The 286,295-nt window shown below is 39.2% G+C and overlaps 16 protein-coding genes, 2 long non-coding RNA genes and 1 other non-coding gene across 33 annotated transcripts in view; 14 read left to right on the top strand and 5 right to left on the bottom strand.

The window, feature by feature from the left end:
* The window catches only part of tanc2b (tetratricopeptide repeat, ankyrin repeat and coiled-coil containing 2b), a 312,489-nt gene extending 274,337 nt beyond the window's left edge, over positions 1-38,152 (top strand). For 4 of the 6 annotated variants that reach the window (XM_041815330.1, XM_041815328.1, XM_041815326.1 and 1 more), the window contains 18 exons: positions 1,831-2,000; positions 2,365-2,643; positions 7,072-7,239; positions 7,631-7,791; positions 9,464-9,572; positions 9,654-9,776; positions 9,924-10,160; positions 10,241-10,450; positions 12,943-13,036; positions 17,404-17,537; positions 17,693-17,816; positions 19,731-19,906; positions 22,529-22,661; positions 23,523-23,552; positions 26,478-26,569; positions 28,745-28,891; positions 29,069-29,169; positions 31,475-38,152. In XM_041815330.1, the coding sequence (XP_041671264.1) occupies positions 1,831-2,000; positions 2,365-2,643; positions 7,072-7,239; positions 7,631-7,791; positions 9,464-9,572; positions 9,654-9,776; positions 9,924-10,160; positions 10,241-10,450; positions 12,943-13,036; positions 17,404-17,537; positions 17,693-17,816; positions 19,731-19,906; positions 22,529-22,661; positions 23,523-23,552; positions 26,478-26,569; positions 28,745-28,891; positions 29,069-29,169; positions 31,475-33,545 (4,559 nt within the window). In that variant the 3' untranslated portion in view covers positions 33,546-38,152. The remainder of the gene's footprint in view (positions 1-1,830; positions 2,001-2,364; positions 2,644-7,071; positions 7,240-7,630; positions 7,792-9,463; positions 9,573-9,653; positions 9,777-9,923; positions 10,161-10,240; positions 10,451-12,942; positions 13,037-17,403; positions 17,538-17,692; positions 17,817-19,730; positions 19,907-22,528; positions 22,662-23,522; positions 23,553-26,477; positions 26,570-28,744; positions 28,892-29,068; positions 29,170-31,474) is intronic. The other 2 variants (XM_041815329.1, XM_041815327.1) reach the window with 1 other exon arrangement.
* Positions 38,153-41,044: 2,892 nt separating this feature from the next.
* g6pc3 (glucose-6-phosphatase catalytic subunit 3) lies at positions 41,045-48,466 on the bottom strand. Its single transcript, XM_041815848.1, has 6 exons — positions 48,128-48,466; positions 46,109-46,215; positions 45,917-46,007; positions 45,684-45,802; positions 42,237-42,378; positions 41,045-42,137 (listed from the first exon to the last, which is right to left on the bottom strand). The coding sequence occupies exons 1-6, from the start codon at positions 48,343-48,345 to the stop codon at positions 41,798-41,800; spliced, it is 1,017 nt and encodes a 338-aa protein (XP_041671782.1). The 5' UTR covers positions 48,346-48,466; the 3' UTR covers positions 41,045-41,797.
* Positions 48,467-50,587: 2,121 nt separating this feature from the next.
* Positions 50,588-64,541, top strand: lsm12b (LSM12 homolog b). Its single transcript, XM_041814828.1, has 5 exons — positions 50,588-50,750; positions 52,711-52,844; positions 56,064-56,173; positions 59,398-59,524; positions 63,938-64,541. Exons 1-5 carry the CDS (start codon positions 50,624-50,626, stop codon positions 64,028-64,030), a joined length of 591 nt encoding a protein of 196 aa, XP_041670762.1. The 5' UTR covers positions 50,588-50,623; the 3' UTR covers positions 64,031-64,541.
* Positions 64,542-71,789: 7,248 nt separating this feature from the next.
* Positions 71,790-75,811, top strand: LOC121528682 (leucine-rich repeat, immunoglobulin-like domain and transmembrane domain-containing protein 2). Of its 2 annotated transcripts, none has more exons than XM_041816233.1 (2): positions 71,790-72,015; positions 74,240-75,811. In XM_041816233.1, exon 2 carries the CDS (start codon positions 74,407-74,409, stop codon positions 74,974-74,976), a length of 570 nt encoding a protein of 189 aa, XP_041672167.1. In that variant the 5' UTR covers positions 71,790-72,015; positions 74,240-74,406; the 3' UTR covers positions 74,977-75,811. The 2 variants fall into 2 exon arrangements, with proteins under 2 accessions (XP_041672167.1, XP_041672166.1); XM_041816232.1 differs by having other exon boundaries at positions 74,206-75,811.
* Positions 75,812-75,838: 27 nt separating this feature from the next.
* tmem101 (transmembrane protein 101) lies at positions 75,839-84,237 on the bottom strand. The gene is made up of 4 exons (XM_041816231.1): positions 84,084-84,237; positions 81,952-82,132; positions 81,211-81,357; positions 75,839-79,028 (listed from the first exon to the last, which is right to left on the bottom strand). Exons 1-4 carry the CDS (start codon positions 84,212-84,214, stop codon positions 78,720-78,722), a joined length of 768 nt encoding a protein of 255 aa, XP_041672165.1. The 5' UTR covers positions 84,215-84,237; the 3' UTR covers positions 75,839-78,719.
* A 3,373-nt stretch (positions 84,238-87,610) lies between these two features.
* Positions 87,611-88,009, top strand: gngt2b (guanine nucleotide binding protein (G protein), gamma transducing activity polypeptide 2b). The gene is made up of 2 exons (XM_041816530.1): positions 87,611-87,694; positions 87,881-88,009. Exons 1-2 carry the CDS (start codon positions 87,611-87,613, stop codon positions 88,007-88,009), a joined length of 213 nt encoding a protein of 70 aa, XP_041672464.1.
* Positions 88,010-92,376: 4,367 nt separating this feature from the next.
* On the top strand, positions 92,377-102,930 carry si:ch1073-13h15.3 (inactive all-trans-retinol 13,14-reductase). Its single transcript, XM_041816566.1, has 11 exons — positions 92,377-92,649; positions 95,388-95,570; positions 96,252-96,493; positions 96,583-96,778; positions 98,405-98,602; positions 98,691-98,810; positions 98,919-99,057; positions 99,501-99,610; positions 99,819-99,985; positions 101,472-101,631; positions 101,959-102,930. The coding sequence occupies exons 1-11, from the start codon at positions 92,490-92,492 to the stop codon at positions 102,126-102,128; spliced, it is 1,845 nt and encodes a 614-aa protein (XP_041672500.1). The 5' UTR covers positions 92,377-92,489; the 3' UTR covers positions 102,129-102,930.
* Positions 97,988-133,857, bottom strand: LOC121528914. 2 transcript variants are annotated; one of them, XR_005993512.1, is made up of 8 exons: positions 133,707-133,857; positions 132,679-132,751; positions 132,304-132,420; positions 120,471-120,548; positions 106,115-106,299; positions 98,904-99,028; positions 98,670-98,789; positions 97,988-98,574 (listed from the first exon to the last, which is right to left on the bottom strand). It is a non-coding gene; the product is annotated as an uncharacterized LOC121528914 (long non-coding RNA). The 2 variants fall into 2 exon arrangements; XR_005993511.1 differs by lacking the exon at positions 106,115-106,299.
* LOC121528915 lies at positions 133,599-144,450 on the top strand. 3 transcript variants are annotated; one of them, XR_005993514.1, is made up of 4 exons: positions 133,599-133,747; positions 134,620-134,685; positions 138,288-138,473; positions 143,079-144,450. It is a non-coding gene; the product is annotated as an uncharacterized LOC121528915 (long non-coding RNA). The 3 variants fall into 3 exon arrangements; XR_005993513.1 differs by having other exon boundaries at positions 138,288-138,521; XR_005993515.1 differs by lacking the exon at positions 143,079-144,450 and having other exon boundaries at positions 133,601-133,747; positions 138,288-138,622.
* A 2,080-nt stretch (positions 144,451-146,530) lies between these two features.
* Positions 146,531-171,742, top strand: col1a1b (collagen, type I, alpha 1b). Its single transcript, XM_041815274.1, has 51 exons — positions 146,531-146,754; positions 148,264-148,458; positions 148,985-149,007; positions 149,204-149,233; positions 149,986-150,078; positions 150,434-150,502; positions 150,607-150,651; positions 150,864-150,917; positions 151,297-151,350; positions 151,874-151,927; positions 152,022-152,075; positions 152,165-152,218; positions 152,314-152,358; positions 152,461-152,514; positions 152,878-152,922; positions 153,033-153,086; positions 155,494-155,592; positions 155,682-155,726; positions 155,811-155,909; positions 156,006-156,059; positions 156,658-156,765; positions 156,986-157,039; positions 157,139-157,237; positions 157,346-157,399; positions 157,516-157,614; positions 157,780-157,833; positions 157,930-157,983; positions 158,078-158,131; positions 158,251-158,304; positions 158,583-158,627; positions 158,738-158,836; positions 160,675-160,782; positions 161,249-161,356; positions 161,674-161,727; positions 161,835-161,888; positions 162,035-162,142; positions 162,919-162,972; positions 163,065-163,118; positions 163,209-163,370; positions 163,460-163,567; positions 165,667-165,774; positions 165,985-166,038; positions 166,210-166,317; positions 166,416-166,469; positions 166,941-167,048; positions 167,534-167,587; positions 168,481-168,588; positions 168,794-169,076; positions 169,164-169,351; positions 169,641-169,883; positions 171,178-171,742. The coding sequence occupies exons 1-51, from the start codon at positions 146,673-146,675 to the stop codon at positions 171,322-171,324; spliced, it is 4,341 nt and encodes a 1,446-aa protein (XP_041671208.1). The 5' UTR covers positions 146,531-146,672; the 3' UTR covers positions 171,325-171,742.
* Positions 171,743-175,372: 3,630 nt separating this feature from the next.
* Positions 175,373-176,836, top strand: LOC121528095 (H-2 class II histocompatibility antigen, A-U alpha chain-like). The gene is made up of 4 exons (XM_041815248.1): positions 175,373-175,512; positions 175,630-175,893; positions 175,974-176,255; positions 176,327-176,836. The coding sequence occupies exons 1-4, from the start codon at positions 175,455-175,457 to the stop codon at positions 176,461-176,463; spliced, it is 741 nt and encodes a 246-aa protein (XP_041671182.1). The 5' UTR covers positions 175,373-175,454; the 3' UTR covers positions 176,464-176,836.
* Positions 176,837-178,960: 2,124 nt separating this feature from the next.
* LOC121528094 (H-2 class II histocompatibility antigen, E-S beta chain-like) lies at positions 178,961-183,753 on the top strand. Its single transcript, XM_041815247.1, has 5 exons — positions 178,961-179,101; positions 179,208-179,468; positions 181,386-181,667; positions 182,537-182,653; positions 182,768-183,753. Exons 1-5 carry the CDS (start codon positions 179,047-179,049, stop codon positions 182,824-182,826), a joined length of 774 nt encoding a protein of 257 aa, XP_041671181.1. The 5' UTR covers positions 178,961-179,046; the 3' UTR covers positions 182,827-183,753.
* Positions 183,754-185,567: 1,814 nt separating this feature from the next.
* On the top strand, positions 185,568-189,688 carry LOC121528096 (H-2 class II histocompatibility antigen, A-U alpha chain-like). The gene is made up of 4 exons (XM_041815250.1): positions 185,568-185,762; positions 188,012-188,275; positions 188,350-188,631; positions 188,731-189,688. The coding sequence occupies exons 1-4, from the start codon at positions 185,708-185,710 to the stop codon at positions 188,853-188,855; spliced, it is 726 nt and encodes a 241-aa protein (XP_041671184.1). The 5' UTR covers positions 185,568-185,707; the 3' UTR covers positions 188,856-189,688.
* Positions 189,689-191,198: 1,510 nt separating this feature from the next.
* On the top strand, positions 191,199-194,863 carry LOC121528767 (H-2 class II histocompatibility antigen, A-U alpha chain-like). Its single transcript, XM_041816350.1, has 5 exons — positions 191,199-191,315; positions 191,853-191,937; positions 193,849-194,112; positions 194,188-194,469; positions 194,720-194,863. Exons 2-5 carry the CDS (start codon positions 191,880-191,882, stop codon positions 194,842-194,844), a joined length of 729 nt encoding a protein of 242 aa, XP_041672284.1. The 5' UTR covers positions 191,199-191,315; positions 191,853-191,879; the 3' UTR covers positions 194,845-194,863.
* A 2,042-nt stretch (positions 194,864-196,905) lies between these two features.
* ppp1r9bb (protein phosphatase 1, regulatory subunit 9Bb) lies at positions 196,906-258,680 on the top strand. 2 transcript variants are annotated; one of them, XM_041816345.1, is made up of 11 exons: positions 196,906-196,979; positions 210,845-212,292; positions 233,783-233,915; positions 241,176-241,296; positions 241,564-241,668; positions 247,203-247,335; positions 253,077-253,229; positions 253,339-253,392; positions 253,472-253,701; positions 253,786-253,882; positions 257,223-258,680. In XM_041816345.1, the coding sequence occupies exons 2-11, from the start codon at positions 210,934-210,936 to the stop codon at positions 257,271-257,273; spliced, it is 2,436 nt and encodes an 811-aa protein (XP_041672279.1). In that variant the 5' UTR covers positions 196,906-196,979; positions 210,845-210,933; the 3' UTR covers positions 257,274-258,680. The 2 variants fall into 2 exon arrangements, with proteins under 2 accessions (XP_041672279.1, XP_041672280.1); XM_041816346.1 differs by lacking the exon at positions 196,906-196,979 and adding an exon at positions 210,464-210,592.
* sgca (sarcoglycan, alpha) lies at positions 196,944-204,309 on the bottom strand. Of its 2 annotated transcripts, XM_041816347.1 has the most exons (11): positions 204,238-204,309; positions 203,857-203,985; positions 203,602-203,753; positions 200,738-200,804; positions 200,448-200,646; positions 200,191-200,359; positions 199,337-199,545; positions 199,090-199,116; positions 197,665-197,844; positions 197,472-197,498; positions 196,944-197,392 (listed from the first exon to the last, which is right to left on the bottom strand). In XM_041816347.1, exons 1-11 carry the CDS (start codon positions 204,272-204,274, stop codon positions 197,386-197,388), a joined length of 1,203 nt encoding a protein of 400 aa, XP_041672281.1. In that variant the 5' UTR covers positions 204,275-204,309; the 3' UTR covers positions 196,944-197,385. The 2 variants fall into 2 exon arrangements, with proteins under 2 accessions (XP_041672281.1, XP_041672283.1); XM_041816349.1 differs by lacking the exon at positions 196,944-197,392 and having other exon boundaries at positions 197,468-197,498.
* A 432-nt stretch (positions 258,681-259,112) lies between the features above and the next one.
* LOC121528763 (histone-lysine N-methyltransferase PRDM9-like) lies at positions 259,113-266,465 on the bottom strand. 4 transcript variants are annotated; one of them, XM_041816341.1, is made up of 7 exons: positions 266,344-266,465; positions 265,906-266,013; positions 265,159-265,251; positions 264,475-264,752; positions 263,727-263,794; positions 262,320-262,510; positions 259,113-262,212 (listed from the first exon to the last, which is right to left on the bottom strand). In XM_041816341.1, the coding sequence occupies exons 2-7, from the start codon at positions 266,000-266,002 to the stop codon at positions 260,159-260,161; spliced, it is 2,781 nt and encodes a 926-aa protein (XP_041672275.1). In that variant the 5' UTR covers positions 266,003-266,013; positions 266,344-266,465; the 3' UTR covers positions 259,113-260,158. The 4 variants fall into 4 exon arrangements, with proteins under 4 accessions (XP_041672275.1, XP_041672276.1, XP_041672277.1 ...); XM_041816342.1 differs by having other exon boundaries at positions 266,340-266,455; XM_041816343.1 differs by lacking the exon at positions 265,906-266,013 and having other exon boundaries at positions 266,344-266,455.
* A 372-nt stretch (positions 266,466-266,837) lies between these two features.
* Positions 266,838-266,908, top strand: trnag-ccc. The gene has a single exon. It is a non-coding gene; the product is annotated as a tRNA-Gly (tRNA).
* A 277-nt stretch (positions 266,909-267,185) lies between these two features.
* On the top strand, positions 267,186-273,793 carry fbxw10 (F-box and WD repeat domain containing 10). The gene is given in 13 exon segments (XM_041816188.1): positions 267,186-267,468; positions 267,471-267,711; positions 268,036-268,178; positions 268,814-268,944; positions 269,051-269,158; positions 269,230-269,336; positions 269,431-269,634; positions 270,044-270,165; positions 272,013-272,167; positions 272,291-272,433; positions 272,626-272,784; positions 272,879-273,108; positions 273,177-273,793. Coding segments are annotated over 13 exon segments (2,643 nt in total).
* Positions 273,794-286,295: the final 12,502 nt, after the last annotated feature.

Below are 286,295 nucleotides of genomic sequence, written 5' to 3'. Positions count from 1 at the left end.
ACGTAACTGTCACCAGCTTCACTGTTTAGATTTTAAAGGTGCACTGAGTTCTTGAGTTTTTTTGACATTGTCTTTAAAAGTATATATTTAATGTTAAATTTTCTGCATATACCTTGTATATTTGGTGCCAAGGATTTTACTTTGGCTTCTTTGGTATAGAAACAGGTTTCAGTATTGTTAGATTTTTACTAGTAAAAGATCAAGTTTAAAAATCTGTTAATATGCTGAATAAATTACAAGTTAAAAATCTACATTCTAGCAATCAGTTGCTTCATTCGAGGTTCAAGGATTCTTTATTTGCACCTAAAAATGTAAAATTTTTGACCAGATTGGCATTTTGGTTTTCCAAAATGCCAAAACAACAAATAACAGCAATAAAGTCCCTCAAAGACACACACTCTAAAATAATACATATCTTACCAAAGCTGAAGAGCTTTGTCTTGTGCTGGTTTTGCTGAGAAGTATCGTCTGCAGGTGCAAAAGTAGAAGTAGCATTTTTTTTTTCCTCAGGAGCCGCAAACTGAGTGACGGAAGCTGAAGATCAAAATTAAAACAATGAGAGCAAAGCTCACTTTACGCTGCAGCTGTAAAGAATTCTTCACATCCTGGTTAAGAACTTTTTGTTTTTACGGATAGATTACCAAACTGTGAAACACAGGAAAAGGGCAGGAAAGATTCAGTAAAAGCTCAGCAGAATAAAATCATTAGAGTTTATCAATGTGAAAATGAGCAGGTTTGCTTCTTTAGTCATTGTTGGCTCATTATTCTGTGCATGGGCTCTAAAATTAATGAGCATTTAATTTGTCTTGGAAAGTTTCAAAGAAGAATCATCACATCACACCAAAAGATTTAAATACAGATTTTTTTAACCCATCAAAAGAAACACATTTCACTGAATTTTACAGAGAAAAAAATCTAATCACAAAATATCAAGGCTCTTGTTGTCATCGAAATCGATCAGAAGGAAAATTATAACTAAAAAAAATCTGTCAAATAAATGTAATAAACAAAAGTAGAAGTAACAATCAGCCCTAAATGAAAATGTGCATTCACAATAAAAGTTCTAAGAGCTTCTTGTTGCATCTGTTTTATTAGAAGAGTCGGGGTAAAAATCGATGCTTTTTCAATTGTTTATACAGCCAAAAAAGGATTATCTCTAATCAATTGTCTTTGTCTGAAGGCTAACAACTATAAAATTATAAAATCTAGTAGTATTACTTCAAAATTGTCTGTTTATTCACCAGTGATTGAGAAATAACCCATTCTCCCTGCATAATAAGCAGAATAACTTCAGTAATCTATGGTTGTCAATGGCTCAATAAGGCCTTTCAAGGCTTGCGTGTTTGGCAAAACCTTGATTTAGTGTGCCCTGTTGGTCCAAATCTCTTTATATTATTCAGAATTGCTGAAATATACAACAAATCAAGGTTATTTTCCTCATGAGTTCCTTTGGCTTTCTATAACTCGGATCTCTCAGACCTTAATAACCAGCTTAGTTCTTCAGTCTAATATTCGATGGGTGACATTAGATAATTTTGTGCAGATTTTACCTAATACAAGTGCGATTATAGTACTTTATCTGAAGTGAATTTTCATTTTTTGATCCAAACTGAGTATAACAGGTTTTACTGACTGAGGAAAATAAAATGTGTTCTGTGTTATTGTGAATATAAAGTGAAACCTGACTTGGTTTGAATGAAGTTAGCGTATGCATATTTAAGCAAAGAAGTGTAGAATAAACCTCTAAACTTGGGTGTTAGATTCTTTTTAGTTGCGACTGTCATTTATGCATAAATATGCTAACCAGTGCCTGCTTTCCTGCTTTCTCAGAGAGGAAAATCAACTCTGAAGAGGATCTCATCATCCTCATCGACGGTCTGAATGAGGCAGAGTTTCACAAGCCGGATTACGGAGACACCATCGTGTCCTTCCTCACAAAAACCATCAACAAGTTCCCTCCCTGGCTCAAACTGGTGGTCACAGTCAGAACCACGTTACAGGTAGAGGTTTGCTTTTTCATTTTCATCTTATTCACAAGGTTTTATGCATTTAAAGCCAGCATGAAAGAAGCAGTTCACCTTTTATTCCAGTATTTTATCCGACTTCTCTTGTCTGACCTTCACATTTTTCTTCATAGTGCAGGGGAGGAGCAAAGGAGTTTTTATTATCTGTACCTCCTTTGCCTTTCATTCATGAGGAGGAAATAAGTGCAGACTAGTTAGTCATAGCCTATGTAAAGTTTATTTTTGACCCTTATGAGTCATTTTACCTTCAATGGCTATGCTGGTAGGCCGTTGCCAGATTAACAGTTACACATGGACAGCCAAAAACAGGTTCCTGACTGAGATATCTCTGACTTTCCAGGAGATCACCAACGCGCTGCCATTCCACCGCATTTCTCTGGATGCCCTGGAAGAGAACGACGCCATAGATCAGGACCTGCAGGGCTACATCCTGCACCGCATCCACAGCAGCCCCGAGATCCAGAACAACATCTCGCTCAACGGCAAGATGGACAACACCACCTTCGGGAAGCTGAGCGCCCACCTTAAGGCCCTGAGCCAGGGCTCCTACCTGTACCTCAAGCTCACATTTGACCTCATCGAGAAGGGCTACCTTGTGCTAAAAAGCTCCAGCTATAAGGTGTGTAAGGTTGTCAATACTTAAGTGTAATCCTAGTCAAATATTACTCCTGTACTAATATAAGTTCCTTTGTCATATTATTACTTGCTTAGAAAACCGGAGTACTTGCTTTTAAAAATATCAGTATTTTAAATATTTAAAGTGTTCCTTTGATAGAATGACAGCAAAATAGAGTGCTGTGAAAGAGTAACTGCTCCTTTCCAGAGTTTTTATTTTTTGCACAATTGTTTCACTTAAACCTTGGAGGTCATCAAACTAGTCTTAATAAAAGACAAAGATAACCTGAGTAAATACAAAATGCAGTCTTTAAATGACGATTTCATTTTTTAAGGAAAAAAAAAACATTCAAACCTACCTGGCCCTATGTGAAAAGGATATTGCCCCCTTAACCTGGTAAGAGGTTGTGCCACCCTTGGCGGCAATAACTGTGATAACTGGCAATGAGTCTGGAGGAATTTTGGCCCAATCTTCTTTGCACAACTGTTTTAATTCAGTCATATTTGAGGGTTTTCGAGCATGAACAGCCTGTTTAAGGTCATGCCACAGTATCTCAGTCAGATTTAAGTCCAGACTTTGACTACGCCACTTCAAAACCCTGATTTTTTATTTTTTCAAGCCATTTAGAGATGGACTTGCTGGCGTGTTTGAGATCATTGTCCTGCTACGTAAACCAAGTGTGCTTGAGACTGAGGTTATGAACTGATGGCTGGACATGCTCCTTCAGGATTTTCTGGTATAGAGCAGAATTCATGGTTCTATCAATTACAGTAAGTGGTCCAGGTTCTGAAGCAGCAAAGCAGCCCCAGACTAGGGCTGCAGTAATTGATTCATCTTGTAATCGAGTACTCTGTCAATTCTTCTAGCGGTTAATATTGCATTTTTGCATTTTTTTTAACCCATCACTTTTGCTTTTTTAAGAGAAGTAGTACTAGACAAATGAGAAAAGAAGCTGGGCCCCTTAAATGAACTACGTCTATATAAAAATTGGTAGTAACAGGTTCTCTAAAGAAAATATATTTTACAAAGTGCAATGAAGTTCTGATGGCAATTTACATTTATTAAAGTTACAAGGAAAGGATGTTAAATAATGATATTAGATTATGCCAAATTTGGGATTTTAGAGCTCCTCTCCCAGGAAATTTTTGGTGCTAACACTTTATTTATTCTATTGTAGTTTATTTCTATGTTACAATTTGTCATTAAAGTAAAGGGACATTTAATCATTTTATCATCCTCTAGTTTATGCATGAATGTAATATTGCACTTTATAGCAAGAATAAAGCTCCATCATTCACACAGCGGTCTGATGATGTCTGAAAGCTGAACCTTGAGATTTAGAAACTTTTTGAAAAATACGCTGTAACTAAGACGTCAGTGCGTTTGATTTAAATAATTTATAATTAAATGTATAAAGTGCGCATGCAGAAGAGAGAGAGAGAGAGAGAGAGAGAGAGGGGGAAAGCACCAAAACAGGACTTGAGTTGTGACGCCTGACGGTTTTCTGTAAAACTGTCCGGTCAGTCAGAGAGGTTTATGGAATGCCCCGAAGTCTGCAGACACAAACTGAGCACTGTCTCTCACATCAGTGAGTCATGCAGGCAGCGAGTAAACTCGGAGTTCTGTGTAGGTTCACCAGTGCAGGCATAGTGCCATATTTGCCATGAAGCCATGGGCAGTGGCTGCGTAACACAGGACGTGTGCCTGTAAACATCACTGCATCAACTTCTCTTCCCTCATGATTTTCACACCTCAAATCATGCATGTTACAATATAGTAACAGCGAAAAAACAAGTGCATTGTGCCACGTGAATAGCCATCTGTGCGAAACACAGCATGCCGTGCAACACGTCCAGGCTTACAGCATGGGCGTATATGGATACATGACTGTTTTAAGCGAAGCCTCAAGGCATGTTATTTGCATTGAGGAATTTTTTTAATCAAATCAATGGAATAATTTGAGGAATCGTTTCAGCCCTACCCCAGAGCATCATACTGCCACCATCATGTTTGACTATAATGATGTTCTTTTTATGAAATGCTGTGTTAGTTTTACACCAGATGTAATGAGGCACCACCTTCCGAAAAGTTCAACTTTTGTCTCATCAGTCCACAGAATATTTTCCTAAAGTCTTCAAGATCATCAATATGTTTTTTTGGCAAAAATGAGACAAGCCGCTTTTGTTCTTGTTGTTGGTTTTGGCCATGGAACCTGCTCATGGATGCCATTTTTTCCCTGTCTCTTTTTTATTGTAAATCATGAACACTGACCTTAACTGAGTTAAGTGAGGCCTGCAGGTTCTTTTGTGACCTCCCTGGATGAGGCGTTGATGCTCTCTTAGAGTTATTTTGGTTGGTCGGCCACTCCTGGGAAGGTTCACTTCCGATCCAAGTTTTCTGCATTTGTGGATAATGACTCTCACTGTGGTTTGCTGGAGTCCCAAAGCCTTAAGCTACCCATACATCAGAAGACTTTAAAAAGATTTGGAAAAGACTCTTGAAAAATATCAGCTGACACCTGCTCACATCTAAAGACAAGTTTTTAGAGTTTTTAGCCGCAGCCTAAGACTGAGATTTTACAAAGACTGTGAATCTTGCACTATTTACAAGACTACTACTAGATTCTTGGAGCAATTTTTTCCCACCATGCAATTTTTTTCAAAGTCGTGATATGTTGGACAATTCACATCGAACAGGCTGGGCTGATCTGCCCACTCCTCCACCAGCCACTCCTCTTTCTGGAAGGTCCATATTGGTCAGGACCTTCGACGTTTCGGTGTTTCTTGGTCGTCCATGCCGCTCTGACACTTTTGTGGTTGTTTTGACTGGCAGGTTTCCTGTTTCTGGTTTTGTCAGAGCTCATCTATTGGTTGTTGATAGTGTTACGTCACTGCAACTTGCGATCATATCAAACACGTTTGATATGATCGCAAGTCCAAGACTAGGAAAAGACTGATATAAAACAGCGCAGATTACCGCCTTAAACTTAACCATAGAGATGACGGGAACATTCCGTGACTCCAGTAAAACTCCTAAAATTTACTAAAGACTTTCAGTTTTTAGTCTGTGACTGTGAAAATCTTTTGGTGTAAGCCCAGCATTAAGCTTTGTAAACCTTTCCAGACTGATAGATATCAATGGCTTTGTTTCTCATTGGATGGCAGAATGATGAGTTGCTTTTTGAGCTCTTATAACCTACTTCACTATGTCAGACAGGTTCTATTTAAGGGATTTCTTGATTACAGGTGATTTTTTTGAAATCAGGCCTGGTTGTGACTAGGGAAATTAAACTCAGCTTTCCAAAGTGGTTAATCACTGTTAATTCATGATTTAAGAAGGGGAGCAATCACTTTTTCTTTTAGGCTTGGTAGCTTTGGATGTTTTTTCTCTTGATAAAGAAAATCATCATTTAGAAACTACATTTTCTATTTACTTAGGTTAACACTGTCTAATATGAATATTTGTTTGATGCTGTGGCATGACCTTGAATAGGCTGTTCATGCTCCAATACCCTCCAATGTGACTGAATTAAAACAACTCTGCAAAGAAGGTTGGGCCAAAATTCCTCCACGTCAATGTGAAGGACTCTCTGCCAGTTATAAAAATGCTTGTTTGCAGTTGTTGCTGGTTAGGGGCAACTATTTTCCACATCAAGCCAAGTAGGTTCGGATGACTTTTTCCCTAATGAATGAAATTATCATTTAAAAAACTGCATGTTGCATTTACTTGGGTTACATTTGTCAAATCTTTAAATTGAAAGGTGACGAATGTGTGAAAAAAAAGAAATCAGTCACGGGTAAATACTTTGTCACAGCACCCTACAAGTCTTAGATTTCTAATCTTAGTGAAATTATTGTTTTAATTTTCTGAAAATGCAGGTAAACTCCTGCACAGTCTAACAAGCACAAAAACTTTTGCAGCACAACAGCTTAAACTTTGCAACAAGGGTGAGATGCAAGGGTATGTAGTTGATAGGGAAGGAATGGGGGTCTGCTGTTATGTTTTTCAAACTGTCAGACTGTGGAAACCCAACTCCAGTCTACATCTAGTGCACAGAATCTGCAGCTCTAGCGTTCATCTTTCTAATTTCCCTGCTCTCTGACATTGTTTATGTAGAAGGAGCTTCATAAGTTCTTGTTTTTGACAGCCTGAGCCCAACACCTTGTTGATAAATAATGCAGCTGAATTGTTTTAGCGTTCATTTTATATTGAAATATTTTATCTCACAGCCCCAGATTCATTTAATTTCATGTATTCAGCCTTGCTCCCAGACTCCATAAAAATGACAACAGATAAATTTACATTCTCCTCTCTGAGGAAGACCACGTGGAATAGTTAGAGACGCAGAGTACAAACACAGTGCATTATTTATATTCTGTAGACTTGATCCAAATCAACATTACATATCAGACTCTGTCCTCTTTCCCTCAGGTGGTTCCGGTGAACCTGGCGGAGGTTTACCTGCTGCAGTGCAACATGCGCTTCCCCACACAGTCATCGTTCGAGCGGGCGCTTCCTCTGCTCAACGTGGCCGTGGCCTCGCTTCATCCGCTGACTGATGAGCAGATTTATCAGGCAATCAATGCTGGCTCTCTGCAGGTACAAGTCTGCAAATATACACAAACTCCACACATACAGATATTGTGAAAGCTCAAGCTTTAAAGGAATAATTTCTTTACTGTGGCCTTGGTGATCTTGTTGATAAGGTTCCTGAGATCTGAAGTTTTGTTTAAAAAGCATTTTTATTTTCTCCCACTTATTTGGGATAAGTATGACCTGATAAATTTAAAACCAGCCTCATCTAGACCATGTATGATTAAGATCAAATGAAAGCTTCATATGCACCGTGTAACTGTGAAGTAGTTCCTCCACTTGCACAGAAAAGAACTTCCAAACCAAAGTAAATTTGTAATGATGTAAGTTGTTGCTTGGATAATTGCATCATGAGCCAGCTCTAAATAACAAACAACATTGACGTCTGTCCCTTCAGGGCACACTGGACTGGGAGGATTTCCAGCAACGTATAGACAACCTGTCAGTCTTCCTGGTGAAGAGGAGAGACGGTACTCGGATGTTTGTTCACCCGTCCTTCAGAGAGTGGCTCATCTGGAGAGAAGAGGGAGAAAAGACAAAGTTCCTCTGCGACCCAAGGTGAGGACAGTCGAGACAAAAGGAGGAGTGATTGATTTTGTGATTGCTCAAACTCTGTGGTACCTGGCCATGAAGGGAATTTTTGTCATGTATTATGTATTGATGGATGTATGTACACAGTACATACAAAGCCAGATGAGTTTTCTTGCTTGTGGAGCCTCCATGGCATCAGTACCTTCACGCACTCATGCTGCAGCTCCACCGTCTTTCTGGCTCCGCTTTCTTACTTCAGATATTGAATGAAATCAGCTGAACACTCCTCAGATGTCTCTTACTCCCTATCATTGTCATTATTTTAGGATGCAATCACAGCAGATTTGTTAAGCAGCTTTGTAATTTGTTGACGATGCCTGGAAACCAAACATTGTACAAATGCAGGATGACATAGTCCACATGTATTTTTAGACCAGGGGTACCCAGCCTTTTTTGAACTTCGATGCTGGTCTCCCAAGATCTACCAGTCCTGCTTCGGTATTGCAGACATGCCCAGGAGCCACTACCATTGCTGGTGGCTTGCCATGGTATTGAAGAAACATGACAAACAGAGAAGTAAACCAGATGCAGGCCAAATAAAGGGTAGTTTTCAAAGTGAGAAAAGTCTAAATAAACATCTTAGAGGGACAACTGGCTCTGGGAGAAGACAGCTAGTTTTTCATGGGCAAGGAAGTAGGATCTGTTGCCAAGGCATAGACTGCTTATCATTCAGAGTAGGCATTAACGACAACAGAATGACATTAATTAAGTCAGAAGCAGAATAAAGGAGGAGCTGGGGTGGAGGACAGTTGCAAATGGCAGCTTGCAAAGGGAGCAGCAAAGCATAGCCAGGCTGGAGCAGTTTAAATATGGCAGCATGAGCGTGACTAGCCAATAGCATGCATAGCAAAAATCAGCTGGCTGTCAGCTGACGAGGGCTTGTGTGAGAACATCCGATCTCAAATATATGGTAGTGCTTGACTCCATGGCCTGCCTGAACTTATAATATGCCCATGATTTTTTAAACTGAGGTTTTATTTGACAGAAACTCAACAGACTAGTGATATTTTGTGATAATTTGTGGCTCTTTTGTCTTGAGTTGAAATATTATTCCCCCAGAAAACCTTAAAAAAAAGGAAACCTATAACTGATTTTATTGCCACTTTAACCTCTTTTTTTTGCTGCTTTTTGACCATTTTTCCCACCTTCAACTTATTTTCATTGCCACTTTAACCCATTTCTGCCACTTTTCACCATTTATGTATGAATAATTATTGGATATTTTTAAATATCTTTTCTTTGTTTATCCATAGTAAATTGATTATTAACATAAGTAAATGAGCAATAATAAAGGCTTTTGCCAACAAGTGTTATCATAACTTCGTATAATAATAAATGAAGGGCTAGCTCTTACATCCTCTCATTGCTGTACTGTGTATAATTGAAAACAAATTGTACTCTTCAGACTCCAGTCATGCCTGTTTTGTTTATGATGCGTCTATAAAAGGAAATCGTGCTGTTAGTCGCAGGTACACGATGTTTATCTAGCAGAGGAAGTGCTGTGTTTTCAGTTGGTGTGTTTTATTTCCTGTCCTATAATTAAAACTGACTACACCAGCTGTTCAGGTGATAATACGATATAACAACCCTGTGAGTCAGTCTCACGTACTGAAACATTATGTGTTTGTCCTGTTCGCAGGAGCGGTCACACACTACTGGCCTTCTGGTTCTCTCGGCAGGAGAACAAGCTGAACCGGCAGCAGACTATTGAGCTGGGCCATCACATCCTCAAAGCACATATCTTCAAGGTATACCATCACTCGTCTCCACTCACATGGCTCAGGTCTGGCTCTTTGTAATGAATATTTACACACTCTCTCTCTTCCAAGGGTCTAAGCAAGAAAGTCGGGGTTTCCTCATCTATCTTGCAAGGCCTGTGGGTCTCCTACAGCACAGAGGGTCTTTCTGCAGCACTTTCTTCTCTAAGAAACCTCTACACTCCCAACATTAAGGTACAGAATATTTCAACCTGATCTGGGTTTCAATGAAGATTGCTTTTTAAAAATATACTTCACAGATGTCGTCCTCTCTCTGGAGTGACATATTTTAATATTTGAAGCCATTATTTGTACCTTTTATTTTCTGGTTTGTGTATCCAGGTGAGCCGGCTGCTCATGATGGGCGGTGCCAATGTGAACTACAGAACAGAGGTGCTTAATAACGCCCCCATCCTGTGCGTCCATTCCCACCTGGGCTACATGGACATGGTGGCTCTGCTGCTCGAGTTTGGCGCCTCTGTTGATGCTCCATCTGAAAGCGGGCTCACGCCGCTGGGCTATGCTGCTGCTGGGGGTCACATGGCTATTGTGACTGCGCTGTGTCGCAAAAGAGCAAAGGTATGCACAGAAAACATAATAAGTAAAAGAATAGGCAGAGTTTCACTGTGCATCCTCTTTAATACATCGTTCTGTAACAGGTGGACCATTTGGATAAGAACAGCCAGTGCGCTCTGGTTCACGCAGCCCTGCGTGGTCACATGGAAGTGGTAAAGTTCCTCATACAGTGCGATTGGAGCCTCGGCCCACAGCAGCAGCAGTCACCACAATCCCAACAACAAGCGTCCTTCACCAAGAGCCATGCGGTGCAGCAGGCGCTCATCGCTGCAGCCAGTATGGGATACACAGAGGTACAGCAGGGAGAGATTTTTGTTATAATGTTCTCTCTAGTGTGACAAAAGTTGATCTTCAGTACAAGTTCAATATTCTGAATCATAAACGAAGGGAGATAGTTCAGGCAAACAACTTGAGCTGTGCTGATTTCACACTTGACATGCCACATTATCAACAATCATCTGACAAACATCCTCTCAATCGGTGGCCTGTTTAAGCTGCTAAATCCTATTTCTGTTCATGAGGCTTTCCAGTCTCTCTCTGCTCTGCTATTACCTGCTCTGCATGAGTATTGTGCTCTTGTTTCAGACCCAAAACCACCTCAGCATCCACCTCCTGGCTCCAACTAGAGTGTTTAAGACATTGTCATGCATTGTCATGCAATGCATATTTCAAACTGAGAATTGTTTTAAAAAAACTGAGGTTTTGAAGGTGTTTATCTTTACTACAACAACTGATAATGCAACTCTTGTGTCAGCCTTACTGTTTCTGCTGGCTGCCTCTTTTCTTGTCTTGTTTTGGTCAAGGTAGTTTTTTGTGGTTTTCTAACGCTGCAGAGGAGACTAGTATTCAAAATTGACTTTCCTTTTTAATGCTGTATTTGTGAACTTGATTTACTTCAGGTCTGTTTGACTGTTATAGTCAGTAATACAGAGAATAGGATGACCTTAAACAGGGTATGTGCTGTGTTTATAAATGAGATATAAATATGCCTTATAGACGGTGAGTTTAATAAACTTAGCACCAAAGTAAGGGCATTTGTGTTTGGTAGACTATCTCTTTGTGGTAACAGTACTTCTTTGCAATGAATTTTATACCATTGGAAAGCCTGTTTATTTCCCTTTTGTAAGGATCATGCATTTGTGGGATGAGCAGCAAAGCTGAGTATGTGGGATTGCACCCATGAAATATTTGCCAGATCCTCTCTGACAATGCCAAACAGCTTAGTCTGCTATTGCTATTGACTCTCGTTTTGAACTTCTAGAACCCCCAGGTTCCTGACTGGCACCTGACTGGATAGGGCCCATGCAATAAGGCAACTTCAAGCTGGTGTTCCCCAAAATCAAGTTGCAGCATTTTTGGGTTGAACCCTAGTACCATCTGCCAACAACAAGGCCAAGAAAGGCCAAGTTCTATATAATGGGGGATGTCAGAGACAGGCCGCGTCCCAATGAGATGAGACATCCCAAGAAGACTGTCTCATCACCCTGTCAGCACTTAGGAACCATAGGCTGTCTTCTCTAGATTTTGCATTCAAGGTTTGCAGGATGGCTGACGGCTCTCAAAGCAAATCTTTTGTCTTATAGGGCTGCCAGCAAACCTTACCTCAAACCCATTCTAAAGTTATTATAAAGTGTTACCTTTTTGTATTCAACCACTACTTAACCAGGAGGAAAAAAATGTGCAGCCATACAAATAAAATCATTTTTTGTCACACATTAGAGGAGAATTAGCAAGTATTTGCTCAGTCAGAGTGACCATTCGGTTCTTGGTCACTTCTCTTACTCTGGCCCCTCCCCCCGTTTGCTCAATTTGGCCAGGTGGCCAGCTCTTGGAAGAGTCCTGGTTGTGCCAAACTTCTTCCATTTGAAAATTATGGAGACCACTGTGCCTTTGGGAACCTTAAGTGCAGCAGATTTTTCGTAGCCTTTCCCAGATCTGTGCCTTGCAAAAATCCTGTTTCTGAGCTCTGCAGGCAGTTCCTTTGACCTCATGGTTTGGATTTTGTTCTGAGGCCTTCTATAGAGAGCTGTGCCTTTTTAAAATAATGCCTAATCAGTTTAATTTATCACAGGAGGACTCCAATCAAGGTGTAGAAACATTTCACATAGATAAAAGGAACTGGGGGTCACCTGAGCTAAATTTTAAGTGTTGTTGCAATGGGTCTAAATATTTAGGTCAGAGTGATATTTCAGTTTTTTATTTCTAACAAATTTGCAAAAAGGGAAAGGGATCTGAATGCTCTGAAAACCCTGACTATATGGGGGGTGTAGTGGTTTTTCTTGCAGGAGAGAGTAGAGTTTGCAGGTTCTCTGCATGCATGCGTGGGCTCTCTCGGGTTCTTGGGTATTCTGGCATCCAAAGCCTTGCCTGTTAGGTTATTTGGTGACTCTAAATTGCTCATAAGTGTGAATGTGACTGGTTGTTTGTATGTCAGCCCTGTAACTTGCTGGGGACCAGTGCAGGATGTACCACACCTCTTGCCCAGTGACAGCTGAAATTCTCTCTAGCCCCATCACAACCCTGAATGAAATAATGCATGGATGGAAGATAGACCTTTCTTGATCCCACTTTGCTAAATATTCAGCGGGAGAGAAATCACAAAAAAAGTCAAAGGAGCTCACAAAATATGCCACTTTAGAATTACTGTACATTGTGAGGCAAAGTTAGCTCGAAGGGAGAAGTGGTCTCATCCTGATCAATACCTGTGTTTGACATGTTTATCTGAGTCTATTGGAGGTAAACTTGGACATTAATCTGTGTCATCTTTAATCTTGTCCCCAATCAGATTGTGTCCTACCTGCTGGACCTGCCGGAGAAAGATGAAGAGGAGGTGGAGCGCGCTCAGATCAATAACTTCGACACCCTGTGGGGGGAGACAGGTGAGGATGCCGACTTGAGCCAGACATTACATCAATAAAACCCTTCCCTCAACGCTTCTGACAACTTGAATGCTTAATCGCTGGCATAGTTTTGGAAATCCTTAGACAAAAATAAAGTGTCTCCCTGTGTAGAGACTGCCTTTTTATCAGTGGAGTATTTTTGAGAGGCTGTGGCTGCGAGGCAGAGCGCTGCAGTGCGGCTATGAGGGATCGCTCTTGTGTGTCTGCTCGCTGCTGCGTCAGATGCTGACGGCGGTGCAGTGGTGTCATTGGAGCACAGACAGGGCTGGGCTGGGAGAGAGGGGAGGGGGGAGGATAAATGTGATCCAGGGTGTTCAGAAATGACTCGTTTGATCGCCCTGTAGCGGGCAGGCTGTTGAGAAATGTGATGTATCATTGTAACCCAGAGCAATGAAACCTCATTGTGAGGGTTGTTATTCCTCTTCTGCAGCTCCTCTCTGTCAGCTGAAGCGGGGACTTTTACTCACCCAGCCATGGTTGCGTTGTTTATGAGGATCGCAGTCGTTCTTGAAGATGATTTGTAATCACAGAGTTACTGGATAGGTCAACTGAAAGTACATGATACAGCCAGAGGGCGAGTATGTACAGAAAATCAGCATGAGGCCAGGGAGCATTACTAACTGGACTGTGTAGATCAAAATGTTCCTCCAGCAAAAAATAAATGGGTTTAAACTAAAGACAGGCAGATAAATCAGATTATTTAACCCAATGTAAGCAATAAAGTTTGAATTAAATTGCAGATAAATTGAATTTTTGTACATGCTAGGCACTAGGCAGACGGTAAGAATCTGCAGAGCAGAAATGGAAGACTAGATTCAATTTTAAAAGTTTCACTATTTCAGTGCATTGCAGAAGTTTAAGTCCTTAATCCCCTTTTCCATTTGAAGTCATGTCTTGTTATTTCAAATGCAGACTTGGGTGGATTTTATTGTGGTAGCATGTAATGGACCCATACACTGTATGAACCATGGACATAGTGCCAGTGATGTCACCCATTTGTTGCTGAAGCACTGTTTTGACACCAAATGATGGCAATCACAGTATTGGAAATGTTACCTTAACCTTACCTATGATCAAGCTAGAAACAGGCTAAGAATGGGAGCTGAGGTGGGCCTCAAGCTTCCTGACAAACATCTACAAAGTTCCTCACTGTCAGCTGATGCAGCCACGCCCCTAATTCTGCTAATTTTTAGGTAACTGTAAACCTTACAAGGATATCTTAGTGTTTTTGAATTTGGGTTCTATAAGGTACTCGGTAATAGTAATTACATTAGCCACAAGAGATTTCAGTCTTTGTTACCACCTTTAAGAGAGCACACTGGGGGCAGCAGAGAGGAAGCAAGGCTATGCAACGCTACAGACAGGTACTGCCACACTGGCAAAAATCAACTTGGCTCAATCTGCAGCTCTTCTTCAGAAAAGATGGAGTGTTTTATTTTGCGTCCAGAAACCCTCTTTGTTTGGCACTATTTTGCCATGCAACAAACCTGAGTCAAGTGCTGCCATATGATTGAGATCAGCTGATCTCATGCTCTAAGCACATGAGATTACGCTGATTTGCTCCAAGCATGCTATCTGCTAATTGCACTCATGCTGCCATATTTAAACTGCTCTGGCCCTGCTACACTTTTTTGGTCCCTCTGTAAGTCAATTTTTCATCCCTCCTCCACCCCAGCTCCTCCTTTATCACACTTCTGACTTAATCAATATAATCCTGTTGTCATCGTTACCTGCTCTGCTCTGGGGTTTTTTTCTGCCTCTTTCCCTGCCTCAGGCTTTCCTTGTAGACACAGGAAAGGCAGGAATGTGTGCTGTTCTTGCTTGATACTATCCACGTAGGCTTGTGGAAGGCCAGGGGGATCCCAGAACAGCAACACTGCCAAATATGAATAACAGCAATAAGAGCAAAATAATAACTGCTAATGCAGCAGGATATTTATGAGTACAATCATGGGTTTCTTAAAAATGTGGTCCTGACGGAAATAGGCTGCCTTAGCACTCATCAAGTATTTGGGTCTACAGCCTTCAAAAGGGACAGCAACAAAAGGCTTATCAAATAATGATAATAATGACTGATATTGACTTGCGTGGCCCATTTTGGCCTAAAATTCAGAACAGTATGAGGACTTACTGAACCTGCCTGTTGAACTGTATAGTCTAGCTCAGTGGATCTCAGATGATGTGGCTAGGCACACTGGTGTGTCACAAGGCAAGTCAAGGTGTGCCCTGGGAATTTGTAAGACTACACGTTATAACTACAACATTTTAAGATACCACATTATGTTTCACAGTGGCTATTTTGTATAGACAGAATATGGTGTGTCTTGAGGTTCTGGCTCTCTTTAAAGGGATAAGGTAGACTGATTTTTTCTTATTACTAATGTAGGTACTATTGATGAAAACCTTATACAACCCAACTCCAAAAATATAGAAATAGCCCTTTAATATAATCAAAACAGGTGAGTTATGACATGAATAATCCTTCCCACAGAACATAAAAATAAAGGCCTGAGCTATTCAGACCAGCATGTTTATTTCTGTGTTTTAAAAAAAAGAGAATTTTTATATCAATGTCAATGGGAGTTCTGGGGCTTATTCAGCCAGCCTCGTGTGGATACTCAAGGAACTGCAGTTTTTTTGCACTTCATTATTGGCTTGGCATTAACTTTATAAAACCCTTCAAATATTTTTACATGCTGTTAAATCCCCAAAAATAGCCAGGTGCACACAGTCCCCTTTGAGGAATTTTTATCACTTAAAGATTTCTGCTATTTAGAATACTCTCTCCTGTTGATCCACCACAGAAAGCACAAATAAGTTTGTCATAACTAATTAGTCCAGTCCAAGGTGTTAAAACTGTGTTAAAAATGCGTAGTATTCTTCTTAGACTGTCCACCAGAGGGCACAAACAAGCTTTTTTACCTGTCAAATATGGTTTTTTTTTTATAATTTCCTAAAAGCTTGCACGAAAGAAAGATGCACATTTGTCTCAGTGCTGTGAATAAATGTGAAATACTTCATACATTTCCTGACTAACCTGTCTCTGCAATTGTGTTATTGATTGAACTGCATCTCTAAGATCAAGCAAAATGATTGAAGTTAAATAGAAAGTAAGGAGCAAAGAACAGAGAGAGAAGCTAGCAGGCTAATTAAATGTTTACAAGTATCTTTTGAAGAATGAGATTTATTTTGTCCCAGTCCTTTTCTCTGTGCATCATCTAAAAGCTGAAATGAAATGTCTAGAGGTTGTGTGATGGCCTTGGTTAAACATTATCAAACAGAGCATGCATGTTCTTGGCCTTTCTGAGGAGAAATATGAAAGTTCTGTTGCTAAAACCCCCAAAGATGCCATAATTGAGTTAACCTAATCAGTATCGGCTTGAAGATTTTAGTATCAGTCAGGCTAAAGTTGAAATTGAGGTCATTCCTCCGGGGCTGCTACCACTCTTCTTAAAGGAGATTTGTTCATTCTGCTTAAATTATTCCAATTATAATCATTACATTTGAGCAGATGTCTTTTCAAAGGCCTGCACTCTAAAAAATCTCAAGGGTCTTCTCTTCTTTTCTTTTCTCTTCTCTTCTCTTCTCTTCTCTTCTCTTCTCTTCTCTTCTGACTTTAAACCGATTCCCAGAAATGCTGCGTTTTCCCACAGGGCATGGATTATTTCAGTTAGAATATTATTTTTATTTGACACTGTTAAAAGAGAGCTCATGGGCATGAACCTCCTGAGACTTATCACCCCAATCTGCTGCTTCTCTTCACTTTATGGAGCTTCCTGTTGAGATTCTGCAACTTGTTAAACTGTCTGGACCACAACTTTACCACTTTAGTCCACTGCCTTCCCCAATGGAGTGTTTTCCATTGCTGAAGGCAGCTGCTTTTATAAAATAAAAACCAAAAACCAAGAGTTCTGAAACATTAAGTGCCTAGCAGTAAACACTCAGTCATGATGGAGCCAGACATTTGCCTCAGGAGCTTAAAGACCCCCAAAAAACAGAGCAAAAAATGGAATTTAGACTTATAGCATCACTTTTCACCTTAAAAAAACTGTTAATGAATCATAATGTTGTGCTGCAACTGCTGGATGACAGAATAAGGCAGTTGTTTCTTTCAATATAAATTAATTCAAACATGAAATGTTACGGTGCCGATTGTTGCTTCATGTTAAACTTTGCATCACTGCCCCCAAGTGGCCAAAAATAATTGTCTTGCATGTTAGAAAAATTACCTGAGGGTACATTTTCTTGAAGAAAGAAAGAAACATCTTTGTAAAAAATGAATTATCTGAGTTCTGTTCATAATTACCCCACTTCTCCTCATCTCATCTTTTATTCTCTGTGTTCAGCTCTGACTGCAGCCTCTGGTCGGGGGAAGCTGGAGGTTTGTCGTCTCCTCCTGGAGCAGGGGGCCGCTGTGGCTCAGCCCAACAGGAGAGGCATCGTTCCGCTTTTCAGCGCCGTCCGACAGGGACACTGGCAGGTAAGCAGCCACCTGATCCCCTCACTTAAAACACCAAAAGTGAGAAGTATGATTTCACCAAGACCGTTGCTTTACTAATTTGACCAAAACAATTATTGCTTGATTTATGGATTCTCTGTATACATTGACATGGGTTTTGTATTTGTGTTTTGTAGATAGTGGACCTTCTCCTCACACATGGTGCTGATGTCAACCTACCTGATAAACAGGGTCGCACTCCTCTAATGATGGCAGCCTCAGAGGGACACCTGGACACTGTTGAGTTTTTACTGGCTCAAGGTAAGCTACTATAGTACCTATAAAAAATATTTACCCCCTTGGATGTTTTACCCTCTTAGTGATTTTATAAATAAGTCATGGCCAACATAATGTGGCTTTTTTGACAAAAAAAAAAAAAGATTTCTACAAAGTTAAGTGAATTAAACAAAAATATGTAAGATAGAATAAATGACCGCAAAAATATTTATCCCTTCAAGTTAGAATTTAGTAGATTCACCTTTGGCTGCACAGCACTGAGTCTGTGTGAATAGATCTTAATCAGGCATGCACATCTGGGCACTGCAATTTGACTCCATTCTTCTTCACAAAACTGCTCAAGCTCTTTAGGTTGCATGGGTATAAGGCATGAACAACTCTTTTCAAGTCCAGCCACAAATTGTCTATTGGACAGTCTTTAAACCACTTCTGTGTAGCTGAATAAGACTGAGTAAGAGTGTCCTCCAGGATTTTCCTATAATTTGCTGAATTCATTTTACTCTCTACCTTTACAAGCCTTCTAGGGCCGTCTGCCAAGAAAATTCCCCACAGCATGATGCTGCCACTACCATGCTTCACATTGTGTTAATGGTGATGTACGGTGTTTGGTCTTACAGCCTCTTGTCTGATGGCCAAAAAGGCACCATTTTGGTCTCATCAGACCAAAGAACTTTCTTTCACTTGGAAATAAAGTCTCCCACATGCCTTTTGGCAAACTCTAGTCCATATTTAATGAGTTTTCTTCAGCAGTTTCTTTTTCTTTGCCACTCTCCCATAAAGCTTTGACTGGTGAAGAACCTGGGCAACAGTTATTGTAAGCAGAGTCCCTCACATCTCAGCTGCTGAAGCTTGTAACTCCTTCAGAGTAGTCGTAGTTGTCCTGGTGGCTTCTCTTGCTAGTCTCCTTCTTGCTCTGTCACTTAGTTTGTGAGGACGGGCTGATCTAGACACATTTACACATGTGCCATGTTCCTACCATTTCTTGATGCCTGAGAAATGTTTTTGTTTCCATTCCCTGGCTTATACTTTTCAGTAACCTTTTCTTTGTGTTTCTTGGAGTGTTCTTTTGTTTTCATGGTGTAATGGTAGCCAGGAATACTGATTAACCAGTGACTGGTGACATTAAGCGGCAGGCAGAAAGGACCTTATAAAAGGCAAAGTAAAACGTTTTAATGCATGCACTCTTAAAGACCTAGAAAATTGCAGGACAGTTTGACCCTGATATGCACCAAGTTACTTATTCACATATGGACCCCATGGTTTAAGTTTTTTCCTGTTTGATGCTTAGCTTGAAGGGTCCCAGCTGAAGAAAATGAAAAATGTCCTGGTGAAATTGGGGTAAAAATTTGACCATTTGCATTCAAACATGTTGCTCTACTCGAATGAATTTCAGGAGTTTATCCATGTGTGAGAACACCAAAAACAAACTTTCATTTTCCTCCTTTTAATATAAAGATGCACAAAAATAAGGAAACGGATATCCTAATCTTTAGTATTCAGAGCCCAGCAGCCATGACGAAAAAGCATTAAATAAATCAAACTGACAGCAGATGGCCAGTTTGAAGGATAGACTGAGATTTATGGCGGCATCCTTTTGAATTGCTCTGTTAAACACGTCTTCTTAGCTCCAATCACGCTGCCTCTGCTCTCAGGGTTTTTTGACAGCAATTCCTGTGTGTTTTTCCATATTTGGGATGGGTGCAAACAAAAAGTCAGACGTGACAGATATGAAGCTGAGACAAGTTTGATATGTCCACAGAAAGTAAACTCTCTATATGGGCTGTGAAATTTAGAAAATGGTAGCACAATTGTCTAAAAACATACAGAGCAGAAGAATGCTTTGGGTCCCAGCTTTTCTGGTAGTAATAAACGTCTGCATGGGGTGTACTAATCACCTTTTTAAAGTTGTCTCATCCACTGTAATGTCTCTTTTCCCAGGAGCTTCTCTGTCTCTGATGGATAAAGAGGGTCTGACTGCTCTGAGCTGGGCTTGTCTGAAAGGTCACTTACCTGTCGTACGCTGCCTGGTGGAGAGTGGTGCCGCCACCGACCACACAGACAAGAATGGACGCACGCCGCTCGACTTGGCTGCCTTCTACGGTGACTCTGAAGTGGTGCGTTTCCAGTCTAAAATGCAGCAGTCATGAATTGAAAAGGGACTAGTCAGGTACCCTGAGGTATCCCTCCACTCTTCGCTGTATGGACATAACGTCGATAATTTCATCTGCTGGAGGTGTAAAGTTTCTCTTTCCTCTATCACAATCTGGTTTTAAGAGCATAGTTATGAAAACTTTAACTACCTAGAAAACCAATAAAAACCAGCATTTTGCTGACACAAGTGAGGTATGGAAACATGACTCATCAGCAGAGAAACTTTAAATGGAAAATGCACTTTAGGTGCTTTAGTCTGGCTCTAGCAAGGACGTCTTGTTTTTGTCTTCTCCAAATCTTTAAGTAAAAGCTCTCTCTAAGTGGGTAAGTTTTGTTATGAACAAAGTTTTGGATTGCTCTCTTCTTCAAGCGATTACCATCCAAGGTTTCCTTTTGTTTCTTTACTCTTACCTCACTCTGTTTTTGTGCCCTGTTGTCTCCTCTTTTATCAGAGCTTCCGAAGTTTCCACATTTACCAGAGTACCCGCGGGGCCTTCAGGGTTTTGAAAATGTCTTGTATTGAACATTCTCAAAGGAAGACCTTAAAAGTCTTGAATTTGGTTTGCTAGTCTTATACTTCATTTATACAGGTTTTGCACTTCCCAGGTCTTTTGAAGGATTAAATCAGGGATGGGAAACTTGGGTAACAGAGAAGGCCTCATTAGTTTTATTATCTCTACTAGAGAGCCAAAGTGTGGCAGATCACTGACACTTTTATTAATATAATTATAAATAGTTTATTGAAAGGAAGAGATAATTAGCTCTCATCAGAAGATGTTTTTCCAACAATCATTTTTTTAACTCACATGCTAAAAGGTGGTGTTTAATATCATATGTGGAATTCAGTTATGTAGAAGTAAAACAGTTATTAATTACTAATCATTGGAGATTTATTGTTGCAAGATTTGATCTGTTATTTTTCGCATGGTTGTTTTTAACATAAGTGGGTTAATGAAAAGAAAATCTCATGAGAGAATTCTGTTTACAGCTTTAAAAACTTAAGTGAAATGATGACTTTCAGGGTGCATATGTTTCAACGCATCTCTTTTGTCCGGGCCTTTTCACCCCTGTTAATGCACCCCAAAGGTTTTCGAGTCCTTTGGACATCCACAGCACAACCAGGGCTCGTGGCAACCCTTCTACCTGCCCAGCTAGCACCCTAGGCCATGCTTACTAGCCACATCCACCCCTTACTGTGCCCTTAAGGTGTAGACTTTGTTATATTTTCAGCAGATTTCTTCACATGCCCCTGGTAATACGCAATGACATCCAGAACACTACTAGGGTTGTGTCAATCCTGCCTGCTCCCCCATGCTGCCCTTACTTGCCACATCTATGCCTTATTTCACCCTTATTTTTTGCCCAAACATGCCTAAAAGTTCTGCACAGTACTGTAAAGTCAGTAATCTCCCCACAATAAGCAGATTAAGTTTCATTAAGATTAATAATCTCATTCATCAGAGTGTCCTGACCAGGATAGACAGCAGCACAATTAACAAAGTTACAAACATAAGACAGATCAATCATTAACACGAATCAACCAGTATTTAAGTAGTTAAAAAAACATTTTCATCTAAAATTACTCTATTTTAAGTTTATGTGTTGTTGAAATAAATCCAAAATGTGCAGAAAAAGTGAGTCACAACTTTTTAGTCAACTACTTTAATGAGCCAACAATAGGTAAAAAGTAGTTGGCTGCAATTAAGTGAGTAGTCAGCTGTTTTACTGATAGTGGTGCTTGTGGAAAGCCCTGAATGCCTTTGCCATTTTTGTTGGGATGTTAGCATTGATTTTCATTTCAGTCAGGACCTCTTTGTCAAGAAACATACAACTTACGGTGATAAATATTTCTCTTTATCACCAGTTATTTTTAGTTATTACCTGCCTTTCCTGTGCCTACAAGGAAAGCCTGAGGCAGGGAGAGAAGCAGCAAAAATCCCAGAGCAGAGCAGGCATCAATGACAGAATTACACTGACTGAGTCAGAAGCAGGATAAAGCTAGCGTGAAGGAGGGTTGCAAAAAGCAGCTTTCAGAGGGAGCAGCAGAGAGTAGCCAGGCCCAGAGCAGTTTAAATATGTGCGATTAGCCAATAGTGTGCTAAGAAGCAGATCAGCTGGCTATCAGCTGATGAGAGCTTGTGTGAGATCAGCTGATCTCAATTATATGGCAGTGCTTGACTGAACTAACACTACATCCTCAATTTTAAATGGTAATGTAGAAGTCTTTAAAGGTTTTAACTTGGAGAATGTTGGGAGCACCAGTCAACTCTGTCTACTGATTACACCAGAAAGCTCTGCAACTTGTTTTCTTGTTTTCAGTTCACAACATCTGATGCATTATTCACTGCCTGAATTCTCCTTAAAGACTGTTCCAAAAAATATCCTGCTGGGAAAGTGATTATTTTAACAAACCTGTTTTATGAAAAACAGAGATAGGTGTCTTTGTAGGAGTTTACATTTTGCAACCAACACTTTATCTATTAAGATCAACCTTTTGCTTTGTCTCCTTCACTTTTAGAACAATTATTTGCCAATGTAGATGCACTGAAAGAGTCACTTAAAGAGACTTTTTTTGATTGTTCCAGGTCCAATTTTTGGTTGACCATGGGGCCATGATAGAGCACGTAGACTACAGCGGGATGCGTCCTCTCGACAGGGCGGTGGGCTGCAGAAACACGTCGGTGGTGGTCGCCCTGCTCAAGAAAGGAGCCAAGATAGGTAAGAGCAGTTTAAGAGAGCAAAGATCGGACAGTTTTGCTCACAAAGGACGTCATCTTGTGCAGAATCTTTGTTGTGTAGGGTCGTAAAAAAAGGTTATCTGCCTGCTGTGAAACGAGTTACAAAATGAGATTGTACTCTGGTTGAAAAGGTCATGCATTGGAGTTAAAGCATGAACTGCATGAATGAAAGGAGAATCCAAAGATGGAAAATGCACTTTGGTTAAAGTACACACCTCCTGCTGGTCATTAAAGAGCACTGTAGCATTTTATTGCACTGAGCCATGGATACAGGTTTGTGTCTCCATGTAGCTTAAAAACCACCTCCTGCTACTGTATGTCGTCCGCCCCCTCCACTGCTGCATCATGCTGCTTCTCCTCAGCTATTTATGGCTCTGATGTGTTTCTTTTTATTGTACTACTGTTGCTGCTGTGTTGTTTTGCTTTCTCTCTCTCTGTCATGTTCTGTCAGCCCCTGTTCGTCTTTCTCCCAATTTCTCCCTCGATCATACGCTCTTTCTCTGTTCCTCTGCCGTTGTTGCTCAGAGACAGGTTGTTATTAGCGCTTGCAGTGTTTCCTTTCGGTACCTGTTTTCTGTTTCTTCTCCTTATTTTGCTCAAGCACTTATCTCCGCTTCTCACTGCTGCTTTTTTGTGCTCCTTTTTTCTCACTTCTCCTCCTCCACCACCGATGCCATCACCTCTCTTCCTCTTTCACCTTTCTTGCTGTTTTTCTCCGGCAACTCTGCCCCCTCCTTCCCTCCCTCCTTCCCACTTACACTCCTTTCCTCGCTCATAACCTCCCTCCTTCCCTTTCCTTTTCCCTCACCCCAATATCCCCCGCCTCTCTCTCCGGCCCCAGGATGTCAGACGCTGCCCAGTCGGCCCCGAGGTAAAGCCAAGGCTGTCGACTTCTCACCCCACCAGGCATTTTGACAGCTCTATCTCCTCTCTCTGTGTTGTCTGTGTCGTGCTAAGTGTCGGCAGGCCAGCTTAGCTACCCAAAACCTTCTCAAACTGACAAATAATAACATGCAAGAGGTATTAGCACTGACACTGATCCAGTCGGGATTTCCCTAGAGGTAGATGCTAACCTCCAAGTGGTTAATGACAGCATGCCCGGCCTCCAGCCTGTGACGTCGTATCAAGGTGTCGACTTTCCATCCCACAGATGCATGATGGGAGCCCTCAGTGACACTTTTTTGCGTGGTCGTGATTTAGCAGAAAAATATGCATGTATTTGTAATTCTTCTGTTCCACCGCCACCACAGACTGAGGCGATAAACCTCTGCGCTGTGCATCGTTCATCTTCCAGACGTTTCCTCACTGTCAGCTAGGCCAGTCAGCAGCATTCCTACCCCCACCTCCACCACCACCTCCTCCTCCACCACCAGCTCAGAGGACAGCTAGCGCCTGCAGAGCTCTGTTATCTCCCCCCCTGCTTGCCTCTTTTTGTTAATTGTACCTGCTCCCGTGTCTCCTTGTGCAAGATCCCCTCCTGTTCATCTCTGTGGTGCGTGTTTGTGTGTCAAGGATTGCTGTTGTTCAGATACAGACAGAAGTTTCAGGCAGGATTGTCTTGAATTTTTTAGTCAGTAAGCTGTCTGCAGGGCTAGACTATCTTTTTTAATAGCTCCCTTTAGATGATAGAGTTTATCAAACCCTATGAGGTTACTCTGGTGTCTTTATTATGCAATCATCCAGAATGGGTTTAGAGCAAAATTCAATGCACTGAAATTAAAAAAAATAATTAAGAGCCAAACTTTGTATGGTCCTGTAGAAAATGTTTTGTTGCAAGGGAAATAAAGGTGTTACCGACCCATCGCCAAGCCTTGCTCTCTTTGGTTTCTGTCTAGGACAGATCAAACTATACCCTTAGTAAACTACTAATTTATCCACGGTCCTTGTGTCTGCCAAATTTAATAACAGTACCGGTGTTCTGAGCCACTAAAAGCACACTTGCTGTTTCAAGACGATAACAAGAATTTAGTTAGCTATTTACCTGGTTAGTGCTAATTTTGTCTACTAAAACTATGAGTAATGTCTTTTTACTTCTCTTTTTTACATTAAAAAGAAAAGACTAAGAAATTTCAGTACAGGTGTTCTAAGCCCCTGAAGATGCACTTCCTGTGTCATGGCGAATAAATTTAGTCAGATAAGCCTGATCCCCGTAAATTTTGTCAACTACAGCTATGACTAAAATGTTTGTTTACTACCCTTTTTCCATGAGGAAGAAAAGGCTAAGACATAGCAGTACAGGTGTTCTGAGCCTCTTAAAATGCACTTCCTGTTTCATGGTGGATAACAAACATTTTGCCAGATATTTACCAGATCAGTGTTAATTTTGTCTACTAAAATTATGACTAAAATATTCATTGACTACCCTTTTTTCCATGAATAGGACAAGAAAAAGACATAGCAGTACAGGTGTTCTGAGCCCCTGAAAACGCACTTCCTGTGTCATGGCGAATAACTCAAATTAAGTCAGATTAACTTGATCATTGTAAATTTTGTTGACTAAAACTATGACTAAATTGTTCGTTGACTACCCTTTTTCATGAGGAAGAAAAGACTGTAAGACATTGCCATACAGGTGTTCTGAGCCCCTGAAAACGCACTTCCTGTGTCATGGCTGATAACACAAATTAAGTCAGATTAGCCTGATCAGTATTCATTTTGTCGACTAAAACTATGACTACATTGTTTGTTGACTACCTTTTTTTCCATGAGGAAGAAAAGACGGTTAGACATTGCAGTACAGGTGTTCTGAGCCCCTGAAAATGCACTTCCTGTTTCATGGCAAATAACAAACATTTTATTCAATTGATAGTAAATACTAAAATAGAAGAACGTTTGGTTGGAATACATGTTTTTTTGTTTTTTTGTCTACTAAAACTAGACTAAACCTATAAAGTAAGGGTCAACCAATTACTAGTCTGGCTGAAAATTGAGGCCAGTATTTGGCATTTTGGCATTTATTTGTATCAGCAGTCGTCTACGGATTTGAATCCAAAGAAGGCAATTTTTGTAGATGACTTTCAGTTTAGGAAACAGGGAAAAAAGTACTTAATGTTTACGCTGTGGGTTTCTTGAGTTGCTCTTGCAGCCTCCACAAGCATACCTTTTAAAGGCACAATTTCAATGAAGTTCACAGAAAAGACCTGGCTCTGACAAGAGTTTGTCTAGGGTCACTGAAATGATCACTTAAAATTTAATTTTTGCATTTTCTTTGCTTAGATTGCACATCTCTGTTGGTTGTGTAAACCTTTATTCTTAAACCTATTCTGTTTTATTGCCTAAAACAGACACCAAAGCAACCTCAATCTCTGAATCAGTTTGTAGTTCTGCATTTTTTGACAAAGCAGAAATTCTGTCGACTAGAAAGACATGGCAGGGTTTTAACTATTCCCCACATCTACTCTGAGTTTCATGGGCCAAAACAAATTTGCGGATCCACCCTTTTCATTTTTTAAGAACAAAATGTTCTTACTCTACACCCAAAATCTTCCAGAAAGATTAAATTAAAAGCTTGTAATTAATGGCAAATCGTCTTTGGCCCAGGTCTGGTGTCCCACAGCGAGTTCACAGTGTTCTCATGGAGTCAGGGCAGATTTTTATTCACTTTTCTCTGCAGTGGATTGCCTGTTTTTTTCTCCTCATTCCCCCATTCTGACTGTTCTGTTGTCCTCATCCCTGTTATTAATGTTGTGTGTAGTGTGACTCCCAGTCGCTCCTTCCTTCCTCCTTGTCTATTTATTACTGTTTGTCTTTCTCACTGTGTGTTTTTTTTTCATCTGCTCCTTCCTGTGTTACTCAGGTCCAGCCACATGGGCCATGGCCACCTCCAAACCCGACATCATGATCATCTTACTTAGCAAACTCATCGAGGAGGGGGACAGCTTCTACAAGGTCAGAGAACTGGACCAGAAAGGACTTAAAGTTTAAATTTATTGTGTATAGTAAAATCTGTGATTTACCAAGTAGCTAATTAAATAGAGAGTAGTTAGATGTTTTATCCTCTTGAGACCATGCATGTAGGTATGAGGACATAACATTTTGGCTTACAAACAAAATAATAATAAATTCTGCTGTTAGAATTTTTTAGGTTATATAGAAGTTTGTAAATTTGAGAGCATTTCATGTGAAGTTTTTGGGCTGGGTAGTTAAAATTTTTCAGTACTTTCACAAGATTTTAGGGGTTTTATTAGTAGAGATATGGGAATTTAATCAAAAATTTAGGGGAATTTGTTTGGAGGTTTTGGAGAATATGTTTGGATAATTTTCCATACATTTTCCATGGAATTTTGAGAGGATTTATTTGTACATTTTTGGGAATTTGATTGGAGGTTTTGGGTGCATTTTGCTTTGATATTTTGGTGAATTTGCTTGAAGTCTTTTTAAAAATTTTAATGGATTTTTGGGGAAAATTTCATTTGAATCAATAGGCTTTTTTCAGAAAGTTTCAGTGATATATTTGGGGAGTATTCAAAGATTTTTTGGAACAGAATTTGTTAAAAATGTTTTAAAATGTTCACAAAAATATTTGGTAATGTCTTGGAAAATTAAGGGAACTCTAATAATATATTTTTGTGGAAATTCTTTCTACAAGTAAAGAAATACTAATGTTGTTTTGTGTTGTAAGGTAAGCCTATTGTCCCCATATGCAGACATCATTTTTGGTGGGAACTACTTCCTTTATACTTATCAAATAAGTTGGAGAAATTAAAAATGCTTTCCAAACAAAAGCTCAAGTCTTAGGAGGTTAAATATTCTGCCATCTTACTTAAAAATAAAGCAATCTATTTTTTAACAGAGCCAGTGCACTGATCTTATTTCTATAGTTGTAAGCAGTACATATGTCATGTAGAAGGAATTAAATTCATTCATTGGTGACTTTATTTGGTATATTTTCAACTGCTCGATAATGGAAATATCTAATCAGCCAATCACATGTAGCAAACCAATCGACATGTAGACTATTGTTAGATATATGTGTTTTTAAACACAGTCTGAATATATCAGGGATGTGATTTTTAATAAATTAATACAGAACTTCAGATTTACTGAACTGAAGATTGATTTCTGCCATGTGATTGGCTGGTTAAATATCTGCATTAATGATCAGATGGGTGTGTCTCTCTTTGCTGTGTAATTAATTCATACTAAGTGACTTTTGCATTGCTTATCATAAAGATAAAATCAGTGCACTGCCCCTGCTGAAAAAAGGAGTATATGCTTTATTTTTATGGAAGCTATCAACATTTTTTAATCTTTTAGCTTAGTTTTTCATAAGTAGATACTTGGTAAGTCACAGATTTTACCATGCACTGATCATTGACAATATTTTCTCCATATGTTTTCTCCTCTACTGTTTAGACAAAGAAGTTAAAGGAAGTTTTTGTTTCATTTTCATGCAAATCAACACTCTGCACGAGGGATTCAAGTCCATCTGTATTATACAAACTGTAATTCTTGAAATAACATGTAAAGAGCTGTTTGATTCTGCTTCTTTATGTTTCCAACAACACCATAAAGATAGGATGTGGCTTATTTTAGAAAGTGATTGGCATTTGCACAAGCCTAAGGGCTGATTATACAAATTATCAAAAGGCAGAAGCTCATCATCTGTGTGCATCACGGCTGAGGGACATTAAAAAACTGAGTGTTTGATTAGAAGCAAAATTAATAACCTCCCTGTGTGCAGAGTGAGTCATAAACTCTTTGTTAGTCATTTCCAGGAAATGAAAACTTTGAAATAACATTTTGGATTACCTACAAAATCACATCTCTGTCACTGTTGGACAAAATACTGGCATCAAGAAAGCAATCAACCCCAGACATGAGAGAAATCTTTTGTAAATCCACGGGATCTAGAAGTATTTTATGTAAAGTAGGACAGATAAAAGGCTTTCAGAGTTAAACAACAGTGAAAATGAGACTCCCTTAGCTGTGAATGAGCTCACACTGAGAGTAAAGTCCGAACAAATGCTGTGGTGATGGTGTAAATTAAGTTTGTACTGTGAGTCACTTTGTGTTTTGGTGAGAAAGTAAGGATAACCATTCATGTGTCTGTTTGTCGAACAGAAGGGGAAGGTGAAGGAGGCAGCACAGCGTTATCAGTATGCCCTCAAAAAGTTTCCACGCGAAGGCTTCAGCGAGGACCTCAAGACATTCAGGGAGCTCAAAGTTTCTCTTTTCCTCAATCTGTCCCGATGTCGGAGGAAAATGAACGTAAGTGAAGGAGAGAAAGGCCAAAGTGTCACTGTGCCTGTTCTTTTCATTTTCCTTTTTTAAACATTTACCAAATTTGATAACCAAACAAAAAAGTACAATACATCAGAATAGATTGAAGATGAAGCTGTTTTACTAAATCCTCTCCTTGTTGTGTTCTCTTCTCAATCTCTGCAGGACTTTGGGATGGCTGAAGAGTTCGCTACAAAGGCACTTGAACTGAAACCAAAATCTTACGAGGCATACTATGCCAGGGCACGAGCCAAGCGAAGCAGCAGGTACCTTTTAAAACTCTCCTATATGTGTATTTAAATGTCTCTCTACTGGTTTCTACATTTATTTTATTTACACATATAAATCAGGCGAGAGCCATTCTCAAGGCAGAGTATTTATAGTTTATACCCAATATTTAATATTCCTCCAATAATGAAGACACATAGAATGAGAGGTCTTAAATAAGACAAATCAGGATGGTACCTGAAAGCAAGGCATCCGTAAATATTCATCTATTAAACAGGTGCATCGATCATAAACATAAATCACAACCTAACCAAACAAAACCTCTCCTAAGAGATGTACAAGTAAGCAAAAGCAAATAGGAGCTGTCACAAAACATACAGGCATGATTTGATATAAGTCAGTGGTTCTCAACTGGTCTGGCCTTTGGATTCACCACAGGTTCCATAATGACAAATGGGGAACCAAATTTCTGATATGTTTGTCAATCAGTTTGATCTATTAGATAAAAGATTTTCAACGTTTCCACTGAAAGTTCTTCAGATACTACTGGAGAAGATTCCTGAAAGGTTCTGGTAAAGGTCCTGAAAGTCCCTTGTTCCTTGTGAAATTTTCTTTGGTTTAGCGGAAAAGTCCCAGAGAGGGCTACCAAAAATTATAATAATAGTTCTTGGGAAAATGTATATTAAAAAAATGAGACAATTACCCAAAGTTTCCTTAAAAAAAATATTGTGAAAATTTCCTAGTTTGGTTAAATTCACAACAAAAATTTAATATTCAAGGAAAAAAACTGTAAAGCAATTTGTAGTTCCTTTCTGCCATCAAAAACTTAAACAAAAGCACTTGAAAGAACCATAAGTAAATTTGCGACCACTAAAAAGAGCTCTGTGACCCACTTTTGGGTCCTGACCCACCAGTAGAGAACCACTGATATATGTGGTTTGATAACATGCAAATTCTTAAAATTAATTTTACAAAAAACATCAAAGATCTCCCATGGAAATATATTGTTGAAACATGGCTTCCTAAAAAAGAGTGAAGTCAAACTCCCCCTGGGTTTGTTGTTCTCAGTTCTTTGTTAACACTGATGGAATGTTGCTTCCCTCAGCTTATGTTTCAGGCTCAAACATCTTTCGTACGTGTTTGTCTTATGCTTTTTGGGTATTTTTTGTTTTTTCTTTTTTGATTATTTTGTCTAAGTTAACAACATCCATTAGGGTAAGCTCTGTACACTTTTTGTCTACGGTCAGGGTGTTCGTGACCAGAAATGTCCCATTGAAACCCATTAAAAACACAATTTCTGACCCTCCAGTCCTGCAGGAAAAATATGCATTTTGTGATATCAGGTTTTCGTTCTAGAGTCAGTGCTTTACATTTGCAGTTTTTCCTGTTTGTCACCAAATTTAAGCCAATTCACATATTTGACATTAGCAGAAATGGCATGTTTCTTTTGCTGGTTTTTTATAGGTTTTCTATTATAACAATTTATTAAAATACATTTAATTAAAATCTTAAATGGCATAAAAATCAAAGATGTGTCTTATTTTTACATAATCAAGGCTGTGATAATTCCCTGCAAAGAAAACCAGTTTATATATAGTGTATGAAAAATAATTCATTTTTTGCACCTTTTTACATGACAAAAAACAGTGCAGTGCAATTTGCACTTAAATTGGCATTTAAAGGGTTAAAATCCTGAATATAAATGAATATTTGATTTTTATGATCAGGTCTGATATTGGTTTAAAAAAAAATGCAAGAAATTTGCAAAAAAAAATTAAGGTATATTATTTTTACTGCTGTTTATGTATGGTGTCCATTTTTGGCCATTTACACCCTGTGTAACAATTTTTAAAATCTTAAAATCCCAAAAATTCTAATGCATAACAATTAAAGCTGTTGTTCATTATTAAGATATTCAAGGATAATCCCTTTCAAGAAAATCAAATTTGCATGTTCTATATAAAAAATATTTCTCTTTTTGTGTATCTAAATTACAATCATGCACTTAAACTAGCATTTAAAGGGTTACATTCCCCCAAATTGAAAAATATTTTATTTTTATCATCAAGTCTGTTGAAAGAAGAAGTTGTAAAAAAAGATATTAATAAATGTTATTTTTACCATCATTATATTATTATACTATTTTTATGTTTGCTTCCTTTTTGGTCATGAACCCCTTGACTGTAACAATGTCTTCTACACCAAATGATCTTTAAAAGCCAAAAAATAAATGAAAACTTAAGGATAAAGGTCATGTTTTTCTACCTCTATTCATCTCTTTTTATTGATACTCAACAAGCATGACGTTGCTCCTATAACTGAAAGAGATTCTCTTGTTTCCAGACAATTTCCTGAAGCCTTAGAGGACCTGAATGAAGCCATAAAGCAGTGCCCAAACAACCGAGAGATCCAGCGGCTGCTGCAGAGGGTGAAGGAGGAGTGTCACCAGCTCAGTGAGGAGGAGCACCAGCAGCAGGAACTGGAGCTGGAGCCTCCTCCCTCCCCTCCTCCTACGCCTCCCCCTGAAGACGAGGAATCCCTGTCCCTGTCCATGCCTCTCCCTCCTCCCCCAGAGCCTCGATTAGAAGACATGGAGCCTGTCCAGGACTTGTTTGAGGACGAGGACTACCTGGAGCAGGAGCTGGAGGCCATGTCAGTGGGTCTGCCTCCACCTGAAGGTCTCTCCAATCCCTCCAGCCTCCCCATCATTCAGAGCCCGCCGCTGTCCCCCACACATCCAGATCAGATCTACCTAGGTGGAGGATCTCCAATGGGTCAGCCCTACGAGTATCACCCCACCTCATCCTCCATGTCCTCCCCGACCCGTGGATCGTACCAGCCGACGTCACCCTCCCTCTCCCCAACACACCAGAACTCCCACTACCGCCACAGCCCCCCCCACACCTCCCCTGTGCACCAGCAGTCATATGGCTACAGTTCGCCTCCTCTGGGTACTGCCGATCAGAGCCCGCCGCCTTCACCGTTACGCCGGGCTGCTCAGTACAGAGCAAGTCCACCTCTAGAGAGCGTCTGTCTGTACAGGTCCCAGTCCGGATCACCTGTTCGCTACCAGACAGAGCAGATTCCCGGTCGACCCAAGTCCCCCCTCTCCAAGATGAGCAGCCAGCGCTCATTCCAGCTCAGCTCACAGCCTTCTCTGTCCTCGCAGCACCACCAAGCCCAAGGCCTCCGTCTGCAGCCATCCATAGCCCAGATTGTCCGCACAAACCAGCCCAGCAATGTGATGGGGAACAGCATGTACGGGAGCCAGATGGGACACTCGATGGGCGGCCGGTACCAGGGAGGATCAGTGGACGTGGAGAGCCGTTTGGTGTACCAGCCCTCCCTGGATGGGCGGTCCATGCCCCAGGTACAGGCCAGCCTCAGCTCTGGGGCCCTCTGTCAGCACGGCGGCCGAGGAGGGGTAATGGAGTCCAGCCTGTTGAAGGACGAGCTACCCCAGCGCCCCTCCTCTGCCTACCGCGCCAGCAGCGGGGGCCCGGGGGGCATCCGTTACAGCCAGACCCCTCAGATCAGTCGCAGCCAGTCCGCCGCCTACTACCCAGTGTCAGAACACGTATTGGAACGCGCCAACGCCATGCCCCCCTGCCAGCTGGGCTCTCCTGAGATCCCCCATATGGTGCGGCGTCCTGTCAGTGCCAACACTACTGAGATGAAACAGCATGTGCCCACCCCTCGGCCCCTAATCCACTCTCAGAGCGTTGGCCTCAGATTCTCCCCGTCCAGTAACAACATCTCAACTGGGTCCACTACAAATTTAGCGCCAGGTTTCATGCCGTCGTTGTCCATCCAGCAGATGGAAATTCCCCTCCAGGCCACGTACGAGCGCGCCTGTGACGACATGTCCCCCATCTCTCCTTCTCAGGGCGGCGGGGGGCTGTATCAAGGCGAGACCACCCGCTCTAGGAACACCCCCTTCATGGGCATCATAGACAAGACGGCACGGACTCAGCAGTACCTGCACCAGCCTTCACGCTCCAGGCCCATGACGTCCATGGACTCCGCCATCAGCCCCACCTCCCCCGGCCAGCTGGTCCAGCAAGGCTCCACCTACAGCCCCCCTGCCTCGCTAGGCAACATCGCCTACTACAACAAGACCAACAACGCCCAAAACGGACACCTATTGGAAGAGGACTACTACACCCAGACTCAGCCTCCTTCGCTGGGCAAGCTGGCCAACGGCTCCCGTGGTGGTGGCGGTGGCAACGGAGGGGACATCCTGGAGCGGGTCAGCCAGGTGCCCACATACCCGGACGTGAAAGTGGCAAGGACTCTGCCTGTGGCGCAGGCCTACCAGGACAACATGTACCGACAGCTCTCCCGTGACTCCCGGACCCAAGGCCCCACCTCCCCCATCAAACCAAAGAGACCTTTTGTGGAGTCGAATGTGTGATTGCAGGTCTGTGATTGGTCGGTTGGACGTGGATGTTGTTGTGAATGAAAACAGGAAAATATTTAGCTCACCCTGTGTGTGTGTGACACCGACGAACTCATGTCAAAGAACTCACGAGAGACAGAACCAGAGAGAGAAACCACACCGCTGGCACACACACGTAGGGTTTAGACACGAAATAAAAAACAAAACAGAGAGAACGATTATTTCATTATCATATTCTGCACACACGGAGGAGAACAGGAGGGTCCTACGCTCTGAATCAAAGACCCGCGCACTTCCAAAACGATGCGAGGCACAACGTTCCCACAGGTGAACACGATGGGTGGAACTATGAGAGTGAAAGTACGAATCATCGGACTCTACTCGTGGACTCTGTATCCATCTTCTGTTCTTTCAAAGTGTGCTCTTAACCAAGGTTGCTTGTAGGCTCTATTCTATGTAATACAATACTATATGTTCAATACTGTACATTGCTCAGAAAATACAAATGGCTCAACAACTCAGTACTTAGAGAAAAATGACAATATTTATAATTAAGTTATATATTGTACATAGAAATGAAACATAGTTTGCGTTTGAATTGTATTCTGTTAACCCTGCCTTTGTGTCATACGGAAATCAGATCAGGGTGAGGGATGAGGGACATTGACCAACTTTGAACGCTTTTATTACCTCGACTTTCTCTGAATAAATCAGATTTTATTGTAAATTAATGCAAAAAAGATACTTACAATGCTGCAATAGCTCCTAACTGCAACTAACATTTTTTAATCACCTGAAAAATTTTGGTTTTGCTTCTTTTGAATGTCAGAGAATAGAACTATCAGTCCCCAAAGTCTACAATGAGGACTAAAAATGTCTTTTTGGTTTAAAACCCACAAGGTTTCAGTTACTAGGGCTGTGTGTCTTCACAGGTCTCACAATTCAATTCAGTGCTACGATGGATGGCATCCTCACTCGCGTTGCTCATCGCTGTTCTTTCCCCAATGAAAACAAGCTTTCAAGAAACATGGACCTTCTTTCTGATTTTAGATAGTACTTTAAAAATACATGACTTTACATAATAAATCACAATAAATACATCTGGAAAACCTGCATCATAGAAAGGATGATTTCAACCCCCCTGGGAAAGCAGAAAACCATTCCATTGGAGTTGCAACATCAACATTATGATGTTTGGCAATTTCTGCTTAAAACAATCAATCAACAAGCAAAAAAAGCTGTGTTGTCGGGTGAAATTAATCAATGAAAATACATCAAATAAAAAAAAGAAAAAATCTTTTTCCTAGTGAAATAAACATATTTAAACTGGGTATGCACAATGACCAATGCCAATTTCAAGTCTAAGTAGGTGTAGTACTCATAAAAGCATGCTGTAATCAGGATTATGTTAGATTCATCATCTATGTACTCAAATAATGAATCTTGTTAGATTCATTGTTTGAGTACATAGATGAGGTTGTTGCCATATCCGTAGTTTGTTAATATTTCAACATGAACAGCAATGGATGAAAATAAAGCAGTACACATTTGTGCTGCTAGTCATAAGGAAGGTTGAGCAACATATAAAGTTATACTTAGGGATGCATGATATTGGAATCAGTAGATATTAGATTAAAAAGTTAAATATGACAACTTCTATCTTATCTGATATATCACTGGCAGTGTGAATCAGGGCCAGAGCCAGACATGTTAAATATCCAGGGCTAAGCCCAAACGAAGGACGGTCCAGAGGGAGGCTTACCCAGAAAGTCTCTGGTTATCTGGCAGCTGTATGCCCTATTTATATGCAATTTAAAACACAAATTTAGGATCAAAATGCTAAAAAAAAATCTGTGCATCATATTGGCAAAATGATGCAGCTCAGCCTAAAAAAACATCCGCAGCACTTGCATATTTATTTTCTCAATCTGGTGTAAAAGTTTACAACTTTAACTTTGGATTTTCAAACATAAAAAGCAACATATGGGATTACAGATATTTATTTATTCACATAAAGGCTGAAAATGTATTTTCATAACAGTGTTATAAGTACTTTTTTTAACTGCAATGAGTGTAGCAGTTGGTGAAAAAACATTTAAGTTATGCTTGACTTTTAAGAATCAAATTTCCATGTTGTGATCACCCAGGCCCAGCTGTCGAGCACTTATTTCTTTTTGCATTTTTCTATTGTAGCAAACATAAGCAACATGTTTTTAACCATTTCTAAGAAGACATTCAGGGCTTAAGCCCCATGAGCCACTCCCACACTCCGCCTATGGTATGAATCATGAGTTAGTCTTAAATTTCATCAAAATGTACAACTGTACCGTCAGGTATAGGTGGTTTCCTACTGCACCACACACTTAAGGGTGACCACCGTGAACCCTGAATGCTGAATGAAGCCCCAAATAAAATACAGCTACTTTCCTGCTCCTCTCTCAGTGCCGCTTGACTCCACCTCTCTTTGCACTGGAGACACTAGGTGGTTTTTGCTATTAAAAAAAAAAAAAATTTGTAGATCAACATTCCCTGAAATGAGTTGTGAAACATCAGCATATCAGATATTGGCAAAAGTCTAATATCATGCATCCCTAGTTGTCAAGTTTTCAAATGTAGAACTGGTACTTGGCTTGAAAAAAAATGTTGTCAGTGCATCTTTAATATACACCAAACTGTATGTAGAGGGTAAAAAGATGCATTTCACCCTTCACAAAGCAAAACAACATGGATGAGCCAAGAAGTAATAAAGACAACAACTTTCTCCCACTTCTTTGCAGTGGCTTCTTTGTATGTTTTGGCTACAATTTCACCCATTCTCTAAGATTTGTTGGCTCTGGTTCATGCCATCTACAGAGTTGAGCAAATATTTACCCAGACTGTGTTTATTTTAGAAATATTCCAAAAGATATGGCCCAATTGGCACCAATGTGTCCACACTGTCTTGATTTGCACACCTTTTGAGAATCAAGCCTTAAGCTGGTGATTGAATACTTGAGCAAGATCAGAAAAACTGCTGCACACAGCCCCTGCACCCATGTTTTAACATCATGTTTGTGACTTTGTCACCTGCCTCCATCTGATTGGAGAGGTTTCATTGATATTTTTTTACTCTGTTTTTATTATCTGTACTGTATCACCAATCATCCTGTTAAACCAGTGTAAAGTCTGCAATATCACATCATTTTAAGGCATATTCAACCAAACAGCCCTCTTCTTTTAATCAGCTTTCACTGTTAACTGCTCCATCAGCTATGTTAAAAGTCAAAGAAACAGCAGACACAGCTTTGGCCAGGCTCGTGTGGTCACTCTGCAGAAGTCCTAAAGCTTCTCATGAGCGATAGCTGAAGGAATGAAACATTTTATTAGTAAAACTAGTTTAGCACTGCTGTAATACCAAATCCTGTGCTAGGTTTGTTTTAGTGTTTGGCACTTGAGACTCAAAGTTGGCCTTTGTCCCTCCTCCGTTCAGAAGGTCACTGTAAGTTCATCAGAGAGAGAACGTACAGTTTACACGTCAGAGATGGGTTAACATTGACAGTGCTCAGCGATTAAAAGCAAGCAAATGCATACACGACCACTGTTACCAACGTTCCCCTTTCTCCTGCATTACTCTGTCCTTTTCTTTTTACCCACGATGCATTTTTATTCCGCCACTTCTGCACTAAAAATGCCTGTTAAGTTCTTAACTAAGGGTGCACTTTATGTAATTTTACTTACTTTGTTGTTATGATTGTTGGAGAAAGTGGGTGTGTGATCGCTAACCTCTGATACCAGACTATCATGAGACGCTTCTATGATTTACAAAGCAGTGATGAATGACAATATGAAGAGCAAACAGTGTTTTTAAACTGGTGAAGATGTATAGAGTTTCTAGCACAAGATGTAAATACTGACTCAGATATTCCTCTCAGTCCAGCGCAGGTTCAATACATCCTATTTAAATATTCTATCCATAGAAGTCTAAATTAACCAGTCTAATCCACTGGTGTGCACACATGTTAACATAAAGTCAAATCTACTGCAAAAAAGTGAAGAGAAAGTGGAATAATAAGAATATTCAAGTTATTTGTATATGTGGGGAAAGTTATGGACCATTTGTCTGTAACCTTTAATTTTATTTTCTCTGCTAAAGAATATCTAAAGAGGGATTCTTCCTCCTGCTCCTCCCAGAGAGACGCCCTGCTTGTCTTTACAGAAATGAAGGTATAACCTGTACTATACTTAATTTAAACCAGAGGGTGTATGGTTTAAGCTGTGTGTGTATATTAGTTTGCTGTAAATAGTCCGATGCATGTTCTATTCTTTCCATGAGCTCCAGCGGAAACATGTATAGCAGTGTTCTGGCTCTGGTGTGTGATATAAGGAGACTGCTAAGCCCTGAACGATCCTCATCATTTTCCTTCAAACCTCACCAGGCAAAAGCGAGCAGTTCTTTTTTGATTTTATTTTAATGTGTTTGCTTGCTGAGCAGAGTTCTCTTGTCTGTAAATGTGAGCTTTCAGATCGCTGTGATAAAAGTTTAATTAAAAACAATAAAAAAGAATGTGTTTTTATCTCATGATAACTGATTGTAATCTGTACAGTCAAACCTATGTATTGGAAAAAAAGAACATATTTATAAATGGTTACAACTGAAACACGCCCTGCATGTCCGTCATTTATTTTAATGATCATCTAAAAGGTAAAGTCGACTTTAATTCTCTCATTTTTATTATTTTGATCCATAAAACCATTTAGACAATAACAAACTTCTGCACATCATTCAATCCAATACAGAATTTAAAATGCTGCTTTATAAGGTGATCTTTTGCATTTTGTCTCATTTAAACCTCGAGATCCTGCATGTACGGATTACATTTGGCTTTTCCTACAACATAATGATCATTTCTGCTTTTAGCATTTATGACATAATTTCCCAGAACCTCAATTGAAGTTTAAGTAATTTGCATGAAATGTTGACACAATTTTTTTTGAAACTTTAAAAGCTTTTCAAGGAAGTTTTAGAGAATTTGTTTGGCAATTTCCAAGCACTGTCATGGAAATTTGCTTTGATTTTTCTTTCTCTATTTTTTAAATTGTTTTTTCTTCCTTAGTTTTTGCGTTTTTAAGGGAGGCTAGGAAATTTGTTTGGGGAATTGGTCTGGAAATTTACAGGCATATTCATGGAAAAGTATTGGTCATTTTAAATCATTTGAGTTTAATTTTTTGAAGGTATTTTCAGGGAAACTTGGGAACTCTGAATATAAATGTGGGAAAATTGTTTGGATGTTTTGGAGAATTTTCTCTCATTGTCAGAATTTTGAGTAATGTATATGTTTTGGGAACTAGAATTTTTGTTGAATTCCTTGAAAATTTAGGGGATTTTGGGGGGATTTTTTAGGGGAATTAGCTTGAAAACTTTCAAGTATTTTCATCAACAATTTAGGAAGTTTCATTAGACTTGTGAAAATTTGCATTCAATTTTTTTTTGTGCATTTTCATGGGAATTTGAGAAATGTAGTTGTTATTCTTGGGAATTTAGAAAATTGTTGGTATTTTATTGGAAATTTAGGAAATTTATTCATAATTTGGGGGAATTTAATTGGGAATGTGCTTGAAATTTTCAGTGTTCATGAAAATGACAGTGAGTTTGTTAGAATGTTTGGAAGAATTCATTTTGGGGTGATAAATAAATTTGGGAATTTGATTTAAAATTTAAAGGTAAATTTGGGGGAAATTTCTTAAAGACTTTTAGGAATTTACACAGAATTTTGGGGGATTTTTATTAGAATACTTAGGCTTTTTGATAAAGTTCCCTGAAACATTTAATGAATTGAGACATTTTGGGGTACTTCTTATGGAAGACTTAGAAATATGTTTCCAAAATTTTGTCTGATTCCTTTGAAATTTAAGGGAATTTGTTTGGATGTTTTAAGGGAATTTCATTTAATTTTTTAAAGTATTTTCACAGGAAGTTCTGGGGGAAATTTGCATTCAATTTTTGGGGCATTTTCATAGGTTTTTGGGAAATTTGACAGAAAATGTTTAGATTTTTTTTTGCATTTTGTGTGTTTTATGTGTGTGGGGGTGTGTGCTTTAAAAAAAATGGGTATTTTCAGGGAAATTTGGGATTTATTTGTACATTTTGGGGAATTTAATTGAGAATGGAGTGGGGGGGTGTTTGAAATTTTACAAGAAAACTTCAGAAAAATAGGTTCGGTTTTGGAGATTTTCTCTCATTTTCATGAAATTTTTCAGTAATGTATATATTTATAAGAATTTGATTTCAGATTTCAGGGCCAATTTGCTTTGAATTTGGGCTAATTTTACTGAAAATTTTCAGGAAATTTACATGGAACTTTTTGGGACATTTTCTATTGGAACGTTTAGGCTTCATGATAAAGTTTCATTGAAACATTTGATGAATATTTGAAGATTTTTTTCTTCAAACATTCTATTTATCATAGACTTTTTAAAACTTAAGAGTTTAAGTTTAATTTTCACAGAAATTTGGGGTAATTTTTTTGAAATTTGGATTTTGAAAAGGAAACTTGACGAGAAATTCTGAACTTTTAGTAGAAATTACTTTTATGCTCAACCTTAACAAGACCTTGTGGTTCATCATCAGGAAAAGAAGGAAACAGACTCCACCATCTCTCTCTCAATGACTGACACCATTTCTGACAGACTGAAGACCTCCAACAACTGATCGACACACCGCCAACATGTCTGCTCTCAAACTGATCCAGTGCTGGATTTTCTGCAGAAACAGGACCTTCATCATCTTTGATCATACTACTTCTTCTTCAAATACAAGGCTGAACTTTTTAACTTATCAGGTCCTACGTTTCCTAAATAAGTGGGAGAAATTCCATTCCAAACAAAAGCTCAGGCCTCAGGAGGTTAAAGTGTTAAAAGAATTCCCATTAAAGTTCATCTGTTGACCTTTGTTTTAGCACCAGTGTGACCACAAGAGGGGGCTGTTTTCTGGATTCATAATTGAATTACAAGGATGGTAGATGGTAACACTTCACAACAAGGTCCACATGATTTTAGTTCATCATTAGTTAATTGGGTAGATTGTGACTTAATCCTCTTCAAATTTAATAGAAAAGCTAAAATTTACTTCATAGGGAAAGACTTTACATTCAGGTGAACAAAATTCTGCTTAACCCAGGAGAAACAAAGCAGTCAATAATTTGTTAATGGTAGGTTGTGACTTCATCAAATTTAGCATATTAGCTAACGATAATTTTTAAATTATCAACTGTTAAAGCATAATTCATATCTTGTTGAACAAACATCCCAATGATAACTTTTTTTTTTTTTTCAGAATTAAAAAACCTCAAAATGCCCTGTTCCAAATTATTATTATGATCTGATCATTTTGCTATGGAAGGCACAGGTCTTCTTTTTGTTGTCATGGTGTTGTGATATTTACTAGAATTGTACTGAAGTTTATAACTTCAGTAAGGTGTCAACTCTACAAACATAGCACATCAAAATCTACGAACTGAACAATTGATGGTTTAATTGCATTGTGGGTAATGTAGGCTCCAGGTACTGACAAACAAGAAGGCCAGGCAAAATGATTTAATCCTTTTTGGTCACTGAGTGTCAATCACTAGTGCAACAATGTTACAGGAGTGGAAAGATGAATCAGTAGACTCTGCTCAACCTTATTACATGTAATCAGAGATAAAGATAGGTACATAGAATCAGAGCATTTGAACTGTAAATGAAAACCTGGACACTGTAAACACCTTCAAAACTTTTTGACCTCAGACCACAGTGAAATACCTCTTTGTAAACAGAGTAACAAAATCCTTAACACGTTTAAGGTCTGAGAGCTGAAAGTTGTTGAAGTGAGTGCAAAAAAAAATCAAGAAATTCCAACAACATTCAAAAGCAGGCTTGTCATGCATCATAGTTTATGATGCACAGAACTGAAAAAAACTCCAGCCACAGCCCCAAAGTCACAAGTTAACTATTTCCCAAAAATACTGCAGTATTTAGAGCACTTAGAACCATTACAGTACATAGATTTACTGCAAATACGCAGCAGTTAAACGTCTGATACAGTCAGATACCAAGTCCTGTCATATAAAAGTAAAACAAATAAAGGCAAACACAGAAGACTCTTTCTAGCTGATGTGTGGAAAAAATAAAATGATTTAACTATGTACAGCCTTGACCCATAAGACAAGCCAACATTAAACAGACATGTTAAGTGTTAACACAGTGATGAGGAGTGACTTGTAGTTCCTGGAGGATAAAATGATCTCGTCTCAGTCTTTCTTTTTGTGGGTGAAAAGGTGAATGAGTCCCGGCACAAGCACCATGACAATCTGAGGCACGAGGACAAACTTGACAAAGAACAGGCCGTAGAAAAGGCCTTGAGGTTGGACTGGGAGTGGCAGACGGTTGACATGATACAGACCCATGGAGGAAACGGCCAGAGATAAAGCTCGAGCAGCCCAAGGCAGAGAGAAACCGCCTGGCCTCCAGTATTGAGCCAGCCCCAAACCTAGAAGAGCGCCACAGTCTCGCGTCAGGGAGGAGAAGGGGGCGGTGTCCAAACGGATCCACTTTGCATGGCTGCACCATTTCTTTGCCAAAGGGATAGACCTGAGGAGTAGATAAGAAAATAATAAACACACATCACAGGGCCTTTTATGCACCACAGACTCCTTTATGCACATAGAAATATCCGTCTAAAAGGCTGACCAGGAGAGGTCGATTCCCAGCTGCTTCAGTCCAGCATGCAGCGTCACAGTGCAGAACATCAGACCAAAGCTTAGGCTGAAGAAGAACAGCAGGGGGCGCCCTTCTGGTACTCTGTGGCTCAGAATGATCCCAAGAATGAAACCTGATAAAAACAATTTAATATGTTTAAAAATATCATGTATGTACCTGATGACCTTTATGACGCCAAATCTTCCAGTCATTAGTTAGAAAATGAGAACATACAGTGCTTAACAAATCTATTAGACCACCACCCAAAGTAAGGTTTATGCTACAGCTGCATCATGAAGTGCTTTAATGTGGACTCTGTCACTTTCAGTCAGCTCTCCACATTTTACCATTGAACAGGAATGGGGAATTTCAAACTGAATTCATCTAAATTTGAGCTGGCTCACTGGGCTTCTCAGAGAAGTCAGAAATTAATCAAGCATAACATTCAACCACTAAAACTGATTTTTCTGTTCAGGAATGCAAGTAAATAACTATAATTTGATATATTAATCAAGAAATACTAATGTGCTTTAATATTTTTTCAGCTTTTTTGTAAATGAGTAAATTTGAAAAATTCATGGATAACAATTATAATTACATTTTAGCATTAAAAATATTATTTTGGTTAAAGAGCTTCTACATATTGGTGTATTAACCATTGCAGAAACAAAAAATGATTTGATAATTACCGATGCTGTTAATTTAGGGCAGCTGTGGCATAAACTTTCCTTTGGTTAGGGTTAGTGTGGTCTAATAAATTTGTTAAGCACTGTATGTCTATTTTAATGTGCAAAAATTGCACATACTTATCTGCAGGACATTTTCCACACCTTTATCTAAAGCAGTGATACTCAATGTGTGGCTCTTTAGCCACACGTGGCTCTTTTGTGATGATCTGTGGCTCTTTTGTGCCTTAATTTGAAATGTTATCCCCTACAAAACCTTAAAAAAGGGAAATTTTGACCTCAGATGTTATCCATGGTAAATCACAAGAATCATTTTGTTTTCCACACTTATCAGTTGACTTTAATTGCCAACATTTCTTTTATGTCTGTAGATTTCCATTGCCCTTATATGCATTTGCCCATTTTTTTTCATTTTGTTCCACTTTGAATCCAGTTTTACCGCTTTAAGCCCACTTTTGCCGTTTCTTTTAGCTACTTTTTGCCCTTTTTTGCCACTGTTGTCCAGTTTTTGCCCCTTTTTCCCCAGTTTTTGACTCTTCTATCCTGCTTGTTGCATTTTTTGCGACTTCTCACTCATTTAAGCTGCCTTTTGCCTTTAAATGCCAGTTTTTCTTAAATTTTTGCTACTCTTTGCTGTTTTTTCCCATTTTAGTTACTTTTCTCTCATTTTTTGTCATGTTTTTTCAACTTTTAGACCATTTTTGTCACTGGTAACTCATTTTTGTGTCACTTCTCACCCAAATTTCTGCCCTTTCTGCCCCTTTCTCCCATTTTTCACTTTTGACCCAATATTTAGCATTTTATGCCTACTTTGCCCCTTTTCACCCCCTTTTGCTGCTTTTTGACCATTTTGCCCCCTTTAACTTCTTTTTATTGCCACTTTAACCCATATTTGCCACTTTTCACCACTTAGATTGTGGCTCTTGCTAAGGTATTTTTCAACAATTTGGCTCTGTGGTTGAGCAGGGTTGAGTAAGGCTGATCTAAAGGCTCTCTTTGTTCACATGGCTATATTTTGATTGGTGTTAACTGAGACAGCCATAGATTTACTCTGAAATTTCAAACAACTTAATAGAACAACTTAAAGAAGCCAATACTAAAAGATTGTTTTACAAATTCATGTTTCCCATATTGCTTTTTTTGACCAGGAAATCGACTATATCAAGATATTAAAGTTGTAAAACTTCTGATACTTTAATTATTTTCAATACATCTGTCTAAAAAAGATACACTTTTTAGTTATTAAATGATGCTGAAAAGTATCTGAAATTATGAAAACTATTTAAAAGTTTTTCTTCAGTCACAGGTTTAACTAAAAGACCTGTGAGTGAAATAAAGAGTATTTCACATTGCAAGTAAATTTATGCAGTGTGCCGGCAGTTTTAGGTTATTAAAACCAATAAATCATCAAACATTGGGGGTCTTAAGACTTTTGATTTAAAGTAATGTCAATGAAATAAAAATATGTAAGGTACATAAGTGCATAAATACTCACCCTCTGTCAAGTCAGTATTAAGTAGATGCACCTTTAGCTGCAATCACAACACTGAGTCTGTGTGGATAGGTTCTGGACAGTTTTACCCCACAATTTTACCCCATTCTTCTTTGCAAAACCGTTCAAGCTCTGATGAGGATCGTGCATGTACAGGCCTTTTCAACTCCAGCCACAAATTCTCTGTTGGATTGAGGTCTGGGCTTTGACTCAGCCACTCCAGAACATTCACCTTGTTGTCTTTAAAGCATTTCTGTGTGTAGGTAGCAGCTGGTGCTGCCATACTGGTTGTACTAACTTTCTCCTGCTGTATGACTGTCAACTCTGCCAACGTCACTGGAAAAAGGGTACAACAGCATCATCAAGTGGACAGAAAAGCAAGTGATGCTATTTATCCAGTATCACAGACTCAGTTCATATTAGCAAGAAACCAAATATAGCCATGCTATCACGATACTATGCTGTATTGATTTTTTTTACCTAATGCTTCATCATTGTCTTGCTGAAAAATAAATCTTCTCCCAAGCTGTAGCTCTCTTGCAGACTGAATAATAATAATAACTTTATTTGTATAGCACCTTTAAAAACAGAGGTTTACAAAGTGCTCTGACATTAAGCAGAATTTCAAACAAGACAAGACATGAAATTGTCCTCCAGCATGTTCCTGTGTTTTGTCACATTCATTTTACCCTCCACCTATACAGGCCTTCCTGTAGTCTCCTCTCTCACTAGTCTCCTTCTTGCTCAGTTTGTGGGGACGGCCTGATTTTGGTGGATTACACATGTACCATATTCCTTCTGGTTTTTCATGCCTGAGAAATGTTTTTGTATCCATCCCCTGACTTATACTTTTCAATAACTTTTTCTCTGAGTTTCTTGGAGTGTTCTTTTGTCTTCATGATGTAATGGTAGCCAGGAATACTAAAAAAAACTAGTGACTGGGCCTTCTAAACACAGCTGTCTTTACATTGCAATCACTTTTGACACATTTACTGCACTCAGGATATCCCCATTTCACTAATTATGAGACTACTAGCACCAGCTGGCTGGACGTCTGTGTTATATTTTTGATGTCACTTATTTTACCTCACATATTTTTATTTAGTTGACATTACTTTGTAAAAAATCATATTGACCATGACTGATTTTTAAAATCAATAAAAGGGTATCCAAGGGGGTAAATACCTATTTATGGCACTGTATTTTAATATTAATTGCAATACTTGAAGTTTCAGCTTTAGTTTACAGCTGTTTTCAGACCTGTTATGGAGCCAGCGATGACCTGATGTGGGAAGTGGGCAAGGATGAAGATCCTGGAGAGTCCAACTGCGATGAGCATCATCACATAGAGCAGGTAAGGAAGAGCTGATAGCATCAAACTGAAGGCACAAAGAGAAGGACAGATCAAATAAATCAGCTTTATTATCGTCTGTTTTCTTTATTAGTACACTTCAAAATCCAAAGCAGCTTTTTTAAACTTCCCATGAGAGTACCTGTGTGTACGTGAATACATATACGAGCCTAGCGATGATATCACAACCCACCAGGCTGCCGCCGTCACCATCGCATGTCCCGACGGACTGCCTGAGACACAGACATCTGCGTTACAGCTCTGACTCTGCAGTGAGTCAAATGTTCTGTGAATGAATGATACATGATGTGGGTTCTCTTTGAGGACTTCTCACCTGGGCCGGTCTCACAGGTGGAGGAAAACTGCTGGACTTGGGGTTGCTTGGTAACAAACAGACCTGATTCACCTATCCACCAGAAGGGCCTTTCTCCAAACAGCATCCTGGGAGAAATTAAAGTCACAACACATTATATACAGCAGTGCTTCTTTATTCAACAGTCATAAAGGTGCATACTGCCACCTGCTGTACCAGACTGATAAACATCATGACTAGAATCTGAATCAGAAATACTAAAGTAATTCTAGCAGAGACTAAGGTAGTGTTTGTCAAAAAACTTACATTTCAATGATGAAAAAAAAATCCTATACACCAAGGTTGTAGGCAGAAATTCAACCCAATCTTAGTTTATTAATGTTAGCACTGTACTGTATTTATGTACTGTATTTAAAATTACCCAAGTGCTGTTAAACATTATCAGGCCCCTTTAGAATTTACTTTTTGTTTGGCTATAGCACAAATCACTGTTGTGCAATGATGTATTTTAACTTTGTAATGCTCAAGACTTGTCAAATAAAGTTAAATTTGAGGCTTATCTTTTAATTTACACAGTATCAAAACTTCAGTAAGGGTTTGAGCTGTCACTGGAGGAAGCATCATGGCAAAATATACAAAAGAAATCAGTTCAGACTTGAATTAAAGAATTGTTGATGCTCACAAAGCAGGAGAATATATTAAGTTATCACAGCATTTCCAAGTGTCAAGAACTGGAGTGAGTGTTATCATCAAGAAATTCAGAGAGAGCCACACAGTCCAGAACAAGTCTGGCAGAGGCAGATGGGTCTAAAGACCCCAGGACAACTGCCATGACACTTGTGAATGACTTAGTCAAGTCGAGAATTTTAGTCTCAAAGAGGACGATCACTAGAGCCCTGCACAGGAATGGCCTATGAGATTGCAGATCAAGAAAAATTTCTGCAGAAGAAGAGACGCCTTCAAACCAGACTGAAGTATGGAAAGATTATGCATACTGGAAGTCCTTTGGTCAGATGAGACCAAACTAGAGCTCTTTGACCCTAAAGACAATGCTTATGTTTGCAGGAAGAAGGGAGAGGCGTAAAACCCCAAAGAACACCATGTCCCACAGTGAAACACAACGGTGGGAGTAACATGCTGGGGGGGTTGCTTCAGTGCATCTGGAACTGGGAATCTCCTTAACATGAAGGAATCATGAAGAAAGAAGATCAAGTAAGAATTTAGATCCTGGTTGCTTTTGTGAATTATTTTATTTTTGTGTGAAAAGTAAGATATGTAAGCATCCAAAATAAAACTAGGATGTTTATGCCTTTAAACAAGGATGAAAGAGTAGGGGAGAGACACGCAGGGAAAGGAGCCACAGGTCACCTACATACATTGGACATGACAACCACTGACATCTGAGCACGCTGACTCAGGAAATTTTTTTTAAAGCTAATAATTTCATCGTCATCTGTATGATTATCTTATTTCATTTCCGTTAGAAAAAAATGCAAGATATTATTGATCTTATTTTCTTTGGGTGGTTGTATAGTGACTGATAAATACTTTATCAAAACAGTAATGATAAGTTACAGACACACCTATTTGATTCTAACCCTAACCCTATAGACAGGTTTACTATATATGAGTCATATCAATTCCTAATACGCTGATGATTCTCATATTTTTACTTTCTTAACACTCTTCCGTCGCATATATACACGTTTCTCATTAACCCCCAAGCCCCCCCCCCCCCCAAATGACCTCGATTGTACTAGGAATAAAAAGTTCCGCTGGCACATGTTTGCCGCCGGACAGCGCAAACGGACTGTCTTCACCATCCCGGAAGCTGCGACGTCAACAGAATAAAATATAAAACTGCTTCAAACTTTGGTTTAAATTTTTTTTTAAACTAGATAACCTTTGTCCCTGTATCTGCTCGACGTAAAATACTTTATGTATGTCGAAAGGACAGTTAGCAATATGCTAGCATGCTAGTAACAGCCAAGAGGAAAATAAAACGATCCCCCCCCCAGATAACGTATCCTCTTAACCTACCATTTAAACACCAGGTTCAACCATTCGGTTACAGCTGCTACCCAGATCACTGCGACTCCAGCTCGTTTGTTGAAGAAATATGTGAAGGGAAAGACGAGCAGAAATGCTGCTTTAGGATCTCCCAGATGTGTAACGAGCAGCCATGAATCCTGGTGACTTTTCGTCCTCTGCTGAAGTCTTTCAGCCATCCAGATGCCTTGAGTATGAAGAGCCTCCATCCCTGCGTCCTCTCCTAACCCATGTACTTCTTTTCAGGATTAAAAACAGTAATCATAAATATAGTGCTGATTCTTTCACTTCAGGATGTGCTGCAGCTCTGTGAACAGTGACGACAGTCAGTAGGGGGAGTCCTTACGTTGTTATGGAGACAAAGACACAACCTGACCACAACTACTACTACAACTTAGATTTAAACAATATTTTTTATATTTAATTAGCATGTAAATAATTTGAAGGATGATTCGATAATAATACCTGGGCTTGCATTAAATAATAGTTATAAATTACAATGGAATAACTTCACTTCAACACGACATCGTATATTTTGTAGCGCAATTAAATAACATATTTTCAGCAGTGCATGCAAAAGGTTCAAGGGATCATGATAAATTTTTTTTCTTAAAGGAGGTAAATCCCTATGCTTTTCGAAACGATGATTCGTTTCATGTTAACCTCCATTTTAACACCCTTCATGTACGTATGATGACATTACATTAGGGCATTTACAAAATAACTATAAATTCTATTATGTAAAGTTTTTGGATAATTTTCAGGAATTTCCATAAAAATTTAAGTAAATTGCTTGGAATGTTGGGAGAAATGCTTAAGAATTGTCAGGAATTATCATTATTTTGGGGGATATGTTTGTATTTTTTGAAGTGTTTGATATGAAGGATTTTTTTGTTGTTTTTTCAAAGGTTTGGGGGTCCTTTGAATGTTTTGGTACTTAGATGGAAATTGGAATGATTTTTTTGTATTATTTATTTATTTATTTTTATTTAATGGGAAATTTTGAGGGGAATTTCCTTTGATTTTTTCCTGAAATGAACGAAATTTTGAGGAATATGTTTAGAAATTTTCCATACATTTGGGGGGAATATCTCTTGGGAATTTATATTCAAATATTTGGGCAACTTCGGAAAAGTTTCACCAAAGTGTTTGGGAACTATTCAATGGTCCTTTTATTTGATTTTTAAAAAGTTATTTTTGGTAATGTCTCTGACATTTTGGAGGATTCATTTTGTTTTGAAAATCTCTCATTAAAAAATTCTAATACCTCCAAGTTTTAGTCGAAAAAACCCATATACTTTGACAGAATGACTTCCTAAATGTAAAGAAATAGTCTAGTTTTGTATTATGCAGTAAGAGAGGTCTATTTTCCACATATGCAGACATGATTTTTTTTAAAAATACTTTCTGTTCAAAGACATGGCTTAGGTTTTATACTTAGCAAGACCAACTGACCCCAAATGGATGGGAGAAAATTTTAGAATGCATTCCAAACACAAGCTCAGGTCTCAGGAGGTTAATTTACTTATTTTGATAAAAAGACAATGCAGAGTAAAGTCAAACAGCCAACATCACAAAATTATTCAATGGCCTATCAATCCTAAATCTTTCTCTCTGGGTTTATTCAGGATAAATCTTGTGCATAATTGTATAAGGACCCTTTTATGGGCAATACAACATTTTCACCAACTTTTGTGACTATGTGGCTGTTTTTTCCCCATCAAGATGAACTGGTAATTTAAAAAATAGTATTTGTAATGCATGGTAAAAAGGAAGAAAACACAATATCTCAAAACAAAAATGTACAAACTGTCACACAAGGGTTAAAGTACTTTTGGATTTTTCAGAAATTGGTCATTTTTGTTAACTCTTTGTTTTTATTTTAGTTTAAGTCTAACTAAAATTATTTTTTACATTTTTGTTTTTGTCATTTTGTTACTTTTAGTTGACTACAATTACCTTGATTTGTACCTTCTACAATTAGGAGGAACGGGGAGAAAAAAAAGTTAAAACTAAGGATATTCTGTCTCTTATTTAATTTAATTTAATTTAATTTAATTTAATAAAATCGTTTTGTAAGCACATCATACAAATGTAGTTACTTTTTGATACAGTCTTTACATCTTTTTTAAAATTATTTTATTTTAAGTTAACTTAAATTATTTTTACATTTTAGATCAAATTATTTGGTTAAATTTAGTTAACTATAACCTTAAATTGCGCGTACTGTAATTAGGATAAAAGGGAGAAATAAAAAACAGAAATGAACAATGTATCGCACAAATGAACAAACCTTATTATATTTTTGGCATAGGTAGGTATTTGTCTCATAAATTAATAAATGTCCTAAACTGGTAAATATTCTAGTAATTTATTGTAAGACTACACGACCACAAGACGACGCACATTGACACGCCCAGGTTTCGTCTCTCTACGACATCGCGTCGTTTTACGTAAGGCAGGCGCTCCGGTTTCCTGGCGGAGAAGATGGCGGCTCCTGGACCGGGGGAGTATTTCAGCGTCGGGAGCCATGTCTCTTGCCTCACCTGCTTGGGCCAACGTCTACAAGGAGAAGTGGTCGCGTTTGACTACCAGTCTAAGATGTTAACTCTGAGTATCCTTTGTTTGTTTCGAGCTGTGGACGGTTTGCTGGCCTGCCTGGCTGCAAGGGCCTGTAGGGTAACCGAAAATATGTCAAATAGTGATCCGCGCAGGCGTAATTGGTGGGAGCTGACTTACATATCTTTGTCCGTTTAAAATATTTTCAGTTGCGAGATAGCCTCTTGAACATCTCTTATCTGTTGATGGCCGTGATGGTGTTGCCAGGAAATTTCATGCCTTTATGTTATCAGCGAGGAGGTGCATGTGTTTTGAATCCACTCATTGTATTGCCAGCCCTCAACATGGATCACTATCTGGCAGCGGATCCTAGTAAGGCATCATGGCTGTGTGCTCTCAACAGGCACAAACCGTTGCTAGTTAGCAGGCTAACTGACATTCAGCGCGTCTCGTGCTGGCTCGTGTCACTTCCCACACATTTCCCTCACGTAGCTTGTGAAGCAGTCAGTTGGAGATGCTCACGGTTACATTTGAAACGCAGTGATGAATGGATACCGAGCCTCCGTCCACGCTACAGTGAGGCTGATGTTAGCTCGGCTAACATGCTAACTTTCGGTCAACCCCACACTGCCGCTACTAGCTCAATTAACGGTATTAGCATTCCCGAGATTATCAGCTGGGATTTTTTACTATGTACCACCCAGTTGTGTTCTTGTTGTAATTCTTGAGTGGTCATGGGGTGAATTGTGCCACAGTGCGGTTTCATTTCAATCGGATTCAGGTTGAGCTGGCATCATTTCATGCAGCGTTAGCTGGATGGTTAACATGTCTACACCCATTCATGGTCGGACGTGTATGTGTAAAATAAATATTGGTAATGTATCGCTCTGACTATCCTCGTGGCTTGTGTTGAGTTAGGTTTACCGTGCATGCAACGTCAAAGCGGTAGAGCTGTATGGTTGAAGCAGAATGAATGAAGCTGATACAGTGAGGTGGTTTGACAGTTGATCACAGGCCTCTGATGGTTTGAATGGCTCTACAACTACACTACTATCGAGCATAGTGGTCAGATCTTACCATTTGAAAGCAGTTTAGTCCTTCGTGTAGCTAGAAAGCATGCACACGAACCATTCAGTGTTAAGATTTACAGCTTACAATTACAGGAAATTATGGCACATATGAATATGATTACACTTGGCTTGAAGTTAGAACAGTTCTGCAGCATGAATCAGACTTTTATGTATACCATAACCGTTCAAATCCTGCTCCAGCATTTCTATTTAATGTGATTTAGATCAACATGCCAGACAATTTTAATTTACTTACACCTTTGATGCTGAGAATGTTTTTGAAATTAGTCTAAAATGGGTTAAAAACTAGCTGTGCTCTAGATTCACCCTGTTGCCATGTTTGCATTACTGTAAGGGCACATAGGGTCAATGCCTTGAGGCCCAGTTCTGTCAGGGTTTCCTGAAAATGAACGATTTACAGTGAGCTATGTCTACATGACACTTCAGAATATTCTCTGCATAGTAAGTTGGAGTTTTAGCTCAGAATATTCATCCTGAGTAAACAAGAAACAACCTAATTTGACTCCAATCCAGTGCATTAAAGATTAAGATTCCATGGTTGGATTTGTTGGTACTGATCAAAATAAGTCATACTGTATTCTACTACGTGGTGCATGCTTTTGTTAAGTTATTTAATAAGCCGTTATAATTTCAATTGTACACTTTTTTGATGTTATATAAGATGTAGATAAGAAAACATTTCCATCAAGCTCTCATTCATTCATCCATGATTTCTGTAGATGGCAGCACCGCCTTCTGTGGCTGCATCTTGTAACTGGCACCACCTTCCACTGTCAGAGCAACTCGGCGTCCTTTGTATCATAAGGTCCTCTGTTCAGTCTTATTTACGGTGTTCAGGTTCATCTGGGGTCATGTTTCAATAGTAGATTTGTGTTGTGTTACTTCATCTCAAAGTTTTTCTCCTTGACTTGAGTTCTTTCACAGAATGTGCTTCCTCCAGCGGTAAGCCAAACCTCAACGACGTCATCCTGATCAACTTAGCCTATGTTTCTGATGTGGACATTATTAATGACCGCACTGAGACTCCACCCCCTCTAGCATCACTGAATGTTAGCAAGGTAAGAACATCAACTTTGTCCTTTTAAAGCTGATTTTACACTCGCAATCCTGAACGTTTCCAGAAAGTTTCATGAAGAGAGCCCCTAAAATCCTCTTGAGGTGGTAGTAGATCACAGCATGGGGGTATCCCTGTCAGACGGGGGTCTGAGGAGGCAGCACATAATGTACAAGGAAAAAGGTGCCAGTGGCAGATGAAGCAGCAGACTCCTACATGTTGCTATAATGAGATTTTTGGGATTTCCATCAGTGGTGCCTGTAGTTCAACACAATAACGGTGTCAGCATGGATAGGAGAAGAACATAGAAAACAGAATGAAGCAGTTTTATTATATTCACAGAGATCATTCAGTTTGAGTACTAGTTTATGGCTTTGCACTGGTTGCATGTCTAACTAGAGTCACCACTTTACTAGAAAAATCAAACGATATCAGTTTCAATACCATGCCAACAAAAATGGATGATCTAGACATCCAAAACTGGTTTATTTAGTTATTTTTGCTTTTCAACCTGCACATTAAAAAGGCTCACTGCATATGCACCAAAATTTTATGTATTTTGATAGTGATAAAAGGCAAAATAAATCTGATTTTCTTTAAAACAAGTCCAGGTGAAAGTCTGGCTCTTTCGCCTCTTGTCATTCCCTACGCTCTATTAATTCCAGCTCTATCCACTGTCCCATCTTTATAATAAAGGCAAAAAGCCCTAAAATAAATCTTTAAAAAATGTAAACATAACATCTGAATTATTTATTAATAGTTCAGAGGAAATGTATACATTGATTCTGCTCTGTGTTTTCTATTTTTTTTCCTTAAAGAATTAAGTAAGCTTCAGAATTTATGTATTACTGTGAAAGTCACAGTCAAAAGTCCACAGCTTGGGACTAATAAAAAACTTCTAAGGTTGTGCACTACTATCTCCCTGCTCCGCTCTTTGTCCATCTGAAACAGGCATCATGTTAATGTGGCATCTTTGAGATACTAAAGAGTAGGGCTGGATGATTATGGCACAAATCAAAAGCACGATTAATTGAACTTTTCACCTCAGTTATGATTGATGAACAATTATTCCACCCCCAACCTCTGACTCTGTTTGTTCTGTAAGTATTTGTAAAATTTCAAAACAAACAACTGAAAGGAACAGGCACAGATGAACAATTTTGGGTTATTAATTGAAACGTTTGAAATAAAAACTCACATCAGCTGAAAATATATATATGAATAAGGTCAAGGTTGAAAAGAGGAAAAAATTGAAATAAATGACACAGCAGGTTTACGTTGGTTAGAGGCTCTAAATGTCAGTTTCGATTATTTTTCCATTAATTGCTTGGCTCTTCTACAGAGGCATGTCTGTCCTGACTGTTGAATGAAACAGTTAGCAGGTTGCAGGCTGTAACAGAAAGCAAAGAGATGCAACAGGCGGAAAACAAAATCCCGCTCCCTCCTTCACATCTGTGCAAAAGTTTAGTGTGTTTCTAAGATCTTTAGAGTGCAACCATTGGGAAGTGATCAGAAAATAAAATCTTATTTCTCTACGGTTTGAGGCCACCATCACTCACTCTCATTTGATTGCCAAACATTGCACATGCTCTTCCTCTGCTTGCTTATTTTCTTCATAACTTTGATAGTTTTGGTACTATTGAATGTAAAACCAAAAAACATTGTGTCATATAAAGCTCATGGTATAAAAATATCTAATTTCAATGTTATATAATTTTATTTTGGGCCTTTATGCTGATATAAAAGTAGATCCAGAAACTGAGGAGAGAAAGTGGGTAGTGACATGCTTGAAATGAGCCACAGGTTGGAGTGGAACCTATCCTGCCCACTTTGTGGATGACAGCCTCTATACATGGAGGACACAGGTGTTACCACTAGACTACCAGTGCCCCATTGTAGGTGAACTTTCCAAAATATTTCAGTTTTCACACATAAGAACATTTATTTCATGTGGGAGATGTACCAGGAGGCTGGCAGAAAATTGTATGGGTGACAAATTTGGCTGTTTGTGCTGAAACATGCAGCTCATCCAGAAACATTCAGGAAATGTTCAGGAGTTTAATGTTTTTTGTGCATTATGTAAACGTGATTTTACAGGGGGTTGGTAAATTTGCACCTCTGTTGACTAATGAAGGCTATTAGGAGTGACAGTAAAGTTGAAAATTTAAAAATCTTCCAAGTAGACTCATTTTAAAGAAGAGACATGCGGCAAAGGGCCACAGGCCAGATTTGAACCCGGGCCGCCTGCGTACGTGGCGCCTTAAACCACTCGACCATCTGTGCACCCCCACCAGAACTTTTAAAATAGCCATGGAGATGGTGCTCCTTGTTCTCTCAATAAATAAATTTGATTTATATTATAATTTAGTTACAGTCAGTTGTTACCATTGACTGAAGTATTTGACTGCAAATAATATCAGGAGATTATTTTAGACCTTCTGAGTTAATGGAAGTCAATGAATTAAAAAAAAAAACAGTGACACAATACTCTGGTAAAGTGAGGCTGTGAAAAACAACATTAAATGTAAGAGACACTGATTTAATTTGGAACAAAATGAAAGGTGCATGTTTAGGAGCATTTCAATAATTCAGGCTGGGCGCCAGGGGCCTATTGAAGAGTTCACGTGCCCCGGGCTGTTTTCCTTGAAGCAGGCTTCCAGGGCCTAAATTCATCCTGTGGCTCCATTCCCAAATGTTATTTTAAGTATTTCTTCTATTTGTACCCCCGATTTCCCCACTCTTTATACTGTCTTTCTAAGAGAGACATAAAGAGACAAAAAATAACATTTAAAATGTGTAGTAATCCAGACAAAGACCGCTGGAGATACAGTCTCTGACTCTGCAAATGATGGGTCTATTGTATAGCACCAGAAAAAACCCTTTCAGCTTGTGAATTATTGGTGGCTCTTTCAGGCTGTTTTCTAAACAATAAAAAATGGAGGTCACTGTTCTATAAAAGAATCATTCATGTATTTTAATTAAAGTGCAATATAAACTCTATTTTTAAGCAAAGGATAGGATTACTTTGCCTTGACATGCACCTATGTATATAAGCTGAAGAGGAGATTTGTCAAGTCATTGTCTGAAACACAGTAGAGACAAATGCTGACACCGTCCAGACTTGTAACTTTTCCAATTAAAAATAAGCTGTTCTGAATTCAAGGCTGTCCAAACAAATGCTGCTGGATAAAGAACGCCTTTTGTTCTCTTCCTCTCTTCACAGCTTGCCAATCGAGCACGGACAGAAAAGGAAGACAAGCTGTCCCAAGCCTATGCAATCAGTGCTGGGGTTTCTGTGGAGGGCCAACAGCTATTCCAGACTATTCACAAAACGTAAGAACTGCTTCTGATTGTACGATTTACAGTGCCGAGGAGTTAGTCACAAGTCCTGCTTGGTGATGGCCAGTGAAGATCCAAAGCACCAGTCTTTAATTGTCATACATTCTAGTTAAAGGCCAAATGAAAAGATGCTGATATGCAAGCTGAACATGCCATCTGTTATTGGCTTCATCAGTCAGTCTAAACGCAGGGTGTATTTGATTTGAGGAAGAGACACGATTTAAAAGAAGCTGTCAGTGTTCATAGTTTTCTCTATTATCTTAAGTTGTGATCAAAATTGCAGACAAACACTAGCAGCATGCTTCTTCAATGTTTAACAAGTAGCTCTGGTTAACAAGCGCACATATACAAAGGATCTGTCTTGCATATTTTTCACATTTAATTCCTGCAGTAATTCTAATGCATCATGAGATTTAGAGCTGGTAGAGAGTCCTGCAGCTAAAGAGAAGGACACAGCTTCATTAGACTGAAAATAATATGAACTTTGGCTCAGTCTTGGTGGGTAAGGACCTTCAGGCCTCATCATGTCAGCCCAGAACTATAAGTGCAAACAAAAATGCAGAAAGAGAACTTGTGGACAACTCTTTCAAAACAAAACATCCCTGAGCATTTATCCTTTCATTAGGGCACACTCATGTTGTGGACCAAAAAAGTCAAAAAGCCAGGATAGAAGGGGTGGGGGATAGAAAATATACATTTGATGAAGTCTTGACTTTACTCATATGTGGCAGCATGCCAAAAGTTAGGCTGGTTTGCCTTTGCATGGATATTCTCTTCTTTCTTGATGAGTAGCGGTGTAACAGTGTTGTAGGTGTTACACATGCACATGTTCATTAAATAAATTTGTATGTGTGCCATGCTGCACCTGCGGCACATAATGTGTCAGTCAGACAAAACACGGAAAAAGTGCAGGAATGTTTGGAGACGGAAGTTTAGCTAATTTACAACTACAGACTACAGCAGGCTGTAATGTTACTAATGTAAAAAAATCCAGTATTGTTCATCTCTAACAGACAAGGTGAGGGGAAACAGAAATGCCACAGAACCATTTAAAACAGAGTTATCATGCACATTGAAATATCAACAATTTACTAACCGTATCTGTGTAAAGGTCTTTAAACAACTCCCAAAAGATATATGATAAAAGGCTTTTATTCCTATTTGTACAGTGGATCGATTTGTGGATCACATGCAGCCTGAACTGTCGGAGTTGATCTCAGCAGATCCTAAGTGTACTTATATGGCTTTAAAATGATTTTTATTTGGGGGTGACATTTATGTTAAATTCAGAGCATAAGCACCAGCAAGTCCAAGGCCTTCAGCTGTCATTGACTCTGATTGTGTGATAAGGCATATATGCCTCTGGGGACTGTCGGGGACTTCCCCATATTCTAGTGAAGCCAGAGGCTTTAAAGACTTCAGGCAATATTTCCTTTTCTGAATTATGTTTACCTCTGCAGTGTTAAAACTGTCATTGCTTTTTCTGTAACATCCTGGAGTGCCACTTTTTTGAGTCTCAAATTGGCAGCCTCACTCAAGCTCACTTCAGCTGTAGAAGCCCAAAGAAGAACTAATGTCAATATGATTTACACACTATATAGAGGTACAAGTTTGGCATAAGTAGCATCACGATGCAGGTTTCTGAAAGGTAAAAAGTGAAGCTCAGTCAGGTTTGTCGTTTAGAGAAGAAAATAAACTACTTTTAAATGCTTGTTTTAATAACAGAGGTCACTATGATCATTTCTGATATGTTTCAGGCAGTGATGAAATTTAAATGTGAATATTTGTAGTTCAACTTTTGATGTTATATATATTATCATAAATAACTGCACTTTCATGTAGAGTATCTGTTTCAGGAGACAAATAAATCATAATACCGTAAATGAGAGCTGGGGATTCTTTAGTGCTGATTCGGTTCAGACTGTTTTTGTTGTTCACATGAAGTGTTTCATCTGTATACACTAGGGATTAAATATATTGAATTTTTGCTGATATCCAATATGCGGATATTTACAGATTCACTTGAGCTGTTGCTGATATTTGAATGTAGTTCAGACTTAGACTTCAGTCCTGAAAACACCCTTTGAAGTGTAAGAATTGATGAAGAATAAAGAAATACGCTTAATCTGAGGAAGGTCTGTTGGTCCTGCCGAAAACTCTACAAACTTATTGTTTGTATGGCCAATATTTACGTTGATAAAGGCAGTTTAAAAATATTGGTTGACATTTTCATTTTTGCCGATACCTATAATTCCCCTTTTAAGCTGATATCTGCCTATATCAATATCATGCATTCTACTATACACCAACCAGAAACCTTTAAATGCTTATAGTCATGACCCCTGTGTACAGATTCTACATTTAGAATTGACAAATAGAGATTAATAACTTAGCTGACTGGTAGCTGTGTCCATCAAGTCTATGTTAGAAGTGTTTTGACTAGAGCTGATTCCAGACTGGTTTGAGTGGAGGTATGAATAAGAATGCATGACGGACCTCTGAACATAGCTTGGTTTTTTTAAATAAAATGTTCTGCTCAAGTTTATACGTCATTATCACTGAAAAACAAAGCTAACATGAAGAAATTGATTCCTTTAAGCCTTCTGTTACTGTCTGAAAATGTTAAAAATACTTTGTGTCAAATTTACTTTTGTTTCCTTTAGTTACATGTTTGAAGGTTTCAGATTTAGTCTCTGATACCTGATCAGACTCACTTTTAGCTCAGAGTCAGCCTCATTTCTCTCTTGTATGTGTACATTCCTGCCTTGTAGGACAGATCCAACTTGAGTGATTTCCTGATTAAATAAGTGTCTTTTTATATCTGAGAGTTCAGTTTCATTATTCATAAAATGAGTCACGTAAAGCTTTGTGTTGTTCTTCTTTTCCATAGTAACTGATTTGATGACTTGTTTTCTTGTTAGCCTTAGTTTCATTATGACACTGTTCCACCCCACATGACAAATATGCTGAAAGCTTAACTCAGCAGTACATCCTTTTCATCTGTGCAACATGTTGTCATGTTTGATATAAAAATGTCCATATATATAATAGGATTCTATGTTTTTTTGTTTGTCTTAACTAGTCAGGAAAGTTTGATGGCCTCTGTCAATAAATGGAGATGTGTTGTCAGTCAAATCTTCCATCATGTTAGAACATTTCCTACACCAACACAAAGGTTTTTTCAGCTGTAGATGATATGTTTCTTACTTTCTTTGCAGCATCAAAGACTGTAAATGGCAGGAGAAGAACATTATTGTGATGGACGACGTCGTAATCTCGCCGCCTTACCAGGTTGAAAACTGCAAAGGCAAAGAGGGAAGCGCTTTAAGTCATGTACGCAAAATAGTAAGTATGATTTTTCTATATGAACATATACATTCTTTATTTCACCTTCTTACTTTCATTATATTTTGTCTTTTTGTGACATCTGTGACTACATTATTTAAAATCAATGCATACATCATATATACAAAATGTACAAAGCATTGTGGCTGCAGCAGAAAGTTCTGGGTGCTTCATTTGACTTCAGTAATGCTTTTACCTCTGCCAAAAATATCTTTGGATGTCTGGGTAAACTCTCCAAAACGGGCATAAAAGGAAACCTGCTCAAAATGTGACTAACATTTTATTCTCCCTTTTTGCTGCTGATAGTTAATTTGTTAAAAGCTAGATAGATGTTTCCTCTTGTGTTGTGCAATCAGACATTTTTAAGAACCACATGAGGGCGTTTTCCTCTGGCTCTTATGTTTTGAAGCACCATTTATCATGGAACAACAGAGAGCTGCAGAGTTTCCTATTGAGTATAGTCATAACTCTTTCAAAGTACAGTCTAATACTAAGTTTAACAAGTGACTTTGTTTCAGCACATAGCTATCTTATATACCTACAGCATCTTATATAAAGAAACATGAAGGAAAATAGTGGCTGATAGCTAAGACATTTTTTGTTGTCAGTGCTTTGAAGTGGTAGAATGAACTAAACCACGGGATCTGCTGCTCTGTCAGTCAGCTGGTGAGCATTTAGTGTTGAACCTGCTACTGCAGTTGAAAGAAGCCAACGTGAGTACAGGCATAAAAATACATTAGTGATGAACAGTTCCAGCTTCTTAAGCTCTGATACTAACCCCATACCTAGGCTTTGAATTTACCGTTTCTGGTCTGATGCCACTGCTGATAAATGTTCTCATACGTTCTTGTAGAGGCCAGGAAGAGCATCTGTTTACAAACTACAGTGGTTCAGAGTGTTTTGTCACTTTCGAACCATCACTGCAAATGCCCCTATCTTTCAATGCAGCCGAAAAGTTAATCTAGTTTCTGCTGCTTTCCTTGTTCATTTAAACTCGTTTCAGGCTCCGGTGTAGCTCAGTGGGTAGAGCAGGCATCTGTAAACAGAGGCTATAGTCCTCAATGCACTGATCGTGGGGTTGATTCCAGGTCTTGGCACATGTCTGTTGCATGCCTTCCCCCAGCCTCTCTCCCCATATTTCTCTCCGTGTCTCTCTATAGCTGTCCTATCTAAACGAAGACAAAATGCCCAACATATCTTCAAAAAAAACCAAAAACTTGTCGTTTAACCACTGCTCCTTGAAACATGAGCTTTGCATTAATTGGTAGTCGTCACAGAAGTTCTTTGCACAACAAACATGAGATACATCCAGGTGAGCCTTTCGCCATGCTATGCAAAGGCTAACCAGAGAACTGAGGACAGATATGTAGCACATGCTTGTACTCACCATAAACACAGGAGAGTTTAGAGCTGAGTTGTATAGACTGGCTTAATGTCACAAATACAAAATCTAGCTATTTGAGTCAGGATCACACTGATATCTGATGCCAGGCTCAGATCAGTGAATCCCTAGCACGCAAGCATTGTTTTTATTGCAGACAGATTTTTATCATTCTGAAGATGGTTTGACTGCATTGTTGTGTGCAACGACCAAATTAGATTTGTGTTTGGGCTCATTCAGCCTATATTTGTGGTCTGGGAGCAGGGTGCATAGGCTTCTGTAACATGGTTAACTTATTATTCAAATGGGAAAATAGAGGCTCACATCCATCCGTACAGACAGTATCGGTGTGTTTTAACTCCTGCATTCAAACCAACTCTCCAGCGGAGAAGGTGATTTGTTTGTGCAACTTAGAAACTTACATTACTGTGGTTTTCTGTTTCATAGGTGACACAAAGTTCTCTAAAATAATGTCACTAGTCACTGAGGTACATCTGTAAAAGTCTGACGCCTAAAAACAACTGAAAATTGAACTTGTTTCAGATTGTCAATATTCTTCACATTTTTTGAAAATTTTCCTGACCATCAATAACAGAGAAAATGCCTGAAAAATGATTTTACCAGGCAGTCTATATCAAGCTGTAGTTAAATCAAGTACTTCCAAGCTCCACTGCCTCTCTGACCTCCCTCTGTAGGGCAGATCACCACCTGAATGTCACGTCTGTTTCACAGCTGATAGAATTTATGAATGAAACACGCCGCTCTCCTTAAGACCAGCTGTTGAAAGAAGGGAATGGGGTGACACCACCTCCCAAGCATTTGAGACGGAGCGTACTGACTCCTTAGTTATTTTCCAGCAGTGACCTCTATGTACGTTTTTAAAGATGAGTACATTTATGTTTACTGACTTATGCATTCAATAGCTCTACAGTTGTATTTTACATATCACTCTAAGTTGTTTGATTATTTTGAGATGGTGATGTGTACAAGTTTAAAGCATGCTTCATTGGTCATGAGTTTCAGAATGGATCTGACCGATAATTAAACCATCCATTTGTAGCACGCAGCCTTAGATGCCATATTTGAAATATACAAGATACTTGTGCCCTAAAAGAAGGCTCAGTGAAGAAATCTTGAAACACAACGGCCTTTATAATTGGCACATGTAGACTGATGGGGCTGCAAAAAGCCAGTGCATCACAACAGTTGGAACCTCCCTTCACTGGTGTTTTGTCCAGTTTGTCCCACATCTAAGCTGAACGATGAGCTTCAGCACCTCAGAGGCAGCCCCCTCCATGCTAGCTCTCCCTACTCATCAGTCAGAACCTGCAGAGCATCAAATGCAGTTAATTTTCCACTTGGAGAGTATGTAGATATCACATGGTGGGTTAATATTTGCACCAAAATAATCATGCATTTAAAAACCAGTGCTATGTTTTAAACACGCAGCTGATGCTTTACTTCTCCTGTTCCTCTGTGGTCTGCATGTTGTTGCTTCATGGAAGTGCACCGATACACAACAACACACACTGCAGCACACAAACAAATGTAGGTGCATCAGCTGCATCAGAGTGTCACTGCTTGTACAGAGTCTTCATAGGGATCTGTTGAAGATGGTGTTGTCAGCTTTCACAGAAAAAAAATGTTCTAAATTGTTGATCTTTTAGCAGGTATGGTAACTTTGTATGGAAAAAGCAATTAGTACTGATGCACAAAATTATTGGCAAGATTGAGCAGTTAGTGGAGGTGTAGGCTGGACTAACAGACCTACATCAACTTAAGGCTTTCTTTATTCATCATCATTCCTCACTCTTTTTTAGGTATGTTTTAAAGAACTGACGTTTATTAATTTGTCCATCCTTAAACTTCAAATTGTGTATTTTAGGGACTGAAGTTTTAGGCCTGAACTACATTTGAACATTAGTATTGATATTGGTTTCAGCTAAAATTAATTTGTAAATATCAGCATATCTAATATCGGCAAAAGTCCTATATTTTGCAGTTGGTCTTCTCTCCATTCTCTTTATCACGCAGGTAACTGCTGTGACAGAAATTTAACCATGATTCCACAGCCTGCTGTAGTATGTATATTTAAAGCTTGATCCAAAGGGGAAAGTGGACTTGATGTTTGAAGATGTTTTGACTCTCCTCCAAAAGACCTCATCAGTTCATCTCAAGTGTTGGATAACCACGTCCTGGAAGAATAAGAACCTACAGACTTTAAGAATATATAGTTTTTAAACTGCTCTGTGTTCACTATAAAAACTGCACATACTGTTCCTAAATCTCTGTAAATTACAGCAAATTTATTATTCAGACATATATTTCTCATATTGATGAAATTATTTGGCAGGGAGTGCCACGGTCAGTTCTTTCTTTTGAAAAATGAAAAACAGAGCACTTTTTTTTTTTTTCACTGCCTCTTTTTACTCTCTTGATCTGATAAAAGATACAGTCTGAATGAAAATTGACTTAAAATCTCTATGAGATATCCTAAAGTGTGTATGTGACACCAAAGCACTGCTTATTATTTTGGCTGGTGGATTTTGTCATCTGCTTTTCAACTTGGCCAGTGGGTCAAAAAAGTTAATTTTGGACCCTGCTGCCCACCATACCACACATGAGGCATTCTTTATTGTACTTATTCTACCACACTTGCAGCCCAAACAGCATCACCAGCTTTAACAGGCCCAGCCTCTGTACATGCAAGCTCCAGATAATTGCACCAATCCTACCTACCTAAATCAATGGCCCCTTAATTCCCCCTTAAAAAACATCACTATTTCTGATGCCAACATTACATGTGAATAAGATGGCAAACAGAACAGAAGAGAAGATAGAGAAGAGAAAGAAAGAGGACAGGGGAGGTCAAGCCAGGGTGAAGTGCTCTAATCAGGACTATCACTCACCCCCACTGGATGGGGCTGTTGCTCTGCTCCCTCATATTTGTTATTCTTTTTTCCCCATTATGTGTTTGATTTTAGATTATTGGTGTCTGTGTTGGTCATCAGTGTGTCTGTTTCATCCTGCAGGTTGAGAAACATTTTAGAGACGTGGAAAGTCAGAAGTCCATGCAACGTTCACAAGCACAGCAAACACAGAAGGACTCCACTTTATCTTCTTGAGTTGGCAGTGTGGGTCGGCCGGGGAAAGGCGACGCGGGTGGTTTTGTTCCCACTGCCAGACTTAGTCGGCATTCCTTGTCCTCAGTCTGAGACCGCAAGGAGGAGCGCTGAGGGCCCTGGATCCAGAAGATCAAAATACCATTAAATGAAAAAGACAAAAAAGAAAGAGGAAAGATTAAATCTTAAATTAGACTTTATAAAGAATAATTTAAACATGAACCATAAAGCAACCATAGTTTCCTTAACTAACTTGTCTCATTCTGCCCCCACTCCTCCCCCCTCTCCCTGAAACCTTTTCTTTTTCCGCCCTCCTTCCTTTGCCTTCAGTTCCATTTCAAAAAGAGAAAACTAGAGCAGTCAGAAAGGCTTGTTAGCTTTATTTTCTGTCATTGTTTCCTTTTTTTGCTGTATCCATGTTCTACTGTCTGTATTTTCTGTATTTTAAAACAAAATGTGACTTGAAATGCCACACTTTAAAGGACATTTTCTAAAATAAAAGTAACAAAAATTCTGACTGTAATTTTCAACAACTTTTTCAAGGTCTCATGAACCAATCATGCTGAATGATTACTGAAAATCTGTCAACTGTGGGACATAAACTCACTGATCTCTTTATTAGGTGTACCTGCTACTCGTTAGTACTCGTTAACACAAATGTCCAGTCAGCCACTAACAAAGCATGCAGACATGGTCAAGACAATCTGCAGAAGTTGAATAAGTGACTTTAGCTCAATCCCATCTATTTTTTAAAATCCTAACCCTTGTTTTTGAGTGCATTCTCACCCCAAGGTATAGTTAAAAGAGGCAGGCTCCATCTCACTGAACCTCTTCCCCCTTCAACCTAGCACTGCCTCTAGATTGGGGTAGGTTGTCCTGATCCTTGTTATAGAAGGGCAGGGTGAAGTGCTGGAGCTACATGGCCTTTCAACTGGAGATTTTCCAGAGGTATTCTCTGAACCAAGTGTAATGAGAAATCTCAGCAAGATTTAGATACTAAGGCAATAATCTAATAATACATTTCAATGATGTTTAATGCATTATGGTCCTTTTGATTTGAACAAGAATTCAAAAAAATAACCCAGAGTTGAAATGTCCAATACTGTCATTGCATCTGATTCCCTTATTTCATAGGGAAAGATTTCCCCACAACCTCTTGTAACATTTTCAAGGAACAAGGAGGCACTCAAAATTGAGGGGTAGGGGTTAAAGTTAAAAATGGGACTGGGCTGTAATCGTGATATCTTTCCCCGTGGAATGCCACGGTTTCAGTCATGACCCCTTTGTCAAGAAATACACATGATTTGTGGTTTATAAATGTTCTCTTAAATAGCAGTTATTAATTTGCTGTCATTTTCTATTTGGCACTGTGAGGGTTCTGGGATCTCCCTGATCTTCCACAAGCCTTTTGTGAAAAGCATCAAGCAGGAACAGCACCTCTTCCTGTGCCAATAGGAAGGCCTGAGGCAGGGAGAGAAGCAGCAATAAACCCAGAGCAGAGCTGGCATCATTGACAACAGAATGACATTGATTTAGTCAGATAAATCACAGAGGAGGAGCTGGGGTGGAGGAGAGTTTCAAAAAGAAGCCTGCAGAGGGAGCAGCAAAGGATAGAGCAGTTAAATATGACAGCATGAGTGCAATTAGTCAATAGTGTGCTCAGAGCAGATCAGCTGGCTGTCAGCTGATCTCAATTATATGGCAGGATTGGACTGGTGGCCTGCTTGAAGTAACATATTTGCTGGATATACCACCAGTGGCATTTACCTGATGTTTCTAGTATCGGTTTCTTTTTTGACTTTTAGAAATACTTGTTTGATGTGGAATGACTATAATGCATTCAAACAAGATTCACATGCTTGTAATTTTCAAATATTAACAAAGAAACTACTTATATTTTTACATTTGTTTGTTGTTTGATCAGCAATTATGCTGATGATTCTCAAGAGATCTGCCATAACACTCGCTTTCGAATGTGCATCTGGTAAATCTTTCATTTAAAGGTAATGTACACTAAGCACTTCACCTTACCCCTCGATACCAACAAGAATCAGGCCACCTGACCCAACCCCTAGATATAGCAGGCAAAACACAGGGTTAAGGTAAAGTGTTAGGGGTAACATGCTTGAACATGCTATGATTGTTGGTATTCTTGCAGGCTTTCATGTTTACACCCAAATGGACATGTGCAAATTGTAGCATAAGTTTCCTCTTCTTAGCTGACAGATTCGGCACCTGGTGTGGGCTTCTGCATCCCATCTGCTTCAAGGTTTAAAGTGCTGTGCATTCAGAGATGTTCTTCCATACACCTCAGTTGCACAAGTTACTGTTTTCTTTCTATCAGGTCAGACTAGTCTGGTCGATCTACTCTGACCTCTGCCTTCAACAAGGAATTTTTGCTGTGCACTATATATTTTCTCTTTCTCACCGTTCTCTGTAAATACTAGAAATGGTTGTGGTAAAATCCAAGTAGATTGGCAGTTTGTGAAATACTAACACCAGCCTTTCAACCATGTTCACAGTAACTTAGATCACCTTTCCTCATTCTGATCCACAATTTTAAGTTAAGCTCATCGTCTTGACCATGTCTGCATGCCCGGGTCCTGCCATGTGATTGGCTGAATGGAAATTTGTGTGACAGAGAAGCTGAACTGGTATGAAGTGATCATGAGTGTATTTCAAGTGAAAGCTTGCACCTTTGTGTTTAATCTTAACTTCACCTGTAGTCTTTGATGCCCTCATAAAACTTAGTTTTCTAATTTTTTAGAAGCTTCTCACAGTCAGTTTGATTTATTTTGGGGATTTTTCTATCAGCCTGGCTGATGCAACCTTGCAAACCAACACCATCACTGATTCAAATTAATTATTTAAATGTTCTAAGCCTCTGGATTCTCTAAAGCTGCTTGATTTACCACTACCAGAGAACACCACACATTTCATCTGCAGTATTAACATCCTTATTAATATATGTAGTTCATTTTTAAAAGTTAATGAGATACCTCTATGATGTATTTTTAAATCATTTTTATGCCTTTCAAAGGAAGTTAATCTATATTTCAAGTACATCACCACCCAACACAACTTGATGAATTATCAACTTTCTCCCCAAGTGATCAAAGATGAATTTTTTAGAGCCTTTGTAAATAAGTTTGGATGGAACTGTTGTTTTGGGCTGTCTTTGACTGCATAAATGATCAATATCTTCAGACTGTTCAGATGAAGTAGGTGGGTTTGTTGGGCGATTCAAGTTCATTTCAAAATGAAGCTTCAAAAAGTGAATGGTTTACGGGATAAAATGTTCTACTATAAAGACGCTGTCTGGTGGCTTCAACCATACTGCTAAGACAAAACCAGACAGATGAGAACATCATTGTTTTGTCTAAGATTATTCACCAGTTCCTGACATTTTACAACCAGAAATACAGAAGATAAAAAAGTTACTTGACAAAATACTTATCCTGCCTGCAGGTAATGAATAACTTTAAATGAGTCCAAATTTTGTTTTCATGTTTGGTACAAATTAGGGCTGGGTGATATGGACCAAAAATCTCATCCTGATATTTCATAGCTAAATTGTGATACATTGTCATTTTTTTTCTGTTTTTCAATTATCAAAAATAGCAGACTGACTCTGACAACCTGTATAAATTGTACAAAAACACTGGCAACATTTTCACTGAGCTTGTCAACATGTTCAATACTCTTTAATACCCCGTGTTTCAAGAAGGCAATCTTGATTGCATGCATAAGTGGTGGTATCAAGAAGCAGAGAAGCCAAATGATCTTCTATCATATTTTAAACCGAAAGAAAGTGATAGAGAACAAGAGTGTCTAAAATGTAAAAATACATTGACAGTATTTGCAAAAGTGTCTGGAACTGAATTCTTGTTATCTGCCAGTTCCAGCCACTTCTACCAATGTGGCCAACTTACTTGTGCACTCTAGACAGTCTGTATGACTTTGCTTACAATTTTTTTATCCCGAAAATGCCCAGTATTGAATGTTTAGGACTCCAATTTCTTCTATTTTTGTTGCTACTCTGCCTTTTGCTTGGTCTACATTCCACTCAACCCCCATGCCTATCCCTGCAGGATGGGCCCACAGGGCCTACAGAGAAGCCCAGCCACCAGACGTGTGCTATCCTTCCAGGTTTGGCTCCAGGGAGGGCACCCTTGTTTCCCTTTTCCGAGTGAGGAAGCTCTAGTCCCTAGTCTGATTCTTGAGGGCTTGTTAAATGACTCTGTCTGGACCCTCACCTGGGACCAGTTTTCCTTTGGAGACTCTACCAGAGGCTACTGCTCCCAGGTTCACAGGGCCACTCAAACCCCTCCACCATGATAAGATGGTGATTCTTAGATTATTTTGATCCAACCCTCACCTATGGTTGTGAGTGTTGGTAATGACAGAAAGAATGGATCACCCTGATCAAATGAATCTAAATGAGATTTCACAGAAAGGTGGCTGGGCTCAGCTTTAGAGATAGGAGGAGGAACTCGGACATCCGGAGTGATCTTGAAGCAGAGGCACTGCTCCTTCATGTCAAAAGGGGCCAGTTGAGGTGGTTGGGGCAGCTGATGAGGATGCTTCCTAGGACTGCCTTTGGAGGTCTTACAGGCTCGTCCAACTAGAGGGAGACTTCGAGGTAGACCCAGAACTTGCAGGAGGGTTTATATACATATATATATATATATATATATATATATATATATATATATATATATATATATTGTACCTTCTGGCCTGGGAACACCTTGAGACCCCCAAGGAGAAGATGGAGAACATCGCTAGAGGGAGGGCTTTCTGGGTTGACTTGCTTAGCCTGCTAAGCAAAAGAAATGGATGGATGAATGAAGCAAACATGCATGATAGTTAAAGTAGGAAGACTTTTGTTTCCATTCATCCTGTCATTCATTAAAATCACTCATTCACATGTCTCCCTTTCCCTGCTCAGGTAATCAACAGGTATGGGCGTCTACTCACTTAAGCTATGCGCTAATCCCATTCACGATCCAATCAACCTGCCTCTGTCATATTTAAAATCCCCCCCCCAATAATCAGTCTGTTATTTTAGTGCATCACTCCTCCACCCAAGCCACCTCCCTTACATCTCATCGTTGTTCAGGTCCAGCTTCTCCATGCCATCCTGTTTCCCTTCATTGTCAACTCCAAGCCTCTTCCAGTACCTGGTCTCTACAGGGGGGTGGCTTGGGTGGAGGAGAATTCAAAGTTAAAGCTATAGCCTTTAACTTCAAATGATTAGCTGGTGACAGGTTAGGCTTCTTAATGACCTTAAGATAACAGAAAATAAGAGGATATTCAAGCATGTTGCTTGTTTGAAAATGAACACTAAAGAGAGGCAGCTGTTTAGCCTTCCGGTGTGCAGTGAATCCTTTTATTTCCTGTCAGGCTGGTGGTTCCTGCCATCACCTGTATCAGGTTATGAGGACTGACTGAGCCAGGCTTAAGGTATCTACTTTTGAGCCCACCTAAAGATGAGGTAAGAAATTCGAAAAAGCTTGTTCTGCAGAAAGTAATGATAAAAGTAACAGCTTCCATTAAAATAACAGCTTGGTGTTTCCAAATACAGCTGCAGATGTTAATCCTTTTTTTAGGAATAAGTCCAAAAAAGACCAGGTTGTTCCCTCTGATATGTTTATATTTTGTGATTATCTGCTTAAGCCCGTAATCCCTCTCTAATCATGAATATTCAACGTCTGCTCAGCTTGTGGAGAACTCACTGAAATGACAGCAGTATCACGACATTACAGCAGCTTCTCTGTGAGGGAAATGCTTCAAGAGGATAACAATGCCTTTCAGGATGAGTGATGTGGCTCTGATTTAAACTGAAGATGCCTTTCAGTGGACGTATGGTGAACTGTTTGATTGCACTGCTGCCTCTTCTTAACATGACTTTGGGCTTCAAGCTGTGTCCCAGTGACTGCCTCTGCTACGAGTCCTCGGCTCTGGTGGACTGTCAGTCTCGGGGTCTGGTCCACGTTCCTCCCAGCGTCCCTCACGGCACCTGGATGCTGGATTTAAGTGGAAACAGGCTGATGGAGGTACGAAGCAGGTCCTTCATGGGACTGTGGTCACTGAAGATCCTCTTCATGTCCAACAACAGCATCCGAACTCTGCAGCCACAGGTACGATAAATGATAGGGTGCTTTTGTGTATTTGTTTACATACTCGGATCCAGATTAGATGTGCTCCAGAGCACAGATAGTCTTTCTGGGTTTCATATTAATAAAAATGCATCCTTACAAGCATATAAAAATGCACATTTAAAAGCATGAATAATCACTATATAGTTCAGACATTTCAAAATGTGGATTTATCTTTCCAATCACTTCTATCAAACTAAATAAGGTCAAACATGTTGCATTCAATGATGTGCCTTTTCGTTACTTCATTTTCAAGAAAACATTTTTAAAACCAAAATAAGAACCAAATCTCTTTTTCCTTTAGTTTGTACACAACTAAATATTCTTTTGGTGTAGATTTGCTGTTTTTAAAGCGTTTTCATCTTTGCAGTACACAAGTTTTGTCTAAACTTTTTGCAGTGGTGAACTCAGGATGTCTGAAGGGCAGGGGCAGAATTATAAAAAGGGCACCTACTGTGTACAGAGGGGCACCATCATGCAAAAAGTTGTCATTTATACTTACATTTATAGTGAAATAGCTAGAAACCCTGGTTAAGATTAAACATTTTTATTAGGATTATACCTACTACGCCTCTAAAAACAGATGAATTACAAACCATTTAACTGTTAATTTAATACAAGGGAGGCTGACCATGAAAATAACCTTTTACTAAGGAGCTCATAGTATTTTATTGCATTTTCTACTATTAGAAAAGTGGTTTTATCCGCTGAGAGGAGAACCTGCCCACTGGAAGACTACCCTGGCGGGCACTTTTTCCACTTACTGTCCACTAGAAGGGTAGAGTGGAAGGCAATCAATCAGGTACTGTCAGTTTAAGGTCACTTTGTCATATATTGTCCACATAGAGAGCACTTATAATGGCACGTTATCTACTTTTGCCTATTAAGAGGGCACCTAAGATGGCACGTTGACAAATTTTGTCCACTTGGAGGGCACTTTGCCAAATTTTGACTATTAAAATGGCACTTGAGAGGGAAATTTGTCACATTTTGTCTATTTAGAGGGCAATTATGTGGCCCTTAGCCCAATTTTGTTCACTTCAACGACACTTAAAAGGCAAGTTGTCATATTTGTCCTTCTTGGAGGGCACTACAGAGGGCACTTGGCCAGAATTTGTTGATTCAGAGGAAACTCAAGGAGGTATTTAGTCAAATTTTGTTTACTTAAAGGGCATGTAAGGTTGCACTTTTCCAAATTCTGTCAATTTGTAGGGAACTTAATTTTTTTTGTCCTTTTAAAGGGAGTTTAAGAGCCAATTTGTCATCTTTTGTATATTTTAGAGGCCCCCCAGTCTGAGTCCATCAGTGCTTAAAAGCTCATCTTGTATTGATGTCTAGCCAAGAAATAAAGTAGGAACATTTCATAGACATAGGATGAAGTTTACAGTGCCCTGTGACATAGCCACAAAATTTAAGGGGTGGGGATAGCTAATTTTTAATTTAGGGATTTACATGGACAAAAAAACCCTTGCAAGGTTAGATACCCTGGCTTTCCTTATCTGAGTTTATTTCTTCTGTTAGCTGCAGTCTGCCTGGTCAGGTGACCAAGTTTGACTCAGGTGTGAAGTGGGGGAGGGGCTGAGGCAGAACAAAGGCTGAGGTGAAATGTTTGGAGAGAAGTGGCTGTGACTCCTGGATGTGATTGTGGATCTGTACAAGGACTGTGGTTTTCCCAGAGAAGGATTACTCAAGACCACTCCATTGTTATGGTGATGCCTTCTCCGGACAAGAACCTGATCACTGCCAAGCAAGAGGGCCATAAATATAGGAGATCACCGAAAAAGAACCTACAAGAGTAAGACATATAGAAGAACGATCCCAGGATTGGTGAGTCAGCTGCATTTGGATTAAGTTTGGATTTTTGCAATGCATTGCTTTTGGTTTTTGGGCTGGACTATTCCACTTTTTGAGTTTTAAAGGTCTATTTTTTGGACTTTTTTTGGGGGCTTTCTGGAGGATCAATGTAACTGGAGCACTAAGGGAGAAACAAAATAATTTGAGGATGTTGTCTTTTAGAAGAAGGAGACCCTTTCACTGATTAATTTCTGGACATTAATAGACACTTAAGCTTACACCTGAGTTTTCTGTGGTGATTTCTCTTGAGTTATTGGCTGATTATTTGAGGTTTCAGGATTCCTTGATCCCTTTCCTCTACCACTGAGTAACTGACCAGAATCTAATTTATAATTTACAGTAGTTTTGAACCCGTGATATATAACTAAGCTTTAGAAAAGTAAGCTGATTGTTATAACCTAAAGCTGTGAAACAGGGCAGCAGGTGAGTGATTAATGTTATTGTTATTGTTTAAACCTCGTTTTTATGTTAAGTCAGTACAGCAGAAAATTAACCTTTAAACAAGATTTTAACACTAACACTAACTCTGCTCTGATGACCCACGGTCATAACGCCTATCCATGGTCACCAGATTTTACATGTAGCTGGTCGGCTGTTGCCAACAATTTAATAACCTGTGCATCAATTCACTGTGAGAGAATATACTATATGTCTCATGAATACAAAAAACTTTCCATTTCAGCCATTATAAAACCCTTCTGCTGATGTTTTTACCCCACTAATGGAAATGTTACTGCTGAGTGCAGAATAAATAGGCTTTCTGTAATCTTTTTACGTAAGATAATACCACTAAAATGCTCTTTGGTCACCAAATTTGGTGGCTAGGTGGCAGCATGGGGTCGGTGCTTAAGAAAAAGATTATGTTCAGTAAAATGTTCTCATCCCCAAATTATTTCAAACAAATGGTCAAAAAATATTCACACCTGAGAAGTGGTGAGATTTAAATGTATTATTTTTGCTTTATAAATGACTTATTGATTGTAAAAACAGAAGGGGAGTAGACGGTTTTTCTCTGAAATGTACATTTTTGGTAGTACTCAATGCAAAGTGCCTTAAGGGTCAGCCTTAGCTCTTGAATGCTGCAATAAAAAGACAACTCCAACAAAATTAAGCAGGATTTTTAGTCAAAGGTGCTACAATTTAAGTGATTAGAAGTTTGAACCCTCAGAATAAGGTACATAGAAACAGATGTCACACTACATAATAAATGTCATACAGTTTTTCTTCATTTCTTCTTTACATTTTAACCTTTATTATAGTATTGTCTCATAATTTCTCAGTCTTGTAATGTCTTATAATGTTTTAAATGCTTTGCTGTTAACTCTGTAAGACGCTGTTTATATGAACAATACTCTGTTAACTTCCCTCGTCTCATCTTAACCGTAAAGACCCTGTAAAGTGAAAATAAATCTGCGTTTAGGTTTGGTGTATGACATGCTACTGTGTTATGAACTCCCAGTCAAATTTCAGTCAGATAAAAAATCTCTAAGTTGATAAGATCAAGCTTAAAACCATGAAAAATGAGGCAGTAAAATCTGCTCCAGGATGGTGTGGGTGAGTCTGTTGAATGAGCTGAAGCCACGTCCACTCAGTAAAAAAATACGATCCTCTCAAATTTAAAAAATTTTACAATCTGAACAGAGGAAAGCAGTCACGCCATTATTCTGCCTTTTGACCTTACGTTGACTTAATGATCAGAGTGCAGCTGCCTGGCTCTGTGCCAGAGAAGAGACAAAGTCCATTTTCTGGCTCAAATCACTGTGATGATGCTTTCAATGATCCATAGGCCATTGTGGCTGATAGATTTGGTAGATTTACCTCACAATGAACAACAAAAAAACAAACAGCATTTAACTATCGCTTACTTTCAATAAAGGCAGTGACATCAGCTAACAACAGACTGTACTGAGATGAACTGCTCTGTGAATTTACATCGTAGTGTTAGGGGATCTGGGTCATTTCCCACATATTGGCCCTGCCCATATAAAACCCAGCTAGGAAAGAAGAGAAAACCTTTGTAATGGTCTAGATCCAAAATTCAGTCACATGTAGACACAGTCTCAGTGTTTTCACATGTTTACAGCAGCCATATTCCAACGTATCTAGTGTGTTAAGACTAAAACTTTGGATGTTACTTTTTTTGCTCACGTTTCTCTGTTTCAGTCTTTCTCATCTCTTCATTTCCTGGAGCGTCTAGATCTGAGTTATAACCGTCTTCGCTGGCTCCCTCAGGACTTCTCTCAGAGTCTGACCTCACTGCAGCAGCTCAGGCTGGACCACAACCTGCTGCAGCACCTGGACTCTGCATCACTGGCTGAACTTGAAAACCTGAGGAAACTGGACCTCAGTTATAACCGCATTTGGATGATTGATGTTAGAGCCTTCAGCAGCTTGTCTCGACTGATATTTCTGAACCTGGAGGTCAACCGTCTGAACGTTGTGAGAAACGGCCTCCTGAGCAGACAGCAGAGACTGGAGAAGCTGCTGCTCGGACACAACAACATCTCAGTGATCGAGACCGAGGCTCTGGCTCCCCTGAGGAGTCTTACCCAGCTTGGTCTACAGGGAAATCAGCTGGAGCGAATCAGGTTCAAGACGTTCCTGAAGCTCCAGACCACCACCACTCATCTCCTGATGTCCTCCAACCCATGGATCTGTGACTGTGAGCTGCAGCGTGTCTTCAACAAGATCCAGCATGTCAGGCGTCTGCGTGTCTACGACTATGAGGACATTGTGTGTCACAGTCCTCCTCTGCAGGCCGGGAGCTTCCTTTCTTCTCTGGACAGTCAGCTTTGTGTGGCTGAGACGGCGTCAGTGCTCGTCATCACCATCACCGTGATACTGGCCGTGGTCGGGGCTTTGGTGAAAGCAGAGCACAACAGGAAGAACAACCAGACTGTGAATGAAGCAGAATCAGAGAAAGAAGAAAAATGATGCATGAATTTATTAATGAAGACCAGCAAAAATCTAGGGTCTGTGGGAGCCCGAGGGAAAAAGTCACAGTGGGGCCCCTCTAACCAGCATTTGACACCCTTAAAGGTCACATATTTTACAAAATACACTTTTTCAGGCATTTTTTTTTTTTTTTTTTAAATATGTGCCCCTGGTCTGTCCACATTCCCCCAAGAATTAGAACCCCCCCCCCCCCCTTTTTTTCAGAAAATGTATGCTGTAAAAAGGCGTTCTCAGATTTTCCCCTCATGATTTCATGTTGGGAGTAAGCATCGCCCCCAGGTTTAATTGGCCCAACCCACTTGTAAGGAAGTCCCTCCTTCCTTTCCTGATCAGGACAGCCCAATAATACCCAATTGCAGCCGCGGGTACTGTACAAATCATGTCCCCTACAAAACACACCCACTTGTGCTTAGTTTAAGGCTCTCTATAAAACACGCCTATTTGTGCTATTTGCTTAGTTTAAGGTTAACTTAGATAAGTTTAGATAGGCCTTAATTAGCTTTAGGTTAGGTTTATCATTTTAATTTCCACTGGTTAGATTTAGGGGCAGCTCATTGGGGTAGGTGTATATTTTAATTAATTAGCTTCCTGGGGTTAGGTTTAGCATTTAAATTCCACTAGTTAGGGTTAGAATTAATTTATTGTATGGATTGAAGGGCAGGTTTTGTGCAGAGAGTGGTTTGTAGCGGCTGCAGTTGCAGCTAGACCCTTCTCTGACAGCCACATCCATTTCCTGAGAAGGGCGTGGTCAGGGGTGGAGTCAGACAGTTCATTAACATTTAAAGCCACAGGCACAGAGACAGCTCATTCTGAGCAGAGGGTTTTTTAGACATACAAAAAATCCAATACTGGAGTGTTTTGTTCAGCAACAAACTTCACAGGCATGTTTTGGGGACTTCTCAGACCAACATAAACTTGTCTTAAAAGGGTAGAATATGTGACCATTAAAGTCTCTGTAAAACAAAAAATAAAAAACAAAATTAATTGTTTCTATCAGGACTGATCACATACGGTCAGACTTAAAATTTGTATTTTGTTCATTTTCAGTCCTGCTTTTGCATGAATTTCTGATGAAATGATTTTTCTCCAGAAGCTACTGCTGCATATTTCAGTGAATCAGAAATTACAAGTGCCAGCTGTGGACATCAGAAACTTCATGATCTTGTTTCTATAAATGTTGGTGTGCTGGGTGGGAGCTGCAGCCAGTTTTCTATCAACATTCCTAAAAGTCCTGATAACTATCAGCTGAAATGAAAACTCATTTTGCACCAAATCTGACCTGTCGAGCGAAGTTAAGCCAAACTTGATGCTAATGTCTGACTGTATGATGCCAGTAGTTCTATCATCCTCAAACCGCCTCATTATGACATTTCTCCAGACCAGCTTCCACCTGAGTACCCACTTTGAACCACTTGGCTACTTGCGCCCCCATGTTGTGTACTCTAGAGCATTCTTCCCTTAACTCTAAAAAACAGCAAATTCCAATGAAGTTTTCTTCCTTTCTCAGTGTACAAATGACCATAGCAGTGGAGATCAGTTAGTCACAGTATTTTTAACAAAGACTTAAGAGCATGCTCTGCAGGACAAATTGTCTTACAGCTCACTCATGTATGTCTGAATGCAAATCTTCAGCAGTTGAGTGTATGAATAATTGCATTCTTTTCAAGTCTGAATGTTGGAAAAGGTAGCATATGGCAGTATCATAGATTGATACACCATTCAGCAGTGATTGAAAACTTTAGCAGTGTAACAGAACTCAGTAATGATCAAAAACTAAGCAAACAGAGAGTTTTGATGTAGTTCAGTCTGATGGATATCTTTATTCAATGTGTACTGAAACTAAATTAAGTGTGAAAGCTGCATAAATGAGCTCACTCTAGATTGAACTGTTCCTGCAATAAGCCCAGGGATTTTGGAAACTTTCTAAAAAGCCTAAATGTACTTGCAGTTGTGTGAAAATTTAGGTTTTGCATATTGTCATACATCTTTTTTGGCAAACATGAGTTTGTCATGGATATAAAAGTAAACAGCATTTAAACACAATTAATAGTTGGACAATTATGTGAAGAAGAATCTAGATCAGTGGTTCTCAACTAGTGGGTCACGACTAGGTGTCTGAAAAAAATTGGTGGCAAAAGTTCTGAAGTCCTCATTGGACATGCATTAATACATTTTATTTTAACCCATTTTACTGTGGAATTGTGTAAATTTCAAGGTTTGTTCAATATTTCAACTAATTTATCTCCTCTCCTCTTCTAAGTAGCTACTCTTCCAATGACATGAAGTAATTTCACAAGCTTTCTGGAAAATTGGCAAAAATTTACACATGATGATTGGGAAAGAGTGTATGAAATTTGCCCGTTTCGTCCCTTCCCTTTTTTATATCCAGTGTTTTGGTCCAATCATGCTCCAAACTGCAACATATTCAATTAAATAAACATGCATTGTTGAAAATGTGGAAAATTGGGTTGTGATCTGTCGTAAGACAGACTGGTGGGTCCTGAGGCTGGACCAGTTGAGAACCACGTATCTAGGTAATGACAATACTTATCAGCATTATGGGCACCATCAGTGTTTAGTATAAAATATGTACACAGATGACAAAAAAAATGGTTTTATTAACTTTAATAATGACTTATATCACCAACCAGCCACCGTAAATCCTCTTATTTGATATGCAATAGCACATTAACTGAATTTTATTTCCCTTTAATTTCAAAGTATCTAAACCAACTTTGATGAAACTGTTTATTATAAAATACGGTGTATAAGATACACTTTCAATACTTATTTTTTCATTTAAAAAGATGGCTGAAAGCCCCTGTGAATATCGGTACAAACAATATACCACAATAAGGTGTTACGACATGAGCTGACATGACCACAGGCACAGCTCCTCTCATCAGAAATAGCACATGACCATTGAAAATTTGCCCCAATATATTGTGTACTGCAAGCAGCTGCTGATCAGACCAACTGGGGGTTGGCGCTCCTTTTTTAACCATTATTTCTCCCTCATTAGGTCATAATGCTGCATTTAAAGAAAATGGGGCAGTTTAAAAAACGTCCTGGTTTTATTGAAAAGACTCCTCAATTCAAGACAAGCCACTGGCAAAGGAAGGCAGAGCGACTCGAGGCCTGTGTGACTTCAACTTCACAACAACCACTGCAGGCTGAGAGCTTAATAACAATATTATAGCTGGCAGAGGTGCAGACTTAATTGGTGAAAACAGATGGTGATAAAGCAGCTGCACAAAGACAGCTTTTTGTGGATTCAGTTGAATGCAAAGAGAGTTTAACCTGTTTCCCTCTTAAAGACCCCAGGAACAGACTGCTGCTTATACAGCAGTGTGATCTATAACCAAAATTTTACAGTAAGACTTTAGAAGTGAAATATACTCTCAGTAGAAATACAGCATCAGTACTCAGTCTCATATTTCAGAAAACAAAGGAAATTAAAATGTAAACATGATTCCGAATAAATTATTACATTGCAAAAAGGAAGCTAACATGTTTTTTCTAGTAAAAGCAGGAATAATGAACAGGTAGGTGAAGACAATAGACGCTGCTTACATCCAACAGTGTCAGCTTGGAGTGTTTGAATCCTGAGAGATCACTGAGCAATGCCAGCTTTGATCACTAAGTTGAACAGTGACATAAAAGTCAGCAGTCTTATTCAAGACACCTCAGCCTGTAAAAGTTTTCTCTGAGAGCCCGAGGGTTCAACCGTCTGTAGCTAGGATCAGCACAGCGCCGAAGATGCCAACATTGTGTCCGATCAGCTTCATCTGGTTCCAGAACTCCACCTTACGTGTGTGGTGCCAGTAGCCGAGGTTTCCGTCTATGAGCAGGATGACCAGAGGCAGGACGGTGGACAGGATCTGAGCCGCCAGACGGATGTAGCAGCCAGAGAGGAAGGCGAGAGCCAGCACTCCGAACAGCACCTCCAGCAGCATCAGAGTGATCTCTCCTCCAATGATGTGGTTCAGATAGGCCTGCCGGTCCTCTTTGCTGTGCTGAAGGGAGTACACCTAGTGGCAGGAGAGTAGTACTGCATTATTTAAGACACCATTGGAAACAAGCTTTGTTTGTAGTACACTTTGATTGTTAAGAAGGTATTATTAGTAAAGGCTTGATTTGTCTTGTTTAGAAATAAACTTTCTGAAGCCATGTTGTCTTTGAATAATAGTAATTATCAAGACTGAAAAATTTTGAGTATTTTTTGCTTCCTGATTGTGTGATTGTGTTATCTATGATATAAACTTGAAAATTATGTTTCTCAGACACTAAATTAAAAAAAAAAAAAAGATTATAGAAGGGCAATTAAAGTATTTCTAAATCTTGCCTGTTTGACTTTTTTTTGCCTAGATATTTTCCTCAGTATCCTGAAATTCTAATAAAGTCACCACTCTTTGTTAACACCAAAAAAACATTTCAGTTCTCAAGTCTGCTGTGAAAAATGAGGTGTTGCAGTGGAAATTAGAATAGGAGGGAAGAGGTACACTTAGTACCTAAGTGTTGTAAAAAAAAAAGCATTATCTGTGTGGACAATTTTATAAAGCTGCCTTCAGGATTTATGTTAAAGCTGTTGTTGCTCAAAACTTACAAAAAAAAAAATGCACAGCACTGTGCAGAACTTTTCTTGGGCTTGGGCCAAAAATTGAGGCTGAAGGCATGTAATGGCGAGCATAAGGAAGAAACCGTCAGGCATGGGGGGTGTTGACATGACCCAGGTTGTGCTCTGGATGTGCTGGCATATTACTAGGGGCATGGGAAAATAGTCAGTTAAAAAAATTAACCTCCTTTAGGATGGAGTAAGGGGTGGATGATGTGATGAGTAAGTGGAATAAAATCCAAGTAGCAGTAGTAGTAGAGTTGCCACAAGCCCCTGGTTGTATTGTGTATGTTCCAAGGGCCCAAATACTGCTGGTCCAGGCGGATCACCAGGAGTGAAAAGGCCCAGATACAAGTGATGTCATCGAGCTTCTACTTGGCTCTTGAGTGACACAGTGTGTTGACATGTGTCGTGCTCAGCTCTGCCCCCCTCTGGCCCCAGGTTGTGGCACATCGGGCCCAGTAAGGAATCCTTAGCTCCGTACATGCCTAAAACTTAAACTAAGGCACGACTGTTAAACAAAAATGGGTTTTAAATGCTGGCTTTGCCTTTGGCTTTTCTTGGTCAGAAATAAGCTTTAGCAGCTGGCTCCTTCTGATGCAAAGGCGCAGCTGCTTGTCTCCAAACTCCCTCTGGATGTCTGAGCTCTTTACCCTCTCTCTTAAGCAGAGCCCAGCAACCCTCCAGAGAAATTTCATTCTTTTGGTTCCTGCCCAGAACTCTGCATCATTAACTTTGCAGAGCCAATGGATTGGCCTGGAATGTATCAGGCGGATGCATCTTGCAAAGCTCCAAGCTAAAATGTTTGTTCCTGGTCAGAGGATGACCAGATTGATCAGCTTCGCTTAAGGAGAGGCGCAGTTTAATTGTACCGCAAGCCTGTAATCAATATCAGCTGGTAAACAGGTAAGCGTGTATGCAGCTATAGCAGCATTTATGTCAGAACTTATAAGAGAAGAGCAGAGAACAGCTCTGAAAACTTCTCTGGATGGACACTGTTTTTGCTCTTCTCCTGACTAGCAATGGTGAAGGTTTTATTTACCAACTGGCTTCACTGAAAGTGAAGAGCTACAACAACTACCAGTCGAGCTCATATGTTGTAATCGACTCCTCCATGACAGTGGCAGCCCTCTACATCACTGATTGGCCTGTAGTGACTGTGGCAGACAGAAAATTTGTCTAATCATCCTCTGTGACTTCCTTGAAAAGTCCTGCCCTTCCCAATCACTGCCTTTTGCATACTGCCCAGATGGATATGAAATATATCCCATGTAAAATACTATCCGGTGTGTCTGGATTCTTGACCAATGGTGCAATAACTAATGATACATATGTTTATTTACCTATTCTAAAACATGCCTGGATAACAATTTAATCTACAATATGTTAAAAAAAAATCTATAAGAGCTCTCAGGGTGAAATGACATTCTCAAAATGTCATGTCTAGTCTTAGAGAAAGTCCAAATCCAAAAAATAAAAACTTTATTTTTATGTTGCCAATCCTCAGGCTTCAGTCAGTAAATAATAAACTGTCATATTCCTTTTTGTTTAGACAACGTTAATAAACAGTAATGAGTAATCCATAACACTAATCTTACTATGCAGATGAGGTAGACTCCCAGGAAGACTTGTCCCGTTGACTGCAGGGATCTGCTGCGAGCTTTCTGTCTGTACACCTCCCCCGCCCCGCTGGCCAGAACCAGGAAGCCTCCAATGATGGCCAGCGCTCTGGAGTACATCCGTACCTGAAAGGACAGTCAGGCTTTAATACACAAGCAGCACTACTCTGTCATTCTCTGCAAATAATTTATTTTCAGACTTCTAGCAGTAACCCAGACCCCCCCCATCTATGTCACAGATCTGTCATAAATGTATTAACACTGATCTGTGCCAAATTTGTACAAGCATCTAACTCTACCAATATCTGTTTTTGTAGAGTTTTCAAATTAAGCAGATTGGATGTGAAACTGGTTGGAAATAACACCATGTTGCAAATAAATACAAAACCAAATGTGTGACAAGTGCTTTTCTAAAAGCATAATTCAGGAATTGACTAATTCAAGGGCTCAAAGGCCAACAGTAACAGCACAAGAAAAGGTCTAGATCAATCAGCAAAAATCTCTGGAAGGTAAAACACGAAGGAAATAAAATAGAAAAAAGAACATGTTTTATCCAGTATTAGTATGTAAAAGTTGTTACCCTCAGTGATGATGAAAACCAGATGAAAAGCCTTGGCATTTCATAATTCAAGATTTTAGAAAAAGTTGTACTATTCAGGAGGGAGGCTGCTTAGTCTAGTTACAACTGATGTTTTGTGTTTAAAAAGTAAACTTACGCACCTTTAGCCAGTCTCCATAGTAAACTTGTTCACCAATATACGATGCATAGGTGCTGACAGCCAGCTGAATGGCAGCAGCCATCGCAAACCACCTCCTCTTCACCCCAAAAGACATGAAACTGGCACAGAGAACTGCAGCACCCATGTCCACATACAGGTATGGGACATGGATGTCTGGTTTCCTAGAAAAGACATTAATCAAGGTGTTTACTCAAACACAGACAGCTGTTTGATTTACACAGACAATTAGAAATGGAATTATACAACATGATAAAAAAAATAAACATTGTTAGAAATAAGGAAAAATGAAAATTGACAAGGTAAAAATTATTGCAATACCTTTGTTGTAAAATAAAAGGTTGAATTTGTAGGATATAATATGAAGAGTGATATGATATGAAAAAAGATAATAAAAATAATATTTCACATAATAAAACATTCCTCCATCTAAGAAAATATGTGTATCATTTCCTTTTATTACATAGTAACCCTAATATAATGATACAGACCATGTCATGAGTGTGTTCATAGTGTTTGTGTTCAGCATCTATGAGAAATGGGATATTTCTGCTTAATTTCTTTATTTTGGAAGAGGCAGGCAATAACAAGCTTTACTTAATATCAAGGATGGACAACTTTGCTTATAAAGAGTTCCAAATTAATTTTATTGTTAAAGCCAAAGGGCTGTTTATCAAAATGTATTTTAAAAATGATTTTAAAATGACTTTACTGATGGATATAAGGTTTCTACAAAAACAACTGCAGCCAGTTATACCTATAGATGTATATCTTGAAAAAAACTAAACTTATACCAGTAACCAAAAAATTATAAGAGAAATGTTTATATTTTTATGTAGGCAATTATTTCTTCATGGTTATAATTTTTATTATTATTATTTTTTGTAATAACTTGGAGACTTAAGGGACCCTTGCTTTACACTAAAGAAGACAAGAAACTGAAGATTAAAGGCTACCAATTTATCAACAAACAAATAAAAGGCATATTTCCTTTATGTTGTTGAACAATTATGCAATAATGCTATATATTTTTAACATAAGATGATGACTTTTGACATCTCTAATACGTTTTCACAGGCTATTGGCAAGAAAAGAGCATTTTGTTATTCAGGGCTTTTATGATTTATTCCTTAGGCTCACATGAAATATCTAAGGTTGCCTCTCCTAGCTTTTTATGATGTTTGGTTTAATAATGTTGGCTGGATTTCTCATGGGTTCTGTTGGTGTTTGGGTTTTATCTTTCTTGCTGTGTTCTTTATTTCCTTTGCTTACTGAGAAAGCACTTTGTAAACTGTTGTATTTAAAAGTGTTATACAAAGAATCCATCATTATTATAGTTACTACTCTTATTGTCATCCTTTTTTATCATAATTTCCTTACACAGTTTTCATCTGAGCAATGTGAATGACTTAAAGTGAGATACATTATGAGACAAGTCTAAACTGTTATCAGAAATTAAATAATATAGAGAGGCTTGCAATTTTTAATTTTTACACAAATCAAAACAAGAAACTCCAAATGTTTTTAAGTAGCTAAAGACATGTAGTTTGTATTAACTTAAATGCGTTAAGATCCTTATTTGACTTAATGATGAAGTAACAAATGCAAGATAAGCTGACAGGTGTGATAAATTGCGTCTAGGTCTTTCTCTTATGTTGTCCTAATTACAGGATTATTCCGAGGGTGTGGTTGTCTTCAAGTAAAACCAGCCCACCACCAACTGAAACAATACACCCCTAATGTAAACAGTAGATTAAAACCACGAGTACTTTCTAGTCAAATGAAATTACAGCCTTCCTCTTGTCTGGCAGAAAATTAGAGACCAGTCTAAGTATGACCTATCTTTTTAAACAACTCCATATGTATGCAACTTCCTAAACGTATCTATATGCTGAACTACAACCATTAACTTGTTGGTAAGCTTAAAAGAGATTAAATAATGATAAAGACTAGCACATAGTCTATGTGATACTGGCACACAGCTACATAAAGAAATGGCCAACATAATCATCTTGATAAAGGAGGTTTTGGTTTATCTATGCAAGTTGGATGATGTGTTAGCTAGCCGCTAGCTACCGTTTACGTTAAAGTGCTAATTCAACTCGTTGTTCTTACCTTTTAGAGTCCGCTCGTTCAGCGAACAGCATCAACATACTGAAACAGTTCCAAAATCCGAACCGGGTTAAAATAAAAGCTCCTAACTGGCTGAGAAACCTCAACGCCTGTTTCCTACTGGGAGCTGCCATGGTTGATGCTCTACCAACGGCACTGCAGTGAAGTCAATGAGCTTCCGGGCGAAACACGTACACATATCAAAATAAAAGTTTATATCGTGATGTAATAAAGCAAATACACTGATTTCAAATACTGATGCTCTTATTTTGAAAAGAGATTCAGTAGCAGAGCAAAGACGTCCTACTATTGGTTGTAAACTCATAATGGACGGGGAAAACCCTTCCAGGCAGCGGAAGAAAACATTTAAAGGGTTCGACAGCGCCACCTATCGGAGAAGATAACCCATTACAAAGATATTAAACTAGATGAAATGTTTGCGGTCTTATTTCAGTCAATCTATTTTATGTTTCATAGCCCTATTAAGCTGACACATCTGAAATATTCAAAGCCCAAGTTATTTTTTCTGATGACCAAATATTTACAGTGATTTCAGCACTTTACCTTGATAAATAATATTATAATATAAATAAAATAAATAAATAAATAAATAAATAAAACCTAATATTACTTTTATGTTAATAAATTACATATCGCTATTTAAGTTTGAATTATGTGGATTAAAAAACTACAATAGTGTGGTCTTACAGTTAGTATCATCCTTATTACTTGCAGATAATGAATAGTATTATTCTTGCCATTTGTTTACATATCTGTATTTCCATTATTCTATTTAACAGGGCAGTAGTTTCTAAATATGTTAAATATTTTCAGTGTAGAAGTACATAACAAATAGATAAAATTATGTTTCTACAAGCAAAGGGATAGTTTGAAATAACTGATTTATTTTTGGAAATATTTTTACAAAAATTCCAATAGATACAGTCACAGATATTGGACATTTCTAGAACACTGGGCCACTGATCATGGTGGACACCAGTGCTTTGATTGATTGCCCTACTGGTTGACTACCTTCATCACATAATGATTTCTTCTAGTTCTCTAAAGAAAATATATTTCTGTAAATGAAGCACTAATTAGTGACTAATTAGTGATTCAGAAAATGGAGGAAATGTAAGATGCATCAGAGAAGAGGGAAGTTTTTCATCAGGTGACCATTTGCACCCTCCAGTCCTCCATAATGACGGTGACGTCCCTCAGGTTAATCTTGAGTAGATGAGACTAACCCAGATCCTGAAAATGGCTTAGTGTGAGTCCTGAGGAAGGTTTAGTTAAGGATCAACGGAGTGTCATGTCACAGATGAAATGTCAGTTGGAGGTGATCATCTCCAGTTATTATAGTAGTATCATAGTGCAAGTTTTTATTTGATTTATTAGAAAAATCTTTAACTTTAGCTTTAGAGGCATGACTGACTGGAAGAAAGTACACTATTAAATTCACATTGAACATTCAGATACACTAATTTCACTTTCACTAGAGCTTCTGCTGTGATATCAACAAGCAATTTTCTTTTCTGTTACAGACCAATTTTTGTTAAGCACTTTAACAGACTGCTAGACTATCAAACCATTTTCGAGTACACACAGTTTAATGTAAACAGAAAATAATGTTGCTCTTGGTCCAGTAATGTGAGTGTTAGGCATGGCAGGACTTCAACAAAGGTTGGGATGCCAAAGGAAAAGAAGAATATCATTGGCTATTGTTTGACCCCAACAAATTGTTTACAAACTTGTTTACTTAAAGCACCAGAAGTGGTTTGACTCAGGCCTTAGTCTCAAATGGTAAGGAAGGCTAGAGCTAACACTACTAATTTTTAACATGCATTCATTGATACGAGTGAGTGATTCATAGAGGGCCCTATTTACTGGGCTTTTAGGGGTCCAGCCTTTCCTGTGGGCAGGCAGTGACACTGTTTTGTGCCTTTTTTGCACACCTATTGCATTATGCAGCTTGATTGGTCAGTTTTTACACTGTTTAACTTATCATTTTACTCTTGAGCATACATTTTTAGTGGTGTTTCCATTTATAGTTTAACCCAGGGAGTGCCATTGTAATTTACAGTGCTTAACAAATTTATTAGACCACCACCCAAAGTAATGTTTATGCCACAGCTGCCCTAAATTAACAGCACTGGTAAAAAAAATGTATGTTTCTGCAATGATTAATACACATATATGTAAACGCCCTTTAACCTAAATGATATGTTTAATGCTAAAATATAATTATTATTGTTATCCATGAATTTTCAAATTTACTGATTTACAAAAAAAAAAAGAAAAATAGTAAAGCACATTATTATTTCTTGATTAATATGTCAAATTATAGTTATTTACTTGCATTCCTGAACAAAAAAATGAGTTTTAGTGGTTGAATGTTATGCTTGACTAATTTCTAACTTCTCAGAGAAGCCCAGTGAGCCAGCTCAAATTTGGGTATAAAAAGGTGAATTCAGATTGAAATTCCTCATTCCTGTTCAAAATGGTAAAATGTAGAGAGCTCACTGAAAATGAAAGAGTCCGCATTAAAGCACTCCATGATGCTGGATGGTCTTTGAGACAGCTGGTCTAATAAATTTGTTAAGCACTATAGATGTTTTGTCACATTGCACTTCAATATGACCACAAATGTCTGTACTTGCATCATTAAATTACAGGGATGGTATCGCTGTTGAAACATCTGGTATCAAAAAAGAAAAACAGAAGTAACCAAAATGTGATTGCCTTAGCAGTATTGGCCTTTGTGTCCTCAAACCACAAGAAAATGTAGGATGTAAAGCAACTGATTCAATGAACAGCAAGATTACTGTATATAATCAAATCAGCAGGGAGGACTTGGCCTCCTTTGTGTTGCACAGGGTGAATATTACTGCTCAAGATGTCTAAAGATCAATAACCAAATGTATAAAACATTTGTAAACATTTTTCTCATATGCCAAATCTCATCACACCTTCTGTTGTATGCATTGCTGTAAACTGAGTTAAAGTTTTGTGCTCATAATAGACCATATGATGTTCACTATCATTTCTATTCCAGTGTCTCACTTTCTCCACCATGTTGTCTGCAGATCTGTATTGATCTTGTGTTGTCTTACCTTCCTCCTTCCTGTTCAGGGGTTACGGCTCCTGACGGTTTAATCCCATCACGGGGGATTGGTGACATCAGGGCCAATCCTGTGCCGACCAGCGAGGGATCAGCTTGGATGAAGAGCAGTGGGACAGATCGGATCAGTCAGAGTGAAGAAGCGACCAAACAAGCGGAAGGAATACAGTCGATGAGCTCTTAGGAGCCAATACCTTTTTTTTGATTGTTGGGGTTCCCGCCATTCAACTGGTAAGACGTTTTTTCTTTGTTAAATTTACATCTGTATTGTATATATTTTTTAAATCTAAAGATTTTTTAGAAAAGTCCATGTGTTTGCACTTAGACAAGAAAAAGAAACATGAGCGCAATTGAAGGTATCTGTTGTGACATTTTAACATTTTGATATTGATTTTTGCTTGCAGCAAGGATGGCTCGGGATATGTCAGATAAAGAAATCCTGAAAATGGAGTTGGAACAGTTGAAGAAGGAAGTTAGCACACCCAGGACACCAGTAAGTAAACTGCCCACTTTTTGAACTGAAAAACCATTGTTTCTCACAAACCATTTTCACTTTCTTTCTGTACAGAACTTATAGTAATGTCTAAAAGAATTGCAGGAGAGTAATGACAGAAAAAGATACAGGATGCATGTCAAAATGTGCACTTTTCTTATCTGTTTCCCCTTTGCTGACCAACAGGTGGGTGCAAACTGCGCAGAAACGATTGCTTTTGTGGAGAATCTGCTGCCAAATGATCCACTGATTAAGGGCGTCCCAGATGACAAGAACCCCTACAAGGGAGACAAGGGAGGCTGCATAATAACATAACACACAGAAATCCAGGGAAAAGTCACGCTGTTTTTTATGGGAGACGGTTACACTGCTGTAAGGTTCCTGTAGACGTGTGGAAGTGCAGAAAATGTACAGTCGTAGGAAAATAAGATCTGTAATGATGTTGCTACCTGGAGAGATACCCTTTTCCATTACTGGATACTGTATGTACCTGTTGATATGAAAATGTTTCTTTATCAATTTGTAATTAAATCCAAATAGCTCTATAAAGCTTTGACCTGACCTGGCTGCTGTCATCTTTGATATCCTCAAGCTTATCTCATCTTACGACACTTTCACTGCACTTTTATGTCAAGGTGATGTATCATTCATCATAAAATATGATTGAAGATTCAACAACTGATAAAAATCATGACACTCACAAAGCAGGACAAAGTCAAAGGAGTCGTGCAGCTTCTGCTTAGTCTAATTCTTAATAGGATTTTAAGTCGGTCACACAGGCCTGTTGACACCGAGCTGCTTCCTGTATCAAAGTCTTTAAGCTTATTCCAGAAGCTCCAGGGCAGCTTCCATTTCAAGCTCTCCATCCAATTAGTGTCATTTTCAATCCAGGCTACAACACTTGTACACCTTACATTCAATATTTGCAGAAATTAGTATAATGTTAACATTTCAGAAAAAATAAATAAAATTCACGTTGCATTAAAGCAGTTACTATTCCAGCTCTCTTTAGGCAGACACTACCACACTCTTTCTACAGCCCCGCCTATTCCAACATTTTTCTGACCTACTTCTGGTCACGTATTATTATACTGGTCTTCTATATCCTTGTGGTTTATCAAGATCTTTACTTTCTGTAAGGAACTCTGGGTTTGTGTGAGTTTAAGCAGCCTTTCTGGACAAAGCTGTCCTCTAATCTTTGCTGATTTTTAAGCAGGAAGTCTCTTTGCTATATTTAATATGCTGAAAGTAGTTTAAAGACTCATTTATGCTCTATGCTCAATATGCACACAGCTACAAATAGTGCTCTGTACTCTGCATTTATTTTGTCACTTTTTCTGCACTTTTTTTTGGAAGCTTACTGATGTGGACCTACGCTGCAACACCACAGGAGATAGACAGTGTTGAGTATTGTAGCTAAATGATGCAAAAACTTGAAGAAGAGTAGGGAAAAATGAAATAAAAATAAAAACAACCAACTAGCGTGGGTTGTGAAAATACTTCTTTTAAAACAATTTTTAAATTGTATGAAATCCATGTTATTTTATCTATGCTAATCTTACAATAAAAATATAAAAAGGCTGATTTAAAATACTGGATGTACAATAAATACATTTTTATTTTTTTACTGTGAGTTTTACTGTTGATTTTTTGTAAGAACATAAATCATAAAGACTGTTTACAAAAAGGCATTGTATGAAATGAAGAACAAGTATTTAAACTGCTATTATGGTAGAAACTTTTGTGAAAATATTGTGCAAATTATTCAGGAATTAAATATTATCTACATAGTCAAAAGTTTAGACCAATGGCCATAACACCAGCAGGGACTGTAATGACATTGTATTCAAATACATATACTTTTACATGGAGTTGGTCCCCTTTTTGCAACAGTAGCAGCTTCCACTATTCTTGGAAGACACAAAATTTTTTGAAGTGTTTTTGTGGAAATTCTAACCATTCATTCTATAGAGCATTTATGAGTTCAGGCCCTGATGTTGGATGAGAAGGAGTGGCTTGCAATGTCTGTTCCAGTTCATCCCAAAGGTGCTTGTTGGGATTGAGGTCAGGGCTCTGTGTAAAGGATTGATGCATTACTGCATAAAGCTCTAATTTGTAGTCATACCTATGACTTTTACCCTGTATTAAAATGTCTGCTGGGAAACCAGCCATCCATATAACAACTTCAGACAGGTTGGTGCTTACAATTTTGATACCGTTTTAATCACTTATTATAGTTAGTTCTTTAAAAATGGCAAGGAAACTTCAAACTGATAAACTCATCTGACCTTCATATTCATAACATAACAGCTGGTACTTTGTTGTGTCCCATGTTATCGCTGCATCAGACTAATACCTGGCTCAAAGTCAACTGATTCAGTGTTGAAGAGGAAGAGCACAAAGTCCATGCAAAGACTGCCTGAAAGGAACGTACAGTAAGAACACTTTAACACGTAGGTTGTACAGGTTTTGTAATTTACATAAACAATAATTGTCCTCTTTCAGGAGATACTTATCATGACAATGAGTTTAATGGTATCAGACTTTTCATTTGACAGAAAAATATCTCAAAATGTCCTAACTTTCATAAGGACACTAAGTCTGTCTTTATCAAAACGGATACCTAAACTGAACTGAAGTGTATTCACTTGACTACACAGTCATAAAATCATAAAAATTATCACCGCTGGTACAGAAAAAAGAATGACTGGTCCTGACTGTATTCTTTATCTTAATTGTCTTATCAGATAACACCAACCATAGATATGAAATAAGATCCTCACTCTCTAAAAGAACTGGATAACAAAATTACATACAGGAGGACAATAAAATGTGACATAACTTTGAGGCCATAACCTGAAGGGTTATTAATGTTCAAACTTCTAAAAATCTGAACAAATCAAACTTTTTTTTAACTTTTAACTACGGTTGTCAGCATTAATTCACATTCAATTTTGATCACAACATGATTAAGGTCTACAATTAGTTCCTGAATAAAGAAAAAAAAACTGCATTAATTGCGATCCTCTGTTTAACAGCAGAAGCATGATTCTCTGAATATGGTGGATTGTTCCCTCCAGGTGGAGAGGGTGTCTTGCCCCAAGTGAAGGAGTTCAAGTATCTCAGCATCTTGTTCATGAGTGAGGACAGAATGGACTGCGAGATCAACAGATGAATTGGTGCAGCATCAGTAGTATTGCAGATGTTGTACCGGGCTGTTGTGGTGAAGAGGGACCTGAGCAGGAAGGCAAAGCTCTCAATTTACCAGTTGATCTTAGTTACAACCCTCACTTAAGGTAATGAGCTCTGGGTAATGGTGGGAAAAATGGGTGGCTAGGCTCAGCCTTAGAGGTAAGAGCTGGGACAGCCAGAGGGATCCTAGTTGCTGCTCCTTTGATGTGGTTGGGGCATCTGATCAGGATACCTCCTGGTTGCCTCCCTATGGAGGTCTTCCAGGCACATGGAGGAGATCCCTGGGGAGGCCCTGGACTCGTTGGAGGGATTATACAGTGTAGCTCATCTGGCCTGAGAACTCCTCAGAATTGCTTAACCAGTTGCCACCTTGACCCAGCCACAAATAATTGGAGGAAATGGATGGATGGATCAATCGCATAGTGAATTGTCCTATGGGACAAATAAGCCACTGCAAATCTTCCTGCACCCACAGTGATGTAAAAAAAGGGCACCTGTATTCCTTAACGTCTAACTTTACTTTAACAACTCACGACAATTCAATGAACATGCCAAGTCATCTGCACCTCAAGATTATCAAACGTTAACCTTTTTACTGCCCCCTTATCTCCTTTTCAATCCATAGTAAGTTCCTTTTTCCATGTTCAGCTCATGGTATGATCTTTGATCAAACTGAAGTTCCTTGTTTTCTTTCACAATAAAAGCAGGTCTGGATCCAAACAGGAAGTCAATTACTTAGTGTGAAACAATAACAGTTTTACATGCAAAATAGTATACAACAAAAAGGAGATCAATCACCGTTTACTAAAGAAATTCTGAGATTAATCACAATTAGCAATTTAAATTCTTCATCAACCCTACTTTTAACTACTGATGTTCAAATTAACACCTACTGAATTAGACATCTTTCAAGCGAATGATATCTAAATATGACATTAGATAAAGGAAGAAAGATGTTGAAGCCTGAAACTGTGAGTTTTGCTGACTTTCCATGAGCCATGCTAGCATGATTATAAGCGGTTGTTGTGACTTCTCTAAATTTAAATAAATACATTTTAGTGATGCGATGATCGTTTTAAGTCATGAACATAAATGGATGCACAGAAGTAGCAGTAGGAGAAGAAGAGGGCATAAACAGGAAAGAGTGTGACCAGGTTGAAATCCAATCACAGAGAAGGCCTTTTAATGCCAGGTATGAAGTTGGTCTACCACATCATTATACTGGATGAGCCCCAGCCGCACACTCCTCAAAACTCATCCTGAAACCTCTGGAGACCAGTGAAATACAGAACAACTGGATTTAAAATAGATAAAAATTGTTTTGATATTTTTGTCTGAGCAGAAAATGCATGCTCAGCAAACAAAGTGGCACACCATAACTGTAATCTCTGCTACATCACCACAAAAATGGATCTTTCACCACTTTATCTTTATTGCTCTCATAACAAGAAAAGCATTACATGTCACACTCCTCCACCGCTTCCCCAGACCTTTGACACCCAGCTTAATAAAAGCAGTCTGGAGGGGGGAAGCAGCAAACATACAGAACTGAACACTGCTGCAGGAGACTGAAACAGAGCAGGGACAGTAAGTGAAAGTCACCATGATGTGGCTCGTGGCTTTCTTAGTCTGGCTGGCCATATGGGCCGGTGGCACATACTGGTACCTATTTGGGAAAAAAAGCCCTTTCTCCTTGGAGTCGGTGAGACCTCCAGGCCCTCGAGAGTTTGATCAGAAGAAACGTGACAAAGTCATCAAACAAGGTAAAATTCTACCGTCTTTGTTCTATGTGCAGTGTATCACAATGTTCCTGATCACTGATAAATATTTTTTTTTATTTCTGCTGACAAATCACCAATTTCCCCAAAAGTAGAAAATAAGAGAATATTTTTCAAGGAATAAGAATTACATAGACTTTCTTTGGAAACAGCTTGACTCAAGCAGAGCAGTAAACATTAACAATGGATTTACAATCTCTTTGGGATAAGAGACCTCAAAAGCGCAACCATTTAATTTTTTTAAAGAGGGAAAGCACAGATTAAATGATAATGATGAAATGAGTTAGTGTTAGTGAGCTGGATTTGGTGGTAGGTTTGGTAGGTTATAATTTCAGTAAACAGTGATTTCCCTCTTAGGGTCTGCAAAATACCCATCTTTTTTCACTTTTGCATGGATGGCATGAATAAAATTCAACATTTGCACTCCCCATTAAATTCTAAAGTCTCTGCTGGGTGCCTCACCACAAGCTTCAATCATAAAACTGTTTCTTGCAAAATGAAAAACATTTTTTTGGCTGGGCTTTGGCTTCTGGTTTATTCAGATGTTTCACTAATTTAGCATAATTTAAAACAAAAATAGGTGCATTTAAAACACTTGACCCACTGTACAGTGAGTGCCCATAGCTACAGAAACTATACCAACCATTTTTGGAACTATGCTGTATATACACTTGTTTTGACTGTAAATATTTGAATTTTAATATTGCGTGTGTGTGTGTGTGTATAACGTCTGGTGTTTTTGTAGCCAGCCTCAAGTAGAAACTTGAGGAACTGCAGTTTCTTGCAGTTGGCTTCACTTTCAACACCATAGGTTACTTCTTGATAACAACGACCCCACCTCCAGCATTTCCGGGTGTTTTTGATTATTCTTTGACAGATTTATATGACAATACCATAGAAATTTGTTTATCTATTTGAGGACTTACAACCCTATATCATGCAAACTAGGTAAAAAAAAACACAGGAACTCTTTCTTTGACACTTAATCCCCACTTTAAAAACATATAAAAGTCTTGAGTTATTAAGAAAAAACTTCATCAGAGTAAGTCTCAGCCTTCACACTCCCATTACCACTACCCCTACATTTTGGGTGTTCAAATCAGTGTTAATTTTGTTGACTAATTATTTTCGTTATAGTTTTCGTTAATAGCCTTTTCTCCCCTGACGAAAATGAGACAGTAACAAATAAAAACAAGTGCACATGGACAAAAACTAAAACTAAATTAACCGACCTTTTATTCAACAAATAAAAACTAGACGAAAATGTTTGACAGAGACTTTATCCAATCAGACCTAATTTTGTCATGTAGAAAGCAGGGGCAAGTTAGGCATATATCAAATCACAGCTACTTTGGCTGTGTGGAAAGGTGGGATGAGATACAGGGGAGATCCAATCACAACTGCTTTTGCTGCGTGGTGGCGGGGTAAGTTGGGGAGAGATCCAATCAGTCGACTAAATTTACTGTAAATTTTGTCGACTAAAATGTTGGTAAGTTTCGTCAACTAAAACTAGACTAAAACTTAAACAATTTGGATGACTAAATTATGACTAAAACTAAAAGATATTTTTGGCAAAAGACTATAACTAAAACTAAATTGAAAAGTGCTGTCAAAATTAACACTGGTTCAAATCTGGTGGTAGTATATCTTAATTCTTGCAGAAATGGGAGTACATGATCAAGTGCACAGCCATTAAGCAATTTTCCAGAGGCACACACAAAACTGATATGGGAAATCTCCCAGAATGCCTTAAAGATCAATGACAAGTAAGTTACAAAAAAGTATAAAAATGTAAGTAGTCTATTCATTATCATTCGTGAAAAATTATACTCATAATTATTTTTATTCTTCTCTGGGCACTCCGGCTTCCTCCCACCACCAAAGACATGCTCGTTAGGTTAACTGGAGACTCTAAATTGGCCGTAGGTGTGGGTGTGAGCATGCCTGATTGTCTGTCTCTATATGTCAGCCCCGTTCTCGCCCAATGACAGCTGAGATAGGCACCAGCCCAGCCCCCAACAGGATAAGTGGTATAGACAATGGACCGATGAAAGGACCATTACTCATTCAAATTATTTTTTAAAAATATGTGTGCTATAAATGTCTTGCAATGTTGTTGAGTCAGTTTAAATGTTGCTTCCAACAGCTACTGGTGACATATCAGGAATATGAAGCGTCAATCCATTTCATACATGGGAAGATTTCACCCCTAGCCTCCTAGTAACTTTGTTTCAAGTGACAAGGGTGAACAGACAAGACTACGGCTAAAATTTACAAATGGGACAAAGCCCAGGCCTAGTGGTAGAAGGAAGCACAGTATCTAAAGCTTTAAACCTGTATGACAAACATAAATCACTGCATTGCTTAAATCTGCTGGGGTCCTTAAACTGTTATCTGAATGACCTGTCTACTGTGTCATAACTGAGTTTATATCAGTAATTATATTTCATCTGTGAGTGTTATCTAAATTAGATTATAACATAGAATTATGTTAAATGACCAATATAATACTTATTGCCTAAAGAAGATTACAGGTAAAGGAATTAGTTCAGCAGTCAGTAATTTATAACAGGAAAGGTGTGCAGTACCGCTTTCTAACAATTATGTAACCCACTTATGCAACCAGCTTGATGCCTCATTTTCGTCCAACTTTTATCTTCTCTTTGAACAGAACTGATTAATAACTTTTAACATGTTAATCTGAGACACATGTTTCTTTCCAGGTTTCAGCCTTGACAAAGTGCCCAAGAACCTGGATGCCATTGTGATTGGGAGTGGTATTGGTGGGCTGACAGCTGCAGCCACCCTAGCCAAAACAGGAAAGAAAGTCCTGGTTCTGGAACAGCACGACCAGGCAGGAGGCTGCTGCCACACCTACATAGAGAAAGGCTTTGAGTTTGATGTTGGTGAGGAGATTTGCACTCTCTGATTGACACATTTGTTTTCCATTATTTAAAAGAGACAAAAGACAATCCAAAGATCCGAACTACAGCATTGCCTTAGCTCCCAGGAGAACTGTGTTCTTGCCAGGGATGCTGTGTAGTCAGGGTACTCCATGATATAGATTCAGGTGTCTGAAACATCTGCCTATAGCAGCAAAACAGCACATGGGTGGGTATGTTCAAGGTTCAAATTGATAATGTTTAATAATCAGAAGAACATGTAGCAATACATGAACAGCCAGCAATACACAAAGCATCATGCTGCTAATCTTTTGTGAGGTGTTATCTGATTCTTGCTCAGAATGGAAAGAAAATGGCGTCTTATCTGTTAGCAAGAGTGGACAAACCAAAGATGGTACCGTAAGTGGTGTTTATAAGCTCCATAGTGGATCTATAACTGGGTTCAAAGCAACATAAATTTTATCCGGTTATTGTCTTGAATGCAAAATGCATAAATTCTACCACAAGGGGGCTCTCAATCAAAATGACAACAAAAGATTGTGTCAAGAGTAGCGGGTATTTATGAGAGTGCTAGAAAGGAAAGAAAGTTTTCATGTCAAGTATGGACATCAGTAAGGACTGATCTCAACAATCACTCAAGAGAAAACAATGCATAAAACCACGTCGGGTTTCTGTCTTCTCCAGGGCTTCACTACATAGGTCAGCTCCATGAAAACAGTCTGTTGCGCATCGCCTTTGACCAGATCACTGAGGGTCAGCTCGAGTTCCAGGAGCTGAATCAACACTTCGACACCATCAAGATTGGCCTGGACGAGGAGAAAAGAGAGTACACCATCTTCTCTGGTAAAACTGAAATGAAAGCCCATCTACTAAAGCAATTCCCGGATGACACCGAAGCCATCGAGAAGTTCTTCAAAATCATGAAGGTACTATCAGATAGTGGACACATTTTCCACCTTTATCCATCTAAAACAAACCAACAAAAGTCTGATTCTGCCTGCCTTAAACATCACAGATCTCTGCTAAGAAGACCCACTACCTGGCAACTCTGAAGCTGATCCCTAAGTGGGTTGCCTTATTCCTACTGAAGTCAGGCATTGCAGACCTTGTCTCTCCAGTTTTCCGCCTCAGTGGAACATGTGCAACAGAATATGTGAACACCCTGACCAAAAACAAGGATCTTCAAGTCATCTTTGCTTATCTTTTCTATGGTAAGTCCTTAAAAATGTCAAAGAGTAAAAATGCAACCAGGCCTTAGAGTAACACAAAGGGGTTGTGAGAAATTCACACACGAATATTTTGTTGCAAATAATTTGAGTAGTGTAAGTCACACAGGTTGCCACACTTCCTTAGTAACTCACTCCCTGGTCTTAACTACAATAATCTTAAACACTAGCTTGTTTTGGGGGACATTTTTGCCTCAAGTCTGGCCTGATCAAGTCCAGTATGCTTGATATAAGTAGTGGTAGCTGGCCAGTGACTAAAGTCATATTCACACTCATGAATATGTGCCATACCTTAGCACCCTTGACCTCCAAAGTCTAGTCTGCTTGACCAGTGTGAGTGCTCCATGCTGCCCACAGGCATGGGATGTTTCCTTGGCCAAGCTGAAGATGGAAGAAGTGTGCTTTGGTACAATTGCTCATGCTTTTACATATGTACAGGTGAACAACATGGATGTGGTCTAAACCTTGCACAAACATAAAGAAATTTGTGTTTGGTAGATTATTTCTTTGTTGTAACAATGCTTCTTCGAAATAAACCTTATATCGTACACCTGACTGTCAGCACCTGGGGGTACCAGAAGCTCAAAACGAGAGTCAATAACAACAGCAAAATAATCTGGCATTAGCAGAGAAGATTTTGCACATTTTTCATGGGCACAACCAACATACTCAGCTCTCAGCCCACAAATGCATGTTCCTTACAAATGTGGACCATTTAAAAGGGAAATAAACAGGCTTTCCAGTGATACAAGATTCATTGACAAGAAGCATTATTATAACCAAGAAATAATCTACCAAACACAAATGTCCTTACTTTTTGTGCTAAGTTTATAATCAGGGGTGGAAAGTAACTAATTACATTTATTCAGATTACTGTGTACTTGTACTTTTATGGTAAATGGTGATGATGTCTCTGTGCTAAGGCTCATTGGGCTTGCTTCAATGTGAGTGCATGCCAGTGCAGGGGGTTGCAAACCTAACAAGCCACCTTTTGGAGAAAGTGGCAAGTCCTTATGGCATTGTTTGTTCTGCAGTTATTGTTCTGTTCCATTCCCATAAAAATAGGCAGCTGTAAAAACCATGCAGGTCCATTGTAAAGGTTCAAGCATATTAAACAATCAAACTATTAGTCGGAAGCTTATTTTTCTCAAGGGAAGAGTGTCTGTCCAAAGAAAGGATGCAAAACCCCAGAAATGTTTTTTTTCCTTATATATTGGGCTGCAGTCTTTGTACGCCTTTATTTTAAAGAGGACAACATCTGATAGGGTTAGAAATAGGAATGAAAGATTGGGGGAGAGACATTTAAGAAAGCTGCTACAGGCTGGATTTGAATCTGGGCTGCATACGAACATGGGGCATGACCTAACCACTCAACCATCTGTGCCATACACTTTACATTCTTAGCTATTCATAAGCCTTGGTTCATAAAGATTATTTTCTTTAAAATTAGTTTTTGTTGATATCAAATTGAAGTTATTTCACAATTTTGAGCCCTAACATTTGGGTGATAAGTCAGACAATATATAAATATGTGTGTAGATATGGTACCATTTCCTGAGCAAGCCATGTGTTTGATAAAAACACATGATCCTTTGTCCTGTGTATCCTCAGGGGTGCCTCCAAAGGACTCCAGTATTATGATCAATGCCCTCCTGATTCATCACTACAAACGAGGTGCCTACTACCCCAGAGGTGGAGCAAGTGAGATCCCCTTCCACATTATCCGCACTATTCAGAAGTATGGAGGAAACTGCCTGGTCAGAGCTCCAGTCTCACAGATCCTGGTTAATGAGAAAGGAGCAGCTTATGGTGAGAAACTATCCCATCATTTTTTAACAGTTAAAATACATACTGTGCAGACAGCATCACAGGTTACCTTTTCTTTGACGTGCACCAGGTGTGAAAGTGAAGAAAGGTCAAGAGGAAGTGGAAGTTCATGCACCTGTGGTTGTGTCAAACTGTGGCGTCTTCACCACCTTCCAGAAACTTCTTCCTCCTGAAATTCGAGTAAAGCAAGGTGAAAAAGAAATGTTAACTTTAATGAATGAATTCCACATTGTAACAAACACTACAATGAAGAAACATGAGGAAACTTTAGAAAAATTCGAACTTTTCCATGTTTAAGATATCCAAGACCGACTGAACATGATGAAGCATGGCAGAGGATCATTCTTGGTTTTCTCTGGCTTTGATGGATCTGATGAAGAGTTGGGTCTCGAGTCCACCAACTTCTGGCTGTTCAAAAACAATGACATGGACAAGTCGTGAGTATACAAAGCCCTGATGACAATGATTCATGCAAGCATAAGTAGTATAACTTGCCAAAAGAGGGCGCTATTGTATCAAAAGTAAGCTTTTAATGACTTCACAAGGGTAAAACTTAATTCCCAGGTTAGGGTTAGCACTTACACACATTTATCATTATTATTGTGAAAGAAATATTTTAGATTAACATTTCTGCTACAATCTATCTCATCTAGCTAAAGACTGATTAGCATTTGCATTGGCAGACATAAACATACTTTGCCATTGAAACTGTCTTCTTGTCCTCTAGATGGAGTACAGGATCAGCTATGTTTTAGCTCCAGGACTTCAATTATATGGATTCTTTTATGTGCTGCCTCACTGCTGATGAAATTGGCCATGACTGCTCTGACTGAAGAGATGATCTAAACCTTATTTTCATTCGTCTTTGTCTTGTTTTAAGGATGGAAGACTTCTTTGCATTGAGTAAAGAGGAAGCGCCAGACAATATTCCCATGATGTTCATCACAATGCCATCGTCTAAAGACCCAGAAGCCAAACTCAGACACCCTGGTACAAACACTCACTCCTTTTCCAACTTTTATACACTCTTAAAAACAGGATACCCTTGCAGAAAAAAAATGACACACTTGAAAATGTACTGCTCCTAAGCAAAATGTGTCTTCACAAACTTCAATAGGATTTGATTACAAAATACAAAAATGATATTTGAGGGTTCATAATGATTTATTATGATGACTCATGTTTTTGCTGGTCACAGGAAAATCCTGCATGACAATACTGACGATGGTGAACTATGAATGGTTTGAAGAATGGAGCAACACCACAGTGCGCAAAAGGGGCGACGACTACTATAACTACAAAATGAGATTTGCTAATAACCTCTTTGACTGGGCCTGCACTTTGTTCCCTAAAATTAAAGACAAGGTGAGACTGATCATTCTCTGTGAATAAGAAGACTTATGCTAAGATATCTGTAGTCTGTGAATGTAGAGTTTCTTTTTAACTAAAAGCAACTTGACAGCTTAAAGCTACAAAACTTCATTTCCTGTGGTTAAGTGCACACTGTTCTCTTCTATCTTAATAATTTCCTTTTAAAATAAAAGCAGGTCAATACTCAAACACAAAGTCAATTACTCTTAGTTAGACCTCTTAGAGTTCTTGGTAAAATTAGCCAAAACGCCAATCCGGGAATACCGTAATAAAACTGAATGCTGTGTTTGACCCACTTGGACTACAGGCACAAACAATCAGTCTTTAGAAAGTTGACAATCTGAAGTTTCAAAGCATGAAGGCTTAGCTAGATCAGATCAAAGCTGATAACAACTGAACGAAAAATGAGGATTTTATACCGTTTTTTTAAAGACCAGGTATTTTCAAACTGGAGACTCAATGGAGTATTGGGGTTGGCTGACATCTTTCTATATAGCATTACTAATAACTGCCTTGACAAAATACATTATTACAGCAAATACATTGGAGTATTGAGAACAAAAATGCCATTTTAGAAAACTGAAATTATACAAAACCAGTCCATGGATCTTTATGGATGTAATCATGTTTTGGGGTCAACAATTTGACTGAATTTAGATTGTGGGGACTCTTTCTGATGTAGCAGGACTGTTTTAATTGAACATTATGATCAGGAGAGTACAGGAGAACTTTTAATGGTGAGGTGTGTCACTTTTGTTATTGTTTGTAGCCTGACAAATACATTAACTGTGACTGCTGTGGTGGTTTTGGTCAGAATCCTGAGAACCAGAGCAGTCTTGTGGTGTATGACATGTGGCACACTTATGAACAGTCATTTTGTAAATAAGTTAATACATCTGCACTCAGATTTTTATAGTGTTATGAAGGTACAAAAATCCAACATCGGTTAAAAACAGATTTAAATTAAAAAAAAAAGAAAAGTGGCATTCAAAATGTAATAAAAGAAGATTGATTATGATTAACAATGTATGTTTGCATCCCTGTGAGGTGCTATAGCAGAAGTCATGTTGTTTGTTAAGGGCACTTGAGGGTCTAAATCACTGGTTCCCAGCCTTTGGTCCAGGCCCACCTTAGAGGGGCACAAGGCTCTACCCTCTCTGAGTTTGTCATGATTAGATTTGTTCATAGTAATGGAAATTATGATGACACAATTAATGGATAGTCTATACAATGGTCTTTTGTTAATAAAATGTGTGTTTAAGACTGTTTCATTGGGACTTTATCAATAGAAACAATTAAAAATTTTGGTCATATTGACAGCAGTTTATCATGTTTTTCCTTAGGGGGGTGCTCAGCTTATCTTACATGTTCGGGGGGGGGGGGGGGTCCTAAGGAAATAGGGTTGGGAACCACTGGTCTGAATGATTCATTGAAACCAAAACTACAGCATACATAACAAAACATCTGATTTGCTTTTCAGCTGGTTTTCCAGGACGTGGCAACCCCACTGAGCAACATGCACTACCTTGGAGCCCAGCGAGGAGCCATGTACTCTGCTGAACACAACCTCGACCGTTTCCAAGCTGAAGCTGTGGCAAGGAACAGAAGCGACACCCCGGTCAAAAACCTCTTTATCTCTGGTATGAAACTTATTACCTTCATCTAGTTTCTGCAAACACGGAAAGAAGTTCATGTTTCATAATTGAGAGAAATTTTCTCAGGTATAGAAGTGTCTCAACAGACCCAAAGACTGATTCACTTGATGCTAGAGGGATGTCAGTGACTGGAAATAATAGTTACTTTTTTAAACCAAGAAGCTGTTTTTGGATCAGATAACTTGTATGGATAAAACACTTCAGAAACAAAAGAGAAGGAAATAAAGGGCCTATAAAGAGGGTAGCACATACATATAATTTGAATAGTCAGTTTAGTCCAATCCAGTTGGTGAATGTGTGTATTTTTCCTAGGCCAAGACGTGTTCAGCTGTGGGATAGCAGGCGCTCTGCATGGTGGACTTCTCTGTGCCTCTACAGTGTTGGATCACATTGTCTACATTGACTTGCTTTTCCTGAAGAAGAAGTTGAAGAAGAGGAAAGCCAAAGAGCTGGCTGAGCTGGCAAAGAAGAAGCTGCAGTAGGAGGGATCACTACTTCCCCTGCAGGACATTAGTAGAGCTACACAAGCCTGGTTTAAGAGACTCTTGGTGGTTGTGGGAAAATTAAAGGGATACACAGACACATAGTCCTAAATGTATTATATTTTCTTATGCTAAAGAAGGTCTATGTGTATTCATACCATAAGTGCACTTTTCTGTCAATAACAAGATCCAGATTTTTGTTATGTGTCCTTGATCTGCAGTCACTACTGTGATCTTTGCCATCATACTATACTGACCCGTGTTCAGCATTTAGTACGGTGACGTACAAGTGACTGCTTCAGACATAAGTATTATGCCAATACATTTGACTGATAAGCAACCATATGACTCTAAATTGGTTAAATAACTTTACTAATAAATACAAGACTACTGTGATTAAGTTTAATATTAAACAGAGAAAGAGTTAGCATAACAATAAACACTGGTGCCATTAATCTACTCGAGGCTGCAGTTATTTTTACTAAATTTCAAACTATCTCAAAGAAGAAGCCAAAAATGACTGTACAGCAGGATTGTCACAAAATGTAGCATCTAATTTAGAATTTTGTAATAAATGTTTGTATATAAGAGTGTAATGATGCTTTTGTAGGGCTTGCTGATGCTGGATGACTTGCTTTATTCCAATTGTAATCCTGATTAGCTCATTAAAGAGCCAGCACATTTATATTAAGTTATAGAGGTTGAAATATTGCACTAGTTTGATTAAATATGACTTTCAGATTGAATGTAAACATGTTAGTGTGAATTAAACTGTTATTTTTTTCTTAAAGTTGGAGTAAAACACCAAAATAATGTGGTTGGAGATTGAGTTATTCTTGCCTTTATGCACCCCAAAGCCTCAAACTAGCCTAGGTGTTCCCACATGCTCAAGTTTTCATACTGGTTTTGTTGTGAAAGAAACGGCATTAATACTACACACAGCAGAAATCCCATTGTTATTTGCCTTTGGATATCACAAAAAGCACAAAGGGTAAATTACATAACAGCTATACTAGAAGTAAAAGCCAAATGCAGGAAGGTCCAACAGTGACTTAATCTGATATGTCAGATACAGTTTCATGTATCTATTGCATGGGATATATTTCACATCCATATGGGCAACAGGCCACCAGACGATGTTTGGAAATGGCAGAACCTTTCAGTCTCTCTGAGGCTGATTCAATGAAAGGATGGCTTTCTGTCTCATTGATACTAACCACTCAGAGGAACGTGATCTGGTAGGCATGTGCAGCCCCAAAGAGTGAAGTATATAGCCAAGCTCAACAGGCAGTCATTATCGTTCACTATCAATGGAGCCAGTTGATGATTCAAACTATTGCCAACACCAGTTGGGAGAAGAGCATGACCACCTTTTACACCTAGAAAAGCTTTCAGTGCAGTTCTTTGCTCTTCTGTAATAAATACATTTTCTGTTCTGATAAAACTACGCCAAAGTTACATCCACCCTACAATCTCTTCAGCGGTTGCCATTGTTTACCGGCCTGCAGCAGAACTAAACCACAACTGTCAACAGCTGACGTTGACAGGTCTGTCCACTCTCAGACCAGGAACAAAGGTGTCAGACTGAAGCTTTACAAGATGGACTCTCTTGATGACAGACATGGAATCTGGCCAATCCATCAGTTTTGTAAGGGTTAACAGTGACTAGTTTTAAAGGATTATATCACCACCAGCTTTAGTGGAGCAGGATGCACATCTGTCAACAAGCAGAATCATTCTGCATATGTATTTGGACAAGCACAGAAGTTCAATTAAATACTGACCTATAACAAAACAAAACAGACTTACTTGTTTAAATGCACATTTTTACTTGAATAAAATGCTTGACTTTTAAATTTAACCTTAAATCGAATTAAATGTTTAAATTTGACGTCTCAAGGGCTGTAGGCTTACGGCAGGTTTTTATGACGATTCTGATCACTTTAGGAAATAAAATAATAAACATTAGTTTTTAATTTTCTTGTTAAGTGATGTATAAAAATGCTTTTGATATTGTTTTTTAGATCATGCAAAATGTTCACCTACATTGTCTGCTTGACACAGCAAATATAACAAATGAAAAATACACACTTTTGTCTGCAAACCATAAAATGTTTGCTACACTTAAACTGGCAATATTTCACATGCACTACTATGTTCAACCATTTTTAGACACTTTAACTCTCACGATTTTAATAATATTTTAAAAACTGCTAGTTCAGTCATAGTCAAACCTACCAATTTGGTATATCAGGATTTAAAAGGAAGATTTTCATTCTAAATTAATTAATTTGTAAAACAGCAGAAAATATAAAATACCATAAAATTTATTATAAACAGAAAATGAATAATTTATTTATAAGGAGTAACTTTAATAGAGTATAATAGACGATGCTTTCTAATTATTTATATATCACTTACAGGTGATCTGAGCTTATAAGTCCCCCGTGGGTTTTAGTTCCCACCTATGTTGTTCTGACCTGACTTATAACCCCACTGATGTTTGGGTAACTGCTTGAATCAAACGTTTGGGGGAGAAACCTCAGACTTCCTGCACTAAGTGAACATTTCCTCAGTAAACGCTGGGCAGATTGGCCGACAAACTGTGGTCTACAGGAGACGACAGAGGGGATCTGAGGGGATGAATGCCCCCTCTGTCCAGGCAACCGGTGGGATGCCAGTACCTCACTCGCTCAGTTTACCTCCATCCCTCTGCTGTACAAAGCTGGAAAAGGACTGAAATAACCGGGGGTGAGACCTGTGCTGCTTGAGCACTGATGGTGAAGCCTGTACCGTTACAACTTTCTTTTCTCTGTAAAAAAGGCAAAAACTAAGGCAAAGTAAAGGAATTAGGAGGAAGATGGCATGGAGAAGAGTTAATTATATTGACTTTGCCTGGCTGGAAGTTCACTAGACTATAACATATAATTACCATGCCACGATAAAGGCCAGTACTGCCCAGAAATAAACATAGCATCTATAGTAACTCTTACTTTCTTCCACTAGACTCTGACTGACTCACTTTGCTATAAAACAAACCACCCTAACACAGTTTAGCCTTGTTTTGACCATGCTAGAAATACTCGTTAAATACTTGTTATATGTAAGTTGTTATTCACAGGGTAGCTGTGGTTTATTGGCTATTTGTGATCATTATAGAGGACAAAAATGTCCTCAGAATTTGGATGAAAGGTCTGAGTTGTGAAAATTGAATTTATCTGACTATGAGTGCTAAGAGTCACAGTTGTTTATGGTTTAATCCACTTTTGTATTGCTGTCTCCTATGCCATTATTAATGCACAGATTTCTTGTCAAGGATATTTAGGTTTTTTTTTTTCCAAAAAACATCTGTCGACAAACTGTTTATTGTACAGTATTTATTAAATAAAGAGCAATAATAGACACTGATCAACAAAAACTAGCTGGTAAATTAGAACTTGGAATGTACAGTATTGCCTATATGATATCAGTGCATGCTTATATTAGAATTTAAAGTGATATTTTGCATTTTTGAAGCTGGATCATTTGAGGTACTTGGCAGTAGCAGAGGCTTTAGCCTCCAGATTTCAGTGAGAGTCACCCCTTTAAAAGACTAGCTGGTTGTTCCAACAGATAAACTAGGCTATACAGCGTAACAGATGGGTACACTTTCTCCATGTAATTTAGCAAGTTTTGGGGGAAAAAATGGGCCAAAAAACAATGTTGGCTCAAAAATACGCACAATAGAAAGTTTTTTGCGCCGTTTCGTTTTTCAACCAGAAAGCCTCATTGTTTCACCCTATTTTGTAATGCAAGCTTCAGCCAGCGGCAAAAAAAAAAAAACGTAGAAAATAAAAATGAGCAATTTTGCCTCAAGTGACGATGACGATTAATGTGGATACCTTTCATGATCTGGAGCGCACAGAGGAACAACTTCTACTAATGAAGACTCAGTAGGAAGAAAGTAAGAGGAGAGAAACTTCAGAGAAAGCTGGAGGGCAGGTTACCTGGTGAAGCAGGCGTAGAAATTGTGATCCAATGAACCCAGGGAGCAACTGCTGTCATGAGTGGGACTTAAAAACACATCTTCTGGACATTTCTGATCAGATCATTGCAGCTCACCAATGCAGTCTGCATCACTCCCCATCCAGAGTTCCCTGCCTCACTGAGTGCCGGTACAAACTTCCTTCAACTTTCCAAAGATAAACAAAAAACAAACAGAACAGCCAGTGAGTCATTTTAAAGTGGCAATGCTCACTGAAATTTCTGGAGGCTAATGCCACTACAATTGCCAAAAACCTCAAATGGCCAAACTGCAAAAATACTGATATATCCCTTTAAAGTTAGTCACTGATATCAGCAGATGTTAAAAGTTCACTGAAATTAACAGCCTACCTACAACTAGTATAATTTTGTACTTTTCTTTAAGTATAAATTCAAACTCTATAAAAAGAAAATTTACAAATTTAGAGCACACAGAACTCAATTTCAGTTGGAATGTTGCAGTGCTGTTTGTAGCCCTTTATTTTTAATTAAAAAAACACTAAACGACTACACTGCTGTTGCTGACTTGTGTTGCTGAGGTTAAATACCAAAAAAAGTCATGATAATAATTGACTAACACAGTTTTTAAAAAAGGCTGAAACAATGACTCTTGATATTTAACTCAAGAGTCATTGATAAATGATGCTTTGCAAAGTTTATTACAACTTTTTTACACTATTTCCTGCAATGTTTGATTTGGACTGCTTCCAGATATACCGTACCTAAGACTCTCACGATGCCAGATTTTAGACTTCAATTAATATTGATAAAAATCAAACAATATAAAATCCTGATTTAGATTCTTTTTTAAAATTCTGGTATCAGCAACAAAAAATAAATCCCCAGGCACCCAATATCTCCTAATATTTACTTATCAAATATCAAAAACCTGCAAGCAAACTCCTGCAAACATGCATTGGCAATTTATTTTTCAGGTGGAAAATTTAAACTGTAGTTTTTAAAGCACTTGAATGTTTCTATGGAAAAGAGATTGAATTGTTAAGAAAATGTAGAATCTAATAGTTTAAAATTTTGACAGCATTACTCATAAAAATATAAGTATCTCTTTTTTTGGGCCTGTGTGGACACTGATTTTAAAGTCATGCTTAATTTTATATCCTCTTTGTCATACTGCTAATGAATTCTGCGTCTTCAGTTGCCACATAAAAACCATTTGTTTACCATTTGTTTTCTTTCTAAGGCATGCAAACTTTTAGTGCCAGTAGGTCTTTCCATGCCATTAGAGAAAGACTTTCAGTTTTTATCTTTGACTATCTTCAGTAGGTCGGCTAAACTGGGCAGATCTGGGGAGGAATTTGAGGTTTTCTTGACCAGCACAAGCACCACCTCAACCCCCTTCCTCTTTTCTACTCTTGCAGGCTGCTCCCACATGTTTAGACATGCTCTTCAATCAGGAGAGGCCCAGAGGGTTCGATCTTAAAAACTGCAGTCCACTTTTTCCACATTCTCAGACACTTTGTCCAAAGCTGCCCATACAGAAGATACACACCTATACATTAGATAAAGCTTTTAGAAGCTTTAGAAGTCTTTAGAAGCTTTAGTTCAACAGTGACACAACAAAACTTCAAGCCCCACGGTGAACTTGCAAACAGTGTAGCAGCAGGATTGGCTCAGAGAGAATTCATGTTGCTGTGCTCTCGTCTCTCTGTGTTGCAGCCAGCTTTCCTTCTTTTCCAGATGTTGGAGCTCCTCCCCGCTGGCCTGCCGGAGCCTCCCACAGCTTTAACCCAGCCAACAACCACAGCTGCTACCAATCTGAAGACTCACACAGGAAAGTTTCAGACGACCCAGATGAGAGGAAGACACAGTCTGAAGATAGCACAAAGGATCAGGCTGGGCTTAAAGGCATAAACAGGTGATAAAAACAAACACCAGCCACTTTCATGAGTTACTCCTTCTTAATTTGTATCTTTAAGCTCAGCACGATACCCTTCATAGTTTTGGTTTCCAAACCACTTTAAGCTTTGCCATGGATGGAGTTTAAAAGCCAAAGTCATAAATTGTTCTTCATAGACAAATTTCTTTTTCAGTGGATTTCACCAAATCAGATGAGAGCGGTTTCCTCCTCAGCAAAGATTAAAACCTCTCCTCTGGTGTCGGCTGAAAGCAGCTTATTTAGGCCAACATTCTGTTGAGCTGAATGGAAAATCCAAGAAAAATGGCATCTTCCCCAAAACTTCCCCTCTGCCTGAAGAATCTCACTGCAACCTGAAACACTACAGAACTACAGAACATGTCTGCACACTTGAAGACCAGACAATCATAAAAATATTTCTGTTAGTCATTATATGTTTCAAAATCTAGTGTCTACTTTTATTCAGTACTCACAGATGCTAAGTTACTGCAAACTAAGGCTATGGCTTGATTTAGACCATTCTCCTTGTATACGAGTGCAGGGGAGAATTTATTTATTCAGATATTTGACTTGGGCCTTCATCCTTATGTGTCAAAGAGTGAAAACAGACTTTTTTATAGTTGTTTATGTTTTGTATTACACTCTAAAGCAGTGGTTTTTGAACTTTTCCAAAGGCACACCTATCAAGCCAGTCTCTATGCACACCATATTCCTTTCCATGCAAAGCAGGGTCTTTAAAACATGTCTACACTTTATCTTTTTAGTCTGGACACTATTACCTACCTACATGATACACTGACTAAGAACTGTAATACTAATTAAAGATTTACTTCATTAAATTTTGTTAAATTGTCTAACACAACACTGTTGATATTCAGTATCGATCTGATGCCATTGACAGGTATAGTGGGTCACCCTCATTGATGATTTGTTGGAGTTTGATCCAAAGAGAAAAACGATCCATTGTCCCTCTTGTCTTCCTTCACACTATCTGTCATTCAGGGTTGCTGACATGTCACCCTACTCACTAGTCGTGTTAACTGCTAAAGACCTTCCCTTGAAGGTTTTATAGGAATAGGAAGTTGCAGAATTTTACTAACCTTGCAGAGCAGATGGGTTTGCCAGTCTGTCATCACGCCAATCTATCTCGAAAAGCTCCAATCCATGCCATTTGTGCCACACCACACACAGTCCGGAACAATCAGTGTCATTTGAGGAGAACAAGGCGGTAGCTATGGGGTTTAGTTATTCTGAAAGCCGATAGCAATGGCTGGTGTGTAGCAATTAGCTTGGATGTAACGGCAGTTTTATGAGAATTGCACCACAGTCCTTAATGAAAACTAGCTCTTGCTAGAAGGGGTCCGAGGACCCTAAAAAGAGCAAAGAATCACGCTGAAAGCTTTCTATGATAGAAAAGGTAAAAGGTGAAGGGCTGAGGGTTACGGGGGGAGGGTAGTGTGAGCTGGTATTGCTGGAATGATGAGCTCAGATATAGCCATGGCAACATTTTTATAAGGATTTGATAACATTTCTCTATGGAAACAAGAGCATAAAAAAGCACCAAAAGCTTTACAAGATGGAAAAGATGTTTTCATGCTTCTCATGACCTGCTTCAGCATGGGTTTGTGATTGTTATTGGGGTGGTTGAGGTTTTTATCAGAATTGTGCCACATTTATTTATTAAAACAAGAGCAAAGGGCTAAACCATAAGCTTTGCTTGACAGAGAAAATATTTTCGCTCTTCTCCCGACCGGCCTCAGCATAATCCACATCATACTCCACTGTTTATGAACTACAGCAGAGTTTGCCTCAAGCTGACGTTACTTCTGCTGTGCATGCATACAACCTAATTCTGTCTTGTTTCTCTGATTGGCCTGTCATGAATGTGACTGACAGGTTTGTTCAATCACCTTCTGAGAATTTTTTAAAAGTCCTGCCATTCCCAAATGTTTTCTTTGGAAGCTTTCCCAGATGAATGTGAAATTTATCCATGCAACAGATACAGAAATTGATGCTGTATGTGGGAATTAATGCATATAAAGTACTGATGGAGCAAAGCAAAAACTCAATTATTAGTTGCTGACTAGTTGACGAATAACTTATAGTTGTACAAAGTCCCGCAGCACACCTTGGCTTGCATAAATACACAAAAACAAAGTGGCTCTTGATGTGCTACGGTCCTTAACTTTCAAGTCAAAGCCTCACACTGGATCTGTGGGGCATGCAAGTAACACCTACTTCAATTTGGGTATAATAATGAGTTTACATGCAAGAGTGAATCTAGTCCAAACTGTTCTATCTGGTCTGTGTTCAAGGTTTGACCTAGTATGATTCACAGTGGTAGAGAGAACCAAAAGGTCACTTTAAGTCTGAATAATACCACAAACCAACTGCATTTAAACAATGTCATTGTACGGATGTACTAAAGAAAATAACCACCAACTACTGTTCAAAAGCATCCTGTATAATCATATACCTAATCATCTCCTGCAGGTTTATATGTGTCATGATGCTGCCTTAAATATCTTGCATCTCTAAATCACATTTTGTGTCTCTTAAGCCTACCATCTGAGGTAGGAATGTATCCCAACAGGCCTCTACTTTCCCATCTCAGCTGTTTGCAATATCTCCTGTGAGGCTGCTCTGCACATTTGATTGTAAATTATGTTGCATGATCACGATTGGATAAAAAGGAAAGGAGGTGGGATTAGTGAGGCCTAGAGAAAGGAGAGCATTAGAAGCCTAACTTTGTGTGAAGCACCACATCTTTTCACAAGTGAGTCATAATGCACTCAATTTCTGCAACCAAGCCCCTTCTCCAAGGTCAAGTTTGCATCTCCTCTGCACCTGGCAGCAACAAACAGCTGACCTCTGTCCTCCAGGTTGCTTTTAAAGAGCCTAACTATGACATGAAGGTCCCTTTTAAACCTCTACTTTTGTGCCTTTTTTTTAAAGAAGTGAAATGGATCAACAGAAAGGGAGACACTGTTATAAAGAAAACAAAAGTAATCACCACCTGCTGAACCGCAAAGCCACAACACTGTATTATGTGATCATAGTTTACAGAGCCTCAGAGCCGTGTTGAGAATAATCATCTCTGGCTTTAATCCCGTCCTGACAATGCAAGATGGTTGTCAGTTTAAGCAACAAAAGTTAAGAATTTGCATTTCCTCTACTTTTAATCTAAAGATGGCAATACTAAAAGGACAAAAAATGAGGGAAACATCAAAGTAGCCATATAAATAGAACAATCCCATAGGTTAAATCAAAGAGTTAATCTCAAATCTTTCACACCCATCTGAACTTTGTGACTACAGCTCCTCCTCCTTCCAGTGGATGCTTAAGACATGATCCACACTTCTCACATTTCGTCCCACCGCCTCCACCATCCCCCTTGAATACGCCCACCCTTTGCTGAGTAACCCCATCAGCTAATGCATCCGCATTCGTCATCACCAGTGTTTACATGGTGAGCCAGCTTGTATAGTTTTCAGAGGTTCTGAATTTCTAGAGACAGTATGCACTAGAGGGGGCTCTTCTGTGGGTGTGATCCCAGCCAGCCCTCACAAAGAGATGACTCTTCAACACATGGTTTGGATAGAGAGGGAATACTGTACGGTTTATGTGGCAGTTTTTTCTCATTCAAATACAGACTCCAAGGAAGGATGATGTGCAAAATTCAAAGCTGATTGTCAAACTTGCCATCTAAAAGTACAGAAAGTACCTCATGTTTTAACCCTTTGCTTTACTGCAACAACATTAACACAAAATGTAGCATTAACTGATCAGAAAGGCAAGGAAGGGCTCACACTTTCTCCCTGTTTTGCAAAGCGTCCACAGTTTGCTGAGACATGTTTCAGTCTTTATCTTCACACACCCGCGGTTTACTTTTCCACTTGACACATCCATGAGAAACATTTAGCCAGAAGGTGGCACGCTCATGTCCCAAGTGGTCTCTAAAGCCTTTGACTCAGTGTTTGCCACATCATGTCTAAACTGCAGAAGTAAGGTCAAGAACTGCATTTGTAAATATATAAGGGGTTTCACCTCAGATTTGCAATTTGTGAGGTTAGGATTAAATCTGCCATTGCTATTCACCTGGGGCTGAGAAAGAAACACAACCACAAGTTCTGTGTTTTCATCTCGCTCTAGTCTCCAGCTGACTGACACAAATTTCTCTGCCCTGATCTTCTGTGAGATCTCAAGTGAAAGTCTGGTCTGCCATCAGCGGCGGCTGTTTACTCTGTCTCTGCTGACGCTTCACAGCAGGATGATCCCAGAGGGGTCGTACCTACATGTTTTCACTTCCGCACTGAGGCTGTGTTTGCAGGATGACCTTAGTTTAGTCTACATTGAGGTGTTTTAGGTGGAGAGTATCAGGCTTAAAGTGAACCCTTTTTAAGCTCCATAAACATTCCCAACCAGTCAATTTAATTTAAGTTGTCTTTAATTCAACATAATGACAGTTAAGTAGTAAGAGAGACTTGGTTGTCTTAGGCGCTTTGCTGGCCCATGATTCATCCTCTCTGAACTCAAATGTTTGGTCTGCCAGCAGGCCAAGTGTGATTAAACTATCCCAGTGAAAATGCTCCTCTACAGACGAAGACTTCACTGCCACCACATCTAGAGACTCCACCTCTGGCCTCCTGATCTGACTGTTTTACTTTGAAGAAAGCTGCCAATTCCAGCCTTTTAGATACCTTTGGTGTCAATAAATACATGCATCTTGAGCATCTATTTGCTTATTATATTTTTCATTGCTGTCACAGGAGGTATTTTCTCCTCCCTCCAGCCACTCATCCTCAGACATAGAATACTTAAGTCAAGTTGATACATCTAGAAGGAAACATGGGCCTAGTAGAATCACATTTGAAGGATTTCAAGCTATTGTCAGAGTACTAGATGAGTAAGTACAAAAGGCTGCATAAACTGAGTCATAAAAGCAGAGAGTGGTGAAGTGCTAATGCTATAGAGATTGTAAAGCTGATAGGAGTGTGTCTGAGGGGAATATATGTAGCTACAGGTAATATAAAAGTGGTAGTCTACCTGTTATGGCTTGTACTGCCCTGAAGGTGCTGGAGCAGCAAACCGAGGGTTCAGGAATAACTTTCTCCATATAAACACATTTAAAGACACAAACACTGAAGCATAAACATGTATGAACAGTAGAAAGTACAAGAATACATTTACAAACCTGACAACAATGGGTGTGTTACTAATTTCTGATTCATAAGGAGAGATAGTGGTAGAACATGTATACTGATTTGGGAATAGAGTTTAATTAACCAAGTAAAACAGAAACTTCATACTGTAAAGATGCAACTACTGTGAAAATTGCTGCTGATGCTCATATTACAGTTTGCAACAAAATTTTTGCTTCCTCTGCCCAATAAATCCCCTTATCTGACACAGCAGTAGGTATGAAAGCTAACCAGCATTATATTGACACTAATACAAACTTAAAGTCCCTGCAAAGTGAAATCTAAATTTTGTGTCTTAACACACAAGACATGTTGGAGTAAGTCTGCTGTAAACATGTGAAAGCACTGAGATGTATTTGTGTATGTGTTAGAACGTTTTTCACCTCTTTCCTGGCTTGGTTTTATCTGACCAGATTTAATATAGCAGCCCATGACATCACCAGTCCCTACTGGGAATAACCCCACCAACCCAATCATACAACAAAGTAAAATCACTGAGCAGTTTATCTCAGTACAGTCTGTTGTTAGCTGATGTCAGTGCCTTTAAAGAAAGATAACATGCTGTGCTTTTGTTCATGTGAGGTAAATTTCCCAAATCTATCAGCCACAGTGGACTAGGGGCCATTAAAAATATCATAATGGAGAGATTTGTGCCAGAAAACAGTAAATTTAAATCCCCAATTTCTTTCTCTGCTCTGTCACAGAGCCAGGCAGCTGTGCTCTGGCTGTAGTTCACTGTAGGGCTAATTGCTAGAGTGCTTATCTATTTTTCACTTGAACCAGATGTAGCAGGAACAAACATCTTACCTGTTGAAGAAGCGGTTTAATCCATATTTTACTTGTCATCAGTCCTTGTTGATTAAAAGATGCAGACTGCGGCTTTGTCTCTCTCTAAGCAGCCACAGATAAATCCCTCATATCTGCTAGCATCACAATGCTAAAGTTTTGTAAAGTATCCAATGATAGAGTATCCAATTGAAAACTTTTATTTTGAGGAAAAACACCAGGAAATTGAGTGTTTTGACAGCAACTGAATAACACAGATGTCTCATAAACAGGAGAGAGTCATAACGCCACATAACTTTAAGGAATACCTGAAATGTTAAATACAGAATAATGAAATGAAACTGAGACTGTTAGCACTAATCTGTCTGCCTGTCATGATACAAATTTGATGTTTCTTCAGTGGCTTAAAAAGACAGTTATAACATCACAGCAGAGCAGAGAAGTGAGTCCTCCATTCAGGTTGTAGCACTTTTTTTTTAGATTTCTTGTGAGTGGGCGTGGCTTCAGCTCATTCCACCAATATGCCCACACCATCCTAGAGCAGATTCTACTGCCTAAATTTTCTGATTTTAAAGCTTATTTTCCCTAAACTTAGAGATGTTTTTCATGACTGAAATTTGGCCTTGTGGTTCATAACAGAGCCACCTGTCATACAAGAACCTAAAATACAGGTTTTTATCACTTTACAGGGACTTTAATTGCTAATGGGCAATGTCTGTCAACAGGGCCAATACCGGCTGATTGCAACAGCAGCAACATTAACAGCAGACAAAAGGACAGATATTTTCAAGCCAACAGTTGGAGGTGTTTGATTTGATTCACAATGCTGATTGCTCACTATTTACTGGCAGGCAGTTAAATGATCTAATTACACTACACCGTGCACATGTTGCTTCTCTTGGCTGCAGACACCAGAGTTTTAAGCAGGTGATTGAATCAATTACAATAATTTTCTGATCTGTATTCTTAAATTTCAAGGTACATTTTTGGGCATTTTATGTCTTTTTTCATAGAGAAGGACAGTGGATAGAGTAAGTAACATGGATAGGAGAGTGGGGAGAGACATGCTGGAAAGGAGCCGAAGGCTGGACTTGAACCCGCCAACACAAGGGGCGCGCCTTAACCACTAGGTCATCTGCGCCCCGAGGTCCTGTATCTTTAATGAAAATTAGCCAATATTAACTGGTCATCAATTGGGGTGTCTAATTTGGAAAAGACACAATGCATGAGAAAGAAACAATCATATAGTTAGCTATTTTTACACATTAGCATTTACACTAAGCATTCCATGGGAGTCAGCAGCAGTCTTAGCGCGAGTATTTTAGTTTCTGTGAACTTAAAGCAAGTTTTAATTTTAAAATTTAACTGACAAGACACAGAATGTCTATTAAAGCATTTTCCTTTATTCTGACTGAAGCTGACAGTTTCAGGACCATTTTCCTTTTTTCCTCCTTAAAGTTTTGTTTCCAAAGCTGAAGTCACAGAGCAGAGCTAAGTGTAATGCAGCCAGCAGTGCAGATTTAAGTGATTCCAGATGCTTAAAGAATTGAACGCATGTGCAGGGACAGAACAAAAAGATGTTCCCCTTTCCTTCGTTTCTCTGCACTTTTCTCTGTTTCTGTCATCATTTCATTCTCCTACCAACACCCTGACTGATAGCTGTGTTTTGGGTTTCATTTGAGCATGCAATGTTAAAAAAAGAATGAAAAGCATGTTTTTCTCAAGCTTTCATCTTAGATTTCACTTCACTGAGCAAAAATATTGGAAAATTTGGAAAATTTGGAACAAAAGCAGTCCTGGTTTGAAAAGGGAGGAGAGTCTCAGGGCTATAATCTTTTCTTGAATTCTACTGCTGTGAACTAGACGATAAAAACCTCTTAAAAACTATACTGAACAAGGAAGGACAAACACAACAATTAACACTGCATCTTCTTGCATGGAGAAAAAGCAACCTCCATCAAAATGACCATCTAGAAGACAAATTGTTATGATTTTCTGGTGCTATCTATGAAAAAAAGGCAGGGAGAGGGTGTCTGGGTGGGACTGGGCTGGGTCTAACATGGGTGGGAGAAGGTGGAGTCTGGCATGAGGTCTGCACTCCTACCTTGTGAACTCTAAAGGAAGGACGCCCTGGGGTGGCTACTCTCTCCCTCCCCTCTGCTTAGATATGCTTAAGAGGAAGCAGGGGAGTGGGGGTGTGCAGTCAAATGAAGAACTTCAGCAATGCGCAAGACAGGTAGAGACAGGACAGAAAGTAAAAGGAGAGAGAGATAGGGGAAAAGGCTGCAAACTGTGTTAATGGCAGATGTGGCAGATGAGACACAGTAGATGAAGCCTTGAAAATCAATTAATAGGCTACTTATGTCTGTTTTTCAGTCAAATTAGTTCTTATTTGGTTAAAGCTGCACATTTAGCGCCAAAATAGAGTGGAGAAACACACCAGCATCTCAAAAGAATTTATCAAACTGTGTTACAATTTCTACTGCAGATGTCAAGGAAAGCAGACAGCATTCAGCAGTGATGTCTTGTAAACGGCAAACCTCCAGGAAAACTGTTCAGAGGAGGAATGCAGACTGTCTTGACATGTTGAAGGAGAAGCAGAGAAGACAGGAGTCCAGTCCTGGAGGTTAACATCCTCCATAATCTCAGATGTTAATATCTATAATCTCAGCAGCAAAATTAAAGATTCAGCAAGAGACTCAATCTCCCTGGTCATCCCCAACATAAAGGATTTCTTTATCTAAATGTGCTCGGATTTTATTATTCCTATTCCACAAGTTTAAAGGTTTACCCGGATTATTCATGCAGAAAGGATGCTAAAAATGGCCCTAACAATAACCCAGGTGGCTGTGCAGCTTAAGTGCAGTCATTAGAGACCGTTAGGTCTGAAGGTACAGGAAGTCGAGGATCCTGTCCTAAATGTGGGTGGCCGCTGTCATTACCAGGTTAAGTATAACCATTAAACTTAATGACAAGTCTCACCTCTGACTGATTGTCACAGGTTGTAGTGATTTGCAATAAGGAGGTAACTGGACTCAATATCCAATGACAGGGTTGCAATCATTATCTCCAATACCCAACCCAGTCTCGAGTCTGCACTACGCAGCTGAGTTTATTTTAACATCATATACTGCATATTAATATTTTTGTAATCTGTGGATTATATTTCAGATGAGTACCTGGGTTGGTCAATGTGGCTAAACTAAAACCACCTGCAGATGTGTTCAAACACAACAAAGATGATTCACTCTGATCAGACGCTGCCTCACCAAAGCCTCCATCAGACATAGGGGATGGAGATGGAAACTTGGTTCCAAAATGATTCTTTTTATGATTCAAAAATCATTTTGTGTTAATTGTCACTACTATGGAGTCTTAATGGTCCTGTAACATCATGTCATACCTAAAAATCAAGTCCCTGATGCAAAAACAATTGTCCAACGAAGTTTTTTGAATACACTTGAATTACCAACCAAAAAGTTACAAGCACACGAGCACTGTCAATAAACTTATGGGCTCATCGCAAACGATTATTTGTCTAAATTATTCTTAAGTGTGTGGTGCCAACAGGATTATTTTACTGCTCCAAATCGCATTGTAGCCTCCCAGATCCTGAATCGTAAATATCAAACACTTTTGATATCTACAATCCTAGGTTGTAATGTCTCAGCTGGAGTACCCACAACAACCAATGAGCAAGTAGACCAGGCAGCGTCAAAAGCCAGACGTTATGTAAACACGTTACCTTGATTCGAGCCAGAATTTCATACTGATTCTTTTCCTTGTTTTATGATTTTTGTTGCAACTATAGCACGACTGGACATCCTGTGGATGGAAAGCCAACTGAGGATACCTAAAGTAATCCATTAGCATCGTATCATAACTCATCGCATCATTTATTATCATATTGCATTGTATCGTAGCATATCGTATATTATAATATTGTTTCGTATCGCATTGTATTGTATTGCATCTTATCATATCACACTGTATCATATCGTGTCTTATTATATCACATCATATCGTATCATATCACATGGTATCTTATCATATCGTATCCTATCATATTATATCACAGTGTATCATACTGTAAGGAGGCACAGGCCGTATTTGAATCTTGGGCCTCCACTTTAAGGAGAGCCACTGTGCACAGGGCATGCAGACATTACCACTGGACTACTGGTACCTCAACACCATGTGTTCTTTTTAATGGTACAATTTCTGCTATTTTAATACATGATCATACAAAAATTGTAGAAGCATTAAAAAACTTAAGTACAAATATTTCATAAGACTGGTTCTTAAGTAAGGGATTAATTCATCAAAACAAAATACACGCAAAATCCTGGACACTTTCTGTTATCCATGCAATATATATTTGTTTTGCTTGTGCTATTATGTATTTTTCTATTGCATGTTACTTTAACTGTGCAATGTTCAGTTTTAGCTGTTTAACACTCCCTTTATATACTGTTCGACACAAATAGTGTCTCTTATTTCTTATTTGAAAACATGTTTCTAACTGTGGGTGCCTGAATGTTGTGCACAAAAGTCAAGCATTTCAAATTTGTCATACTTATTTATAGCTTTATAAAGCTTGAAAATCTTGTATCATCATGAGCCTATAAGAAGTATAGTATATAAATTAATGCTTTGTAGTTTCCTACTTTCATATCAAGGCTAAAAATAAATCCCCATTTGAATTACAAACCTCTGCTATTGGGAGGAAAACAGAGATTACTTGAGGTGACTAAGGTCAGCTTAAATGCAAACATCCGTGAAAAAAAATCAGTTATGTTGTCTTGAATAATCTTGCGCTGCATGTTTCAGCGTATTTTGTTTCTTGTTTTGTTTTACCTGTATATTTGGGTTCCGCTTTGATTGTTCTTTTCTTATTGTGTGTAGTTTTTGTAAATTTTGTATTTTGCACAATTTGTTTAATTTAAAGTTCTTTCAGTTCAGACACCCATGTAGGTTTGGGCTTAAAATTAGCTAAGGCTTTAATTGCTGTCATGTGTGGTACTAATTATACTGCTAAAAACAGACCCCTATATACAAGGCTATGAAATTCATGACTTTTTATTTCAAAGAAATTATTTCGCTTTTTAAAAAATGCTGTAGTGGTGTCAAAATTAAGGTTTTATTGTTAAAGAGTTATTATGCGTTCTTATTAAGTATGCTTTGGCATAGGAAGGCAGCTGAACATACCTAATAGGGGTGTAAAGGTAAGTGTATTCATACCATATCAATTCGGTACGGGCCTCTTGGTTGGGTACAGACGTGTACCGAACGAATACATGTGGATCAAAGCTTATACACAGACGGAAAACCAGAGCGCAACTCACTGTCACACTGTCCTGACAGCCACACAACCACAGCAAACGACGGCAACAGCCTGAATATTCCCAGATAAAAGTGTCCTGTTTAGAATCACTTTGTTTCCCAGTAAAATACAACAGTGGACAAAGACAACAACAGTAGCGCAGGTGTGTCGCTGAAAACACGTCATCCAGCGGATCAATCAAAGCATTTGAAAAGGCACCACTCAAACAAGAACATCACTGTAATAAGGAGGGACAACAAAAAGTCTCACCAGCCGATTATGAATTTCCCATGATTTAAGATTTTTTTATTAGAACAATGGTGTTTCGGTTTTGTGAATCAAATTCATTCTAAACGCGTACCTCCAACTGTAAGCCGCGTAGGAGAGGGGAGAGGGGACTCCATCATGTCTGCAGCTGCGTCATAGGTAAAGTTATCCTCAGATTTCACACGGCTCTAACCTCTTTATCCGCCAAGATGAACTGTAAAAAGTTCTCCCAAACTTTGTAGTAGGTCCCACTGGTTAACAAAGTAATCCAGTGCTGAAGTCCATATTGAACTTGTCAGGATAGACACTAATTAGCATACTTAACATGCTAATGCACGGTTGTATGATGATGCATTCAAGTTGGCTGGGAAATTTTGGTGTTTAAAGAATGGGTGTAAATATGTCAATATATCAATTAAAATAACGTAATAATTAAAAACTGTATTTATTTATTAATATTGTTATTCATGGAAGACCTTTTAGAAGAAGGTTGCAGCATTATTAATAATTTAAATGTAATTTATTCAGCCTATTTATTTAATACAATTTTTTTTTTTAATCTGTTATTTATTCACTTTACTTACTGTACTGAAAACATACTGAACAGTGACTTCAAAACTGAGGTACGTACTGAACCAAAATTTTTCCATACCATTACACCACCATACATTACAATACCTCATATCGATTACCTGGAAAAAATAAAGAAAGTCTAATAATATCTTCTTCAAATAAAGAAAGTGAGTTTCAGTGTCACCGGGTCCCTTTAGTGCATATTCATCCCCATCACCATACAAACTCAATTTACCAGAGCACACTGTTCCTCCCTCCCTCCCTCTTTTTTCCCCTCTGTGGTCGATTCTTACTTTTTTTGTCTCGACACTGTTTTTGTTCCTCCTCTTTGCACCTCGGCCAAGTATACTCCCTTTGTTGATGTGGCAGGCCTGGGAAATGAAAAGTGGATACTTCATGTCAGGCAAAGAGAAGCTCCTCCTATTCATTTTCTTTTTAATCTTTTGCTTGCAAACGTGGACAGAAAGAAAAAAAAGATGATTGGGGAAGTTAACACAGTGACACAGAATGTAGGGTTTGACAAATGGCTTATGGGGGTAGGAATAAAAACGCCAACTAGGCACGTGATCCACTCATGACGGGAGTGCTTCATTTGAACATTTTTTGTATCATTAGACTTGATCTAAACTGTGCATTCATATTCTCTCTCTTTATTTAGCTGTTAGCTTTTAAAAGTTGTGCCCTTTAAACCCAGACTTCATAAAACCTTTTGACTTCTTAAGGCCAAATGAAATTATATTTAAGTGTCATCAGATAATTATCTAAAGCTTCAATTATATGCCAGAAGAAATAACACAACTTCAGTGCTCTCACTCTCCCCTGCATGTAAATCTGTCTAACAAATAAATGACAAAGAAAGGTGTGCTTATGAGCCAATGAACGTGCTCTCTGTGAGTTTCCATGATGTTATGGGGAGAAGGAGAAAAAGTGAGAGAGAGACAGAGAGAGCATCCAGACATCTTGCCTTCATTCCAAAGCACAGCTGAACACAGACAAAGGAGGGACATGACACTCGTCTAAATATGGGCACCTGACTGGAGCCAATCAGAGCAAAAGCATCTATTACCTCCCGCCCACTCCCAACTCACTCTCTCCCAGTGATTGAAGTTCAATATGTGACGTGGAGACCTCAGAAGCTGCTGTTTCCCTAAAGTTTGGCTATGAGGATCTGTTCTCGTCTTTTCTGTGTTTCTTCAATGGTATTTCCTCTGAAGACAGCGCCTGTGTCCTTGCTAAAACACTGAGAGTGTGCAACAAGACACGACCATGTTGTGTTACTTGCATATATCCAGATTTTTCTTTTGCTTGCATTGCAACATTTCCATCATAATTTAGATGAGACTATATGCAAGCCACTCACACATTACTTTAAGGGAACTGCCTTAAATCTTGCTGGTAAAGTCAATCTTTAAACCAGGGTGCTGAGTCTAAGCTGTGACGTGGACTCTTAGCCTAAATTGTGCAGTTACTGGGCTGAATCTGGTTAAAATCTTGCAGTGCGCATCTGGCCTTTAAGATGCTATCCAGCTGAATCACTGCACCCATCCCCCCAGCGTGGGGAACTGCCAGCGTCATTTAAATTGTGTTTCTCCTAGTCACCAACAGAAGGCGTTTAGAGTTCACATGTAGTCTGAAAACTTCTGATCCACTGAGCTGCAGGCAGAAACTGTATTATATTCTGAACAAGTAGCCACACATTTACCTGGTCATGAGGATGCATTAACGTCAGCATCTCATAAAGCTTAATGGCCAGCACTTGGCACATATGGAAAAGACAGAGGTCTCATACAGGCAGGGGGTTAAGGTTTACACATACAGTACAAGGCTGGACTGAAAACATTACGTCTTCTCTGTTATAAGGCTGTTTATAACCTCCAACTCTGTTCTTGGTTGCTCTACCGCTCTACCTACCGTATGCTACCCATTAGCTGAGGGGAAGCAGGCTGCTTTATAGAGCCCTGTCACTAGGGAGTCTGATTTTAGGTGAGCATAATGTGCTGAATAACCAGCTGAAGCCCACTGGCAACAATTTGCCATTTTGGCTCAAACAATAACAACTGTAAACATTAGTCTGGCACGACTGAAGGTCAGACAGTTTACAGTCAGACAGACTTCTGTTCCTTTACATGAAAAACTATTATAAGTGTCAATTTAGAACTGTTTGCAACACAGTTCAATATGTTGTTTAACTCCATCAGTAAATCATTTCCTTAATTAATAAGAGAAAATTTCAAGGAGAAGGGTTTCTCTTGTATTGTCAGGTCAGTATTCCAGAGACCAATCAATGAAATTTGCTGTGATGTAAAGTCAAAAAGAAATAAGCCAATCCAGTCCTTTGTCTTCCTCTGTCTGAAAAAACAAATTTGAAGGTCAATTCAGAAGTTGCACTAGGGCCTGGCAATTAATCGCAAATTAGAATAAATCACAATATGGCCTGCTGCAATTTTCAAATTGCAGATAGTGTATATTTCTTTAACCTGAAATTTGTAAAAATACCAGTTTGATGCGATTTTGTTTTGCAGTAACAGATATTTTATGTTCTACACATGCAAACATTCATGAGTCTTTTTAAAGTTTTTACAAAAGTTGTTCTTTTCTTGTTTATGTATATTTTTTACGAATCAAAATGAGAATAATATAAAAATCCCCTTCAATGTGGCAATTGAATTTGCAATTATACCAAAAATCGCAAGAAGGTTTTTTAATTCAAATTTTTTTAAATCTAATATAGTGCAGGTTATAATATAGAATTAATTATTGCTTGTGTTTGTTAAACAACCCATAAGATGAGGAACCTAGAAATAACTGCATATTAAATCGCAATGGGTGAAAAAAATCGCAAGTAGATTATTGTTGCAAATCATTCAGCCCTAATCTGCACACTGAGAATTGTTGTACCTGCTCCTAACACGGTAACAGCACCCACAGCTTAAGCTCAATTTTTGCAAAGGTTGACCACTGTTTTTCATGTAAGCACAGGAGATCACTAGAGCAGTGTCCACCAGGAGAGTTAAGCATGGAAGCTGGTCTGCTGTCGGCTGCAAAGATCCACATGCATCTTGCATTGCACAGCCTCAGAAGACCTAAAGCTGGCTGCACACTACATTTAACCTGACTTTAGGTCAGATTTCATGAAAAGGGCTATACTGTGTCACCTTCAGAAATAATTCACTTTTTTCAGTTGGGGATTTTCTATGACAATGTTCAGGTTCAGTTCCATCCACTGCAAAGCACTGCCATAAGCTATGATGGGCAACAGATGGGCAATTCTTCTAACCTTGCAGAACTCCCATCTGAACCGTTTGGGCCCGGTTAGAAAGTGACAGGACCAACCAGCGTCAAGGGGCAGTACTTTCGGGCGCAGCAGAGTCGTGACGTGAGCAAGCAGCGACAAGAGGCAAGTGCAATCATGGCGGAAGAGATTTGCGTACACGCTGCTAAAGCGTCAGTTTTATCAGAACCTGACAACATTTCTTCCTTAAAAGAAGAACAAAGGACAGCACTGAGTTGTTTTCTTTTCAAAAAACGACAAGTACTGACATGTCTGCAGTCGTCATGGTTCACGTTATGCAGTTCTCTATGGAGTTTACTCTTCAGTAGCAGCGCACCTCGGTAAGGCTATGACATCATGTGTTTTGTTTGTCTGATTGGCCCATAAAGATGTGACATACAGGTTGTTCATCCAATTACCCTCCGATTTTTTTCAAAGGCTCTGCCCTTTCCCAAACGTTGTATATGGGAGGTTTACCAGATGGATGAGTTCAACAAATCCATCTGGCGTGTCAGGTTACAATTCTTCAGAAGAATACCAGAAGGACAGGTAGAGACCAAATCAGGGCTAAAACAGAGTTAGACTTGAAACTGGGTTGACATTGATCAGATGAGCCCACAAACGACTGATGCTCAGATTTCTGCACTTTGAAAACTAGATATGTAAATATGGAAGAGTTTGTTAACCAGTTTTTCACAGGTTCAGCAAGTTTGAGAGTATAATGGCCCTGCAAGAAATGTGTTATTTCTCTTGGGAAAATTGATGTGATAAATGTAACTTCTGATTAATAATTACATAAGTTCCAGTGACCTGCATAAATAACACAAGCTTTGGGTTCAAACAGTAGGCATTTAAAACAAAAGAAAAGGGTTTGGAACACTGCCAGATTACCACAGATCCTCAAGTCTCTTAAAGAATCAGATTTGCTTTTTAAAAAGAGGATGACAACAATGATTTGCTACAGAGCATCAAAATTACAGTGTAAGAATTTTGCACATTACCATAACTTTCCATTACTGTAAAAACTACAGTGATGCCTGATTTAGTTTCTAATTGAGGCTCCTGTTTCATATTTTGCAAGGGCCCTAAAATAGTTTCCAAATTAAACAAGAGGATCCCACAGCTATTGTAAAACACCCAGGGATGCTGAAACACCAAAAATATAAAGCCCTTGATCTTCTTAGTTAGTAAATAATAAGCAAGCCAAAAAGCCACTTTGAAACACGGACCTGCCACAGTGAGGGCCTCTGCATATGAATCTCAACTTACTCTAATAAAATCAGGTGTAAAAGTGTCCTTTTCCTCACTCAAAACAAGCTGGATTTTCATGAAGCCTTCTGAAAGTAATTAGGTATTTACAATGAATGTTTACTGTTTAAAAATCTTCCCACAAAATGTTCTGAATGCTGAACATTAGTCCTCTCAGAGGAAGGTTTCCAGTGAAAATCTTGTTTTAGTCAAGTATCGATCACATAGTTGGCTTTTTCAGAGACAATGTTCTCTCAGGTTCCTGCAGCAGCATCCAAAACCATCTGGTTTTGTCACTCCTGGACACATTGATGGCTCAGCCATAAAACACTTCTTACTAGGATGTGACTGGAAAAGGAATTAGAGGGAGGGAAATGAAGAGAAGCAAAACAGAGAAAAGTTGGAAAAGTTTTGATAGGAAACCTCTACCTGTGCTACAACTAATTTAGTCCATAATGGAACACAACGGTAAAATTTCCCCCTGAGGTAACAATGGATAAAGATCCCAATTATTATGGACACCAACAATGACCTTTGGTGATGTGGGGAGTACATGAATTGTTTTTGGACTTTTTGTGCCTTTATTGATAGAGGAGGACAGTGGACAGAGTCAGAAACAGGGGCTAAAGAGTGGTGAGACATGTGGGAAAGGACCACAGGCCGGATTTGAACCCAGGCTGCCCTCGTACATGTGAGGGGCCTTGAACAACTAGGCCATCCGCGCCCTGTGTTATCCATCCATTTCTACTGTAAAATATACCACAACTAAATTAACAAGAGAAGGAGCTCAATCAATTTTTTTCCTGCATTGGATTTAGCGGGTAACTAACAGTCACAATTAGCTTGTTTACTCTTACATTGCACCTCGCCGTGCAAGATTTGGAGTTTGAGGGTGGAGACATTGGTTGTCAGATTATGAATCTATTATGGTGTGGTGTGCTGTGTTGGTCATCTCATTACACATCACACACAATGAGATCAATACTGTTAAACCTCTAATCTTTTGTTGCCATGTGGGGGATCTCTCACATTTTCCGAATCAGTTTGTATTTTTATTGGAATATTGGGATAGTGACAGGGAGGAATCGATTAGATTTTGGTGATGATCCGCGCACACATTTGGTTTTTCTCGGGCTTTGAATTTTGAACACCATAGTAATCAATGGGAGTGTGAGTTCCTCGGTGGCGCTGCTTAGGCGTGAGTCTGCCGCTTCAGACGGCCATTCTAGTTGGAAGCTAAAATTGTAAATGATACCAAAACTTGATAATATGCCCGGCAAAAGTAGTCCAGAGCTGCAATCTCTGAAGTTTCTTGAAATAACTATTGTTATGAATTTGAGCTACACAAAGAAAGATGAACTGATTGTCAGTCCAGTTAGCTTTAGTATCTAAGTCACACACTAGACCGTGTATAGTGTATGTTTTAAAAGTGCTGTCAAACACACTATAAATTCTCTTCTAGATGAGCGTTTGCTGCCTTGGAGCTGAGATCTTATATTAAGACTTTAAATGTTACTGTGGACTAGGCGTCTAAGAAAATGCCTACACTTGAACACCTTCCCAGTTCTCAACATTTACTCTGTCATTCAGTTCCTTGATTAAACACCAGCCAGATCAAACCACAGGGAAAGTGGTGCAGCCAGTCAGTCCCTTTTCCTCCACCTCCTCCTCTTCTTAATCTTCTGAATTTTTCTCTCGTTTCTTTGTCTGTCTACCTGTTACCCCCTGTCTTCTTTCTCTCTCTTCAGCTTTCTCTACAGCCCTCTCCCTCTCTTGACTCATCCAGGCAGAAGACCAGGAATAATAGGAGACAGGAAAGAAAACTCCACAGCGGCAGAGTGCGTGGGTCCAAGAACCAAGCCCAGTGGCCTTCTTTTTTCTCCGCTCTTTAACCCTCTAATTTAGCTTTTATTTTGGGATGAGGGTTTATTGAGCTCAGTCCAGTGCTAAAAGCCTGGGACTCAGTCACTGTGGTACTCTCTCACTGCCCTCTCAACTCATTTATGACCCACACATCAGAAGATAAAGGGCTTTACAGCAGCTTATTTTAAGTTGCTGTGGTGCTGGATGTCAATCCAAGGTTAGGATAAAACAATAAGGAAGCTTTAGTTCTTTCTCAACACAAGATAAAAGAAGCTTAGTTACACTAAATCGATCCCAGCAACCATTGTTGACTGAAGATGTCTACTCTGAAGTAAAAAACAAATAGTAATAACCAGACTGACACCATATCAGGAAGAAGAATGGAAAAATATCACTGTCTTGCTTTTATATGACATTTTTACAGATGCAGTTAAAGACAGAATTTAGGAGGGCATTGCAGCCCCTGTTAAATTCCACTTGCCACTAGTGTAAAAAATGAGAAAATCTTTGTTCAAGGCTCGCTTGATGCCAGTACTATCCAGGTGTCCTACAACCATAACTTCATATGCAGGTAAAAAAAAAAAGAAGCAAAAATTACAGTTCTTGAGTTTAATGACAGTGCAGAGCTGTAGTGGGCATGGCCCAAGCCTTTACTGTCACTAACAGTGAATGATGAGGAGAAGGCTTTGAGAAGCTGTCAAATTGGGATTAAACTGTTATATTTACAACAGATAGTTAAAGGCAAGTGTCGTATCTTTATGTTTTTCACATTAACAGTCTGCTAGGTTTGACATGGAACGTGCTTCTATCTTCACTTAGAAGAATTTCTCTTGAAGACTCAACATAAGTAACAAGTCAACACTTAAACACACTTTAGACTTCACCCTGAAAATTTAAACATAAAACAAAAAAACTTGGTTGTCTATCAGGTGCCATATTTCACACAGTATCTAAATCTAAATGCTTTCTACTTTTAAAATGAATACAATCATAATTTGGAGGCATTCAAGGTCTAATGGGAAACACCATACTGACATTGATCTTCCAAAGTTTGCTCTAGAGCCACCATGAGGTCTGATTTTCAGTGACCCATAAGTTATAAGTGGCAGTACCCTGACAACTTTTGAAAGGAATTTCATAAAAACTTGGCAAACAGTTGGTTTTTAAGGGATCCATTCCTCCAGTGGCATCATCAGTTTTTTTTCTGACCATCTGCAAAATCAATAAAATTTCCCATCAGCATCCGATGTGCTTTGTACTTAATGTTACATATACAGTACAAGTCTACATAGAATTTTTCCCCATTGGTGTGTAAATGCAGAGTAAATGGGTGTGAAAGGGTAAGTGCGACCTGTAAAAATGCTTTGGGAAGTCAGACGACTAGAAATGCTCTTTACAAGTTAAAGTACATTTAACAAGTTTGTTACGTATCAAAAATTAGCATGCTAACCCTTAAAGAATGCTGTTCAATAAATACTGTCTGCTTAGCCTTAGGGATTCACAATATTGGATTTTCACAAATATCCAGGAAGCTATTTCAAAACTTATTTAAGCCAATCCAAATAGGATATACACTGCCTATAAAAAACAAAGACCCCATTCAATGTTTTACCCTTTTATTGATTTCAGAAATCAGTCATGGTCAATATAATTTCGCTTTTTGACAAAAAACTCTTAGTCAGGCTTGCACATCTAGACACTGCAATTTTACTCCATTCTTCTTCGTAAAACTGCTCAAGCTCTGTCAGTTTGCACAGAGATCGGGTGTGAACAGCCCTTTTCAAGTCCAACCACAAATTCTCTATTGGAATGAGGTCTGGGCTTTGACTCGGCGACTCCAGAACATTCACCTTGTTGTCTTTAAAACATTTCTGTGTAGCTTTCACTGTATGTCTTGCTGGATAATAAATCTTCTCCCAAGTCGAGGATTTTCCTTTATTTTGCAGAATCATTTCACCCTCTACCTTTACAAGCCTTTCAGGGCCGGCTGCCAAGAAAGATCCCCACAGCATGATGCTGCCTCCACCGTGCTTCACAATGGGGATGGTGTGTTTGTGGTGATTTTCAATGTTTGGTGTCTGCCAAACAAAGCGTCTCGTCTGTCTTGTCTTGTCATCATGGTGTAATGGTAGCCAGGAATACTGATTAACCAGTGACTTGACCTTCCAGACATAGGTGTCTCTATACTACAATTGTTAGAGACACATTTACAACACTGAGGTGATCCCCATTTCTGTATTTGTAAGACTACAAGCACCAACTGGTTGGACCTCTGTTGAATAAGGTCAGTCACTTTAGGGGGGGTGAATACTTCTGCAATCACTTAAATATCTTTGTTTAAATCGACATTACTTTGAAGAAATCTGTTTTCACTTTGACATTAACTCTTTACCTACTGAGCCTAAAAATGGTGATTTGGACATATTTTGTTATTATGGCTGTAAAATAGTCAAGAAATGCCCTAAGTCTGAGAACTTTAGTCCCTTGTCCCAGGAGTACTTGAACTTGACTTTTCAACATCTGGTTAATAATTATTGCACATTATATGGAATTGTCAGCCGTTTAAAAGACGAAAAACACAAAAACAGATTTATTTTTCATGGCTTTTATGAAAAGAAATTTTGTTATTGCTCATGAAGTTTTGATTTGACATTTGAAATGTGAACCTATACATGTTTAGAACAATCACCAGTCATTTTTTGAGTCTCGGACTCTGGGTGTGCAAAACACGGCGCAAAAGATAACTATATAAATAGGCGACAATTAGTGCAAATAAAGGTGGAAAAATGGCACATGACAGACATGCACAAATGCCACTAATGCTATTTTTTGAAAACAAAACACCACTCTCGCTTGCTCTCTTTTTACTCTCTTCCTTCACTCTCCTCTCTCACTTGTCTTCTGCTAAACCTGCTGTTTTCATGGTGCTGTTCGACATTACTGTACTATATATACCACACATCATATATTGCCAGAAAGCACAGATTCTCAGCTCTCTGTCAACGTTGGAATTTTATAGATTGAGCAAACTTTCGAGGAGTTACAGTGTTGAGAATCCGTGTAGCGGTCTCACGATACTTCTGGTGTTTTGCTATGGTGTTTTGCTATGAATGCCCACGTCATATGGTTGCATGTAATGAACCATGTAATGAACCATATGTGTGCGCATGCCCACAATTCTCAGCTTTCCAATGCTGTTGGAATTTTTCTGATTGGACAAACTTTGACAGAGTTATGTTAATAATACTCCGGACATATAAAACACAGCGCCGGTGCTGGCTCAGTAGGTAAAGGGTTAAAGAGTTTTTAAAATCATTTTTGTTGAAAAAGCTAAATAATCTTGACAGTAATTGGTTTATAAAATCAAAAGAAAGGTAAAACATTCAAAAGGGGTGACTACTTTTTATAGAGTCTGGTTGTTTTGGGTTTGGGGCTTCATTCAGAATGTTCTGGGCTGGGCGCGGGCCTCCTTTAATGTGTGGCACCCTGGGTAACCACCTGCACCTGATGGTGGCTGATATTTAAGACCAATAAATTCTTTATACTGCCAATATGCACAACCAGGATATATATTGGAAATATCAGCGGACCTTTCATGCCCACTGATTCTGACATTTAACCTTTTCGGCAAATATCTGCCAACATGGATATCATGCCTATAATATCTTGTCTCCCTATTTAGCATCATTGTGCTAGCACTATCATCAGATTTTTCAAAACCAATACTTTTGGGGGCTCCTTTACATAATATGAAAACTGCAATGATGTTAATTGATCCACGGTTTTTATAGCAATTCCAAAATTAAAACTGATATCATAGTGGACATGCTGAGTGTGTGGTACATGCAGCTCTTATGACAATGATGTATTAAAAAGCACACAAAATTTAATTTCATTGGGGGTCCATTTTTGATGTTTGAACAAAGTTTTTAAATCAACTATAAAGAGTAAATCAACTATACGGAGTGGTTTAAGGATTACTTAGGCAGGTGCCACATTGGCTATTCAAAAAACTGTCATCATCAACTTACATGTGGATATGTGCATCAAACATGAATGAACAAGAGTTGATAATTTCACTTATTTTTGAAATATTGCAGCAAACAATGTACATAGTGCAATCACTGTATGGTCAGTTGAAGAAAATGTGGCACGTGGTATTCCATTAAGATACCAGCATTACGTCTTACAACAGAAAATAGATTTTAATCTTTTATAAGAAAATATAACCCTAAAAAGACTGTCATGGGTACCTACTTACACCCCTAGCTCATAATGACATACACACCACAGCCACAGTAAACATCCCTCAACATGATAAATGAAGGCACCTACAACTTCTTCTAGTGCTTCGCTGTAATTGACTTCAAATTAAAACACCTATATGATGCTTGTTTGTTTACTTGGCACAACACCATCAAAACAAACACATTAGCCCCACTACCATCATCAACCTCCATACTTCCTTTCACATCTGAAAGCTGTTAGTCCTGCATTTTCAGGGTGACACAGGAGGCAGGAATAAATCTTAACTCCTCCTGCTCCAGTAGCAGCGTTGTTGGTTTGTGAACATGTGGCTGGCACCAGGACACCTCATCATGCATGAAATCTCTCCTCCTGAGGCCTTCTAGTCAGACACTAACGCCACAATGACAGGCAGGAAAAGTTTAATTTTGGACAACACATTCACCGAAACAAAAGAACTCCATTACAACAACTAAGTTTGATTCATCTTTCGAATTTATAGACATGTCTTTATCTTAAATACCCACAGAAGAGAAAAAGGATTACAATCATCTAAGATGAAAGGAAAGACACAGGAAAATAAGTGAAAACTGCTGTAAAGAGGATAAATAAAACGATGTTTGCTTGATTGAAAAAACATGGAAGAGCCACCATGTATTTCCTGAAAACTCAACAAAACTACACTCTAACCAAGCAGCAGACCCAAAGGCATAGTCCTTGATACAGATCTTTGTGAACTTTACTCACAAAACTGTTGTAGCTTTTATATGCATGCTGAGGACCAAGATGTCTGCCAGCAAAACTTTGTTTATTTTCTTAAACATCTCTTTGCATAGTGAGAACAGTTACAGAGAAAGCATCTAACGTGGCAACTTTACTCGCATCCTCCACATGAACAGAGGAGGTGAAAATAACGGTGGAAGAAGAGTAAGGAGGAGAAGACGGCGGCTGTGGCCGTTTAAATGGCTCAAGTTCTATACACTCCCTCTGCTAAACAGTGGGTTAAGAGAAGTCATTTTAGCGCATGCTGGATGTTAGGGGAGGGAGAACAGACCGCACTGCATTCTTTTGTATTGAGGTCACTTTTTTCTCCTCAACAGTTCTGAAGCACTCAGCAAGCTTAGGACTGGACAGCAGGCTTGATCTAATGGAGCACTGATGGATCTACTGCACATGCTCAGAAGTGACATGGACTAGTGAGTTTCCTCTTTCCTGAAAGCATCACCAGGGATGAACAACTACTGAGAATGAAAAAGGGCAACAGTTGTCTTCTTTTTGAGGGGTGCTTCAACATATTTCCACCCCCTGGAAAATCTAAAAGACTTGTTTTTTTTTAGCATTCAGCTGGCTTAATAATGGCCTAGATTTATTCATTTCATGGATAATTTGGGGATTAGCTCACCTAAAAAAGTTGAGGATAAAGATGGCAACATTCTGTAATTTTCAAAATAATAACATGATAAGCAAAGGAAACAAAAAACAAACAAACAGTTCTTTACCTCAGCTACCAATCACGTGGTTTCCTGTGGAGTGCTTGAGGGAGTCCCACAAGTCCAGCTTAGGAGGCCTTTTTTCAACACTCACTGCCATGCACTGATGTAATGAGGACCCTTGGGCTGTAAGAAAACAACATTGGCAGAATGTTAAGAGAGGCTTGAAGGAAACACTGATTCACAGTCTTGTAAAATTATGTGACACTTGTTCCACTTATTGATTTGAAATAATAACAGACCCTAAAAAAACTCAATAGATGAGATATTCCAATCATGTTTTCATATTTTTACGAATCCAAAACGTGTTAAAATATATGTAAAAGTTGTAGAGCTTTTACTGAGGCATAAAGCATATTTCTTCCTCCACACTTTTACACTTACTTTTGATAGCACTGCATATGGTGCACAGATGATCAGTGCTGCTTCACTGGCTGGTCTCTTGAAAAATTATGTGCTGCAATAAGGAAAGGTAAAGCTGTATGTCACAACACAACACAAAGGTACGTTAATATGAAAACACTGAATGTGTGGAAAGGGGGCATTTACCTTTGTATTAAAGATAAAGATATCACACTGATTTTATATAGCAAGGGCAGGAAAAATATCTTATTCTAACTTTAAAGCACACAGTTTAAACTAATTTCATTATTTAGTCATATTTTCTGGTGGGTTGTCACTAAAAGGTTTTACTAAAAATTCATTTAAAAAATGAGGGACAGCTGTTTCAACATTGACTCTAATGTTATGTATACTTTGGGAGATACTGAGCCCTATCAGAAGATCACTGTGGACTGTATTATCACTTTATTGTTACAGTTGATATATTTAATAAAAGATAAACGAGCTCAGAGTAATGCACATTAAGAAATTGCATGCACGTTTTGCTTCCTACATAAAATAGAAGAAGAAAGGTAAAGAAAGGTAACTTCAGCATGTAAATGGTCAAATACAAAACATCAATATTTTTCCTAGAGAAGAAAAGAAACTGAATTGTAGCGTAAAAGAATATGACATAACACAAATGAAGTAACCCAAGCCAATGTACATGGTAGCGTTTACTATTTGAGTAAATGAAGTTACTGTTAACAGTTACTTTACAACTCATGTTCTGTTAGTTTGAAACCTAATATTAGTTAAACAAAAAGACAACAAGCAACTGAAGCTTACAATAGCGTACCACCTAACACGGCCACAGAACCAGCTTTACAACTTGTGTAAAGTTGTACAGTTCGTCGTCAATTTGTTTTTTTCGTGCTTGCTAGCAAGTAACGGTTGTGTTAGCGTAGCTGACCGTTGACGTGCTCAACGGTCAAGTCAGCTAGCTCCTGTGACGCTCAAGTTAACCCGACTTCTTCACGAGTTAGCTATCCGCTCGCATCGTACTTCAAAAAGTAACCTGAAAAACTTACCTGAAAGCTTCCCAGAAGGTCGGAGAACAGGGATATTGTTGGTTAGTAAACAAATTAAAGCCGCACTGCAACATCTCATTTAGCACAGGTGACATAAACAGCTCTTAAGTGAGACGCTTCTGGAGTTGTTGGAGAGCATATTTCACAGAGCTCAGAGCTGGGCTAACGTTAGCTTCTTAAACCCACTTATAGCTTTCCCACTTTGCTAGGCTATCATAGTGCTAAATGTTAAAGTAACCACCTCTGGTAAAACGTCAATAATCCTTGTGGTTGCTCTGTAATAGAGCTGAACTGTCTTTTATTTCCTTTCAGAGGTTTTATCTATCAGCAAACTAGTGAATAACATAAAACCAACAACTGAGAGTTAAATCCAGCTAACATGAAGGTTTGAGTGGGTTGTAAATCTTTATTATATTTTTAAAGTATGCCTATTTAAAGCGGACCACAAAACACATGATGTGTTAAGTGGGATACAGCAAATGGGGATCCTGACTTTAAAAAATAAGTTGCAGTAATGTGAAAAAATATTCAGAATGTCTGTTATTTTTATGTCTCAACTGTTACAACAAATAGAATCAACTTATGATAACAAAACTCTTGAAATCAAGTTTATAGAACTGATTATAAAGATTTCCATAAAAGCCCTCATTGAAAATAAACTATGTAGCCAGCTATTTAGATGTACAATCAGTCAGGATGACATGAGTTTGAAAGAGTAAGAGTTTTACAATAAGGAAAATTTCTTGAATTGGAGCTGTTAAAGTGCATGGATTTGAATGCCATGAGATAGAGTCTTCATAGAAATTACTAACTCTAACCTTTTCCCATGTGCTATCATACACAAAAAACAAAAAGCTCTTGCAAATAAGTGTGATCAATACATGATTTTTCACTCCATTTTTCTTGATTGTAGGAGATAAACGCTGTCCATTAAAAGGAGATTTGCTTATGACATTCACAGATTCATTACATTGCTGAGGTAAGTTTCCTTTCTCTGTTCTTGTCTGCTGTCATCCAAAAAACTTAATATCCAGAAAACTAACAGCATTTGCAGCCAGTTCATCTAATACATGTGACTTGGATTCCCCTGTATCAGGAGAAGTATTGGAGAGGAAAAATCTGTCCTCCCCAGTTGTGGGAAAATTATAGCTTTAACTTCACTGTCTACACTTGACAGATAGGTAATTGAAAATTTTAAAATGTATTTATTCAAACACTCCTGAATTAGAAATAAGTCTCCTCAAAACAATGACAAATACCTTTATCAAAGTAGTAGTTTAAGAATGTAAAGATGAAGAATGTATACAAATATTTTGAGGTAATAGGGCAGCCCTTTTCTAAAAAATGTGACTGAATGGCTTTGCCTGAGCTGTGCTGAAGTAGGATGTAGTTAATTTTTTGTTTCTGTGGCTGAAGGGAGAGTATGAGTCATCACACAGATGGGAATTTTTTCCCTACATAGTTACTTGCTTCCCTATTTCCATTTCAACTCCCCTTTAGTTAGAGGTTACCTGCTGCCTCCACTGCCTTTTTTCTTTGTCGGTTTTCTAGCAATAATGTAGCTCTCTTTCTGATACCAGAAATCTAACTTTTTATCCACGTGAGAACCGACTTCTACTCGTCTTTCTCTCCTTTGTTTTTCTCTCCTTCTTTGCCATTTTCTCTCCTTCACTCAGCCATGCCTCCTACTTTTCCTCCGTCCCCCCTCACATGTGAACATCTCTACAGCCCGCAGTATTTATGAGGGCTTGCGGAGGGGCAGCAGGCTGCAGGAATAACGACATTTCCAGACGGGGTCTCTGAGCTCATTTCCCCCCAGTCATACCTCGCAAACTTTCTTTGCGACTCAGTCAGATGTTAGCCTCAAATAATTGTTCTTAGACTCTATTTTTATGTTTAAAGTTCACCACTGGTGATACAGTAGGGTAATAGAAGCACTAAACATGACTAAGAGATTTGCAAAGCATAGTTAGCTTTATATGTTGCGTGTATAAGAAAAGCAGAAAAATCTTCACACAGTGGCTGAACCTTAGTCACCCTTTTCCTACATACTGATATGCTTTTAATATAATTTAAAAGAGCACAAGAGAAAACTACAGATAGAAGTCAAGGCTGGTAAAAGCACTGACTAACTTTACCAGATGTTGGAAAAATCAGGGTCAAACCACCCTGAAGAGACTGCAGGTCAACCAGACAGTGCATTCAGAAGAAATGTCAAGAAAGCTGTGACAGTAGACACTAAAGCATCATTCAGCATGCCTTTATAATTAAAGTAAACACATCTTTGAAAGGTTATACATCTTTAAAATTCAAAAGTTTCAGGACCAATTTTGGAGACAGTGATCCAAAATATAGCCTGACATGTGTACTCAATTAAGAGATACTTGTGTCACTCTTTCCTTTTTGTGTCTCCCCTCCAGAATAAGATATTCCATCCCTGACTCCTCTCTTGCTTCATTGTAAAAGGCTCTCCCACATTTTGTGCTATTGTGGCAGGGAAATATGACACTCACATGCACAGTGGGGGGCCTTGTGGCCTCTGATGTTGTGCTTTCATATAGGTCATCAACATGAGTCAAATTTTGGTGTATTGCATGTGGTAGCGCTTCAAACCTGTACACATCATTCCTGACATGTGCGTTTAATATTTAAATCTTTAGGGTATAAGTATTAGCATGAAACTAGGTACCAAAATGAACTGTCTTTGCTCTTCAGGATTTCCTTCATGAGATACAAATAGCAGCCGTTCAGTTTACTTTTCACTGTCCGGTGTACTTTTTGTCTCTCCCTGTTTTTAGTGGTGCCACGCTCGCCAGCAGCCTTGCACATTATCTGAAGTAAGGGAAGGATCCAGTCATATTTTCCATCCTCTCTCTCTCTGTCTGACTGGATGTCTGTGCTGGTGGGAGAAAAGAGAGCAGGCAGGGAGAAAAAGAGGGAGGGATGGAGAGCTAGAGGAGTTTGGATGGGGGCTGGGAAAATGGAGAAATCCAGATGCAGACAAGAAGAAAACCAGACTCAGAAGTAAGGAAAAAGTCTAAGCAGAATGTGTTGTGAACAACGTCAACTCCTAAAAAACTTCAGGGAAAACCAGTCCTTTCACATTTTAATCTAAAGGTAGGAGTTACACATTTAGGTGTGACTGGATGTGCCAGTGAAGGGCATGGTACCATGATAGTGGGTTTGGGCTTTATGCTTTAGGTACCCCACCATTTTCTCTCACGCCCCAAAGAGAGTATGATGTGTCATGATGGGTGGAGCTCACAGGAGGCAGGATTTGTTAAACAGCTGGGATCTAGTTTGAAACATACTTGAATTATTCAAATAGTTTTCTTTATTTGTTTGTCAGGACATCTAAATAATCTGTAAACATAGGTTATGTATATGTACATCATTTAGAAAATTAAAATTGCATTGTTATTCTGGAGAGCTTCCCCTCTGTCACTTCTGCTACCCATCGTCAAAGGTATAATCCTGTCAGCTGATTTTGCACAGAAGTGAAATAGAGTTTCTTATGTTTTAGCAGCTGTGATACTGTCCGGAGTTTTAGTAGAGTTGCTTCAGCTTAGTCTAAAGATTGGCAAAAAGGGGTTAATTTAGGTTGATTCTTTCCAAAGGTAGCTCTGTTTAAGAAGACAACTAAGAGGACTTTATTTTGGTTTTTACAGTTGTTCTTAAACACAGTAGAGCAGTTAGAAATATAGAATAGGGATTTAAAAATATAGATTAAATACAGAATAAAATAATAAGGTTAGTGTGTCAGATGATGTCATCTCCATAGGGTCTACCAGTCTGTCACCTTAAAACTGTCCTGTAGTGTGACAAAGGCCTCCCCTGAATCTCTTCTTCCAGTCTTTATGGTCACAGGCTGCCTTTTCACCAAAGGCACATAGCAGGAGGTGAGGTGAATCAGGGTATGATCTGTCCTTAGAGTTGTGAAGAGCTGTATGCCTCCCTTACACTGGCATAGAGCAAGCCCATGGTCCTCTCCCATCTGGTTGTGCAGCTCACATGCCGAATAAAGTTCAGTAGTTTTCTGTCCATGGTAATGTGGCTTAACGTGAAATTAGAGACTGTTTCATATATTGATTGCATGGGATATGTTTCGCATTCATCTGGGAAACTGCCTATACAAAGTGTTTAGGAAGGGCAGAGTCTTTCAAAAAATCCTTGCAGAGTGGTTTAACAAACTTTACGTATACCACATCGATCACGGATCAATCAGAGCAAAAAGACACAAGTAAAGTACTGTACATAACAAGAGCTTGACAGGTGCTGTCGTTTACCAACAGTGTAGCTAGTTGGTGAATAAAACTCGTGCTGAAGCTGGTTGAGAAAAGAAAAAGAATCTTTTCTGCCAAACAAAAGCTTTAAGCATTGGTCTTTGCTTTCCTTATAAATTTTATATAATAAAAAAATGTTGTCTAGTTCTGATAAACTGTCGCTATAGCTATATCAGTGCTAATCTCTTCAACAGTGGCAGCCATTGTTTACTGTTTTGTATTGCATCTAAACCACACCCATAGTTACTGTGTCATTTTCACTAGACAACGCTGATTGGTCTGTTTGTGTTTTTTTCAGACTTGGCAAAAACCTCATTTCAGTGTCCAGACCACAGTGTTCCCGCTCCTCAGCACAATCTAGTTTGACCAGGATATCACCATCTGTTGTTAACAAGAGCAGTAAGCCCCCCACCTTCTCTCTTTATTAAAAACATGGACTGTGCATAAGTTGGAAATGCCTTCAGGACCACAGCCTTTGCAAATGGTGAGCATGGCCACTGGACAATCTAGCTACCTGAGAGTTTTATTGAAGGTAATATAATTTGCGCTCATACCTAGTTACTACACACTGATTTTTGGTCTAATCTCCCCATTCTGAACTGACATTTTAATGGTGTCTGTCAAGAATAATTTTCCTCCGTGGCATTTAGAGTCTTTGTTTCTTTTCCAGTGAGTGCTTAATATGAACCCCATCATGATCTAGGTTGAATAAAACTCAACATTGATTTTTTTTTCTCAATAACCCTAGTCTTCTGGAAGATGTTCAACATTTTTACTTACCCTTAAACCATTATCTTTAGTTTACTTTATTGGTCTCTCTTCTATTTTTGCTTGATTTCCAAACTACTAGATGGCTAGAGCAATTGTCTTGAGTCCCTGCTATTGCCATGGATGGGGTTACATCAAAATTGGCTGAATGCCCATTGCTAATGAAGAACTTAAAGTGAACTTATATATGGCAAACAAGTATGTACATTAGGCCTATAAAAATCAATTTCTATAGTATAAGTAAAAGCAGTCTAAAGTACTATGAATTTATATGATTCATGTAATGTATACTCCATACAATAGCTTCAATTTCAATATTCCTCTGCCTGCTCATGCAGAAAATGACTATCCTTATTGTAAATGACTACTGTAGAGGTGAGAGTGGTGCTCAGCCAGTAAACGCTAACCCCACCCTTCAACTAAAAAGACAAAAGTTGGGCCTTTAGAGATGATTGCAGTTCAGTTAGGGCTCCACTTGAAGTAACAGTCAGAGGTGGGCTCAGGCATTTACCCTGTAATTGAGCATTTACCCACAACACTACGTTGAAGTCTCATTCTCTTTTTTTCAACTGATGCTTCAGCTTTGACTGAACTTGCAGAGTCTGTGCCGGAGCTAGAAGGTTTATTTTCACTGAGGTGGCTGGTGTAGTCACACTAGTTATTTGCTCATCTTTACAGTGACATAGTAGGCTCTTTTTGCCTTGATTCTAAAAAGGATCTCTCTAATGGATATGGAAAGTCTACAAAGGAGTTAACTTAAAACAAATTAAATTAAATGATCTGTAGTATTTTCAAGCTTTTACTACAGCTGGTGACATTTGTTTGGCTTTTTAGACTGTTCCCAGCAAAAAGTAGACGGATAAACTTTAGGAAGAAGACCTTATATTTAGAACCAAACTTAAGCAATCAGAGTATACCATAGAATGCATCTTATAACCTTGCAAAACCAATGGATAGGCCAGATTCCATGTCTGACATCAGGCAAATTTATCATGCAGAGCTCCAATCTGAAATGTTTGTGCCCAGTCTGACAAATTACCTGACAATCACTGTCATTTAAGGAGGGAGAGGCTGAAGATACAGATGTGGTTTAGTTGTACTGCAAACTGGTAAACAATGTCTGCCACAGATGAAGCTATAGTTGCAGCTTTGCTGGAACTGGATCACATTCCTTTCTTAAAGAAATGCAAGATACTGCATTGAAAGCTTTTCTAGATTGTAAGATGTTTTTGTCCCTCTCCTGACAGGTTTTCAGTACAACTTCCCACTGTACCGGTAAACCGTTACGGTGTAAAGGTGGTTAACAACTGTGGCTAACGTTAGCAATGCCAGAACCGCTGGCCTTCAGTCCTTCTTGCAGGTTAACATCTGCAGTCCTGTGATAAATATCATTGCCTCGATTATATATAATAATAACCTGACACAGCCTTTTGACAACTTATTCCATGTTTTCTGGATTTAAAAAAATGCTACTGTAAACTGTGCTGTTTCTACAGGATACTATCGATGCTATAAGGCCACCATTGTTTACATCAGGTTTTAGAGAACTGTGCCAGCAAGGCAGTAGTCACTAAGAAAAGCTACAGGGGTTACTAGTGGGCAGCTATGAGATGAAGCAATCAACCAGGATTATGGGCATGAACTCATAAAAATATATTAAGTATTAGTTGAACTGACCAGTAGTCCTGGTGGTGACTACTAAGGGTTCTGGATTTAACCACTTAGCTAGCTAATCATGTGCATCCCTAGTCCATGAATCCAAACCCCACAGTGTCCTCCTGCTGTACTGCTTTCTCATTAAAATCACAAGCACAATTGACATCATGGTAGAAGACCAATCAGATATATACTAATCTGTGTCGGGGTTATGAACCTACTCTTAGTGACTAAAGATATCTCCAACATATTCAAAATTTCAAACACTGTAAAGACTCCTCAGGTGACAGACTTTATCATTGTCCATGAAAAACATGCAGGCCTGATGAGCAAACTCCCAGGAACCCATTAATGCTGTAGTGCTGGTTCCCTTTTCGATGGCAAGGACAGAATCCACATGGGTCCACCTGCATTAGGTTTTTACCAGTCAGCTTAACCTTAACCCATCAAACTGTCCCAAGATTAAAATTTTTGACCATATAGCATCTTCATAAACCTCAGAAATGTATGCCCTTTAAGATTTTAAAAAATGCTTCTGTTATAAATTTCCAAAAGTCCTTGCGTTTATGTATTTGAGCAATTCTAGTTTGTGCTGGCTCTCACAGTACTGAAGACCCAAAAATTCATTTTCACAGTGATTATTATTTACTAACTCTGCACGTTGTTTTAGAGGACTTTTTTAATAAACAGTATTATAGTTTGGTTGTGCACACGATAATAGCCACTGAGAATTTAAAAACACACAGTACAGTGACTGATTTTATTTGAGATAGTGTGCAATCTTCCTCATCATACCCTGTAATTTGTCTGAGGCAGGTGGGTCTACAATGGGCTCTGACGTAAACAAAGATTGAATGTCTGCAGAGAAACGTATTGTTTAGATCATTAAAAAATATAATGGCAAAACAGAAAAGTTTAACAGCAAATGAAAGCTGCTTTATCACAAAACACTTCAGTGACATGGAAAGGACACTACAGATTTAATATGTATGTATAAATAACAGCCCCTTAGAACCTTAAATAGATAGAAGGAAATTTGCCTTGAGGCAATAAAAGGTGGAAGCCAGTGAGAGAGGGAGACAGAGAGGTTTGGCTTTGTTAAAGTTTAGAGCAGCAGGGGCTCAGAGACGTACAAGTAGAAACACGTGGACAAGGCCAGGCAGATGCTACGTGTTGTTGGCTGAAGCACAGAAGCTTGCTGGGGAATGCACTGATTTTCAGTCGGCCTTTTTCAGTTGCATTGCAAGCTCTGCAGAGCAGTAACAATGCTTATAGACCTACATGTTCAGTCTTTATGTAAAATTTTAGTTTTACTAATTTGCTGCACATTTAAAGTTTGAGTCTATCTTCTGCAGCCTCATCAGCTTTAGTATGACACATTTTAAACACTTGGCCTCTTCTGAAGGACTAAAACAATTTCTTCACCATCATCAGCTTAGTTTTCATATGCATCATCCTGGGACAGGACAAAAGTCTGGAGAAGAAATTTGAAAACACCTTTTTCTCACAACCTGTTACATCTTGGGCTCTTGCACCTCTACTAGCTGCCAATGACAAACTCGGAATTTCCTCCCCAGAGTTGTTGAATCTCTGTTGCGCCAGTAGAATAACTTTACTTCTCCTTCTCTTACAGCAGTAAGACTACAAAGACAAGGATTGAGTTCTAGTGATTACTTATGCTGGCACGGCAAGCTTTAAAATCTTTCTGATTCCTTTGGTTTAGAATGCCAAAGCTTTTGACTGCTAAAATATGATAAATATATTTTCAAACAGCCAGAAATCATGTAGCTCCAAGCTACACTGGTAGGACATTTGAATGCAGCTTTTCTGAGGGATTTCACCCAAACCACCAGTCTGAACTCTGAGAGACTCGCCACAGAAAATATATTATAGTTTGCAGCAACTCTAAACACCAGAAAATTACCAGTTCTATTTTAGCGCTGTCCTGTGAGCTTACGTTTCATTTCACTCACATAAAGTCAGAAAGTACAGCAGTGAAGATTGGTCCTGTCTTTTTATTTGACACATTTAGAAGATCAATTTAAAAGGAATAAAAAATGTTATGTTTGATGTCAGGGCAAACAGTATTTTTAGTTAAAATCACAGACAGCTAACAAGCATGTCTTATCAAACTGGTTTCTTTTAAACACCATACGTAACATCCCTGATTTCTTTTCCCTCTACACACTAAAGCATACATATTCTGTATCTTAAACAATTACCCTCTCTCCCTTTTTATGTTCTCCCAAAAGTTGCTATGATGGGTGTGTCTTATTTTGGAGCTTTGTTGAGCTGCACTTGTGGCAGTAAAAATCGCTTCAGTGTTGCAGTGTGCATCTGCTGCAAACAACCTAATATCCCTATAACTTTCAAACTATATTTATTTACACATCATTTGCAATCAACAGAGACCAAGATGGAAAGTTTTAAATTTCTCTGCCCACTCTACATTCAACAGAGTTTTGTTGACCTTATTTTAAAGTACCTGTAAAAACATAAAATCACAACTACACAGCAGCACTGCAATGCTCTAAAGGGTTATGTTAACCTTATACTGGCTGCAAATTATGTAACACAAGTGCATGGCATACAGTGAGTGTTAACACCTTAAAGAAAGTGAGGAGTTATTAAAATAAAGATTGACACCTGTCTGTCTTTTTGGCAGGTGTTGGAACCACCTCCTAACTTTCACTAGACAAAGAACAGCTGCCAAAATACCTGCTGCCTTCAAGTAAAATCCCTGAGCACACGCTTCCTCTGAGTCCATTAATCCTTCCTGCAGCTGAACCCATAACAATTGTACTGATTGTGTACCTGGACCTGCAAATTTCTCTGGACTAAAGGACAAATGATTAAGTGGTTATAAGATATACACAAAAATACCTGATGAGATTTTGTCAGGACTTTTTGGACATTTGTTAAAGCTTTGAGTCATGGTGATAACAATTTGCGAAAACCAACTTTTACCTGCTGCTATGATTATTTGATGGCAGCTCATCTTGGCATAAATAGGAAAGACGATATAATGGAGATCTGTGTCATCAGCAAACTTGGTTGTTTTTGGTGTTCATTTCCAGGCAAATTATAATGTACTTTCATAGAAATCTAACTTTAACAGTTAAATCACAGACTGTAGACAGTATTGGACTGGGTCTGACTGACGACACCTGGTCTTTTAAAGCTAATTTGTGGTGGTCGCCATATTGAAAAAACTGCGTGAAATTAACTTTTGGGCAACCTAGAAAACAAAGAGGTTAAGCTGAGGTGAGCCTTAAGCCTCCTGGCAAACAGCTGCATCGGGGTATTCCTAACCAAAATGGATGAGCTATTAAAAACAAATCACCCTTGATACTAGAGATGGGAGAACTTGTAAGGCCTAGATAGAGATGATAATTTAACCAAGGGCTTTTAACTGTATAAATATATTAAAAAAAACATCAACACAGAGCCCCCTAGTATGAATGACATGGTCCAAACGTTATTCTGCCATTACTGTCAGCTCTTCCACAGAACAAAACATGCACGTCTGAGAGAAAATAGCTAACAGCTACACCTGACTCCATGGAGAGATCTGTCTACAAGTCTGTTGAAGCTGTCACTATAGCAACATGCATGATTCTACTTCCACAAAAAAAAACTTAATATGAGGATAAATCAAGTTACCAGTTTTGTTTTTAGTTTGCTAGTCTTATCTGCTCTGGTATCATTACAAACAGTGTATGCTAATGGCTAATGTTTTTGCCTTTTGACTCACTTGTCCCTTCAGAGTTACCATAGCTGTCAAAAGCAGTTGCTGATAGTGTAATCTGGCTTGCTGTGGTAATAAAACAAGAGCCATGGCTAGAAGGGATTTACCTCTGTGTACCGTTTATTATTTTCTTACTTTTTATTATTTCTTACCAAATTTATCCAGTTAGACAAACCCAGAGAGGTCTAGCACATATGGCACACCAAATCAGACAAAATATTGCTGCTTAGAATAGCATGTGCGTGTGTGAGTCATCCCTACTTGATACAGTTTGAACCCAAAAAATAAAACCCTTGGAAACTATTTTGACCCAAACGGTGGAGTGTGTATATGACTTCTGGTCCTCTTGCAGCCAGTGGATACTTGAGGACCTGCAGCTTTTTCGCACTCTACTATTGGCTTCTTTTTTTAACACTGGAATTTGCCACTTTAATCAAAACGGTGACCAACCTGCCTATAGCTCCAAGAAGAGGAATAAACAGACGACCATGGCACCCCGTGGAATCATCATTTGTGCTTGTATGGATGTTTGTATTGTTTTTATGACATTGACAACATTGTGGTGGACTGATGACCAGTCCAACGTGTGCCCCGCCTCTTGCCCTATGACAGCTACGCCCCAGCCCCCCTGCAACCCCCAACGGGATAAGCGGTATAGAAAATGGATGGATGGATATCAACAGTAAACCTCTTCCTACTTCACATGCACAGTGCAGCTTGGAGGACGAAATGGACCCGTATTACCACAGTATATGAAAGACAGGAGGCATTTGGGTTTTGCATTACCACTCTGCTCACTGATGAGTACCCAGTACTCTGACTCAATTGCACTCACATCTCCAACCGACTATATCCAAATCCACATGATTCACGCTTGAGACAGCTCTGGTAGTGGACTAAGGACGAGGCCAAAGTACAGTGCACTCACAGTGTCCAAACTAAGGAACAGTGCACACAAGCCTGATGTTCTAATGTCAGCCATGTTTCACTATACTTTTAGAATACGCTGGAATTAAAAATGTGGCCCCTTGGCCATAGTTTGGACATATTTGCTCTAAATTACCAATCTAAGTGGTTTTTGTACTTATGCTGCATGTCTGCAAACGTAAAAAATACAGTGCATACTCTTCATTGATTTTAGCTCGTGAAAACCATAACTTTCTATGGGTTAATTTTTTTTAAACGAAGATGACTGCAGGGAAAAAAGAAAGGTCAAACAGGGCCAAACTATAGTTGTAGAAGCTGCAACGTGTCCACAGTGTAACCAGACAGCTTTGTGGATTCGCCAACTTCTCTTCTGCTCTCCTCCCTCCCTGACTGTAACATCATCAGAGGGACCTGCCTCCTCCTCGTCGGAAGTCAGATTTTTACATGGATTGTTGTACATAATTCATCCTTCAATTGATCTCTTCTTAACTGTTTATTTTAAAATGGAAATAAAGATGAAAGCACATTAATTGGATGCCTTTATTTTGTTTGTATGAATGTGGCAGTGTTGATGCGCCTGACATTGAGAGGGACTTTAGGCAGGGGACATATTATCATGATATGGTAACCTTTGGCTGGCAGTAACTCATGCCTTAAGTGTGTAATAAAATGCACTGGATATTATGTGTATTTGGAGTTATTTTCAATCATAAATGCTGTTTTATTACGTTTTTTGAAGGGAATTGCTGTTGCCTGCAAGTGCTTTCAACTCACAAGGTGTGTAGGCCCAAAGTTTACAAAAATAAAAGATTTTTATGAGCTAGACTCCCTCTTCGGGATGGTGTACAAGGTACAGTTGCTAAAATGGATATAGTACAGTCAACAAGCAGTCAAAGTGCCTGAAAATCTACACTTGGTTTGCGCTTGGTGCGTAAATTACGCACGCCTGATGTTCGGTAACACCACGCCTAAAAGACACAGTTCTTTACCCTCTGATGAAAAACTAAAACCAAGTTTCAATGTTGAATTTCAACAGTGGATTCTTGATAAGCGAAATGAAGATCCTCATTTGCTCAGTGTATCCTCAATAAATTGGAGCTTAATCGAGGCGAGGCTGAATAAAATCATCCAGTCCATGAGAGCGCCACAGTGTCTCAGTTTGGATGCCGAAACGGTAAAACAGCCCAAACAAAATTCTCAAAAAGGAAAGTCCATGGAGACGTGGAGGACGTTAAAACACGTCTGAAGCGTGGAAAGCAGTCGTGTTAATGATGAGTGTCCTCACCATCCACGTTTGAGCTGAAACGTGAACTTGTTTGACATGTTTTAAGACGGCCCCCCTCTCTGATGAAGGAGGGACTCTCACTTGAACATGTACAAGTTATTCTGTGCGCACAGGACCTCCCCAAATGTTCTGGCATATAAAAGCCTAGCTAACTCATTTGTTTAGGCAGTAGGGAGTTTCTGCTAGGGTCTGGATTGGAGTTATACGCAGACCGGACCCTACCGTGTATGAGTGGTGTCTGAGGAGAAAAAGAGGATTCCCCCCCTATCGCAAAGAATCTACATGTCTAATATTTAGACATGTTCAGCTTTGTGGATATTCGGTTAGCGCTGTTGCTCAGCGCAGCAGTGCTTTTGGTCAGAGGTCAAGGCGAGGATGATAGTAAGTATAACTTTAACACTTTGATTTGAGTTGTTTTGGGACTGTGGCACCCTCAGGATGTGGATAGCCGTAAGGATGCTGGAGCTGATCATCCTCTGCAGGATACCCGAGTCCATTAGGCAAAGATTTGGAGAGCTTATTGTGCAGCGAGGCGTTTTGGTGGTGTGTCGGAGATTTTGGAAGCGAATAGGGATTTTTTTTTTTAACTGTGCTCTTCTCCCTGACGCGCACATACGCGCTCACGCGTGCTGGAGCGCAGACATGAGGGGAGCAGCTGCACTTTCTCTGATGCGCAATGACAGGACATTGAGTGCAAAGGGAGTTTACGCAAAGAAGAACAATAAAGTTAATGAAATGTCGCAGATCCATTTGAGAAGCATTTGATTAAGTTATGTTTTAAGGGACTTTTCACCAGTTGCAACACTATTCCACCCCACTCTCCCAGTATGTGCCGAAGTCCGTAGATCGTTGTGCTTTGATTTTTCCGTGATTGTTTCGCCACTTATCCATTAAAAGCGAGAGGGAAAAGTTTTGGAGAAAAGAAACGAGATGACGATTAGACCTTTAGCCCTTTTCAGGATTTTACGCATACACTTTAATGGACTTGCACATGAAATTTGACATTTGTTCCTTTCTGTATTAAACTAGACTAAGAAACATTTAATAAAATGACAATGGAAAAATCACCAAAGTCTGACGTCGACTGCTCCATAGTCTAGACATCAATTAATCACCATCCTGAGGAGGGTGCGGAAAAACTTCTTTAGTGGGCTAACAGCGCCTCTTAGTGGCCAAATCTGACATTTTCTGCATCCATCCTCCAAAGCCTCGGTCCTCCCACCCTCAATGCCCAACCTCACCTCCAACAGCCTGAAATGTAATTAGGGCCTGCTGAAATTTTCCACTCCTGGTGTTGTTTTAAGGAGTTTGTTATCAAAATGTTGATTGTAACTTTTACTACATTGACTCTTGTGCCGACCAAAACCTGGGCTAGCATTTACAAGGCTAAATAACACAAATCTTCTTTAATTATTAAGACTTTGTAAGAAGCTTTGTCCAATTTAAAAGGTCAGACAACAGATTAATTTATACATGACTAAAATACTGGTATGTTTTAAAGTGCATCTAAATGAAGCCATATTTAAGTTTGGCATTCACAGATTGAACACCAGATATAAAATTCAAGTTCAAAAGGCCACTGTAAGAAAATAAACTTCTAAACAAAGACCTTAACCTAGAGAACACTAAACATTAGCCTGGCTAAATAATCATGGCGCTGAATGTTTTGCTGTTTTGTAATCAGAGTCTGATGTCTGATCTTCACTCAATGTGCACATCTGGTTCACACATGATGCACATCTTTGCAGCTGCTTGACTTGACTCATGATATGTTTTTACTCATGCCCCCCTATTTTTTGGCATTTCTAACACAGACCCTAGGATGCTTGCTGTATTTTAAGTTGTTTATTTGATTTGATTTAACTAAACTCACCGTTTTCCTCCTCTCAGGCCCATTCGGCAGCTGCTCATCAGAAGGACAGTTGTACAATGATAAGGATGTATGGAAACCAGAGCCCTGCCGGATCTGCGTCTGTGACAGCGGAAACGTCTTGTGCGACGAGGTGATCTGCGAGGACACAACTGACTGCGCCGACCCAATCATCCCAGACGGAGAGTGCTGCCCTATCTGCCCTGACATTGATGGTACTTCACCTTCATCCTCCTCACCAAATCTGTGTTTTTTTGGCGCCACCTAGAGCCACCTACCGCAGCTTTGGCCACAAATGGACTTGGGGGTCCTAAGTCTGCCTACTTTCAGGAGGAATTAAACTCCAAAAGAATCGCTTTGGATTTACTTTTTATCCATTTCATTTTCAATAATCACTCCTTTAATATGGATTATACCTGCTCTTTGGCGAAGCCTGGCATGCAAATATAATCTTCCAGCAGGCCTACCTATGCTAAGAGGGTTCAACAGGGCCTATACATGTCAAGCTTGCTAAAAAAAAAAAGAAAAAAAGATAATTTCACCACATTTGATGTTTAGAACTGGCCATATCAGCTTTTGATATAGTTATCAAATAAACATATTTATTTCATTCTTTTTTATCTGTCCCAGAAAGCACCTTTATACGCTAAATTCTTCAATATTTTATCATTTTGAAGTCACATCTGTGTCTCATAAATCTCCGAGCAGTGCTGACATTTTCTTTTTCTTCTGTTGATTCAGAGATACCTGTGGATCCTCCAGAGGTACTTATGCTCTACTCTTTACCTTTGATTGCTCCTGAAAATGATAAATGTCATACTACTGTCTCTTTGAGCATGCTGTCATGATGCAGTGTGATTTATCATTATACTTGTTTTCCTGATAATGCAGTCATTTTTATGATTGGATGAAAAATTTTCTCTATCTTAACTGCCCTTTTTGTTTTGTTTTGTTTTCCAGAAGGGACCACCTGGCCCCAAGGGAGACAATGTAGGTTTAACATCTTTAACTCTCCTTTTCCCTCATACTTGCTAAAAAAATCTTTTCTGACTTATAATTCATATAACTAATATGGTTGTTTGAAACATAAAATCACTGTTTACATTTGCTGTAAGGGCAAACTGAGTCTGCAAAAAGACTATTTTGGTTCATTTTTTCAAATACTTTATATATTTAACCTATCAGAAGTGTGACTGCTAATAAAAACACAATAACATGCCCCTGTTGTGATGGTTGGCATAGCTTCATTACAAATTACAACCAATTCAACAGCAACATTTAGATTTGTTTTACCAATAGCCAAACAAAAAGGTAGAAATGCCATCTGAAATTTGCCTACATTCTGATTGTATCCCTTAAAGCTTTACAAAACTGTGGAAAAGCTTTAGTGATGCAACTTTTGTTGTTGACCTTTCATAACAAGGTCATAAGGTCAAAAGTCATACAAAGTTCAACAGTCAAATGAGGGAGTTGTATTAAAAAATCTTCATATGTGAGTGAAAAGCAACATTGCTATCATCATTTTTATTCACAACAGACTGGAAACTCCTCATAAATATAACTAAAATATTAAAAGGATACTTATGCACATGCTTGCTCGTCAGATGACTCAACATATGCTTCATTTCACACCAAAACAAGCCATTATATCCTCCTTGCTGTAGCATGAATTACATTCTTCAATACCTCAAATTATGAAATGAATTGTTCTAACCAGCTGTGTCTGCCTGTCTTGTCTACAGGGCCCTCCTGGACCTCCTGGCAACGATGGACTCGATGGAGAGCCTGGCCTTCCCGGACCTCCCGGCCCCCCTGGCCCCCCTGGCCTTGGCGGAGTGAGTATCTCCAAATCACAACATCCAGGAAGTCCGGAGTTATAATCAGTTGTAGACTCAGGTTTAGAAAAAACGGATGCATCTTGAAAGTTAAAACATCTATTCCTCTAGACAACCTATTTCCACTTTTGTGCAAATTCTACCCCAAATTCTTAAAAAAGATGATCAAAAGGCAGTGCAAATGAGGTTTTATGCAAGAAATAATACACAGGAATTCCATAAACCAATCACTCAATAAGTATTTGTGAGAAGAAAACACCTAATGTGATGATTTATGTGTCATTATTCCAAAATATGATACTATTAAATGTATTCCAGTGCTAAGTAACTTATTTTTTACCATCTTCCCTTACAGAACTTCTCTCCTCAAATGAGCTACGCAGACCCCTCTAAATCATCCGGCCCACCTCAGCCTGGCCCAATGGTACGTAGGCTTTACTCTTTCTTAACTGCACTGCATATTTGTTTGCAGAGTAATGTTGCAGTCAAGTAATAAATAATTAATGGTTTTCTTTCTTGCATCAACAGGGTCCCATGGGTCCTCGTGGTCCTCCTGGACCTTCCGGCTCCTCTGTAAGTATCCCTTATCAATCACAGAACAGATAAGATTCCTTTGATTGTACTAAATCAGAACCCTTGCACCCTTTTCACTCCGTTAATGCAAACAGCTGTGTTGCATAAGCAATAAAGCTGCCTCTGATTGTAATTCTGACGATACTCTTGACTTAGCATATGCATAAATGCAATTGATGCTGTGTTAATTGCTTGGTCTTGTCTTCCAACAGGGTCCTCAGGGATTCACTGGCCCTCCAGGAGAGCCTGGTGAGCCTGGAGCTGCTGTAAGTATAAGAAAATGTGTCAATGAAACACTTTTTCTGATGTCAGCTTTGTTTCCGTTAGCCTCAGTTAGCAAGGAAACCCACTAGTCTGCATAGGTTTTGAAAAAGTCCCACTTTACTTTATTGCTTGCTTTAATTTATGTATTTATTGTATTTTATCTGTAAAGAGATCACTCCTAATTTTACACATGAATAATGACATTTTATGAATTGTGATCTAAAAGAGGATTTTATATACAGTTTCTTGTTTGTCAAGTTAAAAGCAGCGCTGACCCACTGACACGCATCTGCAAACACCACTTTTGATACTCATGCATGCAATCTTCTTTTTTTCAGCTTAACTTCATTTTTTAAACACTTACATTATGTGTTTTTTTAGGGTACCATGGGTTCTCGTGGTGCTGCTGGCCCCCCTGGAAAGAACGGAGATGATGTGAGTGACTTATTAATTGTTATCTACACCTCATTATAGCATACTTTCCTGGATTTTTAAGTTACATTCATGTATAGCCTTAGAAAAGACTTAGCTCCATTAAGCCATTACAGATATTAAATAAAAGTCATTATTTCAGTTGTCCTTGCTGTTGTTTAGTAGCACAGCTGTTGTCTTTGATGCTGAAAAATCCAACCTTTTTTTCAGTTTTAGTAAGAAAATCTTACATTTTAGTCTTTCGATTTTAATTGATTTGAAATGGCCTGATGAAAATGCTGAAAAAAAATCATCGATTTTTAATGTCCAGCTGTTCAGCACTAACATTTCGCTCTTGTTTTAGCCACCATGACAAAAACTAAACTCACTTTTAGTCAGAGTTTTTATCATCACATATTTAATCTTGGCTAGTCTTAGTCGTGTCTCCTTCAAGGAAAGGTGGTCGACTAACATTGTCAGCCATAGTTTTAGCCTACGAAATGAAAACTGTGTAACACATACTGACTGATTCCTCTTTCTTCATCAGGGTGAGCCTGGCAAACCCGGTCGCCCTGGTGAGCGTGGAGCCGCTGGCCCTCAGGTAAGAAAAGCCCAGTGAGGACATAGATAAGGAGATGATACAGTTTTGTCTTGCATGTTGTTTCTGACACATATCTCTTCTTTTGCTTCCTCAGGGCGCCCGTGGATTCCCCGGAACCCCTGGACTCCCCGGCATCAAGGGACACAGAGTGAGTCTGAAAGGCGCCAAATCCAACTTTTTCAACATCTTTAGTTTTGTGATGTGCTATTTTGTTGACTTGATTGATGTGGCTTGCAGGGTTTCAATGGTCTTGATGGAGCTAAGGGAGATGCTGGACCCGCTGGACCTAAGGTATGACAATAGGGAGTACTCTTTCCCTCTAAAGCAGTAATCTGGTTACAAAATGAACAAGAAAAGTTATGTTTTTCATCTTTGTTTGTCTATAGGGAGAGCCTGGTGCACCTGGTGAGAACGGCATGCCTGGCACCATGGTACGTTTCAATGTCATCACAATCTATTAGTTTACATTAATATTTGTTTACAGAAACATAGATTTCAGACACAAAGCTTTAAATCAAATTTGTCTTTTCCAGGGAGCTCGTGGTCTTCCTGGTGAGAGAGGACGCCCTGGACCTCCTGGCCCAGCTGTAAGTGCTGCTTTTTATGTCCAAGAGTTTATTTTTTGGCATTTAAAGCTGCTTTTAAAACAAAATGCTCTTGTTTTTAGAAACTGGTATTTGATCTTTCTAAGCTGTATTTTGTTTTTTTTAGGATTTTTATGCCTTTATTTGATTGGACAGTGGAAAGAGTAGGGAATCAGGAAGAGAGTTTGGAATGACAATCAGGAAAGGAGCCACGGGTTGGAATTGAACCTGGGCCTTTTGCTTAGAGTACTTTAGCCTCTGTACATAGGAAGCAGTTGAAACCACAAGGCCTGGAGATTTGTCCATGTTTTGAACCCATTCCTGCGAATAACACAAAATAAATTTAATCTGCTTTTTTCTTTGTAGGGAGCTCGCGGTAATGATGGCAACACTGGTGCTGCTGGACCTCCTGTAAGTATGATCCTACCTCTGAAATTCATAGAGCATAGCCTTTGCTGTGGTCCAATACTTCTCTGTAGCTTTCCATGATATTTATAGATATTTTTCCCTTTATATTTCAGGGACCTACTGGACCTGCTGGCCCCTCTGGATTCCCTGGTGGTGCTGGAGCTAAGGTAAGTGTCCAACTTCTACATAAAATTGAGCATAAAACCAGAGGCTAGGTTTGTAGCAATGAGATTTTAACATGGAATTAAATTACACCCTCTTTTGGTCCTTAACATTGTTAACTGATGGGGAGCAAAAACCCACACACAAACCATTTTTTATTTGCCACACAGCTTTCAAAGGTCAAACAGCATTTCCACCATTACCAGACCCCACCTCTGTACGTGCAGGCTTTAGGAGAGACAATGCTGATACTGCCCAACCTAAAAACTGCGTTTGACGGTCCTCCTAACCAAAAGGGAACTCTCCATGAAGCCAACCTTACTTATTCGTGCAAAAAAACCCCGATAAATGACAAAGACGGCACAAGAATATGTGATGGTAAAAAACAGTACAGAAAAGGAACAGCCATGGTCAGAGGCCTGTTTGGTCTAAAGCTTACCAGCGTTGGGATAGGCTGCATTCACAATTTAGTTAAATCAGATCACTTTATTTGTCAGAGGACGGTTGCAGAGGCATGCAAAGTAGCAAGCAAATAAAGAAATTATTTATATTGATTTATGACACTATTCTACATTAATAGCCCATCTTTTCTGTTGTATTCACCTGATTCACTCTCTTAATATCTGAACTCTAGGTGTTTTGATGTGTAAATAGACTTTTCACTGTGCAGCAACTGTTTGAAAACTTCCCAATTTTAATCTGACTTGTGGCTTATCTTCTCTGTTATGCAATGCAAGGAAAAACAAGGAAAGTTTACTAACAGAGCACCATTCATGTAAAAAGCAAAGAGAATAAAAAAAGAAGTAGAAAAATGAAAATGTGTTTAAATATCCTCAAATTGGGTGTCTGCTCTCTGCACCTTGCCATAGTGCTCTGAAGTCTGACTACAGAGTCTTACCTTACCAACAGACACCGATTCACCATCTGGTCTTGTCTAATCAAAATGGATTCTGTTTTAAAAAACCCACATCAGAACATCTTCTTGAGAATTCACGCTCATAGTCTGGTACATCCCTAAGCTAATCTGAAAACTCACCGCATTGTTATTTGTTTCCCAACAACTGAAACCAGCCTGATACAGTGCATGTCAGGTGAACAGTGCAACCACCAGATGGCATCAGTAGACCTCTAATGGCATCCTACCTCTGCTGTATCCCCCTCCCCTTCCCCAGCTGCATCCATCAGTGAGGGATTTCTTAAGACATCCTGTAACTCTTACCTACTATGAAGTCATTCCCACCTGATGTATTATTGATCAAACGAGGAGAATCCCAGTCTTACATAAGACTCTTATTTACCAGCAAAAAGATACAAATTCAGATAGTTTAAGTGGATAAATCTGTGTATTTTAAGTTTAATGTGGGGTCTCTCTTTGGACTCTTCATTTGAAGATTGATAGATATACTTAAGGACCCCAAACAGGGATATAAAAACACTCAAGGAACTTAGAATGCAATGTAATGCTTTTGAGAAATAGTAGAAAAATCGTTCTCAGTTAAATGGATAAACAAAAACAATGAAATACAATTTTACTAGTATTGGCATGTCTGTATCATGTAATGGTTGTGTCGCAAAGAGCATCAGAACATTTGTAACATTAAAAGACAGCAAAGAGATAATAAAGTAAACTATATTTAGATATGATACCTAACAAAACAGAGAAAAGTATTAAAAGTTGATATATCAATTTAGCAACAAAATAAGACTTTTCAAAATTATTTGAATGTCTTGAAGGCCAGGGAAAAAGTCCTATATTTTGTTGCTGTTTTTACTTTTTATATTTAAGATGATAGCTTGTAGGCTAGTTTTTCCTGCTTGTTTTTACGTTTTGATTAATCATTCATTTTTATTTTTACTTTAGGCTGCTTAAGGAAAAATCAGAGCTTCCATTGTCAGCTGATTTATGGTTTTTTTTATCACATTGTATAGAATGCTTTAAGAAAGCTAAAAGAAGCAACACTGCCAGCATTTTCTTTTGGTCTTTTGACATATTTATCCTAAGATAAATTAAAAATATATACGTGACAGTGTCAGCAGTGTAACAGGTCAGAGATTGAAGATACAATAAGAGAAAAATGGTATTAAAAAGTATTAAACTTAAAGTCTGTATACACCATGTTATACTACTGTCTTGCTGCACCTTTTCGATGGGAACAGATTCATGAGCTGGTTTTCCTTATCACATTGGATCTCTATGATAATTCATTTTAGAATGTTCCCAACGATTTAGCCTCACAGTTTGCACTGACTGTTTTAGACCCAGCCATAAGCTGCCCCTGAAATCCCTCCAGGGCTGCTGTGGAGAAGTCCTCTCCCTGTTTTTACACATAATCTCTTCATTAGTTGTTAATTATATTAATTATAATATTCAAGCTACACAGATTTCTAAACCCTTATTGTTCCTCTTCACAGGGAGAGACTGGTGCTCAGGGAGGCCGTGGATCTGAGGGACCCCAGGGAGCCCGTGGTGAGCCCGGTAACCCTGGACCTGCTGGACCTGCCGGACCTGCTGTAAGTAGATAATTCTGTTCCTTCTACATTTGTGTCAGAATTGTAAAAAATAAAATTAAAAACAACATATTTCCTTATTCTCTCAACAGGGTGCCCCTGGATCTGATGGTTCTGCTGGTGCTAAGGGATCTCCTGTAAGTATGGAGATGACTGATAATGCATTCAGAGTTTTCATACAACTAGGAGTTCTCCGACCCCTTTATGTCTTTATACCTTAGGGTGCTGCTGGTATTGCTGGTGCTCCTGGTTTCCCTGGATCTCGTGGTCCTGCTGGAGCTCAGGGAGCTATTGGTGCTCCTGGTCCCAAGGGTAACACTGTAAGCTGATTTTGCTATTTTTGATACCATAAATCATTGCTCTTCAGTGTTAATGAGACCAGGGATGTGATATGACATATATGTTTCTGCCAACAGGGTGACCATGGTGCTCCTGGTCCTAAGGGAGAGCCTGGTGCCAAGGGAGAGCCTGTAAGTTTTAAAATCCACACTTTCCCTTGTTTTATTTTTGTTTGAGTTAAGGCAGGGATGGGAAACTTTGGTCACTGAGAAGGCCACATTAAATTTATTCTCTCTGCCAGAGGGCTAAAGTCATACAAATGATGAGCTATTCTCTTTTTCACAATTACAGTTATTTATTATGTAAATGAAGCATTGTTATATGCATTTGCATGATGAAAGCAATATAGTTGGGCCTTTTGTTAATCAGCTTAACACAGAATTTAATCCAATTTTTACCGCTTTTATAATACAGTGAAAATATTAACCATCTTTCTGATCTATTTTTACACAAACATATTTAATAATGCTTATAAAATGTTTCTACAGCAACAACTACAGTCAGTTATGTCTCTTATTTCTTATTAAGATATAGAATTGTTTCTATTTGTCATGTTTTCATTGCAGATTTTGTCATGTTTTCATCACGTTTACAATTTCTTGATATTCATAATTGACTTGTGGGCCACACTGATCGAGGCCAAAGGCCTCATGTGGCCCCCAATCTGCCAGTTACCCACAGCTGATCTAAGGAAATATGTTTTCTAATGTCCTTTCTTTCTTTTTTAAGGGCCCAGCTGGAGTTCAGGGACTTGCTGGCCCCTCTGGTGAGGAGGGAAAGAGAGGACCCCGTGGAGAGCCTGGTGGTGCTGGACCTCGTGGACCCCCTGGAGAGCGTGTATGTTTCTTTTTGCATTACCATTTAATGTAGTTTTGATAATTGTCTTCATAGTAATGAAACATCCATTATCCATTTTGAAATCCTTAAATATCAGGTCCTGCAAAGCATTCTGCACAGTTGCAGTTTGTTGAATTCCCAGGGGGATTTCCTCCTAGAGTTTGAGTTTTTTGTCAGCACAGTTGTTGACTCTGTCTGTGTTTGTTTGTTTTTCCATCAGGGTCCCCCTGGTGCTCGTGGTTTCCCTGGTTCTGATGGAGGTGCTGGTGGCAAGGTGAGTCTACCAAATGAGTCAATTAGAAAAATATTGTTACTTTATTGAGTCAGATGAGCTATTCTACATGTTGCTGACTATTTGTCACTTTTCCAACAGGGTGCCCCTGGTGAGCGTGGTGCTCCCGGTGCATTGGGACCTCAGGGAGCCACTGGTGAGTCTGGAAGCCCCGGAGCTCCTGGTGCTCCTGGATCCAAGGTTAGTTCTGCATCAGGTGTCCCCTGGTGCACTGCAGACTGTGCAGTTTCTGTATGTTTGTGTTTGTAATCACTGAGTCTTCAAGTTAAATGCATTCCCTCTCCCCAGGGTGTGACCGGTAGCCCTGGAAGCCCCGGCCCTGACGGCAAAGCTGGACCCGCTGTAAGTCTCTGAGAGTCATGCCTTTAATACTATTTTTGATACGGCTGTAAACATTACATTCAAACTAAGTGGGGGAGCCAGTAGTCTGTGCTAATAATTCTCATGTTGAACTTTAGGGTGCCACTGGACAAGATGGACGCCCTGGACCTCCTGGCTCTGCTGGATCTAGAGGACAGCCTGGAGTTATGGGATTCCCTGGACCCAAGGGAGTTGCTGTGAGTTAGCTCATTTTGTAAAGTATCCTTGTTAGTTTATAGATAGCTTATGTATTGCTGCATAAACACCCAAAAATGAGTTCAGCATGATATCAGCTACATCTAATATAGTGACTTAGAACCTTCAGTAATGCAGATGTAAGTGTAGACTTCTTTTCTGAACAGGGTGAGGCTGGTAAGGCTGGAGAGAGAGGACCCTCTGGTGCCACCGGTGCTGTTGTAAGTACTTTTGCATAAATTTCTTAAGAAATAAAACTCAAACAGAAATGCTGTGCCCTGTGTAACAAACAGTTTGTGTGATGCTTTTCTATACAGGGTGCTCCTGGCAAAGATGGTGATGTTGGTGCTCCTGGACCTTCTGGCCCTGCTGTATGTACCTCTTCCCCTTATTCTAAGAAACCAGCACATTTAAGTAGACCAGTTCAAAAGATTTATAACTCATCTGTTTGTTTCTTTCATTCAGGGACCTGCTGGTGAGAAGGGAGAGCAGGGACCTGCTGGTTCTGCTGGATTCCAGGTAGGTATTTGATGTCATATCAGTAGTTTGACTATTGCCTGTTCTTGCCTGTGTAGGCCTGCTATGTGTCCTAATTTTGCTTTTTAATGCTAATTTTCCCTTCTTTTATTATTGTGCAGGGTCTTCCCGGACCCCAAGGTGCTACTGGTGAGACTGGCAAGCCTGGTGAGCAGGTAAGAGAAATGCTAAGTTGAAGTTATTTCATACCTGAGCTTTCCTCCCATATGGAGGCTTTTTAACGAAGCCCAAGACTTAGTCATTGTTTAAACTAGCGTACAAGTTTTTTGTTAAAAAAGTCAAATAACACTTCAAAGACAACGTAAGTGCCTACTGAAAATTATATACACCGGAAATATTTTAATATAGTCAGGATTTTTTTTTTTAAATTATTTTCAAGAATCATTCATTTTTTTGTTTCCTTACGCCTTCTCCCCTCTTCCTTGTTGTTTAGGGTGCCCCTGGTGAGGCTGGAGCCCCTGGCCCATCTGGATCCAGAGTGAGTATCTGCTCCATTCATGAACAACTCATTTTTTATGAGTGAAAAATAGACTTCAGTAGGTCTTTGGCTTAGAACCAGGTATGACTGAGGTGTTATATCTTGTTTAGGGTGACAGAGGTTTCCCTGGTGAGCGCGGTGCTCCCGGTGTTGCTGGCCCAACTGGACCTCGTGGTTCTCCTGGCCCTGCTGGTAACGATGGACCCAAGGTGGGTAAACAGTAACTCTAAGGTGGAGGTCTCTGGCACAATTTTTGCGGAAAGATATCTGTCCAGTTCAAAACCAAACATATTCACATAGTGTTTATATTTCAGAAAAATAGTACTACTAATAGTATTAATAATGCTATTTGGAACTTAAAGATTTTGATTTGTTAAGGTAGTGCAGAAAGTACCAAAAATTGATAGAATAGAATTGATAAAACAGTTCTGCAGCTCTGTAAATACTGAAAATACTCAAAAATCTTTGAGAGGAAAATTTGCTCAGTCACCTGTGGACTACCTCTGTAAGTTCTTGTAAGTTTCTGTTAAATCCAGAATATTAACCATACCAGTATGTAAGATGCACCCTATTTTGGGGATTTCACCAAGGGAAAAAATGTAAAATTTTTTCCATTTACGATTTCTTTTGCATTCAGCTAAATCCAAAGCATATAGTGTCTGTGAAGATGTGTAGCTCTTTTAGTACAACCTGTTTTCCCCATGTCGAGTTTGCAGTCTTGCTAGCTACCTGTATAGTAGCCTGCTTAGATAGACTGCCTGGCCAAAAAAAAAGTCGCCACCAAAAAAAGGTCACACACTCTAATATTTCGATGGACCGCCTTCGCTGTGGCATTGTTTCGATAAGCTTCTGCAATGTCACAAGATTTATTTCCATCCAGTGTTGCATTAATTTTAATATTGATGATGGGAGAGTCTAACCACTGTGCAAAGCCTTCTCCAACACATCCCAAAGATCCTCAATGGGGTTAAGGTGTGGACTCTGTGGTGGCCAATCCATGTGTGAAAATGATGTCTCACGCTCCCTGAACCACTCTTTCACAGTTTGAGCCCGATGAATCCTGGCATTGTCATCTTGGAATATGCCTGTGCCATTCGGGAAGAAAAAATACATTGTTTAAGAAATGAGAAGTTACTCATTGCATCAGCTGGGGTTAAATAACTTGTTGCCAGCTGAAAGATAATTGCCCATGCAGTATCCAATAGGAGGCTCTTACCTATTTGCTTAGTTAGATCCAGGTGGCAACATTTTTTTTTGGCCAGGCAGTGTAGTTTAGTGCTGACTAAAAGCCTGCAAGCTGTGCTGCCCATCTCTGCTGGTTAATTCTTGCCTTCATTTTAGGAATCTTTTCAATCAAACCAGCCCAGCACAAGGTTTATTGACTTAGCAGTATACCCAAATGTTCAGGAAATCTAAGATTGTGACCTAATGGGGGGGAAAAGCTGTTAAAAAGTGGCGCCATTAGTCTTGTTAATCTGCATCTTAGCATTGCTTGCAGCAGTGAAGCAGGTGAATTTTTAGTCAGCCATAGTATGATGACGGAAGGAGTGACAGGGCTTATCTCAACATTTTATACGGGTATATTGGTCACATCCATAAAAAGATGCAAAAAAAAGGTATTCAAAATGTGTGTTCCAAACCATTTTATAATGCCTCTGTGATTTGACCCATGTTTCAAGTCTATAAATTTTTGAAGCTGCTTGTGAAAAAATGTGAATTCAGTGTTAACAAAAGACAAATTTAGAAAAGAATAAAAAAGAGGACAAATCTTCCTTTACAACTTTTATTATTACTTTTTTCCCTCATCACCAAAATCAATCTTGAAAAACATTAACCCATTAATTAAAATTCTTCAACTTATCATGTTCTGGTTTCACTAGAAACAACAAAAGAATACATTAAGATAAATTTGTTACACAAGTATACACATAGACAAACATAGTATAGAGTATGTACACCATATTTGCATTAATCTTACACTGTTTTGATTGTATGTCATATTATACTGTATAGTGTTTACTAATTTCATATTTTTGCATGTGTACAGGGAGAGCCTGGTGCTGGTGGTGCCCCCGGTGCTGCTGGAGCCCCTGGTATGCAGGGAATGCCTGGTGAGCGTGGAGCTGCTGGTCTGCCTGGTGCCAAGGGAGAGAGAGTAAGTAAAGATTGATTGCATCATCTAGTTTTCCCATTTGGGCCTAATTTTGGCAAACCAGTCAACTGGTTATTGTTTTTGTAATTTTAAGAGCATACGAGAGACAATATAGTTTGTTCCATTGGCTTAAGATGTTATTTTCTGTGAGTGAGATTAATTTTCCAAGTTATCTAATGAATTCTCTTGATTAAGATTGTCGTAGCTTAGGGGTTACCATGGGTGACAAGATCTTGCATTGCTTTTCTTAATCAACATGCAAGGTTTAAATAAATCTTGATTTTTTGAAACCACGAAGATCCAAATGTCAGTGATACAGCCATTCAAGCTTGTCTAGGCCAGGGTGTTTACTATTCTTGAGAAATTCACCTATAAATGTAAATCAGACACATATCCTAGTTCCTGCAGCTTGTTAGGGAGGTATAATATTTCTTAAGTAATCATCTTTATACATTTTCTCTCTCTTTAGGGTGATGGCGGTGCCAAGGGAGGTGATGGTGCCCCCGGCAAAGATGGTGCTCGTGGTCTGACTGGTGCTATTGGACTCCCTGGACCTCCTGGTGCTCAGGGTGAGAGGGTAAGACAAGACAAAACTTATTTCTTTACCAAAAAAGTCAACAATTCATTTTCTTTGAATTGCTCCCTTAGAATTCTTCCTCTATACATGTGATGTGTTCAAAGATTTTTAGAAACGTGTTAGAACTTGCTTAAAGCCACTGCATGCTAATCTCATGCAGTATTATATGAATACAAGCAAGTGTGCCTTTTTTATTTGAAGTATTTTTGCTCTATTATGTTATTTCTTATGCAACTTTTACATATGAAGACATCATAGTCAAAGATGCCAAGTATCTGAGTATGCTAACCTTCTTTCTTCTCAAACTCTGGTTTTAGGGAGAGTCTGGCGCTGTTGGTGTTGCTGGACCCACCGGTCCTCGTGGTGCCCCTGTAAGTTCTTCTCCAAGCACATCTGATTTAGCACTAGAAAACAACATAGGATGTACTTTTTAGACTCTACCATGACAATGGACCTTATCTCTTCATGACTTTCACAGGGTGAGCGTGGAGAGGCTGGACCTGCTGGACCTGCTGGATTTGCTGGACCTCCGGTAAGTATCTCAAACTTTACATTTAAACCCATCACTGGTTTGATTTTTGCAGATTTAGATGCTTTACTGTGATAAACTTACATCACAGTTTACATGTATGGTAAAGCATGGGTTTAATTGTTTCCTCTTTTGCTTTCTTACCTCAGGGTGCTGATGGTCAACCTGGTGCCAAGGGTGAGAATGGTGACACTGGACCCAAGGGAGATGCTGGTGCTTCTGGACCCGGCGGACCTGTTGGAGCAGCTGGACCTCAGGTAGGCCCAAACATCACGCTAATAAATATTGAAAGGAAAATAATTATTATATATTATTTAAAATGTCCCAGTAGCTGTGGCATACTAATGTCAGCCTGCTACTGTGGTTGGATTAATTCTGTTTTTTTTAGGGCCTTGCCACACCTAGTAGTGTCCACTCACAGTGGTATTTGGCGATCCACTGTAGCTGATTTGCGAGCCAGCCAGGGGCACTGCAGTTATTAGAACTTGCAATGGCTCTCTAAGCTTTTCTATTTTCTTCCTGGTTGGCTGTTTACGCCCATATTTCCTTTAGATTTTATTATGGGCCATTGGTCAAACAGCAAGCTTGTTTAGTTCTTCTCCTTATTATCCTAAGTGTTCAATACCTCTTTGGAAACCAAGTCAATCTAATGTCTGTAACTGACTTGGAGAGGAAATGATCCATAATCATCAAAACTGCAGGCAGACGTTGCTATCGCTTTAGTGTTTTTTTTATATTTGTCCCCTTTAGTAAAGGTTTGATTTTGTGTTTTCAATTGCAAAAATAAATGTATGCCATTTACATGCATACAAAACATTAGAGTATTTTCTATTATATTAATGAAAAAAATTACAGCATACATATCAATTTCTTTACTGTTGCCGTGGTAAAAGATCTGAGTACAGAATCAACAAGGAAAGTAAAGGTTTTTGATAAAGGACCATATGTTACCATGCTTTTTTTCACTCCTGTGTCTAAAAACAATCCGATTTTTCTTTTTCAACATATAAATTGTGTTTTTTTTAACCAACAGGGACCTGCTGGACCTCCTGGACCCAAAGGTGCTCGTGGTGGTGCTGGATCCCCTGTAAGAAGCCTTTCAACATTAGATTTTTTTTAAAGAGTGAGACAGAAGTGGTGCCTTTTCTTACCCCTTTTCTCTCTCTCTAAATTTTTTAGGGTGCTACTGGTTTCCCTGGACCTGCTGGCAGAGTTGGACCTCCCGGCCCTGCTGTAAGTATTTTTCTGATCCGCGCAAATCAGCACTAACTAAAGTTATATTGCAAAAAAGTAATGATAAATCCATATATTTTTGTTCTGCAGGGATCTGCTGGACCCCCCGGACCCGTTGGACCTGGCGGCAAAGAGGGAGCAAGAGGAGCTCGTGGTGAGACTGGAGCTGCTGGTCGCCCTGGTGAGGCTGGTGCTGCTGGAGTTTCCGGACCTACTGGAGAGAAGGGATCTCCTGGTGCTGATGGAGCCCCTGTGAGTTTCCTGTGTAGATAATTAATCACGGGGAGTTTTTAAATTTCTATTAAGTGTCTGCTCACTGGATGTTGCATTGTTGTGCACAGGGTCCCATTGGTATCCCCGGACCTGGTGGTATGGCTGGACAGCGTGGTGTTGTAGGTCTCCCTGGACAGCGTGGAGAGCGTGGTTTCAGTGGTCTGCCTGGACCTTCTGTGAGTGCTGATTGTAATCAGGGATTTCTGAGAAGATACTATTTAGGGATGCTTGTCATTAGGGCTTGGTAAAATGTGAAGTTTTAAGATGTATCAATATGTTTTCAATGTTGAAATGTCCTGGGTCATCTCTTTACTTCTTTACTGTTATTTTAATACTACAAGAAAACTCCCTGTCGTAAAATGCCTCACGTCACAAACACATTTGCACCAGTACCTACATTTTATACCTTTTTTCAGTTTTTGTTAATTTTCATATTTATTGTTTAATACATGTAAATTGAGAGCAAAGCTAAATGGAGACAGCTTCCGTGTTGTATGAGCATACTTGGCTTATACAGCTGATTCTGATTCTTGATGTGAAAAAATAGATACCAGGCCCAATGCGCTGTAATTTGAAGGTAGTAAATGGATTTGAGATTGTATACTTTTTTCAGCCATCAGACTACTCAAAGAGCTTTTACACCACAGGCCAAACTTATCCATTAATGCCACACTCTCATGCTGTTGGTGGATGTCGTTACATAAAGTGGCTCTCAGTATCAGCTAATCCTATCATCAAGGCCGCCCAATAAGGAGGTATCCTGGGCCCAGCCACACTGGGGGCTCATGGAGGTCAGCAAGATCATGATCCATTGTAAAGTTAAGCTGTGATAACAATATTTTTTTCAACCTGAATAATAACCACTCTTATCAAGCGACACATATTTTTAAAAATGTGCTTCTCCCCTTTTCTTAAGAGTATGAAAGTGTCAAAAATATCTTCAAAGTGGGGCTAATGGGTTAACAAAAGCAAAAAAATAGGCAGAAATTGGCAAATTGGCAGAAAAGGTGAAGAAATAGGGTTAGAATATCAAAGGAGGAAAAATACAAAGTGGCACTAATTAGATCAAATAGACAACATGGGCATAAAAAGTGATGAAACAGGAATTTGGGATTGGATTTTTGCAGATATTTGGTATTTGCAGATTTATTTTAGCTGATGCCGATATTTAAATATGTTTTTCAGCCCTCAAAACACAGTTTAACCCTTTAAAGCCTGTTCTATCATATTTGATAAATACCTTTATGATACCTCCATCTAATCAATATGATCAATAAATTACTAAAACTTCCAAAATTCTGAATACAAACTGATAAATGATAAAAATCCCCTAAAGTGGATTATCAGTTACCAAAAACACCTAATGTATCAAATGAGGTACAAAAAATATAGATGCTAAATTTTATGGAAATTTAGATTTTTTGGGGGATTTCAGTAGAAAGTGAAATAAACATTTCAGTTCCAAAAAATGAGAATTTTCTGGCTATAATTTATGTATTCAGGCTTTAAAGGGTTAAAGTTTGAAGAAAGAGGAAAAGTAAAGAAAAAGGCCTCAACTGACATAGGTTTGTTGGTCCAGCATAAAACTCCGCTAATTTATTAGTATAGATGGCCAGAATTTACAGTTAATACATGCTGATATTCACTGTCAAAATATCAGATGTAAATATTGATGGGACTGCCAGCTTCCCATTCTCAGGGACTGTTCGGAGCCCAGCAAAATCTGTGGGAAGACTTGCCTGTCATACACATAACATGCCGCTGACACAACAGTAGTTGCAGTTTGGGGCTCAGTGTCTTGCCCAAGGATCCATGACTGCAGAAACTGGGGATGGGACCCCTGACCTTCAAGTTGAGAGTCAGCAGTCATGTTTTGAAGTGTCTTCTGGCAAGATACTGAACCCCAAATTGATCACACTGCTGTGTCAGAGGTGTGTCAGTATTTAAGGATAGAATTAACTGATACTGATGTACATTTCACCTAGCAGCATCCACTATCACTGTGTAAACATGGTGCAAATTGGTCAATTAGGACCTGCTATGCAAAAGCGCTTTGAGTTGACTAGATGACTAGAAAAGCACTAAAACTCATATTTTTGTTACTTACATTTTCCTATTTCAGTTGATCCTATTTTAGGCGCAGTTATTGGTTATTTATTATATACTTTCGTAATCATTTTATGCTCTTTTGTCAAGCTCCATCTTAGTTCTGTGAACAACCTGGCACCAGAACTTCCATCAGGATTAGTAAACTTTATCTGATGCTTTTTCTCAGGGTGAGCCTGGAAAACAGGGACCTCTTGGACTTGTTGGTGAGCGTGGACCCCCTGGACCTGCTGGACCTCCTGGACTCTCTGGTGCTCCTGGAGAGGCTGGTCGTGAGGTAAAATCAGCTGTAAACTTTCTTAGAATCAAAGAATAGTCATTAGCCAGAGCTGTTTTAAACACTGCAAGGTCACCTACACAAATATTCAGATTTCATTATTTATTGACAGTTTTTATTAGCAGTGGTAAACGGTTAGCAGAATGGCTTCCCTAGCCAGAAGCTAACCATTAAACTTTACGATTGACCATTTTTGCTGCTCGCCCACAGGGATCTCAGGGTCATGATGGTGCCCCTGGTCGCGATGGACCCACTGGACCCAAGGTGAGTTTCTTCTTCTTCTGATCTTCTTCAAGCCCCAATGATAGAACTTCCAAATGTCATATTTGACACGTTTTGCCTGTTAATTTCTAAAGTCCTGTGTAGTTATTAGATAATAGCATGAATTAGCCTTTAGCTGCTTAGCATTCCTTAACTGGAGATTTGCTTCTATAGGGAGACCGTGGTGAGTCTGGCATGGCTGGACCCCCAGGAGCCCCTGGTGCACCTGGAGCCCCTGGAGCTGTTGGCCCATCTGGCAAGACTGGTGACCGTGGAGAGTCTGTAAGCCCATCTTGCTGCTCCGCCTCATTCTCTTGAAAGAGAAACTCTTGTTTGGGATTTTAATCTAATCTGACTTTATGCTTTCATCATTTCTTCAGGGTTCCGCTGGTCCTGCTGGCCCTAGTGGTCCTGCTGGTGTCCGTGGCCCTGCTGTAAGTTCATCCTCATTCAGTTTAAATCCCAAACATATAACGTCAACACATTTTGATGCAGTGTTTCAGTCTTGGGTGGACTGATAGTGGTCTGAACCTTGCCTGGCATGGCTACAAAATGTCTCATGTCATTATTGTCACAATGTGAGCATTCACAACAAACATATGTCTGACTATACCTCAAAGAATAAGTACAGTTATTTTATGTAAACAAGCTTTTTCACTCAGCATGCATACATATACCTGTAAAATAGATATCTGGGTATAATGCCAGTGCCATGATAATGCACTAGCTATCAGCAACCCTCAGATTAACTGGAACCAATTAAGCGTTAAAAAATGCATGTTGATATAATTTTGGATTCAGGACCGATTTCTTGCAAACCCAGGTTTTATTTAGCAAACTGAACAATGTTATTGCACAGAGCAGATTTTGTCATAATGGCAGGCCTCTCTTGTTTTCTCATTCAGGGACCTGCTGGAGCTAAGGGAGACAGAGGAGAGGCTGGTGAGGCTGGAGACAGAGGCCACAAGGGACACAGAGGATTCAGTGGCATGCAGGGTCTGCCTGGACCTGCTGTAAGTAACTGTTCAAAAGTGTCTGCAAAAGCTGTGACCACTTTTATCAAACCCTATATTGGAAAAAAAATACTTTTTTGAGCTGTCCCAGCTCAAACAGAAAAAAACAACTGTCCTTCCATTTCAAATACATCAGTTGGCTTATTTACACCATTTCCAATAATGTCACAAACCCTATAAAAGCAAAGTTCCACTTCATCTACATGTAAAATTATTAAGCACTAAAGATGCTTTTATTCACGCTTCTGAAAGCAGTCATCTGGAGGCTTGGCTTTAAGCACGCCAAACCTCAAGGCGCCCCCTTGTGCTCAGCCCTTGAACTACACATACATACAAATAAGAGCCAAAATAAAATCTACATTTTGGCTCCAACTGAGAATGAGCTCAGCATTCAAGCAGGCTCAGCTGATTTTTCTTGTTTGATTTTATAGTAAAGTACTCCCCTCTTGAATGCTTCAGACATTTATTTTTTTTCTCTGTTGTAGGGATCTGCTGGAGAGAGAGGACCCGCTGGTGCCTCTGGACCCGCTGGACCAAGAGTAAGTACATCTGTTGGAAGCAGTTTGGCTCACAAACCATGACTCACTACAAACTTAGTGACTGGAGACTCTGTCCTTAGAAATGCAGCTAGCAACAACATTAGAATAGCGAGTAAAAGCAACCCATTTTATTAAATTGTAGCACATTTTCCATCTTTGTCATATGTACCCCTTAATAGGCTAAAATCACACATTAGAAATTTAAGGCCATTAAAAAAGTCTTAAAAATTCTGATTTTTACTTGTGAGAGGTCTTCAGTTTTAGAAGGTACATAGGCTCATTGTCCAATTTTTGTTTTCTAACAAACCTTATATGATTTTTAATAATCTTCCTCCACAAATTGTGGCAAAAATAATCTCCATAATTCCAGAAATTCAGTATTAGGATATTCTAAATTTCCTGGGGAAGGACCCTCAAAAATCTAATTTTATCTGACCCCCTGTAAAGAAATACTCTCTCTACTTTTATTGAAGCACTAGTCCAGTTCTCTAACATCTGGGCTACCAAGTTTCACACTAAAAAATCCTTGCAGCTCAACTTTATTTTGACAGGACAAAATTAGCTGTCTGAATACAACAGTTTCAAACAGCCATACCATTTTTACTCATCAGGCCTTCGCAGAACTTCAGGATTTTATGAAGTAACACCTCTTTTAGATCACATTTGTACGCGCAAAATCAAAAGGGGGTCTCTCTTTCCTGTTCAGGTAGACCACACAGCTCACTAAGTCCAGTTTCCCATGGAATATTTTTGATTTGACTTCATACTGTGTCCAGACTTTTCAGGGAGGTGTAGTGTGTGATTAGCCGACACATGTTCAGAATGACACATGCACATAAAGATTTTAAAGCTGCTGAATCCTCATAAGTGTTCCTACAACTTTTTCTCCATAGGGACCTGCTGGAAGCAGTGGCGTTGCTGGTAAGGATGGCATGAACGGTCTGCCTGGACCCATTGGACCCCCTGGACCTCGTGGTCGCAATGGAGAGATGGGCCCTGCTGTGAGTTGAACTATGATCTTAATTTTTACAAATACTGAGACATAAGATAGCATTTCGGTTTTATCTCAAAGATAAACATGCCATACAAACATAGATCTCCTGACTGATGCTACTCCAACAAGGCAATGACTTGACACACCTGATGCATGTGTTCAAAGACTCAGAATGTTTCTACTGTTACTGAACTAATAGTGTCTTTATACAGGGTCCTCCTGGACCTCCTGGACCCGCTGGACCACCTGGAGCTCCCGGAGGTGGATTTGACTTTGTCAGCCAGCCTCTTCAGGAGAAGGCCCCTGATCCCTACCGTGGTGGCTACCGCGCTGCTGACGACCCCAACGTGATGCGCGACCGTGACCAGGAGATCGACACCACCCTCAAGACCCTGACCCAGAAGGTTGAGAAAATCCGCAGCCCTGACGGTACCCAGAAGAGCCCTGCCCGCATGTGCCGCGACCTGAGGATGTGCCACCCTGAGTGGAAGAGCGGTGAGTGCAGATCAGAGCCTCAACACAGCTTTTAGATGAAAAATAACAGGAATATGAGCTCAAACTAAAACTGCTCCTCTGCTTCAGGCATGTACTGGGTGGATCCCAACCAGGGCTCCGCTCTGGACGCCATCAAGGTCCACTGCAACATGGAGACTGGTGAGACCTGCGTCTTCCCCAGCAAGGCCACCATCCCCATGAAGAACTGGTACACCAGCTCAAACAGAGAGAAGAAGCACGTCTGGTTCAGCGAGTCCATGACTGGTGGATTCCAGGTAAGATGTTGGTGTGATTTATACATGTGTTTCAGTTTCACTGACATCAGACAGGAAGAAGAAAACAGAAAACAACACTTTCACATAGTTTTATTACCATCTTTAATACCTACTTTCTTTTTAACTGAAGTTGTAATGGGCTGAATAATTTGGTGAAATTTGATATTCATGTAGGAATCAAATTATTGCATTCATTATTGTCTTCTAGAAATCCTAATAAAATGTGGGATCACTGAATATGCGCAGTTCACACAGCAAAATTAAAAACCTCCCTTCTCCTTCCCTGCAGTTCCAGTATGGTGTCGATGGAGCTGATCCCGAGGACGTCAACATCCAGATGACCTTCATGCGCCTGATGTCCAACCAGGCCTCTCAGAATATCACATACCACTGCAAGAACAGCATCGCCTACATGGACGCCGCCACCGGCAACAGGAAGAAGGCTTTGAATCTCCAGGGCTCCAACGATGTGGAGATCAGAGCTGAGGGCAACAGCCGCTTCACATACACCGTCAGCGAGGATGGCTGCACGGTGAGTTTGCTAAAACATGTTAAATCAGTCTGAAAGTCAAGACTTTTGCAACACAGGGGAAAACACTGTATTTCGCATTCAATCAGGAAATCATCTTTGTATTGTAGGGAATTTTATCAAAAGAGCATGTCTAGACTGGGATCAGGGATGCACATTAGGGATGTGTGCAAATAGCGGGCTAAACGTTTAAAATCCCTTGGTGGAAGGTGCCGGTATTACGTGTTTGTCACGGTCTAACGCTCCTAAACTGCAAACCAGCTGCTTGCCACTGGTAGCTGTTCTTAACAGCTTCTGTCTTATTACCATAATGCTCTTTACTCTGATGCAAACAATGGTGAGCTAACAGCATCAATAGCATCTCATGGGAACAGTGCAGTTTAGCTCTATTTTGATCTGAAAAATTGGTATAAAGATGTCCAGAGGCTGTAACTGAAACAGCAAGGGATGATATTCAGCACAGGAATGTGGACGTTAACCTGCAAAGAAGCCTCAGTGCTGGTGCTTGCACTGCTAACTCTAGCCACATTATGGAAACCAATTTTGCACCATTACTGAGGGAAGGTGTGTTACAGAATTTGTTTACTTGACTTTCGACTAGAAACACTGCTATAGTTTGTGTTTGATAAGATGTGAAATTATTCGTGCAGGAACATCCCTTAGCACAATATAATCGATACAGTATCAGTATGAGCAGATAATAGCTTAAAAGAGTTAAATATTATATGCAGGAATGAACAGTTCTGCTAATACTTAGCTAATATATTGGCTGTACATATCAGTGGAATCTATGAGTATACTACATTGTTTCAGCATTTAATTTACTGGGTTTTATCCAGAACTATGTATATCAGGGTTGGTATTGATATCAGCAAAAATGAGCTTGCAAACTGGATACCATCAAAATCTGACAGCATGCATCACTGACATGAACTCACCTCCCATGCGTTGGTGCCAATTTAGTTCAACTGATAGCGCAGACTTAAGAGGCTAAAGTCCTCATGGTGCTGGCTGCAGGTCCAAGGCCTGACCCTGACAATGTTTGGGTTTTTCCCCACTCCCTCTCTTCAGCTGTCCTGTCCAATAAAGGCTTTCCAAACAACACAAAAACAAATGAAATAATCCAGTATGAGCACAGCACTAAGTAACGTTCAGCAAATTTATAGTGGCGAGAAAAACTTCCATAACCTCATATGTTGCACCATCTACCAAGACTGTGTTTAGGGTGATAAGCAGCAATATTTTGAACACGCTACTGAGCAACCTCTAACCTCTCTCTCCCTCTTCTCCTCCACAGTCACACACTGGCACATGGGGCAAGACAGTCATTGACTACAAGACAACGAAAACATCCCGCCTGCCCATCATTGACATTGCTCCTATGGATGTTGGTGGACCTGATCAGGAGTTTGGCGTCCAAGTTGGCCCTGTTTGCTTCTTGTAAAAATGAAAGAAATATGGACATGACATTGTTGTTTTTTTTCTAGCAGTCATCTCTAAATCCTTTTTTCTATGCATTCAAAACTCATTCGGCTGCCATTGGTCCACATGCTTAAAACCACTCCACTGAAGACGGTGTTTATTTTTTATTTTCCCATCATGAGAAGATGATTTTTGGACTGCTACTTCAACCAACCACAAGGACACTTTAAAAAGAATCTTTTGTTCCCACTGGCAACAAGAAAATAATATATGTACTTGTGTAAAATTTCCCCCTGGAGATTGAGAAAAAAAAACAGAAACATCCACAAACGCAATGAAACACAGGTGACTTTTGCCATTTTCTACCACTGCGGGAAGGACATTGAAAACAACAAGTGAAATGTACCATTTTTCTGGTGTTAAATAAATTGTAAAAAGTGTGAAGTGTCTTCTTGTGCTAAATTTGTGGAAAGAAAAACACCTGAATGTTGCTCAAACATAGAAGCTCACTGTCATTACAAAAACGTAGATGGCTACCTCATAACAAGAAGTCACCTTGAGCTTTTTTCTTAACTGAAAAGGGTTTATTTTACACGAGTCTAATGTGGGGAAATCAAACATCATTCAAAGGTGCTATTACCATTTTAATGAGGTGTTTGATGGCGAGACTCTCGCTGTCATATTGTTATTATTGCCACTAATGCCTGCAGAACCTTTGGTGCTACTAAATTGACTTGTTGTCTATGCAGTGCAATTGTTTTCTTCTTAAGTGTTGGTTCGAAAGAAGAGGTCCTCAGAAAAAGGTGATCACTGCAGATGTTATGCATGCAATCATGTCTTTGTAGATAAAAGCAAGTGACTCTGGTTTAACATCATCTCCCTGCTCATGTGTTCAGTGTTCATCCTTCTGTCTGTTCTTATTTTTCCCCTCCTCTTCACTAAAAAAGAAAGCAAAACAGCACACATCTCCCACCCTGTTGTTTATGTTGTTTGTTGATGTCTTTCGCGAAGGGTTTCTTAAAAAAGAAATTGAAGCAGACCCACTTTCCATGGTTTAAAAGAGAGATTCTGTACTTATTTTGTACATGTATAATAAATTGAGATGTTTTTAATTATTTTGGGTGCTGAATAAAGCATGTGAAGTGGTCTACTCAGTGGCGGATGTTTTCACTGTCCTGTTTTGCAACTGTTGTGAAACCCGAATCAGGTGAAAGCATTTAGGGAGATACTTGTAAGCGGCATCACACATTTATGGAGACCTCAGATTGACTGTGCATGTACCAACGCTAGAGTTGGAGCTGATTAAAAAACGTAGGAATCAACTGTTCCACAACAGTTGCACTGAGTGAAAACAAGGCCAATATCTAAACTCCAATCAGATTTTTCTTAATTATGTACACATAGTCATCCTTCAAATGTCTGCTGATAAATTCGTGCAGAAATCTGAATCAAAACAGCAAAAAAAATCAGCCACTAAAGAGTTAAAAAAAAGGCTTAGACATGTCATCTTTAGTGTAAGTTGTCATTTTATATTCACATTCCTTCATGAATGAAGAGATTTTCATTAGAATGATCACCAGCCTTGACACAACCGTCAAAAAAAAGAGCATGCAAGTCTAAAACAAAGGCTTATATATCAGATGGCGACGGCGACCCCTCCTGGATGTCTTGTGTAACAACATCAGCTCTGAATATTCAAACTACAAAGGTCGGACTGTCACTGCCGAGTTTGTCTGATGAATCTTTCACGTTGAGTATCAAGCAACAGCAATGCATATGAGCATACTGTCACATGCCATACAATGCTAAACCCCATGTGGAAGACCCTGGACTCCAGTGAGGCAGAAACCTCATTCCAAAAAAGTTGGGACATACAAATCCATGAACACAAATCCAAGATATTTAATGTTCAACTGCCAAAGTGCACTGTCTCATTTTAAATATGCACACAATCTGAATTGGTAAACTGGTAAAAGGTTGGGACAGGAACATGTTTACCACCGTGTTACATCACCCCTCCTACAAACACTCTGAAAATGTGAAAACACTAATTAATGAGGCATTGAAATCCTATCCCACTCCTCCTTCATGTACATTTTAAGTTGTTCAAGAGTTTTTTCAAAAAGAGATGAGTCTGGACTACATGCAGGCCAGTCTAGTTCATGCACTCTGTTACAGTGAAGCCATGCTGTTGTAACTCGTGCAGAATGTGGCGTAGCTTTGACTTGCTTAAATAAGAAGGGATGTCCCTTCAAAAGACATCATCTAGATGGAAGTATGTGTTACTTCAAAACCTCTAGGCCAGTCTTTTTCAAACATAAGGATGTTGCAGTTTCAACCCTGAAATTCTCCTGGCCCCAACCAAAACCCTTGTATTTGTTTTAGTGAAACAAACTTGTGTAAAAATGATACAATATTTATAAGTAGGCCTGTCTGAAGTAGTTTTTGATTGTCTTAACTTATAATATTGTTTAATTTTAATCAACTTTCTAATATTGGCTGCATTTTAGTGCAAAGCTGATGAAGGAGGTAGGGTTGAAGCTTCCGTGTCAACAGGCCCACCTACAGGATAGGCTGGGCCCCTGGCAAACCCACAGGATGGGCGCTGCATAGTTGTGATTTATTGTTGATATCAATGCATGTAGGTTGGATCAGTCACATTGGTGCTAGCTATTATGGCTAACAGGTTCTTAATGTTGGAGCTGAAAAGAGTGACAGGCCTGATGTTAAAAATATTTGTTTGCCACTTTTATATGACACTTGTCATCAATTTTTGCACTTTTATTTTTTTAACCTATTTGTTTTATATCTTTGCTACTTTTTAACCACTTTCCCCTACATTCCTGCCATTTTTGTCTGTATCAACAAATTTATGCCAGTTTCTACCCATTGTTTTTCCTCTGTTTAAACAATGTTGCCTCATTTAACTGTTTTTTTTTTTTTGGTACTTCTCAAATTTTATTTCAACACCTTTTCTGCCAATTCTGCCATGTCTGAGCCATTTTTCCATGTTTTAAACCACACTATTTGCCCTTTTTTTGCCTCTCTCAACCTTTATTTTGTCACTTTCTGCGTTCTGTTGCCTTTATTAACCCATTTTTGTATTAACCCTTTTTCACCAGTTTTACATCAATTTTAAACACATTTAACTCTTTGTTGCGCTTATTTTGACCACTCATAACCCCTTCTCACTACTTTTTCTGCTTGTATTTTTTTTTATACATTTTGTAAACTCTTTTTGCAACTTCCACCTACTTTTATTTGCCTCTACCATTTATGCCACTTTCAACCCATTTTTACACTGTTTTAAGAAAAGGGGTTTCCATTAAGAAGACGGCTATATACTACAGCATTAAAAATGAATAAAATATTTGTTGCTTTGATAAAAATGGTTGTTATTCAGGTAAAAAAAAAAGAAAGAAAGTAAATAACAGTCATTGCAGCTTGAATTTCCACCTCCATGACCTCCATGGGACCCCCATTTGGCTGGGCCCTGGAAAGCCCCCCCGCCCCCCCAGACGGCCTTGCATGTTAAGGTTGAGAAAGATAGATGTAATAACTTCCAAAAAGTGGATAAATTTGCTTCTCTGATTTTTTAAATTCCACTGTTACCCCCAGAAGTGGGCATCGCCTCTCTGTGTCAACAGTGCCCTTACAGATTTGCAGGTCACCCATGTTTTGGGCACTAATACCATCCCACATTCTGGCCTTTGATCTTGGTGTTGATCCTTTTCCTCTTTAGTTCCCCTTCAGACTTTATTGTTATTTCCATAAACTATTTTCCTCCTAACTCATTGATTTATGGCACAAAGGGTCCCCCACATTTTCAAAATCAGTTCAGATTTGACCAACCCTTTCTGTGTCTGAAAGGCTAAACTGTATTTATCTGACCTGTATTTGATATAACCAATGGAAATAAGGGCCCTGATATGGCAAACCAGTGAAACAGGTTTTGTTGCTGTTTCTGCATCAGTATTAAGGGAGGAGGGGTCAAGGAAGCTCAAGTTAATCATTAGTTGAGCTTTATAAAGAAAGTCCACTTCTGTTTGGACTCACAGAGCAGGTTTCCTCAGACACGCAGACGCAGGTCTAACTCAAGGAAAGAAAAGAAAACTAATATGTTTATACATATGTAGAGATTGTGACAGAGCCATGAGACAATCTGCTCTCCTTATTCTGATGCTGAACTCCTTCTGTGCCCTCTCACAAAGTAAGTTTCATATCTACTACTTTACTACAGACATCTCTTTATGGTGGAGTTTTTCTGTTTCTCTAAGGTTTGCAGGCAGCAGCTGTGTTTTCTAATCACCCTTATTTCCCCTTTCAGTCCCCCATAAAGCTGTCTACGTCGTGGGCTGCTTTGACAACTGCAAAACTCAAGTCCAGTATGAGTTTGACAGTGAGGAATTTCTTTACATGGATTTTGAGAGGGATGAGGTCGTTTACTCGGTGCCACCTTTTCTTCTACTGAACCCAAGTGAAGTTCTGGGTCGTGAGCATGTTCATAAAGATGCTTTAAAGGCGAAAAAAGCGTGTTCTACTGTTTATTCTTTCCTTAAAGGTCAGGGAATACATCCACCAGAGGAAAAAGGTAATCAATCATGCACATTTATCAGTATAGTGAAGTTATTTGTGCAGCACTAATAGTAACTGGCTTCCATGTGTTTGAAGACCCTCCTGAGAGTGTCCTCTACCCTGCAGACGAGGTTCAGCTCAACGTTGAAAACAGCCTCATCTGCTATGTGAACCACTTCTACCCACCAGAAATCAAAGTCAGCTGGACTAAAAATGGCCGTCCGGTGTCAGAGGGGGCATTGCTCAGTCGGTATTATCCCAATAAAGATCAAACCTTCCACCAATTCTCCACCCTGAAATTCACACCAAAGGAGGGGGACGTTTACAGCTGCACAGTGGAGCACGTCGCTCTGGAGCAGCCTCGAACAAAGATCTGGGGTGATTATTTATCCTTCAAAACAAAGTGAATGCTGTGTTGGTCCTCTAATAATGACGCATTTCCTCTCTAGCTTCCTCCACAGATCTGGACGTCAGTCACCCCCATCTTGGACCTGATGTTGTCTGTGGAGCGGGTCTGATGCTGGGTTTGCTGGGGATCGCAGGTGGAACATTTTTTGTGGTCAAGGGCCGACATGCACGCCAATAGATTCTTCATTTTAGAGACATTTTCACATCAAAACAGAATGTTATGATGGTAATTCAGCAAAAGGCTGAACTAGTGTCATAACGCCATACGCAGGTCTCCTGATAGAACTACGCTGATAGAGTTACATATTGCAGGTAACTGAGGCTCTCTGTGTAAATGTGATCTATCTGATGCTTTCTCCTTGTGGAAAATGTTTGAGCAAGGATTTCAGCTTTGAACCTTCCTTTGTAATGTGGAAATTTGCACATTGTCTTTCTTGTGTATTTTTTGCATTAAAACTGTTTTTGTTAAATTGTTGTATGTCTTAAACTCAGGGTAACTGACTCACTGTTTGGTTATATACCTGCTAAATGAGCTCAACACTGTTCAGAAATAAAAATACTATTCATTATCTCCTCGACAGACTTCATTTTCATCCTTAAAGTCAGAAATATCCAAGTTATACTTACCAAGAGTGTGAAATGAAGGTATAAGCTCCTGTTAAAGACAAGGGTTCAACACACTGTTGGCAAGTCCACCCATAAGGTGGGCTAAAGGGGAGGGCTTTGTGGGGCCAGCCAAACTGGGGGTCCATGGAAGTCAGTTAAACTAAGGTCCATCATGAAGTTTTTTTCTGATACTAACCACCACTATCAAAGCACCAAACAATGAATTTTATTAATTTATGATTATTATAGCCTTTTTCAAAATGTAAAGCCCTTATCTAAAAAAACAGAGTAATTTTTTTTTTTTGGTCATGATAACACCGTGGACTGAATAAACTACTTGAAAAGTGTCTTCATAGCTAAGCCATGAAGTGCATAAACGAAAATGTGCCAGGAAAATGGAAAATAAAGAGTGACAGAGTTGGAAAAAAAGAAGTGGTGAAAGGATATAAAAGGAGAAAATGGATCAAATGTGGCAAAAATGGGTTGCAATAAGGCACAAATGAGTGGAAGACAGTGAAAAGCGGTTAAAAGGGGGCAAAATGGGTCAAAGAGGCAAAGATGATGGGTAAAAAAAACAAAGGTTAAAAGTTGCAAAAATAGCCAGATCTAGTAGTTGGGATAGAAATTGAAAGGTTAAAAAACACAATAGCGGGTGTAAAATGGTAAAAAGCAGTTAAAAAGTTTCACAAAAAATTGAATCAAAGCCTGATGAAGAGGTAGAAATTGGTCAGAAGTGGAGAAAATAGGCTGAAAATGCACAAATGGTTGAAAAATGGTTAAAAACAGTGGCAAACGAATGTCAAAAGCTGCAAAAATGTGCAAAGACCAATTAGCCCAATAATGTCTCTTTTTTCTGCAATTATTTGCTACTTTTTGCCCTTTTTTTCACATTTTGCCCATTTTTGCCATTACTTTTTTGCTACTTTTACCCTTTTTGCCACTTTTTACTGATTTAAGCCACAGTTTTGCAAGTTTTGGCCCATTTCTGCTACTTTTATTCTTGCTACTTTCACCACTTTTTCTGTTGTCCCCTATTTTGCCACTTTTAGTCCATTTTACAACTTTCTTGCTACTATTTGTAATAATTTTGGTCAATTGTGGCCACTTTTAACCCAATTTAACTACATTTTTTTGTGTGTTATCCAGTTTTGACAACACTTTTTTCTAATTTTAACCTGTTTTGCATTTTTTACTGATTTAAGCCACATTTTTGCAAACTGCAGCCCATTTTTGCCACTTTATTTTTCCGCTTCTCACCAATTTCTTTCTCTTTTTTTAAAATTATTTTACTCTATCTTGCCACTTTTAGTCAATTTTTGCTACTTTTTATTAATTTTTGCCACTTTTGGCCAACTGTGGCCCATTTTTGCCACTTCATTTTTGCTACTTTTCACAATTTTTGCCACTTTGTGCCCATTTCAGTTCTTTTCTTGTAAAGGTGTCTCAGTCCCTCTACTTTGTTTATCAGAATTCTGATGTTTGTGCACATTATGGCCTTGCTGTAAAGTCTGACATTACTTTCCTAATAATCTAGTTCAGTGTGTCCATCCACATTTTTAACATGAGCAATTTTAAGGTAATTCTTTTTAAAGGGTTTATATTTTTAAGAAGGCTTTATCAGACCAAAATATAAATAAATTAACTTAACTTTTGTTATTTTGATAAGAGTGGTTAAAATGAAATATGGTTATCACAGCTTAAGTTTACAATGGACCATGATTTTGCATTCCTTCATGGGGCCCAGTTAGGATGATCCCCAGAATGCTTCCCCCCTGATGGCCGGCCTTGGTTATATCTACGTAATGATTTGAATTATTGGTGTTTTCTGGCACCCGCATATAGAAAACTTGATTTTGCATATCATGCAGCTTCCTAAATGAAGACACAGTTAAGTATGTGAGTTCATCCATCAATAAAGAAATTAGAGTTTTGATTGCACTGAAATTGATTAACAGGTTATTCGTCCACTGGGTGAGTTGCGTCACTCCTTCTTAACGCTCACTGGTAACAGGAATATTGTGTAGGAGTGGCGAACAGCCTTCTTAGCACACCTACTTACAAAGGGTGTTGATTTTTCTGCTTCACTTCCCCTACCTCAGCTTGTGAGGCTGTTTGACTCTTGTGTTTTTGAACTCATCTGATCTCACGAGTGAACATGAATGGATGCAGGATCATTTCACTGCTGGGTCTTCTGATATGTTCAAGAGCAGGTATGTACCATTTAAATAGCAAAAACAAGGTAGGATTGTGTTGCTGCTGGTAAGAGAGCACGTAAACGGAACAATGTCATTCAGGACGTGTATTTTTCTGTTACAGACGCTCTCTTTGGGGTTGGCATGCTGAACTGCAAGTTCACTTCACCAGATGATGTTGTGTTTCTGACACAAGTCTTCTACAATAAGGTGCTTTGGGGTGAATACAACAGCACTTTGGGGAAATTTGTCGGCTATACAGAGACAGCAAGAGAAATAGCTGAAGAGCTCAACAAATTCCCTTTCTTGCTGAAGAATGCACAAAAAAATGTAGAGAAATGCAAAAGCAACGTCCCATTTTTAATGGAGCTCCTTTCAAAACCAGGTAATTATGTGTGTTAAACTCTAGTAATACTTTAGGCATTGATCTCAGTGTGTTTTTAATAAATGTTTGCTATCAGCCATGTAGTAACCAAACACTGTAATACTGCATGCCTGGTTAAATTACATTAAACAAAAGAGGGGGAAAAATCTGATTTTATGGTTTATTATCTGTCCTTTTTGGGCATTTCCAGTGTTGATAATGTAACAGCATGAATCTACAAGCCTCATTTATAATGAAAAGTTTATTTGGTTCCTCTGATTTAATTCAAGAAGTGAAACCTACATATATTCTAGATTCATAACTACAGATTGAAAGACATCAGTGTTTTAATATTGATGATTATGGCTTACAGCTCACAAAAATACAAAATCTACTTTCTCATAATATTGGAATTTCACAAAAATGGAATGTGAGGTGATCAGTCCGTGGCACTGTTGGGTCATTATGAAGCCCAGGTTGCTCTGATAGCAGCCTTTAGCTAGTCTGTATTGTTGAGTCTGGTGTCTCTCATCTTCTTCTAGACAGTACTCCAGAGATCCTCTATGGGGTTCAGGTCAGACCAGTTGGCTGGCCAATCAAGTGCAGTAATTCCACAGTCAGCAAACCAGTTTCTGGCGGTTTTGGCTTCACTTTCTCCAGGTGGCAAGTCCTGCTGGAAAAGGAAATCGGTGTCTCTATTAAGCTTCTCAGCAAATGGAAGCATGAAGTGCCCCAAAAGGCCTCTCAGATCCTTCTCCAGATTCTCAGGTCAGGTATGGGAGCACATGCCGCTTCGGCATTTCGCCATGTCAACCTTGGTCCTGTGCTGCTCTGGCTCCTGATGGCCATCCTCCAGTCTTGGGCACCCGGTATGGTGAGCTGGATCAGGCCTGGGAAAGCGTGCCAGGTGCTGGTAAAAGCACCGCTGCCGTTCGCATATCAGGCAGCTGGTCCTTCCCATCCTGCCCGCCTGAAGACAGACCAAAAGACTTTCCAAGGAGTGGCTCGACACTGGGAACACAACACTACTTGTAGCCCATTTCCTGGACCCGTCTGTGTGTGGTGGCTCTTAATCTACTGAATCCAGCCTCAGTCCAGTACTTGTGAAGCTCCCCTCAGTTCTTGAATCTGCTGTCAATCCTCTAAAGGCTGAGCTCATCCCTGCTGCTTGTGCACCTTGCCTTATCACACCTTTCACTTCTAGTCAACTTCCCATGAGTATACTTTGATTCAGCATTTTGAGACCAGCCTGCCCTTTCAGCAGTGACCTTCTGAGGCTTACCCTCCTCGTGGAGGGTGTCAGTGATTGTCTTCTGGACAACAGTTGAGTCAGCAGTCTTCTCCATCTCTCCATCCCCATGATTGTGGTTGTGTGTGCTGAACCAGAATGAGAGAAATAACTGATAAGAAATTTGACTTTTTTATAATATTATAATATTCCAAGATAGTGTTTTTTTTTTGTTTATTTGCGAAGTATAAAGCGTAATCATCAAGATTAAGACAAAAAGACCTGATTCACGAAGCACTGATGAATGAAAATGAAAGGATTTTGTTGGAGTGGCTCTGATCATCTTCCAGGTTGCAGGATGGGTAGGTTAAATCATTCCTAGTTCATCTCAGGAAAACCTGACAAGATCATCTTCAGAGTCAACAGATAATCAGGGCTTTACTGACTTTGGTTTTAAAGGAAATCAGGCACAAAACTGGCACAGTTATCCTGTAGAATGGGGTGCTCATAAGAAAACACCTAGGAGCCTCTATGTAAAGATCAGTGCACTCTATTTCACTGAATATCCTGTGTAACTATATTTAGAGTTATCTTCACATTTTCCCTTCTGCCCTCCATTGGCATGTTGCAAATATTCTGTCATAAAATATCTAAAAAATAATCACTTTTAATAAATTAATGGTTTGACTTGTTTTGTCTTTTTCCTGTAGTCGCACCCACAGTCAAGCTGAGATCCATCACAGCAACAGACAGCGAACACTCGCACACGTTCGTCTGCAGTGTGTACAACTACTACCCCCCACAAATCAGAGTGACCTGGCTGAGAAATGGCACACATGTGGCCTCTAATGTGACCTCCTCTGAGGAACTCCCCAGTGGGAACTGGCTTTATCAGATCCACTCTCATCTGGAGCTGGAGCCCACGTCTGGAGATAAAATCGCCTGCATGGTGGAGCACAGCAGCTTCCAGAAACCCATGGTGTATGAGTGGGGTAAGAGAGTGGAGACTGTTCAACTGGGAAAGCATGAGTTAGATGGTCTGAAATTATGGCTGCTGTGTTGGGTACATCTTAAAACAGTCACAAGAATCCCAACTTTCTAGCATTGTATGGCCTAATTGTGATAATGAGGACAAATCACACTGACGCTCCAGGGGCGGATCGTCTGAGTTTTAATGGGTTTAATCATTGATAAACTTCGGTTAATTTTGGACAGGATTAATCTGTTAATTATTCACTAAGTCAAAAACATTAAATATGTTATCTGAAGTGTGATGGCAGGTAAAGGAGAATCAGATGTGGACATGGCCGACATTTTTTTGTTTTATATAGATAAAACAGCTATGTAGCTATCAATTCTAAGCACCCAAAAGCAGCTACATAAACATCGTATCTACATCACCTGCGTAGCTACGATAGTTTAAGTTATGTTTGCTAAAGCTTGCATTGCTAAAGCGAACTTCACTATAGATAAAACCCCTATGTAGCTAACAAATCTAAGCACCCAAAAGCAGCTACATAAGCTTTGTATCTACATTACTTGCCTAGCTAAGGTAGGTTATATGTTTGCTAAAGCTTGCATTGCTAAAACTAACTTAGCTATGACTAATGTAATGCAACCCATGCAGAATAAAGGGCTGACAGGCTGATTTGTGGTTATTTGCAGGAGGTTTGACCTCTTAATTTTGCCTAGTTTGACTGAGGATTTGTTTCAAACATTTCCAGTATGGCCAAACTACGCTTCAGAAATGGTGATGTCACAGAGAGTATGTCCATGTTTTTAAAAGCCTGTATTCTTTTTTTTCTTAAAGAAAAGCCTCCATATTTCTTGAGTTTTTTTTTTTTTTTATTTATTTGTGCAGTGAGAGACTTGACATCTGAAGATGACAAGACCAAGATCGCTGTGGGGGTATCAGGATTTGCGCTAGGTGCTGTTGTCTTGGGTGCCGGGCTGATTTACTACCTGAAGAGTCCAACTGGTAAGAGAACGGATTGACCAAAAATGACCAGAACAAAAGCATTGAAGGAAAACTCAGTCTCCAAGTCAGATGTGTTTAGTTTTGTGTAACATTGTTCTTTTGTTTTTCTTGTAGGACGGGAGTCAGTGCAGACGATCCCACCTGCCGAGGACGAACCGAATGAAGAAGAATAAGACTGTCTCTGCTTTGGGAACCATGATCAGTTCTCTAGGAGAAATACAGATTCACCAAATGCTTGTGGGTGCTGATGCTGTCATTTTCTACCTGCGTACATCAATGATTTAGAGACGCTTATTTTACTCAAAACTGTTTGATAAAATCAGGGGTGTACATGTCTTCATAAATTGACTAATTTCAACTGAAAAGCCCTATAAAGTTAAGTATTTATTTAGTTTTGTTTATTCCTTTATTATCATTTGTAGTGACCAGTGTATTGCCCAATGTAACGGAGTAGAAGTATAGTTTTTTCATCACAAATGTAAAGGAGTGGAAGTAAAAAGTACTCTGCTCAATAACTACTCTAGAAGTAGGATTTAAAAAAAAACAAAAAACTTCTCAATTACATGTAATGTAGTAAATGTTAGACGTTACTACCCACCTCTGTAGATACATTATGTAGCTATGTTAGCCTTAGCAACATTTGCTAAAGCTCACAATGCAAACTAACAAAACTATAGATATCGTGGCTATGTAGCTACCAAAGCTAAAACTAAGCTCACAAAATTAGCTATGTGCGGTATGTAGGTACATTATCTACCTAGTTATGTTTGCATTAGCTATGTTCGCTAAAGCTCACTGACTTAAGCTAACTTAGCTATAGATAACATAGCTATGAAGCAAAAAATCTAAATCTTATTTCACAAAGTAGCTATATAGGTACACTATCTATGTAGCTAAAGCTCCCATTGTTAAAGATGACTTAATTATATATAATTTAGCTATGTAGCAAACACAGCTAAAGCTAAGCACCCAAAAGCAGCTACATAAGCTTTGTATTGACATCACCTGTCTGGCTACAGTGCTTAACAAATTTATTAGACCACCCTAACCCTAACCAAAGTAAGGTTTATGCCACAGCTGCCCTAAATTAACAGCATTGGTACAACCAAAATCCTTTTTTATGTTTCTGCAATGGTTAATACACCAATATGTAGAAGCTCTTTAACCCAAATGATATTTTAATGCTAAAATATATTTATTATTGTTATCCATTAATTTTTCAAATTTACGGATTTACAAAAAACTGAAAAAATAGTAAAGCACATTAATATTTCTTGATTAAAATGTCAAATTATAGTTATTTACTTGCATTCCTGAACAGAAAAATGAGTTTTAGTGGTTGAATGTTATGCTTGATTCATTTCTGACTTCTCAGAGAAGCCCAGTGAGCCGGCTCAAATTTGGGTGAATTCAGTTTGAAATTCCTCATTCCTGTTCAAAATGGTAGAACGTGGAGAGCTACCTGAAAATGAAAGAGTCTGCATTAAAGCGCTTCATGATGCTGGATGGTCTTTGAGACAAACATAACAGGTGGTCTAATAAATTTGTTAAGCACTGTATGTTAGTTTTTAGCTCTGTTTGCCAAAGCTTACATAGCTCAAGCTAAACTCACAACATAGCTATGTAGGTACTTTAAATTGCCTAGCTAAGTTAGCATTAGTTATGTTTTTGAAACCTTACGTTGCTTAAGCTAACTTAGCTATAGACAACGTATCTTTGTAGCCAACAAAGTTAAACCTAATCTCACAAGTATTAATTTAAGCTATGTAGGTACCTTATCTACCTAGCTATGTTAGCATTAACTATGCTTGCTAAAGCTCACATGACTAAAGCTAACTTAACTACAATGGCTCATGTAGTAACATAACTACGTAGCTTGCACAGCTTTGGTGACATTTTTCTTAGTTTTTAATGAAATGTTTCTTAGTCTGTAATATTTGTTATGTGGTAATTTCATTAATGTAACAGTCATTCTTCGTTTATAAATAAAGCTGTTTTTTATCTAATACTGGAAACACATTGTACTGGCAAATAATGGCACTTCCTTTCTGAGATATTTAATTGAATAGTCTGTGAGAGTGGCTGTCAGAGATTTATAATCTGCAGCCAGACCCCTCTCCATGTGTATTTTATGATTTAATAGGTGAAGGCTTTTCTTCAGCAGTGTTTATGTGTGTTTATTAATTAGCAGTCTTAAAGTTGATTTTCATGTTAACTGCGTTCTCACTGGGGGCTGCATGGTGGTGCAGGTGGTCCTGGTTCAAATCCTGGTGGGACAGGACTTTTCTGTTTTCATCAGGCACACCAGCTCCCTCTCACAGACCTAAAACCTGCTTGTTATGTTTATTTGTGACTCTAGCTGCATTTAGGTGCGTGACTAATTGTGCCTATATGTCAGCCCTGTGACTAAATGGTGACCATCCCAGGGTGTACCAGCTCTCGCCCTGTGACAGCTGAGATTAGTCCACCCTCTATGACCTCGACAGAATAAGCGGTGTAGGTGATGGAAACGATGATTGTAGTTTCCCCATGATTGGACTCAGGTCGGACTAAACTGCTCTGTAAAAACTGTTTTTGCCTTTTGTACCACGCAAATGACGTTTCAGGGCACTGAAAACATGGCATTTGGAAAAACACCTTCCAAGGTGAAGGTTTTTACTTTTAACTTGGTGATTACAGACACACAGTTCAAGGATCCCCAGTTCAAACTCATGATCCCTGAAAGTTCAGACCTGGGAAGTTGAAGAAGAAGAAAATGAATGAAAAAAAAACAAAGCGCCCTGATAAGGCAGACTAGTAAAACAGGTTTTGTTACTGTTTTACCATCATGTTTGTATAAGGGCGGAGGGTTCAAGTGGCCGGTCAGGGATTTGTCATGTCTCATTTTCAGCCTTTGTCTCTTGCTATACAGATACACAGCGCAGACTTTTGCAGATCGACAAAAAAAAAGTGATTTCAGTGACTGGAGAAATACAGTAATCTCTAAAGACAAGCAAAATACACAGTAAGATTTTTTTTATATGCACAGGGAGGATAGCTTATTGTTGTCGCACCATGAAGCAATCTTCTCTGCTTATTCTAGTGCTGAACACCGTCTGTGCCTCACGACGTAAGTTTCTTTTTACTAATTTATCACTGTGCTACAGGAGTCTAATCAAAGGAGAGTTTTCTAATTTTCTGCATGATAAATTGGGGTGAAGTTAAAGGTAAAATGGGCCAGTTTTGGTAAACAGTGTTTAGTTAATCAATTCTTTAAATGTTTTAATCTTAATTGAGATTAAGAATCTCATTTACAAGAATGACCTGGCCAAGACCGGCAGCAACATGATTAATAAAATTACAGAAATTAAACAAACCAATTACAAAGTTCAACCAGCTAACTAGGTCATAGAACAGAACGTCATCAGTCAAACCATCTAAAATTGATGCATTTCCCCCTAATGCAGTATTAATGCCTCCACTAATGCTTTTTATTTTAGTCTTTAGATTGAATTACTTTTAGTTTCAGTCACATTTTAGCCTTTTTAAACTTTAAAGTCTCAGTCAGCAAAAACTCAAAAAAATTTTTAGTACAGTTTTAGATGATAAAAAGTCCTTACATTTTAGTCAACATTTAAAACATTTATTTTTAAAATGACTTTATTAGCCATACTATAAAACTAATATACAGTGCCTTTAAACAGTATCATGCAGAACATTTAGGCATGTTTGAGCTAAAAACTGAGGCTTAAGTGAGGCGAGGACATGGCAAAGTACACACTCAAAGAGTGAGGTAAGGTGTGAATGTGACGAGAAAGCACGGTGTAGCATGCCAGTCAGGCAGGTAGTAGGGTTGCCACCTGGCAGGACCTTACCAGATCCTTATATTGTAGCCTGATGCTACAATTTAAAAAATCTGCATTGATCTACACTTAGTACCTGTCAATGACAAATTGAAAACAGAATTTTTTGCATATTATTAAAAAAGAAAAAAGAAAAAGAAATATCCCATTGACATGAGAATTCCAACCCTTTGCCAAACACTTGAAATTTAGCTTAGGTCAAGCCTGCAAAAAATTTCTGCAACACTGAAGATTCCCAAGAGCACAGTTGCCTCCATGATTCTCAAACAGAAAAAGTTTGGCACAACCAGGACTCTTCCAAGAGCTGATCCCCTGGCCAAGCTGAGCAATCTGGGGGAGAAAGGCTTTAGTTATAGAGTGACCAAGAACCCGATGGTCACTCTGATAGTGCTTTCAGACAGACACAGTTCTCAGAATCTTATTGCTTTCTGGCAAATCAGCCCGCATTCACACCAGTTTAAGCAGAACCAAAGTGCAAGGACGTTACTTTGCGTTACTCAGGCGGTTTCTTGAGTTTATTGATTACTTGGTCTGGTGTTCGGCCTTCGCAATCTCTTCCACGAGTTCGGCATATAACTTGCTCTTCCTTGCACTACTCTTCAGCCTCACCTGGAATTCTGTCGATTCACAGATCACAACCAAACATTTTTTCTCCTCAGCAGACCACTTCTTCTACACTTTCCGCACGTCTTCACAACCTTAGAATATCCCTGATGATGTCACAGTTTGTGGAGAAGAACCAACTATTTTTTGAATCCAGCTAAGAACAAACTTTTCAGGTTCTGAACCAAAATTTTTTTTTTTCAGTGAATGCACTAGCAGGTTCAAAATTAAGTTTGGGAACAGGCACAAAGCCCTGCTAGTCTGAAAGTTTTATGTCTGAGCTCCAGAGAACCTGTATGGAGATGACACAAAGTTCTAGGAGGACAAGCATCACTGCAACCCTCAACTGGCGGGATGGCAAGATGCCTTTACTCAGAGCGAAGAACATGAAATCCACCTGGCTTTCACATGGAGTATTTTGTAGTCCAGTGTAATGTACTGTTCTGTGCAGACAGTACTGCTGATGGTGGTGGTGTTGTGTTTGAGGCTCTTTTTTCCCACCACAGTCACGTGATTTGTGTCATTGTTTGTGCACTGTTGCACTTCATGCTGCATATACGGAAGTTTTCCTTTGTTGTTCGTATGGATGAATTATTTTTGTTTGCTGGTGAAACATGAAAAGCAACTTGTTTCTGATGTCCTTGTACAACTGGCTGGTGGTTAAAAGTGCAGCTCTGAAATTAAATTACAATTGAACTCAAAGACAGCACACACTGTCAGTCCACTAAGCTTCATTTTTTCCAACTAAATAAAATGAGTCACGTTGAAATGCAAAGAAAACTACAAGGAGAACTTTAAAGATGTAAGATTCCCCAGCTTCATTTGGCCTATTTTAACTGACTTCACCTTACAGTGATTGCAGTCAGCAGTAGTACTCGTTTCTAATTATCTTATGTCCATTTTGTTGTTTCAGTTCCTCATGAAATCGTCTACGTTGTGGGCTGCTGGGAAAACAGCACAACGCAAGTTCAGTATGAGTTTGACGGTGAGGAATTACTCTACATGGACTTTGTGAAAGATGAGATTGTTTATTCAGTGCCACCTAATATGGTGTGCAACCCAAGTGAAGTCATTGATGACATACGTATTCATAGAGATGCTTTTAAGGCAAAAAGAGGATGTTCAGTAGTTGAGGCTGTCCTTAGAATTGAGGGGATACATCCGCCAGAGGAGAAAGGTAAGTATGAACATTTATCAGTAATGTAAAGTTATGTTTGACACCATTGATGACTGACTTTCATCTCTTTGAAGACCCTCCAGTGAGCATCCTCTACCCTGCAGACGAGGTTCAGCTTGGAGTCAAAAACAACCTCACCTGCTTCGTGAACCACTTCTACCCACCAGAAATCAAAGTCAGCTGGACTAAAAATGACCGCCTGATGTCAGACGGGGTGTGGCTCAGTCGATATTATCCCAATGAGGATCAAACCTTCCACATGTTCTCCACCTTTGAATTCACACCAGAGGAGGGGGACATTTACAGCTGCACAGTGGAGCACGTCGCTCTGGACTGGCCTCAAACAAGGATCTGGGGTGATTGTTTATCCTTGATCGATTTAAGGATTTAGAAGAAGATAAATACTTTGTTGATCCTGTAGTAATGATGCATTTGCTCTCTGACTCCCTCTACAGATGTGGATGTCGGCCCTCGCAGTGTTTGGCCAGATGTGTTCTGTGGAGTGAGCATGACTCTGGGCATGTTGGGGGTCGTAGGTGGAACAATTCTTATGGTTAAAGCATCCCAGGAACACAAATAGATTCTCTATTTTCCACCTGGTTAAAGGCTTTTCTTGTCTGTGTAGCTTTGCTTAATGCTGCTTATGTAACAGAGGTAAAAATGCACAGAATTATTCATTTTTGTTTATAGAAATTCAACTTTATTTTTTTACTTTATTCAATTCTGTTAAGTATTTGTGGATTTTAAGTTAATGAGACATTTTTATTGACTGTTCTTTTAAAATGAATGTTTCTTTTGGTACTTACCCCTTTTGCCCTTTGCTGTTTCTGTACCTCTTGGCTCACCGTAGTTCCCTCACAGAGCTGTTATGTTGTTATGTTGAGGGTAAGTTGTGGAAAAATGCGCTATTTTGGTCGAATTTTTAAATGTTTCATAACCATTTAGTCACCTTAACCAGTCAATTGGATTCATTTTTGAGGGCAAAATATTCCTTTAAAAGCTGTTTTAATGTAGCGTTTTCGGCGCCATAGAAATGGGGCATGTCCATCCTTGCTATGTGATTAGTGTTGCATCTGCAGCTATTTCTAAGTGTAAACGTTATCATTTTACATGTTTAGGAGCAGATGTGCAGAAACCAGATACCAGAAGGCAATTTAAAACTTCTTATTGTCTTCTTTAGGAACATTTTCTTCGAGAAATATCAAATATTTTTAGCTTCTGTTCATTTCTGCCATATGTGCTCTTTCATTTTGGCCACTAGGTGTCACTGTTTGACAGTTTCTTATCCTTTTTCACATAGTTTTAGAGGAAAACACATAGACTGTAGAAAGAAATAGACAAACCCCGTGTGACATCAGTCGTCTGCTTACAATAGGTGGACTCAAACGGCTCTTGAAGCCAATCCATGGAGGCTTCCATATTGAAATCACGGTCTCAGCCGAACTTTGGATCAACCTAACGGCCCGCCCACTAAGCGTGACTACCTGTCAGCCTACTAGCTAGCATTCTGGTTGACAGAAACGGAGCCTCTGCCTGCCGAGCTATCTGTCAATCAAATGAGACGCGCCAATCAGCTTTCATCCTAAATATAATCCAAACGATCGTGGTACAAAAACATTCACCCCCCTGAACAGTGGGAGCACAATAAGACACTAGCTAATGAGACACGTTTGGTGTTTTGAACCAGGCTGTAAACCAATTTATTTCTAGTGTCAAAACCGGCTGTTTAACATGTGTCCAGACGGGACTTCCGGTGTTCCTGCAGCCAGCCTCAAGTGGACACTCGCGGTATAGCAATTTTTTGCACTTCCACATTGGCTTCATTTTTCAGGACTGGAGTTTGCCGCTTGGGAAAACACTGTTAAATTCAAAAGAAAACAGATGATTTTTGGTTTATTTTAGCAGCTCTTCGCTAGCAATGTGTAAACTGAGTTTAATACATGCAGAAACGTAATTTCAATGTTTTGTTTTTTTTTTAAATGATAATTGTAAATTGAGCTCTACACAGAGCTGTTATGCTGTGCTGAGGGAGCAGAAGTGCAGATACCAGAAGACAATTTAAGAGTTTTTGTTGTCTTCTGCAGGAGCAAATAAATGCTGGAAAACAGTCCATGATCTCGTCCTTCTATACTCCATACACCTGTTACACTTAGTGCTTAGCTTACTCTGAATTAATGCCAGGGATGCTTGATATTGAAGTCTACAGTTATCTGATATGCAATGTTTTAAAACACAATTAAAGTTATAAATTCATAGCTATCAGTTGTGTTAGTGTGTGGAGGTCTGAGGACAAAAGACCACCGCTAACACTGACTATTGCATGGAGCTGCATTTTGTTCTCCATTTCTTCAAAATGATGCATGTTCTTCTCATGCCATTTGGGAAGTGAACGGCAAAAAATGCATTATCAAAGTATAGGTAAGTGCTAATAAGCTAACTTTGCCTAGTTCCTGTTACTCAACATTGATAAGAGAATAACTGTCAGCCAGTGTTCTGGTGATATGTTAGTCAAAAGGCAGTATTATTCTGCACAGATTAACACTAAAATGCTCCTGTTACACCCAGCCATGTTACTGGCCATAGTGGCAAAATGCTCCACCAGGTGGTTTTGATCAGTACAACTTACTTTTCCAGCCTTTTCTCACCCCATCCCTATTTTTGTGAGATGTTTTGCTGCCATCAAATTCTAAATGAGGCAGTATTTTTGAGAAAATGGTAAAATATTTCATCTTAAACATCTGTTATGTTGTTTATGTTCTATTGTGAATAAATCATGGGTTCATGATATTTGCAAATCTCGGCATTTTGTTTTGATGTACATTTTACACAGTGACCCAGCTTTTTTGGAATTGGGGATGTACAAACTCTCAGCATAGCAAACAACCTTTGTGCCAAACCTTTGTTGAAGAATGATAGAATAAATGCGTTACTTCCTCGTATTCAGAGTGAAAAGTGATTTGCTTCTGTTTTCTAACTCGTCTGTATTGATGTCATCACATGCAGCAGCTTTCACCTCTGGACCTGATTTGTTCACCAGCAGGTATGTAGCACTGAAATAAAAGTATTTGCATGTTTGTTTTTGTGGCCACTGCATACAGCATGCTGATTTAGTAAGTGAGGAGACCAAAAATGTGTGGTAAAGTCACGTCTTGATAGCTCTATTTAAGGCTCGACCAAAACAAGCAGCCTGTCCTCTGGTGATTTTGAACTTTGGAGACGGAGGAGTAAAAGGACTATTTTTCTCTTAAAACTTTTTTAAACATTATCCTGAACATAAACACATAATTCATCCTGTGCCTTGATTTAGCGAGCATCCAAAAACTGTGAAAAATGTAATGATGCAGGGCAGACTGGTAATACGAGTTCAGTTGCTGGTTTCTCTTCAATGTTTGCACAAGAGAGGAGAGTTCAAGTATAAAGAGCTTGTTAAGCTTCCTCTTCTGTAACTCACTGATTAAGGCGTTTGCAGAATCACAAAAGACAGCCTACTGTTGCAAAAACAGAGGAACTAAATTAGAGAACGACATGTTCTGCATCTTAAAGAAGAATTAGAAGATAAAGTATTATTCTATTACAGAGAGCTGTGCCGTACTTCAGCCCAACCATGAAGCCATCTTCTCTCCTTATTCTGCTGCTGAACTGCTTCTGTGTCTTCTCACAAAGTAAGTTTCATATTTACTACTCTTACTGTGCAGCAGAAATCTTTTCATGGCACTTTCCTGACTTTGTGTGTAATATACTGGAGTGAAGTCAAAGGTAAAACGGGCCAGATTTTGGTAAACAGTATATTTGAGTATTATTTACTCCTTTAAATGTATTTAACCAGAAAAACCTTGTTGAGATTAAGAATCTCATTTACAAGAGTGTCCTGGACAGGACAGGAAGCAGTACAAAGTTACAGACATAAAACAATTACAAAGATCTCAGAGGAGATTATTTCTTCATTAGTGGTGGATGCATCATGTTTCAGGGGCATGCATTAAAACGGGCACCATAAAAAATGTAAAACAGTTATATTAAAGATAACAGTACATTAACAGCAGGCAGTTCCTCATATTTGGTCCATTTAGAGGTTCTAAAGTGGGCAATTCTTTTTTGTCAATTTACATTGTTTATTTGTCCAACTTAGTCCTCTGAGAAGGTAGTTCAGAAAAGGGCAGTTTATCATTTTTGGTCCTTTAGAGGGAAACAAAAACAGCAATTTGTGATTTTTTTTCATTTAGAGGGAACCAAAAAATATATAATTCATGAATATTTACATTTAGAGTTCCCCAAAATTGCGATTTTTCATTTTTGCCCATTTGTAGGGCAACAAAGACAGCAACAATTTAGAGGGCAACTCACCATTTTTGTCCATAAGATGACAGCATTTAGAAAGCACGGAGCAATGCCAGTTTATCAAATTTTGTCCATTTAGTTGGCAACAAAGATGGCAATTTATCATTTTGGCAAATTTAGAGGGCAACAAAGAGTACAATATTCATCAATTTGGTAAATTTAGAGGGCAACTCAGGATACAATTTGTCACCATTTGGAGGGCAACAAAATTGGCAACTTGTCATTTTTGGTCAATTTAGATTAGAATCAAAAGAGGCAATTCTTCAAGTAATGTCCATTTAAAGCACAAAAAGAGGGTAATGTGTCCTTTTTTTCTATTAAGAAGGCAACTAAGAGCGATATGCATCAAATTTGTCGCATTCAAGTTCAAGTAATTATGCCCATTTAGAGGCAACTCAGAGGGCAATTTGTCATTTTTGTTGAACTTTATCCATTTAGAAGACAACAAAGTGGGCACTTTGTCAACATTTACATTTGATTCTAAAAAGAGGGCAACTTGTCATATTTCATCCATTTGTCAATATTCACAATAAGAGTTCAAGAGGGCAGTTTGTCATTTTTTCATCCATTCAGAGGGCAGCAAAGAGGGCAGTTTGTTAGTATTTACCAAAAGAGGGCAACTTGTCATTTTTTCATCCAGTCAGAGCAGCAACAAAGAGGAAAATTTGTCATTTTGTTTGTCAATTTAGAGGGCACCAAGTGGGCGATTTGTCCATTTTTGTCCATTTAGAGCACAACAAAGAAGGCCCATCTCCACACAGGATCTCCAGAGCTGAGTCAGATAGATCATGGGGTTCTTGGTCACCTCTCCTACTAAGGCCCCTCTCTCCTGATTGTTCAGTTTTGTTTGGTGACCAGTTCTTAAAGACTCCTGGTTGTGCCAAACTTCTTCCACTGGAGGATCAAAGAGGCCTCTGTGCTCTTGGGAGCCTTCAGTGCAGCAGTACTTTTTGTAGCCTTCCCCAGAACTGTGCCTGTCAAAAATCCAGTTTCTGAGCTCTACAGGCAGTTCTTTTGACCTCATGGTTTGGATTTTGCTCTGATGTTTATTGTCAGCTTTGAGGCCTTCTGTATAGAGGTGGAAACCAATCAAGGTGTAGAAACATCTCAACAATCAAGAGAAATTTCTAACCTTACCACAAAATGTCTCTTCCCCCTCTATTGTTTTGTTCTATGTTTTCAGTCAGCAGCAGTACCTGTTTCTCATTGTTCCTATGTCCACTGTGTTGTTTCAGTTCCCCATGAAATCGTCTACGTTGTGGGCTGCTGGGAAAACAGCACAACGCAAGTTCAGTATGAGTTTGACGGTGAGGAATTACTCTACATGGCCTTTGTGAAAGATGAAACTGTTTACTCTGTGCCACCTAATCTTATGCTCAACCCAAGTGAAATCTTCGCTGGCAGACATGTTCATAGAAATGCTCTTATGGCAAAAAGAGCTTGTGGAGTAGCTGAGGATATCTTCAGAACTAAGGGGATACATCCGCCAGAGGAGAAAGGTAAGTTATCACGAGCATTTAGCAATATTAAGTTATTTTTGACACTACTAATGACTGACTTTCATCTCTTTGAAGACCCTCCAGTGAGCATCCTCTACCCTGCAGACGAGGTTCAGCTTGGAGTCAAAAACAACCTCACCTGCTTCGTGAACCACTTCTACCCACCAGCAATCAAAGTCAGCTGGACCAAAAATGGCCGCCTGGTGTCAGACAGGGTCTGGCTCAGTCGGTATTATCCCAATGAGGATCAAACCTTCCACATGTTCTCCACCTTGGAATTCACACCAGAGGAGGGGGACATTTACAGCTGCACAGTGGAGCACGAAGCTCTGGACTGGCCTCAAACAAGGATCTGGGGTGATTGTTTATTCTGGTGATGTTCCTAGGTGTATGATTTTAGTTGGTAGCAGTTGGTTTCAAAGTAAAGAGCACTGTGACAGCAAGGCACAAGTCATGAAGAACACTAGGGGATCCAACCTTAAACTGTTTAGCTGACCAAATGTGTGCATCCCTTGTTTGTTCTTCAATTATTTCAGGATGCGAAACAAATTTCATCCTGTGTTGCTCCTGTAATAATGATACATTTACTCTCTGACTCCCTCTACAGATGTTGACGTCGGTCATCGCAGCCTTGGACCAGATGTTTTCTGTGGAGTGGGCATGACTCTGGGCTTGTTGGGCATTGCTGGTGGAACATTTTATATGGTTAAGGGACACGATGCACACCAGTAATTTCTCTAATTTAAAGCTCCTGTTTGGAGTTTTTACATGGTTATGAAGCTGAGTGAAACCCAGCCTTTGTTGGCTCTCTGATTGGTCGGTTCCCTCCGTCTCTTGCCTCATCTCTACAGTCTGTTCAATATCAGTCCAGTCCTGCTGGAAGTTTCCGCTCGGTTGCAGGGAGTTTTTTTTTCCACTTTTACTTCACTAAATGTTCACATTGTGCTGTGCTCATGGTGGATCATGCCGGGGATTCATCATATGGAATTAATTTTTATTTAGGGGCATAAACATGAGAAAGTATGGCTTTTGATAGGTTTTATTTGTAATGAAAGATGGTGAAATTACAACAAGCAAACAACAATTTGACAAACTACACACTTTCATTTGATTATAATGGTACCTTGTATAGCAAATATGTAAATATGATTTCCCACTGCAATAATAAAACCAGAGTGTGGCAAAAAAAAAAAAAAAAACAGAAACCCCAAGCAACATGCATCCATACTTTTGTTTACTCCATTTTTCATAGTAAGTCATATTTGGATGTTTTATTGAGATTTTGGCATATTTATCTCCTTACCCTCGCAAAATAAAGTTTGTTTTTTGTGATAATGGAATACTTTTCTGGCACTATAATGAAACAACAGGTGTGTGTTAATATGCTGTCAGAAAAAGCCAAAATATGTCTTAGTCTGACTATCAGGCTAAATGTAATTTCTTGAGATTGGACTGGCCAGCTAAATAATGCGGTGGGGGATTAATTCAACCTTGTATGTGTACACCTCAGTCAGACCAATGGCATAAATGCTAAGCATAGCAGAAGTTACGTTGTGTATTTTTTTGGACAGCAACATAACCTGGGGGATAAGCAGCATCATATATGAACCAAAAGTAAAGTGTACAACATTTATGAAAGGTGCAAAAATAGGTCAAACACTCAACATTTGACTTATGGTTAGCTGCTTGTGAAGTAATGCAACAGTTCATGGTAAAACTTTTTTGAATAAAACCAGATTAAACTTCCATTTAGGGTAAGGGTTGAGGTAACAGGATATCAAAAGTTAAAAGTCAAAAACCTGACTTCTAAAACCTGTTTACAAAACGTTTAATAGAGCAGAGTATACAGTCTGCCTACAGGTAAAAACATCCTTCATTAAAACATTCTAATTCAGCCAGTATAGCTTATGTAGCTCTGTTAGCTGTCTAAGCTATGTAGATAACTGAGCTATGTAGTTAAAGTTAAGCTCACAAAGGCAGCTACATTAGCTTTGTATCTATGTAGCTAAGTTAGCTTTAGCTCACCTTACTAATAATGGAGCTATGTAGCTAATGTGGCTAATGCTAAGCTCACAAAGCAGCTATGGAATCTATGAAGCTATGTTATCTACGTAGCTTTGTCAGCTTTAACTAAATTCCCTTAAGTTTTCGTTGCTAAATCTAATTCAGCTATTTTGGCTTTTTTGGTAATGTTATTAAAGTTGCTAGCCTGGCTATGTTAGCTTTAGCAATACGAAAGCTAAAGTGATGTATGTATCGGGTCTATACATAATTTAATCCTGGATTAGACGTCTGAACTTTTTTCCTGTTTTATTTATAAATTGTTAGTCTGTAATGTTTGCAGTGTGTTTTTTCATGAATGTTACAGATAAACTTTGTTTATAAATGTATTGTATAATACAGTTTCATATATGTATAGACATTTTTTAGTTTTTATATCTGATCGTTTGAGCTTTTTATTCTAAAAACTTGCACAGTCCTGTCAACTGTATTGAATGATGTCATAGACTTGCCTCTGGCAACATGGCGGCAACATTTGCATCAATCTCCTGTCGCATATTTGTCTGTGCAAAGTGATACTTTAATTTGGATCAAAAATCAATTCATTCAAATTAATGTTATGTAAACGCTGTCCTTGTTTGTCTGAAAAGTTGCATTTTTTTCGTCGACCTTTATTTCCTTATGTGGCGGACTTAATATGGTGGAATTAATAAGGCGGCGATGCACGAAGAAAAAACAACAAAGAAGACGTTCAGTTCAACTGACTTCCGGTATTAGAAGACAAGATATGGCAGCGCTCGTCTGACTTCCAGTATGAAGTGGAGGTCCTCGGCTACATCCAGGTCATGTTCCAACTTGTTAGCAAGGTAAGACAAGACTAAGACTGGCAAAAAAAATGTAAGAGTATTTTTTTGTCACAGAAAGCAAAACGAGACTTCAATGTTAGTCTAGATTTAAAATCCATGTTATTTCTCAACTTTTCATACAAGGGATATATCAGTATTTTCATCAGTGTTTTTGCAATTATTAAAGGTTTGATAGATTATAGTCCATAGTTGTATTAATGGTACAATCTGTATGATTAAATTTGTTAAAAGAAAGTAAGTGTTTTGACTAAAATTGAAGGACTTTTCATTGAGTAAAACTGGACCGAAACTATTACAATCAACACTGCGTCACAGGAAGCGGAGTGAATAAAATGTATGGATTCATGTCTGAGTGGGGCTTTGATACCAAACAATTTCTTGAATAATACTTTATCTTTTGTGCTTCTCACTTCCTGCAAGAAAAAAACATCAGGATGAGTTTTTATTTGTGTAATTAATAATATAAAAGTGTTGTGGAAGAAGTGGGCTTACCTGGGGAGGGTATCACTGTAAGGATCACTGTAAAGTGAGAAAACATTTTTTTTTGGCTTAATTTGACTATAAAGTGAGTCATCGATATCAGTTACATAATAGTGATAATAATAGCATCAGGATGACTAATGCTGCTAATGAAAGTGACAGATCTGTAAATCAAAGTTAAAAATAAAGCAGGAGCAGCTCTTACTGCTGGGCCATGATGAGGGGGATGTTGGGGCTGTCAGACTGCAGAGGTGGAGCCTCCTCCCCGGTCCGGTAGTTAAACATGGGCAGAGTGGATAGAGGTGGAGGAACGCTGCGGCGTCCAGCCATATTCCTGAGCTCGTCGGTGTTCCCATGGATAGTGTGGTGGTGGTAGAGCTGGATCCTGCAGCAAAAACACAACATTAATTTAGTGTTTCTCTGCAGTTCTTCTATTGTAAGGTTAAACTGACACTAAATTGCAGTGAATAAATATGTTAATGTTTACTTTATTTTGCTTTTTGGTGCATTTTCTGTTCTTTGCCTAATTAGATATCATAATTTATTATTATATTATTGTCTTGACTGCAATTACACTGAGGTCTAAAATTTCTGTATCATTTTTTAAATCAAATTAAACCTGTGCTATTTTGTCTCTCTGGGCATGCAGAGGTTAAGTCACCATCACTGGATAGCACTGGATGCTACTCATTGTAGCATCTCCCTGTTCCCACAGTGATGTAGAATAATGACACTGCTGCTCCTTTGAATGTCCCATTTCATTTTAAAACTGCCAGACACACATCCATCTGGCGTGTGGTTTTGCACTTCTAGCTAATTTCACTGCCTCTAGCTCTCTCAAAACACCACTGGGTCATGAAACACGAACTCAGACCGCTGCAGTTGCTATGGTCAAACTCCCAACCAGACTGCATGGCCAGGTGCTTGATACCAGAGACTTTTCCCCTGCCTCAGCCGGCAGGTGAAAAATGGCGCTAAATTTCTCATTCTGTGCTTTCAAACAGAGCTGCTACTACGGCAGCCGAGATGGACAAAACGGCTGTTTTCTTGCGGAAACACTTTGTAGTCGATCATTTTCAGGCGTGTCTGATGGCGCCGGTGTGTTTTGGGCTTAAGGGATTTTCTTCAAACTTTGCACAAATATCCACTCTGAGTCAAGGATTGGATTTGAGGGGGTACAAGGTCAAGGTCACTGTGACCTCATATCTTGTGCATATGATAATTCAAGAATGCATGGGGGATTTTTTGTGAAATTTGGCACAAACCTTCATTTGGACTTGAGGATAAACTGTTGATATTTTGGAGATTAATGGTAACTTTAACCTTAGTTTTTGTGAGGTCACAGTGACCTTGTATCATATTGTAGCCTAGTAGCTATATCCTCTTTGCATTCAAGTAATTTCCGTCTGCCCCAGAATAAAGAAAACATAAAGAGACATACAATACTCTTTTGCAAAACTTTCATCTTTGAAGCAACTTTAACTCCAGCTTTGAAATAAGCAGAGCATTTCCCTCTATGATTTGCATTAAGTAAATTAATTAGACAACACTTTGTACTATTTTTTCCACCAATTTGTATAGAATATTGATTAAAGCATTGATAAGAGTAACAGTAGTTCAGTGTACTTACTGGTTTGTTCTTGCATTCCTCTTTGCACTGCAAAAGAAGTAGAAGAAAAAAAATGATGTGTCAAAGTTTATCTGAATCAATCAAAGCCTGACTTTGCTCAAAGCTTCCGTTCACCCACAGATCAGAGCTGGCTGTCTGAGACGTCTGCATAAAATTCCCACAAGCATTAACCAAGAAAACATTTTGTCGTCTGACACTGACATTTGACATTGTGTTATTATTCAGGAGATTTAAAACAGATGCATACACTCCCTCTCGTCTGCAAAACATGACGTAGGCCAATATGATGAAAAGGACCAGGGCGAGGATCAGGGGCACGATCACTGTCACTATGTAGTCTGGGAAGTAGTCTATGCTCGGGGGGGACTCAGGAGGGTTGAAGTCGCCTGCGCCCTCCAGGATCCCTGAGCCCATGGTGGGAGCAGGTGGAGCTGGCTCCTGTTTTGACAGGTCAAACTGAGGGGAAGAAAAAACATCAGAGTGATTCCTCAGTCAGGCAGGCAGCCACAGGAGACACAATCCTTACTGAGCTTTCATGGAGTTGAAAGGATGCAGTGTGTTTTCCAAAACAGGGTTCAAGTTTACAATAATTTTATAATTTCTGGATTAAATGTCCAAATTTCTGTGGCTGTGTTCCAGAGCTGCAACTCTAAACTGAACTAAACATAAATAAGAAATAAGATGACTGCTTTGACTTTAAAGTTGTTCTTTTAGCTGTGGTTATTCATCCTAAATATACCATAAATACTATACCTACAACCATAACATGAGACTCAAAGTATTTTCCTTTACATTTTCATTTCATAAACAGAGATTTAAAATGCAAATGCTTGGTTGTTGAGAGATCTGCATTACTTATTAGTAACAAAGTATATTTAAATAGTCACTGCCATTCATTTTGTTTTTATCAGGCATCTGCAAAGATTTAAAACTCAACTAGAGATCACTCAGTCTCGTTGTGGAATTTCCTGTTGGCCCTGAATCTCAGCAGTAACACTGAATATCTGCTGTCTGCCTTTTGCATACTGGTCTTCTTGTACATCATAAAAGCTGCTCATTCCAACATGTCTTGAAGTATACTAGCATTCTTTTGTGTCTCACCAGCTCGGTCTTGCACCAGCTGATACAGTTACTGGGGATGCTGCAGAAGTTACATCCTCCAGGGATTTTGACTTTGGCTCCTGCTGTGCACTGTCTCTCATGCTCGGCTGTGAGCGTCTTCAGTAGACAGTCTGAGAAGTACTGCTCCGACCCTACTTTAACATACACACTGACAGAAATCACATTTTTTAAAAAATAAGAAAACGTGACAGGGTGAAACTCAAAGCCAGGCTGCGTGGATCCCTCTCTCTAATTACCCTTCAAAGTGTCCGGCCAGAGGGAGAGGGACTCTGCCGCCACGGTCCAGGGCGTTTGTAATGTTGACAATCTCCAAGGCCTCAGTATCCCACAGCTTCTGTAGATCCTGCTTTATCTCCCCCTGGACACTAGAGGGCAGCACCTTCTCAATCTCCCTCAGCTTGATGAAGACCTCAGCCTGATAGGGAAGGATCTTTTCTATGAAAGACAACAGGATGGAAGTAAATAAACACTATAATCTGACATTAAAAGCACACACAACTGCAGTGATCATTTACTTCACACAGACCTGCAACTGCTTTGATGACAAATAACTGTCTGGTTGTTTCATAGCTCCGTTTGTTGATGGCGTAGACCTACAGGAGAAGATATGTTTGTCATGATAGCATGCATTATTTTCTCTATATTTGAAATTTCACACAAATGTTATTTTTTATTTAGGTTTCTAATGATAAGTGCTTTATAAATGGTTATGCCATTGCCTGCACAAATTAAAGGTGCAATATGTAGAATTTTGGCACTGAAATGCCCACCTGTATGTAAAACTTACTACCCTTATATTTCTTTTTAAGTTGAGGTTGAAAATTGGAATATTTATATTATATTAAATATATCAAACTATTTCCAACAGTTTTTAAAGTTAGAGAAATCCTTCATTTCTATAGTTGTAACAGCGGGCAGACAACATTTTTATAGCTGAAATTGAATTCTAGAAATGTTATGAACTGCCACTGAAACCTGCTGTTCTGTTGCTGTACCTCAATCATGATTATTCTCCACCATCAGCTGTATGTTCTGTCACCCAAGCTCACCCTGTAACTCCATCCTCCTTCATCCATCTCCTACACTCGTGACCCAATTCCTGTAACACTGTGACCTGCAAGTCCAGTAAGGAAGTGCTGCTCAACTCTACCCATCTCCACTAATTATTTTTTGTTCTGAATTAAGGACTCTATTTCACAAAAATGCTACCCCATAAGGTTTATTTGCTGATCAGTTGGGGCTAAATGGTTCATTGAGGTTATGGTTTGGTTTATACCTCAGTTTGGGGTCATAATTCAACAAGAAAAAAGCAGCACCAAGTCTGAAATGCGTATTTCTAGGTTTCTCTAATCTATTATTTTAAACTTGCAGTAGTAACAGTCACAATCGCCTGACTGCATTGTAGCAACTGTGAAGTTTGTTGGAGTAAGGATCACTGTCCATCGATCAATTTTTTTCTGCTTAACCGGAAATATAAAGACTTAAAAAAACAAGGCACAAAGAGTGGTAAAAGGAGATTAAATATGGGTGAAATGGCTATAAAGTTGTGGAAATTGGGTGGAATGGGATGAAAAATTGATATAACCAGGCAAAAATTGGTTAATTGTGGTTTAGATGGGCAAAAGGATGAAAAAAGTGGTTGATAGAGGCAATAATGGGTCAACAGACGCAACAATAGGCAGAAAGAGGCAAAAACTGATTTTGAAGTGGCAAAAACAGGCAGAAAAGTGATGGAAAGGATTTAAAATTGACAAAAATGGGTTTTAACTGCCAAAAATGTACTAAAATTGGCAAAATTGGTGTTAAAAAGTGATGAAAAGGGTTAACATTTGGTAAAACTGGTCCCAAGAGGGAATCTTGACCCCAGGGTTGAAAACCACTGGTGTAATGTTTAGGAGGTCGAATACCTTTATTTACTTTGATTATTGTTTTGATTGGAAGCCCTTAGTGGCAGATTCTGTGTACTGCACTTTTAACCCTCCACTTATGAATGTGGTTGACATGACTATCTTGGTGAATATACCTATGATGCCTCCTGGTGTCCAACACAAAGAAGTGCACTTATTTACAAATGATCAGAAGCCTAAACTACCTGTAGCCATTGCAGGAGGATGATTTTTTATAGTTTTGCCACTGAGAAGTTTGGATTTTTCAGATAATTACCCAGACAAAAACAGGACTAATATTACATGCCAAGAAGAAGGTGAGGAAGATATCCTGCCAGAATGTTGCATATTTTGTGAAATATTTCATTAAGAAGACGTATGAGCTGAATGAGCCAAGCTAAGCTTAGCATACTTGTTTAGCCAGTTAAATATTTGTTTCTATGCTGACTAACCAGTTTTTATTTAAGTACACCATCTAACTTTTCACCTACATTTTAAAACATATTTAAAACTGCCAAAATGGTCTGGAAAGTCATGCTATATTTCCAATCAAACTAATAAATATGACTTTAGTTCATATTAAAATGGAAAGTACATGACTTGTTATAGCCTGTAAGCTAACACACTGTTAATGGTTTCTATGAAAATTACTGCAGAAATGACATTTTTAATGTACAAACAGTACATTTTGGATGGAAATGTAAGAGACAGGAGGACTTTTACAGGCATGTTGGCTATCACTGGGATTCCCAGAGAAACAAATGGACTTCTAGTTGATTTAAATGAATGAATGATTTATTTTGTGTGTATTTACTATAGCTGCAAATTCCAGATTTTGATTTTATCACATTTGTTGGCTAGATTTGTGTGTATACCTATGAAGCTTGACTTTTCTTGGTGCTAGATTCATTCTGGATAATATTTTAGTCAATTAAGACCAAGAAAATCTGCGTTTTTATTCACACCTTTTCCATTTTCCATGCACTTTTTAAATTTCATCTTCACTTTTAAATTGAAAAAGCATCATTGGATTGATAGCTGTGTATTTGCTAATATACAAGGATTCCATGCATGTTAAATATTAAAGAAAACCTAAAATATAATCATCCTTAACCCCTAAAATGTCCTGAATTTGTTAGAATAAAAAGTGATTTGAGTCAGTTATAATCTTTGCTTGCATCCAAACACCATCATACTCCCAGCTTCATGCTGTTTGATTGAGACTTTAAAGCCACTTCAAACTTTCCACCGCTTCTTCTTCAAAGACGTGCATCTCCCTGAATATTTAATGCTGCTTCAAAATAACGGCTCTGGAGAGAAAGCCAGAGCTTTTGTCTCTTGGGATTTGACAACAAAACCAGACATTTACCACCAGTGTGTCAGACAGCTGCATGTTTGTAACGATATATCTGTGGATTCAAGTGAGTGTCCTATTATCTACAGGAACAGAAAATATACAATACTCTCAGCCTTCTAATTAATGGTGTAAATGTTGACTTCATACCTCAATTATACTTTTCCCTGGGGACATTGGCGTGCCGTACAGGAAGCCATTATCAAAGGGATGCCTCTGGGTGAAGCGGAGCCACTCAGGGAGGTCTGGGAAACTCTGCAGGTTGCACTTAAAAATCATGGGGTCATCATACAAGCGTCCAGCTTTAGAAACATAAAAAAGAGACGTAAGAGCAGAACAGGAAAATCTTTACAATAAAGGTTTCTTTGAAACAAAGAGAAGTAATAATTTGATTTGGACTCTCACAGTAAAGTTTTGACAACGGTTCAAAGTCGTTCTGGAAAGTCTCTCTCAGCAGCTCGTATGAAAAAAACCTCCCCACAGGAATGTTCAATTTGATCTCTGCTTTGGCCCCGAGCAAGCTGACAGCACAAACTGTGAGAAAGTTGAAAAAAATATCACCAAATGATTAATCTGAGTGGTTTAAAATGGCTAACAAAGACTTAAACTTGACTTTAAAATATGACAACACAGAAGCACTAGTTGAAGTCAGACATAGAGGCCTACGATCCTAGACAGCTGCAATCAGGAGACAATATTTACACTTATTACCACAGACCTGATGATAAGAAGGCTTTCTGGTGCTGTAACATTACATGTAGAGTAGGATTTAATGAATAAACTTGCCTGTTAAAAAGAAGAGCCAGCTCCTGCAGCCTGCCATCTTGTTTGGGCCAGTGATTGACAGAGCCAAGCGGAGAGGGGCTTGGTCACAGCCAGAGACATGTCAGAGCTATTTTTGCCTCGCTCACCTAAAAACATCCGGCAGGCCGTCTGCAAGTAAATCAGACAACCAATTATTCCTCATCTGGTGACATAAAATCAGGCATTCAAGGCAAAAGTCCCCCCCTACTGTTATGATGACTAAATGTGACCCAAATCTTTACATTTCCAGCTGCCAAATGAAACAATGAAGAATAAAGGAGTTTGGACCTGTGATGGGACAAAGCATGACATTATGTCTGCTTGATGGCTTCACACTTCATTTTGGTCCCATTTATCCTTTAAGAAAACTCATCATTCATACATTCTGTAGGATTTTACATCAAACCGTGCTGAACTAGCAGCATAAAACCAAACTTTAAACTTCTACTTCATTGGTTTTAAGCGGCAACTAGCAAAAAAAAAAAAAAAGACTCTGCAACATCTGGGTCCTTAAACCACTACAGAGTTGAGAACCAAGGACTTAAAGCACAAATGTACAGTACTGAAAGCCACAAAGCACGGGTGTGCAAAGTATTTGCAAATTTTAAATACTGAATGAAATATGACCTGCGTTAGAACATAAAGCTTGTGCTTGACTGAATTTTACTTCATTTCAACACTGGGCAGTGCTGCTCTGCTAAATCTGTAAACATTTTGAAAGCAACAAATCCCAGATGATTCCAGAATAATGAAATCTCAGCGTTAAACATTTCAGAGTTTATTTTTACCCCTTAAGTACAATCTAAACTCAAGTCTGAGATGAACTGTCGTCAATGTTAGAAGTTATTTGACAGTGTTGATCCAACTCTGTACAGAGTCAGTTGATCTAAGCTTCACCTGCTGTCACATCAAATCTGGAAGAATATGTAGGTGGAGTTTTCCCATCATGTCCTTGGGCAAGTGGTTTAGATGTTTTAGATCCTTGTTGTTGTCTGTTGCACTGTGATCACTGTTAGGATTCCTTTGCTCATGTACCCAGTGGATTACTCTTATTTTTGATGGTAGACACTTTTGCACCATGGGTGAAGTTATCCACAGTCAGTGGGTTCCAGCCTATACCTGTGGAGAGAAAAAGACTGAGACTGGGATCAAATATCTATCACAGAAGTCACTTCTCATCTGGAAACACTGTGAACCAGCAAAAGCTGTTATAAAATGTCTACATTGGACTGGACTGAAAGGATCTTAGGCACCTGAATAACTTGTGCTTGAGACAAGAAGAAGAAGAAGTATATCATTTAAAATAAAAAATGGAGTACAGGAATACATCAGAAGGTGTTTTCTAGAACATTTTTTTGTTTCTGTACAGCATTCTTGCGGGGGGACTCTCTACTTTGCCACAGATGTTCTACACAAGGAGGCATTGTTAGTTAAATACTGTGGGGCACCACTTCTGCTAATTTGGTAGAGACTATTGTCAACTGGATTTAGAATTGATTCCCAGTCTGGTCTCTGTTTAGTGTATTTTTTCCTCCATTTTCTCTGCCCATATTTCCGTCTCTCTTCAACTGTCCTATTGAAATAAAGGAAAAACCCCAACCAAAAAATCCAAAAAAGCAACACTAGTCTTGAAATGTAAATATAACCAAGAACCTGTATATAAACTCTGATAGAGTGTTACATTTTACACTATGGGAGTTGAATTTAAACTGATAATTTTGCTGACATTAAACCATTAATCGAATATATTATATTAAAAAACAAAACAATAATGATATTCTGAATCATAACACCCTGATGAATAAAGACAAAAGGATTACAGCTGAAAATGGCAGCAAAAATCACACTCATTTCCTCCCCTGTTGGCTCTGTCTCAATGTCTAATTTACAAAACTGCTCTAATCATCTTTGAGCACCTTCACTCCATAAAGTTGGAAGCTTCATGCAGTTTGATCTTCTTTTATATCTGAATGAGTTAAGCCATCAGTGGCTTCCCTCTCTGCTGCACAGAGGGCACTGTCATCCTCACCAGGATCTAGTGGTGTCCTGGGCTGACCAGGGCCCCAAAAATCAGATCTGCAACCCAAAAATCCATAATAATGACTGGCTTTTTGCCGGGACAGCCATTATCAGAAAGATGTGATAAAGGCAGTTTTTCCCTTCAAATTAATCAGTTATAAATCATATCAATAGATTGTGTTTACTAACTTTATTACATTAAGGTGAGATACTGCAAAGTGGTCCCATTATTCTTATGTGTTTTAGTATCTGGGCCTCAATGAAAAGGTCTGGACACCCCATAAAGTATGTCTTTAAAACCTTATGTTTAATTTAAGGTATTAAGCTCAAGTATTTCCATTGTCTGCTACTTTATATTTGCATTCATTAGGGGATATTGCACTTTTGACTCAATCAGGTGTTTCTGATGGCTTAAGTTATACCTTTTATATCAGAAAATAAATACGATGATGCCTGCAGGCTAATGATATCACTGTCCAGGACGTTAATCTCCCTAATAGGATTACTTACAGCACACGAGATACACATCTGATTAAAATAGTTTCCCTTTAAATGCTCATATAAATTCTGATTCCCTTCTTTCTATAAAGTGTAAATATTGAGATGCAGAGTAACAGACAAACATCATTATTATTTTGTATTAAATTTTAGCTAAGTTGAATTTTAGTTTAATGTATTCTCTTTCAATGTCATTTTTTATTACTCTGTGTTTCTTTTATATTTTTTCTTGATTGACGCGTGTCACATGATATCAAAAGGAGCACAATGTTCTAGATAGGTAACAAAAAATACATATTTTGAATGAGCAGAATTCCTAGCAATGAATAATTCACCCTTAGTAAAATTTGATTGATCCCATTATTAAGCTTCATATTCTGTTATTTTCTGATGTATTGTCATATTAATACATTTTTTATCTAACCATTTTGCAACTTTGACCTTTTACCTAAAGGTTGTCTTGCTATGGGCTTCTTTTACGATTAAAAAAAAAAATTCATCTATTTTTTTCATTTAGGGCATATATAATATAGACTTAGATAAAACCACTGAAAGGCACTGCTGCCTCACTGAAAGAAATGTACATGATTTGACTGCATTTTAGTCTTTGCAGGCTTTAGTTCTCTTTATAATGTTCTCAAAACTCGGCCTTTGAAGTGTCCGTTAATAAAAATGAAGGACAGCTTGAAAAGAAACCACATGTTATATTCAATGTCTGTACTGGAACAGCTGCATGAATGCGTTACCCTTGAAGTTAAATCAGCTCTTTAAAATACCAAACCAAGACGATGCAGATTTAAAAACAGCCCTCAAGCACATAAATAGTGATGCTTTGTCTGCTTTCAGTGGTAATATTTATTGAACCTATCAGTACAGATGCAGATTGCAGGAAGCAACAATGTGCCTTGCTAATGACTGATGTTATTGGCCATAGAGGTTTGACGTGAGTGAAGATTTACTGGGTCCTAAAGCTGGTTTTGTTCCCTATAGGCTATAGCCGCCTTAAATTGGATGTTTCAGTGTTTCAAATGGGGTTTCAGCTAATTGTAATGGTGTTTAAGTATGTTTAAAGCTTAAAATTAATAAAAGGTATATTCTAGTGTTCTGATGTTAATGACCTTACTATTACATAATCCACTAGATTAATTCGCAAGCTAATCAGACATGCTCCAATTCTGTTTTTTAAATTCAGGATGTTTAATTATATTGTGGACAGTACTTTATTAGGACAATATCATATTTGAAACATATATTTGACCAAGCCTGAAAGACGTCAGCCCTTTGGTTACCGACAGGAGCTTTGGAAATCAATCCATGGCGGTTGCCGTCATGAAAACACTGTCTCAGACTAATTTTAGATCGGTCTAGACACAGCGAGGTGGTTTACAAACACCTACAATGCGCTAGCTTGCATCTGTTACCACTAATTATGCATCACCTGTAACCTCCTTAAAACCAGATTTGACAAGTTATAAAAAATTGATCCCCTGCACAGTATGTGACCTTAAAGGAATGAACTATTACAACTCAAATAGCATTTGGCACCAGGCTTTAAGCATGCACATTTCTGCTGGAACAAAAGGCATTTTAATCTAAGGTGTGTATGTGACTTCCAGTACTTCTACAGCCAGCCTCAAGTGGACACTCGGGGAACTGCATCACATCCCGCACTCCTGCAATGTCTTCATTTTTCAACACCATAAGTGACAGCCTGATTTGAATATACTGCAATACTTGGGAGTAGCTAACCAGTTTACTTAGCTAGTGTTTGTTTCAGCAATTTGCACAACCAGTCTATTTCAATTATGCCATTGTTTTAAGAGAGATGAGGCAATTGTCAGTCATCTGTCAAATTAAGTTAGGTACAGTCATGTTTTACTCAATAAGCTATTCAACACATTTATCTAACGGTTTCAAGTTTACAGATTGCTAAGCTAGCTCATTAAACTTATAAGATCAAACACTTAATTTGTTTAAAACAAGTAAACCTAAATTGAGTGTCTTTTGTGGCCAAGGAGTACAAATAAATTGTTTATAAGTGTTTATAACAGGTTACGAAAAACTAAGTTAGTTCAACTCAGTGTTTCTGGGTAAAACTGATGCTGTTTTTTACAGTGTGGTTGCCAACCTAGAGGGTCTGGGTCCCTCTAATAGGGGCACCAAAAGGGGATGGGTAAAGGCTGTATGTTCACACTTCAGACATTAATGCTCAGTTTTGATATTTGTTCATTTTTTTTGTTTGGCTGTTTACACTGTGGTCAAATTCCAAAAGATCAGCTATGTATCTGACTCAGTACGACATACAGGGTTACCAGGTCTGCGGGAATTGGGCTGCTTTTTAGGTACTGTCGCGGGTAGATTTTTTTGTCTGCGGGTTGAGCTGACCCAATTTTGATGTCTTGTGTATGTGTATTTAATGTCCAAAGCATAATAAACTACTTTATTTACCCTATAATACAACTCAATCAACCAGCAGAGAAGCAGGAAAACAGAGAACATGGCACACAACCAGAGATCCACTGTGCCACATAGACATGCACGCCACACACAGAAGCTGTACACCTGCATGCAGACAAGCAATATGTGTTGTGGCAGAGGTTTAACTGGCTTATGCTGAGTTTCAGCTTTGGGCTTGGTTTTGGCTAGTTTTTATCAGCCATTAGGCCAGATTTGTCACCCACACCTGGCAACCCTGACCACATATGAAGTGGCCTGAATCTGATGTGGAAAAATCAGATTCAGTGTAATTGTGTTAACAGTCAAAAGGAAACCAGATTTGAGTCACATATAAACTAAAGAAATCAGATTTGGGCCACTTGTAACTACAGAGTGAATGTACCAGTTTTATTTGTTTGAAGTGACTGACTTTGAGGTTTTTTTTCTAATAAAACAAGATGAATCCCATGCCAAAGAGCACCTAAAGAATGCTGTCCATTATCTCAATAATACAGTAATTCTACAGTTCTCTTAAATAATGTGTAGCAGTTCTTTTAGGATCAAAATTGCGGTTTACTTTTAATAATACATCTTTTATTTTCTTGTTGATTCAGTGGGATCAGCTTCTCTCCTAAAAGCTTTGGAAAGGCTTCAGGGAGAACTGCTGAGCTAGCTGCATATTAATTTTAGCTAGTAGCGATTAGCTGTTTCAAGCATATTCTCTCAAAAAATGCACACGTCCTTCATGAATATAATTTTGAGTGTTTTTACTTAATTACGTGTTGTTTTAAGTTAACTTGTAAGTAGTTTAATAAAGTTTTATGTCGAGTTTAAGCACAAATAACACGTTTGTTTTCGCTAACGGTTCTGACGAGATAAGCTAACTAGCTATTGCTATTTCATTGTTATGCTAGCTCCGTGCAGTTGTAACCATGCACACAACTTCTGTCGTGTTTTTAGGTTTTTAAAACGTGTGCTACACAGGACTAACCTCCTTTAATTTATTCTTTTTTAGATTTTCGTTTTAGAAACAGGTTATTTCAGTTAAAGGCTGGCTTAAGCAGTGACTTTTCCATGCTGTTTGGGAAGCAGTTGCTTGCCTAAGTATACTAAATCATACCCGTTCCTCTCCTCAGCACATACTACTACAACTACCTAATTTATTTTTCCATGAATACTTGAACATATCATTTCGGTATTCATGGCATTATAAATTATGATTGTATGGTAGCAGTAGTAAGTGGACCTGGCAGACGGGCACTAGGACCCAGCTGCCCCCGGCTCCATGCAGCAGCACTCTGCCGCTGCTAGAGGAGGACCAGAAATCTGCAGCTCCACAGAATGAAGAGATCAAAATGATGCTGCCTGCAAAAAGGGATTAAACGTAAGCAATCTGTCGTCAGCTGCGGTAAATCTGCGGCTCATTACTGCTCTACTTCTCTGTACGAATATTTTTCAATGACTAATGACTGCATATATCTGTAAGGGCTAGGTTTGCATTGTTGGTACTGCAAGCGAGCTAATGACAGATGCATCGTGCTCACTTTCTCCGTTGCATTGGACGAGAATTGCAGCGGATGCAGGCAGGCCTTTAATGCGAGCTGTTGTTTTTGTTTCTCTCCATCTGCCGGTGTAGTCTGGGGCTGCTGGTGGATAACACAGATTCGCCACCGGGGTGTTGAGACTGGAGACATGCCGTCGCTGAGCATCCGTTGTGACGCTTGAATGACCATGATGAAGACCGAATCCACATCCAAGAGCACCGGCTCTGGCTCCACGCTCAGGAGCCCATCCCCGCACCGAAACGCGTACGAGGCGGGGATGCAGGCCCTGAAGCCCGTCAAAGACAATGCAGCGAACGGGGACCTGCAGGAGGGCCCCCGAGGGCGCAGGTACGGCTCTAATGTGCACCGTATCAAAAACATGTTCCAGCAGATGCAGACCACATCCCCAGCCGATGCAGATGGGGAGGACGTCGCCAAGAACGCGGACAAGTCGGCACGCCTCACCCTCCCCAGAGCAGGGAGTCTGAATGAAAACGTGGACCACAGCGCGCTCCTGAAGCTCGGATCCACCGTGTCCGAGCGTGTGAACAAGTTCGACACCAAACCTGAAAATGGGCACCAGCGGGCCTCCTCACCCAGCTACTCAAAGCTGCAAGAGACACGCCGCATCTTCGAGCAGCAGCAGGAGAGGCAGCAGCAGGAGAAACTGGCCACCACCAGAGTCCTCCTCAAGACAGACAAGGCCTCGGGCTTCCAGGATGGCAGGCTGGACGTGGTGGCTCGTTTCAATGGCAGCACAGAGTCTCTGGACAGCCTGGACACCAGTGATGCTGTGTCCCCCACAGTCAGTCAGCTCAGTGCAGTCTTTGAACGTGCAGCAGAGCTCAGAAACAACCTCCATCGCCTCTCCTCCACCCCACCTCTCCCCTCCAGGGGGGTCAGCGCCAAGGTGGGTGTCTTGAACTCCAAAATAATCACAAAAAGGGCTTGTAATTTTGCAGCAAGCAACAAGGAAGATGAGATTAAGAGTCAGAACGGGCAAGATGGATCTCAAAGGGGCCAAAGGGGGAGGATGACACCCCCATCTGAAGGCATTAACGGGGGCCAAAACACCCAAACTGCTGAACATTTCAGCTCTGTAGGAGAGCATAGAGAAAAGACAGTTGCAGATGCAGGCGTGGAAGCAAAATCTGAGGTTAAATCTGAGGAATACTCTGCTGCAAGGGAGCTTAAAAGCACATCACTGCAAGGTGACATCTCTGTGGAAAATGGAGAAATCATGTCAGAGAAGCAGAGCTCTCCAAAGGGGGGTGAAATGTTCAAGCAGGAGGGGTATAAGGATGCAGATGACGAGGAAGACAGGACAGTCAGAGAGGACCAGTCGGGACGGGACTCTGTGGATATCAGTACCTACAGCGCAGTAGGGGAGGACTTTGGAGGGAGCCAGGTGGACGAGGAGGAGGAAGAGGATGACGACCGCTACGAGCCAGAGTCCAGCTGTGTGGAGATTGTTGGGCTGCCTATGGAGGAGGACCCGCCCCCTTCTAGGAAGATTCGCTTCAGTACAGACCCCATCAAGGTAAGGGAGTACGCAGGAGATAAACATGAAGAACTAATATTAATAATTGTTTGATATGAATTTGAATATATGGATTATGAAACAATGATTCAGTACTATCAACAGAACTTGATAACACTGAGCCATTTCATCATCTTTGGATGCCCCGAAGGAGGAAAACATGAAGGGAACAGAAGTAATTCTAGGGTTTTAGGGCCAAATTTATGTAGCCAAAAAAGCAAAATACATGGTTGTATTTTACATTGCAACTCGGAGATCTTAGTTAAATAGCAGACTAGCAGTGCCAATAAAGGATAGATGTCCCTCTTATTTGTTGTGATCAGATTTACTTGCATATCTTTTCCTCATATTTGTAAGAACAGACTGACTTTCAATCAAATGATCAAATGTAGAGAAAATATTATTAATACACCTGTCAAAGTACATTTCTTTCTTTTTTTTCTCATTTTTTACACTGGTATAAATACTTGCATTAAATATATAGGAATGCAACTCTGCAGTTTTGCAGCTCTTCAATATGCTTACATTTCCAAACTAATTTCTGCTGTTACTGTTATCAGTACTGATACAGACAAGGTTCTGCCTAAAACTCTACACACTTAATGCTTACCCTATATGACAAAGGGAGGTATGGGCATTGTTATTCTAATGTTCTTTCATTATTTCTAAAAAATATCAAAGACTTAATCAAACTGCATGTGTAAAAGTGGTTTGCTTCCCACCATTAAATAACAAAATGATAAAAAAGCAGTAATGTGCAGTGGCAGAACTGAGTTGCTAAAAAACAAACTTCTCCTAACTTAAGAAACTGCCATTTACTGAACCTTTAATGAACCTTTATTTAAGTTAATGATCAATTAAACATTCTTTTTAATTTAGTATTATCAAGTAAAATGACTATCAAAAGTTGAAATTAGCATAAAGTAATACTACTACTACTGTTCACTCCTCTAAAGCAACTTCCATTATGTGTTACCATCAAGCAAATGAACTCTGACATACCTTGAAGGATATTTTAATTTTCTTGTGTGTCAATTTTAAAATGCAATTATGTACCAATATCTGCTGATATGTTGGTTTTAAATATCAACAGGAATTTTCCTTGAAGAATCAAGAAAATATTTAAAGCTGACTGTTGGTCCTCAACTAACTTATTCATATATATGGCCAAAATCTACAGCTGAAATAGACCTTTACTTACAGCCAATATAGGCTGATACTTACAGCTGATATAGGCCGATATCTAAATCTGATATAGGCCAATAACTACAGCCAATACAGGCTGATAATACAGCTAACATAGGCCAATATAGGCGATACCTACAGCCAATATAGGCTGATAATACAGCCGATATAGAACAATACCTAGAGCCAATATAGGCTGATAAACACAACTGTTATAGGCCAATATAGGCCAATATTCACAGCCAATTTAAGCTGATACAGCTAATATAGGACAATATAGGCTGAGTCCTACAGCCATTATAGGCTGATAAACACAGGTGATACAGGCCAATACTTTCAGCCTATATGGGCCAATACTTACAGCATATAAAGGCTGGTATACACAGTTGATACAGACCAGTATTTACTGTTGATATAGGCTGATAATACAGCAAATATGGGTCGATAGTTAGGCACATACAGGCTAACATTCCCAGCTGATATAAGCCAATACATACAGCTGATATATGCTGATAGTTACAGCCAGTAAGGACTGATATTTACAGCTCATTTTTCATCTATAAATATTGTCAGGAAGTTTGATATCCACAGATACAGAGTCTGGTGCATCCCTAGTAAAGTAGGCCTATTAATTTCTTCTTAGATTGGTCCTAGGCTCTTGAAATGAGTAAAATTCCAATAGATTTGTTGTATTATCAATAAGTATGATATTGTGTTTCTACAATCCAAAGGATATTGAGACCAGCCCCAAATATAAGAGTCAAGCGACCTAATATAGATGTAAACAATATTCCAGGGCCTTCTTTACTCTTCAACCACACAACTGATTAAAACAGGGACAAATGTGAAAGTATTTCTTTGTAGATTTTATTCAAAATCAGAAAAAACATGCAAAAGTTGGCACATGACAGTATTATTTAAACATGTTTTTTACAGCATAATAACAGCTTTATTTAAAAGATGTTATCATTCAGTCTCTCCCCTAATAGCCATTTTCCAATAATGTCTTATCTGTTCTTCCATTTTTATGCTAGCATGTGTTTAATTTTTCCATCCAGTGTGTTGTGAGTCTCGTCGAAGCTGACCTTAAAGCTTATCTACTGTGACACAGTCATAGGCAGCTCCTCTGTCAGCTGTTTTAATGAACTCACTCAGCTTCTGCCGGTGTCACAATGATGCTGACATTTTGATTTTACCCCGCTTCAAACACGGGGCTTTGCACACACCATCCCTCCCTCCACAGTAGCCAGCTGCTAATGGATGGCCCGGCTGCATTCCTGCTGTGCAGCTGACATGGGCCCCCAAAAGTGCCTACATGTAGATACTTATCTGAAATGCAGTGTGGGAGCTGCTGCTGCTTCTGTAAATAATTGCTGGGGGAGGAGGAACAATGAAAGCTGGGTAATTAGTCCTGGTTTGAGAGAGAGAAGTGGATACTCTGCTGTGAAAAATGCGAGGTCAGTGGGCAGTGTATGTGAAGCTGAGAGAGAAATGGTGTTTTTTTTTTGTGTGTGAGAGAAAGAGGGAGGAAGTGAGAAAAGAGACGGTGATGTGTTCTCGGTCCAGTGAGATGAAAGAAGGGAAGAGACGAGGAGAAGGAGGAGTTGATTTAAAGTGTCTCTGTGTGTCTGGGGGTGGTGTAATGATCTGGAGAAGAGCATCGGATCCTCGCCGGCTCAGTCTCGCTGCTCGGCTCTGCCTCGAGGTCTGGAGCGTACAGAGGCTCTGCCAGCTGAAGTGGGCCCTGACACTGCACATAAAACACACATTCCCTCACGCAGAAAGCCATTTCAGTGACTAAGGGCTCCTGTCCCTTATCACGACCAGTCATGGTGAAAGTTGCTCTTGCTCTCCTCTTATGGCTGCACATTGTCCAGTCACTAGAGCTTGAGATTTCAAAACTTGAGAGTTTAATAACAAATCAGGCTGACAGCTCTGAACATATAGAGCTAGGAGACACAAGGATCCTGACAGGGCATCAGTTGAAAACATTGGACTTTTTATCTCTGGAAATAGCTACAAAAGCTAGTCTGTCAGCGGTTTATTTGCTTTCACTTAAAGTATACACTTTAATTCCTGCTCATAGTGAGAGTCTGCTATCGAGCATTATAAAAAAGTTGAAGTGAAAGCTGTACTGTCTTCCAAAGATGAGGAAGTTGTTGGCAAAAACGGGTAGCATGAGGTCAGTTTTATGGCCACAAGTGGCAGCTCTCTTAACGGACATTCAGTGTGCATAGAGGTATGGTTGTTTCTAATTAGAGCTGGACCTTTTTCAAAACAGTTTTCAAAAAATCTTCACTTTTCATAGTTGTAGGAGTTTATCTTTGCTGTGGAAACACCAGATGCAGCGTGAAAGACAGCTGCATAATGAAGCATGGACTGCCAGTGGAAGCCGTCATTCTGTTGCTGTATCTCATCCATGTTTTGTGCTGCTTACTTGTCATGGACCGTGATTATTCTTTGCTGCTGGCTGCCAAAACGCCCTCTGTAATGCACCATCCCTACCCTGACCCCTGTAACATTATGGCCCTATTAGGCAGGGCAAGGCAAATTTATTTATAGAGCACCCTTCATGGGCAGAGTCCAACTGTTGTAAATTAAATTTATGGAACATGATTTGGAATGGTTCACCTCTCAGAGCGTATCAGAACAAAAAACAAGCCATGAGGTCTGCCTGCAGAGCTCAGCGAGAGGATTATTGCAAGGCACAGGTCTAGGGAATGCTACATAAGATTCTGTTGCTCTGAATGTTCCCAAGAAAACAGTGGCACAACTAGGACTCTTCCAAGAGCTGGTCGCCCAGCCAAACTGAGTAATCAGGGGAGATGGGCCTTAGTAAGAGAGGTGACCAAGAACCTGATGGTCACTCTCACTTCCAGAAGAACAACCATCACTGCAGCCCTCCACTGATCTGGGGTTTATGGCAGCGTGGCTAGATGGAAGTCTCTCCTCAAAACACATGAAAGCCCATATTTTTACTGATAAATTGTATAGAGGAGGGATGAATAACATCTGATGAAATAAAACAAACTTCAAAATAATTTCTAGAACATTCATGGTCTTATTAAGTGCTCATGTTTGTGTTATGAGTACAAATGGATGCCCAAACATAAGAATCTGCATTCGTAGTTGGTCTGGAGAAATGTGGTAGTGGTACATCACTGGAAAAAAGGAAATTGCTTTAAACAGAAATAAGAAAAAAACATCTCATCACATGTAAAGTTGATTGAAAATATTAGATAATTTGAATTGACAGATCAATTGAATTAAAAGAGGTTCTCACAAGAATGTAAATGTCAATTGAGCCACAGATGTAGCCAGCCTTAGTTCTCTAGTAGCTTGTTCTGCAGGTGAAGAACGTAGAAGCTGATGCATCCTGCTGGACATTTCCAAGACATGCATCGTTGATTTTTATCCACCACCATTATTTACTTCCTGTTTTTAAATCAGGACTCTGTTTAGTTGAAAATCTTGGATGCAAAGAGGCTAAAAGTAGTGCAGACACTAATGTTGGCTTACGTTTTGTATGGGAAGTAAGCTCAAAAAGTTGCGGACTGTTTGTGTTCAAACAGGTTGTAAACTGGAACGGAATTTTTGTAGATGTCTTTCCTTCTTTAAAAAAAAAAGTCCTAGAAATAAAATTAATAAAACACAAATCAAAACAATTTTGATTCAGAAACAGGCTGTACAATCTGCCTCCAGGTCTCAGTAAAAATAGTAACAAAAAGCTGTCAAGCATGGCCTTCCTGTGAGCTACTTGCAAAGCATTCTGGGATTGCATGCTGCACAAACCAGGAAGCCAACTTGTAACAGCGCAGTCAGAGGATCAGCTGAAAAAAAAACTGTTGCTCTGTACACTTGCAGCAAATTCTAGATCACTGAAGCTCAGTTAATTAAAATCTATTTTACACAACTACTTCAGATTTTAAATCCCTCGTTGTTGTTTTGTTTGAATTTTTTTCTATCATGAAACAGACATATCAGGAAATGTAGTGTTTTCAGTATGAGTTTAACACAACTACATAGAGAGAAATGAAACTCTAAACCACACAGCTTCAGTTAAAAACTACTCAGAGACTTCTGTGATCTTATGCACATGCATAAGTGGAGGATTGCGTCACAGCCTGGAGTGCTTGAACATGCATTTAAATGATGTAGGATCCCTTTGAATTTTGTAATTCTGTAATGAAATTCCATTTCTGAAAAGACCCCTAAAAAACACTCAGCATTTGGGACTTATGCAATGCATGTTTGAGATTATTAGTGTCAGAACACATATATAGTTAGTAGTGGTGGTACTGTGCCAAAAAGGAGTGATTCACTAACTTGAAGATCTCTGAATGATGATGCATGAATGCTAACATTAATGTGAACAAAACAGGAGGAACGCTCATTCAGTGGGCTTTTCATTCCCCAAGGATGCACACAATGTGTTTTTGTAAACATACTTCAACTGGGTACCAGTGAAAAATACCAGTAGTACAATAAGACCTACAAATAATGCAAAGGAATATGTATTTTTGTTGTCTTACGCCAATATTATGCTTTAAATCCATGGAAGCAAACTGCCTGGCCATGCTGAAAATCCCATTAATCCCACATAAATAATGCCTGAGCTCTGTTTTACGTCCATCATGTAATTGTATTGCTGGATGAAAAAGACAAAAACAGACTGCTTTTGCATTACTTTATTCCCATGAGATCAAAGATGGATAGCAGCAGGAAGTGTTATATACGCCAGGACAAAGAAGTTGTAACTCTAGCTGTAATAAAAAGACAGAATTTGGTCATGACCCTGCAGCCGTCATCGCAGAATAACCTCCTATGGAGTCCTTTCACACTGTATCAGTGCGGCCTTTGTTATGGAGATTGATGCCGGGGTGGATGAGAGTAAAATGGTTGGGGAGGGGGGGTTGAGGTCAAATGGGAGGGGCGTTATTATGCAGCTCAAATGTCATGCGAGGGTATAACTGCCTGCACTGAAGTCACACAGTGTCAGTCCGTTACTCTGCTAAACAGGATGTGTCCCTTTTTAGAGCATATTTCCCCTCGGTGCAACAGCCTCAGCTTTCGGGTACAATTAAGTCTTGTTGTTTTGACGGCGGTTGGATGTCTGGGTGCACGTCTGGCTTTGTCCCCGTTTTACACTAAACGTTCCTCTCTGTCTATCTGTCTGTCCTCCAAAACTGTCAAAAAATAGCAGCTCTGCTCCGGGTGGAGTTCACACTAGACCCCTTTGTTTGCTCCTCCTGACACTCCTTCCCTCTCTCCTTCTTCTCTCCCTTTCGCTCTTTGTCACCAGTCTCCTACAGTTAGTAAAAATAGCAGCATTGTTATCGTCACAGACTCGCCTCGCTTTTGCAGGGCCGCCTGCCTCCTTGTCGAACACAGGAAGCTGCCTCTCATGTCTTATTTATTCGTTTAGCTTGTTTGTTTTGGCTTCTTGAGATATCACCGGGCACCCACGCCGTATTTTATTATGAAGCCTGCTGGCATGTTGTAATTTTTAATTATTTATCCCATTGCTAGAAGGAACAATTTCTAAAATAAAAGAAGGTACTCTCCGCTGCATTTGTACCGTTTCCTCCTGAAGTAGAAGCACTAATTATTTTCCACACACCATAATCACCTCATACACTTCTCACCTAGCTCACTGTAACACTTTTAATCCCTCCAGTCACCACACACACTTTGTCGTGGGCTTTCTGCTGCCTACGCAACACTGACTAAACAACAGTCCTGCCAGGCTGAAAGAACACCTATGATTTTCTTTCACACCACATAGGGCTGTTATGATACCAGGATTTAATCTTTGATGCAGTTTTAGTAAAAATTAAGCACCAGGGCAACAAAACTAGAAGTCCTAGGCGCTGAATATTGAAAAAAGTAATGTTTTTAATGAATGAAACTGCAGGAAACTCCTGCACATTGTCTAAATTGCACAAATACAATGGCAGTGTTTCAGAACTGAAATGTTGAACAGAGAAAATGCTGCACACTCCTGTAGCTACTGAAACTCTGTCAATGCATTTGTGCACTTTAGGAAATGCTTCCTCTTTTGGATTAAATATATTACTGAATGTATGTTGCTTTTCTTACAGCTTAAGCATTTTTGAGACTATTGATCATTAAAATAAAGATTGGCAACCTCACACTTAATATGTAATGATGCACCCAATTCACAATACTATGTTGAAATTTGATCAAGATTTTCTTATGTTTATAAATAAATAAATAAGATTTAAGTCTGTTTATTTATCATTAATTTAGTTCACCTATTGGACAACAAAGAGACAAATTTTCACAAATTTTGAGATAGCTACTAATATGCATGTTTATACATATAGTATGCATAATAATGCATATTTTTCAGGGCTTTAAACTAGGGATTCACCCATTTGGCCAGCTTAACAGCTAAATTGGAATCTCTTGTTAGTTGCCACCAGAGTTACCAGCTGTCAGATGTGAACCTGAAAAGAGGATTGAAGGCTGGCAGCGCTAGCACTGCTTATGTTTGTTCTGTGAACCAACTTTGCACCATTAACCAACTGCTGGTGTGATCCTGTATCAAACAGTGTTTAATTTGGGCTGTTTTGCGAGTGTTTTCTTTTTTTTGACCAGTCAACTAAACACAGTAGTAAGTTGCATTTTATCAAATGTAAAATTATTCCCCTAGGACATGGGTGTCTAAACTTTTTTCCTCTGAAGGCCACAAACATGAGAACATTGGGGCCACTTTAATATCCACAAGATGAGGTGTATGACATCGCTTAAGTCAGAAACAGAATAAAGGAAGAGCTGGGGTGGATGAGGGTTGCAAGAGCAGCTTCCAGAGAGAGCAGCAGAGTGTGGCCAGGCAAGAGAAGTTTAAATAAGGCAGCATGAGAGCGACTGGCCAATAGCAAATCGGATTGCTGCCAGCTGATGAGGACTTGCGTTAGATCAGCTGTTTTTGCTGCTTTTATAACTAAATATGGGCATTAGGGTATATGATAAAGGGTAAACATTGCATGGAGCTTTATATTTTCCCCCCTTTATGCACAGCCCAATATTTTGGAGGTAAAGGGTCAAGGTTAAACCCCTCCTCCTGACCCACCGCTGACCTTTCACTGTCTGGCAATTGTATGTCTCGCAGAGGCGCATAACCAACAGAGAGTAGTTCTACTTTTGTGCTGATAATATCTAACAACAATACCTTTTGGCTATTTTTAGACAACAAAGAGAAGGTTTTTTTGTGTGTCCTTGATTTGAATGGTCCCTTATGATTTTTTTATTTCATATATCATGAGGTACGTGTCATTATGTTCCTCTAACTCTGTATCAGTTACACAAACAGTGAATGTTTCTATTTATAATGAACTAAAGATGCTGAATTTTGTGCAACAGAGAAGGAGAATTGCATTTTAAAGTTGCAACCATTGCTGCAAAATGAGCATGTGCAAAAAAAAAAAAAAAAATGCAACCTTCACTGATTTGTGTTCCCTGCTCAGGTCAGCCAATAAGGGGTCGCCTGAGGAGAGGTAATTCATCATCATATGTCAACATATTCTCAAACTGTCTATTACTTAGACTCAGCAGGCTGGCAGTATTTCATACTCTGCATTACTCACTGCCGACAGAGAGAGAGAGAGAGAAAGGTGGTAGACCAGACAGATTATCAGCAAGGTCACTCTGCCCCACTTCCTCTCAGTCCTGCAGTATTGGTGGGTTGCAAGTGTGCCGTGCCCACTCGCTCAGGTTACTGCGACAAAACCGTGTTATGCAACGTCTCTTGTTCATGATGTCTGGGTGCTGCTTTCTCCTGTATAACCTGCCATCATGTTGTCAGGCTTCAAAGAACTAAAGATATCTCACGCTACAGTGATCTGCACCAGGGCTCTAGGTAGGATTTAGGTGCTTAAAGTTACTTACAGCAACTTTAATTGATCCTGGGGAAACACATCGAAGCTTAAGGAGTTCATGTTTAATAACAAAAAGGTTTAATCTTTTTAAATCAGCCCAAAAGACTGGAGTCCAACTGTAGTTTTAAATCCTACAAAGCAAGAGGTAAATACTTTCAGAAATAAACAAGTGAAATAGTTTGAGGGGATTTTCATGAAAACTTTGTACTGAGTTGTATAAAATTATTCACTTGTTTTGCCTAATATTGAGTATTGTGGTATAAAGTACGATAAAATCAGAAATATAAGTTGCACCAGAATATACGACTGTGTTAAGGAGCTGTATCAGAGGGGAAAAAAGGTTTAAATCATCTTCATATGTGAAGATTTCCAGTGTTCAGCTAAGTCCACAGTGTGTAGTTTATAAGCAGCTATATTGCTCTTTCAGCGCCATCTGTTGTCACCGTGTGGAGTTTAAACTCAGCTAGCTATCAGTTTGGCAGTCAAGCTCACAGGGATAGTTGTGCAGTACAGCCACGAAGCCCTTGAGTCTAGCTACCATCTTCCACAGGCCACTTGTTGTCTTCAGTTGTTCAACCAAAACAGCACTCCATAGGGTTTGTTTACTTAGTTACCAATGTTTTCTTTAAATTGGGGATGAGCGATATAGGATTTTTGCAAATGTATTTCCAAATCCATTTTAACCAATACCTTAGTCAATACCAATATTTATGTGTGCAGTTAGGACCTAAAACTCCAGGCCTTTGAACAAACTTTAAAATTCAAGAATGATGAATAACAAGGAAAAAGACTCCTGCTGACACAGGTCTGTAAGACCTATTGACATAGGTCAAAATCCACTAACATTCGTACGTACAGCCAATATTTATAGATGACATAAGCCCATATTAACAGCTGATATCTGCCAGTACAGTAATTGACTTTTTGTCAATATAATGTGCATCCCTGCTTAAAAGCAGAATTATGAACCGATGTGGGAGAAAAGCTGTTAAAAAGCGACATTGTCAACCTTGTCTTTGTGGCGTTTTATCTCAGTGAAGCAGCTACTTGCACCATAAATTGAATGAATGCAAATTTTGCAGCTGCACATGACAGTGCATGACCCAGCATTTTTTGTTGGTAACACTGGTACAAAGGAAACAGACCGCTACTTGGAGGAAAACAAGGTATTAAAAGTGCATTTCATGCATCAGATTTTACCGTGCTATACTTGAGAAGTGTATTTTTATAAAGACAGTTTTTGTATGTTCATATAATCATGCTGAAAACTGAAGAGATGGCTACACAAAGCTTTAGCTGTACACAATGTTTACAATAAGAAAAATTAATCATTAAACATCAGGGGTGGCACATTTTTAAAATTAAAGCAGTACAAGATAGAGGAAGAAATATGGATTATTGTAATACCAATTTTTTTTTAAAAAGATTTTTAAAATGAGAGTAGTGACTAGAACTACAAGAGCTGGATTGTTTTCTGTGGTAAAATGTAAAAAACAGTGGAGGATGACTATTAATCCTAATGACCTTTGACCTTCAAAATCTAATTAGTTCATCCTTGAGTGAGAGTGCATGTAAGTGCAAAGTGGAGCTTAATGATTAGGGGAAATCATCTAATTATCTCATTGTGATTGTGATTTTACATGCAGTTTTTTTAAAGTTCCCCATTTTATGTATTTTCTACAGACACAAGCAATAAATCATTTTGTATTATAACCTACTCACTATTAGATAGATTTAACAGAAACTGTTCTTTTCTGTTGGCCGTTAGGATGAAATTAGATGATGCAGGAATCTTTTTGAGTGACATATTTTCATTCATCTACTCCAGTCACATTCATAAATTGACTTATTTGTTTTACTCGCAGCCTTGTAAACAATAATCACATTGGGGTTAACAATTTGAAAAATGATTTATTGTGAATTTTTAAACTCATATTGCAAGTGCAATGTGAAGGGAATGATCATTTATGTCATTCTTGTTTTTGATAAGAAAAACATATTTGCATGATGTGTATAGCTTTACATTCATGCTGCAGAACAATTGTATTAAACTGGTATTTTGACACACATTTCCAGTAAAGAATACATATTGCACCTGCACTTTGAAAATTGCTGTAGGCCATATTGCAATGTAATCTAAATTTTGATTTATGCTCTGCCATAGTGCAAATATGAAGAAGGTCCCTCAGTGACTTCTTTAGATATCACATCCCCAAGTAAGGGATGTGATTAGCCCACGGCTTTGAACTTTCAACCTCTTAAATCTCAGGTCATCCTTGGGTCAGGGTGAACATTTCTGTAACGGTTTCAGAAAATTCCTAAAAAACATTTCAAAGCTGTTGCATTCACAAGCATGGTATGGAAGGCGACAGAGGAACACGAGCCCCAGTGACCTTAACCTTTGACATATACAGCTGGAGAGCTTAGTGGTTTACATCGATGACTTTGTTATGGGACATACAGGAGATTGGGGGTTCAAATCCCGGTCAGGGCACCATCAGTGTCCATTGTGGGCCCTTTGGCAGGGTCCTTCACACCAGGAACACCTGTTCCAGATGTAGGTCGCTCTGGATGAAGTCGTCCACTTAAATGACATTGAAACATATAATCAGTTCATCCTTGGGTCAGGGTGAAAATTTGTGCAAAGTTTGATGCAAATGTGTCAATATGTCGTCTGGCAAACATGAGGACTACCCAGTAACACAGTGCCTCCGGCTTTAGCTATCGCCGGCACTGAGGCTTAAAAATCAAACAGTATTGATTCCGGTTTTGATACAACAGCAACAGAAGTAGAGGTCCTAGGCTTTCAACAAGGGGTAGCCTAAGCAAAAACAATGTTTCTGCACAGGAGTTTGCCTGCAAGATAAAACTCAGCAAAATTGTACTGAGTCACATCGAATCAGGAATAAAAAACTTGATTGTGCTGTGGTGCAAAGCGATGAAAACCATTCTTAAAATTTGGAGCAGTATAATATAAAACCATAAAGGTTCTATATGCACTATATAGAGGAAATCCTTTGAAGATGTTGGTATAAATACCAAGTTGGAGTTGTATAAAACATTAAAACACTATTTAGTTTAACAGTGGGTGTATTCTGCATTGTGTTTATCAGCTCCTCAGTGTCTGACCTTATTCTCCTGGTGCTCGTCTGTCTGCAGGGTCAGCATTAAGCTCAAACATGACTGCTGACCAGAGACGGGCCTGCCAAACAAACAGACAGACGAGCTCTGCTGCCATGTAACTGTTACCATGACAAATCCACGATATCCATTTTATTGGCTGGGGAAGATGGCAGCAAGGACTACATCTCTTTTTATTTTCTGTTTGCGTGTTGCACATCTGGGATGTGGATTAACCCCCCAATTTTAGTAGGATTTAGAAGCAATTACCTGCCACTTGTGGACGATGTTTGACCTGCGGTAGCTGGGAAAGCAATTAATGATGGTGTCATTAAACTGTTAAAGAGGGAAAGTACTTCATTTTTGGTCTGCATATGCTCAGTTTTGACAGCTTGTTTGAGCGCATCACGCAAGCATTATGACCCAAAGAATAGAGGATTAACTGCAGCACATATACACAGGAAAGTGAGACAGAAACAGCCTAGATTTTGCATCGTAATCACCTTAATTCATGCCTTTATTTAATAGAAAAGGAGACCAGCAGTGCAGCACAGACTCCCAAAAGAGTTGAGGGATAGTGTGAGTAATAAAAATGGTGAAAGGTTGGGTGCTAGAGAAATTGGAGAGTGAAAACATGCTATTTCTGGGGCACCACCTCCACACTTCCTATTGGCTGCATCCAAAATTAGATAGGGTTTTTTGGAGAGTTACGAGGGAAAGAAACACAGCGGTTTTCATGCTGCCGTGGGCAGTGGATTGAGGGGGAAGGGGGGTACTGACTCGCTGGTTTAACCACCACAGGATTGCCCAATCACAGCATAGCCAGAGGGCCATGAGGCTGGAGCCGCTCTGCAGGGCTGCTCCACAATTTAACCATCTCCCTCTCACGACAGCTGCTCTGTAGAATGGAAGTTAACCGTCTATTTTTAATGCATTTTACAGTCCAAAGACGTGTGTGCTCTTTAGAGACACCAAAACAGTCTGCTAGGTGGTGAGTAGCTGGAGCTAGCTGCCCACAGAGCTTTTGTAGGACATCCCAGGCGGCTGGTAGCAGAGGGAGGGAGGGAGGAAGGGAGTTTCCTGGCCATCTGTTAGCTCCTCTGACCTACTATCTGCCACAACTGGAGCAGCGTCCGTCTCTTACCCGGCCCTGCCCACACCCCCCCTCCTCCTCCTCCGCCTTTAATCCCAATGTTTATCTTCCAAAGATAGCCACCTCACCGTTCCAGGAGTTCATCTTTTACTCTTAGGTTGGGGTTAGAGGTTGCACTACGCAGGATCCCATTAGCCTGTCTGCTCCGTGTGGGATCAACTCTGAAAATCTCCTTCAGGAAGCGAAAGTGTTAAATCTCAATGACAGTGAGATTGTACAGCAATGGTCCTGCGCTCGCCCAAGGCTCGAGGTCAAAACAAGACACGTCTAATCAAGGCTGTGTGTTTTCTTTTTTCTTTTCCTCCGTGCCGCGCTTAACGAAGCTTCTGCAGCATCGTTGGCGTGAAACGAGGGCACTACAAGCCACCAGCTGTGGCCTCTTGATCTTTATAACTGAAGGAGGGGAGTGGTGCCACGTGAGAGAAGCACAGTGGGCACGCAGGCTTGGAGTGCGCTGTTGTTGTTTTATTCTCTGTTACTTAGGATGCAAACAGTGTATTTTGTGTGTGACTGTAATCCACGTTCTGCTAATCCCTCTAAATACGAAGGTAACCTAAATCAAAAGCCATTAGACCTCAGTGCTGCTCCCATTCCTGTCTATCATCCTCAGCACAGCCAGGCCCAGTATGATCAAACTACAACTACAATTATAATAATGTCATCAAGTTCAAATCAATCAGTTGTATTTCAATTTCAGCTTCAGCTTCAGCTCTCTTGTCTTTATCTGATTCATGTTTTTGTCCATTACATGTAAACAAATACGCTTAAAACACTTCAGATCATTCACATTCAACATGCTTGCTTGTTTTATCTGAACTACATTTGATTGACAAACTGCAAGATGACCTATTTAAAATTGATATCAGTTACAGTAGAAAGGTTGTAGTAAAAGAATGAAAAGCAAATGCAGCAGCAGTGTCATGATGAATCAGGATGGGACCAAACCATGAATAAAAACACAGAGGTCTGGGTTATTTTTCTTATAACTCTAAGTTTAAGTGGCCCTAGAATGTAAAAAATGACAAACAGAAACACATTTTCAAAATAAAAACATGGAGGTGTGGATTTTTAGCTAGGTAATGGTGCATTTTATTAGTGGTAGCAGAATGTGTCAATTTTTCTATTCATTTCAAAAGTTCCACAGGACCATTTATTCATATGGATTATTTTCTTGAGATCGTGCATCATGTTGCTGTGCCAGTTTGGGGCAAGAGTGCCCAACTTTTCACTTCAGTCTCTGTTATGTGGCCGTGAGGATAAATTTGGCCTTTACCCTCAAAATACACTGGAAAATCCTGGTGTTGAAGGGAAATTCCAGTGCAAGGGTGAGAGACAGAAGCTGCATTTCCATTACAGTTTTTTGCAAAATATAATTGATATTTCTAAAATGAGACTCCGCTGTAAGAAAGATGGACACTCAAAATGTGTTGCGTGTTGTTACGGTAATGATTACATCTACGGCAGTTGCCTTGACAATTTTGAACAAAAGACGAAGGCAAAAAATGATAGTTCAGAGGCAAAGTCCGTATCTATGGCAAAAGCCACGTATACAGGTATAAGTATAATGTTTAGAAAAGCCTCGGTCTCCTCTTCTGTCCACATGTACCGCACCTTGTTGTCTTGGATTGAACTGGTCATGTGACACCGTATGTTGTGACTCCTGTCACATGTAAATGCAGAAATAAGTGTTTCCATTTCACTTTTGCTATATATTTCCAGAGTGTTTCCTGGCTTAAAATGAGGTGGTGGTGGTACCTGATCGTGGGCTCACAGGTACACATGTACCGTGCCTTCAACTGGCTCAAACAAGTGTTTTACTAGTGGTCTTTTTTAGGAGTTGTGATTACATGAATTTAAAAAAACCACAAGTATTATTTTAAAGCATATTCATTTATTTTTTATGTGCTTTTTTTGAGATTTTAGTTTGGTTACATGGCAGCTTAACCACCATTTACTTGCACAAGGCACAGCTAGTGGCAGACCATTTGGCCCTGCTTAGTTTCATTTTGTATAACCTCCTGAGGCAGTCTTTTTATTCAAAGAATTCCTGGTCTGGACCATCAATGGCCACCTTACAGCATACATCCAGATGCCTCTCCTTAAGTCTGTTGCACAGGGATGTCTTTATCTTAAAAAAAGTTCATGCATTATAAACTTTGCAATATTCTGGTGTAGACATGAATTGTGATAGTGTTCTCAATCATATCTTACAACCTTGAGTGCAGAAAATAGCCTCTCAACATTTGCTGTCTGGACAGGTGCTGTTAGGGCAATTGCAGCTGCAACGCTGAGAGCAGGATATAGTAGAGAGGCACACCCAGGTGCCCAGGTGTCTTACTTTGGCATTAAATTGGGAGATAAATATTAAAATGAGTTTTTACTGCTACATGTTCGTCCTTCTGTACTTGTAACTTCCTTAGTATTATTAATCCCAATAACAGAACCAACTAAATATCAAATTTTCCCAAGAAGCACAAATTAAAACGAATTTAAAGTCACAAGGAGATTTGGATAGACAGAGCTCTGTGTGTCTCCTAGTACAGGAGAACAAGAGGTTAAAATAATATTGAAAACAGTCAAATTTGAACAGCTTTGTATACATTTTTTTCCTTTCATAATTCCTCTCAATGTGAGTCTTCAGTCTACATGTGGCAAAAACATGGTTATTTTCCTTTTTCTGTGTATCTGACCAGTCTTGATTGTTTTCATTCTTGAATTAATTCACTGCAGAACAGCTGATCTCCAGCTCAGTGAAGTCCTCTCTGTTTAATATCATATCTCAGATGTATTGATTATGTCACTAAATCAATCACTCCTAACAACACGCTGCAGTTGTATACCCTGTGAATAAAGGGGCTGTTGTGATAACTGAAAACTTCTCCGAGTTTTAACTCAAAAAAAGTGTTTATGTTCGGGTCTGTTGTGCTACTTTTGGCGTTAGCATCTTAGCTAAACTTTAGCTCCGCTGTCTCAACAGGTGAAATTTAAGTGCTGCCGTAGTTCTTAAACCCTTTTCACCCAAGCGTACAGATGGGCCGACATTTTGAAAATCATCCTTCCTTTATATAAAGTCGATATGATTGATTCCTGAGGCACAGAATTGGAACTGAAGGATGTTTTGGCGATGACCGGTGAAACACATCCATCTACCTAGTGAGCACCTCAGGCGAGATGAGGCTTTGACAGGTAGGCCGGTGCTAATTTCGACACAGTGCCACCGCCACTACTGGTGGTTGCATGCAACTGCAGTTACATATGACTGAAATGACAGATCCTGACAGTAAAACGCTTGGTGGAATATCTGATTGAAAAAACTGAGCAGTGAGCTGGTGGCAGTAAGGAATTTGGCAGTGGCGGGCGCCACCAAATTCTCTATACAGGAAAAACCCTGATTTTTATATCTAAATGTCTGAAAATCCTCCTCATGAGAGCGTAAAAACTTTCTAGTGATATTTGAGGGATTTTTGAACTTCAGGTGTTTCCATTCCAGTTTTTTATTGCGTTATTTAGATTTTGTGCATTTGTAAGGGTAATGGAAATACAGCTAGAGAGAGAGAGAGAGAGCGAGAGCTGCAGCAACTGCTCTTAACAGTCAATGGCCCATTTAAATGACTTGGATTGATGCAAAAAAATGGATGAAGGTATCAGAGTCAGTGTGCAAGCATGTTCAGCACAAACATGTGGCATCTTTGTACAAATAACAGAATTTCTGCCAAAGGCCTTAGAGAACTGCCAGGTAGTGCTGCACAGTTAATCTGACTGCAGTTGATCTCCATGTTAGGCTGTGCAAGCATTCACTGCATAAAAGGCTGTAATTATTTTTTAGATTAAGTACTATTTTAAAGGTTCACAAAACTGCCTGTAGAAAGTCCTTAAGTTTACAATAGTGCTACTATTGCACTGTCGCTTTTCTTCAGCTACATCCAAGCTAATGGCTACTGGCTCACAGTACAACTCCTCCTGTAACGATCGCAAACTCATACCAAAGCAGATCGGCAGAAGAGCAAAAACATTGTTTCCATCATGAAATTCTTTCAGTGTGGCTCCTTGCTCTTGTTTTAATAAAGAACTGTGGCCCAGTGCTGATAAAACTACCACTTTATTAAAGCTACATCAGAGCTAGCTACTATGGTAGACAGACCCACACTAGAGCTCCTCCTTCCCCGTTAAAATTGCCAACCTATGTTGAAGCAGCTTGGCAGAAGCGCTAAAACATCTCTTCCGTAATAATCTTTTTTTATCTAAAGAAATGTGGTCCAGTTCTGATAAAACTGATGCTGTACTAAAGCTACATCCAGGCAACACCTACTCTAAGTGGAAGCCATTGCTACTGCCTAGTTCTCCTGCAATGAAGCTGATTAGTATGAATCGTGTTTGGTGTGGCACAAACATTGTGGATTGGAGCTTTTCAAGTTGTATTTGCCTGAAGACAGAGAAAGAGTCTGGCCAGTCCATCGGCTTTGCAAGGTTAGCACTTTGTAGAAGGATCTTTATTTTGTTGTCGAAAAAAAACTTTTATTTGATTTATTTAAGTTATTTTGAAAGCAGTTCAGTAAAAACTTCAGTTTTGGTGTAATATTTTGCCACTTGAAATTGATATGTTTTAAGTTGAGAAATACACTGCATTTTCCTTGACAACCAATTTCAACAGGAGACAGGTCTGGACTGCATTCAGATCAGTCTGATCCCTGCACTTTTTATTTTGAGGCCATGATATTGTGTCTCATGCAGAATGTGACTTGGCATTGTCTTTATGAAATAAGCAGGAACATCCATAAAAAAGACATCATCTGGATGGAACTATACATTGCTCTAAAACCTGTGTACCTCTCAGTATCCATGGTGTCTTCACAGATGTGCAAGTCACCCGTTCAACTGGTGCTTATACACCCTTAAACCATCACCGATGCTGGCTGTTGAACTTAATGTAACAATCTTGATGATCGTTGTCCTCTCCAAACCATCATTGTTCTCTACATTTTCATGATAACCAAGGAAGTAGACTCATGATAGCATTTATGAGTTATACTTTAGTCTCAAATCACAATATTGTACTAACAACCCTTGTTCATACAAAGTCACTTAACTTATTTTTCATTCAAAATTATGAAATTCGTTTCTTGAGTGTGTTTGCGTTTAAAGAATGCTTTTACTCCAGGGCATTTTTATTCATTTTTCATGGCTCAGTCTCACATGCAGTGATGGTACAGATTTGGCTCGTGTCGATTACATATTTAAAGCTCTTTTTCTGTCCAGTGACGCATGAAACTACAATGATAGAGAATAAATCTGTGTGAGGAGCAGGCTGGTTTCATTTCAGAGGCACTGTCAAAACTGACAGGCTCTTTACTGTGTGGTTCCCAGGGAAACAGGGCCTGTGCGACTGAAGGGTAGCACTGAAGCTACGTGATGCTACTCAGTGACACAGATGGACAAACTAAACAGCGAGAAGTGAGAGAGATAAAGTAAACAAAGACTGAAGAAAAAAGTGTTAAAATGTTGAAGGAAGGAACAAAAGGAGCGTGGAGTGAAAAGTTGAGAAATTGAATCAAGTAAACGAAAGAAAGTGTGAAAAAAGAAAGTCTGGAGCTTCATTAGTGTGGCTAGCAGAGCATGCAAAGGTGGTGCAGCATACATAATCACCTCTAAAGACTGAAAGTGAGGCTTTTAAAGATTCGGCTTACTGTGTGTGAGTGTCTGTGAGTGTGTGAGCAGCTGCAGAGGGCCTCCATTAGCATGCAGGAGGTGCTTATGTAAACTGTCATGCTGCTAGCTCACAGTGAATGTAGGAAGTTGAAACAGAGGCCTCTGTCTTCATGAGAGCTACTTCAGCGGTTGTGATTGATTCCCCCCTGAGAGTCTGATAAACATTACCGCTGAGAAGCGATACAGCTCGCAGGCCTCGAGGAAATGCTGTGGCTGTCAACGCTGAAAAAGTCGATTCTTTTCAATTGCATTATGTCTGCATTAACAGCAGTGGTCAGTTATTATTGAACCATGTATCTGGCTTCTCTTTGACTTGCTGCATGCATCTCCACACGATCTGAGCAACTGGTGATAAGCTGATGTAATTTTTATTAGAGGCAAAGCCGGGAATTCATAATTGTTGGGATGTTTTAAAAAGAAAATACACTGTCTAGCAAGGAAAGGGAGAAGAGCTGGCTAAAAGCAAGCCGGAGTTGTACAAATGTTAAGTTTTTCCTACTATAAATTTCTCATTTATACTGGCTGGATGCTGTATATGTAATACAGCAAAGGCCCAACTAGAGAAAAAAGTAAGCAAAACCTAAACACTGTGTTCAGAGTTTCAGTTTCAACTTTATATATACTTATTGAAATGTACATTACGTAAAAAACATTGCCAGGGGGTTTTCAGTCAATACAGAAACAAAAGAAGGAATCAAGGGTTGAGGGGATTTACTGCCTTTTTTCCATGAGGGAGACTAGACTAAGCCCAGCTCAAAATAGATCTGTGATAATAAAAACTCAACGAAAAGTACGTTTTAGTTCAGGTCAAGAAGACTAAAATGAATATGTTAGTAGTGGACTGTTGGACATTCAAAAGCTCAGAAATTTTCCCCCAGTGCATATTAGGTATGTCAATATTTCCACCAGTGTTGTTGTTCTTCTTTAAAATTCATTTTACAATTTGGTTGAGTGAATGGGTTAAAATCTAATTGTTCTGACTAAAATTAAAGACTAAAATGTAAGGGATTTTTATTGGCTAAAACCCGACTCAAATGTTGGAGACTGGGGGAGCTTTGTCGACAGAACATGCTGTTATTGTAATAATTTTGTGAGGGGACAGTATTACACTGAGGAATAATCCACATTATGTTGGATTTTTAGACAAAAGAGACAACAACATCATAGCGAAATAAAAGTTCAAGCTGTTGTTGTATTGTCAGTCCTTTTAATGAGGTAGGCTGAATTACACACAGCCTATGTGTAATACTGCATGCCTTAACCCAGTGTTGTCAGATTGTGAGAATATTAACGCTGTAATTTTTTATCACAGTTATTATTCTGTTATTTGGCTGCAAAGTTACAGAATATGATCTGTACTTTTTTAAGGTCAGACCTACAGCAGGCTAGGCTTCTTGCTGCTTTTACGGCAGGTAGAATGAGCAGTTGGATGGTTTTAATCCTGTAAAACATTTTTTTTCTGTATTGTAATGCAGTAATGTAACATGTTACTTTTAAAAGTAATGCTTCCCAACTAGGGCTAAACGATTTGTAAAACTAATCTAATTGCAATTTTTTTCCCCAATATTGCGATTGTGATTTAATATGCAATTATTATTAGATTACTAAATGTATGCATTTTTCAACATATTCAAGCAATAAATTAATATTATAACCTACATTCGGTTAGGAACACTTATCATACATTTTACCATTTAATTGCAAAAAAGATACAGCCTACAGTTTACAGTTTTTTACTTTACTACTCTAAAGATGCTACCTGGGTTAGTCAAGCAGCATGCTTTGACTTTCCAGGAAGCACATGGCTAGAAACCATATGGATGGACACATAAATGACAATGTGTGTTGAAAACAATGCATTTCAGAATCAATTAATTCATAGCAGCATTAATCTGAATATGAGGGTGCAACAAGCATTAAGCTATAAAGGAGGCAGCTGGGGTGGAGGAGTTTGAGCTTGTAAAGCTGCTGCTGCAAAAAATGAATGTATTAAACTGCTATTTTGACATATTTCAAGTTTAAGAAATATAATTACGATTTATTCTAATTTGGGATTAATTGCCAAGCCCTATTCCCAACTCTGAAGATGTCTGGGGCTTGTGTTGCAATTGGAAGAAAGTAAATTTACTGGCATTTGATTTACATCACTGCTGCATAAATATAATGGAGTAAGGTTCAGGTTGGGGTTAACTTTAAGACGAACTTTAGATCTTTATTCAAATGTAAAGCTGTTGCTAAGAAAGGGGCAGCACTGTCCTAAAAGCAAAAATATGTTAGGTGTTGTAAGATATAACTCAATTATGGGTGCTTAGGACCATTTGTATCCAAACTAACAGGTATCAACATCTGATAATTGTTAGAAAAGATTGTCACAACCGTACTACTGATCCTCAGTCTGATCTAGTGTCTCTGCCTTCTTCTTCAGGTGTTTGCCACCTATCCCAACGAGGACTACGACAGGCGTAATGAAGACGTGGATCCCATGGCGGCTTCTGCGGAGTACGAGCTGGAGAAGAGGGTGGAGAGGCTGGACCTGTTCCCCGTGGAGCTGGAGAAAGGTAATTATATTCATAAAGTTACCTTAGAAGTCTGCTGTCTTTCCCACTGCATTTATGCATCGTATGTGATCCACGTTCCTCTGTCCTTTTTTGAACTTTACTTTGATGCTGGTGTTTGAAGACTCTTTATTTATTTATTTATCATCTTGTAGTGCTTGTAAGCCATCATCAGGGTCTGATAGAAACTGCGTTTGGATCCTCCATATGTCCTGTGCATGGGATAGAATTTAAATAACACTGACTTTGAACTCAAGCCGCACAAGCTGTGTTGAATCGAGGCGATTTTGGGCATCGGGAGCATTTCATTGGACACGAAATGGGTTCAAGGAATTTTCCATCCATGTAAAGATGTCTGAAATTGAATCCTACTCTTTGTGAGTTACCTTCCTCTGGACAGGTAGATTCTTCCTTTCCGTCTATCTTTGAAGTTTAAAATCCCACAAAATGTTCTTTTGACTTTTATAAAAAAAGGCCTTTGGTGTTCACCAGCAGCCTTCTGGCAGCCATCCTGCCTCCTACAAGGCAAAGGAAGCACAAAAGTGCAAGTTTTACCTCCCATCTCTCCCCAGTGAGACTTACTTCCAACATCCCTTTAACATTATGGTGCATTAATATATTTATAGAAGACTATATATAGAAATGTGTACAGGGCAGATTATACAGGAAACCATATGTGACCATGCTCCATATACAAGCATGTATACATACATGATGCACTGCGGTGTTGACTGTCTACATACATTATATCAGGACTGAAAGGAGCTCTAGTTATTGAGTTGAAAGAGAGACACGATACTGAAGTATTAATACAGACCTTAATATGTCACACTCAAAGCAGGAAATATGGATGTTAGAAGGTACTGGAAGAAGATGCATCATGTCATAAATGCTTTGACTGGGCACCGTTTCTGTGACCCAATATTTAATACTCCTGTTTAATAGATTGTTAATCTGAGCATCAGTTTAACTCAGTGGGGGCTCATACACAGAGGCTGGAGTCCTCAATGCACTAGTCATGAGATTAATTGGTTTGAATCGAATATTTCCTGTCTCTTTTCAGCTGTTATATCATAATAAAGGCAAAAAAGGCCAAAATAATTGAAAAAAGAAATCTTAAACAACTCTTGTCATAGCATTCAGTATCCAATTGTGTCCAGTTATATCGTTTACAAGCATTTCATATTGCATCGCATTGTTACTGTTGTATCTTATACCCATGAGGTGGGCCACACAGGTTCTAGATAAGCTTGTGCATTCTTTTATTAAAAGATTAATCAGTTATATAAACATACTAAAGCTAGTTCTGACTTTTACAGAGTGCAGAGAGAAAAAGCTTTTATCAGGGATTCTTGCATAACCTCTTGTTACATTCGCCACATAAGAGCAATTTTAGGCCTGACTTTGGCCAGATTTGACCCACCACCCCTCCACCCATGCCAACAATTGAAGGAGCATTTATAAAAAAGTGGCAAGATGGCTTTGCAGTGCTGCTTCACGCATTTGTAAGTATCCAACACAGGTGCTCTTAGCTCTCAAGGAAAGGTTCATTATACCCAACAAGGAGAGGTCAGACTTGAATTTTGTCAAAGGTAAAAGAAGTAATAACCGGAAAGAACTGAGGCACACTGTTTTGCAAAAATTAAAAAGCCTTTAATAAATGGGATAAAGCGCCTACACTTTTCAAATTACAGTCTTCATCAGGGCATTTAAAAACAAGTGAACGCTTTCGCCCATTTATTAAAGGCTTTTTAATTTGTGCTAAGTGTGCCATAGTTTTTCTGGTTATGACTTCATTTACCCTCAACAAAATACAATTCTGGCCTCTTCTTGTTTGGTATTGTTGAAGGAGCATGTCCTGATTCATGGCTTGTCACAAATTATTTGCTCATATGATACTCAAGTGCATGGTGTCAATACAATTATTCTAATGTTCTTAATCCTCCCTGATCTTGTTTCAGAAATATGAAACAAGAAGAAATTATAGCTGTCCAAAAGTCCTTGTTTCAGAGCTGTGGTTCTCAAACGATGGGTCAGAACTCATAAGTTGGTCGTAGAGCTGTTTACAGTGGGTTGTGAATGTGTTTTGGAAAAAATGGCAAAAAGTCTATGATGTATAGTAGCCCTAAGCAGACATGCATCATTATACTGATAGATTTTTTTATGTTTTCTTGACATCAAAGCTGGTTTTACACAGTAATATGTTTGTTTCAAAATTTAGTAGAGGTACACGATATTATTGGCATTATACACTATATACACATTATACACTCACCATTCACTTTATTAGGTGCACCTGTTGAATTGCATGTTAACACAAATAGCAGGTTGGCCAATCGCATGGCAGCAGCTCAATGCATTTAGGCATGCAGATGTGGTGAAGATGACTTGCTGAATAAAGAATGGGGAGGAAAAGGGATTCAAGTGACTTTGAACGTGGCATGGTTGTTGGTGCCAGATGGGCTGGTCTGAGTATTTCAGAAACAGCTGCTATACTGGGATTTTCACGCACAAACATCTCTAGAGTTTACAGAGAATGGTCAGAAAAATGGAAAATCCAGTAAGAGGCAGGTGTGTGGATGGAAATGTCGTGTTGATGTCAGAGGAGAATGGGCAGACTTGTTCAAGATGATAGAAAGGCAACAGTAACTTAAAAAACAGCAATTTTGGTCCTGATTTCTCATGAAGGACGTGGAGACCAGTTAAGAACTGTAGTCATCAAGAATGAATTAATAATAAAAATGTTAGAGTCGTTAACTCTTTAGGCCTAAATACATAGAAGAAGGTAGATGTTTTAAACTAATAAATTTAAAAACATGCTCGTGCTGCTCATTGACTGTAGAAAGGATTGGACAAACCCTGTGTGACGTCAGCTGTCTGCTTACAATAGGCGGACTCAAACAGCCCTTGAAGCCAATCCGCAGCGGCTTCCATATTTAAATCATGGTCTCAACCAAACTTTGGATCAACCTAATGACCCGCCCACTAAGCTCAACTTCCTGTCAGCTCACTAGCTAGCATTCTGGTTGACAGAAATGTAGCTTCTGCCTGTTGAGCTATCTGTCATTCAAATGAGACGCGCCCATCAGTCCGCAGCAAGGTTTATCCTAAATATAATCTTAACCATTGTGGTACAAAAAAATTCACCCCCATACACTGAGAGAACATGAAGACATTAGCTAATGAGACATGTTTGTTTTTTTAACCAGACTGTAAACCAGTTTATTTCTAGTGTAAAAACTGGCTGTTTAACAGATGTTCAGATGGGACTTCTGGTGTTCCTGCAGCCAGCTTCAACTGGACACTCGATGTATTGAAATTTTTTGCATGCAGTATTACACATAGGCTTCATTTTTCAGGACCGGAGGTTGCCGCTTGGTGTAGCTGCAGTCTAAATGACTACATCAAATAGAGGATCAGTCATGTATAACTTTTTTTAAAGTCTGCTACTTTATTGATAGGATTTATCGATAGGAAAGACGTCAGTTAATCATGCTCTGTAAGCCATCATGTTTTTGAATGCAAAAAATAGCTGTAGCTAATGAGTTACAAGATGTTTTTTACCTTGAGATGTAGACTGATTGTCCTCTAGAATGTCATTGTCTGTTAAATTTCAGTTGCTTATCATTAAATATTAAGACAGAAAAAGTCAGATTATTATGTTCATATTGCAACCTTGAATGCAGCAGTCCTTCAGCGCTGGAGCGTCCATTAGGAGAAAAATGTCTGCTATGTGACTGTGGTCAATAAAAGGTAAAAATAGTGAAACAATAGTGAGGCTCTGTAAATGTTTTATAGGAAGGAAGTGCATTGTCAGGCCTCAAGGACACGCACAATGTATTTTTGTCAGTAACAGTGAATGTAAACAAGACTTTGCTTGTTGACAGAAAGACTACACACCACACCTTTTTACTCGATCTTGTTCTAGTCTAGAAGAAAAAGACTGGAAATGCTTTTATGCTTCAAAGATCAGGTCTGCTCTGATTTAAAATAATTAAATAGTATTTTTCAAATTAATCTGTGTACTATTTCTTAAGAGCAGCACTTTTAACTTTTCTGAATGTTGTAAATGCATCAACGTTCAGGGTTCAAGGCCCCATAAAACATAAATTGTAAGGAATTCAAGCCCCAATAAGACATTATTCTTACACACCTTTCACAAACAAGTATGAGCAACAGATGAGTTGACATCAAAAGGAAATTCTGATATTATGCTAGAAAGCAGCTTTGCAGGATTAATGTTTACATCCAACAATTTACAGGTGGTTAAGTGTTGTTGGGCTTCTACATTAATATTTTCTTAATGTCTTATTTTAGTGCAAAGCTGTTTTCAATGCTGTGTGAAACACTTTAGACTGCTCCATGTATGAATGGAGCTCCGTGGATTATTTTGCTTTGCTTAGTCTACAAATTATAACCAAACATGCAAACCTCAAATGTGATGACATTCATACTGTATGGGAATAATACCAAGCTAAAACCTCTGGTGCTGAAAAATGAGGCCAGTCCAATTGAAGCTGGCTGCAGAATCACTGGTAGTCACAAGCTGATTTTTACAGCAGAAATAAACAAGTTTACAGCCTGTCTGGGAGGTGAATTTTTAAATAAATGATCCCTTTTGGATGAGTTATTTGTAAACACCCACTAAACTTAGGTATTGCTTGAAAACCTTCAAAAACCTTTTTTACTAAAATCTTGTTTTTCTCAGCCTCTGTTGCAGATAGAGACATAAAATAAAGAGGAACTACTACCTGGTGGTTATTTAGCTCTGCACAGTTTCCAAATGCAGGGCAGTGAAAGTACAGTAGTGAGTCTTAAAGAAGGACTTCTGTGTTTACTGTGATACAAATTTTATAATCAAGGGCTGACCATAATGACCTTAACCTTTCACCTCCAGAATCTAATCAGTCCATCCTTGAGTGAGAGTGACTATATATGCAAAGTCTGAAGAAGACCTTTTAAAGAATTGTTGAGGTTTGCAAGCCAAAGAAGGGGAAGAGCCTCATAATGTTGACCTTTGACCTCTAGAGTCTAGTCAATTTATCCTTGAGTGGAGTTGTGACACCTTTATTCATAGAGGAGGGCAGTAGATAGAGATGGAAATAGGGGCAAGAGAGTAGGCACAAGCTACAGCCAGGCTTGAACTGTGCCATCTGCACCTTGAGTCTTGTGTGCATTTTCCAGTGTGAAGAAAATCCTTCAAAATGTTCTGAAGACACTGTGTTTACAAAACGGCCTGGAAAGCAAGGGATGAATATGAGGCCCAATGACTTTGACATTTGACCCAGGACCTCCAAAACGGAATGATTCATTCTCATGTCTGCCTCGATTGCAGAGACAAAAATCTGATTGAAAGCTTTAATTCTTGACTTTAACTGAGACAGACTGCTTTTTTGTAAAGCTTATTTGCAGTTTATTATATCACCAATAAATAAAAATGATCAACATTCTCTTTGTCTCTGTTTAACATTTCCCTCATTCGCAGAGCCCTGGCTGTCCCATCACAATCTTTTGTCTTCGTGTAATTCTTTTCTGTTCCTCTCTATATTATTGTTGTTCCCATCTAATTTTTGTTGTTCCTACCATCTGAATTACAGCTGGAATCTGTCTCTGTGTTGTTTCCCTTGCTCAGGTTTTCAGAAATCATCAGAACTGAGCTAGAGATTGGGTCACCAACCTGTAGATCTCGTGATCTACTGGTAGACATTATGATAAGACCTTTAACTCTAGATGAATTGATCTTCCTTTACTCCTGTAATTTTCAGTATGAGCAGACTAGTCGGAACTGCTAAAATGTGTTTAATACTTGCATACATTCTTCCAGTCCTGAACCAGTATTTTCAATTAGAAAGAAAATTTAAATTTTGTGGACTGTAAGACCAGGGGGCCCCCAAAATTTACAATACAATAGAGTCTGTTATCTTTTGGATGGGACCAAAAATTCCCTGAAATGTATTTATCATTTCACTAGAAAATACCCACTGTAAATTGACTTCCGTTAAATATCTTCCCTTATTTACATTGACGATTGATAATCTTGTTTTGTCATCTAAGTCAGTGTCGTCTTCTTTTCGTAATCAGACTTGCCTGTGTAGGTTCATCCAGATCATGGTTTTCCAAATCTTTGTCAAGAAGGCAACTGGACTTGGTTGAGGTTCTTGAAGACGTTTCGCCTCTCCTCCAAAAGGATTATTCTGTTCTAAAGTGACTATGACCTAACTTGGGATTTATGACCTAACATCATGCAACCCTGGCAAACCGGAAGAGTCCCAGGAGGACACACAGGTGAAACTAAGGCAGCAACTCTGCCAACAACTCTCAGGTGACCCAGATGATTGAGCTGTGAACAACCTTCACCTCAAGTTTCACATACAACGCCTGTGCCGTGATCCCACAGCAAGTTGTACTGTAGAGCAAATCAGTCCTACTCTGGTCAGCTGGAGCAGTTCCACTGCCCACGCTCCAGTCCGGCTCCAGCACATCCCTGAAGCCCCACTCCAATCCGCTTCATTGGAGATTTGCTGCAGGTCTATTTTCTGTGCTGGCTGTAGTTATGTAGTTACTAAGTCATATTTGTACTTAAATGCAAGTCAAAGTTATAAAAGCTACCTAAAATGCAAGTTTTGTACATGATGCTTTGTGCAGGATTGTGTGCTTACACCCCTCTAGGAAAGAAGGGGGTCCCCGATCTCTGACGTTGTTTTTTTTGGGGAGTTACGGGCTAAAAGGTTTGGGAACCCCTACTCTAGAGCTTTTTCATCCATCAGCTTTTCAGTGTGGAGGCCAAAGAAGCCAACATTTTTTTCCCATCTGCTCTCCACATGTGACTTTTCACAAATCATGTGCGGTAAAGACAATGAGATCATCTGAAGTGTGTCGACATGTCATCAGGTCTTAAAGGTAGACGCATGCCACCAACTCATCCGGTCCACCAACGTTACATCTGGTCTAAATGGGCTGAGAAAGATACCAGATACCAGCCTGATGTTGTCTCAAGACCCCCTTCAACATGTCTTTACCTGTTTCTAGGCTGATCTAAAGTCATTTTGTGACTGTTTTTAATATGTCGCTAATGTCTTCAGAAGCCCCCTTCAGTAACCAAACATCTGACATCATTCGGACTCTAGCCAATACGTTCTACAGTCCATGAACAATATCCATGTTTGCTGTCCGGAGACAGAGGATAAGATGTCTCTGAGTTCCCCTGATAGCAGAAACCTGTTAAACCTGGACTCATAAAATGTATCTCTTGCTGTCTTTCAGATGGCGATGGCCTGGGCATTAGCATCATCGGGATGGGTGCAGGGGCTGATATGGGCCTGGAGAAACTTGGCATCTTTGTGAAGACAGTCACAGAGGGAGGAGCGGCTCACAGAGACGGCAGGTACGTTCATTCAAACTGATCAGTCCTCTTCTTTGAACGCTATAGGTCAGTCTGAGGTCCGCTGAGCAGTTGTAGTTTTATTACCATGAACCGGTTCTTCATTGTCCCACGTGTCTCTGATTTCTGGCAGCTGTGAATATTTTCACTGCCAAGAATCTCTGCTTTTATAAATGGAGTTTGGCCTGTGTGGGCTTCAGTATAGAGATGACGAACAGAGGCTGAAGCTGAGCTATTACTGTAAACATCTCTCTTCTCTGCCTCCTCCAGGATCCAGGTGAATGATCTGATCGTGGAGGTGGACGGGACCAGTTTGGTGGGAGTCACCCAGAGCTTTGCCGCCTCTGTACTCAGGAACACCTCAGGAACCGTCAAGTAAGATTTACTTTGAACAGAGATTGTTTTGCAGTTGCTTTGGCTCACTTCAATAATTCACAGACACAAATCGCACGACAGAAGTTTAATGTTTCATCGTCACAGCAGCAGAGCAGCTCAAAGGATGGAAATAAAACTGTCTCATTAGAAAAATCAAGTTTGTTACCTTGCTGACCATTTAGGGCAAAGATGTAAATTTAAATACAAGCAGTTGAAAGTATGTTTATCCCCTGGAAATTCCAAATATCTACATAGATAAATAGAGATCTGCAACACCTGTCAACCCGTGTATTTTGCCTTTAGTGTTAATTAGCAGACACCAGCATGCAACGCTAACTTGGTGAACATGATAACCTGCTCTCTGGGCTTTTCTTATTTATTTATTTTCTGCCTTCTTATTTGCTCTCTGCTCTGTCCTCTGGCCTGTGACCTGGAAATAACTCTAAGTGCCATCTTGTTGGCTCTCTCAGTTCCTAAAATGTATTTTTAAAGGGAATGGAGTAAGCAGAGAGCAGGCTTCCCAGAGGTGCTTTTACAGAGAATGCACAGGTGTATCTTTGGTGGAAATGTTTCAGCATCTGTGGTGAATAAAAGAGTCGTATCATACAATTGGAATAATGGAACCACAAAGATAGAAATGCTTATCAGTATGATAATCCGACAGATATCTTTGAACACAGCTGTAGGATAGGAGAAATGATTTAGCTGCACGTCAGATGTGATTGGCATCAGTGTGGGCTTACAGCTCTGAATAACAGACGTCTCATTCATTACTTGCCTTCAACTCAAGAATTGCAAGTTTGATGTGAAATGAAAACACAAGACTGTTTGCATTCTCACTGTATATTGAATGTTTATAATGCAAAAGTTGGCATGAATCTGAAAATAATGTATGATATGATATGATATGACAAAGTACATTTGAATACCATATATAACAAATAAAGATTATGATAATTTTATAAGGGCCGTCAAAATTAATCGAGTTAATTGCAATTAATCAAAGTCCATAGGTTTATAGAAGTTAGAAAAGGAGGGAAGTGATTTTTTTTTGCGACACCTCTCAGAGTTAAGGTGAGCCTGGAAACAAGGCGTACGTCGGACATAGGAGATAAGATCGTCTTACGTTACTAGTCATAAACCTGGAGTCTGTCATAATATTAATGTCAGATAAGTGACGGTGGATGCCGGTCCGTAGGCTCCTTAGGCTGGCGGTGCTGTACTCTCTGCTCAAAAATTATGACTGTCTCAGGTTGCTATAGTTACTCCTACCATTTAACGGCTGCTGCGCATTAATTTGGAACAGTGCAATGATTTTTTGATCGGTACTACTTGTGAAGTTCGAATGGTGTCCATATATCAGAATTTAATGGACACCAATGGAATTTCCAGAGCCAATCAGAATTGAGTATTCACCAAGACCATGGTATAAAATACAGTACGGTACGATACAATAGGATATGATACGGTATGATTTAGTTTTTTACAGTAATCTTTAGATCCTTTTAGAGGGATTAATTTTTGTCTTAAGTGCTCCTGGCCTCTTGCTGCCCTCTCAGTAGTATCAATGCATTAAAACAATAAAACCAAACAACATATATCCAAATGTAAACAGAGAAGTACATAGCAATGACTAACACAAACATACTGTATTTATTCCACATTACTCGTGCTGCAGTTGCACAACCCACAGAGCCTCAAAACACTACTGACCTCCCAGTTCAGTATATTTATATTTTTACCGTTGGCATTTTTTGCTCTGCTTTGCTGTAGCTGTCACCAGGACATACGTTTCTGTTTCACTTTGTTGCAGTGGCTCTCTCTGACATTCAGCATTCTTACTTTAAGAGATTATTTCCTCCTGATAGCCCGGCCTACTCAGAGGACTTACTTCTACCACATCCTGCCAGTTCAGCTCACCAGAATGTAGATTTATATCTCCAAGTCTCACAGGGTCATGATTACAGCCTGCAGGGTTGAAAAGCTCCTTTTTGAGACATCCTGAATACAGTCAAAAGACTCCACAGAAGCCACAGAAAACACTGTTATCAGAAATAAATACACCCACCATCATATGCATCATTTTGAAATACCAGAGAACTATTTGAAGCCCGTGTGTTCGGCTTTTTGTTGTGCCCCTTTTGTCATCTTGGCTCATCAATGATTCAGGGTTTAGTGGTCAGAACTGAGGAGTAATTGTAAGTGTCTTGTGAGGATCAGAGACCTCCATAGATAGCTCATACATTATGGATCGAAGGGTGCTGAAGCTCAGACCTATTCATAAGAAAACATGTGGTGGACAAATAGACGGAGGCAGGATGTGTGTTTGTGAACGTTTAATTACCAGCTAGAGCTGCAGAAACTGAAACGCTGCAGGCTTAATAACCATCTGTGGCTATGTCGTGATTTACAGTATGTTTCCCTGCTTACCGGTGGCTTTTAATTGGACGGAGAATTGCGAGAGCTCAATCAGGAAACATATGAGCTCTGTAATGAAGTGAACAATGAGCTGAAGGAGAGGCAGAGCTGAGGGTTTGATTTTAATCATAGAAGAAGTCGACTCCACAGAGATTTCCTTTGTTTGGCTGGAAACAGGACGTGAGTTTCTGTCATCAGAGGCAGCACATTCCTTACAACATTAATACAATTCAGTAAACCGGCTGAAGAAGCCTGTAGGATGTGTATTATATATGAAAAACACTATACTGTCCCTCATGGAGCCTGTATTCAGGCTCCTTAGTGGTCAGGGGGAAGAACAGACCATCATTTATAATTCAGCATGCACATACAGCCCAGTATCATATCCTATCAGTTCAGCTAGCAGCTTTGAACATGCTGTGGGTTTAAGTTAGTGGTGGATGAAGGACATGGAAGATATACGTGAGGAAAAGTACAGATATGATACCAGAAAATGACTTTGGTAGTAGTTGAGTTATCTAGTCTAAGGTTGTAAATTTAAAAGACTTTTTTATTGATTAGAGTAATATTTTAGCCCATGTAAAACCAATTCTGTTGTCTTCAGTGCAGCTTTTTGTATAAAACTCCCACAAGCTATCATTTTCTGTCATGTTTGACATCAAAAACAGATCAGAGTTTGTCCAACAGGTCATTTTTTCTACCCAATAAAAACCCTTTATCTGAATCAACAGTTACCGTAAAATCTGGAATATAGGTCGCCCTGTTTTCTGGATTCTCCACAAGGGAGTACGGTTTAAATGTTGGAGCATAGAAAAACTAGGAGGGACAAATTAATGGGGGGATCTGGAGGCCAGAGTTTTAAACGGAGAAGATGTAACTCTCTGCATTGTGATGCCTTTTCACACATTTTGATGCTTTATTTTGCAAGAGAATAAGGGTCTTGTCCACACAGAGTGAGGTTTTTTGTACGTTTTGACCTACTGTACACATGCAAATGGCTTTTTAGTTCACTGAAAACACATTTTTTGGAAAACACCTTCCAGGATAGGGATTTTTTAGAAACTCTGCTTATAGCCTTTTATGTATGGACAGATGGGGAAAACTGAGATTTGGACTTGAAATGTAACACTGTTTGCTTGTTCCCCCTGTTTGATGTCACTGGTCTGCAGCTTATGGTTTACATCGCCATGACATTGACGGATGTTAAACTTGAGCTATGTTTTAATGCATAGTTGACATTTTTTGATCCATTTTTGCTTTGTTGTACAGTTAGGTTAGGCTGTAGCCAACTGTCTTAGCCTAGCGTAAATACTGGAAAAAAGAGGGGTCAAGGTCCAGTTTTTACTTACGTGGTTCTCAAGGAAATAAAAAACTGCAGGACAACCATACAGACTGCAAGATACTCTGAAAACTTCCACTCTTGATTTGGGATGTCCAGTGGTGTGTGTAGAAGTGTGTATGCTCCTAATTTATTCACATTCATTCATAACATTCATAAAGCCTCCTTCACGTGAATGACAGATGTCATGTCAATCTTATGCATACCCCTTTAAATAAAGTGTTAAAACATTTTTTTTTAGAATGATAGAGAAAAAGAGTGATAGCTGTTAATGCTGATGGTAGCATTATTTCCTTGCTACTGAACAATGAGGCTGCAGAGACTTTGCAAACAAAAGTAGAGCTATATGCAGCAGGTAAGCTCAACATTCAGATAAATGTCACATTGTAGTGACGGTTTAAGACCAGAGTATTTCTGCTCAGTGCTTGATGTATTTCTTCTGAGTTTTGGTGTTTGGAGTTGGCATGTTATGCAGGTAGCAGGTTGCAGTGAAAACATGGCATAGAATATCAGCGATGTAGGCCTTCTGTTAGTGAAGAAGCAAAAAGGGATTACTAGGTCGCAGAAAAATTTGCTTAGGAATTTTATTGATGTTATCATTCTAGCAATGACAAAGTGGATTAGAGTTGATGGAAAGATCTTTTAAAACTGTATGAAAAGAGAGACTGAGTTTGTGGCACAGTAAAAGTGAGGGGACAAATTAACAACATAGTCCCACTTGTATGCAGTGGATCCAGCTATCCTCTTCAATGAAGTTTTCCATTTCGTTCAGCTAAGTCTATGACATGGACTTATTTGCTGCTATGTCACTCTATCTGTTTTTGCTGTAAAGACAGGAGGAGGAACATGGAGTTTGCACATCTGCTAGCGATAGTATGGTAATGGCACTGTCAGTCTGTGATAATTATTACCCTCATCCACCTATCACTTGTTGCCCTTAACTGAGGAGTGTTTTCAGTCAAACCAGCACCCCACAACAGTATACTTCCCTTTCCTTTAAATGCATGGTTATGGCCTAACAAGGATGAATAGCGGTTAAAAAGTGGCACCAACCCCTGTAAAACTGGTCCCTGCTGTATATATATTCCAGCACATCCTGAGCAAAGAAGCAGAAGCTTGCAATACACAACGAACTGGATGAGTTATTAATCATGTTAGGTCTTGTGTTGGCTGCTGCATGCTCTTGTGGCAATGACGTGTGCATTTTAGTACTTTTAGCAGTTTATTTGTCATATAAATATGTGGAATACAGACAACTTTAAATGAAAAATACGTATGAAAGTATGTGTCATACACTAGGTTTGATGGTAGGTGAGCTAGATGCTACCATTAATTTGATACAACATAAAAGAAAAACACCTGCACTGACACTGGCTCATGCCACATTATTTGTTGATGGGTTGGTATCTGTCAATAGGGCCAGTATTGACTCACACTGATGTACTGATGCATAGATGCATCCTTGGATGTGGTCTCTGCTGTGGATCATTAATATTTTTAACCCATAGCTGTCATGAGCTAAATAAAGAGGAGTGTTGGTCCATTCTAATTCACATGTCGGCAAATCCCAACTTTTCTGAAGTAATTTTGAAATCTTATAAAGATGCAAAAGTTATGTTTATGTCTCTTACAAATAAATCAGACAAGGAAAGGAAATATAGTCGAGTCAAAGTTGATTTAGATTGGACAAAAAATGAGTGTTAACCACTGGTTTGAGGCTGTCAGAGCTGCTTAATCTTTCTGAGCTGGACTGTTTTATTTTTATGTTAAACTCCAGGTTCGTGATTGGTCGAGAGAAGCCCGGGGAGCAGAGCGAGGTGGCCCAACTCATCCAGCAGACCCTGGAGCAGGAGCGCTGGCAGAGGGAGATGATGGAGCAGCGCTACAACCAGTACATGGATGAGCAGGAGGTCAGTTTTAAACAAAATCAGTGCTCAATTTAAAACAGATGGTGAGGGTCCAATGAGACCTGAGAGACTGCTCAGTGCACATGCAAAGGGCAGGAGAGAAGCTGCGGTGCTTACTAATCAGTTTCCTCCCTACCCCCCATTCACTTGCATGCAAACAAACATGCTGACATGATCACACTAAAGATGAAAGAGAATTAAATATAAGGGAAGATTTTTGCAGCATTAGATTTCAGATTCCTTTTGCAGTCTAGGAAAAGCGCTTTCATCAAAATATAAAATAAGATAAATACATTTTTAATATGTCACAGCCTGTTTCAGTCTTCCACAAAGACACACAGCAACACAACAGAGATATCACTGAATATCCTGGCAAGAAAATAATCTGAAAATACCAGTCCTTTGTTTACAGGAACATTTAGAGACAGGAAGGTACAATGAGTGCTGCATCATGCTTTGTGAACCACTCATCGAGTGATTCTGCTTTTTTTCTTGACACACATTGAGCTGATCTGTCTTGACAGCTTAGATTTAAACACTTGACCTGGACAGTGACTCCATAGAATACAGTGTCACTGTCTGGGTCAAGTGTGAAACCCCAGGAGGGCTGGAGGTTTTTGACCCCAAAACAAGAGTTTTATTTCTTCTTAAGTTGGATGTATATGTTGCCACTTTCACTTCCCATTGTAAGTAAGCTAACTTTATTTATTAAGCATTTTCTGTAGAAAAGGGTCACAAAGTGCTTTATATCATCAAAGCACAAAATACAGAAATAAACCAGGGATAATAAGAAATGACGCAAGACCTACATATTAAAATCCTGCATGAACCATAAATTAATCACATTATAGGTAATCAAAAATGACTCAGCTGCGTCAGTGGAATGTGCTTAAAATTCTGATGTTTGGGTGGTCAGGCCTTAAAAAAACAAAACAAACAAACAAAACAAAACAAACAAACAAACAAACAAAACAATCACTACATGTCTGTGGGAAAGACAGCAGTGAGTTTGATTTTTGTGAACGGGTTGTTAAGTAGAGGTGAATGAGTTCCGTGAAGTATTTAGGGGCCTGCCAGTAAAGGGCTCTAAAAGAGAGGGAGAGAGTTCACCTTTGGGGATTGATGAAGTAAACTGTTATTTTAAGAGCACTTACACTAGTGAGTCTGTTTGACCCACAAAGTCTGTCTTTTGTAACTTCTGTGAGTGCACAGTATCAAGGTTTAAATAGCTTTTTTTTTCTTTAGTTTTGATTTGATTTAATTTCACTTTTGTTTACATGTTTCATTTTTCTTTATTGCGTGAAAATGCTACATTTTAGTGTCGTCGTTATTATTTTTAGTTTTAGTGTGATCTATATTTTTCAATCATATGGAAAACTTGTCAGGGGTGAGACCCAAAAAGCAAGAAATAGTAAGCATTATACAATATCTAAAACTATATTCAAACAGGCTCCTCTGCACTCTTTATTTATTCAAATTTCATATTAGAATACAGCTCCAGACCTAAATTCACCACTGTCTGAAGGCTAAAGGCTGAAGAAGTTATGATTATTTGAGAGTAGGGCTGTCAGCATTGATGAATGAATGGCAGTGTGATTACATTTGATAGTTATTGCTGTAATTTCTTTTATTTCATTAATGCAGTGTTTCCCAAACGCTTTTGTTCGAACCCCCTTTGGCAGATGAAAACATTTTTAGCCCCCCCTACCCCTCACGATACAAATCAACATGTCAAAATATGTAAACATATGACAAACATGTTTTCAGTCACAATATTTTTTAACAAATTCCTATTTTTAAATAATTTACCACTACATATGACCTCAAAATTTTGCAGAAATAACAACAACCATCATCTTAAACAGAGTTTTGAAATCAGACTCTGAAGATGAAATTCCCTGAAAATAAAAACTTACTGAACATCTTTAAGACTTATACTTCCAGTCCTGCAAGAATTTCAGTAACGACTGTGGGCTTATTTGGTGCTCCAGACCTTTTCAGGTCTTGGGTGTAGCTATGAGAAGGCCAGTCTAAGATCATTGTCAATGTCCAGCTTTGATCTGGATTTTGTCTGATTGAGGCAACAGCAGAAAAGATATCTCACCCAGGTAGGATGTTGCAACAGAGATGAGTGTTATCAGGGCCCCCCTGCCTAGCAGGGGGTTCTCCTTTTTTACTCCAATCTAAAATATAATGTCATGTGGGGCACCCCACTTTGGGAATCACTGCATTAATGCATGCTTTATTGTCCTTTTAGGTACACTTTGGTTAAACCACTGCAGTGTCTCCCTGCAGCAACAGCGATGTGGGATAAGAACACCCCTGCTCCTTAAAGTCTCATTTCACTTTAATAAACTCACAGTCAGCTCAGTGGTTAAGTCAGAGGTCATCTTCACATTCAGTTATCAAATATTTACTTATATACTATTCCCTTTTTTTCCCGTTAATCTTTAACAGGTTCCTTTTTCTTTGGTGAAGTTCATGCCATAATCTTTGGTCTACCCAAAGTTCCTTATTTTCTTTTATGATTAAAATCTGGTCTTTATCCAATTAGGAGGTTAGCTACCCTTAGTTTAAGACAGTATGAAAATCTAAGATGATGCAAAAACAGTTTTAAATGCAAAATAGTGGAATGTCAAAGTGCAACAACAGTAACATAAAAGGCGTAAATAAATGCTATTCACGAATGTGCGCACAATCTCAATGCCTCTCCTGAATGAGTCCATAAGTCAAAACCTCAGTTTCATTTCACTATTAAAAAAGTTGGAGTGTTGCAGAAACAACCCAGTTCTAACCACATCAAACAAGCTCATCCAAAATATAAATCACCGTACCCGAGATGAACCATAGCCGTCATGCAACCTGCCAGGTCACTCCAGGATCAGACATTTTTGTAGCTCAGTAGTAGACTCCTTCAGCACCAAATAATGAAAACAATAGAAATCAATAAATACAGGGGGCAAGACATGAAAGTCCTCAACTCTGCAAGGACGGAAAGGACTTTAATCTTTGGAGAAGAGATGACAAAGATGATGTAGAATTTATAAAAGCTTTTAAATTTAGCTGAAAAACACCATAACAGTAACCTTCAGAATGTCTCTGGGCAGACAGTGGTACATCAGAACAATAATATCAGTCCATATGACTATAAAAGCTTAAGCATATGTTCTGACATTTTAGATCCTTAAAGTTTATGTAACCTTTTACATGTTCCTGGGCATAAAGTGAAGTTTTAAAGTGAAAGTAAATCTTTTGTTTGCAGAGATTTGTCTTTCCTGTATGCATGGTTCCTCTTCAGGATTATGAAATGTACTCCAGTATCATGGTGGACAGAAGTGACCCTCTGCTGAGGTCATGTTGGTCATGTGTTCCTCTGGCCAAAAGCCACCGTGTTATATCCAACGTGGAGCATCAGACCGATCAAACGATAAGCTCTGATCCCAAATGGGGACAGATCAGGATGAACGGAAGAGGATGCCCTCACATGCGCTTTGATTTGATAATCCTCGTGTCTCTCTGTGATTTTCTTGGTTGTTCTTTCACATAGACACATCATGTTAAAAATGATGTTCTTCCAATTTATCATCAGAAGGGGAGTCAACCCGCTGGTGTTGAGGTGATGGTGTGTGCTTCTTGAAAATCATTAGACAGGATAAAAGAAAGTCTGCAGTTTTGACTGTGGCACCATCTAGTGGTCATTTTGCATTATTGCACAGAAATGTGCTTCCAAATCAAGATGAAATGGTTCCCTCCTTACATGAAGGACTGTTTTCTTGAAATTATACCCCAAGTCAATTAATGTATTAAAAAAAAAGTTTTAGCTTTCAAATAGGGATACATGATGCTGGATTTTTGCAGATATTATTAGTCTGATATTTATAAAATAATTTTAGCCAATACTGATATTCAAGTGAAGTTTACACATTAAACTTTAGTCCGTAAAGCTTTAGAATGAACAAATAGACAAATTTTGGTCTTTCAAACACTCTTTAAAATGTACTTTATGATAATGAATAAAGAAAAAGACATCAGCTTACATAGGTCTGTTGGTCCTGCCAAAAACTTGAAATTATTTGATTGTGCAGTCAATAATTAAAGCTGATAAGGGCAGATTTTTAAAGGCAAAATGTGAGATTTAAATGTCAGCAGAAATATGCATATCTGCTGATACCTTAATACACTTTTAAGGCTAACATCTGCTGATATCGTACTGATAATATTGTACATTCCTGTTTTCAAGGACCTTTTTTGTTTTATATTTTTCATATCTAGGAAAAAATATTAAAAGATTTTTTAAGTACTTCATAGTAAAGTGACAGAAACCCTAAGGACAAATACATCCATTTATTTTATTTTAATTTATTTTTTTCTGTGACAACAAGCAATTTTGTTTTCTTTCTTTACTTTCTTTCCTCTGGATAATGAATCTGGTTTTTCCATGATCATGGGCGAATTTCTAAATGTCTTAAAAAAAGATGAACATTGACTACAGAAAAACTATCATTTCTATCCCTGGATAACACAATAAATAAAAAAGTTCTTCTGAAAACAACCAAAAGTTACTCATTATCTGGAAATTGAGTTAAAAAAAAAACTTGCATCAGGGATGTGAAACGATGAGGTTATTCTAATCATGATTTGTCTCCCTTTGTTTCTTTTGAAATTCCACCAAATTGCATTTGCAAGATGAACTTCTTGTGATTAAAAAGGAAATGAGGGGACAGTAAGGCAGTGTCTGCCCCTGGAGTGACCTAGTTAACGTCCTTACCAACAGGTTGCATGACTGCCATGATTCGTCTTGGGTAAAATGATTCATGCTTTGGATGAGCTTGTCCCACGCAGAGGTTATAAATAGGTTGTTTTCTTATACAACACTCCAACTTTTTAATAGTAAAACACTCTGAGGTGTTGACTTATGGACTTATGCAGGAGTGGTAATGAGATTGTGTGCATATGAGTGTGTAGCGTGTATTTACTCCGTTTATGTTGTTGCACTTTGAAATTCGACTATTTTGCCTTTAAAAGAGTTTGATCTTGGATGTTCATGCTGTCTCAGACTAAGAGCAGCTAATCCCCTATTTGGATAAAAAGCTGCTTTTATTTTAAAAGAAAATTAGAAACTTAGGGTAAACTTTGGCATGAACTTAACCACAGAAAATGGAACTTGTTGTGGATTAACAGGAAATAAGAGAATATTAAAATTAACAAATGTTAGATAATAAAAGGTGCAGATAACTTTTGACTTGATCAAAAGAAAGTAAACTTATAATGGACCTTAGTTGCATCGCCACTAATGCATTAATGCTGACAGCACTAGAAAATGCATGTCCCCTTAGGGCTTCCATAGAGACAAATTCCCCCCATTATTTTTCTTTAAATTAATCTTAACTGTCTACACATTCATCATGTCACGCCACAAAATCTTGACTCAGCTGGAATTGCATTAAAAATAGATTAAGATGCATTTTTGTATCAATTAAAAATATTTCTTCCTTTGCCTCTGGCTACTTCTGTTATTATGCCATGCAGAGAAGTTTAATATGTTAAAACATGGAAATGTTGTGCAAAAATGATCAAATCAACAGTTTTCCTCAATAGCTGTATACAACAAACACTTTTGAATTGAATTGTGTTCTAACACATATGGGGAAATATCTCTCTATTTCAAGTGTACTGCTCCTGTAATCTCCACATATTTATTCCTGATTCTGAATGCTCCTAACCTTGATGTTTCCCCCCTGCAGGGTGGTGAATACGGCACAGATGAAGAGGAGGATGACGATGAGGAGGTCAGCCCGCCGTATCCCAGTGCCATCGAGGTGTTCGACTTGGCAGAGAATGAGGACATGTCGCCTCTGGAGACGGATCCTGAGAAACTGGCTCATAAATACAAAGAGGTGAGGAGGGAGATCTTTAACTGGAACATTTCCTGTGTAATCACAGATCATTTTCTCTGCTGAACACTAACACGTGTATTTAAAATTATCCTTTCTCTCTGCTGTACAGCTACAAATAAAGCACGCCGTGACACAGGCTGAGATCCAACAGCTGAAACGAAAGGTAAGCAATTACATTAAGATCCTATTTTAATGCATTTAATCATACATAGAGCAGCATTAATTCATGGATGTGTTTCCAGCTGCACCACGCGGAGCAGGAGAAGCAGCGCTGGCGTATGGATAAGGCCCAGCTGGAGACGACCCTGCAGGAGAACAAGGAGCGCATGGAGAAGCTGGAGGGATACTGGATGGAAGCTCAGAGTCTTTGTCAGGCTGTGGACGAGCACCTGAAGGAGACCCAGTCTCAGTATCAGGCCCTGGAGCGCAAATACAGCAAAGCCAAACGGCTGATCAAGGAGTACCAGCAGAAGTAAGACGATGTGACCGCGCAAAAGATGAGAAACTTTAAAAGAGTTGGGAGAAAGTCTAATCTGTCTGCCTTTTTTAAACACAGGGAGATCGAGTATCTAAAGAAGGAGACTCAGCGTTGTGCACAAGTCGGAGCAGAGGCGTCCCAGCTGAAGGAGGAGTCAGGACAGCTCCAGGAGCAGGTACAGGAGGAGATAGAAGGCGCCATCACTCACTCTGACTTCTTCTTTCACTGCTTGCATTCTTAGGCCTCCATTGGTGAAAATTGTGCTCACAATATTCCCTTTAGACCCAGAGAGCAGGGAACACTCATTATTAAGCAGCCACTATTAAAGTCTGCACTCTTCTTTTTGAGTAACTTTTACTCTTCATGTCCAGGAGAAAATGTTCTGTAGGAGAATCAGTTGCCTTCCTCTGAGCCAGATGAGACGACACGCTATGTAGAAACTTATTTTTTGGTGTAGTTAATCCTGCACAAGTCAGCAGCCTGCGCAGGAATCTCTTTGTCTAAGCTCTGCCTTCAGCATAACATTAAATCCTGCCTCAGTTTATCTCAAAGCAAGGATTTCTACAGTTTTCCATCATGAATTTGCATTTTTAGTCCCAGAAGAAGCAGCTATGGAACTGAAACTCTAGTTAGAAAGCATCAGTTTGAAGAGTTTTTTAACTTAACTTTTGCAGCTTTTGCATCAAACATAGTCATGCTTACCACAATCAGGCTGTAAACCTTAATGCTCTATCTCTGGTTATTTAATGAAGCAATAAGATGACAATGATTTACTGGTCAGATTCCATTTTTTTGGTTTGGCTGTTCACGTTACTTTTTGAATTACTCTCGTATGAACTGAGAAGACTTGGACTGACACACATGTGCAAAAGGACAGCAAAGATACTACATACAACTTTTATATCTTGCCCTGCTGCATCCAGTTTAAGATAATATTAACTTATCTGAAAATTGAGCTTGAATGTATGATAAATTTTACTCAAAATTTAGTTTTAGATGCATATTTCTCATGAGAACAGAGTCACCACACAGCTTCAGTAGGTTTAGAGGTTTCTACAGACAACCTATTTTCCCTTTGGTGAGCTGTAGCTATAGCAACAAAACCTCAAAGACTATATTTAATCAGTATGCCTTATTAGTTATTAAAAGCTTGTCTGAAGCTGCAACATGCAACTATTTACAGTGTAATGAGACTTCCTGATACCTTCCTGTGTATTTAAATGTCAAATAAGTTACTTACACTCAGGATCACTTTATTAGGTACACCTTTATCCAATCAGCCAGTCACATGGCTGCAACCAGTTCATTAATGCATATAGACTCAACATCTCACCTGTTCAAAGACGTTGGGCTATGTGGTCGAGCTCTGAGCAGGGCAACCAGGAAGGTGACAGAAGAGGTAGAAAGGGCAAGCTTTTGACTCTGGCTAAAAAAAGACATGGGGAGCTACAAAATCCCGAAGAGGGCTGGCTGCAGGGAGTGTCAGGCAAACGTCCCTGCTCACTGCCCCGCCACCAGGAGAAACATCAGTGAATGGTGTGCCCAAGCTGATGACCCTGCAGCCAGCCAAACATGCACCGGTGGAGATGCAGCAGGCCTAGGGGAGAGCAGGCTTAACATCTGCCTGTAAATTTGAAGACATGGTGAAGATGATGTGCTGAAGTTCAGACTGAGCAAGAGAACAGGGACTTAAAGGTGATTACAATGACACTGAATGTGCCATGATTATTGCCACAGATGGGCTGGTCAGAGTATTTCATTACCTCTGATCTAGGTTTTTTTTAGCACAATCTCAAAAGGATCTACATGGTAAGACAGTTTTATCTTAATGGATTGATTTGGTATCACGTCATCAGGAGGCTGCCATGTTTTGTCCGCTGGGTACTGTGATGTCATAAGGCTTCAACAGTCCTCGGCTCATAGCTTATTTCTATGTGTTGGTTGCCCAGAAAATCTTTATACTATAAACATGACAGGACTGTTAGGGAAGAGATAAACCATAGAGACGATACTCTCAGTGTAAATGAAAGTGGATATAGTCAAAGAGGCAAAAGACGGCGAGTGGAGATGAGATTATGGTGTCTGTATTAGTGCCTGCAGAGAGAGAGAGAGAGAGGGTGATCAAGGCCTTGTTGTTGAGTGAGTTCCTACCTAGGTGAGCAGTCCTGGCCGTTGACACCCATGCAGCCTTAAGTACCACTATTCACACCTGGTCTGATCCTCATATCAGTGATCACCTGAAGGCTGAAGGCTTCACATCGAGAAACGTGATGTTAAGCATGTAGAAACAGAGCATTTAGAAGAAGGACCAGGCGATTTTGGCTAAATTCAACTGTCAAAGACATAAACCAGGTTATATGGAGCACAAACAGAAACAATGTATCTGAAGGAATTTATCTCATGAGTTTTCCTGTGTATTTGCAGAGACTCACAAGATAAATGCTTGTCATTAATATCTCTGGATTCTGTCTACATCCTAAAAGAGAGAGAGAGATAAAAAAAAAGAGAAATAAGACAGTTATTTAACTAAGTGGTTCCCAAAGTGGGGGTCGGGACCCCTGGGGGGGTCACAAGACACAGAGTGGGGGTCGCGAGATGCTTTCCAAGAAACAGGGAGTATTTTTAAAAAGTTTGAAATTGTATATTTTGCACATTTCTGTTGAAATATATGCATAAAATTGGTTCAATTTTAAACTTGTTGAGATTTGTGCTGAATCAAAGCAATGTTTAAAAAGTAAAACACATGACAATTCTTCAATGTGCATGGCTGTGTTCAACTATGCCACAACCAATCTTAGGAGCAGTGGGGGTCTCCGGTCTTCGTCATTGTGGGGGTCCCGGGTTGAAAGGTTTGGGAACCCCTGATTTAACTCATTGCTCGGCAACTAGGGCTGGGCAATTAATTGCACATTAGATTAAATCGCAATATGACCTGCTGCAATTTTTAAATCACAGAAAGTGCAATATTTCTTATACTTGAAATTTGAGTCAAAATGCCAGTTTAGACCTTTTTTTTGCAGCAAAGATGTTATGCATTACATATCATGCAATCATTCCAGTGCCACATTTTTAGAATAGTGTACAAAAAAATCCTATTTTCTTTATTTTTGTATGTTTTTCTTATTTTATATGAGAATTTTATAAAAAAATCATTACCTTTACTACGACAGTTCATATCAAATTTGCAAAATGAGCAAAATAATCATAACAACTGGCTGTATTATTAAAATTGTTCTGCGCTAGTTTAATCTAGTATTGTGTAGGTCATAGTATAGAATGAATTATTGCTTCTTTTTGTGCTAAAATGCAGGAACTAAAGAAATAATTGCATGTTAAATTGCAATCGCAATTAGATTATTTTCCCAAATCATTCAGCCCTATCAACAACCATGCATTTGGCCAATGAAGAGGGCAGCTTAATGAAGTGATCAGTGAATGTTTGTCTGGGGTAAAAACATTGATGTCATATTAAAGCACCTTTATAACTGCATTTTCCTCTTTTATTCCCCCTCCAGGTGGCTGATCTGGAGTGCCGGGTAGAGGAGCTCAAATCTGAACCTTTATAAAGCCTTTCTCCCTTACTTATGGAAAGCAAAGCTCCACCAGGAGTAACCCGAAGAAAGTGTTGTTGTACTCGCAGAGACCTGCAGGGTATTTCTCGGTTTCTGGCCACATACTCTCGACGTGCCCTCAGACTTTGTATTTCAGCCTCATAACCCTTTTTAACCAAGTTTTTCTGTTAGCATTTAAGGGACAGAATGCTTCAATCATCACAAATACAGACTCTGTGGAGCTCTTGATGTGTACTGTTCCTTTTTTTATTTTCCACGCTTCGGTATTTAACCCATTAATTTGTCGTTTTGTGACGAACCAGCTGTTGCTTTTATTTGCCAAATTTTCCTTTTCCTTTCTTTCGCCTAGTTTTGTGACCTTCTTTTTATTTTCTCAAGTTTGTACAGATGTGATACCGTGTGGTTTAACAATCAGTTTGGTTTGTAAAAAATTTTAATATGTGTATAACATTTAGCATAATATAAACTAATGAGATTTGAGGGGTTGTTGTATATTTTACGTGATGAAGATGTGTACATTGGGACGGAGATTGCACTGAAGAAGACATCGACAAGATGCTTCACTGGAACGCAGGAAGAAAACAGGAAACGTGCGTGACGTGTCTTGGAATATGTACAAACAGTTACCCAACCTTCGTAGGGGTCATGTCACTTAACCTTGAGAACCACCTGCTGCCTACCTTTCAGAAGTGTTTGTGTGTTTTTTACACATTAAGACTCATGAACGAGCATCCAATCCTCTGTTTCAAACCCCCTCGCTCCTTTGAAAATAAAGGACCAAACAGAAACAAGCCTCCACAACTGCTGTGCCACAGATGAAAATGGATCTTTTCCCCCCTCTAATGGATGTTGTTAAGGATTTGTGTAACTGGTATTAGCTAGGACTACTGATATATGAAACAGGACTCAGACCGGGATGTTAAAGAAGCCGTAACCAGCAGCAAAGTCATCAATTTGAGAAAGTTGTGTCTCTAACCAGCAGCTGCACTTGACTCCGCTGTGTGTAGCACATGGAAAACACTGCCAGGTTTATTATACCTGTTTCAATTTCCGCACAGTTTGAAATGAAATTGAGTCTACTTGTGTCAACTGTCATACCAGTATGTTTGTATAGTTCAGGTTAAGACTGAAATATTTTAATTTACTTCATATTTATAATATAGTCAAGGTGGAAATATGAGCTAACAAGGACAAAAACTGACAAAAGCAATGCAAACAGTAAAGTGTAATAGACAGTTATACTGTGTCATGTAAAAATGAAGTAGATCTGGATGACTACATAAAATTAAGATTAATTAATCAAAAAAACAGGCATGGTTATGAGTATTTTCATAATATTAAGGCTTGTACAGTGCACATGCTTTGCATTGTATGTTTTGTGGAATAAATGGTCAACAGTGATGGTACTATGTTGTTTTTATTTCATAGTTTTACTGATTTTTGTTCACATTATATACAAGGGAAATCGGTTACTATCCAGATTTGTAGTGAGAAATATCTCTACATTACAGAACTGGAAAATATGAGACAATTTGTGCACAGAGCCAGCGAGGGACCAAACACTGCTTTTGGACCACTGCTTTCATGTTTGCCTTTTTTGTATGTTTTCTGCAAACTGTAATTATCACATTTAGACATAAATTTTTCTTACTATTTATTCTATTATGACGGAAAACCATGTTAGTGATTTATCATTGCAAGTAGCCACCTCATGTGTGATAACACGCTTCATAAACTTTGTACTCTAAAGCAGTGGTTCTCAACTGGTCGGGCATCAGGACCCATCACTACCCCTTTATCAGAAATTAGCTATGACCCAAATTTTTACAATGCTCAACTGCGACAATTTATTTATAAATATGTAGCGGTTTGGACCTTAAACGGAACAGAACATGACTGAACAAAGAGACAGGACAACTCAAACATGTTAAAACGTGAAAAAAAGGAATGCATGCATACATTTTATTTTCACTCCCTTTTCCCTGGACAACATGCAATTTTAGTAAATTTGTGAGGAATTACCTTGTTATGTTGGAAGAAACAGCTTTGCTATCCCAAGAAAATTAGATAAATATGTGGAATTAGAGAAATGATATTGGAGACTGAAATGTATTTGTTATCACAGGAAAAGTAAGTAAAGTAAAAGGTATGGATGTGTGTCCACTTAGGGCTTCCATAGATTTTGCCCCAATTTTTTTTCTCGGCACTTGTTTGCAAACCACTGGAAAGAGCTCGGCCACCCTCTGATCGGCCGCAGAGATGAAGGGATATGCCACATGGACAGAAGTATTTGGCCAGCCCTGATAACTTCTTGTATTCAGGTCAGAGTTGTTGCCACAGGTGTGAAAATCAACCACCAAGCCATGCAGTCTCTTTTTGCAATACAAATGGGTCATCCTGAAGAGCTCAGTGACTTCAAGCTTCGACATAATACAGTTTGTGAAATTCCATCCCTCCTGGATATTTCACAGTCAACTGTGACATTATTTGAAATTGGAAGCGTTCAGGAACAACAGCAACTCGGCTACGAAGTGGGTGCATCTGTTCATCCCTGCATTGAAATCATGATGTCAAACTATTTTAGAGCTCTTTAGCCAAGTTATTTAGCCAAGTATTTTTATTCCTTGCAGTAAATAGACTGAATTACAAAAATGTATTTATATTTACCTTATTCAATTCACAAAAACATTCTTAAAGAAAAAATAATTTCTTAGGTTTGAAATGAGCTTCAGGCAAAATAACTTTAAATAGTGTTATGTGCAGGGCATTCACATATACTCTGCAGCTCTTAAAGATAACAATTTTGAAGTATTTGGCCGTTTAGTGCAATGATTACTTAATACTGTAAGCAGATAAAGCTCTTGCACACAAAAGCATCTCTACGGGTGCATCTTCTGATGGTGTCTCCTGAGGTGATAGTTCCTTGAGAAGCTCTTTCCACACTGTGTACATTTAAACATCCTCTGTCCCAGATGGAGCATCTGATGAGCTTTGAGACTCTGCGGGCGGCTGAAGCTCTTACAGCACTCGGGGCAGCTGTAGGGCCTCACACCTGTGTGCTTCCTCTCGTGTCTCTTCAGGTCTCCGGACTGCCTGAAGCTCTCCCCGCAGTGTGTGCACAGGTACGGCTTCTCTCCCGTGTGAGTCCTGAGGTGCACGTTGAGCTGCCCTGTGTAGGAGAAGCTCTTGCTGCAGTGCGGGCAGCTGTACGGCTTCTCGCCTGTGTGGACGCGCTGATGCTGCTTGAGCCCGTAGTTGTTCGTGAAGCCCTTACCGCAGTCGGTGCACAGATAGAGCACTTTTACCTGCTGGAAGCAACCGTGAGATTTCAAAGCTTTTCCATTGGCAAAGCTCTCCCCACAATGAGGACAGACACTCTCTTTATCCTGCTCTTCCTCCTCCATGAGCATGTCTGAATCTTGGAGCGACACAAACTCCATAGGGTGATGCCTCTTGATGTGTTTGATGAGGTAACTCTTCATAGTGAAAGAAAACTGACAGAACGAGCAGGAGAAAAGCTCAGACGTGCAGTGATATTTCTTACACCTGTTGCTCTTCTGATGCTGTTTCAGGTTAGCAGAGTTTGTGAAGACTTTCCCGCAGCGCTCACAGTTGTAAGATTTATTATCCACATGCGCTGTCTGCTCGTGTCTCTTAAGGAAGCCAGACTTAATAAAGGTCGCTCCACATTGACCACACTTATGCTGCCTCCAAGCACATTTATGAGCTTTAAGATCCTCTTGATTTCCATATGTTCGTTTGCAGCGATTACAGCTGAACCATTTGTACTTTTTAAACTTCCCATTTTTTGCAGGAGGCTCCTCTGGTTCAGGTGAGCTATTTTCAGTCTGAGCAGGGCTGGTTATTGGCTTCTTAGATGTGGCTCCCCTTCGTTTTGGAGCTATGAGCTTTGTTATAGCTGAAACTTTAGATCTAGCTCCTAGTCTCTGAGGCCTCTGAGTTGGAAGCGTTTGGACAGATTTGACTGTGTCAGCTAATGATTTCGGTGGACTAAAGTCTGGATCACGGCTCTGATCATCTGCCATTGTCGTCTCTTCTGAGTGATTTTCATTTTTATGTTGCTGGAGCATCTCCTCTGAGGCAAACGCCAGGGAACACTCAGTGCACCCAAAGGGGGTTAAGTTAGATCCTTCTGGAGCCTGATATGTTCTCTTGCGTTTTTTGTTTTGCCCTTGATGATGACGAAGATGTCTTTTCAGGTCACTATACTGCCCAAAACACTTCTGACACACAGTGCAGACATATGGGCGTATCCCTTTATGCACAGTCAGTCTATGCTTTCTGAGGTAGCCCTCACTTGCAAAGCTTTTCCCACAGTCAAAGCAGTTTGTTTGGGACGTATCTGCCTCTTTTGCCGAAGGATTTTCAGTTTCATTCACATCCACAGCCTCTTGTGGATCTTCACTTGTGTCTGTTTCTTTTGCCTTCTCAGTTGGATCTGCAGCATTTAAAAGCTCCGACTTCTGTGTTGCACTTTCTTCTTTCTCATTCTGATCATGCACAGTGTCCGTCTCTTTTATAAGAGACTGTTTCCTGTGAACTAGCTGGTGTCTGATTAAGCCAGACGCCTGGCTGAAACTCCGCCTGCACTGCGGGCAACAGTACGGACGCTTGTTGGAGTGGACGCAGAGTTTGTGCCTCCTGAGGTGAGGAATTTGCTTGAAAACTTTTCCGCAGTCCCCACATGTGTGGGAATCGGTGGCATCAACGGGATCAACAGATAAAACCACCAATGATTCACAGTCGGCATTTGAAGCAGGATTTTCTGTTTCCTCTGCCTCAGCTGCGGTAGAGTTCTCTTTAGGTTGTAAGTGGAAGTGTTGTGTGTGTCGCTGGAGGAAAGCCTCAGTGGTAAAGGAGAGCTGACAGCCAGAGCACAAGAAGACCTGATGTGTTGCTGCAGAAAGATTTTCTATAACAAGAATGGGAGGAAAATAATAATTAAGGACTACTTAATGGGGAAACAGTCACTTCTACATGACAACAAATGTCAAATTATTTGTTTTTAGTAAAATGTACCTGTCGCATTCAGCCTCATCAGCCACACCTGCATCCAGACTTCACTGAAATGGTCGAGGAGTTTGCTGCTAGGCCACACCATGAGCTCATCTCCAGGGTGAATCATACGACAACAGTGAAACAGGATGCTGCCTTTGTATTGAACTGCCAGAAGGTTTGTCTCATCTTTGTTGCGAGCACAGTTCACATATCTGCATAGAAACAGCAGTAAAATATGAGAAGTGGGTCACCAAGTATGGACAGAATCATACTCTTTTGCTGCAATATGTGAAACTCCAGGTTTAACAACTAACACTGTTTCCTAACTGCACACAAGCATCAGTTTTGCAGTCATATTGCTCAGCATTGCACTCTTGCTATAGATATGTTAAATAATCAATTCTCTGCCTCCTAAATTTCAGTTTTCTCCTTGTATGCAAAGATGTGTAGTGCTCTTTGAATGGTGAGAAACACAAGTGTGGTGCTTCATATTGGTGAGACTTTGATATCTGTGAGCTGCATAGTTTTGCCTCTTGAGACAAGTCAAAGCATAGAATTTCAAACATGGACAGGGATATCACTACCGCACAACAATCTCTGCTTTGTAGGAGATAATGAGCTTTGAGGAAGGAGAAAAGTTAAAGAAAAATCAAGAAATCTTCCTGTCAGGAATTCCTGGTGCCTCATCATCTCCTACTTTCCTCATTCCTTGTCTAAAACAATGTAAGTGATAGAGGGGAAAATAGGAATGGGGGAACTGAGGAAAAACAGCATGCTGTGCTGCCTGTGGGCTCAGCTTTATTACATTGATTGCTACAGTAGTAACCTGGCGCTCAAGCCGCTTGCAGTTAGGGCATGCTGTACCACAATCAAGGTGTCCAAACATTTCCCTTCACAAAAAGAGAATTATCAGTGGGGATGCTGAGCATCCACACTATTGATATATCAAAATAATACACAATACAAATTTGGACTTCTCTAAGCTCTTGAGATGGGAAGATTTTTTAAAAAATGGGCTACCTATTATCCTAGTCGAGGCACTCTTATATTATTTTTCCTCCTCATTTAATATTTTGATCTCTTGATTTGCATTTTCTACTGAATTCAGGTAAGTAGAGGATACCAAAGTAATGAAAATGTATGCTTTTTAAAACAGCCATACCGTCTGTTTGGACAGTTATGATTGAAATTACTGTTTGATTGCCTTGCTTAACTTAAACTTCATATTAACAATACAAAACACTTCAAAATCTGAAAGAATATACACCATATAAAAGAAAGAAGAGTGCATGAAAGGAAAAGGTAAGTTATAGATACTTTTAGTTACTTTCCTTTAAAGCTTTTAATCTTATATCTGACAGTTGGTGAATTTATCCTGAATTTAACCAAATCAAAAGACAGTCACAGTGGCAAAATTTAATGCATTACCTCATCCAGTTTGAGTGTGAATCTCTGGCAGCATCTATATACTCGTACTCATCTTTCCCTTTGTAAATCTGCAGAAAACAAGAATATTTTCAGACACACAGACCACGGACCATGTATATTAAAAGCAGTGTTTCATAAATGGTGTGCCTAACCATACATCATTACACACACAAATAAAGGACTACTAAAAATACAATAACAGATGTTTAAGAGGCTATTTTGTGTTGTCATGGGTATGGTGATTTTGACTTGTTCTTATGTGAGCCTTGGGCAGAAAAGTTTGAAAACCACTGATTTAGAGAATAAATATCAACTACATAACAGACCTCCTTTCTTTTTATGTCATTAATAGATCCCTTAAGTCCTTGACCGCTTCACTTTTATTTTTTATTTATTTATTTTTTTTCACGCTCTGCAACTATGTGTTTATTGGGCAAAGTGAGGTATTACAGATATGATTCAATTATCACAAAATCTATTACATACAATATTCATCCAAACCTAAAAGGCTTGGGCAAAAAAAAAAAAAACATAAAAAAAAAATAGCAGTAACTTAATTCCATTGTTTGCCCCACAGCTCAATATTTAAATTAACAATTAATAAGGCAACAAACAAATAAAACACTTAACAAAAACAGACATACATGTCTTATGTATAAAAGGTGCAATACAAATAAATAAAGTTGAGTTGAGTACAAATTTCACCTTGATAGTTTTTGCTATAGAACTGACTGAACTGAAATCCCACCTCCCAGGAGAAGCCACTCTCTACTGCATTTTCCCTTGTTGTCACTTCTCCCTCATAAGGTCCGAAATGCATTCCCGGAGACACGGTCGGTCCGTGATTTATAACCCCAACGCCTGCCCCGGGAATACTGGATCTGCCAATCATAAGGCCATAGGGAATAGTGAGCAGGGCCCTCTGAGGGATGCCCATGCTTGTTGGAAAGTCGAGGATGAAAGATGGACCACTGATGTTGGCAGGATCGCTCTGGTCTTGGAAGAGAGGCAGACACTCCTTGCAATCTAGAAAATATGAGCAGGAAGAAAAACAAGGGTAAAGAGCAAAATTTTAGGTATCAAATTATGTAAAATATTACAAGCATGCACCCTGACATGCAACACAAATGCATCAAATTCAGCCCCTAAAAAAGACATTGTTAGACTATAAAGTACAAAGCTTTTGATATTCTTCCTCATCATTTAAGCATACAGTCTAGAAAAGTAATATTTTGATTGATAGAAAAGAAATCCCAGACACTGAAGAAAATTAAATAACACTGAATTATTTAGCTGTTCTCTGACATCCATGACATCAAAGTCCTAGTGATTCTTTAGTCTGTGGCCTGATTCTATTTCTAAATATTGTAGGAGATTTTGATTAAGCCCAACAAAATATAGGTTGATAGTGAAAGAAAAGTCTGACACTTACAGAATCCATCATCAGCCTCTGGATTATCTCCCTGTCCCACAGTTTCCAGTAACCTCTGAATTGGTGTTTCTGCTGGCTGTAAGACTGGTATCACTAGAGGAAAAAATACACATTTTTTTTACAAGCAACAACACAAGTTTAAACACCCAACTAAAGTTTGATGTTGCAAGACAACTACAACCCCATAGGTAGAGCTTCCATGATATCAGAAATTTTGACATAGATATGATACTTCTAAAAACAGAGCAGAATCAATACCTGTTTTGATAAGAGGGCAAGTTCTAGGAACCCAGTATTGTGTGATTTCTTATTTCTGACTGACAAATATTGCAGCTAAACTCCTTTGAGCTTTTTAAGTTGAAGAAAAACATTGACAGAGCTCCCACTTTGGAAAACTGAGGATGTTTTGTGCAATTTAGACAAGCGTGTATTCCTACAATTTTTGATGGATTCATTCCTCACTGACAACTGTAACTTATGAAAAAGACATACTACACATTAAATTAACAGAGATGGTGCCATTTTAAAATTGATTTTCAATAAGAAAACAATAAAAGCTGAGTGCACTATAGATACTACCAAAATATTTCACAGATGGTGCAGGTATCACACTCAGCATTATCTAGCCAGCATGGTATATGACCATATGACCAACAGTGCTGCTGTACTATACAAACAAAACGATCCTTAGGCTCATACATTTATCACAAACTTTTAAAAATATGGCACCCTCCTCCAGTACCTTACCTGTAGATGTGCTGTTTACAGGGGAAAGGCACTCCTCTGTTATCACAACCTCTTCTGTTGTCTCAACCCACTCCACACCGTTACTCCTAGCCGACATGACTGCAAACACTGGAAATTTGTTGGGATTTCATGAACACTAATCTTTATTGCACTGCATGTCTCACAAACACAAACACTGCGCTGAAAATCTGATTTGCAGCTAAGGCCAACGTGCCAACCTAGCTCACTTTGCTTTAGACTTCAGCTAATTACTAAACCGCATTTAGTAAACACGATGGAGCGACTGAGTCCAAGCAACGTTAGGCGAAAAAGGAGCTGTCAAGTTTGGTATGCTATAGCTAATCAAGTAGCATCATATAGAATTGTAGCTATCACAGCATTATGAAGGCATTTGAACACAAAGCAATGCAACTCAAAGTATATAAACACTGCACCTACGGTCAACCGCCGCAGTATTCTTCAGGGGGCTTAGCTAAAAATCGTCATAAGCTGTTTCTAGCTTTGGCATATGGTCTGTGAAAACAACAAAACTATGCAAGAGACCGGAAACACATCCCCGGAAGTAAATGACTTCTTCTTTACACGTCACAGTCTATGAAAATATATCGTTGACTTTTTAAAACATGAACGCGTTATTTATGTTTGAATTGTGTCGTATATTTCGTAGAATATTCTCATTGCTTCCATGGTTTATAATTTTATACTTTCATTTTGATGATACATTGTTTGTATCCTGCTATTTTATGTGCCGAGTCTGTCTTAAATATATATATTTTCAGTTTATTTTTAATCCTGTTTTATTGTTTCCTTGAATCATCCCACTAAATCCAATTACAAAAATCAAAGAATTATAAAAAAATAAAGATATAAAAAAAAATTATTCGCTGTCATGAAACCTACTTCAGCGAGCAGTGTTCCGTGTCGTCTCAACGGCGCCGCTGGTGTAGTGGTATCATGCAAGATTCCCATTCTTGCGACCCGGGTTCGATTCCCGGGCGGCGCACGCTTTTTTTTTTGTCCATAAATCTACATTTGTGCAACTGAACATTAGTAAATACTGGTCTAGACACAAAAACTAATGAAATATTGGAAGAGGAACTGAACAGCTAAGCCAATCTCGCTGTCACTAACGTAAACCTGTTATCTGGCCAGAAGATGACACACTAACCGTCGGCGCGTGGGAACTGTTGCCTGGCAAGCTAACGGTCATAAAATACAACGTCAACGGTTGTCTGGCGACGACGTAGCGCACATTAAACATACTCATCTTGAGCATTACAATGGAGGCCGCTACACTGGGTGGAAATGTTTCAGCTTTTGAACTGGACTGCAAACCGACTGAAAAATGTGTCATCATGTGCGGGATGTGTCCATTTTGCGCTTTTGCCGCAAAACCACCGGGTTCAGTTCAGTGTTTGTGGAAAGTCTCTGACGACTTCAAGAGGAAGTTTATAATGAACCTGCTTTTACAATGTCGGAACATTAACACGCTCGAGAGCATCCAGAGAGTGCTGAACGTAACTTCATGGACTTTATTTACCTACGCCAGGTCAAAGAGACCACCTTTACATCAAAGTACAGCTCTAGTACAGACAGGGTACTGGGAAGGAAACCAGTCGGACTGGACTTGAAACGTATACTGGACTGGTTCAACAGCAGCACCGAGTGGTTGAAGTTGCGCTATCTTTGCCGCCTTTTCTCATTTTGTGACTCAGAAATGTTACATATGATTACCAATTTGACAAGCGTGCTTCTAGCCAGAAAAAAACGAGGATTTCTGCCATATAATGGTAAAAGCACATCTCTGTAATTATAAATATACATTTTAATCATATCAATAAGTTAAAAAATTTTGTATTTGTTTGCACTTTACCTCTTATTTCACATTTACTTTGTCATTGCGGTAATTTAACTTATGAATTGTGCAAGCTTACCTTGTAGTTGCTCTGCTACTCCACCTTACTACCGCTAGAGGTCGACAAAGGACGGATGCAGTTGCAGTGTTTGCTCTTGAGGGATTGCTTTTATGATTTGATTTACTGCGACATGGTATCTACGCAACAACACACATTATTGCGTTAATCGTGACTCATTTTTATTACTTTAAATTCCTACTGTTTTTAAAGAAAGCAGTCGGAAATGTAAGGAGAGTGAAGACTCAGAGGACCCTGCTCTTATGGTGGTTCCTGGATCCTTAAAGTCTGCATCAGGAGTCAGCAGATACAGAGACTTCATAGGCTGCCTGCATGTTTACCTGTCAAAGAGAATATTAGGTATGTTACAAACTCACGCAACACTAGTTCACCCCTAATTTGCTTTTGTTACCATAAACATACTCATGTGCTGTTAATATCTCATGTACTGATACTCTTTATGATATCTGTGTATCTATTTGAAAGTGTGCATTGACATTGCCTTAAAGTCACAGATACTATCATATCAGATGTCTTCTCCCAAGCCAAAGTTCTCTTACAGACTAAATAAGATAATCCTTGATGGTTTTTCCTATATTTTGCCATATTTATTTTACCCTCTACCTATACAAGCCATCCAGGGCCGGCTGCCAAGAAGCACTCCCACAGCATGATGCTGCCACCACCATGCTTTACAGTGGGATGGTGTGTTTGTGGTGATGTGTCTGTCAGACATAGCGCTTTGTCTGATGGCCCCAAAAGCACCATTTTGGTCTCATCAGACCAAAGAGCTTTCCCCCACTTGAACATAGAGTCTTCCACATGCCTGTATAATGATGCAACTGGCTACAAAGGCATCAATTAGGCAATTAATTCACTGGATTTTCACTGGACCTTCAGTCAACATTACCTAGTGTTGCTCTCAAATATGTCATATTATACAGTCTATTGTACACATATCCAATAATTCAATTGTGCATCTGTGTCTCAACCAGGTCTGTTGGATGAAAACACTCTTAGAGTCTGTCAGAAGGTTTGTCGATACTGGCAGTACCTCGCACAGGAAACTCTGGAGGAAAAGAAGTTAGCAAGAAAGTTTCAAGATAAAATAAAGGCCATGATGGAGGTAGAATACTTAATATGATTAGCTTGTTTATGTATTTGCAAGTATTTAAAGTAAGCTAAAGCTTCTTTTGAAACAGTGTTTAAATAATATACCTTTTCTTTTGAAGAAAAACAAAGGGATGAGAACAGTCAGCCCTACTTATGCTAAAATTGTTGCTGTTCCGGTACCTGTTAGAGACGATGAGGAAACAAATACTCAACCTCCCATTCAAAAGGTAAAAAAGCCAACCTTTGTTTACTTCCTGTTTTCACATCCCAAACATAATTTTTGACATATTTTTGTCAGGTCAAGCTGTTTGAAGCTGCTTATGCCAAAATCAAAACCAAAATGGTGCAAATGGAAGAGCGAAATGTTTACTGTGGTGCATATTTTACCACGGTTCTAGTGGAGCAGTAAGTGTTGTATTTTTGTGATGTATCTGTAAGCACATTTTTCTGTCTTTTATCACTGCATAATAAAAGAAATACTAATGGTTGTGTTTGACAGGGAAGACCCTCATCGTGTGGTAGACTACAGAGGCAGATCGTTGATGGCCACAGGCTCTAAAGACTGTGTGGTGAATCTGCTATATGTGACGTCACAAACTAAAACCGTGTCGAAGCTGAAGGGTCATGTTGGCGGCATCCAGGTGGTGCTACTCTGTGAGGAACGAGACTTGCTGATTTCTGCCAGCTGGGACTCAAGTATCAGGTGAGGAGGAGATGAAAACTTGTGCATCATAACTAGTGATGCTCTGATTTCTAATACTAAGCCTTGACTGCTTGCTGATACTGAGTTCCCTCCAACACCAGTTAGAATTAAAACCATTCATACTCAAGTTAATAATTAGTCACATCATACATCAGAATCAAGTTTTATTGCCAAGTACATTTTCACGTTACTAGTATATTTTTTAGTGCAGCTGGATTCAAATCATCTCAACTTTAAAAAAATACCAACTCCAACTGTCTGATGGAAAATAAAAGATTGCTAACATCTTGCAAATATGCAGTATCACATTTTAGGAATACATATAATAAAATACATATAATAATTCATGCCCATGACTGAGCAGACTTGAAAGAGTGGGTGTTTATGTGTTGTTTTCTTTCACCCATAGGTGTTGGAATCTGAAGACAGACACTTGTTTGATGATTCTGTACGGTCACACTAGAGCTGTAAACTGTCTGGACGTTCATGGTGATAGACTTGTTTCAGGAGCCAAAGACTGTCTTGTTAAAGGTAGGAAGAATGTGAAAGATAAACCTCATTGTTCAGAGTTGATCTCATCTCATAAGTAAGGATGATAGCCTGACATGCCAGACTGTTTTAGATATCCATGACATGGGATGTGTTTCATATTTATCTGAGCAACACCCCATTGATGGTGTTTAGGAAGGGCAAAACCCTTAAACAAAGAACAAATCCAGAATGTGGTTGGGAGAATGTTGTGTCCTTGGCTATGTTAAAGGCCAAAAAGGCAACAAAACGTGGTGGAGAAGGCATGTGCCACCACCAGGAAGTAAGTAAGCTTGATAGTCAGCCATTGTCATGTCAATAATATAGACTCTAGTTGAAGCTGGTCGAGAAAAAACATCTTTCAGTGTGGGTCTTTGTTCTTTTCTTTACATAAAGAAATGTTCCCCAGTTCTGATAAAACAACTATAGCTTCTTCAAATCTCTTTACCTGCTGCCATGTTTACAGGATTTCAGTTGCTTTGACTAAATTAAACCAGTATCTACTGCCTCTTTCTCCTCACATGACACTGATTTGATAGCTCGTTCCCTGACCAGGAACAAAGCTTTGCAAGATGGATCAGCCTGATGACCGACATTGAATCTGGCCAATCCCATCTACTTTTCAGGGTTAAAGAAGTGAATCAGCTTGTTATGATTGCAATATCAACAAACTTAGCCTTTCAAATTTGTTTGTGACACAGCTACTGACTTTTTATATTATAAAATGGTAATTGGACCTACACTAAGAGATTTTCTTAGTTTTGCAGTTTTAGTTTTTTAGGTACGTTGTGCAGTGACTTTAAAGGGAAACCTTTATATTTGCATTTGTAAGCATTATTATATTATGAATGTTTGCAAATTAGTAAAACATGATGAAAAAATATCATGTAGAGGTTATAAATACAAATTTGTTGGGCTCAGCTTTGGAGAAAGGGCGAAGAGTTCAGGCATCCAGGGGGAGCTTGGAGCAAAGCTGCTACTCTTCATCAAAAGGAGCCAGATGAGCCGTTTCAGGCATCTGATAAGGATGCCTCCTGTTTGTGGAGGTCTTCTGGGCACATCAAACTTGGATTGACCCAGGACTTGCTGGGAAGATTATACATCCCTTCTGGCCTAGAAATGTCTCAGGATCTCCCAGGAGGCCCTAGAAACTATTGCTGGGGAGAGAAATGTCTGGGTCAGCTTGCCTAGATCTGGTCTGGGATTAGCAGAAAGAATGGATGGAAATAAAAACATATAGTTCAGTCAGGACCAGTTTTTAGCAGTTATAAATTTGCACTTATTGCCATTATTTATATTTGGTGTTGTGGCTGTTCAAGGATCCCCCTGCCCTTCCATGAGCCTACGTGGAAAGCATCAAGCAGGAACAGCACACGTTCCTGCCTTTCCTGTGCCTACAAAAAAAGCCTGAAGCAGGGAGAGAAGCAGCAATAAACCCCAGAGCAGAGCAGGCATCAGTGACAACAGAATGACATGATTAAGTTAGAAGGAGAATAAAGGAGGAGCTGGGGTGGAGGAGGGTTGCAAAAAGCAGCTTGCAGAAGGAGCAGCAAAGCATAACCAGGCTAGAGCAGTTGAAATTTGTCGGCATGAGTACGATAAGCCAATATCATGCTTCGATGTTTTGATTTTTGCACTTCCTACAGAAAAAAATCACCTTCAATTTAGGACTTGAAAAGAAAATTGCAATTCAGTTGCTTGGATTTGTTTTTGCCCTTGTACTGTAATGAATCAGCTCTTTATTGTTGTTGCTCACAACTTTTAGAGTAGAAGAATAATCTGCATGTTTGAATGTTTAAATAATGATAAAGTATTTCTATTTATGATTAATTTAACCACCATCCTATCAGTGTGGAGTCTGCACACAGGAAAGCTTTTTGAGGATCTAAATTTCAAGCACCCAAGTCCTGTCCAATGTGTGAAGATCAACAAAACGACAGTGTATAGCAGCTGCAATCGAGGGTTCATCAAAATATGGGACATGGAGAATGCAGCGCTGCTCAGGGTGAGATTATGAGTCATATGGAGAAAAACAGACTCTCTTGATAAACATTTCATGACATATATATTATTCTTCACACTTCTTTTTTCATTTCTTGTCTTTTTTTTCATGTTAAATTTCTTTAAGGTGATCAATGACCACAAGAATTCAGTGAACTGTCTGTTCCTTGATGAGTGGCATCTTTTGTCTGGGGACTCTGTTGGGCAGGTCATGGCCTGGAGCACCAACTGTGATGTTAAAGATTGTCTGATGACCTTCAACCACCCAAAGTAAGCAGAGAATGTACCTTGTCTTTATATAGATATTTTCTTATCACCTTTTCTTCCCTTATTACCTATAAATGACTATTTAAGTCATTTGTAAGAGCTAAAATTCCCCTTCCAACTGAACAAATGGGGGAATGACAGATTCATTGCATTTAAATTCATTTAAACTCAAACATATCTTGCCCTTTCCTTCAGGGAGGTGAAATCTCTGACTCTCCTGTACCTCCGTGTCATTACTGGCTGTGCTGATGGAAAGATCCGAGTGTTCAATTTTCTCACTGGAGATTGTCTGAGAGAAATCAAGGCAGAGGCTGAAACAGGACGATTAATGTCGCTGCACTTTCATGACAACAGGTGAAGTCACAAAACCCTTTTTTTCTAATTCCTCAGGTATTGTGTAAACATGTAGTAAGACCTTTCTTATTTTGTCCCCACTCCCTTTTTTCAGTATTCTAGTGAACTCAGCCTCCTGTGTGAAGCACTACCAGTTTGCTAAAGTGTTCTGGGATTACACAGAGTCAACAGAGAGAGGCAGAGGTGATGAAGTGTGTCAGAATCACACCAAAAAAGCTACTTCACCCAGCCAGAAGATGCACAACTTCAACAAGAGACCAGAGAGATCTAAGCTGCTTTACCACACCTGCTGCTCTGCTACCTCAACTAAAAATCATGCACAAAGTAAGCTCAAGAGGAAAATATTAGATGTGTTTAAAAACAGTTGCTGTAAATGAACTCCTCTTTCTCAGGTAAAGAGCACTGTAAAAGTGCTGATGAGTCGGTGATGCTGAGTGAAAAGGCAGCAAGCGCACGGATGAGGAAGAGAGGTCTTCACCGTCCTCTAACACGTGACTCCATCCTACTTAAGGTCAATGCTATGCAGAGGGCATGGTGTACCGATGAAACCAGCATCAACATGGAGCGCAATGCCCAGCTGAGAGACTCCTGGGGTCCTGAGACACCCAAGAGCCCAATAGATCTGCCAATAGACGCTCATCTCAGGAGGCCTAAGACCTGCATCCCCATTTTAAAGCAAGCAGCCAGTCAAACTGTCATGAACACAATCCATGGCAGGGCTAAGTGTCACATTGCTCACACAACCCGGCCAATCAGGAAGCTGAGTGGGTTTGCTACAAGTACAGCAGAGAGACCAAGGACTCCTGAGTGTGCAGTTACAACAAGATCCCATCTTAATCTAGAACAGTCCATGAAATCTAGTACCAGCTTACCCAGGATCAGCCCTGTGAGTCCAGTCAGAATGCGTGGAGGATTCAGGCTGATCTCAGGGAAACAGCTGGAGGACTGTAACTGTTCTAAGAGGGGTCTGACACTGAGCTATGAGCTAAAACTGACCAAGAAACAGTAGAAAATACTGCCATGTCAGAAGGTAAATAAAAAATATATATTTTCAAAGGTGCCAGCAAATCTCTCCCATTTATCATTTTTGCTCAAGGCTCCTTCAATTTAAATATGGTGTTTAATCTAAGCTCCACCAGGTGTCAGTATTGTATAAAGTGGTTGCCAAGACAAGAGTCTCTATGCCTGACATTACTGCATGCTTTAAAGTAGAAACTGCTCTTTTATGTTTTCTTTTTTTATCTTTTAGAAATTGGAACTAAGTTTCTACTAATATAATTATAAAATTGAAGCTGAAGTACAGTCAGTTTACACAGTTTATTCAGGATTTTTCCCAGGGGAAGTTTTAAGCTTAGGGGTCAATTTTTTTGTGATAGAAAGGTGTTTTTTAGATTCTTTTTTATTTCATTAAATTTTCAAGATGGATCGTATAGCTAAGGTCGTCAAAGTTTTCAGTACTGTGATTCTTTTTTTCCATTAGTGTTTTAAAAAAAGATGCAGTCTGTTCATCTTATGATCCTTAGCTCTCAAAACGTACCAAAACTTTCAAGACTTTATCTCTTTGATGAGATAAATGTTTAAAAAGGACTGAATCCCTCAAAAACTGCAGGCAAACTCCTGCATATTGTTTAAATTGCTGAAATGTTTTTGTGAAATTTAGACAGTGTCCTGGAGTTTGCCTGCAATAGTTGGTGAATAAAAACGAGGACTAACTAACCTTTCATTTTTGTTCCCATTGTATTGAAAAATGTGTTTTTATTCTTTAATTTACACTAGTACTACATCACAGTTCATTGTATCTTGATAATGCATGTATGTTATGAAGTTTGCATCTACGTTTTTATATGCACTTTTGCAGCTTTGGAAAGGAGAAAGAGTCAGAAACAGGGGAGAGAGACATGTGGGAATGAAGCCACAGGCTGAGTTTGAACCTGGGCAGCCAGTGGACGTGATGCGCAACCTAACTGCTAGGGCATCTGTGTTCTGTTCAGTGGTTAAAAAGAGGTTGAAGAGTGGCAAAAATTGGTTAAAAGGTGCAAAAATTGGATAAATATAACAAGACTAGGTTAAAAGAGGCAAAATGGCTGAAAACAGTGGTAAAAAGGGATTTAAAAAGTAATGAAAAGCAGTTAAAATGGTTAAAAGAGGTTAAACAGTGGCAAAAATGGGTTAAAAGATGCAAAATGGCTGGAGACAGTGGTGAAAAAAGACTTTTAAAAGTGATGAAAATCAGTTAAAATGTGGATAAAGATGTAAAAGAGTTTCAACAATTGGATAAAAGCTGAAAAAATGGGATAAATGTGGCAAGAATGGGTTAAAAGAGGCTAAATGGCTGGAAACTGTGGTGAAAAGGGGTTTAAAAAGTGATGAAAAGCAGTTAAAAAGTGGTAAAAGTGGCAAGGGACTGGCAAAAATTTTCTAAAAGCTTCAAAAATGTGATAAAGTGGCAAAAGGGCAACAATTGATGGAAACAGTTGTGAAAAGGGGGATAAAATTGGAAAAAAAAATGTTTAAAATGAGTGAAAGGGGGTTGAAGTGCAGGAATAATTATTTCCAACATCATAACCCAATAATAGCATGACACATTTTCGGTGACTGTTAGCCAGGATGCTAGAATAAATGCTACTGATCCAGCACGTATGCATTGTAATCTTCAATAAATCCCAACTAAGGAGGGCCCATTCTCTGGGTTTTTCAGGGGTCTAGCGATTTCTTTGGGCAGGCCTGTCAGCTGGTACCACACCTTTAGTAGTGCAGTTACCTTGTTATAAGTTAGAACTTCCCTTTAAACTTGGCTATGTTTGAACTTAAGGTACCCTCCATATCTGGTGTTGGTGTTTGCAGAAGGGTGCTGAATGCTTTCTCTCATCATCAGTTAATGAATCAGAAAGAAAACCCTCCATCAGTCAAGCAGCAACAAATCTTCATGCTTTTTGAAGCTTTGTGGTACTTCAAACACTGAGTGAAGTCATCAGAGTGAGAGGAGTTTGTCCCGTCTGTAGAGACCTTTCACCCGGCCACCTGCCCTGTCGCCCCGCTGCCTGCAGGGCATCATTAGGGCCGAGGAGGTTGAAGATCAGGGAGAAGGTCCTCTGCTTTGACAGCCGCAGCACAACAGCTGGGCACATGTGAATAACAAAAGGTTTATGAGGAGCAACGACTGCTTTAGACGGCCCACTTCAGAGGATCTCCTCTTTCAGGAGGGCTATGCTGCTAATTAATTTGATCCACAGAAAACTGGGAATAAAGGCATCCCTCCTCCCCCTTTCTCCAGCGGCAGTGTGACGTAAGGAGACAATGAAATCCCCTGACACCCCGAGCTCAGCTTAGCTTCGTCATGCAGCACAGCTCCCCCTTTGTTGCGTCAGGTACAGAGTCTCTTGTCCTGGGCTGCAGGGGGGATAATGAGCGTAAAATCAAAGCTAAGTTAAAAAAAAGGGAAAGTCTTCATGGAGGAATGCTCTAAGACCTTCTGCCCCCTTGAGCTGCCCTAAAGGGTCGACCATGGAGAGGAGGGTACAGGTTTATTTATGTATGAAAAAAAAAACAGTTAACCCTCTCCTGGTGGAAGGGTTCTGACGTTTGAAGGTGACAAAAAGTCGATTAAGTCTAACTCAGCTGACCTCTGCTCTGCACAGATCTCCATCTACAAAGGAGGACATTTGCATCATAGTTCATTTGTCAAATTAATTTTTCAATTTTTGTCATGCTTTGTCACTACCAGGTTTGAACTCCTCACCCGTCATGGTATAGAACGTGATTAACCAAATCGCAGTCTGCAGTATTTCTATATTTGCATGTCACTCAGACGAGTGGCTGACTTGCCCTGGAGCTGTCCAGATATCACACCGTTACAGGTCTCACTAGATGGGCATCAGATGCAAAAGAGCTCAATGAATATGCAAATAAGCACGTTCTCATGGGGAACACACTCATGATAAGAAAAGAGGCTAAATCCCTCTGTGGAAAAAATACTGGCAACATTGTCCTGAAGATACAGCAGTAAACCGTCAGACTGTTTCCTTACACCCTGGATTTAAACTTGAGTAGAGACCAAAATCAGACTATGTAAGGTTTGGGAGACTACATGAGAGGTTAGACCATACAAAAAGAAACAATGGGGATGTTTGGACAAAGCATTATCATGGATTAATGATGCATTTCAGGAATTTGGATACAAGCTGAATGCACTTAGTGCTTCCATACCATCAATAAACAATATGCTTTTAGTGACAAACTGATATCATTTACCCACCTTTCATCCAAACAACAACCCTATAAATCATTTCCATGGATCTCAGCCTGGTTTGGTATGCCTACATGTTTCATTGCCTACAAAAAGTATTCACCCACTTGGATGTTTTACCCTTTTTACTGTCAGTCATGGTCAATATAATTAAGCTTTTTTGACAAAAAAATAACAAGAAAACCTCTTTAATTTCAAAGTGAACACTGATTTCTGAGTGGATAGGTCTCCATCAGACTTGCTCAGTGGGACACTGCAATTTCACTCCTTTCTTTGCAAAATTGCCAAAGCTCTGTTAGGTTGCACAGGAACCAGACATGAACAGCTCTTTTAAAGTCCAGCCATAAATTCTCTATTGGACTGAGGTCAGGGCTTTGACGCTCCAGAACATTCTCCTTGTCTTAAAACCATTTCTGTGTAGCTTTCGCTGTTAAAAAAACAACATATCCCAAGCTGTAGTTCTCTTGCAGACTGAAGATTGCCCTCCAGAATTAACCAATATTTTGCCGCATTCATTTCACCCCGTACCTTTACAAGCCTTCCAGGGCCGGCTGCCGAGAAGCATCCCCCCAGCATGATGCTGCCACCACCATGCTTTACAGTGGGGATGGTGTGTTTGTGTGCAGTGTTTGGTGTCCACCAAACATAGCGTTTTGTCTGCTGGCGAGAGAGAACTTCCACTTGACCGTGGAGTGTCCCACATGCCTTTTGAGAGAAAGTTCAGAACTGTTTCTCCTGTTGAATAACATCTTAGTTAGTTGTAGCTTACCCAAATGGAAAATTTCACAGGCTAAAGTAGTTAAGAGAGCATTTCTGCTCACTTACAAAAACCTCCATTAATACCAGAATGCCATTAAAAATCTCGATGTATGACAGACTTCTTGGAAATTCTGCTATTACAATACACCACTCACCACGGCATAGTATTTTTGAGATATCAGCATTAAAATCCCAAAAAGATGTTGACAAAAATGACTAGAAAATTAAGTTTAGTACTTAAAAAGCTATGGTCACATGTAGCAGAAAGTCTCTGACACCTAAACATAAACATGCCTATTTCAGTTCTTATTTGTTGCTTTTGTGACTCATTATAGCTAAGAATGATGTTGCTTTTTTAGATAAACTTTGCTTCAGAAATACATTTAATTTTGGAAGAGTGAATATCTTTAGCATTAAACTTCATATTTAGAAATTAATTTTGGGCTAAATTGGAGGCAAATCAATAATTCACGACTTTATTGGCCAGCAGAGAAGCTATAAAGGGATCCCAGCTATAACACATGGGATTGACAATAAGTTCCTTGATCTCAGTAACACTTTGAATGCCAGGCCACACACACCTCGCTGTTGCCAACTGTTCTGTATAGAAACCAGAGCCGTATGACTTTCCGACCTCATTTACAGATACAGATCATAAGAGAAAGAGGATACATCCCAGATGATGGGAGGCAATTAACAGGAACATCATTACCCAGATATGGGACTGATTAATATCCACATTTAGCTAGGCCAAACAGATAAGAGGTCATTGATTGGACCTTAGCAGTGCGTCTACAGCAGACAGGATCCTGTTTGCTGCAGTTAGACGACGCCGTGTTCGATGGCCTTTGATTGAACCAGAGAGAAACTGCTGCGACTACACATGAGGATGACGATCAAAGAGACAACTGCTGACTTCTTACTCCTCATGTTCTAGACTAACCACCAAGGCTGTCCGTAAGGGAAGTATAAAGGGGAGAGCTTTCCAGGGCACTGCCTAATAGGGAGCACATGGAGGTCAGCAAAAGCATGAGCCATTGTAAAGTTCGGCTGTGATAAACATATTTCATTTTAAACCTGAATAATAGTCGTTCTTACCAGATCAGCATGGAACTTTATTTGGTAATGCTGTCATTATAGTCTTTTCCAGATGTAAACCCCGTCTTTAAACAGAATTACCATTTTTTAAGTAATGATAACAGTGTGGATGGGGACAATGAACTAAACCATTTGGGAAGGAAGACCAGGATTCCAGAAGACAAAGTAGAAGAAACTGTGACGACTGGAAAAAAAAGGCAAAATGATGCAAAAATGGGTTAAAAGTGGCAAGACTTGGTTTAAAGAGGCAAAAAACAAAAAAACAAAAAACAAACAAACAAAATACAACAATATGAAAATGGGCTAATACGGCAAAAGAATGCGAAAAAATAGAAAAATACAAAATAATATTGGCTTAAAGACATTTACAGTAGCAAAAAATTGGTAAAATTGCCTAATAGTGGCAAAAAGGTGGCAAATATGAACTTTAATATGGTTGAAAGTGAAAAAATGGGTTGAGAGTGGCTCAAAGTGTCCAAAAAAGGGTGAAAAGTGCCAAAAATTGTGTAAAAATGGATGTAAAGGACAAAGAGTGGCCAAATGGGTTAAAAGGGGCAATTAATGACAAAATATAGGTGCCAAAAAACTGGGAAAATTAATTTAAGTGGCAACAAAGTGGTGAAAATGGATCTAAAGTGGTTAACAGTTGTGAAAAACAGGTGAGAAGTCGCAAAAAGCGGCAAAGATGGGTTATAAAATAGTGAAAATGGGTCAAAAGTGGCAAAAATTGCAAAAATTAACTAATATAAGGGAGAAAATTGGATTGGAGTGGTTTAAAGTGGCAAAGAAGAAGTGAAAAACAGTTAAAAGGGGCAAAAAAATTGGTCAAAAGTGGGTTAAAAGTGGCAAAGAAATTGATAAAAAGTGGCATTTAAGTGGCAAAAACGAGTCAGAAATTGTGAATAACTGATCAAAAATAGTAAAAATGGGTTACAAGTTGCAAAAAAACAGTTAAAATGTATTCAAAGTGGCAAATAAGTGGTGACGAAATGATCAAATTGGGCTAAAAGGCGTTAGAATTGGCAAGGAACATGTTGACAATGGGTTATAAGTGGCAAAGTAAAAAAGTGGCACAATCATACATTTTCAACATCAGACCCATAGCTTGACACACTTTTCAGCACCAAAATGAGATAACTGTTAACCAGCATGCTAGCACCAATGCTACTGGTCCAACACACATGCATTGGCATTACAGATAAATCAGAGCTGGGGAGGGCCCATTCACTGGTTTTTTCATGGGCCCAGCCCATCCTGTGCGCAGGCCTGTTAGCCCCCAATAGAAGATCATCCTCGAGTCACAGCTCAGAAATACTGCTGGATTTCGACCGTAGATATGACACTGAATCAGCCAAGTTTGATGAAAACCCTCACAAAGAATCATTGTTAAATGGAACTATAAAAGCAGCAGGATTTTTCCATGCCTCTTGATTTTGTTTGTGTTTATATCATTAGGTTTTTCTTTCTCATTTAAGAATTGACTGATTGCACAATGAGGCCATCTGTTTTTACAGCGCGACATCTGGAATGTATTCTGATAATTGCAAAGAGATTATTTTCTATCTGTGAGACCTTTTCTATACAAAAGACCCACACAAAAACAAAAACAACCAGTGATTTATCACCAGAGGCTATGGCACATTCAAAGTTGGATGATTCTGTGCTATTACTCAGAGGCTGCATTGATTTTCCGGTGTTTGTCCTCTAGGGGGCCCACTAGACCTTCAAATAGACCAATTCAGTGGCAAGACATGAGTGCTTCAGCCAGTCCCTCTGAAGTCCAAGTCTACTGTGAACGCTTACAGCAGTATCTCATAGATTTGTTTCAATACGAGCACTAAACAACAAACAACTCATGTGACTGGGCAAGATTAAATCCATGAGCACTTTAATGAAGTATAACAGCACTGAACTTTTGACTCTGTGTATCACTCTGCCTTAGGTGTTTTAAGTACTTTTAGTTAACATATCAGCAGAAGCATGATCAAGCCATAACCACAGAATCAAGAAGGCCACAAAAGCATCTGTAAACTACCTCTTATCTGGCTACAGGAGGAATGTAAATGTAAATACATGTTTAAATAAAGAAAGTAGCACGAAACTGCAGTGTAGAAAAATGCTTGACTTACTTGGCACAAGTCCAGATCAAAATTATTTGTGTTGATGAAACTAAATAAGCCTTAAATTACAATCTGTTGTTAGTAATGCTGTTATACTTCATAGCAGCATGCTGTGATTATCATGCAGATAGTACAACAGCATTAGCTCTTGGGTGAAATTACCATGGTAACAGTATTTTCTAAATGGGACCCCAATAATGACTGAATAATGTTTATAAGGGCAATATTACACCAAAGAGTGTGTTGTTATGCTGTATATCAGCACTCTGATTATTCGGCTAATCTGAAGTATAGCATCATTCTCTCATTTTAGTATCCAACTCTTCATCAAGGAGGCAACTGGACTTGATTCAGGCTCTTGAAGATGTTTTGCCTCTCCTCCAAAAGGCCTCTTCTGTTTCAAAGAGCTGTGGCTGGAGCCAGAAAATCTCAGGCCATTAGTATGCTAATGATCGGGTGGTCACCTGAGGGTCATTACCAGAGTCACTGACCCAGTTTCACCTGAGGGTGTGTCCTCCTGGGCCACTTCAGGTTAACCAGGGCTGCATGTTATAAAGGTACTGTTTGGACAGGCTACGATTGACACTGATGGCTTCCTTGACACATCCCTCCAATCAAGGATCTTCTCAGGGCAGTATCCAAACATGGAGGAGAAACAGAAAGTTCTTAACAACCTCAACCAAGACCAAATACCCCCAAACGAAGATTTGGAAAATCATGACCAGACTTTTATAGGTATGTTGACTGTATGTTCTGAGAGTCCTATTAATGAGATAGTAAGGCATGTTTTGTTGGTTAAGACTTTGTGGTTAGGGCCTGTGTCCACAATCCTCTGTTTCAGAGCCCATCTCTTCAGCGTTTACTGTTATTAGGTTGGGAAAGTTGACTCTTGATTTCCCTTGCAGTATCCATAACATATCATTTTTAAAAATATAGCTCTGTGCTCTTATCATTTTCAGTTTTAAAAGGAAGTATCACAAAGAGAACATGAAACAATGAAAAGGATGCTATCCTGACGTTGACATTGAGTGTAGACCTGAAAACTTTATCCCTTAAATGACAAGTTAGATCAGTTTCTCCTCCGTCAGTGCTGACAAAGCTCATATCATAAGCCCTGCCTCTTCTTGGCTATGATTGGTCATTAAGGGAGAATGACATTGATGAGTGTGGCGCTGCTTCAAAAGTTGAGCTTTATTCTAATGAGTGTTTTGAGTGAGCTGATGCCTCGCTGCTAAATGCAACTGTATCAATCTGTATCAGCCTTTGATTTGAGCAGTATCCCTGGAATATGTGCTCTTGGACCGAATATCATCTTTTGCAGTGCTAGCTCCAGTCAGGGCAATGCCTCTTAACTCTGCTTCCCCAAACCTTTCGCTAAGCTTGGGCACGTTGAATGTGGCAATACTGGTTGGGCTGTGATGACCGCGTTGTAAGGCAGGGTAGTAAGAGAATGTCTCCGTGTTGGCATGGTTGGCGATGACAGCGAGCATGGAGGGAAGTGGCTCTGGGACACTGGAGATCGCCGTTCAGCCCTCTGGAGATGGTTCCTACTTGACGAACCCAGTAAAGTGTGCTTCTTGCTGCCCATTGGTTGGCACTGTTGAGGGGAATAGTAAGAATTTAACCAGGTTTAGGGCCTTCTCTGCTAAGCGCTTATGCTCTCTGTAGAGCACAAGTATCTTGTGCTTGCTTCTTTAGGACATCATCATTTTCATGCAGATATTCACTACAACAGCATTCCCTCTTTGGTTATTTCTCCTACTAACTGTGTGCCATGAGCAGAGTTCAGTGATTGATTTGATGAGCCAATAATAACAATCTCTTTGACAGTAACTGATACATCTGTCTTACAAAAGCTAGATTACACTGGAGGGAGTGCTGTTGAACTTAAAACCAGTATGCTGATTATCATGCTTATATCTGGTACAACAGCATTCCCTTGAGTGACATGGTATGTCAACTTGTTTTAAGTGGAGCAAAATGAATGACTAAATAAGCCATAAATAATAAAAACATGCTGGTAGTGGCTGTTTACTATAACCTGCTTGTATGACTGTTTTATAATATCACACTGGAGAGTGTGCAGTTGTACTGAATATGAGCACAGTGTCATGATTGTGATGATATGCAGTAAAAATAACACAACAATAATGTTTTTACAATTCAGTTAAACTATATGTTTCCCTTTACAGCTATAATTTAACACTCTTAAAGAAAACTACAGTTTGCTGCCTTGACTGTTGTCTTTCTAAAATGCTGTTTAATGGGAGGTCAGGGTAAATTTTTGTCACTATAAAGTGCGACTGAAGGCTGTGATGAATTGACATGTGGTCTCAATGGCGCTCAGTCTTCACAGAGCAGCTCCAGACACATGCAGGCGACAGCGTTAAGTGTCATAATTTCACTATTTTCTCAGGCATAAATACGGAGACGTTAAAGTCAAAGGTCAACTGCATAAAACTTCCCCATTTAGAGGTCAGACCGTCTGAGGGTGGGGGTTATGCGGAGGGAAGGTTGGCACCTTGGAACAAAAAGGCAATTCACAGGAGAAAAGTTACAGCGAAGGGCTTCTGACTCGACTTCCTGCTGCTAAACGAACAGAAAATTAATTGTAACGCTGGACTACAAAGGTCTTCATGCACCACAGAAGAAGAACAAAAGACTGAAGTGGGCGCAGAGCTCGCCTCGAGGATTAGAGGTCTTGTGTTGGATGCAATTCTACTTTCTCCACTGAAGAGGCATATTTCTATTAAAATTATCACTTCCAATAGTAGTTCCAGTGGAATAATCACAAAAACAAGCACTTCTATTTAAAACTGAGAGTCAGAGAGAATTCAGGCTAGATAATGAACATCTTTATCAGAGTTTCCTCCTCTTTTGAATCCTACATGTACTCACAGACTGACAAACAATTTGCCGCTCACTCATGTCGAGTACAGATGTTTGCCCCCTCAGGATCCTGATACCAGCAAAGCTCCCATTGTTTAGAGAAGTCAGCCTGTGAGATAAAAAAGACCCCTGTGGTTTGTGGGCTGAGCAACTTCACATGCACACTAACACTTCAAGAATTTTACTTTTAAGAGGGATTTGAAGCTGGATTTTTATTTTGAAAGGGGCTCCTCTGCATAAAAAGTGCTTAATTTAGTTTGCAATTCTCAGTCAACAGCTCTTTGGGACAGGTTTTTACCCTTCAAGGCATTTCTGATGGATGTGACTCACTTTAATTTCCCCTCAAGAGATAATCGTTTTATATTAAAGAAATACCCATAGTTAAATGCATCTTTGTGATGGAAAGGATGACTTTTCTTTAAGATTTAAAGGAAAAACTTTGTTTATAATGGACAAACTGTTGCAGAGCAGGAGGGTTCTTCTGTGAGTCTTGATGTCATTGTGCATTTCTGCCTCAGCGCTGCAATAAATCTTTGGCATCTTTATGCATTGACACTTTCATATTAATACCTGACAATAAATGGCTGTCTACAGGACCCCTAACCCGACTACAAAGACTGATGGGCAGAGAGGAGTCTGGCTGCAGACTGCAGAGCTCAGACGACCCCTCTTACAGGCCACTACTGTGAGATGCTGCCTCTGTCATAACGGAGGGGACAGACTTTGCCGGTACAACCTTTTAGATTTTTTTTTTTTTAATTTAATTCAGCTTTATCAATAAACAGAGTCTGGCATCCATGAAATAACCAAATTGCAAGCTAAACATTGGTAGCTAAAGCTGACACTGTTCACATAACTACTTCTTAAACAGGTCTAGCTTCAACAAACGTAGCATAATCTAACACAGCTAATGTAGCTTTGTTTACTTGAGTTTTAGCTACCTAAGTTATGTAGCTACATTACCTATGAGGTGTATGTGGCTAAAAAAGCTTCATTAGCTTTTGATTAAGCTACATTAGTAGCTACAATACCTATGAATACCTATACAGCTTTTGTAGCTTACGTAGCTTCATTTGCTTTAGCTTAAGCTACAGTAGTTATGGCTCTATATTACCTATGTAGTATACTTGGCTAACATAGCCTTGTTAGCTTTAGATTAAGTCATGTTAGTTTTGTTACCTACTTTACCTAGCTGACATAGCTTTGTTAGCTTTAGATTTAGCTATGTTAGTTATGTAACTCCATTACCTATGTAGCTTATTTAGTTAATGTAGCATCATAAGCGCTAGATTTACCTACATTAGTTTTGTAGATACCTTACCTATGTAGTTTACGTAGCGCTGTTAGATTTAGCTAAGAATCTATGTTACCTACATAGCTCATGTAGCTAACGTAACCTCGTTAGCTCTAGATTTAGCTATGTTTGATACATAGCCACATTATTGTTGTAGCTTACATAGCTACATTAGCTAATGTAGCTTAATTAGCTTTTGATATGGCTACCTTAGCTATGTAGCTACATTATCTTTGTAGCTGATGTAATTTCATTAGCTTTTGCCTTAGCGGCGTTAGCTGCATTACAGTGTTTTCATAGAGGACAAACTTTTTTCCTGTTAGCAGACTGTATACTCAGCATTATCTAACATTTTGTTTTGAGGTTTTGCAGGTCAGGTTTCTGACTTTTAATTTTGGTATCCTAACTGTGCCTTAACCATTACCCTAAACCCAACCAGAAATTTAATCTTATTTTATTTTGAAAGTTTGAGATTGTATTTCCATTCTTACAGATGTGGCATCTCATCATAGTGTTCTGCAATGGGCGGCACCTGAGATCTGACATAAGGTTGACATAAGGTTGCCTTGCTGCAGCTACCACCTCTATTGTTAATTAATTGGTCTGTTATGCTGTAATGCTACATGCCACAACTATTATTAAGATTTTACATGCAACCCCCTTTTAATTTAAGTCATTCAGGTGACCTCTAATGTTCATTCAGTATTTCCCCTGCAGCTATCTGTCTGTAACTCATCCAACACCAGTCACAACAAATGGCGCTTTCCAGACACGTTGACTTGACCACTGTTTGTCCAGCAAATACTCTGTGGGACTCTCACTCTCTCCTCGCCTGACCCTGGCCCAGGAAGAGCCTTTTTTGGGTCTCAGGAAAACCGCCGGGTGTCCTAGCTTAGATTTTTCACAGCTCAGCATGCTCCTGAGCATGTTGATACAAGTGCTGGGAAATAACACACACTCTGGTTGATTCATGCCATTTGTGTTTTTCATTTAGATGTCATGTGCAGGACTTTTTTAAGGCAACATGAGGGGAAAAAACTGACCCATATTAGCAGCAGATGTTTTGGGTCACAAAGTGCTTTTCCCAGGAGCTTGTGTGGTGAGA

The sequence above is a fragment of the Cheilinus undulatus genome, linkage group 20 (genome assembly GCF_018320785.1).
Source record: "Cheilinus undulatus linkage group 20, ASM1832078v1, whole genome shotgun sequence".
In the NCBI taxonomy this organism is placed as follows: Eukaryota; Metazoa; Chordata; class Actinopteri; order Labriformes; family Labridae; genus Cheilinus; species Cheilinus undulatus.
This window is presented reverse-complemented; position numbering and strand designations above follow the sequence as displayed.

Coding starts and splice junctions, on each gene's coding strand:
- g6pc3 (XM_041815848.1), bottom strand. CDS start 48,345: ATGGAGGCTCTTCATACTCAAGGCATCTGGATGGCTGAAAGACTTCAG. Junction 46,216..48,127: donor TTGAACCTGGTGTTTAAATG/GTAGGTTAAGAG, acceptor AATTTCTCCCAG/GATGCTGTTTGGAGAAAGGC. Junction 46,008..46,108: donor CACCTGTGAGACCGGCCCAG/GTGAGAAGTCCT, acceptor TCTGTGTCTCAG/GCAGTCCGTCGGGACATGCG.
- lsm12b (XM_041814828.1), top strand. CDS start 50,624: ATGGCGGCTCCTGGACCGGGGGAGTATTTCAGCGTCGGGAGCCATGTC. Junction 56,174..59,397: donor TTCCAGACTATTCACAAAAC/GTAAGAACTGCT, acceptor CTTTCTTTGCAG/CATCAAAGACTGTAAATGGC. Junction 59,525..63,937: donor TAAGTCATGTACGCAAAATA/GTAAGTATGATT, acceptor TTCATCCTGCAG/GTTGAGAAACATTTTAGAGA.
- LOC121528682 (XM_041816233.1), top strand. CDS start 74,407: ATGATTGATGTTAGAGCCTTCAGCAGCTTGTCTCGACTGATATTTCTG.
- tmem101 (XM_041816231.1), bottom strand. CDS start 84,214: ATGGCAGCTCCCAGTAGGAAACAGGCGTTGAGGTTTCTCAGCCAGTTA. Junction 82,133..84,083: donor GAACGAGCGGACTCTAAAAG/GTAAGAACAACG, acceptor TGTCTTTTCTAG/GAAACCAGACATCCATGTCC. Junction 81,358..81,951: donor ACTATGGAGACTGGCTAAAG/GTGCGTAAGTTT, acceptor CTGTCCTTTCAG/GTACGGATGTACTCCAGAGC.
- gngt2b (XM_041816530.1), top strand. CDS start 87,611: ATGGCTCGGGATATGTCAGATAAAGAAATCCTGAAAATGGAGTTGGAA. Junction 87,695..87,880: donor TTAGCACACCCAGGACACCA/GTAAGTAAACTG, acceptor GCTGACCAACAG/GTGGGTGCAAACTGCGCAGA.
- si:ch1073-13h15.3 (XM_041816566.1), top strand. CDS start 92,490: ATGATGTGGCTCGTGGCTTTCTTAGTCTGGCTGGCCATATGGGCCGGT. Junction 99,611..99,818: donor AGCCAAACTCAGACACCCTG/GTACAAACACTC, acceptor TGCTGGTCACAG/GAAAATCCTGCATGACAATA. Junction 101,632..101,958: donor CAAAAACCTCTTTATCTCTG/GTATGAAACTTA, acceptor TATTTTTCCTAG/GCCAAGACGTGTTCAGCTGT.
- col1a1b (XM_041815274.1), top strand. CDS start 146,673: ATGTTCAGCTTTGTGGATATTCGGTTAGCGCTGTTGCTCAGCGCAGCA. Junction 162,143..162,918: donor TTGGAGCAGCTGGACCTCAG/GTAGGCCCAAAC, acceptor TTTAACCAACAG/GGACCTGCTGGACCTCCTGG. Junction 169,352..169,640: donor CCATGACTGGTGGATTCCAG/GTAAGATGTTGG, acceptor CCTTCCCTGCAG/TTCCAGTATGGTGTCGATGG.
- LOC121528095 (XM_041815248.1), top strand. CDS start 175,455: ATGAGACAATCTGCTCTCCTTATTCTGATGCTGAACTCCTTCTGTGCC. Junction 175,894..175,973: donor ACATCCACCAGAGGAAAAAG/GTAATCAATCAT, acceptor ATGTGTTTGAAG/ACCCTCCTGAGAGTGTCCTC. Junction 176,256..176,326: donor GCCTCGAACAAAGATCTGGG/GTGATTATTTAT, acceptor TTTCCTCTCTAG/CTTCCTCCACAGATCTGGAC.
- LOC121528094 (XM_041815247.1), top strand. CDS start 179,047: ATGAATGGATGCAGGATCATTTCACTGCTGGGTCTTCTGATATGTTCA. Junction 179,102..179,207: donor TCTGATATGTTCAAGAGCAG/GTATGTACCATT, acceptor TTTCTGTTACAG/ACGCTCTCTTTGGGGTTGGC. Junction 179,469..181,385: donor GGAGCTCCTTTCAAAACCAG/GTAATTATGTGT, acceptor TTTTTCCTGTAG/TCGCACCCACAGTCAAGCTG.
- LOC121528096 (XM_041815250.1), top strand. CDS start 185,708: ATGAAGCAATCTTCTCTGCTTATTCTAGTGCTGAACACCGTCTGTGCC. Junction 185,763..188,011: donor CACCGTCTGTGCCTCACGAC/GTAAGTTTCTTT, acceptor TTGTTGTTTCAG/TTCCTCATGAAATCGTCTAC. Junction 188,276..188,349: donor ACATCCGCCAGAGGAGAAAG/GTAAGTATGAAC, acceptor ATCTCTTTGAAG/ACCCTCCAGTGAGCATCCTC.
- LOC121528767 (XM_041816350.1), top strand. CDS start 191,880: ATGAAGCCATCTTCTCTCCTTATTCTGCTGCTGAACTGCTTCTGTGTC. Junction 194,113..194,187: donor ACATCCGCCAGAGGAGAAAG/GTAAGTTATCAC, acceptor ATCTCTTTGAAG/ACCCTCCAGTGAGCATCCTC. Junction 194,470..194,719: donor GCCTCAAACAAGGATCTGGG/GTGATTGTTTAT, acceptor CTCCCTCTACAG/ATGTTGACGTCGGTCATCGC.
- sgca (XM_041816347.1), bottom strand. CDS start 204,274: ATGGCAGGCTGCAGGAGCTGGCTCTTCTTTTTAACAG. Junction 199,546..200,190: donor GCTGGTGCAAGACCGAGCTG/GTGAGACACAAA, acceptor TCTTCCCCTCAG/TTTGACCTGTCAAAACAGGA. Junction 199,117..199,336: donor TTTTGCAGACGAGAGGGAGT/GTATGCATCTGT, acceptor CTTCTTTTGCAG/TGCAAAGAGGAATGCAAGAA.
- ppp1r9bb (XM_041816345.1), top strand. CDS start 210,934: ATGACCATGATGAAGACCGAATCCACATCCAAGAGCACCGGCTCTGGC. Junction 241,297..241,563: donor GCGGCTCACAGAGACGGCAG/GTACGTTCATTC, acceptor TGCCTCCTCCAG/GATCCAGGTGAATGATCTGA. Junction 253,883..257,222: donor CAGGACAGCTCCAGGAGCAG/GTACAGGAGGAG, acceptor TTCCCCCTCCAG/GTGGCTGATCTGGAGTGCCG.
- LOC121528763 (XM_041816341.1), bottom strand. CDS start 266,002: ATGTCGGCTAGGAGTAACGGTGTGGAGTGGGTTGAGACAACAGAAGAG. Junction 264,753..265,158: donor AGAGGCTGATGATGGATTCT/GTAAGTGTCAGA, acceptor CATATTTTCTAG/ATTGCAAGGAGTGTCTGCCT. Junction 262,511..263,726: donor TCACACTCAAACTGGATGAG/GTAATGCATTAA, acceptor GTTTCTATGCAG/ATATGTGAACTGTGCTCGCA.